This window comes from Convolutriloba macropyga, chromosome 1 (assembly GCF_964194025.1).
Source record: "Convolutriloba macropyga chromosome 1, txConMacr16.3, whole genome shotgun sequence".
NCBI lineage: Eukaryota > Metazoa > Xenacoelomorpha > Acoela > Convolutidae > Convolutriloba > Convolutriloba macropyga.
The window spans coordinates 87,616,775-87,866,436 of NC_134468.1; the positions used below are offsets into that span (position 1 = coordinate 87,616,775).

A 249,662-nucleotide genomic window follows, 5' to 3' on the forward strand; every position below is an offset into this window, starting at 1 on the left:
ATCTTCAACCCACTCGGGAAATCCTGTCCGAAGATATTGCCGGATGCATTTAAGTATCACGAATCAATCAAAAATGTGAAATACAAACAACGCGTTATAGAGGTAGAGCACAGCACTTAACACAGGAGACCATTAACACAGCAGCGCAGGGCCTGTAGCAATAAACGTTCTCAAAAGAAATGCTGCAAAGTTTATCTAAAAGCGCTGGGAACCGTACGCTGATGTTAAATAATGCCTAATTCGGATCAAAATAAGCTTTGCTCTCCTTCGAATTTGTTTTCTCTGCCTGAGGCCAGGTAGGTCACTGCCATGAAAGGAATGTCCTACGCCATATGTCACGCGGGACGGCTCAAGAGCTTCTGAAGAATTTCCCTACATACGCCTGAGTTTTGAAAGAAACCCCTTCCAAGTTATATCTTTTTTCAATAACCACATTTTGCAACGTCGACTAAAAATACAAGCGTAAGTACTCTGATGCGTTCTGTTTATGTACTGTTTTCAGCAGTTCTGTTTGATCAAATTTTTGTATACGGATTACTACAATTTACCTTTTTCTCATTTAGAGGTCGGTGTTATGGTTTCGGCCGTTGAAAATAATCTAGTTTTTTTGTATAAAAAACAAGCCGAGAAACAAAATGGCTGTTGTAGAATGCCCGCTACTAATTTTTAGTATGTACTATTGGAGTTTGATGTCAAATCAGCTACCGGTCGATTTTCTTCAATTATCTCAAAGCCCACCTGTCGGGGACCAATTTTTTTGGTGTTCTGTTAAGGTAATCGAAGACTTTTTTGAAAAACAAAATTGGGTTACTTATCGGTAAAGTAGAGACAAACGAAAAAACGTCAAAGGCTGATAGTGTATTGAATTTTCAGCAAGTCGTTGCTATGAAACACAACTCGTAAATTCAAATTTTAAATCAATTTTTGGTTTTGTGTTTGTCATAGTAACCTGGAAATTGTGGTGCACATTGCTCAGAAAAAATTAATGCTCATTTTTGGAAATAAGTGCTTATAGTGGCTTAATGCTTTCACCAAAGATAGTTTTGGATAAACCGTACAGTAAGAGCTTACTACGGCTCTATAAGAAAGCTAGATATCGAGCTAAGAATGTTAAGTCAAACAGTTTGCATGAAAATTACACGACAATAATTGCTTTATATTTCACTTCATTGATTTTAACGAGAATATCAAAAATCAATTAGAAAAGATAACAAGCTAACGTCCGGAGAACCAGCTAGTTGGGAGGTAGCTTGAAAGGGACTAAAAAATCACTAGGGGCAGTTTTTCTCAAGGACTTTTTTGTTTTGTGTGATTCAAAATCATTCACAAGTGTGCGCAGGTGAACTCAAGTGGCGACAGTTCACTACATAAAGTCAAATGATACGTGCGCCGAAGTTGGTGTTATTTTTTCACTTCATTTCTTAAAGTGGTATATAATCACCTCTAATGACGTTATTTGAAGCCCCTTACTGAATTTTGGTCCCATTCAAGCTACCTCCCACAGCCCCCCTCTTGACTGAAGTAGGCTGCAATCCATTAGTGCTCCTACTAGTTGTTCGAGAATATTTTCGACGTTAGTTGGTTATATTTTCTAAATGATTGAATTATTCTCGTTAGAATATTTCCAATTAAGTGATATATAAGCAATTATTTTCATGTTTTTTTTTTCATGCAAACTGTTTGACTGAACATTGTTCTAGAATATTCTTTCACTCGTTTGAGCCATATGACTTTTCGTCAATGGAAACGGGATGAAAAGTTAAAGCGCGAGGGCTTTAGGTCAATATGCAGCTTTCTTTTAGAGCCGTATTAAGCTCTAAGTGTACGGTTCACCCAAGTTTTTGAGCAAGTGATTCAAAGCCAGGCACAACAAAACTAATATCTCCACGGTCGTTTGAGAGAAATTTAGACAGTAGTCGATTACTTTAAATTGCCCTTAAACGAATTTGTAGCTATTATATTAGCTCTGCTATTGTTTTTATGCTATTTTTGTACTACAAGCTTTTCGTTTCATCGTTTTGTCTGACTATTTAGCTTTTTGTCCTGAAAACGGGATAAACAGGTAAAGCCCGGAGTTTCTCTTAGAGTCTCTAGGTTTACTGATCTCTAAATATGCGATTCACCTAATCTGTTTAGGAGATATAAATTCATGGTTTGGAGGGCAGTTTAAGGTGTATACTGAACTCATAAGCAGTTAAGGTTAACGAAATGACAGGATCATACAAAATGGCGGAGAATGGAGATTCTCATGAGACTTTGGGTTTCATTGAAACGTGGTTGTTTGATTACTGATATTTGTCTTGTTAGGAATTTTTTGTTATGGTTTATACGCTGTACAATAAGGCATTAGTTTACATGATTATCACCAAAAGGTTTAAAACGCCGTATTTGGCTTGATTATCGTTGTTTAAACAAGTTTCATGCATCTTCTGCATTTTTTCGTATGCAGTTGTTCACCTATACAAATGAGACTTTGATGAAAGCTTTCAGATTTTAAGCTAGAGGAATTTTTTCAGGCCCGTGTCTCTGCACCCGTTGGTGCTGGTGATGAAAGTGAAATATACGATGTTGCGACAGTGTCTAACTCTAAAGGCAAACAAACAGGTGAATCGACGACCCATCCTGAAGATATTTATGACAATGCAATATATGATAATGGTTTTGACGCCTATTCTCCTCAGAAACACACCTCAGATGTTGACAGAAACGTGACCAATTCTGCTAGCAGAACTTCACACAATTCTGACGGTGGTTTTGTTTACTCGGACCAAACAAACAATCATTTTGACCGTATGAACGTGGCCAACAACGCATTACGCGAACAAACAGAATTAAAATGGTCGCATGAGAAACTGAACGGTGGCCTGTCTAACGACTTTCCCTCCAGTGGTGACTTGCAGGAGTGTTTTGACGCAGTGACCCATAAAATGGCCTCTATGGGAATTCACGCTCCCAGCAAGGGAGTTTGTGAAAAGTGTGGAATGACTATACATGGACAGGTTAGTCCAAATTTCCTATAGGTATGAAGAATTCCTCATTGGACTTCTTCATTTTGCCCAAATGGTTTTGAAACAGAGTTGGAGTCTTTTCCGTTTATGCCCCTCCCCCCCAGCTTAGTCAGAGCATTTTATCCCCCCCCCCCCCAAACGCACGTACCATTTTTTTACATAAGAATTTACTATGTAATGGCCTGCTCTAATGGCTACTTTTTCATTTTGGGAAAATAGTTCTTCATTTCTGGGAGTCTGAGTTGTCTGCTTACTGTTCCATCTTTAAATTTTTTTCGAATCTCAAGTTTCTGAATAAAGCCTGGTATATTTACAGTATGTTGTCAAAGCACATATCAAAAATGTTACCACACGGCTGTGTTGTTATTGCCATCAAAACTTAGGCTGCTCTGGTGGAGCTAATTAATTGCTCTCGAACGAAGTTTGAGGTAATTATTGTAAACGTGTTGATCTTTTTTTCTATGCAAAATTTTCGCTTGACCATTTTTGCGCTTTTGTTCTAGAACATTCTGCGATTTCGCAAGTGACTTTTTCAATCTTCTTTTCTTCATTTTGAGTGATTTCAGTTGCTCTCATTCTGAAATGAAGTTTGTTGCTTTTTTAAAAGTGATTGTTAGCGGTTGAGTAACAGCGCGGTTTTAGCTTAGTGGTTAAGATGTCTTACTGCTATCCTGGAGGCTACGTGTGCGAACCCCTAGCAGTTCCCAGTGTTTGCGCCCAGAAAATGTTGTAGGCTACACTTCTAAAAAATTGCCCCCGCCTATCGTTCCAGAGCAATTTATCCGACATTGTTTGTTTTTGAATTGCATTCAAAGTTTATAGCAATATACCTGGTCTTGAAGAGGAGTATTGTTTTCTACATGTTTTTAGGACTCGAGGAGAGGTATTCGAGAAGTGTCTTTTTAATTGCTCTCGAACGAAGTTGGAGCAATTATTGTAATCATTTTGGTCTTTTTTATGCAAAATTTCAACAGTGACTTTTACAGTAACTTTTTCACGCTTCACTTCTTCGTTTAGAGTTCTTTCAATTGCTCTCATTCGGGAATGAAGTTTGTTGCTAATATAATTGCGGTTTATTCTCAAAGCCGATGAAGCTTATTGGTTAAGATGTCTGACTGCTATCCTGGAAGTCTTGGGTTCCGAGCCACTATGAGTTCCGAGTTTTTCCACCCATGAAAAAATTTCCAAGCTACACTCACAAAATTAAATTTCCCTCCACCCGACATTCGACATCAGTTTTTGTTTGATTGTTGAACAAATTTTGAGAGTGGAGCAAAAAGGTTTTCTTGTTCATATCACCGTTTTGGACAGAGCGAGAAATTGAAGTGGGCAAAAATTTGCTATGAGGGTTTTGGATAAGAAGACCCGGCGCTTCTTGGGGTTTCGGGAATTCTTTATGCTTCTTAGCTGAAGCAATTTCGTTCCTGGAATTTTGGGCTATTTCTTTTCGAAACTTGACTTCTGCTTTAGAATGTTGTCTTCTGTTTTCGAACATTGGACCTTAACAGCAGCTGAGTTTCTGATTTATAGTTACTGGGAACTGCGTGTCAATCTCAACATACCGCCCAACCCCCTGCCTACCACCGAAAAACCTTTCTTTCCCGCCACGTACCCCACGATATCTATCACCCCCCCCCCCCACACACACACACAACTACACACCCAATTTGCTGGAATAATCGTTTTTGTCTGAATATTTGACTTTTCGTCCTTAAAAACGGCATGAACAGGTAAAGCACGGAGAACATTAAGTTTCTCTTAGAGTCTAACAGTTTACTAGTCTTTTAAGTATGCGTTTCACCAAAACTGGTGATGTTAAGGGTGGTTCCTTGAGTTTTGCCCCCTCCCACTTACCCCCCCCCCCCTCCCCCACCGAAACAAGATTTTGTAGCGACAAAAATGGCTTGAAAGTAAGGATCTATTCTGTTTCGGCCCACAGTGTTTTTTATGACCCCAGTTACAAATTATATGTTGTTGTGCAGCACTTTACTATGTAAGAAAATAGCGCGTGCACCTAGGGGTCAGAAAAAATTTATGCTAACAAAGCTGGGGGGAACAGAATAGATCCGAAAGTTGATTGACTACTACAGGTAATAACTGTTCTAGTAAAGAAACAGTATTATGCCACTGTTTGAATTATTGTTATTGGGCGGTGAGGATTGCAACTAATTTGCACCTATTATTCACTTAGTTTTTCCTGAAGTTTTAGTCAGGGTTTTATATGGCCCAAAAATAGTTTCATTTGGATATTCTATTCCCTGGTTTCTCTTAAGTGAGTCAAAGATTTTTGCACCCTTAAAGTATTTTGAGCCTTAAGTTTCATCTGAAGCGAGTGGAACTATTTCACTTGTTAACAGATAGTGACTGCAGTTGGGAAGCTGTGGCATCCATCGTGTTTTTGCTGTGTGTTGTGCATGAAGCAACTTGCAGGTGAGGATTTCTACGAGAGACACGGGGAGGCATTCTGCGAAAGTTGCTACCAACAGAGCTTCGCCCCCAAGTGCCACCAATGCAATCAACCCATCATTGAAGTTAGTCTGCATCTCTCTCTCTCTCTCTCTCTCTCTCTCTCTCTCTCTCTCTCTCTCTCAGTAATATGTGGACACATTTGATCAAGTTAGAGACTCGGCAAAATTTTTTCAGGCTTTTTGTAAAAATTATAGCCGATTACGTGTAACAATTAAAATACGTAGCAGGACAAGTCCTGAAATACAATCCAAAAAGTTTGCTGAAAAACTGCGTTACCCGACTATCTAAACAATTGAAAAATGCCAGTTAAAAATAAGGGAAACAATATCACAAATTAAGCAATTAAATTAACCGTTAAAAACATGGGAAGTCTGCTTTTGTGGATTTGAGCTTATGCTCCCTCAAAGATTCAAGAATTTATTTTTTATCGTTAAGATATGAAATCTTAAGCAATGAAATTTTGATTGGCTTGAAGTGACCCCCTAAATTTTTATACGTAATATTATAAAGACGTGCAATCCTTATTTTGTGGACCAATTTGTCTTTTCAAGTGACTTTTGCTCCCTTAACTTTATAGTTTTGCGTGATTTTAATTCTGTCTCATTCACTATTTTACGCAGCTGAACTCATGTGGCTGCAGTTCATTACTAAATTTCAATTGAAAAGTGCGCTAAAAGTGGTGTAATTGTTTTCTAATTAATTTTTATTTTTTTTTGTGATTACGGTGGTATATAATAACCTCTAATGGAAATCTGACTTTTCACGTGACCTCTAATTACGTCATTTGAAGCCCCCGATAGTGAATTTGGTTACCCCCCCCCCCCCCCCACCTTACCGAAGCAAGCTGCAATAAGTTAGAGCTACCACTAGTCCTTCGAGAGCAATTCTTCTTAGGTTAATCGGTTGTTTTTATTAGCTGAGTGTAAAAGATTTGGCTTAAGATATAAGATGAACAAAACATTTTTTTTACAAATAAGTTACGAAACTATTTTGGGAAGCAGTTTTTTTATACAATACTATAAATTAAAGACCTTGGGCAACTGAAATGCGTTAGGCAATTTTTCGGACTATTTTTGGGGGGTTTGGTTTGTTCAAAGAGTTCAAAATCGATCAAGAAAAAGTGTCCTTTGTTGATGAGGTCGTGGCAGCATATTAGGTCCCATAATTGACGCAGATTGTCTTGAATTCGCGAAAACGTTAGCTCAGCTGAAGCTAATTTTGGTCTTCTAGTGTTTTATGTGGCCCTCATAGATATTCAAGTTTTTTAAACATCCCATCAATTTTGAAGCTTAAATTCAGCTAAATTTTGTAGAGATTTTCTGGCAAAAATTTACAATTGCTCTGATGATTTTTTTCTCGCATTAATTCATTGTTCAAATCTTGTTTTTTTTTAAAAAAAAAATAGTTGGGTTGCTCTATTTAGCTCAACTCATAGATAATTTTGGGTGATTGCGACCACGGATAGACCTGCGTTACTCTATTTTGTCATTATTTTAACAAAAAGCTGCTTTTAAAGTGCTGAATTTAATATCAACCAATCAGAGCACGAAATAGTCGGCTTTAAATTTCATATAGCATTCTGCTCTGCACCCGTTCGGCTCTACCGGCGTCCTCCTAATTGTTATGGTCGTGTCTCGCGTTTAATGCAAAAGTTCTGCTTGACTGTTTTGACTGCTCCACTAGAATGAAATTATCCTTATTTGTTCTCAAAGAAGTTTCAAGTAGTTATTGTAGTATTGTTTTTTATACAAATTGTATGCTTGAGCGTTCTGGCTTTGAGTTACTTTTACCTCCGCGGCTTTTTGAGTTTCACACTCTCGTTGACATTTTTAGCAGATTAACTAAATTAGCGCGTTTTTTTTTCACTATAAAAGAGCCACAAATTTTTCAACAGTGTTCTATGCTAACATCTAAGTACGTCATTTGAAGCCCTTATTGAACTAAGTAGTATACAATAGAATCGAGTGAGTCCCCACCAGTCGTTCGCAAGGAGTTTTTGACGTTGGTCGGTTGTTTTTTTTGGGCGCTGACCTCGTTTTTGGTTATTGTTTGTTCTTTGTTCAATCGGTTGTATAATTTAATCTTTTTCATGAGGCGGAGGCTAAAATTGTTTTGGAAAACTTTCGCAGTTTTTTCGAGAGTATTTGGTTTTGTTTAGCTAGTTGAAAATTGATTGTAGTGATAGAATTTACGTACTCTATTCTTACAATTTTTTGTTTCGAAATACGTGATTATTGGCGTAGTTTACGTATTCACATGCTTTTACTTGATAACGCATTTCAGCAAGCACAAAGAAAGTTCGGATATCCATTTTTTGTTGCTTAAGCTACACAACTGAATTATCCGACATTTTCAGAATTTTCCATCAACGTTCTTATAATGTGGCTCATAACCAGGGTTCGCGGCGTTCGTGAGAAAAACCTAAGAATCATTTGCAAGCTTAGATGCCAATTATATAACTGGGAGAATTTTTTCTGACCGCAGTTACCATTATAATTACAGTAAATGTGTCTCGACATTAACGCGGAACCGTCACTTGAAATGAAGACGAATCGGTTTTTCTATTTTAATGCAAAGGCTTCATGTTCTGAAGTTTGCAAAACACCCGTGATTTTTAAACAGTTTTTCCTCAACAAAACAATGACAAAATGTTCTACGAGGAAAGGGGAAATAGGGTAACTTAGCTGTAAATAGGGAAAATATTTATATCCATTAAACATTGATATGAGAAAGAATTCGTCAAAAATCAAGCAGACAGTCTCAAAACACCCGCAGGGGGCCAAAAAGTGTTCTTAGTGCTAGGATACTATAGAGAGGAAGGAGTAAATCTAGTTTCATTCTGCTGTTTTCCCTCACCATTGTATCAAAGTAATAATTTTGTTTAGTAGAGTCCAAAATTAAAAACGTGTGCTAGGTACATATGAACGGGTTTATGTTCTTAGACCTTCGTCTCTGCTCTGGATCAGAACTGGCACCCGGAATGCTTTGTGTGTAACGAATGTCACCTTCAACTGGGCGAGGGGGAGGTCAGTTACCACGAGGGCCCAGATGGCAAAGCCTACTGCAGTGAGTGCTACTCTACCCGTGCTGCTCCTAAGTGCAGGGGGAGGAAGTGTGGGGGACAATTGATCCATCAACAGTTCATCTCTGCACTGGGGGGTCAATGGCACCCCGAATGCTTCGTGTGTTCTGTTAGTTACTTTGTTCTGTTTCAGACAAATAATTGTTTTGACAGATAACGTTTTAATAGCTGCGACCGCGAACTATTATTGGCCATCTCTTGTTTAATTTTTTACAATCCAAAGGATTTGGATTGTGTTGGGGCGCTCACTTTTTTTAATAGCCGCACAGCGATAGCTGGGGCTATTATTGGCCTTATCTTGGTTTTTTTTACGACTCGAAGAGGAGTATTGGTTTTCTCTCGATTTTTACGACTCGAAGAGGAGTATTGGTTTTCTCTCGGTTTTTTTTATACAGGAAGTAGATTTGTTCACGCGGCATTTCGACCTAAAAGCGAAAGTGCGAAAAGCTGTCTTGGTGAACAGATTTTCGCTAAGCGAGAGAAGTTTTTTGATCATGCGCTGCGTTTAGTGAATGACTTTTTGACTTTGAAAAGTAGTTTTTGACTGAATTGCACATATAGATGTAATTTTTTACAATCCAAAGGATTTGGATTGTGTTGGGGCGCTCACTTTTTTAATAGCCGCACAGCGATAGCTGGGGCTATTATTGGCCTTCTCTTAGTTTTTTTACGACTCGAAGAGGAGTATTGGTTTTCTCTCGGTTTTTTTTTACAGGAAGTAGATTTGTTCACGCGGCATTTTGACCTAAAGCGAAAGTGAGAAAAGCTGTCTTGATGAACAGATTTACGCTAAGCGTGAGAAGTTTTTTTTATCATGCGCTGCGTTTAGTGAATGAATTTTTGACTTTGAAAAGTAGTTTTTGACTGAATTGCACATATAGATGTAATTTTTTACAATCCAAAGGATTTGGATTGTGTTGGGGCGCTCACTTTTTTTAATAGCCGCACAGCGATAGCTGGGGCTATTATTGGCCTTCTCTTGGTTTTTTTACGACTCGAAGAGGAGTATTGGTTTTCTCTCGGTTTTTACGACTCGAAGAGGAGTATTGGTTTTCTCTCGGTTTTTTTTATACAGGAAGTAGATTTGTTCACGCGGCATTTCGACCTAAAAGCGAAAGTGCGAAAAGCTGTCTTGGTGAACAGATTTTCGCTAAGCGAGAGAAGTTTTTTGATCATGCGCTGCGTTTAGTGAATGACTTTTTGACTTTGAAAAGTAGTTTTTGACTGAATTGCACATATAGATGACCGTTTTTAGCCGTTTTTTCGTCTGAGTGGCCCAATTTTTTTGCTTTTAATTTGGTTTCTTGTAGAAATAAATTTTATCCGATATTATATTGAAATGTTAACCTCGGAATTTGATACCACAGTGTTTTGCGGAGCATAATTCTTGATTTTTTGTTAATTTTTGGCTTTTTTTATATCAATTTCTTCATTTTTGGACCTTTTAACCGTCTTTTTGTCAAAAATCAGTTAATATGGCAACTTCTCTTTGATAATTCCTATACTCAACACCTCTTTCTACCTCGATGTAATTTTGTTTCATAAAATTGTACATGCTAATCCGATTTTGGTAGTTTTCGATTTTCGTGAGTTTTTTGTTTGTATTTTGGTTGTAATTGCTAGAAAAAGTTTTTTTGTGAAACACAAGGGACTTCAATTTCATTTCAATGAAAATTCAATCATTTTTTGGCGTTAAGTTTTGAAAAAACAGTTGAAACTTTAAATGCAGTCTTAACTTAAAAGTTCTTTGACCATTTTTTTTGCAAAATGTTTAAATGTTTCGTATTTATGATTTCGGCTTTTTTTTCTTGTTTTTTGTTCTTTTCAGGAGGATAGATCTTTGTAGCGGATGACTAATTGTCTTTTCTATGTCTTGAATGCTGAACAATGAAATGTATTCTTTTCTTGAATTTTTTAAATTGATTTTTAACTTTCAAAAATCAAGAATGTCTTTTTGTTACGGTGTTCCTTACATTGTGCCCATATTTAAATTCTAGTTAGTATCATTCTAGTTTTGTCCTGGTGCCTACATTCATTTTAGGTTTTTGATTTGTAAAAATGAATTATACCAGCTTTTTTTTAGATTTTCGTCATTTCTTTAGTTTGCAATTGATTTCATTCAACATAAAGCAGTACTGAGAGTTTGATAGCAAGCTTTTTCCAAAATTTCCACTTATGTCTAATTACTACAGCTTTCTTCAGGCCTCGTTTTTAATTAAAACAATTTTTGGCCTTTGAATATTCTGCTGCTTATGTCTTTTCTGTGAACAATTTTTTTTTGATTTAGTATGAAATCATGTTGTCCAGCTTATGTACAAGAAAACAGGTGTGTGTTGTTTTTTGTCTTAATCGCAGTGATTAAAAGTATAATTATGGGTGTTTTCTGATTCGTAAATTTGGGCTTTCCATTTTGAAAAGATTTAACTTAGTTTCTAAGATTATTATCTGCCGTTTGCTGTCGCGATCTTTTTCAGATTGGAATCATGAACTATTTGATGGCTATTGATAACCCTGTCAGTTTTTTCAGACTATCAGTTTTTTGACCACCTTAATTATTTTGTATTTTTTAACGTTACCAAACGGGTTCAATAATATAAAATTTTGCTGTATTTTGTCTCTCTTGTTGACAGTGGTTTAAGTTTCGCTAATTTTTAGAGCAGACCTGAAGAGTTAGTGAGTTAATGGTTTAATACAAAAGGTAGTGGCTTCCGTTGCAATTATGGTTTTGTTAGTGAAGTTCTGACGCTTCGAGTCGCTTCCGGAATTCTTCCGGCTATGTTCTTAAGGTTTTTTTTACCGGAAGTACTATTCGTTCAGACGATGTTTTGACCTAAAAGCGAAAGTGAGTGAAATTGCCTTGTGAACTATTTTTTTCTGAGCGAGAGAAGTTTTTTGTGGTGGTTTTTTGATTTTTAAATTTGAGCATTCTTTTATTATCTGCCGTTTGCTTTCGCGATGTTTTTGAGATTAGAATCATGAATTATTTGAGGGCAATTGATAGCACTGTCAGCTTTTTCAGCCGATCAGTTTTTTGACTTTTCTCATTATGGACTTTTTTAACGTTACCAAACGTTTTCACTAATAAAATTTTGCTGCATTTTGTCTCTCTTGGTGATAGTGGATTAAATTTCATCAATTGTGAGATCAGACCTGAGGAGGTAATGAGTTAATGATTTAATATAAAAGGTTATGGCTTTAGCTGCATTTAGGGTTTTTTGTGAACTTTTGATGCTTCAGTCGCTTCCGGAATTCTTCCGGCTATGTGTTTTTTTTTTACAGGAAGTAGATTTATTCAAGCGACATTTTGGCCTAAAAGCGAAAGTGAGAAAAGGTGTCTTGGTGAACAGATTTTTGCTAAGCGAGAGAAATTTTTTGATCATGCGCTGCGTTTAGTGAATGACTTTTTGACTTTGAAAAGTAGTTTTTGATTGAATTGCACATATAGATAACCGTTTTTAGCCGTTTTTTCGTCTGAGTGGCCCAATTTTTTTGCTTGTAATTTGGTGTTTTGTAGTAATGATTTTTATTCGATGCTCTATTGAACTGTAAACCTCGGAAACTAATACCAGCAGTTGAATATTCAAAATTGGCACATATTTCTTGATTTTTTACTTTGGATTTTTTTCTAGTAATTTCTTAATTTTTGGATCTTTCAGCTGTCTTTATGCTAATCCAATTTTGATAGTTTTTTTTCCAATTTTTCTGGTTTTTTTGTATTTCGGTTTTAATTACTAGAAATAGTCTTATTGTGCAACATGAGGACTTTAATTTTGTTTAAATCAATATATCAATTTTTGGCAACCATTTTTTGGCGTTAAGTTTTTGAGAAACAGTTACATTTTTTTCATAATTGCAGTCTCAAAATTTTTTTAAAATTTTTTATTTTGCAAAATGTTTTAATGTTTTGTATGTTTGAATTCTGCTTTTTTTTTGTTCCGTTCAGGGGATGGATCTTTGTCTCGGATGACTCATTGTCTTTTCAACGTCTCGAATGCTGAACAATGAAATGTATTCGCTTTTCTTGATTTTTTGTATTTGATTTCTAGCTTTCAAAAATCAAGAATTAGTTTTTTTGTTACGATGCTCCTAACATTGTGTTCAATTTCATCACATTCTTGTTTGTATTATTCTGGCATTGTCCTAGCACCTACATTTATATTCGTTATATTGATTTCTTAAGTTGTTAAAATTCGAATCATTTCAGCTTTTTCTTAGATTTGTGTCATTTCTTTGGTTTGCAAATGATTTCATTCATCATAAGGCAGTACTGAGAGATTGTTAAAAACCTTTTCCAAAATTTCCACTTATTACTATTTATTGCATTTTTCTTCCGGCCTTGGTATTACTTTAAAACGATTTTTGGCCTTTGATTATTATTCTGTTGCTTGTCTTTCTATAATTAATTTAATTTTTGAATTAGTATAAAATCATGTTGTCTAGAATATATACATAAATGAAGGAATATATGTCGTTTTTGTCTTATTTGCAGTGATTACAGATCTAATTGTGGTGGTTTTTTGATTTTTAAATTTGAGCATTCTTTTATTATCTGCCGTTTGCTTTCGCGATGTTTTTGAGATTAGAATCATGAATTATTTGAGGGCAATTGATAGCACTGTCAGCTTTTTCAGCCGATCAGTTTTTTGACTTTTCTCATTATGGACTTTTTTAACGTTACCAAACGTTTTCACTAATAAAATTTTGCTGCATTTTGTCTCTCTTGGTGATAGTGGATTAAATTTCATCAATTGTGAGATCAGACCTGAGGAGGTAATGAGTTAATGATTTAATATAAAAGGTTATGGCTTTAGCTGCATTTAGGGTTTTTTGTGAACTTTTGATGCTTCAGTCGCTTCCGGAATTCTTCCGGCTATGTGTTTTTTTTTACAGGAAGTAGATTTATTCAAGCGACATTTTGGCCTAAAAGCGAAAGTGAGAAAAGGTGTCTTGGTGAACAGATTTTTGCTAAGCGAGAGAAATTTTTTGATCATGCGCTGCGTTTAGTGAATGACTTTTTGACTTTGAAAAGTAGTTTTTGATTGAATTGCACATATAGATAACCGTTTTTAGCCGTTTTTTCGACTAAGTGGCCCAATTTTTTTGCTTTTAATTTGGTTTCTTGTAGAAAAAAATTTTTTTCGATACAATATTGAAATGTCAACCTAGGAAATTGATGCCACTGTGTTTTGCAGAGCCTGAAAATGCGTTTCAAGTTGAAAATTGGCACATAATTCTTGATTTTTTGTTAATTTTTGGCTTTCTTTCTATTAACTTCTTCATTTGTTAGATCTTTTAACCGTCTTTTTGTCAAAGATAAGTTAATTTGGCAACTTCTCTTTGATAATTCATATACTCAACGCCTCTTTCTACCTCGATTTAATTTTGTTTCATAAAATTGTACATGCTAATCCGATTTTGTTAGTTTTTCGATTTTCGTGAGTTTTTTGTTTGTATTTTGGTTGTAGCTGCTAGAAATAGTTTTTTTGTGAAACACGAGGGACTTCAATTTCATTTCAATGAAAATTCAATCATTTTTTGGCGTTAAGTTTTGAAAAAACAGTTAAAACTTTTTCATAAATGCAGTCTTAACTTAAAAGTTCTTTGACCATTTTTTTTTGCAAAATGTTTCAATGTTTCGTATTTATGATTTCGGCTTTTTCCTATTTTTGTTCGTTTCAGGAGGATAGATCTTTGTATCGGATGACTAGTTATCTTTTCTATGTCTTGAATGCTGAACAATGAAATGTATTCTTTTTTCTTGAATTTTTTAAATTGATTTTCAACTTTCAAAAATCAAGAATGTCTTTTTGTTACGGTGTTCCTTACATTGTGTTCATATTCTTCTTATTTTAGTTAGTATCATTCTAGCTTTGTCCTGGCACCTACATTTATTTTCGGTATATTCATTTTTTCAGTTGTAAAAAATGATTGATTTCGGCTTTTTCTTAGATTTTCGTCTTTTCTTTTTTTGTTTGCAATTGATTTCATTCAACATAAGGCAGTACTGAGAGTTTGATAGCCAGCTTTTTCCAAAATTTGCTTTTATGACTATTTACTGCAGCTTTCTCCCGGCCTTGGTATTAATTTAAACGGTTTTTTGCCTTCGAATAATCTTCTGCTGCTTATGTCTTTTCTATGATCAATTTGGTTTTTGATTTGGTATAAAATAATGTATAGCTTATATACAACAAGGAACAGGTGTGTGTTGTTTTGTGTCTTAATCGCAGTGATTAGGAGGGTAATTATAGGTATTTTCTGATTCTTAACTTTGATCTTTCTTTGAAAAGATTTAACTTAGTTTCTAAGATTATTATCTGCCGTTTGCTGTCGCGATCTTTTTCAGATTGGAATCATGAACTATTTGATGCTTTTGATAACCCTGTCAGTTTTTTCAGACTATCAGGTTTTTGACCACCCTAATTATTTTGTATTTTTAATGTTACCAAACGGGTTCAATAATATAAAATTTTGCTGCATTTTGTCTCTCTTGTTTACAGTGGTTTAAGTTTCGCTAATTTTTAGAGCAGACCTGGAGAGGTAGTGAGTTAATGGTGTAACAGAAAAGGTAGTGGCTTCCACTGCAATTACGGTTTTTTTTAGTGAAGTTTTGACGCTTCGAGTCGCTTCCGGAATTCTTCCGGCTATGTTTTTTATTTCGTCGTCGCGATTTTTGTTACGACCATATGACGTCACAACCACTTCAAGTCTGCTTTTTTTTCATTCATTCATGCAATTTCAACTAGAGTGCGTGCATGACGTCATTTTTCGCTCTTAGTGGAGCGAGTTCTTTTGTTCATTTGCGTGATTAAATATTTGGTCACACTTGACTTACCTCACTCTCAAAAATGACTTCCTCACTTTGAAATTGACTTTTAATTACTTTAATTCAAAGAGATAAGGTCAAATGGGTGTGTGTCACTCTAAATGAAGGATATTTGAGAGCAGCCAATAGAGGCAGCAAAAACTTATACAGATTTTTAATCAAAATATATATCAGCCTTCAATGAAAAGACGAATTTTTTGGTCTGTCTTTTTTACTGTTTTTTTTTGAGACTGCAGATCTACGAAGCTATTGTGGCTATTTTTTTGGCAATCTACCAGCTATGTTTAAGATCTGTTCACACTTTTGAAGTCAATCAGAAGTCAAATAGAGTGGGGATTTTAGTCACACTGGGGCAGTGAAGGGTGCGAGTAGGTTTGAAACGTTATTTTTCTACTACTACCTTCAAAACTACCTTCAAAATGCATTGAGAAATTGGTGTTCGAACAAATTTTTGGTGTTTTTGAGGGAATTTTTTGAACGTGCCGCAGTTTGACCTGTTAGCAGTTTATTTTCTCTTGTGTACTTTTGAATTGTTACACAAGTGTTATAATTGTGCATATTTGCAAGTTTGTCTGAATCTTTCAATGGTCAGCTACTGCTTTTCATGACTTTGACGCTATTCATTCTCATAAAATGTAATCCATTTTTGACTATTGTCTGCATTTTTGTTGCTTATGTCGTCTTGGCACTTAGACTCGTTAATGTGAGGTCTTGTCGATTGCTAATATGATATAATTGAATAAAGTTACTCGTTTGATGTCTTAGCTAGTGGTTTCTATAGTCTTGAGTCTATTTGTTTTCAAAAATTGTTAGCAAATTTATGAGTTCTTTTGACATTATTGATTTTCATTTTGATATTTTATCACCTAGTCTAATTTAGACAGGTTTTATCGGTTGCTGATGAGGCATAAGTTAATCGTGTTGATGAATCAATTCTTATGGTCTTGTTTTTTGAATTAGCGACTAATTGTCTTTAAACAAATTTGGTGAAGTTATGACTTTTGATTACTTCTTGCTCATTTTGTTGTCTTATCACTGAGTCTCATTCAGACAGGTTTTATTAATTGCTAATGGGGCTTAAGTGAATCTTTACTGAATCAATTTACAGCTTTTGGTGTTTATGGGGCATAAATAAATAGCTAATTCTTATGAGGCGTAAATCAATTCTTATGAGTCATAAAAAAAGCCGGTTCAAAAATTAAGGCTGCTTTGACTTGTTCAAAATATTAGAGAATTTTTGAGTTTTACTGGTTTTAAATTGCTCTGAAACGGAGTTTAGCATTTATATTAGTCCTGTCGGTCTTTTTTGCGATTTTTCGCTTGACCGATTTTTCGTCTGACGCTTTTGACTTTTCGTCCCCAACAACGTGATAATCAGGTAGCGCTCAGCGGGCATTAAGTGCTCTTAGAGCCTTTCAGCTCTGTTTTAGCTCAAACTGTTTTGGAGACTTGTACTTATGGTTTGAAGCGCGGAAGAGAGGTTGAAGACACCCCCACTGTTGACCCCCCCCGCCAATATTGCAACACCCCCCCCCCCACACCGTGCCAACGTGCTGTTGCCCCTCCACCCCACTGTTGCCCCTGCCTCTCCATCAGCCCCCGGTGCACCCCGCACCCCCACTGTGGCTACATTCGGACAACCGATCGCTAAAAACACGCAATTTTATACTAATTTCAACAGTTTTTTTTCAAGCTTTTAGAAAATTTGTCATTTTTTCAGTTTTTCAGTTCTTGGTGTCAAGGAACCCCCTCTAGGTTTTTATAATAGGTTCTGCATAGTTTCTATTGGTAATGGAATGATTTCAACATTTTAACATTTTTTTGACAACGTGCAAATTTTTTCAATTTTTTTGACATCTAGTTTTCATTATTCAGGGTTTTACAGACCCAGGGGCCAGAAAACCTCCTTAAAGGATTCATAATAAGTCACTGCATTTTTCATTGTCCATGGAATAGTTTGAAGTTTTTTGTCACAAATTTTAGCAACTTTTTTTAATAAAATTTTCAATTTCAAGTTTTTTTTGAAAATTTTTGTCGGTTTTTAGGTTTGTCCGGCCTCAAGAACCAAGAGAAGTCCTCTAGGGTTTGACCAGAGGTTACTGTACAGTTTCTAAATCTAATGGAGTGTTTCTCAAGATTTCAACATCAAGAAATTTAGCATTTTTTTTCACAAAACTTGCAATTTTTTTTTTATTTTTTTGACATTGTCATTATTCAGGATTTTCAGCCTAACAGAAAATCTCCGTCAGAGTTTGATAATTAGTTACATGAAAATGTTTTTTGGCCATGGATAAGTTTTCAACTTTAATCACAATTTTTAGCCGTTATTTATGCAATTTGCAATTCTTTTTTATCTTTTGAAATTTTTGGACATTTTTTTTTAGGTTTCTTCAGCCTCAAGAGCCACTTAACGTCCTCTAGGGTTTGACTATAGGTTACTGCATAGCTCCTAGATGTAATGGAATGTTGTTCAAGATTTAAATATCAGCAATTTTAAAAAATAAATATTTTTGCAATTTTTTCAAGTTTTTGAATCTTTTTGGTTTTTTTTAAATCATTTTTCCAGCACCAGGGTCCTAGGGACCTCCTCCAAGGTTTGATAATAAGCTGTCAAATAGTTTATAGATTAATGGAATGGTTATCGATATTTTAATGACTCCAGTTTTAGCAATTTTTGGGTAAAATTGAATTTTTTTTTCAAATTTTCGGAAAATTTTTATCATGTTCCATGTTTATGGATCTTTATGAGCCAGTGAAATTATTTAAAGCTTGAAGTAGGGATACTGGATAGTCTCATGAGACAATGAAATGGTTTTGAAGATTTTGTTATCTCGAATTTTTGCAAGATTTTGTTAAAATTTGCGATTGTTTTCAAAAAATTTTTAATAATTTTTTTTTCCGTTTCTGAGTTTAACGGTCATTACTCCGCCTACAAAGCTTTTCAAGTCTTGCAGATTGGTTACTTGACGTAACTCCAGAGACAAAAAGTAGTTTTGAACATTTTCACTGCGAAATCTGGAAGATTTTCTTTTAAATCTTGCAATATAATGATAATTTTTAAAATCAGTTTTTTATTTGATTTATTTACTAACAAGGATAGAAAACTAAAAGTTGAAGATTCAAATCAAGCTTAAGCTAGCCTCACTAAACCGCGGCTAGCTACTGAAGAAGGCAATTGCTCGCCGGTTTTTTGAGAGCAATTCGTCTCGACCTTAGTGGGTTATGTTTGTTCAGTTTGTCCAGCTGGTGATTTTGTCCATATTGGTCATCTTATCAATTAGTTTAATTGATGACATGTCATATCGGTTGTTTTTGAGGCACAGGTTAATCTCATTGGCGAGAGTCCTCAGCGGTGGTTTTTCTTTGAGCCTAATGTTCTGAGTTTTGGCCGTTTTTGTTGCTTTTGTGGTGTTGTTGCTTATCCTCAAGAAAAGATCTGATTGGAGTTTAAGTGAGGAGCTTTTTTGGTCAATTTTTTTTAGCTTTTGTAGCCTGTGTTTAATGACTTAGATACTATTTGTTTTTGATGTTATTTGACGGTAACGATTTGCAAGAAGATCTGTCATTGATTCCCGCAAGGCTGTTTGCGCATCATGAAGACGATTAGTGTCAATAGTTCTGTACATTGTCTCGGAAAATGATTGATGTCTTTCTAATTTTTGATTTATTCACATATATGATCCTATGCTTTGTTGACTGTCGATGTTTGATATTGCTGGAAAACTTTTGATGTCCTGTTAGTTAGTAATTTTATTTTTGGATTATAATTCAGGACATGTCCTGCTGTCTTTTGTTTCATTGTCGAGATTAATTTTGAGTTGTTTAAGGTATTGATCACACGTGGCTTACCTCTCTCGGAAATGATTTTCATCGGACTCAACGATACTTTTGCTTATTAATTGATCTCTAACGAAGTTTGAAGTAATTATTGTGAACGTGTGGGTTTTTTTTACAGCAAAATGTGTGCTTGACCATTTTGACTTTTCGAGTGACCCTTACGGTTTGCGCCCCTTACTTTTTCGTAATGCGTCATCTAAATTTCTCTGTTTCATAGCTTTAAGCAGTTGAACTCGAGTGGCGGCAGTTTACTGCTAGAAGTCAAACAAAAAAGTCTTTTTACTACTAGTGTCAAACTTATTAGTGGTTCTAGTGATAATATTAACCTCTGATGACGTCATTTGAAGCCGCCTTAGTGACTTTAGTTACCCCCCCCCCCCGACTGAAGCAGGCTGTAATAGATTTGAGCTTGCTCCCACTAATCGCTTGAGAGAAATGCGACGTTAGGGGGATTTTTTACTTGAAGGAAATACGAGTTTGTGGCACTCCAATTGAAGGTTAATCGGCGGAAAGCTGATAGAAACAACAAACATAATAAACAGTCTGTTCTATATCAAAGTATGAAATCTCAGTAGTTATAAAAAAGGACTGAATATATGCATCTATAATTAATATACGCCTTTGGAATAGCATGTACTTTAGAAGGCTAAACGTACCTTTTTTAATCCATTTTAGCTACATAATCAGTTTATAAAATATTTTGTATCTAAACTTACAGATGACCGAAGACAACAAAGTGGATACAAAAACGGCGAGTACTTAAAAATTAATGTTTAGGTTATAAGTTTCCATTAAAAGAATTGTTACCTGAAAACTGATCACAATTGCAAAAGTGAGAGAAAGATTGTTTTAATTACAGGAATGCAATGTGGAGTTTGCAAGCAGTGGAAACTTCTTTGAGTTCGAGGGAGACCCCTACTGTGAGCTGCACTACCACAAGAAGAGAGGTTCCCTCTGTCTCAGGTGTTCTCAGCCAATCACAGGCAGGTGCATTACAGCCATGGGAGGCAAAAGATTCCACCCTGAACACTTTGTGTGCGTGTTCTGCATGAAACAGTTGAACAAAGGCACCTTCAAAGAGTACAAACAGCAACCCTACTGTCACCCCTGTTTCATCAAACTGTTCGGAGGTCATTAAGTTGACAATCCCAGGGTTCAAAACCAGAAGCAGCCCAATTTATGTATGGTGGATGTTACAGTTTGTCAATGAAGATAATCAATTAAATAGCGCATCTCGAAAAATCTTAACTGTTGATCGAATTCGTTGGTTGAAAACTGTGCCCCATAAAAGCGACAATAATCGCTTGCTAACAATATTGCAATACGCAGCCTGGCACCTTGCCTCAACATATATCCCCAATCTTGCTCTTCTATTCTTTCACCTATTCTGAAGTTTTAATATAATAGTCAATTTTAATTAAATAATCTGCATACTTTTATTGAATAGGAAATGTTATCATAGATTGAAAAGCTAATTATTGTTCACTACTTTTGCATGACCTCAAGTTGTTCTATTTGTGCTTCTTGATTCTGTTCCAACAATTAGAGCTGATTATTGATTCTGTTACAGTCTTGTTAGCTTATTCGCGCGACAATTTACAATTCTTTCATTGATTTCTCAAATATTCTGAAGTTATTATAGTTCAGCTGACAGGACTAAAGTGGAACAGAAGCAATTTTTCTTCCGCGTTATCATAAATTCCGTAGTTAGGTTTTGTAGAACTTTTTGAATTTCTTAACAGTATTTGCTACGTTATAGACTGAGACTGAGCACAAGGTCTTGAGGCAAGAACTATTATTAATTGCTTTCAAACGAAGTTTAATGCAATTATATTTGCCCTGTGGTCTCGTCCTCAAATTTTTCGTCCTTAAAAACGGGATATACAGATAAAGCCAGATATACAGATAAAGCAGTTATGTTTAATTGCTCTCAAACGAAGTTTGTAGCAATTATATTAGTCATGTCGGTCTTTTTTAATGCAATTTTTCGCCTGCCCGATTTTTCGTCTGACGCTTTTGACTTTTCGTCCTCAAAAACTGGACAAACAGGTAGCGCCCAGCGGGCATTAAGTGCTCTTAGAGGTTGAGACACGCCCCCCCCCCCCCCCCCGTATTGACCCCCCACCCCCAATATTTCCTCCACCCCCCACCGCGCTGTTGCCCCCCCCCCCCAACCCACTGTTGCCCCCCATCAGCCCCTGGTGCACCCCCCCCCCCCCGTGGCTAGCTACTGACGAAGCCAACCGCTCGCCGGTCGTTTGAGAGCAATTCGTTAGTCGGTTAAGGTTAAAAATAATTTAATGGATTACAAACGAACTCAAAAGTAACTTAGTTTAGAAAGTTGAAAAGTTCTTTCGATAAATAGGACCGTTCAACAACCTTTGTAAGAACTATGCGAAAAACAAGACGGAGAAATCATTTAATTGAATCAATGATACCAAACATAAGGCTTCCAAACAGGCTATTTCATCCAAGATATTTCGCTTAAAATTTTTGCGTCTGACCTTTTTGACTTTTCGTCCCTAAAAACGGGTTAAAGAGGTAGAGATCGGAAGGCTTGAAGTTATCCTAGAGCCTTTCGGCTTAATAGACTCTAAGTACGTGATTCACCGAAACTGTTTTGGAGATATAATTTCATGATGTGCAGTGCGGTTCTCAGTCTGCTCACCCGCCCCAACATTAGCCCAACCCGCTCCACCCCAATCCCTGCGCACCGTTCCGGCGGTCTCAACTCACAGTGCGCTAATTTTTTGGTGGTCAGACGTGCTTTCACATTGACTTTTCCTCTTTTTCTACTTTAATAGCATGGTTTAAGAAAAAGGTACCGTAATTGAAGGATATTCGAAGACAACTTTACAGTAGACGAGTCTAGTTCAATTAGTGACATAATCTGTAAAAAAAACTTTTGCAACTAGTTTTTGATATCTTATTCTTTTCAAATGTTTTTGAGGGCCTCTAAAGCTTTTGCAGCTACTTTTGGCATTCTTTGAGCTATGATTTTGTTCCTCTTTTTTGCTTATATATTTTTTTAAAGCTTCAGTTATTTGATTGACTTTTCCCACGCTTGGGTATTTAATGCCGATGTGTGACGTCTATATTTTTTGTCATATATAGCGTTGATTTTGGCTGAGAGTAGACGTGACAGTTTTTCAAACAAAGAATTTTTAATAATTAAACTGGAAAATAGTTTTTAGCAGACATGCTTTAAGTACGACGTTTTATCGAGTGCAATTAAGGAGTATAGTCAATTTTGTTTCTCTCATTCAAGTGACTTTCGATTGTCCAAAAAGTTGGAAAGTCATGCATTGGATGAATTGCTGTGCATGAAATTGTGGCATTATTGGAGCCAGGTTATTTTACATTGATGCATTGGGAAAGCGGCAGCTAATACTGGACTTGTTGTTTTTAATTTTTTGTCCATAATTGTCAGTATCTTTTTTTTACCTGAACTCAGCATAGCTATTTTAGCTGTTTATTGGCAACGCGCCGTAATTGCAATATTTTCTAAACTCTTTTGCTTGATAATTTTTTAGTAGCCGCTAGGCGAATGCGGCTATTATTGAAGACATCGTGGTTTGTTACAAATCAAAGAATTTGAATTTTATTGGGGAGCTGTCTTTTTTTAAAAGATCTCTTCACACATTTTCATGATTTGTGAAGTCGAATTGGAGTAGTGATTTTGGTGACGCCGATACAGGAAGTGGACCGAAAAAGCGAGTGGTTTTGCGGCGTGAATTTTATTCACTCGATTTTTAAAGGTGAGAAAACGTTGTTTGAACGGAAATTTGCTGTCGTTAGTGGAAATGGAACCAAGACACCAGGAACCTGCTACAATGCACTAACAAATGACGTAAACTTAATCTATTTATCAAATTCAGGTGAAGAAACAATAAGCACTACTGCTGAACAGAGCGGACTGGATCATGGCAATTGCCTACAATTGTATTTCCAGTCACGTACTATACTGTAAACAACAACCTCACAACAGATGAAAGAATCGAATTGTACTCAAATCCGCTATATGGCACAAATGCTAGCGATCACTCACTTCAGAGAGTACTTGATCCGGGAAATAGCTGTAACTCACAACAAATTGAGGCGCCTTGTGGTGCAGAATCAATTAGAGACGAAAGATCTTTACGCCAAATTATAGGTTTTTCCATTCAAAAAGATACAAATGGCGCGCAGACAATTTGTTTTCAAAAAAATCAACAGCAATCAGATGAAAGCAGAAATACTTAAATTTCTTGAAATACGCCTAAGTGTAACTGGAAACAATAGACAAGTGTAAAACAACTGCATTTTCATTGTGCTTCTAAATTACCACTAAGTGTAAGAATTTACAGAATCAAATTATCGTTGAAAACAACGCCCTACATTCAACTGTCAAGAATTACTGGTCACACTTCTAAGGGCAGTCCAATAAAAAAAATAGCCTAGTTAATAAAAACAGATACCATGAAAACCAATTGAACACAAATTAAAATTCCTTACAGCTCTTAGGAAACAAAATAGATACTAGAATACTTTTTGAAAATTTTGCTCAACCGCTTACTTACCATATTGCTCTTGTTGAAACTGCAGTGGAGAACAACTTTCAGTTTCTACTTCTAAACATAAACAGATATAAACAAACAACCACACGCATACACACAAAGGCAAACTCGAAAAACAGCCGTGCATAGTTTTTCTCGCATAGCAATAAAAACGATTGAAGTCAGATGAGCTTTAATATTCCTACCCCTACTAAAATGGTAGAAAGAAACTAAACTCACCTGGTGCTGAACTGACAACTCTTCCACTCCAAACAAGCATGAACCAAGAGTTGAAGCATCAGTAAGTAACGTAAATGTAAATAACAACAAAACGGCCAATCTAAACAAAAGCTTTGTTTGATTGGTTTTGTCTCAAGGGGTTAATAATGCATGGTTGCACGTAAAGCATGTGTGGTTACATGTGAAGTCAAAAATTAACACAAAGTTGTATTTTAAACGAAACAAACTATTGTAAGCGGCAGTCCCTGCCCGAATATCAGACTCCTCTCTTTAAAATTGGAATTTATTGTGAAGACAAACCGAGACGAGCTCGGGTTAGTGTTAGATATTCACTAACGGTGTACAGTTTTAGCAAAATATGATCTTTTTCTTCCTCACTTTGAGGCGATAACTTTTCAATGAGCTTTTAGTGAAAGGAACTCTTTCACATCTTCTTCCAATCTTACTCTCTCTGGCAAAAGTAAAGTTCTTAGTCTGTGACGGTTAAATAATCCGCGTCGAATGTCATGTTTATTTCGTGCTGCTAAACTTTTTGCTAAAACATACTCAAAGCCAGTGCACATAAATGGAAGTGATCCCAACTTGAAGCGGACTTAAATATTTTTAAATATCTAAGGGCAAAATTACATGCCCTGATTACTAAGACCAAGCGAAATTATTACAGAGATAAATTTAATCAAAGTATTGGAGACTCAAGACAAGAGTATAAATTATTAAGAGATAGAGGTATCAATCATAAATCTGAAATAGTTCCTAAGCTGAAAGACTCAAACGACACTGAACTACCAGCGATTGAAATTGTTGAAAAGTTCAACATGCACTTTACGAATATCGACTGTGAGATTCAAAAGATTGTTAAAAATAGTGAATTAAAAACATTTGCGTCTGAAAATCAGTCCATGTTTTTAATTGAAGTCACAGAAAAAGAAATTTCTGATCTCATTAATTCGATTGATAACAAAAATAGCTCAGGCGTTGATTTCATAAGCAATGTAATAGTAAAGACGTTTAACATTGAACTATCACCTCTCCTTGTGCCAAAACGTCAGAAATAACGAAATAATTTTGTACGGTATCGGTAAAAACCTCGTTTTTTCCAGACTATGGCATTTTTCACGATGCCATTTTGAGAAGCTGTTCGCCAGTTGCGCCAGGGAAAGAGTTGACAGATTTCCTCAAGGTTAAAATGCTCTCAGACATACTTCGCTCAACTAAACCGCGCGAATCGCCAAAGACAATATCAAATAAAATTTTTCCAAGTTGTAAATAGTTATTGTTAATTCCTTGCCTTCCATGATCATGGGACAAAATAAATTCCGAATTATCCTCAGTGGCAAATATTTTTCTAGTAACAACGCAATGAACATGAAATTCAGGCTGATCAATAATATCTCCACGCTGACCATGATCAAAATGAATCAGGTAAATAAGTTTTAGACTTCAAAACTCTAGTCCTTATATGTAAAAAGTTTTGCAATTCAATAAATGTCTTCATGTTCAAAAGAAGTCGTTTCTTGTCACGATTGTCGTCAGTAATTATCCACAGCTTTGAGTAGGATACAAGCCTAGCAACAGACGCGGCACCTAGATATTCCAAATGGCCTTTTGTAAACCAACTCCCATCTGCTGCATGCATATCAGAAACTCTAGGTGTGATAGCAGGAGGTAATGCATGTTTGGTTTTGGTTTTTGTTTATGCAAAAGCAATTGTTCTGGATGATTGAAATCCAGCAATTTCACCGTTACAACATTAAGAGTTCCACTCTGAATTGATAAAAAGTTCTATACCAACATCACCCAATTTCCACTCGCGACTGACATCTGACTTTATACAACAAACAGTATTGGCTTCAGGTCCGCGAATAACACAGGGATTATTGGGAAAGTTGGTAGAATTGAGTAAAGGGCCAATTTCGTTAATAATTGGTAAAGTTGTAATTCCCATAACTTTCAACAACTCTTCCACTCCAAACAAGCATGAATCATGAGTTGAAGCATCAGTAAATAACGTACATGTAAATAACAACAAAAACGGCCAATCTAAACAAGAACTTGTCTTGATTGGTTTTGTCTCAAGGGGTTAAGAATGCATGGTTGCACGTGAAGCATGTATGGTTACCTGTGAAGTCAAAAATTAACTTAAAATTGTTGTTTAAAAGAAACGAAACTAATTAATTGAAGCGGCAGTCCCTGCCCGAATATCGGACTCCTCTCTTTAAAATTGGAATTTATTGTGATGACAAACCGAGACGAGCTCGGTTTAAGTTTAGATATTCACTAACGGCGTAAATTTTGAGAGAAATATAATCTTTTTCTTCGTCATTTAGAGGCGATAACTATTCATTGAGCTTTTTGTGAAAGAAAATCTTTGTCTTCCAATCTTCCTCTCTCAGGCAAAAGTAAAGTTCTTAATCTGTGACGGTTAAATAATCCGCGTCGAATGTCATGTTTTTTTCGGAGTTTTAATCTTTCTGCTAAGTCATACTCAATTAGAGCCAATGCACATAAATGTGCCAAAACATCAGAAATGATGAAATGATTTTGTACGGTATCTGTAATAACCTGGTTTTTTCAAGACTACGGTAATTTTTACGGTGCCATTTCGGTAAGCTGTTCCCCAGTCGCGCCAGAGAAAGAGTTGACAGATTTCCTGAAGGCTAAGTGCCACTCAGACATACTTTGCTCAACTAAACCGCGCGAATCGCCGAAGACAAATTTAATAAATAAAATTCTTCCAAGTTGTAAATAGTTGTAGTTAATTCCTTGCCTTCGATTTTAATGGGACAAAACACATTTCGATTTATCCTCAGGGGCAAATGTTTCTCTAGTAACAACACAATGATCATGAAATTGAGGCTGATCAATAATATCTCCAGGCTCACCATGAAAAAATGATTGAAGTAAATAAGTTTTAGATTTCAAAACCGTAGTCCTTATATGTAAAAAGTTTTGCAGTTCATTAAATGTCTTCATGTTCAAAAGAAATCGTTGAGTGTCACAATTGCCCTCAGTAATTATCCACAGCTTTGAGCAGGATTCAAACCTAGCAACGAACGCGGCACCTACATATTCTAAATGGCCAATTGTAAACCAACTGCCATTTGCTGCATGCATATCAGAAACTAGGTGTGATAGGAGGTAATGCATGTTTGGTTGTGGTTTTTGGTAATGCAAAAGCAATTGTTCTGGATGATTGAAATCCAGCAAGTTCACCGTTAGAACATTCAGAATTCCGTCCTAAATTGATAAAAATTCTTTATCAACTTGACCCAAATTCTACTTGCGACTGACATCTGACTTTAAACAACAAACAATATTGGCTTCAGGTCCACGAATAACATAGGGATCATTGGGAAAGTTGGTAGAATTGAGTAAAGGGCCAACTTCGTTAATAATTGGTAAAGGTGTAGTTCCCATAACTTTCAAAAATTCTTCCACTCCAAACATGCATGAACCAAGAGTTAAAGCATCAGTAAATAACGTAAAGGTAATTAAGGTCAAAAGCGGTCAGTCTAAACAAAAACTTGATTTGATTGGTTTTGTCTCAAGGGGTTAAGAATGCATGGTTTTACGTAAAGAATGTATGGTTACAGGTAAAATCCAAAATTAACTCAAAGTTGTATTTTAAACGAAACAAACTATTGTAAGCGATAGTCCCTGCCCGAATATCAGACTCCTCTCTTTAAAATTGGAATTTATTGTTAAGACAAAGCGAGATGAGCTCGGATTCGTGTTAGATATTCACTAACTGCATACATTTTTATCGAAATATGATCTTTTTCTTCGTCATTTAGAGGCCGCAACTTTTCATTGAGCTTTTGTGAATGGCAATCTTTTTCACGTCTTCTTTCATTCCTACTCTCTCAGGCAAAAGTAATGTTCTTAGTCTGTGACGGTTAATTAAACCGAATCGAATGTCATGTTTATTTCGGAGATTTAAATTTTCTGCCAAATCATACTCACTCGAAGCCAGTGCACATAAATGTGCCAAAACGTCAGAAATGATTAAATAATTTTGTACGGTATCGGTAATAACCTAGTTTTTTCCAGACTACGGCAATTTTTAGGATGCCATTTTGATAAACTGTTCGCCAGTCGCGCCAGAGAAAGTGTTGAAAAATTTGCGCAAGGTTAAAATGCCCCTCAGACATACTTTGCTCAATTAAACCGCGCAATTCGCCAAAGACAAAATTATCAAATATAATTTTTCCAAATTGTAAATAGTTATTGTTAAATCCTTACCTTTCATGCTCATGGGACAAAACACATTTCGAATTGTCCTCAGAGGCAAAGATTTCACTAGTAACAACACAATCAACATGAAATTGAGGCTGATCAATAATATCTCCTGACTGACCTTGATAAAATGAATGAGTTAATTAAGTTTTAGATTTCGAAACTGTAGACCTTATATGTAAAAAGTTCTGCAATTCATTAAATGTCTTCATATTCAAAAGAAATCGTTGAGTGTCACGATTGTCGTCAGTAATTATCCACAGCTTTGAGCAGGATACAAGCCTAGCAACAGACGTGGCACCTACATCTTCTAATTGGCCATTTGTAAACCAACTGCCATTTGCTGAAAGCATATCATAACCTCTAGGTGTGATAGGAGGTAATGCATATTTGTTTTTGGTAATGCAAAAGCAATTGTTCTGGAAGATTGAAATCCCCGTTCGCCGTTAGAACATTCAGAGTTCCATCCTGAATTGATAAAAATTAACATTACCCAAATTCAACTCGCGACTGACCTCTGACTTTAAACAACAAACAGTATTGCCTTCAGGTCCACGAATAACATAGGGATCATTGGGAAAGTTGGTAGAATTGAGTAAAGGGCCAACTTCGTTAATAATTGGTAAAGGTGTAGTTCCCATAACTTTCAAAAATTTTTCCACTCCAAACATGCATGACCAAGAGTTAAAGCATCAGTAAATAACGTAAAGGTAATTAACGTCAAAAGCGGTCAGTCTAAACAAAAACTTGGTTTGATTGGTTTTGTCTCAAGGGGTTAAGAATGCATGGTTTTACGTAAAGAATGTATGGTTACAGGTAAAATCAAAAATTAACTCAAAGTTGTATTTTAAACGAAACAAACTATTGTAAGCGGCAGTCCCTGCCCGAATATCAGACTCCTCTCTTTAAAATTGGAATTTATTGTTAAGACAAAGCGAGATGAGCTCGGATTCGTGTTATATTTTCACTAACTGCGTACAGTGTTATCGAAATATGATCTTTTCTTCGTCATTTAGAGGCCGCAACTTTTCATTGAGCTTTTGTGAATGGCAATCTTTTTCACGTCTTCTTTCATTCCTACTCTCTCAGGCAAAAGTAATGTTCTTAGTCTGTGACGGTTAATTAAACCGAATCGAATGTCATGTTTATTTCGGAGATTTAAATTTTCTGCCAAATCATACTCACTCGAAGCCAGTTCACATAAATGTGCCAAAACATCAGAAATGATTAAATAATTTTGTACGGTATCGGTAATAACCTAGTTTTTTCCAGACTACGGCAATTTTTAGGATCCCATTTTGATAAACTGTTCGCCAGTCGCGCCAGAGAAAGTGTTGACAAATTTGCGCAAGGTTAAAATGCCCCTCAGACATACTTTGCTCAACTAAACCGCGCAATTCGCCCAAGACAAAATTATCAAATATAATTTTTCCAATTTGTAAATAGTTATTGTTAAATCCTTACCTTTCATGCTCATGGGACAAAACACATTTCGAATTGTCCTCAGGGCAAAGGTTTCACTAGTAACAACACAATTAACATGAAATTGAGGCTGATCAATAATATCTTCTGACTGACCTTGATAAAATGAATGAGTTAATTAAGTTTTAGATTTCGAAACTGTAGACCTTATATGTAAAAAGTTCTGCAATTCATTAAATGTCTTCATATTCAAAAGAAATCGTTGAGTGTCACGATTGTCGTCAGTAATTATCCACAGCTTTGAGCAGGATACAAGCCTAGCAACAGACGTGGCACCTACATCTTCTAAATGGCCATTTGTAAACCAACTGCCATTTGCTGAAAGCATATCATAACCTCTAGGTGTGATAGCAGGAGGTAATGCATATTTGGTTTTTGGTAATGCAACTAATTGTTCTGGAAGATTGAAATCCCCGTCCGCCGTTAGAACATTCAGAGTTCCATCCTGAATTGATAGAAATTAACATTACCCAAATTCAACTCGCGACTTACCTCTGACTTTAAACAACAAACAGTATTGCCTTCAGGTCCACGAATAACATAGGGATCATTAAGAAAGTTGGTAGAATTGAGTAAAGGGCCAACTTCGTTAATAATTGGTAAAGGTGTAGTTCCCATAACTTTCAAAAATTCTTCCACTCCAAACATGCATGAACCAAGAGTTAAAGCATCAGTAAATAACGTAAAGGTAATTAACGTCAAAAGCGGTCATTCTAAACAAAAACTTGGTTTGATTGGTTTTGTCTCAAGGGGTTAAGAATGCATGGATTTACGTAAAGAATGTATGGTTACAGGTAAAATCCAAAATTAACTCAAAGTTGTATTTTAAACGAAACAAACTATTGTAAGCGGCAGTCCCTGCCCGAATATCAGACTCCTCTCTTTAAACTTGGAATTTATTGTTAAGACAAAGCGAAATGAGCTCGGATTCGTGTTAGATATTCACTAACGGCGTAAATTTTGAGGGAAATATCTTTTCCTTCGTCATTTAGAGGCGATAACTAATCATTGAGCTTTTTGTGAAAGAAAATCTTCTTCACGTCTTCCAATCTTCCTCTCTCAGGCAAAAGTTAAGTTCTTAGTCTTTGGCGGTTAAATAATCCGAATCGAATGTCATGTTTACTTCGGAGATTTAAATTTTCTGCCAAATCATACTCACTCGAAGCCAGTGCACATAAATGTGCGAAAACGTCAGAAATGATTAAATAATTTTGTACGGTATCGGTAATAACCTAGTTTTTTCCAGACTACGGCAATTTTTAGGATGCCATTTTGATAAACTGTTCGCCAGTCGCGCCAGAGAAAGTGTTGACAAATTTGCGCAAGGTTAAAATGCCCCTCAGACATACTTTGCTCAACTAAACCGCGCAATTCGCCAAAGACAAAATTATCAAATATATTTTTTCCAAATTGTAAATAGTTATTGTTAAATCCTTACCTTTCATGCTCATGGGACAAAACACATTTCGAATTGTCCTCAGGGGCAAAGGTTTCACTAGTAACAACACAATTAACATGAAATTCAGGCTGATCAATAATATCTCCTGACTGACCTTGATAAAATGAATGAGTTAATTAAGTTTTAGATTTCGAACCTGTAGACCTTATATGTAATAAGTTCTGCAATTCATTAAATGTCTTCATATTCAAAAGAAATCGTTGAGTGTCACGATTGTCGTCAGTAATTATCCACAGCTTTGAGCAGGATACAAGCCTAGCAACAGACGTGGCACCTACATCTTCTAAATGGCCATTTGTAAACCAACTGCCATTTGCTGAAAGCATATCATAACCTCTAGGTGTGATAGCAGGAGGTAATGCATATTTGGTTTTTGGTAATGCAAAAGCACTTGTTCTGGAAGATTGAAATCCCCGTCCGCCGTTAGAACATTCAGAGTTCCATCCTGAATTGATAAAAATTAACATTACCCAAATTCAACTCGCGACTGACCTCTGACTTTAAACAACAAACAGTATTGCCTTCTGGTCCACGAATAACACAGGGATTATTGGGAAAGTTGGTAGAATTGAGTAAAGGGCCAATTTCGTTAATAATTGGTAAAGTTGTTATTCCCATAACTTTCAACAATTCTTCCACTCCAAACAAGCATGAACCATGAGTTAAAGCATCAGTAAGTAACGTAAATGTAAATAACAACAAAACGGCCAATCTAAACAAAAACTTTGTTTGATTGGTTTTGTCTCAAGGGGTTAATAATGCATGGTTGCACGTAAAGCATGTGTGGTTACCTGTGAAGTCAAAAATTAACTCAAAAATGTTGTTTAAAATAAACAAAACTAATTAATTAAAGCGGCAGTCCCTACCCGAATATCGGACTCCTCTCTTTAAAATTTGAATTTTTTGTGACGACAAAGCGAGATGAGCTCGGATTAGTAAAAGATATTCACTAACGGCGTAAATTTTGAGGGAAATATAATCTTTTTCTTCGTCATTTAGAGGTGATAACTATTCATTGAGCTTTTTGTGAAAGAAAATCCTCTTCACGTCTTCCAATCTTTTGATTCTCTCTGTTGATTCTCCACAAATAATCACAAATAATGTTAAAATTACAATGTTCAGCTGTGTCTTTGTGTAATTTTAATTGACTGTAGGCATATTTAAGATCAATGGTTGAAAAATAAGATTGTTGACCGTTTTGTGTGTTTGTGAGATGCTTTGATATTGAGTCTACTAACTTTTTTGATGAATTGATTTGTTAGGGACTTTAGAATCTATTGCTAATTTCATAGATTGATCTTTCGTTACTGTAATTACTATCGGTGAAATAAAATTATCGTCATAAAAACTAGATAACTTTTCGATATGTCCTGCTCTCCTTTTTGCAGTCGGTCTAATTCAGCAGTAACTCTAGGTTGTAGATTAATTGGAACGTGACGACCTATTTGATGCTTTGCTGTAAACTTTTGTTGAAACTTTGATTTAACGACATGTGATAAGCAAAGTCTTGAAACGAGATCGGGAAATTGCGACACGATTGCTTGTTTTGCTTTTCATGCAGAATTATCGATATTAACACATTTACCCTTTTTGCTTATTGTTGAACCACTGCCGGGCCCAGACTACTGTAATGATCCCTTCAATAATGAGTTTGGGACCATCCTCTACTACTGTAAGACATGCGTTCTCAGATATCCAATCGTTGTACACAAGCGTTGTTGCAATTTTTTTAGTACCTTGATCGTTTCGTTTGAAAATGTTTGGGAGATATTTTTCACACGTTGAAGCAATCCATCGTGCGGATGGGGTTTTTAGAATATTATTAGCCAAAGTTTTGGTGATGATACTGCACACGCTACCAGAGTCAAACATCGAGTTTGTAATAAATTTTCCGTATTGAATTTTTGCATTGAGTGGTTCAAGTTGTTGTGCTGCATCACTAGAAATAGCTGCAACATAGTAATCGGAATCGCTGTCACAATTGGAGACATATACTTGTTTATATAGTTGTTGATAACCAGATATATAGTTGACAGATTCCTCATCATCGCTTTTAGTAGCGGTTGCATCGATCTGGTTGAAATTTTTTTTGTTGGGACTGCGACGTTTGAGACTGTTTTCTGCACTTTTTGGCAAAGTGGCCCAGAATTCTGCAATTGTTGCATTTCTTTCCTTTTGCGGGGCTTATTTGACGGTGTATATTGCTGCAACGTTGACTACAGTTTGCACGAGTACTAGTGTATTGATAGTTTTGAGGGACTGTTGGGTAGCGAGTGAAGTCTATCCGTTGATGCTGGTAGTTTGTGCGATTGCGGCCTGGAAAGGTATTGACTATGTTCCGATTGAGCATTCGTGTTAAGACTGGTTAATCTTTATGAATAGCTGTTACAAGGGCTTTTATCAGTGACACACTTTCCTTAAAAAGCTCTTTTTGTATATCAGTCCGACATATTCAAAATTAAGGTAACACGTATGAGTGTTGTTTCTTCATCTCCCGGACTACAATTTTCCGATTGTTTTATGAGTATCCCATAGAAACTCTCCACGAGTTCTGCTTTCTGCTGTTTTGAGGGAAAAAAAGACGAAACGGTCATAAGTTATTTCCTTGTTTTTATGAAAGATTCCTCGATTACGCGCCAAAGTATTTTTCATCGGTTCTTTTTCGATGAGAAAATGCGAGTGTTTGCTTTCTGTTCCGATGCAGAGATAGAGAAGTGAAATCGCCTTTTGATCGCAAAGGTTTATCACCGCACAAAATGCCGATCTCGTCAATCTTTTTACATCTATTTTGCCATTTCACCTTCACTTGTTCATTGCGAATCTTTCTGTCGCGTTCGGTTGCCTGAGTGTGATTATCCACTGGTTCCTCGTGCAAAGGTTCGGGTGGATATGTGACTTTTTTGGGTGGTCCGTTGAGAATTTCCATTTTTGTCCCCCCTTTTGCAAACAATGCCAATTTCATTGTTGCGTCCATTTCTCCCACGAAAGGGGTGTTGTGATGATTGCTTTTCCGATATGCAGTTGAGTTTTTCTGGAATGAGTAGCTGACTGTGCCATGATGTGATGCTGAACAGTGTCCTTTGTCAATTGAGCTGCGATTGACTGCTGCTTATTCAAATGAGGCTATTGCAATGCGATTGCCAAACTTCCCATGTTGATTTAGAACTTGATTTTTGAAAATGGTTATTCGCGACGCGAATAACTACTGTTTTCTAAGCTTACTTTTCAAAAGCAGTTTGCTAAGTGTAAATTGCTACTGATTAGTATGAACGCAATTGAGAGAATGAGTTGAAATTACACAAAATTAAGTTAAAGGAAGTTAAAAGAGATCATATGTTATTCATGCACAAGAAAGGAAATTAGATTTATTTATACAAGTGAATAGACAGTTTCCTGTCTGGAACCCGAACAAATGATGAATGCAACACAAATGACTGATGAAATAAAATTGATGAAATTGAACTAAATTAACTGCCCTCGAAATTGGGGAAACTAAGATAATAACTAAATACGGTAATGGATATTTTCATGACAGATATGCAGTCCGAATGACAAATATAGAACGAAGCTTTTGTATATGTCGTTAGTAATTTGTGCGGAAACTATTTAACTATAAAAAGAGGTGTACAGACCCGTAATTTGAGAAGTGATTTGATCTCAGGATATGAAATTTTTTGTCGGTTTGACGTTTTTCTTTTAAAAAATTCAGTTTTTCATGGCTTTTGTTGCAATAGTTTCATATTTATTCGAGTATTTTTTTGTTCAGAAGCTTTTAAGTTTTTTCTTATCGCCACATAATATAGATCGATGGCAAATATGTCATCTGAATTAGTTCGATTTGAAGTTGAGGTCAATTGCCTCAAGTTCTTTGCTCAAATTTACAAAGTGCATTAAATTTCATCAACCTTCACAGATAATGGTGAACATATGATAATTATTTATTTTAACGAAATATTTTGAAGCAGATGTATTTGTTTATTCAAATTTGTAGATAGATCAGTTTAACTAATATACTTTTTTGATCTCAGGATATGAAATTTTTTGTCGGTTTGACGTTTTTCTTTAAAAAATTCAGTTTTTCATGGCTTTTGTTGCAATAGTTTCATATTTATTCGAGTATTTTTTTGTTCAGAAGCTTTTAAGTTTTTTCTTATCGCCACATAATATAGATCGATGGCAAATATGTCACCTGAATTAGTTCGATTTGAAGTTGAGGTCAATTGCCTCAAGTTCTTTGCTCAAATTTACAAAGTGCATTAAATTTCATCAACCTTCACAGATAATGGTGAACATATGATAATTATTTTTTGTTTTAACGAAATATTTTGAAGCAGATGTAGATAGATCAGTTTAACTAATATACTTTTTGCTAAAATTGTTTTCATAAATGAAAATTTCTGTCGGCGAGAACACGTAAACGTCGGGGCAATCCTGGACAATTGTAATTCTCTGTTCGCTAGTTATATGCTACCATGACTTAAAAGTTCAACATCAAGCCAATTTTTTTTTTATCTATCTCAGTTCAAATGTGATGATATTCAGGCAATGTCTCTAATTTGAACACCACTATTGACTTTAAATACATCCTAACGTTATTAATACCTTAGTCTGGAAAATTCGAGAGCTGTTGTTTTTAAGAGAGCTGCAAGCTTGAAAATACAACTAGTTTTATGGTGTAATCTTTGAGATTGGTATGTATAGAGACGTATATGAAGTATACGTGTACAAGTAGATTGACATCTGAATAGATTGAAGATTTATTGAGTGTTAATGGGTGGCTACGTGAGCAAACAGATGGAGGCTTCAATGGAGAAGCAAAAGGTTTGTTTCAACTCCCCATTCTGATGTTAATAATAAAGAGTAAGCGGAAACCTTGGTATGAAATTTTATGAATAGTAAAGTAACCCCCCCCCCCCCCCCGCTCATGACGTTACATGCCCTAAATATCTCCTGCTAGTTTGAAATTTTAGAGTCAGTTTTTCATCACCTGAGATGAGATCAAGCGTAGGTGTTCGCGTGTGCTTTTGTTTCTCAATTCAAATAATTTAATTTGCGGGCTAATTGTTGATGTGGCAAAGCTTTATACATGTTGGAAGTCGCTTCGCCTTTTCGTTTTGTTCACAAAGTGATAATTAAAGCTGTTGTCATTTATACTAGTAAATAGAACATAAAAACTAAGTTGATTTTGTTAAACAGTCGGCCTTTAGATGAATCGCTTACTTCTGTTTTCTGGAAAGTTGAAAACAAACCACTTTCATCAAAAGATTTTGTAATTTTCACCTCTGAAACTGCTCGGATTACTCGCACTCAAAGCAGTTTGTAGCAATTATATTAGTCCTGTGGTCTTTTTTAATTGCAATTTTTTGCTGAAACGATTTTTTGGCTGACCCATATGACGTTTCGTCTTCAAAAACGGGATAAACAGGTAACGCGCGGAGGACCTTATGCTCTCTTGGAGCCTTGCGGATTACTAGGTTCTAATTATGCTATTCACCCAACCTGTTTAGGAGAAGTCAATTCATGGTGTGAATGTCAATTCATGGGAGTTTAGTTTGACCCCCACTTCATCTTCGCTCGCTCCCTCCTCTCCAAATTCACCCCCCCCCCCCTCCCTCCAAGCCCTCATGAATTAAGCTAAAGGTAGCCTACCTAAATTGGAGCTACTGACAAAGCCAATCGCTCGCCAGTCGTTCGAGAACAATTCGCCTGATGTTAGTCGGTAATGTTAATTATCTGTTGAAGAGTGAGCTGAACAATGCTCCCAGAAAGGTAGACAGGTTTGCACTAAATTTCTCATTTGGTTGAGGAAAACTCAATGGAAAATGTGAAAGTTTTAGCAAAAGGTTTTGAACTTTATATTTATGAGTTTTGCATTTTTAGTGCGATGGTATCCGCAGTAGAATTTAATGTACGCTTACGCCTTTCAATTATGAAAACGCCTTGAAAATCAAATGTTTTGATGGATGCCAAGAGGGAGAGGAGGGTTTTTTCGATTTTCAAAATTACCTTTTCACCTTGCATATTTACAATCTAATGGAAACAGTCTAATTATGCCCATTCTGTATGCTAATGACAGCTCAAAAAATGAACCTGTATAATATATAATATCAATATCCCTCTTCACATCGTAAAAGCGCCATGGTGTCACTAATATGAGCTTCGTTTCGCGGGCCTTGTAAGATATTTTGGATTTTGCTATTTGTCAGTCAATTCTGATTTTTTGGCTATTAGTCTTTTTGCTTGCTTCATCCAAGCAGTTTCTTCAACTAACCTAAAGATGTCAGCGTTCAGGTGCTTTTACAAAATTTTTCGCAAACGGAATTTTTGCCTGCTTGATCTTGGTAGTGTCTTGAGATTTATGACGAACAGTGTGGGTTTTTGGGTAAACTGTGCTTGCTTGCATCGTATACTTATCCACTGAGATTTCATAGCTTCATTCAAATTTGAATGCTCTACAACACATCTAATCAATGATGTGATCCTGTAATCTACCTATGCGCATCTTTCATCTTCAACTTTTGATGAAAAACTGTTTTTGTAGAATAGAGAAAAGGATTGCTCTACAATATGGAATGTTGAAACCCTCAATGGAATGTTGAAATACTCGGATCTATTCTGTTTGGCCCCCCCCAGTGTTTTTTATGACCCCCAGTTTCAAATTATATGTTGTTATATAGCACGTTACGTTGTGTTGTTATTTATGCTCACTAACCTGGGGGGGGGGGTGCAAAACAGAATAGATCCAAATAATCATTTCACGAGTGGGATCTAGTTTTTGTTTCAACTACAATGCCAATGACAAATCTCAACTATGTCAGTAAAAGTTTTCCGATTTCTTTGATCTCGAACACAGTTTGAAGCAGTTTCGTAGTCGTGTCCGTTTTCTATGAACCGAAGGTGAGCATTGATATTATATCGGTTTTCATGAACCTAAGGTCAGTATTGGGTTTCTATAGGTTGCTTTTACCACGTTGGTTTTGTTTAGACGTTTGAGTTTGACCTAAAAGCAAAAAAGTTACCTTGAACATATGACTTTTCGTCTTCAAAAACGGGATAAACAGGTAACGCGCGGAGGACCTTATGCTCTCTTGGAGCCTTGTGGATTACTAGGTTCTAATTATGCTATTCACCCAACCTGTTTAGGAGACGTCAATTAATGGTGTGAAAGTCAATTCCTGGGAGTTTAGTTTGACCCCCACTTCAACTTCGCTCGCTCCCTCCTCTCCAAATTCACACCCCCTCCCCGCGCCCTCATGAATTAAGCTAAAGGTAGCCTACCTGAATTGGAGCTACTGACGAAGCCAATCGCTCGCCAGTCGTTCGAGAACAATTCGCCTGATGTTAGTCGGTAATGTTAATTATCTGTTGAAGAGTGAGCTGAACAATGCTCCCAGAAAGGTAGACAGGTTTGCACTAAATTTCTCATTTGGTTGAGGAAGACTCAACGGAAAATGTGAAAGTTTTAGCAAAAGGTTTTGAACTTTATATTTATGAGTTTTGCATTTTTAGTGCGATGGTATCCGCAGTAGAATTTAATGTACGCTTACGCCTTTCAATTATGAAAACGCCTTGAAAATCAAATGTTTTGATGGATGCCAAGAGGGAGAGGAGGGTTTTTTCGATTTTCAAAATTACCTTTTCACCTTGCATATTTACAATCTATTGGAAACAGTCTAATTATGCCCATTCTGTATGCTAATGACAGCTCAAAAAATGAACCTGTATAATATATAATATCAATATCCCTCTTCACATCGTAAAAGCGCCATGGTGTCACTAATATGAGCTTCGTTTCGCGGGCCTTGTAAGATATTTTGGATTTTGCTATTTGTCAGTCAATTCTGATTTTTTGGCTATTAGTCTTTTTGCTTGCTTCATCCAAGCAGTTTCTTCAACTAACCTAAAGATGTCAGCGTTCAGGTGCTTTTACAAAATTTTTCGCAAACGGAATTTTTGCCTGCTTGATCTTGGTAGTGTCTTGAGATTTATGACGAACAGTGTGGGTTTTTGGGTAAACTGTGCTTGCTTGCATCGTATACTTATCCACTGAGAGTTCATAGCTTCATTCAAATTTGAATGCTCTACAACACATCTAATCAATGATGTGATCCTGTAATCTACCTATGCGCATCTTTCATCTTCAACTTTTGATGAAAAACTGTTTTTGTAGAATAGAGAAAAGGATTGCTCTACAATATGGAATGTTGAAACCCTCAATGGAATGTTGAAATACTCGGATCTATTCTGTTTCGCAGTGTTTTTTATGACCCCCAGTTTCAAATTATATGTTGTTATATAGCACGTTACGTTATGTTGTTATTTATGCTCACTAACCTGGGGTGGGGGGGGGGGTGCAAAACAGAATAGATCCAAATAATCATTTCACGAGTGGGATCTAGTTTTTGTTTCAACTACAATGCCAATGACAAATCTCAACTATGTCAGTAAAAGTTTTCCGATTTTTTTAATTAATCTCGAACACAGTTTGAAGCAGTTTCGTAGTCGTGTCCGTTTTCTATGAACCGAAGGTGAGCATTGATATTATATCGGTTTTCATGAACCTAAGGTCAGTATTGGGTTTCTATAGGTTGCTTTTACCACGCTGGTTTTGTTTAGACGTTTGAGTTTGACCTAAAAGCAAAAAGTTACCTTTAACAATTTAACTCACTGAGAAAAATGATTTTTACATTCACCAATTCATGTTCAATTTAGGACACAGTCAGAACCACTCATGGTGAAAAGGTCAGATTCTGAAGTTTTTGACCAAATTGGGCCTCTTTTCTTTCCAATTCTTCAGACAGTGTGCGCACCTGCCCTAACACACCTAACATAATTTGTATAATATTAGTTGGTCTAAACTATGGTAGTAGGTTCAAGTTTTCATGGTAGGACGAAACTTTGCTTCATTTCCGGAGTATTCCGGCTGTTTATTTTTTTTACTGTTGACGCGTTTGACATGAAATTGAGAACGTCAATTTATCACGTGTAAACTGCATCTACCTGAAAAATTAATAATTAAATCAATTTGAAGATATAGATAAGGTATAATTGAGGGTCAGTTGAGCGGAGCTCTAATTAACCCTTAATTTCTTCTCCAACCAATTTCTCCAAATCAAAATTCGGCCTCTTTTTAGTGTATCAGTTGGGTCTTTCATATTGTAGCCTCACATTATGTTAGATTTGACGCTACACGTTATTGGGCTGAAGGTTATCTGGCCATTAAGCTGTCGGGGCTATTTTGGAGTTTTATGTCCAAACATTATGACCGTTTTTGAGTTTCCGAGCAGGCAGTTTTACTAGAAACAGTCAAATGAAGTTTCGTCAAAATTGTTTTCATATATGTCACATAAAAGTCTATAATAACTTCCTATAATATAATTTGAAGCCACTTGGTGATTTGATTGGTTTCCATACGCCAACTCCACCCTCGTTTGCCGACTAAAGATTGATGTCTCCGACTTTAATTGGCTCTTTGTTTATAACCACGAACCAAGGCTATACTGCTGTACTTTTGGTTTTTACCATTTGAAGAACCTGAACTGCATTTTGACGTTGCCTTTTTATAACTAAGTGAGGTGTATTGGGATTTAGCCTTTCTTAAATTTGAGACCTTATTTTTCGTCTTTCTTTTGAGTGGTGAATTATATGAAAACCGAGACAGTAATTGGAGAGAAAGCTAGTACGTTTGAGCAAAAGAACTTCTGTATTTTTACAGCGAGTATCGATCGGGGTTACAAAACGAGTTTTTGGTTCTGCTGCAGTGTGACGATATTTTGCAGATAGATATGAATTTTTCCTGAGCTTTTCGATGGTCTATTGAAACTCTTCGATTCGTTTCTGGAATTTTTGCTCCGCTGTTAAATTCTCCGACGTCCGATGTCAGTTAGAGGGATATCAAGTCGCGCATGTAACTTTCCCCCCTCAGTTAAAGACCTTATAGAAGAGTTGGAAAGCAGATTTTGAATCCGGCGAGTTTTTGTTAATCTGATGTTTCTTGACCTGTTCACCGTTTTTTTTACCATCTGAAATCCGTTGAAAATGAGATTGAAGTCCTCTGAACAAATTTGTTCTCAAATTGGTTAATGATTCAACGTGTCCTGTTCTGTTTTTAGTCCATCCTTCTAACGGAACTCTCTTGCTACTATTTTATCATTCTTCAAAAAGCTCTAAGGTGCTATAGTTTTGTGAAGTCTACTGCTCCGGTACTTAATTGTTTGCGTGACGTCGTTTCAAACTTTCAGTTTGCGTTCTCTGTTAGTTATTGGGTGATTTCGGTTAAATCATGCCTGGAATTTTCAACTGAAATATAATTGATAAATAAGGAAAAACTGTTATGGCTGGTGAACTTATTGCTTTTCATTCAAAAACTGCAAACACAGGCGATGTTTTTTGTAATTTTGAGGATAAAAATCGGCTTAGGGTTTAGGTTAATCTGGTGAACAAAATAAAAGAGCAGAGAGAAGTTTTAGAGTGGTTTCTGTTCACTCGTTTTTAAGAAAAATTGCTGTGAAAATCTTTTCTGATAAGCCTGCGAATTTTCTTCTGACCACATATGGTTCTTTTGGTTTTTTTAAATTTTAGGTTTTTAGATGAAACCGTTTTTTCATAATGACGTGAACCATTAATTTGACGTATGGAAGCTTTATTAAACTGAAGCAATTATAAGACTTTGAATTTGTGAGCTATTTTCATCTTTTTGCTGTTTTGGATGCGTTTTCAATTGCTTTTAATAGCCGCAAAGCAATAGGGTGGCTATTATTGGTCTCATCTTTTTTGTTCACTATTCGGGGAATTTGAATTATTCAGCCCCAGTCTTTTTATACGACTCGAAGAGGTGTTTTGGTTTTCTGTTTTTTAAAAGTGTTAAGTGAGAAAAAAATTGAAAAAATTGGAGCGAAAGAGATGTTTCAAAGAATATATTGTTTCAGTGAACAAATTAGAAGTGTGAAGAGAGAGAGAGAGAGAGAGCGAGAGTTAGAGATAAAGAAAGAGCGATTGTGTGGTTATTTTGTTCATACGTTATTAATAGCCATAAAAGAGCCGGATTTGAACAATTCGAATTTGAACAATCTTACGATTTGAGTTGTATTCGTGCGCTGACTTGCTTTTTGCAGATCTGCTCACAATTTTTTTTGATTTGTGCAGACAAATTGAAGTAATGATTTTGGAAACCGGAAGTTAGTCAAATACCGATCAATTTTGCGGCGTGGATTTTTTAAAAACGAGATTTTTTGTTAGTGCTGCAATTTTATTTCTGTTTTTACTGTTTTTCGAGTTTTTAACGGTTATTTTTCTAAATCAATTCCTGGTCATTTGAAGATCTTATTTGTCTTTCGTCAATGCAATCTTTAATTTTTCGGTTTTTTTCGTTTCATGCAAGTCATGTCTTTAACGTACTTCACTCAGTGTTTCAACTGAATGGATTTTAATTTTTTTACTCCTTGCAGTAAATACGCAATGTAGTAAATACGGTCAAGGTCAATAGAGAAAAGTCAGAAGATATGTGATAAACCAATTAAGCCCGTTACGAAGACTTAACGGTTAAAGATTTTTTCATTAAGTTTTCAATATTTTTTATACTGTTTTGTTAACTGGTTTGTGTCGTAAAGAAACTGGTTGAGCCAATGAAGCCCCATCATTAAGTAATGGTGTGTTAGGTTATCGAAGTTCATTAAGGTAATTCGTAGCTGTCATTAGTATTAAGTCCAGGAGGCCTAATTTGAAGAGCCGATTCATTTTTGACGCTGATTAATTAAGCCTGGCAATTTGTATATTTTTCTGTTCAATCCCGTTTGTTCTCAAGGGGTCAACGGCGGCTTGTTTCCTGCAATCTGCAGACTATATTTATTCTATAATTGGCAATGTTAGATTTTTCAATTTAAAAATCGAGGCATTTTTAAAGACAGTAAGAACTTATTACTCATGCAATAAGGAACCTGACCTGTGTAAAGTTTTTCATTTTTTAGCATTTACAGCGGCAGAATCTGGGTTTTTTAATGAATTCGGTCAAGACAGTGAATACAGCGTCGGCAGAAAACATCGAATTTGTGCAAAACTCTTTTACTAGCTGCAATTTATTCACGAAATGGCCAAATTTTTCAAACTTAACCAAAATTGGGTAACATATTGAAAAACTCCGAAGTAGATTCTTCGCTTGCAATATTAACTTCATTAGGAAGTGTTTTTGAAATGGGAACAAATCATTGGTCATCTTTTATATGTAAAAAAGTGGTGCTAGCAATATAAGGATCTGCTCTGTTTGCCCCCCCCCCCCCCCCCCCAGCTTAGTGGGCTTAATTTTTTGTGCCTCCCCCCCTCCCCAGCGCACGTACTATTTTAAATAGTAAGATGGTATATAACAACATATAATTTATAACGGGGGGCTGAAAAAGAATAGATCCCAATATAATTAACAATAGCTTGAAATTTCAAAAATTTTGAAATTGTAAAGTTAGCTCTAAAACCTTTAACCGCAATTAACTCTCAAAAACCAAACTCAACAAATGCAAGTGGATGATGTTTTTTCTTGCAATTGATTGGTTTTCTCAAGATAATGTTTTTCTTTGCTTTCGGACAAAGATTGAAGCAATTGTAGTCGTGAGCGCTTTTTTTATGGAAAATTCGCTTGACCGATATCACTTCTTTGAAATTTTTATCGTTGAGTTCTTTTTTGTTTTGTGTGATGTGAATTGCGCTCTCATTCGCATTTTTAAGCTGCTGAGTTAAAGTTGAAGAAAGTGACTTCAAAAAGTCAAATAAAAGTGGGACATTATTTGCTTCAATTTTAAAATTTGATAAAGCTTAACATTTCCGTGATGTTATCGAGCTCACCCCTCGCTAAAGGAGACTATCACAACATTGAGTCTCGCCTGGCGTTCTTGAGCAACTTGTTGGACTGTTATTAATAGCCGCACAGCGATAGCTGGGGCTATTATTGGCCTTCTCTTGGTTTTTTTTCAATTCAAAGAATTTGAATTGTATTGGGGCGCTGTCTTTTTACGACTCGAAGAGTATTGGAGAAGTCCTTTTTTAATCAATTTTATTGGAGTGATTTTTGAAGCGGGAAATGAAACGCGTGAAACAATTTGGAGTGATTTTGGTACTGAACAAAAGTGAAACGCGGAGCAAAAAGAGAGTTGTTTTTGTTCAAACCGCTGTTTTTGAGAGAGCGAGAAATTGATGTGTGAAAAAATTTTCTCTAAGCGAGCGAAATTTTTTTGTTCACGTGTGGCTTTTAAAAGCAGTTTTTTGAAACTTTTGACGGTCTTGAGGTTTCATTCTGATATTGTAATAGTTTTAGGCTTGTTTTGATCGGAATTGAAGGTTTCAAGTAGTTAATTTGAGTTTGACGCTAATTTGGAGGTTTTTGATCAGTTTTGCTGATTTTTAGACAAATTTTAATGATTTTTTTTGCCTGTTTCTTTGTTTTAATGCTTTAAGTGGGATTAGAATAGAAGCTTGTTTCTTCAAGAATATTCAGATACCAATTGGCTAAAGTTTTCTTGGTATATATTATTTTTTTCTTAGGAAAATTCACCGAAAAATTGAGAAATTTTAAACAATTTTTCTTTTTTTTTTGCAGTTTTTCATTTTTTTAATCTTAGATCTAAGTTTCATAGCCTATTATGAATTTTCCATTGTTTTGCGAGATTTTCATTGCTCTAATTGCAAAGGAACGTTATTCGACTTAATGTTTGCTTGTACTATTAAAAAAAGACATTAAGTTTTTCCATTTTTCTTTTTCAATTTCTTTCAAGTTTTTGAATGCTGTTTCTATTCTTCAACTTTTTTATGGCATTTATTTGTGGAGGTTCAGGGTTCACAATAGTTGTTGTAGTTGTTTAGTCATAAGTATGGGCAATTTTTTCCTTCGAGTCGTTTCCGGAATTCTTCTGGCTATTTTTTTTAAGAACTGTTCACACATTTTCATGATTTTTGAAGTCAAATTGGAGTAGTGATTTTGGTCACGCCGAAACAGGAAGTGGAGTCAAAAAGCGAGTGGTTTTGCGGCGTGAAATTTTTTCGCTCTAAATTTAAAGTAAAGTGAGAAAACGGTGTTTGAACAAAAATTCGCTTTCTGGCTAGTGGTTTTTTGTTCACATGCGGCAATTTCACTTTGATTTTTGCAGTTTTTTCGGTTTTTTTGATCGGATGTTTTTCTAAATGGTTTTTCCAATCCATTCATAGTCCGTTCTTGGACTAGTTTTCTGTTTAGTCAATGAAAATTCTTTTAATTGTACGTCAGGACTTGTCCTGCTATGTTTTTTTATTTCGTCGTCACGATTTTTGTTACGACCATATGACGTCACAACCACTTCAAATCTGGTCTTTGTTCATTCGTGCATGCTATTTCAACTGAAGTGCATGTGTGACGTCATTTTTCGCTCTTAGTGGAACGAGTTTTTTTGTTCATTCGCGTGATTAAATTTTTGGGCACACTTGACTTACCTTACTCTCAAAATTGACTTCCTCTTACTATAATTCAAAGAGATAAGGTCATATGGGTGTGTGTCACTCTAAATGAAGATTATTTGAGAGCAGCTAATAGAGGCAGCAGAAACTTATACAGATTTTTTTATCAAAATATAACATATCAGCCTTCAATGAAGAGACAATTTTTTTGGTGTCTTTACTGTTTTTTTTCAGACTGCAGATCTACGAAGCTATTGCGGCTATTTTCTGGCAATCTGCCAGCTATGTTTTTAAAGTTTTCTATTCGCATTTGTGCATATCAGTAAATTAGCGCTATACAAATACCCGAATTTAGTTAAATTCACGTAGAATCTATTTAACATTTCTGTTGATCTTCGTTTGTTGTGTGGAAATAGGCCTTCATGGAGGAGACCTCCCGGATGACAATGGAGAGGCAACTGCAGATGCAGAATCAGGCGAGGGAGAGAATGGTGGCTATGCAGATATCCAAGAGCAGAGAGATGTTCACATGGCTTGCGTCTTTCTACAGTGTCGCTGTAGTTGCAGCTGTAGCTGGGTAAATTCTTTGACTCTTTTGGAGTGAGAAACTTTGAAGTGATTGTGTTGTGAACCGTTTTTTTTCTAATTTTTAAACAAATTATTTTGCATTGCATTAACTGATGCTTTTATGACTTTGACACTGAGTTTTTTATGTATTTTAGAATTTGTACATTGCCATTTTGTTGACACTTTTAAGGTGTGTAACATTTTGGAATTCAATGTTTTCTTTTTTTTGGTAGTTGTCAATATCTGTTATTTTTGTTTTCCTTTTCTCATAGTACCTTAAAAAACAGGACGTATTGATATCGAATGGAGCCCAAATGAAAATAAAAATTCTTATCATTTAACCGCTTTATGGTTTGAATGGCTTCAACATTGTGCTATCGTAAACTAATACTGAATTTTTGTTGTTATTTCTTCGTGCTTATTTCTTGCCTTTCTTCGTTGTTATTTTGTTGTCTCATGATTTAGTCTCAGTTATTACAGGTGCCATAGCTGCACTAATATTAGGTCCTATTGGTTACTTAAGGAGTCAGTTGTAAATCTTTTTCAGATTTTTTTTTCAGTTGAATGTTGATGGTTGTTATGGCATTTGAAGTTATTGGGTTTCAGAAGATTCAATAGAATTTTTATTAATTGCTCTTGTTGAGAAGCAATGATTTAACGTGTGTGATTTTTTATGCAAAATTTTTGCTTGACCGTTTTGAATATTCGAGTGACTTTTACGCCCTTTACTTTTTGACTTTTTGCGTTTCGCGTGATCTAAAATTCTCTCTCAGTTACAATTTCAAGCAGCTGAACTCAATTGGCGGCAATTTTTACTCAAAGTCAAATAAAAGTGCGCCGAAACTGTTGCCATTTTTCAATTTAAATCTAAATAGTGGTATATGTTAACCTCTAATGTGGTTATTTGAAGCCCGCTGTTGAACTTCTTAGTCCCATTCCCCCCCCCACTGAAGCAGGCTGCAATTGATTAGAGCTCCCACTAGTCATTCTAAGCAATTCTTCTGACGTTTAGTCGGTTATGTTTTTAGTCCGTTTTAATTCTTTTTTGTCGACTTGTTACCTAATCTTATTAATGACATATGCCTTCTTATTTGTAGTAAAGAGCAAATTAATTTGTTAAGTTTGAGTTTTATCGGATGCTATTTTGACTTTATTACTGAATATTTTCTTAAAGAAAAGACATTGAGTTTTGGCCGTTATTTATATTTTTGTTTGTGTTAAATTTTGTTTGGCTTGTCTCGTAATCTTGTTAATAGCTGGTCGCCAGGCCCCCTAGTTCGACTTTTTAATTGATTTAGTGGTAGGAGTTCATGACGATTTTTTTCTACTCATACGCTGATCTTTTTTTGTTTAAACAATTAAATGAAAATATAGCTCAGGGGTTAAATATTACAAGTTTTAAATTATATAAACAAAGTTAGTACAATGTTAAAAATCAAAATTAGTGGTTCCGTTTTTTAAAGGTAAAAATAACTTTTGAAGCCACCAACGTTCCTTTCCAACGGTACAAGTTTGAATTGTTGGAGCATATGCTGTTTTAACATGCGTTTAAACTTTGAGCGTGATCTGATAGTCCGGACTTCACGCGGAAGTTTATTCCATTTTTGGATGCTTCTTTTTTGTAATGATCGACTGCTCGACCTTAAGAGAATTAGCTGTTCAGTTCTGTTGTTTTTTCTTACTAAGACATTACCACTTAGAAAAAAACTCTCAGTGCCGTCAGATTTCAATAATGAAATATCATTCCTAAGTTTTGAAATACTCATCTGGCTTATGCAAAGTTCTGCAGGCAAAATGTCAGATTTGACTAAGAGATCTGTAGATCTCTCAAACTTTTTTCTCATATAGCAAACTTTAATTCCCCCCAATTGATTTGTAAATTAATTCGCTGCTTTGCAGAGAAATTCAAATTCTGAAAAAATAGAGCACTGAATGTTAAATGAGAAAGGACTAGGGATTTGAATAGCATCTATCGTGCTTTCAGAGGTAACTGATAACGTAAAAGGTATATGGATCTAATCGCTGTGGCCAGATTTGATAGGACTTTGTTGAGTTTTACATGAAAATTTAATTTAGAATCAATTATTATACCCAAGTATCTGCAGTGACATTGTGGTTTAATTTCTTGTCCCCGAAATTTGAATAATCCTGGATACATGTTAAAGAAAAAGCTTTTTTATTCAGGTTATTGGCCGTTTACGACTACGCGACCTGTTAATTTAGTGTGGTAATTAATGAAATATTGTAAGCAAACTATTTATAAGGTACTGAATAACGAATAATGTAGTTATTAAAATATTCTTTTGATTATTTATATGCCCCGTAGTTTAAACGCCTTTTATTTCAGATTCAAACGTAGCCGAAATCCCGCAGCACTTGCTCCATTGTTGCCACTGACATTCCTAGTGGGATACCAGGCTGATCTTTCTTACGGATCCAAAATGACCAGGATAATCTCTGATGCTGATATGATTCTCCAAAATGAGTCGAACCTGCTGCAACAACCGGGAGGAATGGTCACTTTGGCTGCTATTGACGCTGCTCGGAATTCTCAAAAGGAAACCTAGATATTGTTTGACAAGATAGTATTAAAAACCGGAAGATGTAATTCATTGACAGAAAAATCATTAAATCATATCTATCCTGAGGCTACGTTATTTTTACGTATCAAAACTAACTTAATAATTCAGGGACAGTAGTTAGCTTCTATTTTTAAATGTCTTGGCGAAAGTATAAAATTCATCAAGATTACTTTTGCTATCTCTCATTGGATTCTGCTTACTGAAACAGATTGAGGCATAGTCGAAACATGATATTTCTCATATTTGAAATTTATAGAAAAAATATAGAAATTTCAAAGTGGTCACGAAAGGCGCATAGAAGGTGATATTATTAGGTTTAGCGATATGAAAATAACAACAATAGAGGCAAACTTTGAATTGATAGGCAACTTTAAGATGAAAAATATTCATTATTTAACTGGGCAGCAAAAAGTAGCACATTTTTGACATCAAACATAAAGATAGACTATTTATACATAGCGCAATACAGCAGAGTTTATGAGGAGCAGAAAGCGAAAACATCTCACTATGTTTTTTGGATTTTGTTGAATCTATAGACGCATCTAACTAATTTTTTTAAAAAAATTCCTTTAACATAATTAAGTCGTCGTAATTCCATTTTTACATGGTATACATATAATTCATGCGTAACGTTACATACTTGGTTGAATTCATTTCTATGAACATCACTGCCAGCACTATGATATGGCAAACTTTTTAAATACATTGAAATATGAACGGCTCTCGTTTTTCTTCTCATAGGAATACAATTATCTGAAAATTGAATGGAGAGCGCCTAGAAGTGATTTATTTTAGTTTAGCAGAATCAGATTAGCAAAATGCTAAGAATAGCAGCAAACTTCGAATTGATAGGCCATTAAAAGATGAAAGATTCATTATGTAACTAAGCAGTAAACAGAAGAAAATTTTGACATCAAACATAAATTTAAAACGATAATTTATACATAGCGCAATACAGCACAGTTTATGAGGAGCAGAAAGTGAATAAATCTTACTAATTTTTTTTTGGATTTTGTTGAATCTATAGAAGCATCTAACTAATTTTTTTAACAAAATTTTCTTTTTTTTTAACATAATTAAGACGTTGAACTGCCATTTTTTATGATATACATACAATTTATGCGTGAACTTACATATTTGGTTAAATTCAATTCTATGAACATCACTGCCAGCACTATGATATGGCAAACTTTTTAAATACATTGAAATATGAACGGCTCTCGTTTTTTTCTCATAGGAATACAATTATCTAAAAATTTAATGGAGAGCCGCCTAGAAGTGATTATTTTAGTTTAGCAGAATCAGATTAGCAAAATACTAAGAATAGCAGCAAACTTTGAATGGATAGTAACTGAGCAGTAAACAGCAGATTTTGACATCAACAATTTAAAAAGATAATTTATACATAGCGGAATACAGCAGAGTATATGAGGTGCAGAAAGCGAACACATCTAACTAAGTTTTTGGTTTTTTGAATAAGTAAAGGCATTTGACTGTTTTTTTTGTTTTTTAAACATTTTCCGTTTCTTTTTGATCAAAATTTAGACGTCTTATTTGCATTTTTACATGCACTACATCTAATTCGTTACATATTTGGCTTGCATGACGTTACATATTTGGTTAAATGCAATTCTATGAAGATCACTGGTAGCACTAAGATATGGCGAACTTTTTGAATACATTCAATTAAGAACCGCTCTTGGTTTTTCTTTCCGAAGTAATACGTGTATCAAGATATCAAAAAATGCTTCCGAAAACAGTTTAAAAGGTAAGTTATACTGAGAGATCAAGGACAATGGAGCGGTTCATTAAATGGTCTCAAATTTTGGCTAGCAGTTTTGTGTATTGGCTTCTACATTGCACTTTTAGATGGTAATTGGGAATAACTTTATTTTTATCATCATAAAACAACTTTTACTTTGCAATTCAATATTCAGACGTCTACTAAAATCATTTAATTTTGAAAGAAGTGGTTCAAGTTCTTCAGTTTGATCACCGCGTTTAAAATAACAACGCACAATATCTGCTTAGGCCAAGAAGCCGGGAGATGGTGTTTAAACTCCACAATATCAGTCAGCATTTCATCAACGGTTTTTTTCTCTGAGATCATCTCCGCCAAGTAAAATACAATTTTTTTTCAAAATGAGCTGCAGAAGGAAACAGCTCCTGAAAATGGGACAAACGGCGACCGCCCTTCGCAAAAACTGTTTTTTTTATAATGAGTTTTCGAAATATCTTGTGACCCGCAAGTTTCATACGCATCTCTCAGGTTTGAGTCTCCAATGAAAACAATCCTTTCACCGAGCTTAACAAAATCGTTCTGCATCTCCCATGATAATTTTACTGCGTAGTCCGATACTACCTTAGATTCTGAGATATATCCAACTGTGAATTCTTCCTCATCCTGATAATCCATCGCTGAAGCAAGACAGAGGGCATAAAAATAAATATTGCATTATAATAAAAGCAGAAAAATTACAAGCTTGAAATCCAACCTACAGATCACTCAAAAAAAGCGAAAAAAAACAACGAAATCCAACCTATGACTCAAAAAGAGGTGAAAATTCCAAAAAAGCGGTAAAAGAACAAGCAAGAAGAAAAATACGTAAAAATTTGCTGTTTTAACTAGAGAATCAAACAAGCTCGAAAAATTATTAAAAACGGATTCGTGGCGCAAGCAGCAATGAAAACACTGGCAGGTTTTGAGAAAACACGAGTGCAGTGAAAGGGGGATGGAAGTAAAACAAATCAGAAATAGCAACGACAGGAAGTTTACAGTTTGATTCGTATGTATCTGTAGGATCTTGAGAGCGAATTGTAGCCATGCCGATTTAAAGTATATACAGCTAAAAAAATATCGGAGACATCCACAAAAATTTGTTTTTCAAGACCAAAAATGCGAAAACTTTTGTTGGAGACAATAATATTTTTCTCGTTTTTGTTTCAACTTCTATTTCAGTTTCAAGTTTTTCAAATCATTTGTTATGGCGGCTATTATGGCAAAAAACCGTAGGATTTGATATCTAAATAGGAAACAAGTACTACAAAAAAAGTAAATCGCGTATCGGAATTTAACCAGGCAGGAAGATTTTTTAAGCGCCATAAAAACAACAAATTTTGTGAGTAGTTGCCCTAGAGCCTATTGGAATTGCAGTTTCAAGTTCATCAAAGTACAATTGTAAGGTAAAATGCACCACAACTTTCCCCTCGTACTCAATAACGGAATTGAATTCTTTAATAACATTGGCTTTTTCGAGATTCAGTTTACCATTGCTCTAGTTTGTCAAAAAAATTCCGCAAGAAAGATTTTTGAAGGATCTGTCATTGGACAAACAAAGCTGCAGCAGAGCTTCATGATGAAACAATAATTTTGAGAGCACCTCAGTTATAGGTATGAATTGACCTGTTCTGGTAGTTTCTTCAAACTTACTGAATCCCCTAACATTTCCTATTTCATTTACTGCAAATTTAAGATCAAATGGTTCCATTAAAATCGACTGCTATTTGAGAAATGAAATTAACTGATATTGATTACTAATGTGGCCAAAAAGTTTTTTGTATACGGCAGATTTGATTACCCAAGGTACGTCTTTTTCAATTTGACCTGAAGACAGCTGAATTGAACATAAATTTAAAAAGATAATGTATACATTGCGAAATACAGCAGAGTTTATGAGGAGCAGAAAGCGAACACATCTAACTAAGTTTTTGGTTTTTTAAATAAGTAGACTCATCTAACTGTTTTTTTGTTTTAACATTTTCCGTTTTGTTTGAACAAAATTAAGACGTCTTAATTGCATTTTTACATGCTCTACATATATTCCATGCCTGAGGTTACATATTTGGTTAAATGCAATTCTATGAACATCACTGGTAGCGCTAAGATATGGCGAACTTTTTGAATACATTCAATTAAGAACCGCTCTTGGTTTTTCTTTCCGAAGTAATACGTGTATCAAGATATCAAAAAATGCTTCCGAGAACAGTTTAAAAGGTAAGTTATACTGATAGATCAAGGACAATGGAGCGGTTCAATAAATGGTCACAATTTTTGGGTAGCAGTTTTGCGTATTGGCTTCTACATTGCACTTTTAGATGGTAATTGGGAATAACTTTATTTTTATCACCATAAAACAACTTTCACTTTGAAATTCAATATTCAGACGTTTATTAAAATCATTTAATTTTGAAAGAAGTGGTTCAAGTTCTTCAGTTTGATCTCCGCGTTTAATATAACAACGCACAGTATCTGCTTAGGCCAAGAAGCTGGGAGATGGTGTTTAAACTCCGCAATATCCATCAGCATTTCATCAACGGTTTTTTTCTCTGAGATCATTTCCGCCAAGTAAAATACAAATATATTTAAATTGAGCTGCGGAAGGAAACAGCTCCGGAAAATGGGATAAACAGCGACCGCCCTTCGTAAAAAGTGAATTTTTTATAATAAGCCTTCAAAATATATGACCAGCAAGTTTCATACGAATCTGTCAAGTTTGAGTCTCCAATGAAAACAATTCTATCATCTAACTTAACAAAATCCTTCTCCACCTCCCATGATAATTTTACTACGTAGTCCGATACTACCTGAGATTCTGAGATATCCGACTGTGAATTCTTCCTCGTACTGATAATCCATCGCTGAACCAAGACAGAGGGCATCAAAATAAATTTTGCAATGTATTAAAAGCAGAAAAATTACAAGCACGAAATCCAACCTACGGATCACTCAAACAAAGAAAAGGCGAAAAAAACAACGAAATCCAACCTATGACTCAAAAAGAGGTGAAAATTCCAAAAAAGGGGTAAAAGAACAAGCAAGAAGAAAAATACGTAAAAATTTGCTGTTTTAACTACAGCTCTGGCAATCAAACAAGCTTGCATAATTATTTAAAACGGATTCGTGGCGCAAGCAGATATGAAAACACTGACAGGCTTTCAGAAAACATGAGTGCAGTTAAAAGGGAATGGAAGTAAAACAAATCAAAAATAGCAACGACAGGAAGTTTACAGTTTGATTCGTATGTATCTGTAGGATCTTGAGAGCGAATTGTAGCCATGCCGATTTAAAGTATATACAGCTAAGAAAATATCGGTGACATCCACAAAAACATGTTTTTCAAGACCAAAAATGCAAAAACTTTTGGAGAAACTAATATATTTCTCGTTTTTGTTTCAACTTCTATATCAGTTTCAAGTTTCTTCAAATCATTTGTTATGGCGGCTATTAGATGCGAAAAACCGTAGGATTTGACATCTAAATAGGAAACAAGTGCTACAACAAAATTAAATCGGGTATCAGAATTTAACCAGGCGGGAAGATTTTTTAAGCGCCATAAAAACAACAAATTTTGTGAGTAGCTGCCCTAGAGCCTATTGGAATTGCTGTTTCAAGTTCATCAAAGTACAATTGTAAGGTAAAATGCACCACAACATTCCCCTCGCACTCAATAACTGAATTGAATTCTTTAATAACATTGGCTTTTTCGAGATTCAGTTTACCATTGCTCTGGTTTGTCAAAAAAATTCCGCGAGAAGAAAGATTTTTGAAAAATCTGTCATTGGACAAACAAAGCTGCAGCAGAGCTTCATGATGAAACAATAGTTTTGAGAGCACCTCAGTTATAGGTATGAATCGATATGTTCTGGTAGTTTCTTCAATTTCACTGAATCCCCTAACATTTCCTATTTCATTTTCAGCAAATTTAAGATCAAATGGTTCCACTAAAATCGAATGAGAAATGTATTTGAGAAATGAAATTAACTGATATTGATTGACATCGTTTGACATGGAAATATCTTTAGAAAAGATTGGTTTTCTTTATCTGCTCATTCTTCTTGTTTAGTTTTCCGGATATCACCGTTTTGACAGTCCATTTTTTGGACTTATTGCATTGTTCGAAGCCATGTCTTCGCCAAATATCAGAAAAGTAATGCGAACGCTTTACCAGCAGATTTTCGTTTTGCCAGCAGATTTTTCTCTATTCCCTTAACTGATAAATTCTTCATGTCTTCTAACTCTTAGAAGACAACAGACGCAAAATCTGTCTTTGTATCTGTCGATTTCCGCGGCTTTGTTGGCTCAGAGCAGTTTGATCAGTTTTGACGGTCCTCCTTTCCCTCTTGAACTGCTATTTTTCTTAACTTCATTGAGTTTGTTTTATTCGACTCAGCCATAGAAATGCGCAGTGCAATTTTTTGATGGCTGTTGATAAACGCTTCCATCGATCCTAAGGTTACAAAAAAGGCTCTAGAATTAGAGCGCAAAGGATTTGAGTGTTTTTAATAGAATTCAGAATTTGTGAAAATTAACCATCGCATGGGTCAGCTTGATGGCTGAATCGATGCTTAACGACTTTGGATAACCTAAACCAGTTACTTGTTCCAACTTCTTGATAATGTAGGAATCAATGTCAGTGCACTGATTCTTTGAATTCGGCGCAGGTTTTTTCATTGGTTGGGTTATTTTCACAATAATCGTAAAGGTTATCATCTTGGTCTGAGATTGGTTCAAGATTAACATTTTAATTACAAATCGTCTCCGAGTTAAGTCAGCTGTTTTTGCTGTTTTGTTAAGTTTGGATCAAGTTATCTTTTGATTTCAGAAATTTCAGCACTATCCCCCATTGTATCATCAAATACTTCCTCGAAAAAATTGTAGCAACATTTTTGCAAAAACATCAAGCTTTTTAATGAGATGTTTCGGCTCGCCATCCTTTTCGAGGCAGAAATTGCTAAATATGTTCTGAATAGTTTTTCAGATTTTCTACAGAACGATCATGCTCGGTTTCCACATCCTTTAGAACCTCTGAACAATCTTGCATGGTGTTCCGGTTTGATTGGGTGACACGGTAGGGTTCTACGCCGATCCCATTTCAAGTCCTTTACAAAGTCGTGTGTATCCCAGTGACGCGAAAAGTGTTTAAAGTTTTCCCAGCTGCTCGCAATTTTTCCAAGTAGGTTGTCCAGGGTACATGACTCCAAGTCAAACGTATCTTCAAGCAAACAGGCTATGCAGTACCGGCTTTTGTTTTTTCTGTTAGGTGGTTCAAGACACTCGTTATCTGCTTAAGGTATTGGTTCACGTTCCAGTTCATTGTTTAGGGTGATGAAGTTCTGAACTTACAGTTTTGTTCTCTCCATCATTTATAGTGATAAGCGAGTTTGCGAATTCAAACTGTTTCCAAGAAGTTTTATATTTACGTAGAGGTTCTGATCCGTCGTTTGACATGGAAATGTCTTTAGAAAAGATTGTTTTTCTTCATCTGCTCATTCCTCTTATTCACTTTTCCGGATATCACCGTTTTGACAGACCATTTTTTGGACTTTTTGCTTTTTTCGAAGCCATGTCTACACCAATGATCTAAAAAGTGATCCGAATGTTTTCGCTGTGCCAGTAGATTTTTCTTTTCCCGCAACTGATAAATTCTCTATGTTTTCTAACTTTAGAAGACAACAGACGCAAAATCTGTCTTTATCTGTCCATTTCCGTGGCTTTGTTGGCTGAGAGCAGTTTGATCAGTTTTGAAGATCCTCCTTTCCCTCTTGAACTGCTCATTTTCTTGAACTTGATTAAGGTTGTTTTGCTCGAGTCAGTCAAAGGAATTCTTTCAGGTTCGCATGAAGTGTTCGCACGTCACTGATTCGCACGTCAATGATCTGAATCAATGTCTGAGTTAGGTGGAATATTTCGCTTCTTAGTACGCGTAAGATCGTCGCCATCATCTATCTCCCTCAACATTCGAATTTGTTCTTGGCATCTTCGTCAGCAATAGTTCTCTGTTATCCATTATAAACAGTAAATGCGCACTACAACCTTTTGATGGCTGTTTTTAAACGCTTCGTAAAGTGAACAACTGATTAGATTATTTGCTAGAAGTGTTCTGTTCAAGTTTTAGTTTTTCACTAACACTCATGCAACTTATCGATCCTAAAGTTACAAAATAGGCTCTGGAATTAGATCATAAAAGATTTGAGTTTTTGACACCTTTTTAGTAGAACTCACAGTTTGTGAAAAACTAACCATCACTTGGGCCAGCTTGATGGCTGAATCGATGCTTAACGCCTTCGTTTAATCTAAACCAGTAACTTTTTCCAGCTTCTTGAAAAAGTAGGAATGAATGTCAGTGCACTGATTCGTTGAATTCGGCGCAGCTTTTTCATTGGTTGGGTTATTTTTACATTTATTGTAAAGGTTCTCATCATGGTCTGAGATTGGTTCAAGATTAACATTTTAATTACAAATTGTCTCTGAGCTAACGTCAGCAGTTTTTTTGCTGTATTGTTAAGTGTGGTTCAAGTTGCATGTTTGTTGTAGAAGTTTCAGCACTTTGCCCCATTGTATCATCAAATACTTCCTCGAAAATTGTGGCAACATTTTTGCAAAAACAAGCTTTTTGTTAATGAGATGTTTTGGCTTCCCATCCACTTGGAGGCAGAAATTGGTAAATATGTTTTTTGGATAGCTTTTCAGATTTTCTACAGAACAATTCTGCTCAGTTTCCAAATCCATGAGTCTCTGAACGATTTTGCTTGGTGTTCGATTGTTTGATTGCGCGACACGGTCATATTCTACCCCGTACTCCCATTTCAAGGTTACAAAGCCATACGTTTCCCAATGACGCGAAAAGTGTTTATAGTTTTCGCGGCTACTCGCAATTTTTCCAAGTAGGTCGTCCAAGGTACATGACTGCAAGTCAAACGTATCTTCAAGCAAACAGGCTATGCAGTACCGGCTTTTGTTTTTTCTGTCAAGTGGTTCAAGACACTCGTTATCTGCTTAAGGTATTGGTTCACGTTCCAGTTCATTGTTTAGGGTGATGAAGTTCTGAACTTACAGTTTTGTTCTCTCCATCATTTATAGTGATAAGCGAGTTTGCGAATTCAAACTGTTTCCAAGAAGTTTTATATTTACGTAAAGGTTCTGATCCGTCGTTTGACATGGAAATGTCTTTAGAAAAGATTGTTTTTCTTCATCTGCTCATTCCTCTTATTCACTTTTCCGGATATCACCGTTTTGACAGACCATTTTTTGGACTTTTTGCTTTTTTCGAAGCCATGTCTACACCAATGATCTAAAAAGTGATCCGAATGTTTTCGCTGTGCCAGTAGATTTTTCTTTTCCCGCAACTGATAAATTCTCTATGTTTTCTAACTTTAGAAGACAACAGACGCAAAATCTGTCTTTATCTGTCCATTTCCGTGGCTTTGTTGGCTGAGAGCAGTTTGATCAGTTTTGAAGATCCTCCTTTCCCTCTTGAACTGCTCATTTTCTTGAACTTGATTAAGGTTGTTTTGCTCGAGTCAGTCAAAGGAATTCTTTCAGGTTCGCATGAAGTGTTCGCACGTCACTGATTCGCACGTCAATGATCTGAATCAATGTCTGAGTTAGGTGGAATATTTCGCTTCTTAGTACGCGTAAGATCGTCGCCATCATCTATCTCCCTCAACATTCGAATTTGTTCTTGGCATCTTCGTCAGCAATAGTTCTCTGTTATCCATTATAAACAGTAAATGCGCACTACAACCTTTTGATGGCTGTTTTTAAACGCTTCGTAAAGTGAACAACTGATTAGATTATTTGCTAGAAGTGTTCTGTTCAAGTTTTAGTTTTTCACTAACACTCATGCAACTTATCGATCCTAAAGTTACAAAATAGGCTCTGGAATTAGATCATAAAAGATTTGAGTTTTTGACACCTTTTTAGTAGAACTCACAGTTTGTGAAAAACTAACCATCACTTGGGCCAGCTTGATGGCTGAATCGATGCTTAACGCCTTCGTTTAATCTAAACCAGTAACTTTTTCCAGCTTCTTGAAAAAGTAGGAATGAATGTCAGTGCACTGATTCGTTGAATTCGGCGCAGCTTTTTCATTGGTTGGGTTATTTTTACATTTATTGTAAAGGTTCTCATCATGGTCTGAGATTGGTTCAAGATTAACATTTTAATTACAAATTGTCTCTGAGCTAACGTCAGCAGTTTTTTTGCTGTATTGTTAAGTGTGGTTCAAGTTGCATGTTTGTTGTAGAAGTTTCAGCACTTTGCCCCATTGTATCATCAAATACTTCCTCGAAAATTGTGGCAACATTTTTGCAAAAACAAGCTTTTTGTTAATGAGATGTTTTGGCTTCCCATCCACTTGGAGGCAGAAATTGGTAAATATGTTTTTTGGATAGCTTTTCAGATTTTCTACAGAACAATTCTGCTCAGTTTCCAAATCCATGAGTCTCTGAACGATTTTGCTTGGTGTTCGATTGTTTGATTGCGCGACACGGTCATATTCTACCCCGTACTCCCATTTCAAGGTTACAAAGCCATACGTTTCCCAATGACGCGAAAAGTGTTTATAGTTTTCGCGGCTACTCGCAATTTTTCCAAGTAGGTCGTCCAAGGTACATGACTGCAAGTCAAACGTATCTTCAAGCAAACAGGCTATGCAGTACCGGCTTTTGTTTTTTCTGTCAAGTGGTTCAAGACACTCGTTATCTGCTTAAGGTATTGGTTCACGTTGCAGTTCACTATTTAGGATGATGCAGTTCTGACAATAGTTTTCTTCTTGCTGCCATTTTCAGTGATAAGCGTGTGTGCTAATTCAGTAAACTCTTTTTCCGAGACTAGTTTTATATTTCCGCAGAGGTTCTGATCAGTCGTTTGACAAGATATGTTTTTCTTTATCTGCTCATTTCTTATAGGCGTTGAAAACGCACAATCGATAACTTTTATTCAAGTATGTAACGTAACACGCATCTTCTCTCTAATAACATAAGGCAAAAAAGCACATCATAAGGGCACGGCAAATCTATCTGTGTTTGTTAGCAGGTTTTTGTCTGAGCCGATTTTCGGCTCAGATTGGTCACCAATACGTTTTCGAAACATGCAATTATTGAGCCTTATAGGAGTGCAATCGATTGAGTTTATTAGTAGGCTCAACGATAGTTATGTTAAACGAACTTTTTTGAGCTTTCTACGTATAAAAGAACGGATATAAGGCTTACATGGTTAAGAAATTACGTAATAAAACTTTCTCACTTTCATTTAAATAGCGTTGCTCATTAACGCGGAACTTTCATTATATCGAGTTTTTGCTCGGTTACCAAGTAGAAAATGGTTAGGTGTTATTGCGCCTAGGTCGGATGGGTCAGCGCTTGCGGGCGTTAACGGACGTGCGTTAAGTGCGTGTTCAAGGAGAAAAAAATTAGTATTCGACACCTCATCTGTGAGGCGTCGTGTACCGAGGATGGTGTACAGTACCCTCTTAAAAGTACGGACCAACCCCTCCCAGATACCACCTTGGTTCGGCGCACTGGGTGGATTGAACCTCGACTTAATGGCCTTATGTGCAAGTTCGGTGGCGATTTTAATCGTATTCCATATTTCGATACCTTCAAGGAGCTATTTCTCCGCTCCGATAAAGTTGGTACCATTATCTGACCCAATCATAGCGGGCGTACCCCGACGGGAGACGGACCGCTCCACTCCCATCACACATGAACTAGTGTCCATGGACGGAACGACTTCAACATGGACAGCACCAGTAGTCAGACAAGTCAAGAGAAGACCCCACACTTCTCGGTAGTTCGACGAACGCTGACGTAGATTGGGCCAAAGTAATCAACCCTGGTGTTGGTAAAGGAAGGAGACTGGTAGGTCTGTCATGATCGTTTGAATGGTTGCTGCACGGAACTTTCTACACTAGACGCAGTTTGATTTTATGGAACGCAGTGTGGAACGTAGCAGGAGGACTGACCTGAAGGAAGTCTTTCACATTACTCACAGATAACACAGTAGTGGTGCTACTCGATGATTGGACACTAGAAGGTTTACTCTGACTTGCGCCAGCATTAGAATTACTATTGTTGTTGGTTGAAGGAGATTTTGATGAATAAACTATCTCAGGTCCATGAAAAAGTGTATAATGGGAGCTGTTGCAACCGTCCTTCCTGCATTTCCTAGGTTTCGGGCATTGTCTGAACATTTGCTTTTCTCTCAAGATTGAAAAGCACTGTTTTGCTTCCGCCACTACCTTTGCTCGCTGAGTGGGAGACTTTCCTTTAAATACCGACAATCCCAGATGCGGTGATTACCTTTACACACAATGCAGCGAGGAGTTGGAGGCGTTGCCGATGTTGTTGGTCTCTCAGTGCACTTAGTTTGCGTAAAGTACCACCGACAAGACTGGATAGTTCTCTGTTATCCATTATAAACAGTAAATGCGCACTACAACCTTTTGATGGCTGTTTTTAAGAGCTTCCGTAAAGTGAACAATTGATTAGAATATTTGCTAGAAGTGTTCTGTTCAAGTTTTAGTTTTTCATTAACACTCATGCAACTTATCGATCCTAAAGTTACAAAATAAGCTCTAGAATTAGATCACAAAGGATTTGAGTTTTTGACACATTTGTTGTAGAATTCACAGTTTGTCAAAAACTAACCATCGCTTGGGCCAGCTTGATGGCTGAATCGATGCTTAACGCCTTCGTTTAATCTAAACCAGTAACTTTTTCCAGCTTCTTGATAAAGTAGGAATGAATGTCAGTGAACTGATTCGTTGAATTCGGCGCAGCTTTTTCATTGGTTGGGTTATTTTTACATTAATTGTAAAAGTTCTCATCATGGTCTGAGATTGGTTCAAGATTAACATTTTAATTACAAATTGTCTCTGAGCTAACGTCAGCAGTTTTTTTGCTGTATTGTTAAGTGTGATTCAAGTTGCATGTTTGATGTAGAAGGTTCAGCATTATGCCCCATTGCATCATCAAATCTTTCCTCGAAATTTGTATCAATATTTTTGCAAAAAAAGCTTTTTGTTAATGAATTCTTTGGCTTCCCATCCAATTGGAGGTAAAAGTTGCTAAATATGTTCTATGAATAGCTTTTCAGATTTTCTACTGAACAATCCTGCTCGGTTTCCAGATCCTTAAGAACCTCTGAACGATCTTGCATGGTGTTCCGGTTTGATTGGGTGACACGGTAAGGTTCTACGCCGATCCCATTTCAAGTCCTTTACAAAGTCGTGTGTACCCCAGTGACGCGAAAAGTGTTTAAAGTTTTCCCAGCTGCTCGCAATTTTTGCAAGTAAGTTGTCCAGGGTACATGACTCCAAGTCAAACGTATCTTCAAGCAAACAGGCTATGCAGTACCGGCTTTTGTTTTTTCTGTTAGGTGGTTCAAGACACTCGTTATCTGCTTAAGGTATTGGTTCACGTTGCAGTTCACTATTTAGGGTGATGCAGTTCTGACAATAGTTTTCTTCTTCCTATCATTTTCAGCGATAAGCGTGTGTGTGAATTCAGTAAACTCTTTTTCCGAGACTAGTTTTATATTTCTGCAGAGGTTCTGATCAGTCGTTTGACAAGATATGTTTGTCTTTATCTGCTCATTTCTTATAGGCGTTGAAAACGCACAATCGATAACTTTTATTCAAGTATGTAACGTAACACGCATCTCTCTAATAACATCAAGGCAAAAAAGAACACATCATAAGGGCCCGGCAAATCTATCTGTATTTGTTAGCAGGTATTTTTGTCCGATTTTTGGCTCAGATTGGTCACCAATACGTTTTCGAAACATGCAAATATTGAGCCTTATAAGAGTGCAATCGATTGAGTTTCTTAGTAGGCTCAACGATAGTTATATTAAACGAACTTTTTCTGAGCTTTCTACGTATAAAAGAACGGATATAAGGCTTACATGGTTAAGAAATTACGTAATAAAACTTTCTCGCTTTCATGTAAATAGCGTTGCTCATTTACGCGGTAACATCCTCCGGCCCAGAAGAAAATGTTGGGAGGATCGGTACAAGCCTAACGAGTGGTCGGAAGAGCGATGCGGACGACGGCGGAGCGGGCGACGCTGTCGGAGCCGTACCGGAGTTCTTCGATCCGAGCAGTTGGGTTGTAACCCCAAGGGTTTCTTTTTTCAACGATACAAACTAAATCAACGACCTTGAGGTGCTGCTCGGAAGGCGTCTGCCACTTAGATCTATCTTTCAGCGCAGGTACATACTCCTTAAGCCAACGTGCGCAAATTGCATTGGCGTCGGACTGTGCACGGGCGTACCGCTTACGATGATCGAACTCGTCGACTTCAACGATGGACGGAGTTCCGATTGCTTGTTTACCAAGTAGAAAATGGTTATGTGTTATCGCGCTTAGGTCGAACGGGTCAGCGCTTGTGGGCGTTAACGGACGTGCGTTAAGTACGTGTTCAACGAGACAAAAAGTAGTGTTCAACACCTCATCTGTGAGGCGGCGTGTACCGAGGATGGTTTACAGTACCCTCTTAAAACTAAGGACCAACCTCTCCCAGATGCCAACTTGATTCGGCGCAATGGGTGGATTGAACCTCGACTTAAGGCCCTTAAGTGCAAGTTCGGCGGCGATGTTAATCGTATTCCATTTTTCGATACCTTCACGGAGATCTTTCTCCGCTCCGATAAAGTTCGTACCATTATCTGACCCAATCATAGCGGGGGTACCCCGACGGTAGACGAACCGCTCCACTCGCATCACACAGGAACTAGTGTCCATGGATGGAACGACTTCAACATGGACAGCACGAGTACTCAAACAAGTGAATAGAGGTCTCCACCTCTTCTCGGTAGTTGGACGAACGCTGACGTAGAATGGGCCAAAGTAATCAACCCTGGTGTTGGTAAAGGAAGGAGACTGTTAGGTCTGCCATGATCGTTTGAATGGTTGCTGCACGGAACTTTCTACACTAGACGCAGTTTGATTTCATGGAACGCAGTTAGGAACGTAGCAGGAGGACTGACCTGAAGGAAGTCTTTCACATTACTCACAGATGACACAGTAGTGGTGCTACTCAATGATTGGACACTAGAGGGTTTACTTTGACTTGCGCCAGCATTAGAATAACTATTGTTGTTGGTTGAAGGAGATTATGATGGATAAACCCTCTCAGCTCCATGAAGAAGTGTATAATGGGAGTTGTTGCAACCGTCCTTCCTGCATTTCCTAGGTTTCGGGCATTGCCTGAACATGTGCTTTTCTCTCAAGCATGAAAAGCACTGTTTTGCTTCCGCCACTCACTACTTTTGCTCGCTGAGTGGGAGACTTTCCTTTAAATACCGACAATCCCAGATGCGGTGATTACCTTTACACACAATGCAGCGAGGAGTTGGAGGCGTTGCTGATGTTGTTGGTCTCTGAGTGCACTTAGTATGCGTATTAGCAGCAAAAGTTCTTGAGGCAACTCTGGTCTTGACTACTGAGTTGGTGTTATCCTCAGCTTTTGCCTTTGATGATGTTTGTTTCGTTAAGTCGTGTGCCCCGGCTTTTTGCTTTAACCAGTCATTGAAGTCAAGGAGTGTTAACTTTACCCAATGTTTCTGGACCGTAAAGAGTGACCATGACTTTCATTTTGGGCGGCAATTTTTGCACTGCCGTGTTAAGTAGCGAAGCGCTCTTAAAGTCGGCGTCGGATCAAAGTGACTTAAAGACCCCAACAAGAACCCCAACATGACTGAAGATTGTTGCGGAATAGTTTATAATGTTATCACTATTGTGCAATTTTATTAGTGGAAAAGAGCCGAGTTTGTCCAAATGTGCACTGACTACTGCCTGGGGCAGGCCAAATTTACGTTCAAGTGTCTTAAATTCATTCTTGTTCATTACACCACAGTATGCGAACTCAGCTATGGCGGTTTTAGCTTTCCCAGTTAGAAAAAGATTTTTTAAGTATGTGAACTTGACATCATCAGTCAAGGACTGTGAGTCTATGGCGCTTTTAAATTGTCCGAGCCATTCATGCCACTGCAGGGGATAACCATTATACTGTGACAACTTCCACTCGGGCAATGGATCGTTCTTCTTACAAGTGGCTGCATCCGCCAACTGCTTTATCAAATACGCGGAGTCCAAAAAAGAAAGCGAAGGTGTGGGATGCGGTGGGCCACCCCAACACAATGCGTTAGGAACGATAGCTCCATACGTTGGCGGAATGATCGAGTGACAAAGGTGGAGGTGGTACCTGTGGAAGAAATAAATGGATTAGCTTGCACGAAGTCTAAGATTACGTAGTTTTGGGACCCTGCTGCGGCTTTAACATGAAAGGAGGGACGGAGCAATGTAGGGACCTGAGGGTTGCTTAACGGTGCCGGTTGTACGGTGTTTAGGTTTACAGATGTACCTACAAGTGGTAATGCATTAGATGGGACTGCTGCGGGAAAACGCCAGACGTCTGGATCCGGAGGAGCAGGAGCTGCGTGGGTTATGAGGACAAAGTTTTGGACTGGTACTTCTTTTATGGGGGCGGTGGATGAATTAATTGGTACAAAAACGTTTACGGAGGAAATGAATGGTGCAGGCGGAGAAAGGGGTACCAGAATGACATTATTCGCCACGCGGTTTTTGGCATGTAGTGGGAATGCTTGTGGCGGCGAAGGAGCAAAATGGAATCCTGATGGGATTAAGGGGAAATGCGGCGGTACGGGGTTTAAAACGAGGGATGGAGGCTGGTACATTTATGTGTGCTTGTGACAGATTAGGTGCTAGCGGAGCATTAACGAGTGCATTTAAAGGTGGTGAACGCGGAGGGCTGACTATATTCAAATGTCCCGGCATGCTCGACCTGCGAGGGAATTGGTGATCTAACTGTAAACCATCGAAGTGCATTGTTGCTTGAGACAGTTTTCGGGCTGTGTTTGGGGCGTTTAGTTGAGTTGGCATACCAAAGTTTATTGGTTGTGATGGCGGCGTAAATTGGGGCTGTTGCTGCTCTTGCATGATGTTTACAATATGTGCATTATTGGTTACATTGGTTCTACTACTTGGTGCTGGCGGCTCATGAACAGGGAGGTTAATGTTAGCCTCAATTTGTCCATGTGTATTGAGATTAGAGTGTGAGTTTAGAGGTTGAGTTGAAGAAGGACATGGGACAATTGTTAGGTTGGATTGGGCAATGGAACCAGTAAAGTGCAAACTCGGTTCATTTACAAGATCTGCCATGTTTCCGGTCGGTGAAGAATTGACCCAATCTTGAACAAGTTTCTTGCTCTTGACTGAACTTCTTTCCGTAAAGCGCTTGCTCATTTTGCCAGTACCAGACCCGTCTGCTGATGATTTTGTCATCAACTCAATTTCCTCAAGGGCTGCAGAAGCTACTTGCTTGCGATGGTCCTCCTCAGGCTGCTCAATTTCCAATTCTCTCAATTCAATATACTTCTCTCATATACTGCTCTGCTGTCTCTTTGTCTTGGACCCAATTGATGTACCCTCGAGCAGCAGCAATGAACTCATAAGGGCCCGGCAAATCTATCTGTATTTGTTAGCAGGTAAAAAGCACATCATAAGGGCCCGGCAAGTCTATCTGTATTTGTTAGCAGGTATTTTGTCTGAGCCGATTTTCAGCTCAGATTGTTCACCAATACGTTTTCGAAACATACAAATATTAAGCCTAAAAAGAGCGCAATCGATTTTGTTTATTAGTAGGCTCAACGAAAATTATGTTATATGAACTTTTTCTGTGAGCTTTCTACGTATAAAAGAACGGATTTAAGGCTTACATGGCTCAGAAATTACGCAATAAAACTTTCTCACTTTCATTTAAATAGCGTTGCTCATTAACGCGGTAACTTTCATTATATCCAGTTTTTGGGATATCACCGTTTCGACCGTCCTTTTTTTTGGACTTTTTGCATTGTTCGAAGCCATGTTTACGCGAATGATCGGAAAAGTGATGCAATTTTTTTCGCTTTGTCAACAGATTTTTCTCTATTCCCGCAATTGATAAATTCTCCATGTCTTCTAACTCTAGAAGACAACAGACGCAAAATCTGTCTTTGTATCTCTCGATTTCCGTGGCTTGGTTGGCTGATAGCAGTTTGATCAGTTTTGAAGGTCTTCTTCCTTTCCCTCGTGAACTGCTCATTTTCTTGAACTTCATTCAGCTTGTTTCAGTCGAGTCAGTCAAAGGAATACTGTCAGATTCTCATGAATTGTTTGCTCTTACCGTGTTAACTCTAGAAGACAACAGACGCAAAATCTGTCTTTGTATCTATCGATTTCCGTGGCTTTGTTGGCTGATAGCAGTTTGATCAGTTTTGAAGGTCTTCTTCCTTTCCCTCGTGAACTGCTCATTTTCTTGAACTTGATTCAGCTTGTTTCATTCGAGTCAGTCAAAGGAATACTGTCAGATTCGCATGAAGTGTTTGCTCTTACCGAACCCCCAGAGCCCATCAGACGTGGTGCATAAAAAAGTCAACCAAGGTCTCAGGCCTGATTCAGAGTCTGATCTTATCAAATACAAGGCTGCTAAGAAAACACTCTAGAGTCGGTCTAAGGTTTCTATTGACAGAGAAAAATCAAGACCTGGGGGTCTCTGTCCATAGAAATCCCAAGTCTTGGTTCTCTCTGCCAAGAAAAGGTTCAAGTCTTGCGTCTCTCTGCCAAGAGAAGGTTCAAGTCTTGGTCACTCAGTGAAGAGTACAACCAAAGTTTAGCGACCTCTTGGCAGCCATGATGCAAGACTTGGGATTTTCCTCGGCAGAAAGGAGCGAAGACTTGAGCTTTTCTGGACAGGGTTAAAATGGTGCATTTTTCTAGGTCCATTGGCACTTTTAACATAAGTTTGAGTACCGTATTGTACAAATAAAGCACCAATTATGATTGAATGCTATTAAAACTATGATCGTGGCTCTTGGTAAGGCATGGTCACCTTTTCAAGGCCTATGAGGGCCTTAAAATATACAAATTCAGTACTCACTGTTGAAGGGAAAAAAAGAGCCATGGCTAAAAAAAACTATTACAATACCAAATATTACGAATATGCATAAAACAACATCCCAAAGCAAAAAAAATTGAATTGGATTTTAAGGACATAGGGGAACTTTGATTTGATATGAACAACTCCTTGACTATTTAACTACTTGACTTTTTTATAGATGCTCCTAGAAAAACTTAGCTGTTGTACTGATGAAAAGGAAAGTTTTTATAGCAAATAATACCTAAAACAAGACAATCTTTAATAAAAACAAAGACAAAGAGGTAATTAAAAGATGCAACGAAAGAATGCTATGGAAAGGATATATCTGAACACTGAAGAAATAAAGATAGCTAGTACAGAGCGAAATCAGAAAGTACTGGTAAAACACTGATACTGCATAAAACATATGAAGCAGCTTTATTGTTTAAACATAAATAGTTCAGCAGCGGCGGCCTATAGAAAATTTTGGGTCGCATATGAATTAAATGCAAGCATTAATACATAAAAAAAACATTTCAAATTTTCCAAACTGATAGGTAGTCTCAAAGATACTCACAGAGGATCAAACGTTTCAATGTTGACCCGATAAAATAAATAACAAGTTATGCAAAAAATAAGCAGAACACGAAGTACATGTTTAATATATAAAAGTATATATCAACTGAAATTGTTTAGCACAGAAGGCAATCAAGAAGTACAGAATAAAGAAAAGTTTTACAAAGCAGCACAGTATATTTTGAACTGAATGTTAAGAAAATGCAGTGGAATCAAATTTTCTGAGTAGCTTTCTGAATAGAAGAGACAATCACTGCAATATAACACGAACGAACAAACAAAAATGAAAACAAGGAAAATTGGACGGTTTTTAATATCTACTGTGTAAATTTAGCAAAGAAAGCAACTATGAATTAATGTAAAAAAGAAGAATGAGCAGGTCAGTAAAGATAACTTCAGCACAACAAAATACCAATTCAAACGTCAACTGAATCGAATATAGTCTTGACAGAAATCCGTCCAATTTTGACAAGTCAATTCCGTTTGATTGACTTTGGCAATGGCAACTATTTGGCAAAGGCATAATCCATTTTCATCATCAGTACCGATCTCATTTGGAAAGTTTCCTCTTCTTCCATTGGATCTCAGCTCATTTCCTAAATTATAAGCACTAGTTCTGGCCAACTCGTACATTGTCAGCCACTTGTCCTGATACTTTCGACGGAAGAACTCTAAAAAAAACAACAGCACATTAAGAAACAAAAAACTATTTCAAAGAAACTTTATGGAAAAAGTTGCCAACTACGAGACAAACTTGTTTTGAGCTGAGTGCCGCCCTTGAAAACATTGTCAGTAGATCTTAAGAAGCAGAAATCAGCAGACTCAAAACCTTTTGGGAAATTGCGTCACGAAAAAGAAAAATTAAGGAACCTTTCAACTGATTTTTCTGACAGGTGAGAAATCGCAACGCTGCACAACGCCAGTTCTGGGTTTGGTTTTGGGCGACAACATATGACTCATGGTCTCATCCTTGGTATACAAACGCTAGCGTGCCCCTCGTGCCAAACTTTGTGGGATATTGCCCTCAACCAGCATCAAATTTTCCCCTGATTTGGTCCCTTAGCACTAATAAGCGGTTGATCATCAGCGTCAATCTGATGAGGCTCTGGCCGTGACACGCACATTTTTACAATGTTTGAGCTCTAAACAAGACAAGACAAAAAATAAGGCATTTGATTGTGAAAGCCTGAAAAAAGGTTCAAGATGAAAAAATTAAATGATTTGAGAACTGTTGCAGCTGATTATAGTTTCGGTTGGAAAGCCCCAACACAGCAGAATTCAACTCCTTTATTGTATTTATTGGTATCTATTTGCAACTGAGTTGCCTCTAGCTGCTTCGCTGCAAGCATCCTGCGAACACTATACTCTTTCAACTCCTCAGGTCTCATTGTTTTCCCGCTACGCTTTTTTGGCATTGATGAACTAGAGGTAGCAGGTTTAACCTGTGAGCTACACGGTACGTTCTAAACAACATATGTTCTGAACAGCGTTTGCAATTTCCACTCAAAATAACTGTTTTTTTGTTGTTAACGATTGTCATATAACATTTTCTCAACTATTACAATGGGATTGGTTTACGCATCATATGCACACCTCATATACTGTTAAAACTAACATCTGAATACAAAAAAAAACTTAAGAACTGACCTCGTCACAAAAGTCAAGGGGCACTGAACCATCCATAACATTATCCACCGCATTTTCTATATGGTCCTCAAGAATCTCAACTTCGACACCAATAATCACAGTCAGTGGTTCTTCGCTTACAGGTTGGGTGCTACAAAACCAGTTTTCTGGAACACTGATTACCTTCCTGGCTGACTAACAGCTGGTTAATGTTTGGAGGCACAGAGCGTTCAAGGTCATCAAGTTTTTCGATAGTGGGGTCACATGATGGATCATTAACATTTTCCTGAATTTTTAGGCAAAGTTGTTTCTATGCCTCGTAAAGAAATAGCTCCCGACCTTGTTTTAATGAGAGCAGTCCAGATAAAAGAATCCGTAGTCGGGTCCTTATACTCTTGATGTGATCATCCTGCTGAAGCAAAATCAAAAAGCATTTGCAAGCACAAAGAAAAATTGTATGAAATCAGTAATCGAGTGCATTTGCAAAACAACAAAACTATTAAAAAAACAAACCGAAAACTTACTTGTAATTCTAATCTTCCAGTCATAGGCAATCTTATTCCGGAGTGACTACCACGGACAACACCACAGCTGCTGTTTTCAAACAGCAGCAACCAGAACCAGCGCTTCAACTCATTGAAAGCAACTTCATTCGTTGCCTCAACCGTTTTCCTGTCGCTAACACTAAGACCCCAACGTCACGTAGCACTCTTTTTTGAGTTGCCCTAAAACCAAATAACTTAATTCGTAATGAGAACTACCGGACGAGAAATTTTATTTGCGTTATATCAAATTAACAACGTCAAGATAATGTATAAGGCTTTCTAATCTTAAAAACATTGTCACTCAGAGAATTTTAAACTTGAATTTGGTTAGAAAAAGAATTAGACAAGCACCAAAAGGTGCGTATAATTGCCGACTAACCTTCCCTTCAGAACAAAAAATTTTTACAACGGGCCGGCTATGTTATCTCACAAAAGTTAATGTTAGATGTACTTCCAATAAACCCAAACACAGCAGCCGCACAGTGTAAACGGGGTGTTGTTGTTGTGGTTGACGTTTTTTTACAATTTACCAGAGTTCACGGACATTTTCAAGCTATCTGCAAATTAGCTACGGGTTGAACACGTTAATTTTACAGCTAAATTCACGAGGCCAAAATAATATAATCAACAGGAAACGACTTTAACTCCCACAATTTTACAAAAAACCAAAAGAAAAAAATCACAAATTTGAAGCAATCTTGACATTTAAGACTTTTTACTAGGACGATTATGAAAGTTGTAAAACATTTTTCGGAATTTCCTTCATAAGCGAAATCAGCTATGATAGCATCTTTCTTGGAGATGGCATCGCTTACGCTCAGGATGGTCAATACAATGACAGGGATTAACATGATGGTTTGGGTAATAAATGTCACCAAGTGTTTCGCGCATTTTCTTTTGTTGAAAGACCTAATTTGTTCAGCGTTAGTATCTTTTCGCGAGAAAACTCGAATGACATGCACATAATAAGCTCCTAGGGCAGATGTCCAATCAAGTCCTGATAATACTTCAACAACTGCTCGCTACTTGTTTTGTTGAATTCATTACCACCAACAAATGGCTATGAACTTATATTGAGCTATTGTCTGCAACAAGTCCTGCAAATCCTTCGCTCGTCTTCCACCAAGAGCATCAACGGTTATTGGTACAGACTGCGTATTAAATGTCTCCTATTCGTGTTCGAAAGCACGGAGCATGTTGCTTTCGCCCACGAACAAAACACGATTTCTGAACTGCAAATTTGGCAATGAGAATTTTGGATGGTAAACGTAGGACAGCTTAGTTTCAATATCAGAATGATCATCACAGAATATAAACATTGTTCTGCCATATTGCCGAACTACGTATTCGTGCGTACTCGTTCCAAAATTTTGAAACACAGAACCTTGATTTAATGGTTAATTTATTATTTACAAAAACACTGGAGTTCTTAAAACCACGCACTGAAATCATTTTGGGTAGCTGTTAGCGAAGAATAGCTCAAAAATAGTTACAGCTACCGCAGAAAGAGTCCGTAAAACAACCGCTGGTCTTAAAACAAAGCACGATTTAGTTTCAAAAACTAGTAACTCAGACAGTTGACTATGAAGGCATGAACACTGGAAGGCAACACTGGAAGGCATAAAACCACGCAGTGCTCGAAACAGACCGTAAGCCGACCGCGCGAAATTTCAGGAAAAATCAGCTCAGACTGCTAGTTTTCAACCATCAGAACCCTCGTAGAAACAACATAATAAAGATGATAATAATTTAATTATAATTATTGGTTTTAATAATAATAATAGTAACAATAGTAATAATAACAATAATAATAATAGTAACGCAACAATAGTAAAAACAATAATAATAATAGCAATAATTATAACAATAAAAATGATAATAATAATAATAATAGTAACGTAACAATAATAAAAACAATAATACTAGCAATAATTATAACAATAATAATAATAATAATTATGATAATAGTAACTGTAAGGAAGCGTATTTGAATATGCTAACTGGCGAATTATTTGTGGATTTAATGTTTGTATAGTTGGATTGGACCAAACCAATTGGTTGTCCGAATCTGTATTTGAATGTATTGTTTCGTGATGTGTGGGTCTAGATCTATCTAGGCTATCAGCACTATCTGAGCTCTGTGTTGTAAAACTATTGTGCGCAATAATTTCTTTTGAGCCACGAGGCGACTGAATCATGTCGCTATCAATCTCGTCTGCGCTTTTCTGAGGTGTTAATAACAGTTTAACATCAAACTATCAGGTTGCATGAAATGAGCATTTAGCGCCAGTTGGTGAAGCTATATACAGAGAAAGTAAATAGATAGTATAATAATTAAGTGTTTATATATAGACAGTTTAGAGTCTTGGTTGCATAATCAGGAATACGGATTAGTCCTATATCTCATTTCTCCCGCCTGGGGCGAAACACGTGGTTACAGTGTTTCGTTTAACTCTAGTAGTTCCTCTGTGTCCGGGTCCGATATTTCATTCCCCGGGGATAATGGTGGTGTGCAATACTCCTGTGGAGTTGTTCTGCTGGTGACTGAATGGCTGGATCTTTGTTTCTGCAGTGCGCTCCAGTTGGAGTTCGTCATTGTTTGTATTGATGTCTTGTGTGATAGTCTGTTATGTGATTTGTTCAGTTGTATGATTGTTGTTTGTTGTATCTTCGATGTTCTGTTGCGTTACTTTTGGTATGTTGTTGTTGTTGTGCTGTAAATTTGCTTTTGGTGATGTGTCTTTGATTGTGTCCTGTGTGTTATGTTGCGGTGCTGGTATAATTGATATCGAGTTTGCTTGTTCCTTTTCCATTGTTTCTCGTTCCGCTTCCATGGCATTAATTGCTTCTCGATTGTGTTCGGGGTTGTCAGAGCCTAGAAGTACTGCTGGCGGATTGTTGTGTTTGGCGGTGTCTTCATTCAATGCTTGTATCTTTTTGATGGCTTTGTCAATTTTGTGTGTTGGTTTATGAGATACAAAATTGTTGTTTTCGATCGTTTGATTGTCAACGTTTTCTTGTTCATGGCCAATTGGTGGACTGTCTGGTGACGTTATCACGAATGCATTGGAATCGCTCGATGTAAGGAGTGTTTGTGTCGCTGTCGATGTCGTATGCCACTGTCTGTTCCGATTGGGGAATTGCTTCGAGATCTATTTGTATAAATGATCTGTTTGCTATGAATTCCTTACTATTTTGGAGTGCGACTAGTTTAGCACATTGCTCGAAAATCTCGTTTTTGGCGTGCGTGGTCGTTTCCTTGAGCCTTCGTGCTTTAGCCAGTTGGTTTTCTTTTTGGGTGTTTTCGGACTTTTTGTTCCTTGTTGCTGGCATTTTTAATTGCTGCTACTGTTTTTTAGCTGCTACTTTTCGTACTTTGTCAGGACTCCCGTTGGTTACCTTGCCAGTTCTCAGTTTGCTTACGTTAGTCTTTTGTTGCTTTGTCTCTCAAGCTGGATGTGGAATGGATGCGGCTTTCATTTGTTTTGCTTCTTCTAAACAGAGCTTTTTATTTTTTTCTTTGTTTCTTTTATATTCAGCTACTGTTTTGCACGCTACCATATGTATTAATCTTGGTTTTTGTGGTTCTCTTGTTGTTTCTGAAATTGCTTTTTGTTCGGTTACTATAGCTAAATCATTTTTCTCATTACTGTGTTTTTTCTTAGTGGTATGTCTATTGTTATAATGGGTGGTGAGTATCCCGTGATGGTGCCGTCAGATTTGATGTTCCAATGTGGTGCAAATGTGTGTCGTGGTTCTTTTTGTTTTCCGTGCTAGTGGTTTTCGTGCTGTTATGAGCACGAAAATCACTAACATTTTTATGTGCTTTTATGAATTTTGGTGTTTTGTCTCCTTGTGTGAAATGGATTTCTGATGGATATATCTTACGAGCTCTTTAATCTTGGGTGCCTGCACTAAAGGCATGTTTTCAGACTCGTCGCTGCTGATCACCTCTGGTTGGACTGGGCTACCAGTTGATTCGTGGGTACTTGTTATTGGGGATGAGAGTTCGTCTGCGGCCCTTTCGTTCCTGTACCTGATGTCCAGATCGTCTTCGGTCTCTCCATCGCTTTTCCAAATTTCCTCCATGGTGAGGGCGTTTTGTTTGAGCAGCTTTTTGTCTAAACAGTACTTTGTTAAGTTTTTGTGTGTGAGGTTGTTGTGTGATGTTTTTGTTTTGATGTTTGATATTTCGGTGTTTGGTTTTCTGCCTAAGTGTGCTTCGAATGGTGTTATTTTAGTTTTGGGGGTTTGGGATGAATCTGATGTTTTCTATAATTTTGCTAGGCGGTTAGATGGTGTTGTGTTTGAACAGTTGGGGTCGATGTCCAATACTGCTAATCTTTTTACTGTTTGTATTAGTCGTTCGACCATACCAGTGCCTCTGTGGTCACCAGCTGGTGCAAGTATTAATTTTATATTTTTCATTTTTGCAAAATATGTCAATTGTTTTGCTTTGAAAGCTTGTGCCTGATCGCATCTAATAGAGCGGGGTATTTCGTGTAATTTGCAGTAGCTTTCGAGATATTCTATTGCTGTGTTTGTATCGCAGTTGTTAAATGTTTCAGCATGTGGGAATTTCGATAATCTGTCGACTATTACTAATATGTAATGATTGAGAGCTATTCTTATATGGTATTGGACCGGCGAAATCCATTTGGATTTCCTCGTTAGGTTCTACTAGTGCAGGCAGTGAGCCAAGGTTGTTTTTTGGAATGAGAGGTTTTTAAGTTTTTACCTTTCTCTATGCAATGTTTTCAACTCTGGGCCTGTGGCACTATTTTGCTGTGAATGTGTGGATACCACACTAACTTTGCCAATGCGAGCATTCCCGCTTGGCCTGGGTGTTAACTGTGAATCGTTTGTAATACCATGGGTCGTAATTTAGCAGGAATAACTAAGCGATTATCATAAACAACCAGTTGGTGTAACTGAAAAATCACGGTAAATCTTGTGAAATATGGGATTAACTTTCTTTAATGTTGTCCAATCGCGTTTTTGGACTAACTCTATTATTGGGCCCAGGTACTTTGCGTTCTCTGCGATGAACTCTGCATTGAACACCCTCATTAGGTTTTGACGGTATTCGGGTATTGGAGTTTGGTCAATTGCCGTGAATATTTCGGCATGTTTCTCCTCTAAGAGCATTTAAACCTTTACCCTTATTAGAATCAGGGTCTGTTTGTGTGCTTGAATCGCTCATTGTTTTGTTGGGGGAATTTGTCTCAATTCAGATATTCTTTTTATTCGGGGGCCCGCTTTCGTTTTTTAATTTTAACGTCGTGTGTTTTTGTTTGGGTTTAAACGTGTTGTAATAGCTATGAGTTGTGATTGATTTTGTGTTGCGAAAATTGGTAATGAATAGAGCGACTTGTTGTGTTTACTATGGCAAAAGGCGCTTTCTTTAGTGTGTGTGTGTTTTGTTTACTGTGTGTGACGTCATTTCGTTCCTTTTGAACGTTGCTTTCTGATTGGTTATAATTACCAGCTGGTTTATTTAATCCGAATGGAGCAATATTTTGTTTTAGTATAGCGTGATTCATTTCTTGTTTTTTGTTAACAAAGATTTTTTCGTCGTCTTCATTTGTTGTCCGAATCTGTATTTGAGTTTATTGTTTCGTTATGTATGGGTCTAGATCTATCTAGGCTATCAGCACTATCTGAGCTCTGTGTTGTAAAACTATTGTGCGCAATAATTTCTATTGAGCCACGAGGCGACTGAATCATATCGCTATTAATCTCGTCTGCGCTTTTCTGAGGTGTTAATAACAGTTTAACATCAAACTAACAGGTTGCATGAAATGAGCATTTAGCGCCAGTTGGTGAAGCTATGTAGAGATAGTAAATAGATAGCATATGAAATAAGTGTTTCTATATAGATAGATTAGAGTCTTGGTTGCATTATCAGGAATTCGGATTAGTACTGCATCTCAATAACAATAAAAATAACAAAAATAAAAGTAATGGTAATAATAATAAAAATAATAATAATAATAATAAAAATAATAAGAATAATAAAACAATATTAATAATAATAATTATAATAAAATAATATTAATAATAATAATAATAATTATAATAATAATAATAAAAAATAATATCAATAATAAAAAATAATAATAATAGTAATAATAAATTAACGATACTAATATTAATAATGAGAATAATAATAATAATGATAATAAAAATAAAAATAATAAAAATATTAATAATAATAAAAATAACAATAATAATAATAAAATAATGATAATAAAAAACATAGCCCGCAGATTGCCAGAAAATAGCCGCCGTTGACGCGCTAGACCCACATCGGAATCGAAACAGAAAAAGAAAGGAAGAGATTGAAATTGACAAAATTTTCTTAAGCTTACCTAAGTTCCAAAAATTGTTTTAATTCAATGTGCTCTTTCTGTTAGATTCTAAACCTATACTTACTTCATCTTCTACACTGAAGGGTACTAAACTTAATACTAATTCAAGGCCATCTTTTCTAAGTGACCGAGCGTAAAACAAGTTTCCTATCAAAAACATTCTGTACCTTATTTGACTTAAAAGATCTAAGCTAAATTTATAAAGAAAGATTTTCGATTACCCTCCTTTTGTCTCTGTATCAATCAAGCAAAATTCTTTGTATCAAGCAAAATACAATCTCCAGTCCAACTAAAGCTAAAAATGAAGAAAAGCAGATGCCATTAATAGTTGAGAATAGAATAAAGATAACTTTTTAGAATGAGTAGAACAAAATTTTAGAAACACATCAGAAATTTTTGAAAAGAACACCATATTGTTTGTGGCCACTGTTAACTTTTGGAAATCTAGTAGATAGCAACTTATTCTCAGAAGGTTAAATTAACAGTACAACACAGAGGGCGGTGAAAACTGAATACCTCATCGAGCACTTGTATTCTTGTGTGATCAAACAAAGAGTTTAAAGTGAAAACACCATCAATGCAGGTTAAGTCATTTTTGGTTGATTCCTTCGCAGTTTGATTAAATTGAACCAACCCAGGAGTCTTGACAACCAATTTGAAGCTCCGAGTGGAATATTGAAATCTCCAACAATCAGATGGGTTAGAAACACACTCACGCAACGTATTATGTCAATTTTGAATGCTTGATTGGATTCTGATTTTCCTTGACGACGATGATGTACAACCAGTTTTTGAATGCTTGAAATTGACAAAAATTCACTAAGTTTTCCTAAGTTTAAGAAATTGTTCTAATTCAGTGTGCTGTTTCAGTTTGATTCTAAACATATACTTACTTCATCTTCTAAACTGATGGGTACTAAACGTTATACTAATACAAGGCCATTTTTCTGAGTTACCGAGCATGAAACAAGTTTCCTATCAAAAACATTCTGTACCTTATTTGACTTAGTAGATCTAAGCAAAATTTATAAATAAAGATCTTCGATTACCCTTCTTTGTCTCTGTACCAATCGCAAGATTCTTTTGAAACACAGTTTGTTTAAACCTTTCTTTGTCAGACGAATCTTTTGCTCAAAACAAAAACTAAGAGACTTAGAAATTCTGAAATTAAATTTATCTCCAGTACAACCAAAGCCTAAAAATGAAAAAAAGCAGATGCAATTAATAGTTAAAAATAGAATAAAGATAACTTTTCAGAATTAGTAGAACAAAATTTTAGAAACACATCAGAACATTTTGAAAAGAACACCATATTGTTTGTGGCAACTGTTAACTTTTTGAAATCTAGTAGATAGCAATTTATCCTCAGAAGGTTAAATTAACAGTACAACACAAAGGGCGGTGAAAACTGAATACTTCATCGAGCACTTGTATTCTTGTGTGATCACAAAGAGTTTAAAGCGAAAACACCATCAATGCAGGTTAAGTCATTTGTGGTTGATTCCTTCGCAGTTTGATTAAATTGAAACAACCCAGGAGTCTTGACAACCAATTTGAAGCTCTGAGTGGAATATTGAAATCTCCAACAATCAGATGGGGTAGAAACACACTCACGCTACGTATTATGTCAGTTTTGAATGCTTGATTGGATTCTGATTTTCCTTGGCGACGATGATGTACAACCAGTTTTTGAATGCTTGAAATTGACAAAAATTTACTAAGTTTTCCTAAGTTTAGAAAATTGTTCTAATTCAGTGTGCTGTTTCAGTTTGATTCTAAACATATACTTACTTCATCTTCTAAACTGATGGGTACTAAACGTTATACTAATACAAGGCCATTTTTCTGAGTTACCGAGCATAAAACAAGTTTCCTATCAAAAACATTCTGTACCTTATTTGACTTAGTAGATCTAAGCAAAATTTATAAATAAAGATCTTCGATAACCCTTCTTTGTCTCTGTACCAATCGCAAGATTCTTTTGAAACACAGTTTGTTTAAACCTTTCTTTCTCAGACGAATCTTTTGCTCAAAACAAAAACTAAGACTTAAAAATTCTGAAATTAAATTAATCTCCAGTACAACCAAAGCCTAAAAATGAAAAAAGCAGATGCAATTAATAGTTAAAAATAGAATAAAGATAACTTTTCAGAATTAGTAGAACAAAATTTTAGAAACACATCAGAACATTTTGAAAAGAACACCATGTTGTTTGTGGCAACTATTAACTTTTTGAAATCTAGTAGATAGCAACTTATTCTCAGAAGGTTAAATTAACAGTACAACACAAAGGGCGGTGAAAACTGAATACTTCATCGAGCACTTGTATTCTTGTGTGATCAAACGAAGAGTTTAAAGCGAAAACACCATCAATGCAGGTTAAGTCATTTGTGGTTGATTCCTTCGCAGTTTGATTAAATTGAAACAACCCAGGAGTCTTGACAATCAATTTGAAGCTCTGAGTGGAATATTGAAATCTCCAACAATCAGATGGGGTAGAAACACACTCACCTTTCGTATTATGTCAATTTTGAATGCTTGATTGGATTCTGATTTTCCTTGACGACGATGATGTACAACCAGTTTTTGAATGCTTGAAATTGACAAAAATTTACTACGTTTTCCTAAGTTTAAAAAATTGTTCTATCTAATTCAGTGTGCTGTTTCAGTTTGATTCTAAACATATATTTACTTCATCTTCTAAACTGATGGGTACTAAACGTAATACTAATACAAGGCCATTTTTCTGAGTGACCGAGCATAAAACAAGTTTCCTATCAAAAACATTCTGTACCTTATTTGACTTAGTAGATCTAAGCAAAATTTATAAAGAAAGATCTTGGATTACCCTTCTTTGTCTCTGTACCAATCGCAAGATTCTTTTGAAACACAGTTTGTTTAAACCTTTCTTTGTCAGAGGAATCTTTTGCTCAAAACAAAAACTAAGAGACTTAAAAATTCTGAAATTAAATTAATCTCCAGTACAACCAAAGCCTAAAAATGAAAAAAAAAGCAGAAGCAATTAATAGTTAAGAATAGAATTAAGATAACTTTTCAGAATTAGTAGAACAAAATTTTAGAAACACATCAGAACATTTTGAAAAGAACACCATATTGTTTGTGGCAACTATTTACTTTTTGAAATGTAGTAGATAGCAAAATGATATCAGAAGGTTAATTTAACATTACAACACAGAGGGCCGTAAAAACTAAATACTTAATCGAGTATATGTATTCTTGTGTGATCAAACAAAGAGTTTAACGCGAAAACACCATCAATGCAGGTTAAGTTATTTGTGGTTGATTCCTTCGCAGTTTGATTAAATTGAAACAACCCAGGGGTCTTCACACTTCTGCATTGAACACCCTCATTAGGTTTTGACGGTATTCGGGTATTGGAGTTTGGTCAAATTATTAGAATCAGGGTCTGTTTGTGTGCTTGAATCGCACATTGTTTTGTTGGGGGAATTTGTCTCAATTCGGATATTCTTTTTATTCGGGGGCCCGCTTTCGTTTTTTAACTTTAACGTTGTGTGTTTTTGTTTGGGTTTAAACGTGTTGTAATAGCTATGAGTTGTGATTGATTTTGTGTTGCGAAAATCGGTAACGAATAGAGCGACTTGTTGTGTTTACTATGGCAAAAGGCGCTTTCTTTAGTGTGTGTGTGTTTTGTTTACTGTGTGTGACGTCATTTCGTTCATTTTGAACATTGCTTTCTGATTGGTTATAATTACCAGTTGGTTTATTTAATCCGAATGAAGCAATATTTTGTTTTATTATAGCGTGATTTATTTCTTGTTTTATGTTTACAAAGATTTTTTCGTCGTCTTCATTTGTTGTCCGAATCTGTATTTGAATGTATTGTTTCGTTATGTATGAGTCTAGATCTATCTAGGCTATCAGCACTATCTGAGCTCTGTGTTGTAAAACTATTGTGCGCGATAATTTCTATTGAGCCACGAGGCGACTGAATCATATCGCTATTAATCTCGTCTGGGCTTCTCTGAGGTGTTAATAACGGTTTAACATCAAACTAACAGGTTGCATGAAATGAGCATTTAGCGCCAGTTGGTGAAGCTATGTAGAGGTAGTAAATAGATAGCATATGAAATAAGTGTTTATATATAGATAGATTAGAGTCTTGGTTGCATTATCAGGAATACGGATTAGTCCTGTATCTCAATAACAATAAAAATAACAACAATAAAAGTAGTGGTAATAATAATAAAAAATAATAATAATAATAATAATAATAATAAAACAATTTTAATAATAATAATTATTATAATAAAATAATTTTAATAATAATAATAATAATAATAATAATAATAATAATAATAATAATAATAATAATAATAATAGTAATAAAAATAATCATAAGAATAATAAAATTAGTAATAGTAATAATAAAAAAATAATATTAATAATAAAAAATAATAATAATAGTAATATTAAAAATAACGATAATAATATTAATGATGACAATAATAATAATGATAATAAAAATAAAAATAATAATAATAAAAATAACAATAATAATAATAAAATAATGATAATAAAAAACATAGCCCGCAGATTGCCAGAAAATAGCCGCCGTTGACGTGCTAGACCCACATCGGAATCGAAACAGAAAAAGAAAGTAAGAGATTGAAATTGACAAAATTTTATTAAGTTTTCCTAAGTTTCAAAAATGTTCTAATTCAATGTGCTCTTTCTGTTAGATTCTAAACCTATACTTACTTCATCTTCTACACTGAAGGGTACTAAAGTTAATACTAATTCAAGGCAATCTTTTCTAAGTGACCGAGCGTAAAACAAGTTTCTTATCAAAAACATTCTGTACCATATTTGACTTAGTAGATCTAAGCTAAATTTATAAAGAAATATTTTCGATTACCCTCCTTTTGTCTCTGTATCAATCAAGCAAAATTCTTTGTATCAAGCAAAATACAATCTCCAGTCCAACAAAAGCTAAACATGAAGAAAAGCAGATGCCATTAATAGTTGAGAATAGAATAAAGATAACTTTTCAGAATGAGTAGAACAAAATTTTAGAAACACATCAGAACATTTTGAAAAGAACACCATATTGTTTGTGGCAACTATTAACTTTTTGAAATCTAGTAGATAGCAACTTATTCTCAGAAGGTTAAATTAACAGTACGACACAAAGGGCGGTGAAAACTGAATACTTCATCAAGCACTTGTATTCTTGTGTGATCAAACAAAGAGTTTAAAGCGAAAACACCATCAATGCAGGTTACGTCATTTGTGGTTGATTCCTTCGCAGTTTGATTAAATTGAAACAACCCAGGAGTCTTGACAACCAATTTGAAGATCTGAGTGGAATATTGAAATCTCCAACAATCAGATGGGGTAGAAACACACTCACGCTACGTATTATGTCAATTTTGAATGCTTGATTGGATTCTGATTTTCCTTGACGACGATGATGTACAACCAGTTTTTGAATGCTTGAAATTGACAAAAATTTACTAAGTTTTCCTAAGTTTAGAAAATTGTTCTAATTCAGTGTGCTGTTTCAGTTTGATTCTAAACATATACTTACTTCATCTTCTAAACTGATGGGTACTAAACGTTATACTAATACAAGGCCATTTTTCTGAGTTACCGAGCATAAAACAAGTTTCCTATCAAAAACATTCTGTACCTTATTTGACCTAGTAGATCTAAGCAAAATTTATAAAGAAAGATCTTGGATTACCCTTCTTTGTCTCTGTACCAATCGCATGATTCTTTTGAAACACAGTTTGTTTAAACCTTTCTTTGTCAGAGGAATCTTTTGCTCGAAACAAAAACTAAGAGACTTAAAAATTCTGAAATTAAATTAATCTCCAGTACAACCAAAGCCTAAAAATGAAAAAAAAAGCAGATGCATTTATTATTTAAGAATGGAATAAAGATAACTTTTCAGAATTAGAACAAAGATTTAGAAACTCATCAGAACATTTTGAAAAGAACACCATATTGTTTGTGGCAACTATTAACTTTTTGAAATCTAGTAGATAGCAAAATGATATCAGAAGGTTAATTTAACATTACAACACAGAGGGCGGTGAAAACTAAATACCTAATCGAGTACATGTATTCTTGTGTGATCAAACAAAGAGTTTAATGCGAAAACACCATCAATGCAGTTTAAGTTATTTGTGGTTGATTCCTTTGCAGTTTGATTAAATTGAAACAACCCAGGGGTCTTGACAACCAATTGGGAGCACTGAGTTGAATATTGAAATCTCCAACAATGAGATGGGGTAGAAACACATTCACGCAACGTATTATGACAATTTTGAATTCTTGGCTGGATTCTGATTTTCCTTGAGGACGATGATGTACAAACAGTATTCTCCTAAAAATTAAAACATTTAAAGTATCCTTTTTAAACAGCATTCAAAGAATAAGTTAACTTATCGATCAAGCAATCTTTTTTAACCACAGTATATAACTTACAATGTCCCCGTGCCTACTTCTATGAGTTGAGTGCATCGGAAACGCTTCACAAAAGCCGACTCGATGGTTTGCAAAAGTACAGTAGAGCAAAGAAAAACAACAGATCCAGCATGCTGCCGGGATGAACCTGTCGGATAATGAAATTGATGCAAAACAGATTCAGGAATATTGAAGGTACGCGAATCATCAAGCCAAGTTTCACACAAAAAAAACTATATCCGACATTTTGTAAAGAGATGAAGTTTTAACTAATGGGAAGTGGCAACGGAGACTCTGAACATTGTAATGCACAATGTTGAGAAAAAGTTTGGATGGGTTTGGTAACGAAAGCGTAGAGGAAAGTTGTCTTTTCGTTTTACAGCGTGTCAGTGATGTATATGCACCACATTTGAATGCATTACCAGACAAATAAGTTTCCAGGGAAGTAGCAAATTTCCCTTGAAATGCGCACGTTGTTGTAGCGGCGCAAAACTTGGAAATTGACAGCCTTCTTTTGAAACGGTAGATTTGGAGCCCCGTGCTTTGGACACTAAGAATTGTTGAACAACTTTCTTAAGAGGAAGCCAACCACTGGTCACCTCTTCAGCGTATTGCAGTTCTTAGTGTCGTTTACGTAACTTTACGACGTTGAGATCTGGAAATTGCACAAACAGAGTTGTTGGCACTGATCCGCGAAATTCTACTTAATTATTGTATCCAAGCATTCCATTAATTATTGTGTCTTCTTTGCTTACATTGAGAGTAACCATATGCGTTTTTTCAACCAGAAGAGGGAGATGATAATGCAGATATCCTGTATCTGGCGATGGTGGATGCTGAAGTCGAGAGAGAAGAAAAACGAATCTTTTTTCGTCCAAAGTGTTGTCTCTTATACGATCGTACGCAACGCTTTCAGATTTTTCATCTCTGTCATTGCCTACGACTTGCAAATTGTGAGCTTCAACTTTTCTCCTCAAGGAACAGATTCTAAAGGAACCATCGAGGATTTCATTGATCTTCAGGCCTTACAAAACGCTCCAATCGTCTTCTGTCGGGTTACCTTCACGCAGACGGTTTAAAAGCTGACACCAAGCTTTTTCGTTCTGTCGCATTACTGTTTTCAATTCATGGATCTCTTACTTCGACCAAAGTTTATCATTCGCATGGGCTCCTGCGATCTTCTTCGATTGAGCAAAAATGTATGAGTCCTTAACAGGGGGGAGTTCAAAAAGATTTCCCTTACAGAGGACTTTCACTCCACCAAACGGTTCATCAACATTTTTGATTCGGGGCGACCGCTGATCAATCACATGGAAAAAATAGCTTCCAACCACAGATATTTCGTCTATGATGAGCACTCGCAATTGAGCAAAGTTGTTCCTCAGACGGGATTCCGTCTCGGCACTCATTGATAATGCACGATCGAAATGAGGCGAGAATGAAAGAAGGATGTGTATGGTAACACTTTCTACGTTCCTTGCAGCAGAAGCAGTAAAGGCAGCAATGCAAACAGTTGCCTGTGACGGATCTTTTTCAGTACTTTTAAACAATCGTAGCAAGAATTGATGAAGGCAGTTAATCAGCATACTCTTTCCAGTACTTGTTCCACCTGATAAGAAAGGGTATAACCGTTTCACATCTTCTCTATGAAGTCTTTTTCGTTCATAGTTTATAATTTCAAGCAAAAATGAGCGTTGTTCTTCATTAAGCATTGCATTCATTTCAAATAACTTCCTCTTCCATAAGTCCACGAGTTTTGTTTACTGTGTGTGACGTCATTTCGTTCATTTTGAACGTTGCTTTCTGATTGGTTATAATTACATGTTGGTTTATTTAATCCGAATGAAGCAATATTTTGTTTTAGTATAGCGTGATTTATTTCTTGTTTTATGTTTACAAAGATTTTTTTGTCGTCTTCATTTGTTGTCCGAATCTGTATTTGAATGTATTGTTTCGTTATGTATGGGTCTAGATCAATCTAGGCTATCAGCACTATCTGAGCTCTGTGTTGTAAAACTATTGTTCGCAATAATTTCTATTGAGCCACGAGGCGACTGAATCATATCGCTATTAATCTTATCTGCGCTTTTCTGAGGTGTTAATAACAGTTTAACATCAAACTAACAGGTTGCATGAAATGAGCATTTAGCGCCAGTTGGTGAACCTATGTAGAGATAGTAAATAGATAGCATATGAAATAAGTGTTTATATATAGATAGATTAGAGTCTTGGTTGCATTATCAGGAATACGGATTAGTCCTGTATCTCAATAACAATAAAAATAACAACAATAAAAGTAATGGTAATAATAATAAAAATAATAATAATAATAATAAAAAAAATAATAATAATAAAACAATTTTAATAATAATAATGATAATAATAATAATAAAATAATAATAGTAATAATAATAGTAATAAAAATACTCATAAGAATAATAAAATTAGTAATTATAATAATAAAAGTAATATTAATAATAAAAATAATAATAATAGTAATAATAAAAATAACGATAATAATGTTAATAATGACAATAATAATAATGATAATAAAAATAAAAATAATAATAAAAATAACAATGATAATAATAAAATAATGATAATAAAAAACATAGCCCGCAGATTGCCAGAAAACAGCCGCCGTTGACGCGCTAGACCCACATCGGAATGGAAACCGAAAAAGAAAGGAAGAGATTGAAATTGACAAAATTTTATTAAGTTTTCCTAAGTTTCAAAAATTGTTCTAATTCAATGTGCTCTTTCTGTTAGATTCTAAACCTATACTTACTTCATCTTCTACACTGAAGGGTACTAAACTTAATACTAATTCAAGGTCATCTTTTCTAAGTGACCGAGCGTAAAACAAGTTTCCTATCAAAAACATTCTGTACCTGATTTGACTTAAAAGATCTAAGCTAAATTTATAAAGAAAGATTTTCGATTACCCTCCTTTTGTCTCTGTATCAATCAAGCAAAATTCTTTGTATCGAGCAAAATACAATCTCCAGTCCAACTAAAGCTAAAATTGAAGAAAAGCAGATGCCATTAATAGTTGAGAATAGAATAAAGATAACTTTTTAGAATGAGTAGAACAAAATTGTAGAAACACATCAGAACATTTTGAAAAGAACACCATATTGTTTGTGGCAACTATTAACTTTTTGAGATCTAGTAGATAGCAAATTGTTATCAGAAGGGTAATTTAACATTACAACACAGAGGGCGGTGAAAACTAAATACCTAATCGAGTACATGTATTCTTGTGTGATCAAACAAAGAGTTTAACGCGAAACCACAATCAATGCAGGTTAAGTTATTTTTGGTTGATTCCTTCGCAGTTTGATTGAATTGAAACAACCCAGGGGTCTTGACAACCAATTTGGAGCACTGAGTTGAATATTGAAATCTCCAACAATGAGATTGGGTAGAAACACATTCACGCAACGTATTATGACAATTTTGAATTCTTGGCTGGATTCTGATTTTCCTTGAGGACGATGATGTACAAACAGTATTCTCCTAAGAATTAAAACATTTAAAGTATCCTTTTTTAACAGCATTCAAAGAATAAGTTAACTTATCGATCAAGCAATCTTTTTTAACCACAGTATATAACTTACAATGTCCCCGTGCCTACTTCTATGAGCTGAGTGCATCGGAAACGCTTCACAAAAGCCGACTCGATGGTTTGCAAAAGTACAGTAGAGCAAAGAAAAACAACAGATCCAGCATGCTGCCGGGTGAACCTGTCGGATTATGAAATTGATGCAAAACAGATTCAGGAATATTGAAGGTACGCCAATCATCAAGCCAAGTTTCACACAAAAAAACTATATCCGACATTTTGTAAAGTTTTAACTAATGGGAAGTGGCTTGTAATGCACAATGTTGAGAAAAAGTTTAGATGGGTTTGGTAACGAAAGCGTAGAGGAAAGTTGTCTGCTGGATCTCATGGAATTCATTTATTCAACTTTTTCGGCTGGAACAACATTTTTGCTCTGTATATCACGAATAATTCGGTTTCCACTTTTCGTTTTACAGCGTGCCAGTGATATATATGCACCACATTTGAATGCATTACCAGACAAATAAGTTTCCAGGGAAGTAGCAAATTTCCCTTGAAATGCGCACGTTGTAGCGGCGCAAAACTTGATTGGAAATTGACAGCCTTCTTTTGAAACGGTAGATTTGGAGCCCCGTGCTTTGGAGACTAAGAATTGTTGAACAACTTTTTTAAGAGGAAGCCAACCACTGGTCACCTCTTCAGCGTATTGCACAAACAGAGTTGCTGGCACTGATCCGCGAAATTCTACTTAATTTTTGTATCCAAGCATTCCTTTAACTATTGTGTCTTCTTTGCTTACATTGAGATTAACCATATGCGTTTTGTCAACCAGAAGAGGGAGATGATAATGCAGATCACCTGTATCTGGCGATGGTGGATGCTGAAGTCGAGAGAGAAGAAAAACGTATCTTTTTTCGTCCAAAGTGTTGTCTCTTATACGATCGTACGCAACGCTTTCAGATTTTTCATCTCTGTCATTACCTACGACTTGCAAATTGTGAGTTTCAACTTTTCTCCTCAAGGAACAGATTCTAAAGGAACCATCGAGGATTTCATTGATCTTCAGGCCTTGCAAAACGCTCCAATCGTCTTCAGTCGGGTTTCCTTCACGCAGACGGTTTAAAAGCTGACACCAAGCTTTTTCGTTCTGTCGCATTATTGTTTTCAATTCATGGATCTGTTACTTCGACCAAAGTTTATCATTCGCATGGGCTCCTGCGATCTTCTTCGATTGAGCAAAAATGTATGAGTCCTTAACAGGGTGGAGTTCAAAAAGATGTCCCTTACAGAGGACTGTCACTCCACCAAACGGTTCATCAACATTTTTGATTCGGGGCGACCGCTGATCAATCACATGGAAAAAATAGCTTCCAACCACAGATATTTCGTCTACGATGAGCACTCGCAATTGAGCAAAGTTGTTCCTCAGACGGGATTCCGTCTCGGCACTCATTGATAATGCACGATCGAAATGAGGCGAGAATGAAAGAAGGATGTGTATGGTAACACTATCTACGTTCCTTGCAGCAGAAGCAGTAAAGGCAGCAATGCAAACATTTGGCTGTGACGGATCTTTTTCAGTGCTTTTAGACAATCGTAGCAAGAATTGATGAAGGCAGTTAATCAGCATACTCTTTCCAGTACTTGCCCCACCTGATAAGAAAGGGAATAACCGTTTCACATCTTTTCTATGAAGTCTTTTACGTTCATAGTTTATAATTTCAAGCAAAAATGAGCGTTGTTCTTCATTAAGCATTGCATTCATTTCAATTAACTTCCTCTTCCATAAATCCACGAGTTGTCTCAAGAACCGGGATAGTCTCTGGCTGGAGATTTGAGATAGTTTTTCCCCTCATCTAGATCTTACCAAACATCTTGATGGTTCAAAAATTGCACGTTAGGTGCTGCAGCAGTTGCATTTAGTGTATCCTTGTTTAAGAGGTCGATTACACGTTGCGTATTGTCGGTTGCGTCCTTGAAAGGCTCCTTGATTGTCGAATGCGTCCTTGAAAATCTGACGGTTTTGGTCAACAGTAGCCTTTACTTCATTGTAGCGTTCCTCGAACGTGCTGCAGTTCCCAAGCAGATGCTCATCACAATCGTTTCGATAAGGATAGTAGAGAAGAAGCTGCTCGAGAAAATGAGCCTCTCTGTCCTTCATAATTCCAAATCCAACATCGAATGATTCTATGATTCTCAGCTTTTTAAATTTTCCTGACCCGTGTTCCATCTTTAGTTTAAGTGAGGGTTTGAGATCGTCATTCTCACTTCCGCTGTCTCCGTGCGCGAGATGATTTCCAGTTTTTCTTTTTACGTATACCAATTTGTATTCAACCATATAACGAGCTATGAACAGGGTCTCAAGTGCTTCAGGCCGTAGAGTGTATCTCACCTGTTGATTTTTCAAATATATTTTTCCATCATCCATTTCTTCAATTTTATCCATTGATTTCAAAAGATAATTCTGTTTTTCTTGGCGACTGGTATTTATAAAGACAACTGAACGGGTAGTATGAATGAGTCATTTTCGAAGAAGCACACTCCTGAATGCCTATTTCGTGACCACGAAGAGAAGCATCACCTAGCCGTCTCAATTTTCGCAGACCGTTAATTTGGGGGTCAGTAGACAAAAGCTGCTTCATTCTTTTGTTGAGCTGGCTGGCAACTTTATTAGGCTTCGTCATGTATGTTGTAATATACATAATTACAGCATACACGTCTAGTATATACTGCGTATCAATATTTGCTTTTCACATGAGAAGAATGAGCGGATTATAAGCCATGACTGCATTAACCATGACTGCATTCGGTAAACGTTCATGAAAATTGTTGTCTTGTCAATGCTGCTCCTTAAAACGAGGATGTACTGTTCTAATGTAAGGCCACAGAGTTCTAGAAAATCTTGATAACCTGGAAAGCGTGCTCGTTTTTTTCGCAACGTTTTCAAAAGTTTGCCATCTGTATTGTTTGAAAGCTGACGAAGCACTCTAGTGGAATTCAATGGGAACTTTGGAAAACCGTACCGGCAGATCTTACATTTACCAGAACAATTTTTTCTACGAGATTGTAATTTGATATTTTTGAGGCATCTGTTTCTCTGCTTCAGTTACCTGAACTCCCTTAATATCAAAAGTCGTCAACGACGTGCTTATTCACCGACTAACATAAGTTTGTACCCTAGCATCTGGATGTAAGCAGATGTCACGTGCACCTTGCACAAATAACATGATATGGAGATGCAACGATCCTCTGTATTGGGCTTCTACACAACCTAAGTAATCGGTCACTTTACCGATGGGACTTTCATCGCCCTGAAATACGTTCGTTAGTAACCAAGCGATTGTATGGTCAATAAATCTAACAATAACGATAGGATCACTCTGAATCAAAGTTTTTCTTCTTGAGCAGTTAACTGGAGTAGTTCCAAATCTGTTAAATCTTTTCTATCGGGATAATATAACTTATACAAAACTCTGAGGAGGTCTGGTCAATGAGCTTCAGGCATGGAAAATGTCTGAAAAATGGTTGCCTGGTGGAATTGCCCAACCCAATTGAAACTATTTTTTTAGATTGGCAAAGTATGCCTGCGAAAGCCTTTGTCTTTTTAGGAAGTCAAAGCCTTCATTGCTTTTTAGAAAATGGAAGACAACACCGTTTTTCAATTCACGCGCACAGCTAGACTTTCCTTGAATTTTTTTCATTACTATATTGGCCTTTGATAAAACTTGTAGACTTTGAAGGCTCTTCACCTTGAAGAAAATATTTTCTGTGTGACGTGCAAACATTCGATTGCGATGACGCATCTCAATGACGCAGTGGTCACCATAAGTCAATGGAACGTGGAGCGGTAACTTCCGGGGTTAGCCGCCAAAAAGCGATGGATAAGCTAGCTCCTCACAATGTTGATCACTGTACAAAGCTAAAGGACTGAAGCCCTCGCAAGGAGCGTAACTGATGGATTTGTTTACTTCAGGCTTTAAATATTCTTTGTAAACAAGTGTATCATTGATGCGAAATTCAAAATCGTTCTGAGCAAAAGGCAATGAAACGTCAAAAGTTGCTTCCACGACATTCTCTCCAATCTGCAAGCAATCGCTGATGCCACACTTTTCGGATAGAGAGAGGTTTTCTTGACTCCAAGATTCATTGAATTTTACATCATAAAGCTTCATCAGCGGTGTCTCCAGGAGAGCTTTTGCCGCGGCAATTACTTGCCTCCCAAAATTGGTAATATAAGGTTTCTTACCAGCCAGTCTAGGTCTGAATTTGAAGAGCAAAAGGTCGTCGCTGATATTTCTAGGAATTAATTGAATTGTTTTTTCAGCGTAGTTAGGAACATTAGCTATGCTACTAGAACAACATGCTTCTCCTGCGGGCTTCTGGAAAACGTTTACAAAATTTCATCTCTTTGCTACCGATTTTTCTTCAATCTTATTAAAATTTTTAAGGGCTGTTGGCACCTCGTTCAGATGGGTCCCGTTTTGAACCGAATGAGGTGGAATTCTTCCGTTTGAGATGTGATTATTGCATGTGCAACAAATCCATCTTCTACTTTTTGCATTTATTATAACAGGCATATCTTCCTTGACACCGTTGTTCTTTAAACAGTGGCTCAACCGCCCCCGAAACAGTTTTAGTTGCTTGCGGAAAAACAATTGCTCACAGCTAGTGCAAACAAACTGAAGGGGATGATCATTTATGAAAATTCTCCATTGTTTTACAATTTGGTTGGTGGTACTTGTAGTGCGCTTCAGTTTTCGCTTCCTACTTCGATCTTGGTTGATAAATCTAAACTCCGGATCCTGGAAACGCATCAAGGCAGCGCGACGATTTTTTTCTCGAAAACAACTTTGTCTATAACGATGTAAAGCGCGTTGAATGTTTTAATCCGACTAGCACTGTAAGCCATTTTCTAGTATCTAGTAAATTTTTCTCTTTGTTGAGATTCGGTTTTGATCGGTATTGCACCTTCGATCGCAACTTAGAATTGGATGCGTACTTTCATCGTCGCTGTTCATTTATACTATTAGCTTTCTCAGAATATCGAGCTCTTTGCTTTAAATTGAATGACTCCTTTCGTAATTTTTCTTGTTCTTCTGTACAGTTATCATTTTTTTGTCTAAAGGTACTTCAGGCGCTTTTTTTACAAAGTTTTGCTTGGTTAGCTTCCTAATACAGTTTACGTTTTTGTTTGTTTTTGCGATTTAGATGATTTCTCCTTACTCATTTTATTACCTTGTCTGATGTCACTAGATGGCGGAATCTTTTGACACTCAGCCGGATAATTTTGAGGTTCTGTAGCAGAACATAGACCGTTTGATTTTGTAGTTTCATGTGGCTCGGTTTCCAAAGGTCCCGGGAAGCAGTTAAAGGTTTTAACAATTTTCTTCATTTTGCTACTCGAAATATGCTTTTTAAAACTTGATCAAAAAATGCCATTTGCAAGGTTGAACTCAGATATCTCATCTGCTTGACAAAGCGTTTCGTTCGAGTTATGTCTTCTTTTCCCGGGCAAACGAACTGCAGTTGTTGAAATATTTGCATTTGAACAGGCCTGAGATTATTTGACACCTCCTGTGGACATATCGTTTTGACCAGAATTTTGAGCAGTGTCAAGAGCAGAACCCAATTCAGTGAAACCTAAAAAAACGCAATGGAGGAACTCGATTCGTGGTTGCTTTTTCTGGCATATATATCAATCTTGCCTGGTATCTCGTGCGATGGGTTATCAGGTCTCTTAATCATTTGATAAGGATCTAATAACGGTTGTGCTAAAATACCATTGATTGGCTGATAATGATCGTTGCTGAGAGTTGGGAACAGTGTTGGTCCGACTTCCGAGAGACCGCAATATAAAATCCATCCTGAATACGAGCGTTTGACAAAATCTTTGCAGCCCGTTTCAAAAGCAAAAGCAAGTATTTTCCAGGTCTCCCCCCAAACACCCTCTTGCTCCATCTTTTTGGCCCAGATATAGTGCCCTGCACTTAAGAAGTCATCAAAAGAGAAAAACCAACCTCGAAAACGACAGATTGCTTCACGAATGATTACACGAATACATTTCGTTGCACTAGGGCTTGAGCCTCCAGTTAAATTGTTGCAGATACTTGAAAAAAGACGGTTACCATTGTACGGAACAGAAGCTACCTTCTCATAAACAGCATTGAGTGGATTAATAGCAAAGCATTTACGCAAACATACATTATAGGTAAAGCTGGTATGCACGGCAAAGCTGTAATTGCTGAATTGGGTCAATTAGTTGGAAAACACTGTCAGCTGGAGCCTGGCAATAGGGTTGCACGGAGGGAGAATTGGCTTGAGGATCCATTTTGCGACAAAATTAAATCAAAATTTTAAGAGCGCAAGAAGTTCAATGAAATTATTGAACACACGGGTCAAGTTAGGTTCCCCCTAGGTGCGGAATATGACGAAATAAAGGACATTTTAGCAAACTGACGTAAATTTTTATTGGAACTTTAAATGAATAGGTCTGTAGACTATATTCAAAAGATATCTTTACGTTACTGACGAACAATTGTCACAGGGACTACTAAAGTAATGAAAGTATCTTTAGATCCTACCTTTGACTGGTTAGAGTATTCAATACACTACTTTCAGATGAACTTTTGTTTGCTGTCAATTTATCTTATTTAGGACACAGTTAAATGTCATGTCTGTACACAATTTTCAGACAAATCTTTCGACTAAATAATCAGCAACAATTCGATACCAATTGATCAATTTTCTGAATAGTGGAAATTGAATTATGAATATGTCTGTAGACTATATTCATTAAGTTGTGAGTAGGTCAAATTGCATCTACTGCCAATTGTTAACTGTTGAATGAAGTTCATTAATTGAAAGACTTTATCAGTTTGAGCAGCGCATTAGGGGTAGACAATGGAGGAAACAAGGGAGAATATTCGACATTAAAGTTATCTAACTAAATTTGGGCTTACCTTACCAGTCGTCGACTATTGACAATAATAGTCGACGAGCAGCAGCAGAAAATTTTTAACACGAGAATGTATTTTGCATGTAATTTACATAAAGCCTATATATCACTAGGTTAACTGAATTTCTAAGTTCCCAATTATTTCAACAGTCGAATAGATATTTTGACTGGTAAGCATCCAATGCAGTAATTTATTTGACAATAATAGTCGACGAGCAGCAGCAGAAAATGTTTAACACGTGAATGTATTTTGCTTGCAATTTACATAAAGCTTATATATCACTAGGTTAATTGAATTTTTAAGTTCTCAATTATTTCAACAGTCAAATAGATATTTTTAAAGGATAGTTGAACTTCGATAAAAAACAGGCTTCCTTTATAGATCGCAAGCGGATTGTGTGTCTGAATCAAATTGTTCTGTGATGTAGCCAAAGATCTGTCTCTGTCGGATGAAAAGCGCACTAAAGCATTCTGAGTTAACTAATTATTGAAACCTGAAAAAGAAAATAAATATGTCTGTAGACTATATTCAAAAGACATCTTTTCGTTATTTACTTGAGGAATTTTGAACGGTGTAAAAGAATTTATGAACATGTCATTAGACAATATTCAATCAAATTAAGTCTCCTAACTTCGGCATGTTATAAAACTCGATGCATATAGATTTTGGGTCAGATAAATTTATTTTATTTAACGACGATTAAAGAATTATAACTGGGAGCAACTGGGAGGAAAAACAGATTTCAGTGGAAGAAACAATTTGTTACGAATGAATGACTCCGTAAAAATTGTGAAATGAATTTATGAATCTCTGTAGACAATATTCAGTAAGTTGTGAGTAATAATTAATATTTAACAATTGAGCACAAAGGAATTAAAAACAGCCTTGATTAAAAACAAACTGATTCAAGTCTGTTTAATTAAAACAGTTTTGTGCTTAACATTAACTCAATGCTTGGCAATTCGGCATACGCGACAATAAAACAACAAATGGTTTGCACGATGAGATCTTATTGTATTGAAATTCGGTCTGACTGTGATTTTCGCTCTAAACAATCAATTTATTTAAATTCATGTTGACATTCATGCGTACCATAAAAATTTAACTCTGAACTAATTTTCAAAATAACCTAACCTTTAAGTTTACCTGTTACGAAAGAAATTCAGAAAATTGCGTCAACTTTCTGAAGACAAAGTTTTAATGATACAACAATGACACTGCAAGAGAAGGCACAGTTCCCTTTGGTCATTCTGTACATAGAGATTTGGAGAAGCAGAAAAAGTCTTTCAAAAAGAAAATTCAAATGGTCACTGATTGCGTTCAAGAGAATTCACAAACAGAGAAATTGACCTATTAGTCAATTTAACAGCATCTCATAAACAACTCCCAAAATAATTGTGACTGATAAAATATATCAGCTCATTGTGAAAAAAGAAGCCAAGGCATTCTATTGAGTAACGACTACGCTTTTCATAGGAACGGAACGAATAAGGTTTCGTCAACAGTAGATGGAGACGTTTGAAACGAGGAGGCAATAATTAGCTCAATTAAGCAATTCAAATCAACTTGGCTGAAATAGCAACAAACTATTGATTGTCTGATTTTAGAATGCTAACATCAACCAAATTGATATCTTCAATGTAACCATTAAGCTGCACAATATTGAATTTATTACAAAGTAAGTAGCTGCAAATATCACTCCTGTTGGAAGGAAGGAAGTTGCTGGGAATATCAACAACCTTCATGCCAATTGTGGCCGAAACCGACCGACTTTTTTGAGCACAGAACATAGAACGAAATAGGTGAATGAGCAGGCGGTACACTTAACCAAATGGTCAACTTCATTATCAGTGAACAGATCTGTTTCCATAATAACAGCAGAGAGAATTCTTTCATCTTAATTTATGAACGAATTTGACCGCATTGAACGTGACGTTGGAAATAACCCCTGTATTTGTCGAAGATAGGTTCAGAATATCGTGTTTATTAGCCGTTTTAAGGAAGAAAAAAAGTAAAATATGCGACAGTTTATTACTTTTATTCATCAAATACTTAAACATTTTAAAGAAAACTGCGAGTTTCTTTTCTACTTCACGATGATTCAGACAACTTTTTTCGAAAGGAGAAACGCAGTTAATCTAATTGCTCTCAGTCAAGTGCTCTTTCATCAAAATGCCAGTTTTTGAAACTAAAAAAACATTTTTTATCAGAGAGAAGGCTGAATATATTTCTTAAATGGCCTTGAAAACAAAGAATATTGGAAAACAAATGAATCTAATCAGAAAAAGGGTGTCATCAGGATACTGCCTCTTGTTGCCTTGCAGTACTTATGTTTGCCCATTATCAACGCTAATGTTCACAGATTTGTTTTTCGCTATAAAATCGACGTCTTCAAAGGGTTCGTAAAACCGGAACCTTTGAACGCCATCAATTTCATCTGTACTGATAGAGTTAGCTTTGTCAATAGCTAGAGCAATGCATGATACGGTTTTCTTGAAAACTTTTTCTGAAGCTAGACATTTACCAAACGATCTCCGGGCATACAAAAAATTGTCTTCCGAAGGTTCAACGACTTCAGCAGCAGGGTCGCAGGGTCAACAGTAATATAGGAGGATTGGTTGACTGTAGATTGTTCGTAGTTTCCTTTTTTGCGAACATTTCGCGCTAAAAGCAATTGTCGACCGCTCAAGATAATTTTAAATACATCTGGGTAGGACTTCATTTCAAATACTGCAAAAATGCTGTCAGTTTTTCCATCCTTAGACCCCAGGAACCGGAAAATTTTCTTATTGTCACGTATCTTGAGCGGACACGTAATTGCACTTGTGTGCAGTTTGAAATCTTGTTTGTTTTCATTGGTTTCAAATGAACTGCCAATAATTTTCTCATACGGAAGTGCAGTTTAAGTTATTGTTGCTGGTTGGCCTTTTATAAATGTGTTCAAGGATTTTGGCCTTCGCAGACCTTTGAAAGCACGTGCGAGGCCGTCATTTAACGCAACGTCTATTTCTGGCAGCAACTTGAGGTTGAAGCATATGACAGATTTAATCGCGCTTTCACTTATTTGAATTTTGAACCGGAGAAACCCATCCTGCTCCCCAGAGTTTTTCTTGATGTCTTTGTTGAGGCATAGAGCGAAACCTTCAAGGGAAAGCGGAACAGAATTAGGCTTTTCTACGGCCATTTTGCGTCTGAAAACAATTAGAACTCCTCAAGGATACCATTACAGATAGCGTAGGCCCTCATGGACTACTTTATAGAAGTCAAAGTTAAAGACAGAGGGGGTCGGAAAGGGGAAAAATTCTGTGAAATGAAAAATTGGACAGCGGGGGTTCTCGCGGACTACTTTATTGAAGTCAAATATAAAAACAGAGTGGGTCAGAAAGGGAGGAAATTTCTTTCAAATGAAAAATTGGTTAGCGTAGCGTAGGTCCTGGAGGACTACATTATTGAAGTTAAAGTTAAAGACAGAGTGGGTCAAAAAGTGAGGAACTTTCTTTCAATTGAAAAATTGGACAGCGTAGTTCCTCGAGGACTACTTTGTTGAAGTCAAAGTTAAAGAAAGAGTAGATCAGAAAGGGAGGGAATTTCTGTCAAACGAAAAATTGGACAGCGTAGGTCCTCGAGGACTACTTTGTTGAAGTCAAAGTTAAAGAAAGAGTAGATCAGAAAGGGAGGGAATTTCTCTCAAACAAAAAATTGGGCAGCTTAGGTCCTCGAGGACTACTTTATTGAAGCCAAAGTTAAAGACGGAGTGGTCAGAAATTGAGGAATTTTGTTTCAAATGAAAAATTACACAGCGTAGGTCCGCGAGGAGTGTTTTAATGAAGTTAAAGTTAAAAACAGAGTGGGTCAAAATGGGAGAAACTTTCTTTCAAATGAAAAATTGGACAGCGTAGGTCCTCGAAGACTACTTGTGTCACTTTCTTAATACTCAAAACAGTTGTTGCAAGGAATGAAATGAAATTACACATGAAAAAATTAAACGTGATAGCTGCAGCAATAATTCAGTGTTGAGTTCTGTTTTTCAATGACTCAGAAGGCCAAGGGGATGGCAGAAAGTAAGCTAATAAAGAAAAAGCTGAGAGATGCTTTCAATTTTTGCCACAAGGTACCTGATCATAAATTTCCTTGTGATCACCGCTACCATCAAAATCCTCCAATTTTAATTTCATGCCCTTGCATATTGTTATGGCATTTGTTCATTCGTTTTTCTCTTCACTGTTCAGATAATTAAATCTCTTCACTTGTTCAGAGAAGGCAACACTTCGAGATTGAGTACCAGTCGGTGATGCTGCTTTGTGTACTGGTAGCCTTCTTTGATATGGCTTTTTTGCCTGGGTTATTTTGCATCTAGGGGGCTTAAATGGGATTTTGGACAGAATATCATTATTCGCGAGCTTAAATTCCAAGATTTCAAAATTTTGCAGCTGACTCATATTAAATTTTCAAATAAGCATAACCAATGGTTCTTATGATAACTAATGAATCAAGCAACGTTAGTCGCGTTACTTGTGTCACCTAAGATTCCAACGGAGTGTCGGTCGAACGAAGACATCGAGAGTCCAAAGAAATTGTTAATTAAACGTTTATTTCACGAGAAGAGTTTTTCAGATTAAAAAGATGTTCGAAAACGAGATTCTTAGACAGCCACGCAATGAGCTGCTCAAGATAGAACTATTTCTTGTTAACAAGAAAGTCTGACAGTGGGCTGCCAACACTCATGCAAGTTACCAATCCTACAGTCACAAAGTCTGCTCTGGACTTAGATCAAAGTTTAGATACCCAAAATATCAGTTTTTTGTTATAATTTGGATAAAAATGTTAAAACAGTTTCAGCCACCCTCTAAATGCTCAAAACATTAGTTCCAAAGAACAAAATGAGTTCCAACCTCAAAAAAGTATACGCAATGGCACAGCACTAGTTCAAGGTTGAATTCAAACTTTCAATGATTAAGAAGGCCAAAGGGTTTGCAGCAAGTACATTTAAATAAGAAGAAAAAGCTGAGAGATCCTTTCAATGTTATCCATAAGGTACCTGATCATAACTTTCCGATTGAATACGGCCGCTACTATCGATTTTTTCCGACTTGTAGTACACGCCCTTGGCATATTGTTATGGCACTTATTTAATCGTTTTTTCATTCTCCCCTTCAGGTAATCCAAAACCTCTCCAATTGTTCAGACAGGGCAACACGTCGGCCTTGAGTACTAGTCTGTAGTGCCGCTTTGTGTACTCGTACCGTTCTTTAATCTGGCCTATTGCTTGGGCTGTTTTGCATCCACGAGGCTCAAAACCTGTTCTGGATAACATATCATTACTTTCGAGCATAATGACCAAGACGTCAAACTTTTGCAGCTGATTCATGTAATCTAAACAGTCAGTTCATTTAACACTTTAAGTCTTGTTCATACCATCAGGACGATCTAACATCAATATTTGAGAATTGACCGAGAAATGAAAAGATATACTAACAAGGTTCTATGGGTCATATTTGAGATCTTTCTTCTGCTTGTCCTAGAGAAAAAATTCATTTGGTTTACAATCATTTTGGGTATACCATTATAACAACAGTTTCTTATCTTGAAAAATGAAAGAAAAAGACTCGGCTGCTGACTCACGTCCAGCTAGAAAAAAAATTAGATGCAAAAGGTTACTCACCCAGAGCATCATCAAAGTCAACGCCAGCAGGAAATGGAGCAAAATCACCGAAAAAGGAGACTTACTCTATTTTGAAAAGGAAAACACACTGAGAAACAGTGATGACCGCAAAATTGGTCCGCATAACAACTTCATCCCGAACATGCTGTGCATGAAAGCCCAGCGTGGGAAACCGACTAACTGTTGTCTCAGTAGGACGGGGGTTGCACCTCATGGAGCGAAATGCCCTCACCTTAGATTAATAGTATATAAGTAATAGGGAGGAGAGAAGATCAGCCTTCAACCAATCTGGCTGAATATTTGAGGGGTTTCCCATCAATCTATTGGTTCTAATGCGATCCTAAGAGGAGCTCAGTTAACCATTTTTAATAATATCTCAAAAAATGGTGTAAGTTTCGGATTTTTCGCTAATTTTCCAGTGAAAATTCAATATTCCCAATTTTCCCGCCAATTTTAAGATTAGCGGGGAAAAATTAGAATTCACGGTTTTCCTGCCAAGAATATCGGGAAAATTATGATTCGCGGGTTTCCTGGCACGTTTTCCGGTATTCGGGGCACCTGGGGTGTTGTTCGTAGTATTTTTCTTTTCTCATTACTGTTTACGCTAGATTATATCTTGTGTTGCCTATTTTTTTGACGAGTTATGATTTTTCGAAGTTCTTTGCTCTAAGAACCAGGGTTTAGTAAGGACTCCCCTCAATCGCCAAGGCATAAAAATGTACATTCTATACAATAATTTGTGCCGTTTGGTGCTGTATCATATTGTTTGATTTTAGCTTGTTTACGATTCTGATATAATTAACAATCGTCCAGAACTTAGTTTTTAAACGAATGAATAAATCAGTAAATGAAAATGTTGAAATTTGAAACTCCGTTCCTATTTTCTGAATGTATATATTGATTTGTACTCAAGATAAATTCAATTATTACGATTATTAAAAACTTCAACAGTTTGGCTTCATGAGAAAAGGTTTAAAGTTGAGTTCTGAATAAAACAATAGGTCACGTTTATTCTTTCAAAGTTGTCGTGAAGTTCACGAGAATTTTGATCGTTTTTTCGTGTTGACCAAATTTCGATGGCATCTATCGGAGAAAAGGTTTTATCATCATTTTCTTTGAATTTGCCGCTTTGAATCTCTGTCCCATTTGCGTTGATTTCGTAGAATGTATAAGTGTTGGTGATGAATACAAAAATTCTGTCCCCACAACAACATAATGAAGTATGAGTGTTGAGATTTTTCATGACGGCGGGTGACATGGAGAATACGGTTACTGATATATGAGTGTCTCTGCTCACTGTTACTACTGAGAGCTGACCTTTGCTGTCACGTCCTGGAAAATATCAGAAATGGCGGCTTCTAAATTGACTAGTAATATCTGCCGAATATAAACTCTAATATGGTGAACTGTGATCTGAATCCTAATTTGGGAATCATAATCTACGACTGGAGAATTCTAATCGAGGAGTGCAGAATCTTAACTTGGGAATCCTTATCTAGGGGTTAATTTTGTTCTGTTTTGATTAAAAATGTTAAAAATTAGCACAGCGGCGTTGGTTTCAAATTATCAGATGAAAAAAGGTGGTTGAAACATTTGACCAAACTTTTTCTTCAAAATTTTTTAGTTTTAGATAATTTTGGCTTTTTCTAATATTGAAACCATTCTATGAAACGAACCTTGATCGCCTTGATAGGAAACATGGAAAAAAATCGTGTATTCTGACAGGAGCTTCAGAAGTTTGCTGCGGAATTGCAAATTTTACTTAGCCATCGAAGTAGAAAGTTCCACCTAGTTAATTGTTTTGCACAGTCTAACTTAATTTTTTTAACAGATGCAAAGAGCGAAAAATTGATCCAAAGACTGTTGATAGTTTAACTAGAGTGGAAGAATGAGAAGAAATCCATTGATAAAACGACAATCAAGAAGAATTGAGACTAAAACGGGCTTGCACAGAAATGATGATGACCTTTATATTTCCAATTCGATTTTTAAACGAATTGACTATAGCTCTGATCATACATGACTATATGACCTCTAAATACTTGAATTGCTACCGTTTAATTTAACTATGATCAAATAATGTGATGAAAACATTTATAAATGACAAAATGGTACGACTTGCGGACGCATCTAACCCAAGGCAAAGAGGGTGTGAGCTTGTGCGGCCCAAGCGATATTGTTCATACTGAGAAGTCTGGTGTCATAATCACCCACTTTGAGTCCTTTAGTCGAGTAGAAACTCATGAGGCCGTTATTGAAACCCAGAACAATTTCACTCCTGAAACAGCGTCGTGTTGTTTTCAAATTTGATTGTTGGACAACCCACGTGTAAGTTCTATACTACAAAATTTATTTTCGACCAAACACGGATTTTTTGATATTGATATTACTGCAGCTATGTTAGCATTTCAGTTGATTTGTTGGTTACACAGATCAATTTAATACGATTACGTACAACTATGCCGACGTAATACTATGCCGATTATAAAAGTGCCGAAAATTTATTCAATTTTTCACCCGATAAATTTCGAAACTGCTATTACCAATTAATTATCAATTAAATGCTAACCGACTGTTGTTTTCAAAGCAACCATGGCACGCTGGTCAGTATTCGGTTGTGATAGATTCATATCAAGTCCCACGGGCCACTGAGGCATGGCCGTGGCCCGCAATTATCATTGTTTGTTTTAAATATTTCTCCCTCCAATTATCTTGTCCTGATAAATAATAAAGTCCAAAATCTCACAACTTCATTGTGATTGGTTCAGAAATTTTGCGCTCATTTCAGTTAAAGTGATTTGATTGGTTTAGAAATTTATCGGGAGAAAAAATGATGGTTTAGAAATTTATCGGGAGAAAAAATGAATAAATTTTCGGCACTCTTATAATCGGCATAGTATTACGTCGGCATAGTTGAACGTCACCATTTAATACAAATGCACCGTGAATTCAGCTTTTTATTGTGAACTTTGTTTCCGAGTTTTAATGACATTTTAATTGATTGAAAAGGGCTTAAGGGGTACCCAGTAATTTCCAGACAAACGGGCACAGGTGGAGGTTGTGGTTTGAGGTTGAACTCATGGCATTGGTCCAGACTGCATTTAACTATGTAGTATCTGTAGTTGGCACTCAACACTAACAAACTGGTCGTGAATTTGGCCGCTAGAATTGGCTTCAGAGTCGACTGGACTGTTCTACCGGTGATTTGTTTCTCTTTTAAACTGAATCGCAGAATTCCGAGTCTCCTGTCACAAATCAAGACTAAAAAAGATTTATAAAACTCGTTTTATAATAAAAATTATTTCGGTTTTCAATTTTATGGACATGTTATTGTTATTAATACAAACACAGCACATAAATTTGAGAGGACATCAGAAGGCTTATATAGCCTAGTCGAGTGATGCCTGGAATCAGTTTTTATCAGGAATTAACAATGATCTGTTACTGGCGCTTAACAAAAAATTCTAGTCGCAACGAAGCATAAAAAAAAGAATTTTTTAACAACTAACAAAAAAAGCACATTTAGTAAGCTCTAGGATTCATGGATCATCATAAGCTATAGGATAAAGGAAGTATAGATAAGAAACTTCAAGGAAACACACTTTAAACTGTTATTGTATTCATTTTTTAGTTTGTGTATTTAACCGAAATTTTTGCAATGTCAAATGACCCCTATCACGCAGTAGTGCTATAATGTATCTGTGGGATTTTTTGAGCGTTTGGTGCATTATAATTACGTTTAGGCCAGAGACAAAGTGCTGACAAATGACAATGCGAAACTTCAGCTAACTTTTTAGTTTTGAGATCATCTAGAAATTTTTAATGCAGTGTTCACATCTATAAGTTCCATAAACATAGAGGATACGCTGCCGATGGACAATTTATTTACGGAAGGCAAGAAGCAGGATAAATTTTGCAGTAATGTTGCAATGGAGGAAATTATTTTTGCAATCCAAGAATCCGGTGATTTAGGCAAACGCCAAATGTTCTGATATTGTCCTCATAAATCATATTACACCCTTTCTGTATAATTTTAGTTAGTCAGACAATAAGTATTGTTTTCCGGATCTGTGGAAAAGGCTTCGCTTTAGACCTCTTTAAAAGCTGCACTAAGTATGAAAACCGCCCTTCATAAATTAACGGCCCCATTGTGACGCTAAAATGATGAGTGTTTGAAAAACTGGTGAATAAAATTATAAGCAAAAAGTCTTAGTGTGAATAATTGAATGATAAGAATGGTCTTTTGTTGTGTTTATTCTATGGTAACGTTTTTTGCACAACTTTAGATCATTGTAATCTAATAGTAATTTGGGAGTAAAAAAAGGTGGCCCAGTTTGGAGTTGCGCCGTCCAAGAACAAGGAGCAACGTCGTGTCGTGCGATAGAAAACTTTGATCTCTCAGCACTTTAAAATGGCGAATTATTGTTCATGAGCAAACTACTATAAACATTACTAATGAATTTGCACAAGGAGTTTAAGTCTTTCATACGCAGAATCACTAATTTTTCCGAATCACTAATAAATAGAAATAATGCAATCTTTGCACTCGACATAATTTTTTTGTATCCTTAGGAAGAATTTGATTCTGTTTGAGACAAATTTTGAACATAACCGAGTACAGCCGGTGAATTGCTCTGAAACGCCCAGCTAGCGGTTGGTTTTGGTATTGGCCCCAGATTCTTAGGAATGCTGGCAATAGGGCGTGCATTGGGGGGGGGGGGGAGGAGGAGGGGGTCATACGATGATGGTGGTTAAGGTGGTGGGGGTTGGGGTTGGGGTTGTGTGGGAGGGTTGGAAGACGAGGAGGAGAGAGTGAAGGAGGGTAGACGGGCGTAGTTAGTGCTGGTGGTGGGGGGGGGGAGAGACTTAGAGGTTGTAAAACTCTCAACATTAAGAAATGTCCTTCACAACAAATTTAGGTCTTTTCGAAACGGTATTTATTGATGGCATACTTGTAGACTAAAAGGCTCTAAAAGAACTGCTCAGCCACTTAATCCCCTCAAGACTTTACTTGTTCATCCCAATTTTGAGGGCAAAAAGATAAATGCTTCAGACAAAAAATCGGTCAATAAAAAATTGCATACAAAGACCGTGCGATTAACATAATTGCTACAAACTTCGTTTAAGAGCAAATAATCTTTGTACCAAAGTGCGCCTGGGGGACCTAAAAGATATAGGCCCACTAAGCTGGGGGGCATAGCAAAATAGATCCGATATCATACCTGAATAGATTTCATCGAAGTAAAATAGCCCAGTTATTTGTTCACATCCATGTAATTTAACAGAATGAATCAATTTCGGGGTTCGTTCAATAAAATCGATAGTACTATACGAAATATCAGACATTTGTAATCAAATTGACAAATACAACAACTTTTGTTGCCAGTAAGTTGAACTCATTCAATAATTTTTCTATTTGCTGTACCGTTGAGGTATAAAAAGTTCTATACGTGTTAAACTAACTTATTTAATGCAACGCTTACTTCATGTATATAAACTTTCGTCGACGTTTAAAAAAACGACGTACTTTAAAAATATTAAACTAGTTAGCAATGCATATAACAAAAGTACTGATCTGGAAAAATAAAATAGGAACAAATTGGAATGTTTAAATACAATTATTATTCCTGAATATCTCTGCTCATTAAGTGTCAAGATGTGAACGCTATTTTAGCCTTTCTCCGCGCAAAATTAAGCCAATTTCTTTGACTCGAGATATATCGACTTAAAATTTGGATACAGTCAGCGCAGCTAGTTATCCTTATTTCAGAGCTTTTTATCCCCAGATCGATGTTCTTGGTCATAACTATTTATCAGCCATGCCAAAAGCGCGTTTGGTGTGGGAGGGAGGGGTGCGCTCTTAAAATTACGCGAACAAAGACAGGTTCTGAGACTAGTTAGGTTTGATCATTACTGATTTTGAGCGAGAACCTTGGCATGGGACATAATCTTGAATTATTTTTGCGATTGTCAGTGACTCTGTCTAGTGCGAATGTGTTCATACGATGACCAGTCGCATGATAGTGAGGACATCTCTCCTTCCTATGTTTGACACAATGAAGTCATTGCCACCCAATGCACATAAAGGAACACAAGGGAATTTGAGCATCATGCTTCCAGTTGTACTCTGCACGAAATTGCTAAAAAAACGTTAAAGAATAGCAGACCTCTAATTTCAGATTATAGAAAGCATTTTACTCCCTAAAACACTTTAAAAAACCTCTGAGCTAGAAATGCTAATTGGATTTAATCCAAACTTGAAAGCATTGCCGATTGTGGAGTCAAACTCGAGGATGGTTTGTTCAGATTTAGCCAACGTTGAGAACAAAATTTATCACAATTAATTCCGACCAATTCCTTTTTCTATTCGAACAAGAATAAGTTCATGAGAGTTTCGTTTTTGAAACTGACGGCTTCCCAAAAAACAGATATCGGTATCAGTGTGACAGCCTTTTCTTAAATTTTAAATTAGAATTTTTTTCACCAGCAACAAATTTTACCGAAAAATTGGACAACAAAATTTGACCTCTTTGTCAACAGCATTGAACCAAATGTCAATTTTAGAACCAAATTTACTGACTTAGAGATACTAATGCCGATCCGATGTTGTTTTTGTATCTGTCTGAGTAACGTCCGCGACCGATTAAACGAGAAATTCGCAGTCACGCTGAGGGTTTCGGGTTTCAACTTTAAATTAGAGCGCTTTTTGAGAATTACAAACTAGCGCCCCTGTCAAATTGGGACGGACCATTTGGTCCATTTCACCGATGGTTTTCCGGAAAATGTATCTTAAATCCTGAAAAATTGGCTCAAAATGTGAAATATGGTTGAGAATGAATTGTAAAATGGAAATTGTGAAATGGAAATTGACTCAATTTGTTGAAAAAATTTGTCCCTCAGATTCTGCACTTTGAAGCTACGATATTCCACAGTTTGAAGTAGTAAATTTCTACATTCTATGTGGCCTTAAAACCATATATAGGCAAGTAATTAATTGGCACTTAAGTAGATACTAGTCCGACCACAAAGATGCTTCCAAACTACAAATTGAGCCAACAGTGCGGGAATATTCAAACTACATAGTGCACGGCCGGCCATTTTGGACATTATCCATTTGAATATAAAAAATTTTTTCATTAACAATAGCAGAGAACAAAAAAAAACAAAAAACTTTTATGATAAGTTACACTTTTTATTCAAATTGAAATTAATAAATCAAAGGTTTTATGTAAAATTTAGATAAAACTGCTATAACATCTATTGTAGAGCCAGCTCAAGAATGCCAACTTGTAAAGCTGGCAAAATGTATTGGTAAAAACTAAAGTATACTGGGAGTTGATTTAGTTACGATGTAGTAATTGCTTCATTTTTTCCTAAAAATTTTTGTTATTTAGAAGTGATAAGGAATTATTAAATACTCAAAATCCCTTCTGTATGAAAAGCGATCGCAATTACAACTAGCGCGTCAGTAGCAGTGATGATGGATTAGGGCCGTTTTGGCAAAATCAACGCCAAATAGATCAATGTATTTATTAAAAAACATTCTCGATTTCTTAATTGTGGAATATGGTTGAAAATTCTGTCACAATTTTCCACAGTCATGAAATTGCAAAATGGTGACGAAAGTGGTCATCTTATTTACAAAATAAGCTATTTTGTGGAGTTTGTGTTAATCTAATTCCAGTTCCGTTTGGTAGTGGTGTTAGCTGTTAATACAAAATGACTTTTTGTTACGTTTTTTTTGCGATTAACGTTTGACCTAAGAAATCGCTGCTCAAACCTGGACCCTTGCATCCTGTCAATAGAGTTTTATGTTTCTCAAATGATGGTTACAGAGAACCGTGCAGCCCCAGATAATCAAACTTGAATAAAACTTGAGCCAAGAACCACAGATCATAGATTCAAGTACACGAAAACGGCAACGTGAAGTCAAACAACTGAAGCTCACTGATTCAAAAAATTTCTATTAAGGAAACAAAATATTCTTCAGTCCTCAAAACTAAGAAATGTTTTGTATCAATTTTGTACTTTTTTGGATAGTTTTGATATGCGAGTACAAATAATGTGAGGATAAGCCAGACGGAGAGGTGTATATTTGAGAAACTAGGGCGGGTTTTTGCAGAGAGGGCAGTGTTTCCTATAACCATCTGTTGAATAGGAAGTTGCGCAATGCCCATAGGTAGGCAGATAAGATTAAAAAACGCTACTTCGATGGCAGAATAAGAGCTGAGACCAATTTTCAAAAGTTTTATTTTTCACAGCATTTTTTTTCCTCGGAAACAGTAATAAACAAACTTAAGAGACATCTAGATAGGCAAAGATAACATTGTTGGTAACTGAAACCAAATTCAAAATAAGAAAAATTGCTGATGCAAGTTTTATACAAACCGATTAACGTCGAACGAATTGCTCTCGAACAACAGCCAGAGGCAATCTTATTTAGAGAGGGCGTACCTTAGAAATGTTTATGGTTGCAAAAATTCAACAGGTAGTCAGCTTCACTCCTTACCACTGCTCCACAATACCTTTCGCTCAAGCGTTTTAACAAATGAACATTGAAACGAGAGCAACTTTGATCAATCAACAATGAAGAACTTAAGTAGGAAAAAGTGACTAAAGAAGTCAACAAATATTCTAGAACCAAATAATAGTGACCTGAAGGCCAGAATTTTGCATGACGGCGATTGTAGGTCCAATAACGTTTCTAATGAACTTTTCAAATGTTTTGATTATTATCAAGCAGAACGTTGTCTTTGTTACTATCGTAATAAATTTAGTGAACAGTGTTCGTACGATTTAGGAGAATAATTTAACCTTTGTTTGATATTGAGTTAATTTTATTTGATAGAAATTTTTGTTTGATTTGATTTCATCATTAGACTTATGTTGAGCTGGGCAAAAAATACAAGTCGCAGGCAGACCTAATTTTCGTTATTTACGCTGCACAGCTGATGATAAGAAACGAAATTTTTCGATAAAAATACTTAGATATCTCGGAATAAATAAATTCACGAAGGGGTCCTCAAATCACATCCTATTGTAATCGCTATTAAAATTTAAGTTGAAAAAATTACCCCATTTTCGGCGCAGTTTTCATTTGATTTTTTGTAGTGAACTGCCGCCAATTGAGTTCAGCTGCTTAAAACTGTGGATGAGAGAAAAATTTAGATCACGCAAAACGAAAAACGTCTAGGGAGTAAAAGTCACTATTAGAGTCAAATCGCTCAAGAAAAGATTTAGCATGAGAAAGACGGACAAGTTTAGAAAAATTGCTTCAAACTTCGGTTTAGAGCAATTGAAAAACTATTTACCCTATAGTAAAATGGGGTTACTTTTTTGTGCCAGGGACTATGTGAAGAAACTGCATGATGTTCTCTTGTCCGTACAAGGGTGCCATGATAAGATGTTTGTCCTCGAAGTATATAAATCTAATCCATGAATTGGCCATGCGCAGGTGTTCCTTGTAGTCACGTGACCTGAACATGTCCCACTCGTACACTGTCAACTTCATCTTCATCATACATAGAAGGAGGCCATCTGGGGTCAGTACCAGTTGAGAGAGGGAATCGGGAAACCTAAATTTTTGCTCTTTTTATATTTTATCTAGGGTTGCTGGACTATTGTGTTTTATTTGCTGATGCAACTTGCCCAGAAAATACCAACAAGCAAGTAACATTTGGTGCAATTTTTGTAAACTTACCAGCAACTGAACTTAAGAATATGCACCGCTGTTTGACGAGGGGAACCCTAAAATCTAATTTCGGTTTTATCTAGTTTTTCTAACTAAATTTTGAAAAAGATCTAGTGCGCAACAAATCTTGGAGATAGTGGCATTATAAAAGGCCCAGGAGCATCGTTGGGTCGAAATATAATCTTCCAGTGGCTTGCTCAAACTATTGTGTTCATTTTTGAAGCGTTTCAACTTCAATTTTTAAATTTTGTTAAAAGTAAGTTTGCTGGAAAAATTGTGGTGGCTTGATATTATCAATTATTGCATTACCCGAAGAGAATCCTGTGAGCGTATCGTTTGTTCCGGAATACATGTATCTCTTTCTCGTGTGTCACATTCACAATCACCAATTCATCCCTCGCTGCCAGTTCCCAGGGCTTTTTTTGGGCAAGAGTGGATGTGTCCAGACATGTGTCACCCTGCAACTCCTCACTCAGAATCTGAACCTGGAGGAGCTTTGTCACGTGGCACTCGGTAGTTATCAGCACCTGCAACGTTGCGGCAAATTATGTAACAAAGCCGCTGAAATGTGTCAAAGTTATCTAGGAAATGCAACGAAATGTCTGAAAATTAAGTACAAAATGAGATGAGAGTCTTTTTACAAAATACACTTTTCATACTTTTCAAAAACAAAAACAGAACACTTTGTTTAAATTCATGTTTCTTGTTATTGACAAACACTATTTTTAAGAATTTAGATATTTTTTTAGCTCAAAAGGACCTGAATTAATTTTCATATGCTTCTTCACCTATAGGCTCTAATCGCTTTAAGAGGTCACAAGTAACAAAGTAGATCCATATCTGGTCATACAAATAACAAAGAGGCTCGGTAATGTGCGATTGCACATAGGGTTCCGACCCCGCTCATCCACAATTTTGACATAATTCTCCAGCAAATGAAAAACAGATAGAAAAACCAAAAATTCAAGTATTTTTCAAAAAAATTGTTGTATGAACGAAAAGATAGCCTCCAAAGCAAATAACTCAGCGGAGTAAAAAATGATGCATTAAAGTATTGAGATATGCCAATATTAAAGAAAGCGAGTCAAGACGAACCGCAAAATCTAACAACAACGACAACAAACATTAATTACATCAAAAATTTTATGTCCGTTTTAAAAAACAAAACTTAATAACAAAGTCATAATGTAGTCAGATAAAACTTTCAACTAAACAAAATAATTTTTAATTCGCCAGAAAAGATATGGGAGCAGTCCATAATAAGGCTTGGTAGCAGTTAGAAAATAAAGAACAAAAACAGTAAAGTTGAAAAATTCGCGTATAATTATTAAAAACAATTAAATTCAAAGTAATGAAAACCATTAGAAATCAACTAAATAACCCATATGTTTTACAATTACCAATGCATCTATAGAAGGGGATTAACAATTGTCGGTATTACAATGTTTATGCTGTTACCAAAAGAGCAACAAATAAGCAACAAACAAAAAATCAATTAGAACTTGCCAGAAAACGCTTTCGAAGCCGTAAAGCCACACTTTGGCGCACAAAATTTGTTCGATTGCACCTTTTTTGCACACTGATAATGTATTATGTGACCTCTCACTGATGAAACTAGTTAACAAGTAGACAAAAAAGGAAAAAGAAAGGCAAAATTAAGTACCACTTGTTTTTTTCGAAAAGAAATTGTTTCCAAAAACATGAAAGCCGTTAATTACAATATAAAACATTTAAATAGGTTCTTTCATTCTTTCAAAGGAAGCCCCTGAGAGTTGCAAAATATCCAGAGTGTGTCTTTCTTCTATAAAAAGAGCGTTAAATATGACAAAATCGAAAATTTAGTTGTGAAAAACCTGTGTCGAAGCCGGTAAAGGCATAACGAACTCCTTAAAAACATACCGGCTTTGACAACTTCTTTTGACAAAAATAATGTCATATTTGGCCTCTAATTAACGAGACTAGGTAACAAACAGACAATAAAAGGAACCCAATTGCAAAATTAATGCGTTTTTTTCAATTTTGGAAAACAATTGTTTTCATAGTCATGAAAGCCATCAGCTGTCTTCTAAAATCAGAATATCGGCTCATCTATTTTTCCATGAAAGCCAATGAGACGGTGTCCTTTTACAGGATATTTAATACAATTAAAAAGACAAACTAAGAACGACAGTTATAAACAAGATTAAAAAGTTCAATTAAATTCTTCGAGAAAGTAATGTCGAAGCCGTTAAAACCGTAATCTAATTCTTTAAGGATTTTAATATTAACAATTTTGCATTATTTTGAAAGCCAATAATGTGATACATGAACTGTCAATAACGTGATAATTCGACAAAAATAGAAAACATGAAAAATGGGCAAACATTTGAAAAAATGTAAAATCTAGTAGTATCAAAGCCAGAAAACCAAAATTTATGGAGTAAAACCTCATTAAAGATTGAATTCGAAATCAGTAGAAAGAAGAACCATTCTTTCATTGCTGACACTAAGCTAAAAGCTGACAAATTTAAAAAAATGGAAGCAAAAATCAATATGCCATTTTTTGTTTAAAAATCAAATAGTTTTAAAAGTCAAAACGACCATAAGCTTTCAAGTAACAAATTAGATACAATAACTTGGATCTAATAAGGAAGGCAATTTGCCCTATCACTAGTAAGCTTTGAGTTGAAATGTTCTGTTATTTAAGTAACATAAAAAAAGATCAATTTTTTTTCTAAAAAAGACCGACTGATTACAATCCAAATTGTTTTTGGATTGTAACAGTCCAAGATTGGTCCAAAACTAGCCCTGCTAATGCTGTTTGTCCATTCAGAACACTCTGATTTCAAATGTCATAGATATAGATATTTTGTTATCTAAAAAATCAAAAATAAATGCTGCTTTTTTGATCAACGAGTAAAGTTAGCAAAAAACTGCAAAATTTTAATTACAGAGCACTCCCGCCCCCTTTGCAATCTACAAAGATTGCGTTAGTGGTGTTTGGGTGTGCACTTCCTGCAAATTTAATCAAAGTGGACTGAAGAAACTTATTTCGTGCTGTTTTTGATGAAAAAGTCTGGATTTTTAAATATTTAGCCAGATTTTTCGACAAAGAAATTAAATAGAAATAGCCGACAATATTTTCTGTCCTTAAAAATAAAATCAACAAGACTTTCTTATAAATATTCTAACAAATTTTAGCAAAATCGGCAAAATTTTTCTGTCAAAATTCCGAAAAACGTGAAAAAAACCAACGGAATTCACTCTGTTTTCTCAAAAGTTTAAACCTCGATAACTCCCTGTGAAAAACGAAAATCAAAAAAATCTTTGTAATTACATTTTTTACGCTGGACAAGCTTTCTAATGATACCAGTCTCAACTCTCTACGATGAATATATCAATCGGCCAAAATTGACTGAACAAAAAAACCCTTTTGAGTATATAATTCCTCCCCCCCCCCCCCCCCCACTCAAGAGGGGTCGGAACAATGAGCATTTTTGTACAATCCTAGTCCTAATGAAAGTTTATCAAATGTTACAATGTACGATAATAATAAAACCTAATATGTTCCCTGCAAGACCAATTTGAGATTTAAAAGTTGTGTTTCGTGAGATCAGAAATATGATCGACTGCCAGCGCGATTTATGTTAATTCTATGATTACCGAGCTATCAATTATGATAAATGCAGAAATATCAAAGAAGTCATCAATGATCATTGTTTGATGACCGGGAAATCAAGAAGGAACAATGCACCATACCCAAGCTATCTAGGCAATTTTAATTATTTATTGAGACACTTACCAGCACTGCTGCAAAATATTTATTGAGACACTTACCAGCACTGCTGCAAAAATACCAGCGCTGCTTTTTTCACCACATTCTGCTGGCAGCGCTGATCATTTTTTTCACCGCATTCTGCTTGTAAAATTTTTTTTTCAACGCATTCTGCTGGTAGCGGTGAAAATTTGTTCACCTCATTCTGCTGGTAGCGCTGAAATTTGTTTTCACCGCATTCGGCTGGTAGCGGTGAAAAATTTTCTTTTATCGTTTAAAAGTTTTTTTTACAGCATTCATCGCACTCAACGCAAATCTTACACTTTTACTCAAATTCAATGCAAATCTTACATCTCTAAGCGATTTTTAGCCGTGACATGTTGAACCGGTCGCAAGCTTCTGTATAATCTTGGAAACTGACGGCATCTTGTTTAAATTTCTTCTTCAAATGTTTTTTTTCAGTATATGATCCATAAAAAATAATCAGAAAATCTTTTATTCATATATGATTTAGTGCGGATACCAGGGAAATGCGATATCATGCTAGGAATATAGAGGTCTAATGTTGTACCCGGATCTAATATTTTTCCGATCAAAATTGTGTCGGTGAGGGTCGAATTTGGGGTCATTTAACCATACTTTTTAATTTTTATAACTCTTATTGCCTTCTTGGAACCATACAAATCAAACATGGCCTCCTGATTGCCTTTTTAATGTGAACTTTTATGCTTATCGTAATTTATGTTTCACCGGCAGTCCAAGTATGATCTCATTTTTGCAGTTTCTTTTACGTTTACGAGATTCATGGTATATTCAAGACAAAAATACATGTATCATATAAGGTCATTATTTTGCTATAACTCTGAAAACAGTAGCCAAGTTTTCTGAATTCAACTCCAATAATCAACCTTTAAAAAAATTATTTAACGGTAATTGGATTGATGAGTTTTTCTGTTTTTGGTTTTTTGGTGTTTTTATTTTAAACTTGATGGTGGTATTGAAACTTATGATCGTATATCTAGGGTCTTATAAGGCATCATAACGGTCTGTTAATAATCGTAGATTTACCGTACATGATCTTCAAGTTTTTTGTCAGCTGAGCGTCATAAAGACTTACGGATCTTTTCCGTTTATGCCCCCTCAGTACGTTATGCTCGCCCCAGTTACAGAGCAGGTGCTCATTACAAACTTACTTATAGGCAGCTTCTAGCCATCTTCCGCCTTCCCCGGGTCGGGGTTTTACCCTTAATACACCTCTAATTAGCAGTGATGAGGGTGTGTAGTACCTATTCCAATCTTATTTATTGCGTAAAGAGTGTATGAGTGTAATTTCAAAAAAGTGCACTGTATTTACACTTTTGTCTACACTCTAAGTACACTCTTTGCAACGAGTGTAATTTAGAGTGGACTGATAAATGCTTATGTCAGGTTTAGTTATTCTTCTAGATTGTTTTCATGTGTAGCCAATAAATACTTAAAATAGTCATTGGTAATTGTGGTTATTACCCGGGTCGAGGTTTGTCGTTAAATTTTTGTAAGAAATGCGGCGGAATTTTTTTTTCACCGCGTATTTCTTACATTTTTTTGCGGTGAATGTCATGAATCGCGGTGTATTTTTTATTTTCACCGCATTCTCGGTATTCTTACAGAAAAAAAATTTCCATGCACGGGTTCGAACCTCTCACATCCTGCATGTCTTCGACTTGTTTATCCACTTCGCCAACTCTCACAGCTTTGCTTTTTCTTGTGATTTTAAACCAGATTCAGTAAAATTTGGAAAAGAAATGCGGTGAATTTCGCGGTGAATTTTTGTTGCGATGAAAAGAAATGCGATGAAATATTTTTTTTCACCGGATTCACCGCCATCACCGCATTTCTTACAAAAAACGCTCTGTGCGTTTGATTTTGAGATGTTTCTCTTAAAAAGTGTTACCTCCGAATCTTTTCTTTGTGACTCGTGGTACTCAATGACCTCCAGACTGCCACAGTAGTCAAACTTCTGAGTAGAGAGTCGAGCGTAGAAGCCATCCTCGAATGTGTACATAGTTACACAATGCTGTAAGTCCCTAATGTACAACAGCTTTGACCTGCAACACAGAAAGTGACCTGTGACCGATTCAAGGATGTTCCATTGAACACCAGGGCCGAGGAGTCAACGCTAAAAAGATTGTAAGAATTTTGACTCTAAAAAATTAAAATTGTTGAATGATTGGCAGTGAATGTGTTGAAATATGTAAGTTTCAAATTTTATGTAAGTTTATTGCCGTTTCAAAGCAAAAATCATACACAATTTTGCGTTTCTGAGAGTAGATAACAAAAATTGCGTTGAATTTAGCGTTGATCTTATCTATTTTTGCTTTTCTCGGCGCATTTTTTAAATAATTTTGCGTTTTAAATCGTAGATCTAATATAATTTTGCGTTTTATTTAGCGTTGATTTTAAATAATTTTGAGTTTCTCAGCGTAGATTTTTCATAAATTTGCAGTTTTAATTTTAGATCTTATAAAAATTTCAATTTTAATTTAGCGCTGATCATACATCATTTTGCGTTTCTAAGCGTAGATCGTATATAATTTTGGCGTTTCTAATCGTACATCTGAAATAGCATGAACGCTTAATTACAAGAATTCATCATGCATAATTAGCGTTTGATTTAGCCTTGATCTGAAATAAATTCAATATTTAAAAATTTTGCTCGGAAAAACAAAAAAAATACTTGCCTAAAAACGCGGGGAGGGGAGGTGTGTGAGTGGTCGTGAGGAAGTTTGGAGGGTATAATGTTTGGATGTCTAGTTTGGATAGGGAGGAAAGTGTTCATAGGTGAGGCGTAATTAGTCAGTTAGTAGGTGGGGGCAATTATTTGAGGAGGGGGCGAAGTTAGGTGTGTGTGAGTGCGGGGGGGGGGGGGGAGTTTGTGGATAAGCAGGCGGGGGCTAGTTAGGTGGGATACGGTATAGTCTGAAAAATGTGAAAGGAAAAGAAATTGTTAGTGGAAGAAAATTTCTGAAACTGATATTTCGACATTGAATAGTACCAGCAGTTCCCGTATATCGCTTACTGCAGATAACACAATAAGTTTGAATCAGCTAGAACATTTGCCCTACCTTTGGCAGATAACATAGACTTTTTCAAATTTTTCATTGAAAAGCAGTTTCATTTCATCGATCTCAAGAGTTGTTGTGAACAAAATTTTAACAACAGCTGTTTTTTTGGATTTCGTTATGTGTTTTTTGTCTGCCGAGCAAAAAAGTATTAAATCTACATTCAACAAGATAATAACACTATATTTTAAGCAGAAGAAAACTAACTTCACTCACAGAAATTGTTCAACATCGCAATTCAATTATTTGAAAAAATGTGATAATTGAGCTGTTGAGAGTTTCAGATAGGAAAACAAAACCTCATTAAAGCAGCGCACAAACTTAGGTGCTCATAGTAGGTAAGATCAAGGCAAATTTAAACGAACGGGGAATTAAGTAGGATTGCAGCTAAAAATTAAAATTTTAGCTAATGTAATTTATACGCCTGGAAACGCCAAAATCTTTAAGTTATACCCTCAAAAATGCCAAAAATTTGCACAATATATGTTAGTAAACACAACAATAGTATAAGATGGGCGCTTGAATACGCCACCTTAGGTACAATTTACAATTAGAAATGCAAAATTATTTGAAATCTACCATTGGAACCGCTTAGAAACGCAATTGTACAAGATCCAGAAATAGAAATGTGACGTTATGTTACGATTTAAAATGAATGATGCGCTTAGAAAAACTGAGGTAATGTGGCACTTTGGTAGAAGAGGCGATAACAATGCATGAGGTCAGTGGTTTGACATTGCTAACGCTTGTTTTACATGCTCTTGCCAAAATTGCGCTGCCCATGCAAATTACTAATTCATGGAATCGTGACCCTTTTAATCGCGTTTTTGGAAAAAATGTCGATTAATTTTCATTACTTTACTTTTAAAAATTATTAGGACAGATTTTTCCACTGATATCGTGGATCTTACACGCTGAACAAGAAGCTGGAGATAGAAAACACCCATGCAATCAGAACCAATGAAGGAGGTTTAAAAAACAATACCGCTCAGAAAATAGACGTCCGTAGCAAGAAAAAATTTTTAATGTCCACACAAGGTACAGCGTTTTGTAAGGGACAGTTGCGATTTCTTCAATTTAATTAAATACAGGACCCGATTTTTTAAATTTCGTCATAAGCGTTCAAAACAAAGTGTCAATTGGAAACGTACTGTTTTAAAATGGGGGGGGGGGGGTGGGGAGGAGGGGAGGTAAAAGGAGAGTCCATTATCAATCAACAAACAAAGCTTGTTCACGAAAATCGTGTTCAAAGCTTGTTCATAAATCTTTAAAATATTCTCAAAAACGCCAAAAATTTGGACGATATATGTTAAGAAACACAACAATTAGAAAAGAACGGGGCTTCAAATGCCAAATTAAGTACAATTTACGCTTAAAAAGGCAATTGAAATATACCTTTGGAAGTGCTTAGAAACGCAACTGTATAAGATCCACAAATGGAAACCTGACGTTAGAGTCCTATTTATAAGCAATGATGCGCTTAGGAAAACTGAGGTATAGTGACACTATGGTAAAGGAAGCGATAAGTATGCAGCAAGTCAGTGGTTTGAGATTGCCAACAATAGTTACAGTTTATTTTAGATGCTTTTGCCAAAACCCTGCCGCCCGGGCAAATTATTCATCCAAGGAATCGTGACCATTTTAAACCGGTTTTGGAAAAGATTTCAATTAAAATTCAACACTTTACTTTTTAAATTAATTAGGACAGATTTTTCTTTTGATATCGTCGCATGTTCACGTGAGGTATAGCGTTTATTCAGGGACCGTTGCGATTTCTTTAAATTAATTAAATTCAGATCTTTGTTTTTAATTCTCCTCATAAGCGTGTAAAACAAAAATTTAATTGAAAACGTAATCTTTTGAAATCGCGGAAAAGTTAAAGGAGGGTGCATTATCAATCAACAAACAAAACTTGTTCATGAAAATAATATTCATTTTACATTATCTCTTAATGTTCCTTTTCTGTTGCTTCATGTTTTCTGCTTTTTCCTTATTTTTTACAACCTTGGTGTCATACAGAGTGTTCGTTGGATTGGATGCGCATGGTTGGTTGGGTCCACTCTCGAGTCTTGCAGTGCTCGATATCACAAATGTTTGCAAAAAATCAGGAGCAAAAGGTAAAAAAGATCTTGAAAAATTCAATAAAATATGCATGCACGTCTTAAAACTTACAGAAAAAACTTTCTTTTTTAAAATATTTTTCTGAATATAGGGTTTACTGAAGAACGATTCAAAGCAATCCACGCTTTGCCAGGAACAGGAACAGACGCTCAGTTTCATTTAGTTATATTGAGTTTAATGTCCTTCGATAAACATGAAGAGTTTCGGACGAATACGAAAGCTGAAAACTTGAATAAACAGCGTTAAAATCCAACTGAATTTTCCTGACGAGACTACTGAAATTTGAAGCATAACTGAAAGTTGAAGCAAACCAACAAAGTTTTACATCTTCAGCAAAATTGCATTGAAAAGGTATTGGTCAAACAAAAACAAACAATGATGCGGACTTTCAGAATATTAAACATCTTCATAATCCAAAACCGGTAAAAAACAAACTCAAAAGAGACACTCAGAAGCAGAAGTACGTTAGAAAGAGAGATGATGGCGAACAAGAAATTTCACCTGAGCCAAAAAAAACTCCTGAACCCCTAACCACGACAATAAAAATGGTGAAATGATAGGAAAACAAAACATACCCAGCAGATTGCTGGAAAATAGCCGCCGTTGATTTCAATAAGCATGACTGGACTGGGATTGAAAGAATAGAGGATATTGAAAAAAAATAATTTTGTACAAAAACATTTTGTAAGTCCGATTTTTTTTTATGGCATTTCGTAGTTGAACATATTTCTGTTTTTTAGAGAGAGGCTACAGGTGTTACTAAATGCCAATAAGCATTAGAGATGGTAACTCAGACTTATAGGAACGACGCTCAATCAGCTGGCATCTGAAATTTGGCTTTATGGGTTTATCCTGTTTCTATTTCTGACTTCAATTTTTTATAATGATTCTGTTCATTTTGAATTGCTTTAATGAACAACTGATGTTCAAAATCACTTTTAGCACAATGAGAGAAGAGAGGAACTAGCTTGAAAAAGTCAAAAAGATTTTACTCAAAATATTGAAAAAGTGGCAAAATTTTGTTCGACGAAATAAAAAAACTTAGCCGCACAAGACCTGACGTACAATCCAAAGAATTTTCATTGACTAAACAGAAAACTAGACCGAGAACAGTCAATGAATGGATCGGGAAAACCCTTTAGAAAAATCCAATTCAAAAAATTGAAAAAAACAATAAAAATCAGAGTGAAATTGCCGCATGTGAACAAAACAAACACTAGCGAAAAAGCGAATTTTTGTTCAAACACCGTTTTCTCACTCTGCTTTAAAATTAGAGCTAAAAAAGTTTCACGCCGTAAAAACACTCGCTTTTTTGCTCCACTTCCTGTTTCGTTGTGACCAAAATCACTACTCCAATTTCACTTCAAAAATCATGAAAATGTTTGAACAGATCTTAAGACAGCGCCCCAATACAATTCAAATTTTTTGAATTGTACAAAAACCAAGAGAAGGTCAATAATAGGCCCGGCTATCGGTGTGCGGCTTTTAAAAAGCAAAACTCAAAAATTCAGGAAGAGTTAACGATAACACAATGTTAAAGCCTTCAAACCATAAAATGTTAACTGGATATTTTTAAAATTAATTTGGGTTCCATTCGATATCAATACGTCTTGTTTCTAAGAAGAGGAGAATAAAAATAACAGATAATGACCACTAGTAATAACTCTTAATTTTTAACGAAGAATCAGAGTGTCAAAGCTCATAGCAAGTGTCACTAGGGAAAATTCAGCAGAAAAAAATTAAACAAGAATATACAAAAGAAAATTCAATTTCATTTTCCATTTAGCACAAAAACACATGCAGAATCAAACAGCTGTTTCAAGCAAAAAAAAAATTCTTCAACCACTAAATTAGGTCGAGCCTAAACAATCTCGCAAACATCTCTATTTTCTATTTTTGAAGAAAATGAGAAAAAGTAGGCCAATTTGTGTAAAAATTCTCAATTTTGTCAAATTACATAGAAAGAGACAACTGTGCAGCCAAAGAAACTCAAATCTTTACAAAATAATTAGAACCTACAGATATCAAGTTTTAATTCAATTACCAATAACGTCAAAAAAACAATATAATGGGCCAAAATTTGCAAAGAGACTCAGCAAATTCGTTGAAAACCTTCACAATAAACTAATAAAAAAAAGACAATGAAACAGAATTTAAATCAGAGGAAACAGTCGTTTGGAATGAAATAAGACCCCAATAACTTTCTTGGAAAACTGTTATCAGTCAAAATGTTTCAAGCAGTAAGCGACATTTCAAGCAAAGTATCAGTGCCACACTGTCAATTGAAATCAATTAAAAACAGAAATAAAAATCTTCGAAAAGGGCTAAGTTCATTTTTTAATAACTTATAATAGCGGAGTTGTCTAAAACTATCAGTCTCAGGACAATGATAGACTGATACATGCTAGAATGCCGTGAAGCTGGAGATAGAAAACTCCCATGCTATCAGAACCAAAGAATGACGTCTAAAAAAATTACCGCTTAGAAAATAGACGCCCGTAGCAAGAAAAAATTGTCCACACAAGGTACAGCGTTTCGTAAGGGACAGTTGCGATTTCGTTAATTCAATTAAATACAGGACCCGAATTTTTAAATTTCGTCATAAGCGTTTAAAACAAAGTGTCAATCGGAAACGTACTGTTTTAAAATTAGGGGAGGAGGGGAGGTAAAAGGAGAGTCCATTATCAATCAACAAACAAAGCTTGTTCACGAAAATCTTGTTCAAAGCTTGTTCATAAATCTTTAAAATATTCTCAAAAACGCCAAAAATTTGGACGATATATGTTAAGAAACACAACAATTATAAAAGATCGGGGCTTGAAATGCCAATTTAAGTACAATTTACGCTTAAAAAGACAATTGAAATGTACCTTTGGAAGTGCTTAGAAACGCAACTGTATAAGATCCACAAATGGAAACGTGACGTTAGAGTCCTATTTATAAGCAAAGATGCGCTTAGGAAAACTGAGGTATAGTGACACTATGGTAAAGGAAGCGATAAGTATGCAGCAAGTCAGTGGTTTGAGATTGCCAACAATAGTTACAGTTTATTTTAGATGCTTTTGCCAAAACCCTGCCGCCCGGGCAAATTATTCATCCAAGGAATCGTGACCATTTTAAACCCGTTTTGGAAAAGATTTCAATTTAAATTCAACACTTTACTTTTTCAATTAATTGGGACAGATTTTTCTTTTGATATCGTCGCACATTCACGTGAGGTATAGCGTTTCTTCAGGGACCGTTGCGATTTCTTTAAATTAATTAAATTCAGATCTTTGTTTTTAATTCTCCTCATAAGCGTGTAAAACAAAAATTTAATTGAAAACGTAATCTTTTGAAATCGCGGAAAAGTTAAAGGAGGGTGCATTATCAATCAACAAACAAAACTTGTTCATGAAAATAATATTCATTTTACATTATCTCTTAATGTTCCTTTTCTGTTGCTTCATGTTTTCTGCGTTTTCCTTATTTTTTACAACCTTGGTGTCATACAGAGTGTTCGTTGGATTGTATGCGCATGGTTGGTTGGGTCCACTCTCGAGTCTTGCAGTGCTCGATATCACAAATGTTTGCAAAAAAAATCAGGAACAAAAAGGTAAAAAGATCTTGAAAAATTCAATAAAATATGCATGCACGTCTTAAAACTCAAGATAAATAAACCAGTTAAGGTTTCTAGATTATTTGCGTTCCCTCTTCGATGTCAAAGGCGGCAAAACTTACAGAAAAACTTTCTTTTTTAAAAAATTTTTCTGAATATAGGTTTTACTGAAGAACGATTCAAAGCAATCCACGCTTTACCAGGAACAGGAACAGACGCTCAGTTTCATTTAGTTATATTAGGTTTCATGTCCTTCGATAAACATGAAGAGTTTTGGACGAATACGAAAGCTGAAAAGTTGGATAAACAGCATTAAATTCTAACTGAATTTTCCTGACGAGAGTACTGAAATTTGATGCAGATCTGAAAGTCGACGCAAACCAACAAAGTTTTACATCTTCAGCAAATTTGCATTGAAAAGGTATTGGTCAAACAAAAACAAACAATGATGCAGACTATCAGAATATTAAACATCTTTATAATCGGCAACCGGTAAAAAACAAAATCTAAAAAGACACTCAGAAGCAGAAGTACGTTAGATAGAGAGATGATGGCGAACAAGAACTTTCACCTGAGCCATAAAACTCCTGAACCCCTAACCACGACAATTAAAATGGTGAAATGATAGGAAAACAAAACGTACCCGGCAGATTGTCAGAAAACATCTGCCGTTGATTTCAATAAGCATGACTGGGCTGGGATTGGAAGAATAGAGGATATTGAAAAAAAAATAATTTTGTACAAAAACATTTTGTAAGTCCGATTTTTTTTTGGCATTTCGTAGTTGAACATATTTCTGTTTCTTAGAGAGAGGCTACAGGGGTTACTAAATGCCAATAAGCATTAGAGATGGTAACTCAGACTTATAGGAACGACGCTCAAACAGCTGGCATCTAAAATTTGGCTTTATGGATTTATCCTGTTTCTATTTCTGACTTCAATTTTTTATACTGATTCTGTTCATTTCGAATTGCCTTAATGAACAACTGATGTTCAAAATCACTTGTAGCACAATGAGAGAAGAGAGAAATTAGCCTAAAAAAGTCAAAAAGATTTCACGCAAAATATTGAAAAAGTGGCAAAATTTTGTTCGACGAAGTAAAAAAACATAGCAGGACAAGACCTGACGTACAATCCAAAGAATTTTCATTGATTAATCAGAAAACTAGACCGAGAACAGTCAGTGAATGGATCGGGAAAAGCCTTTAGAAAAATCCAATTCAAAAAATCGAAAAAAAAACCATAAAAATCAAAGTGAAATTGCCGCATGTGAACAAAATAAACACTAGCGAAAAAGCGAATTTTTGTTCAAACACCGTTTTCTCGTTCCGCTTTAAAACTAGAGCTAAAAAAATTTCACGCCGTAAAACCATTCGCTTTTTGCTTCACTTCTTGTTTCGGTGTGACCAAAATCACTACTCCAATTTCACTTCAAAAATCATGAAAATGTTTGAACAGATCTTAAGACAGCGCCCCAATACAATTCAAATTATTTGAATTGTACAAAAACCAAGAGAAGGTCAATAATAGGCCCGGCTATCGGTGTGCGGCTTTTAAAAAGCAAGACTCAAAAATTCAGGAAGAGTTAACGATAACACAATGTTAAAGCCCTTCAAACCATAAAATGTTAACTGGATATTTTTAAAATTCATTTGGGTTCCATTCAATATCAATACGTCTTGTTTTTAAGAAGAGGAGAATAAAAATAACAGATAATGACCACTAATAATAACTCTTTGTTTTTAACGAAGAATCAGAGTGTCAAAGCTCATAGGAACTGTCACTAAGGAAAATTCAGCAGAAAAAAATAAAACATGAAAATAAAAAGGAAGAACCAATTTCATTTTCCATTTAGCAAAAGAACACATGCAAAATCAAACAGCTGTTTCAAGCAAAGAAAACAATTTCTTCAACCACTAAAATAAGTCGAGCCTAAACGATCTCGCAAACATCTCTATTTTCTAGTTTTGAAGAAAATGAGACAAAGTAGGCAAAATTGTGTAAAAATTCTCAATTTTGTCAAATTACATAGAAAAAGACAACTGTGCAGCCAAAGAAACTCGAACCTTTTAATAATATTTAGAACCTACAGGTATCAGGTTTTAATTCAATTACCAACAACTTCAATAAAACAATATAATGGGCCAAAAATTGCAAAGAGACTCAGCAAAATGGTTGAAAACCTTCAAATTAAACTAATAAAAAAAGACAAAAGAACCAGAATTTAAATCAGAGGAAACAGTCGTTTGGAATGAAATTAAGACCCCGATAACTTTCTTGGAAAACTGTTATCAGTCAAAATGTTTCAAGCAGTAAGCGACGTTTCAAGCAAAGTCTCAGTGCGACACTGTCAATTGAAAGCAATTGAAAACAACAATAAAAATCTTCGAAAAAAGCTAAGTTCATTTTTAATAACTGATAATAGCAGAGTTGTCTAAAACTATCAGTCTCAAGACAATGATAGATTGATACATGTTAGAATGCCGTGAATTAGGACAGAAACAAAAAAATGAAAAACAAAAAGTCTGGTTCTTGACTTTTGAAAGTTAAAAATCAAATAGAAAATGTAGAAAAACAATCACATTCCCTTATGTAGCGTAAAATCATTCAGCTACCCTCTTGTATAAATTCAAAACTAGAAAAATTAGTTCAAAGAGTGGAAAAAAATATTGTTGTCGAACCAATAAAAGTAACAATTAAAAACTAAAAATTCAAAATTGCGCCTATAAAAAATTTGCAGAATTTCATATACTGAACGCCACAAGGCCATTCATTTATATGACAAAAAACTAGGGTCCGCGACAGTTCACAAATGACATCTTCTAGTGTTTAAATTCAAAAAAGGAACAATTAAAGAGAAAAATTTGACAAAAAAGTTCTGAAATCGGGCAAGAATGTGTACAAATCTACAAAACAAATATACCGCACGTTATAAAGAGGAATTTATTGCATGAAAGATCACACGTAATTTGCCATGGATACTAATTTTTGATGAAAATTGGGAAAAACAAATCCACTTTAGGATGCAAAAATGAAGAAATTAATGAAAAAATCCGATAATTGACAAAAAAAATTGAGCCAATATGCCACTTTTGTACTTTAAAAGCATGTTTGGGCTCTCAAAAACTTCGTAGTATCAATTTCAGATGGCTGCATATTCATGCGGCATCAAACAAAATTTAGTTCAACAAAAAACAAGTCATAACAAAAAACTTGGACCAAATTAACGAAAAAGCGGCTAAAAACCTTCATCTATATGCAAAAATAAATCAAAAACTCTTTTCAGAGTCAAAAAGTCAATCAATCAGCGCAACGCATGAACAAAAAACTTCTCTCGCTCAGAAAAATTTAGTTCAGACGGCAATTTTACTCACTTTCACTACTAGGTCAAAACGCCGCCTGAACAAATAACACCTCTGGTAAAAAAAACATTAAGAAAACCAATAATCCTGTCGTAAAAAAAAGACAGCGCCCCAATACAATTCAAATTCTTTGAATTATAAAAAAAATTAGGAGCGCTATAATAGCCGACTGAGAAGATGAGGGCGGCTATTAAAAAAACAATTGTTTGAGTGTTTGTCCTGTGATAACATTTCTTGCGTTTCAATCTGAACGCCTGAGCAAGCAGTTTATTTAGTGCTATTTACAACTTCCACAATTGTACGTAACTTTCTAAGAATTTGGTTACACTGTTTTTTTCAAAAAGCTTTTTTTAATGTTTTAGTCATCTTCCCACAAAATTTGTATACTCAATCTCAAATTACTTTTTCTATGCATTTATTATTTCTTTTTTTTTTGTTAAACCAAAATTAAGTCCAGCCTGTTGGCCAGGAACCTGTGAATGCAATTACGTGTCATTAGAGAATAGACAACAAGAAACCTTGAAATTTATTCATTCATACTACTTCCTTTCTCTGGTTTTCTTCAAATTGTCTAAAGTTATCCGCCTTTTAGTGATAACAACAGTTTGGTTTTGTATTGGCAACTGAAAGCTGCAGTTTTGCGCCTGCAGTTGTCAAACAAAACCAATACCGACTAATACAAACATGGTGGAATCTGGTGGAAAATAGCTTATTTCGTCAAGATTGTTTTTTTTTCAAATTTTGAAATTGTGAAATCACGAATGCAAGACCACTTTATAAGAATTTTGGGATCTTTTCCCTTTGTGCCCCTCCCCCCAGCTTAGTAGCTTAGTGGGTGCATATTATTTGCAACCCCTAAACGCACGTGCCATATTTTTACATAAGGAATTACTATGTAATGACACGTGCTCTGTAAATGGAGTTTGCATAACGTACTGGGGCACAAAAGGAAAAAATCCGAATTTCCAGCTAATTTTATTCAGCATTTTGGAGTTTCAAGCTCTGGTAGTCTGTTTAACAATAATCAAGTTAGATTAGGAGCCGATCACACACTGTTTAGATTCAGAGGGCTTCAATTATGCAAAAATATTTTGCCAAAAAAATTAATCAATTGAATCTTACAGCAACAAGGGTTATCAAATTTTTATTCTGAATTTCAAATACATCAAAACAAAAATTCTCAGAAAGCACACAAATTAACTATTCTTGACTACTATTAACCATTAACCAGTTGATTGCAATGACCTCATTCTCAATACCCGAGTCAAAACCGACTGTTTAACTTGTAAGAACTTGCAACTTTTTTTACAAAAGATGGTTAACTTGTAAGATTTTGCAAGTTTCTTGCAAAAGATGGTTAACTTGTAAGAACGTGCAAGTCGAATGGTTAACTTATAAGAACATATTAGTCGAATGGTTAACTTGTAAGTTCTTACAAATTAACCATTTGGCCTTGACTCGGGATAGGACTACATGCACATTTCATTTAAATTTACGTACACCTTATTAACAGTGCAGTAGATCAGTAATGCGCAATGATTGGCACTTTTTCCTCTAATATAGCAATTACATTCTTGGGTAGACTTGAGCGAGGTTAAGCAGGAAATTTTGTAAGAAATCAGCTGAATATGCTGAAATTATGTAAGGAATCTGCGAAAAGTGTTGAAAGTTTTTTAGGCGCTCAGCACATTCTTCGGCACGTCTCTCACGTTGTTTCAGCAATAACAAAAATTTCGAATTGCGGAATTTCGATCATTCCTTACATAAATTCGGCGCATTTCTTACGAAAAATCAGCACATCTTTCAACACAATAATTACATAAATTCAACGCTTTAACATTTTTGCAAAATTATTTTATAATTTCATCACTTCGGAGAGAGAATTTCAGCGCATTCGGCACATTCTTTACATAGATAAGCTATTTTCCTGCAAAACAACACCACGTATTTTGGACACATTCCTTACATAAACTCAACGCCTCAAAATTTCAGCAATCAAATAATTTGGAAATAGACACCAGCTGCGACAACCGCTACAACTTAGGAGTTGAGAAAATTCTTGTCTTTTGGAACTGTTTGGACCTAAATGTGGGATTGTTCTGGTGCAATGCTGCTTAGTATTCACAGAAGCTACAGAATTTTCAAAAAATTACGAAATTGCAATTTTACAAATTGTTAAGAAAACCGTTGAAATTGCATAAGATAAAAGTTAAAACTGTGTAATATAAAGGCAAAAAGTACTGAAAGTTATAACATAACCGACTAAACATTGAAAGAATTTCTCTCAAACGACTAGTGGGAGCTCTATTCAATTGCAGCCTGCTTCAGTCCGGGGAGGGGGGAGCGTAAATGGGACTATGAAGTTCAATAATGGTCTTCAAATAACCACATTAGAGTTTAACATATACCACTATTAAGATTTAAATTGAAAAATGGCACCAGTTTCGCCGCACTTTTCATTTGACTTTTAGTATTAAATTGCCGCCAATTGAGTTCAGCTGTTTGAAATTTTGATTGAGAGAGAATTTTAGATCACCTGAAACGCAAAAAGTCAGGGGCCTAAAAGTCACTCGAAAAGTCAAAAAGGTCGATCAAGAATTTCGCATAAAAAAGACATAAACGTTTACAATACTTGCTATGAACTTCTTTTACAATATTTTCATTAATAACTAATGCACTGGCAGCCGCCGAAAAAAATCTGCGGATAAATCTTACATAGTTATCCGCTTAATGTGTTAACAAAAGCTGAATTATGTAAAAATGTATTTAAATTTCAGCACATTGAGCGGATAATGTTGCCAGCTTTGTCCGCTGAATCTTTTTTCAGCGGCTATCAGAGCATTTCATACATGAATTTCAGCACAACTCTTATTGTTTAGTTCGATTTAACATTCATTCGTTTACCGTAGAAAACGCGTGGGAGTTAGTTGCTCTGTTTGGATAACATAATACAATTCAACCTAAGTAGACAAAATCGTTTTTTTTTAATTTTATCAATTCAAGAGAGTTCCTTTTGCGATTCCATTAAAAAAACTGTAGATCCAAATTAGCTTCCTCACGATCGGTTTTTAAAAATTTTCTCAAAATATTGTCTTTGATTGAATTCTCAAATTCATATGTGAGTATTTTCTCAAAATAATTTAGCGGCCTTCCATTTTCATACCTTTTCTAATAATTTACTTCTTATTTTTCCAGATAATATTTTTTTCCAAACATCCGTTGACATTCATGTCTTGCAACGTTTTATTTACGGCTGAGTGTGTGTTTGTGCGTGTGTGTTTTTGTGTGTGTAAAAGTGCGTTAGTATATATGCATGTATGTGTGTGTGTGCTCGGGTGTGTGCGTGCGTGTTGTGTGTGTGTGTGTGTGGCGTGTGGCGTGTGTATTAATGGTTAACTTGTAAGTAATTTGTAAGTCGAATGGTTTATTTGTAAAAATTTGTAAGTCGAATGGTTAACTTGTAAGAATTTGCAAGTCGAATGGTTAACTTGTAAGAATTTTTTGGAAGACAATTTGCAAGGCGATGCATCTCGCTCAACTTTTTTTGGACTGAAAACCGAACATGCGCATACGAAACAGTAAAAACAAAATTCTATATTTTTGCTATTGCTGTCTAATCAGAACTTCAATTGTTGATCACTTCTAAAAATATTATATCTGATCATTCCACATCTGTTGCTAACGCAATTGCGTGTAAGCGTAAATCGAAGGAGATTAAAAATTGTGCGTTCGCACAGATTGTTCCAACTGGGATATATACTAATGGTTATGACCTAGGCCCCTTAACCTATAGGTTACGGTTGAACCGCGGTGGGACGAAATCTCTTTTTTTCATATATATAAAATCCAGAAGTCAAATTAATCGCATTTTGACCTATTCTGACCTTGATAAGAGCATCAATTACGTTTGGCCGACCACCTTGCTAGTTGTCTGATGCGGTATATCTTACGTCCGTTCTCTCATATGAGTCTTATCTGCCTTATAGGAGTTTGAGCCTTATACGTTGTGAGATACAAAAGATCTGGATTTCCTGTACCGAAACAGCATTGTTGCTTGCTATGTCGACTTTGTACCGATACATTGTTGGTCTCAAGAAATTAAATTTTGAATTCTTATTAGTTTTTTTTCAGACTTTCATTATTGAATCTTTTTCAAAATTATTGCAATTAGAGCGGCCATTTTGGTCCACCGAGAGAAAACCTCAGGGAGCAAAACTGAACTGGCTTTTGTGGATACGTGGTTGCTGAACCCAAAAGTTTGAGAAAAGTGGTTTCAGTCACCATTTTTGCCTACAAATCCAGTGACTGGAACACATCCTGACAGGGACGTTTGAGTAGTACAGCCAAGCATCAACGAAAACTGTAAGACCGAGACAATTTGGGTTGAAAGATGAAATTTTACGAGAGAAAACGAAATTGAGCGCAATAGACGAAAAACAAGTAAAAGCTCAGAAAAACGTGTTTAAAACCAAAAATTATCAAAATCATTCGTAGCTGTTAAATTGATAATGGTCAAACGTAATAAAGGGTTAGAAACATTAAAAAAACAGCTTGAGAGATTTTGACAATTTTTCTTGAAATTTTCAAGGCTGATTTTTGAAATATCAAAAATTTGTTCAATTTTCAGAGAAATTGACCAATTGTTGATTTGTGATTTCGGCAATCATAAGAAAACATAAACCCGGTAGATTTTAGCGATTTGGTTTGATTGTGATAAAATCTAAAAGTTCTGTGGTAAAAGTTTAACAAAAAAGTCTCAAATTTACGTAAAACAATAATTATTTGCAATTTTTGTCCAGAAATTGGAAAAATGTGTTAAATTAAGAATTGAGCACATGGTAATCATTTGGGTGCAAGTTCATTGTTCCATGCGATAAATAATACATCAAAAAACACCCAAATCCGGTATAGAAGCACAGTATTTGCACTTCCGGGATTAAGTTGAAACCCATTCACGGTAAACTATAAAAAAACGGTACAGTATCAATTGGATAACGTCATCCGGCAACAAACTGATGTCATAATCTGGCACGATGCTATATGTACTTCGTTGACATCGCAGAGAACCAAATAATTTTTGGGCACTCGCGTTTTCCGAACTTTTTAAAGTGGTCCAACGTTATCGAAACCGGTTGAAAGCTATATTTTATTGTACACGATACGGAGCAGCAAATATCTTTGGTCTTCCTAAGCAAACAGACGTTTTGTTTATCGATTTATTGATTGACCTATTGTCAAAGCGAAAATAAAAAAATCAACACTTTGTAACTATCAATTGCAGTAAAAAAATCATCTGGTACTTAAGTCGTTAGCTTTAATCTTAAGGCATCAAAAATCACTTCGTTGCTTGCTTAAGAAAACCCGCTATAGCAAACTGAATAAACGACGCCGTAGAGCCAAAAAGAATAAGAAACTTGCCACTGAAGCCGCGTTGGCGTCGAGTTCTCTCTGAGTCCTATTTCTTCCGGCACCGTGACCTCAGTCTTACCACTAGAGGTTGTAGAGCTTGTTTGTTGTAGGACTCAGTCGATCCTTCGCCTCCCGCTTTTGTTGCCTGTTTTTTGTCCTAGCATCGTTTGATCGGCACTGCCCTCTGGGTTAAAAGTTGGCAACTGTCAGTGCTCCTCTCCTACATTTTCCCATTTCTCATCTTGATCGTTACGTTGCCGCTCCCCACTTTTTATGGTCCTCCTGAAAATTGCATGCTTTCCCTAGTCGTATTGCGCACTGTGGTTTTTTATCTCTGAGTGTCCATTACTTATGGTTCTGTGTCCCAGTTTTAACTACAGGGCTTATAGAAGCTTTGGTCGTTGAGGCTCAGTCATTCAACCCGGTCAAATCTGGGTTCGTTCCTCCGGATTCACTTCAATTTCTATATCCTCTGTTGGTTGATTTGTCCAATGATTGATCACCTTACCTTTAAATTGTTCTACTACCTAATCCTGTAGTGCATTAAACCCACTTTTATTTCATTTCCTTTGAAATTCATCTGCTGTAGTATTCTTTTACCCATTATGTCAAATCCCTTTACTGGCAAAGTTTCCAAGAAAAATGACGCAAGGGCAAAGGTTGAAAAAGAGTTGTGCAAACTTTACGAAGCATTGGCGACTCTATCCACAAAAATGCGAGGCTCGTGAAAGCAGAGGGATTGAAAAACAAATGTAGAGATCTCCTCGAAAATGGTATTTCAAAAAATGATAGCTTGATAGGCCTTGCATCATAGATTGAACAAGTAGAGAAACTTTTTTCTTAACTAGAAGAATGGCTGGAAGTTTTGAATAATAGACACGATGAATATATGGAAAAGGTCCGGGGCTAAACAGACTGTGTTCTCGAAAATAGTCCCACAAAATTCCCGAAAATCCCAAAACTCCGCGTCTGCTAGAAACTCTTCGAAGGCCTCAACAGCGTGTATGAAAGACTTCATATTAGCAAGAATTAGGCGCGCGGAAGCTGATGCTCGCTTTGCTAAAAAAAGCTGCTGCTCGAAATGCTAAAATCGAATATGAAGTTGTGCTGGCAGAGAGAGAACGTGAAATGATTGCGAGAAGACATGAAATAGATTTGTTTTCCAAAAAACGTCAAATAGACCTCGAGAAATTGCACGAGGAAAATTGAAAACGTCTAATTGTAGCCAAATTTGAAGAAGTTAAATTAATGGATGATGAATCTTTGCTTTTAGAGCAAACCACTAATCGTTCGTCAAAAAATGTTAGTATATACCCAACCAAGGGCGAAAATCTGGTTAAAGACTGGGTTGAGAAAGTTGGTAGTAAAAAAACCGCTATCTTGACATGCAAACATAATCAATCTAAGAACCATTTTGATCATGCAATTTCTTCTGCGGCCTCAGCTCCGCAGAAGTGTAATTTAGTTCTAAAACAGGTATTTTTTTTCAGGAATCAAGTCTATCAAAACCAGCAGCCGGAAAAAGGCAATCAATACCAACAGCACTAATCAGAAATGATTCCTTAAGCGTCAGATTTGACAGGAAATGACGATCGTTTCCAGCAAAATCATCAGGTCAACGAAGCTCCCGACGTAAACTATCCGATCTCGGATCTGAACAATCCGAATAAATGCTTGCCGCAAAATACACAACAGGTCTGGCAGTCTCTTGCTGATCAAGAATAAGCTTACTACCGTGGTTTGTGTTTTCATACAAAGCAACCTAACTCTCCTATAGGGAACAATGCATACGTGAACCAGCCACAAAACATTGGAAATTTACACAATTCAAATGTGGCACAGGATCAAACAATACCAGCCTACAACGCTCAACATATCCTGGATAATGCACTCTTCTTTGACGCGCAAAACAACCTGTTGCAAAGCCAATTAGAAACATATTTGCCTGCAGCTGTGGGAAGCCCGCACTAGCATCGGGAGATAACAAAACCACTCAGTCACTACAGTCCCCACTTGAATACTTGGACGCTTGCTAATGCTCCATTAAATGCAAACTCGAATGCTTTCCCGATCGATCCGCAGAATCCCACTGTTAATTTCAATGCAAGTGTACCAGCTTCAGTAAACACTGTAGGTGGTACAACCTACTACCATATCCCAATTTATAATGCCACACTAGATATGCGGGCGTCGCAGGACGCACCTATGCTTCCGCTAAGCCAGCCGTTTCGTCCTCGCTCCCGTAATATTGATATCCCAAGCCCAAGCAACATCCTTGCTTGCCGCACACTTCAGAATCTCAACAAATAACAGTAAGAGATCTTGCCGAGTTGCTTACTTTCTGCAAGAAAAATCCCATACCTGGGTGAAAACTTTCCCAATACAACGGCAACCCCCTACAATGGCACGAATTGTCCAGCCGATTTAGAAATGCGATTAATTCTCAGACATTGACTGATGACGTAAAGCTAACATATCTAAAAACATTGGTCACATGGAAAACAAATGCTGCAATTGCGGAATTTGCCTATTGTGGGTCAATATACAGAGATGCATTAAAAACACTGGAGTGCAAGTTCCGACAGCCTAGGGCTGTGGTTACTGCGCATCTTGATAAATTGTCGAACTATCCACCAGTGAAAATGCATAACTCAGACAGTATAATCAACTTCGCTACTACAATATCAAGATTTGTAGGCGTACTTAGGTCGTTGTCCTATCATTCAGATTTTCATAGCTCGTCCCTCTTAAGCTAAGCAGTTCAAAAGCTATTACGCAATTCAAAAGAATCTTGGTCAACGAACACCATGAAGAAAGAATTGTTGAGGCCAACGATTTTAGATTTTAATGATCGACTGAAGGAGAATGCAGAAGCTTATGAACGCAATAAAGCAATCTCTTTGAAGAGCAAAATTAAGAATAATGGTAGCATAAGTGCAACAAAAACAAAAGTTTCCTCAAAAGTCTTCGCTGCTAACGCAAATGCAAAACAACGTATCTCAAGTAAAACCTCTCAGAGTTCAAAAAATGATTAATTGGCATGCGTGCTGTGCAAATGTCAACATCCCATTTGGCGATGTCCCTCCTCCAAGGAAAAGACTCCTACGCAGCGTGCTCAAATTGCTGCAGAAAACCAACTCTGTTTTTCGTGTTTGAAAAGCAAGCAATCTTTCCGAACATGTCCATATCGAAGAAGATGAACACACAAAGGCTGTCGAAGCACTCATAATACATTACTTCATGGGGCTTCCCTTTTGTAAAACAGAATTTACAAGGAGGTTCTGACATTATCGATAATAACGACTTTGTAGAAAAATATCCTCACTTGAGCGTACTACCGAACAAGACGTACGACTACGCAAACGTCGAGATGTTACTCGTTCAAGACGCTTACCACGCCATCCGCCCCATCAGTATTTTGAAACCGACTCAAAATCCACACCCTTTGCAATTCGTTTACCCTTTGGATGGGTAATAAGTGGTCCGTTGCCGTCTTCATCTGGCCTGATTTCTACGTACTTAAATGCAGCAGCTAAACAAGATTCTGAGTTAGCAACACAAAAAAAATCTTGGTATGACACGGAGTCGTCTGGACGGTTAAACAGGTTGATCCTCGTTCCGCTTTTAATCTTAGAGCAACTGAAATCTTCGAACAATCCACCGTACACAGTGAGGGCCGATATCATGTAGGCATGCTTTGGTCTTCAGACAAAGTAAAACTCCCAAACAATTTTTTTCAGCAATGGTGCAGTTCAATGGAGAAACGACTAGTTAAAGTTCCTCTTTTGTACAAACGTTACGCAGAGACAGTTCAAAACGATCTCGACAAAGGCTAAGTTATAAAATTAAAAAATCGAGAAAACGAGCATTGCGCTGGAAGAGAATGGTATCTACCTCATCACCCAGTTGTAAACCCTAACAAGCCGGAGAAAGTTCGTAGCGTCTTGAATGGTGCTTCAAAAGTTCAAGTTATATATTTAAACAGTGTACTGCTCACTGGTCCAGAGCTCTTGCAGGAACTAATTAACACTCTAAAACGTTTTCGTGGACATCAATCCGCTGACATTGAAGGTATGTTTTTACAAATTGGTGTTTTGCTGAAGAACAATCAGTTTTGCGTTTTTTGTGGACGAAAGATCCCTCAAAGAACATTGAGGTACACTAGTACACAAGACACATATTCGGTGCGAAGTATTCGCCTGCTTGCGCCAATTATGCGTTATTGCGTACTGTGAGAGACATTGAGTCAGATTTTCCCGACGCGGCGGAAGCCGTTTTCCAAAAGTTTTATAAGGATGACTACCTGGACTTAGTTGATGCAACCATCTTCGCACTATAAAGATCACGCAGCACTAAATTTGGTTAAACTACTCAGCAGGGGTGGCTTCAAGCTAACTAACTTCCTTAGTAATGTCCCGGGCCTCCTGGAGGAGTTAGGGATAACTCAATGGAACGAGATCCAAAAAAAATAGGCGCTTCAATGGGGGAGCCATCATCTCATGTTCTAGGTTTGAAGTGGGATCATGTATATGACACACTAGTGGTCAGCCGCGGAACAAAATACCGAGAAACATAGGTTAGTATTGAGTCTTGTATCAATTGTATGTGACCTTATTGGACTTGGTGCGCCCTTTACTGTAACAGCGCGACTCCTGCTCAAAAAAGTCTGGCGACTTCATGGTCAGACATCCCCGTGGAGCTTCGAAATTCCAAAACTTGGGCTAATGACAATACCCCGGAGCTATTTTTCTGGTTCGTTTGAGAACTTGGAGTTACATGACTTTGGTGACAGTTCACAGGAAGTGTTCAGCGCAGTTGCATTTTCGCGCGCTTTCCTGAATGCTTCAAACAGCGGAAAAGGAACAGAAATAGCCTTCGTCATCGGACAGGCACAAGTAGCTCCGATAAAAGCGCTCACCGTCCCTAGGCTAAAACTCCCAGCAGCTTTGCTTGTGTCTTGCCTCAGACAGGAAATTTTCAAGGCGCTCACTGTTCAGATTCATCGCTCATTCCTGTGTACAGACAATACCACAGTCCTTCAGTGGTTAAATTCCCAGGAAAAACAGCCTATTTTTGTCGCAAATCGGGTTTCGGAGATACTAGAGGGAACAACAGTCGATCAATGGAATCACAAAATAATACGGCTGACGCCGGTACAAGGGGAATGTCTTCGGAGGCGTTGCAGAAGAGCGCTTGAAATCAGAAGACATCTGATTTCCCGTTTAACCCGGACAATGAAGTGGTATCGAACATCAAGTTAAAACTTTAGTCGGTTGATCCCAACACTGCAGATAACTGTTTAGCACTACAGGCCAATTGTTCAATTTCTTATTGCAGTATTCCTCTGCGCAAATACAGTTCGCATCCAAAACTTCTTCGACTTCTTGCGTACGTCCTGCATATACTTGCGCGGCACTTGAACTACTGATCTATAGATCGAAACTTAGTAGAACCAGAGGAAATTAGCGCAGCAGAAAACAAACTGCAGTTTCTTACACAAGCAGAATTTTTCCCAGTAGAACTTGTACAACTCCGCAAGTCAAGGAAAATCAATAAAGAAGCTCCATTGCAGTTTATTCGCCGTTAGTTGCACCCGGTGGCCTTCTCCGTTCCTCTGGGCAAATTAAGCGCTTCACAGAACTCGAGTTCAATTTGAAGCACCCCATAATCATTGCCGGTCTACATCAATTGGTATACGATTTCTTACGTCACATGCACCACAAAAATCCCCTAAAAAAGGTGTCGATTATCTTCTTGCGCTTATCCAACAGAAATATGCGGTGCTGAAGCTTCATTCATTTCTTTGTTCAATGCGTTTCAACTGTGTACTTTGCAGGGAACGAAACACTCGGCCTGTACAACCTCTAATTGCTGATCTGCCGTCCGAGCGACTTGCCTTTCGGAATCCGCCCTTTACAAACGTTGGTCTCGACTATTTCGGTCCATTTGACGTCACCATCCGTCGCTCCTCTGAGAAAAAGTGGGGGTTCCTTCTCACATGTCTGACGACCAGGGCAGTCCATGTTGAGATCGCACACTCAATGGACACAAAATCGTGTGTTATGGGTATCGAACGCTTTGTTGCTCGTCACGGAATGCCATCAATCATATTATCTGACATCGGCAATAACTTTTTCAGCACAGAGAAGTAACTATTATTTTGTCTTCGCAACTTGGCCAATAAAAAAATTGCTTCGAAGATTGCACAAATAGGAGTCAAGTGGAAATTGAATCCGCCTGCTGCCCCGCACCACGGAGGGGTTTAGGAAAGTCTAGTGCACAGTTTCAAGAGAACGCTATACGTAATCCTTGGAAATCGCCGACTCACAGACGAAATACTACTCACTACATTCTGTTTAGTTGAACAATCATTAAACAACCGCCCATCGACTGCCGTTAGTTCGGATGCTAACAACTTAGATGCGTTAACGCCAAACCATTTTTTTTTTGGGCTAACGCTGTACTTGACTTCCATCACTCTCCCCTGTCGATCACTTTAACCAGCAAAAGCGGTACGCCAGATCACAAACGAACGATGATGCCATTTGGAAACGATGGTTAAAAAAATACCTTCCCCCATTGAGTCGCCGTTTCAAATGGAGGACCCCATCCGATGAAACCATAAAAACCGGTGACCTAGTTTGGATAATCGATAGCGACAGCCCAAGAAGCTATTATTTACTCGTCCGTATTTAGAGTTTACGTTATCGCAACGATAACGTCGCACGGTCCGCTCAAGTCCAAACAACATGCGGCTCATTAACTCTCCCTATTGTTAAATTGATACCGGTTTACGAATCATCAGTTTGGGGACTGAAGATTTTGCTAACGCAATTTATTACTTGTGCGTTCGCGCAGATTGTTCCAACTGGAATATAGCCTAACGGTTAGGACCTAGGCCCCTTAGCCCAGAGGTTGCGGTTGAACCCAAATCTCTTTTGTTAATATAATTAGAATCCAGAGGTCAAAATAATTGCTCTTTTGACCTCTTCCGACCTTGAAAAGAGCATCAATTACGTTTGGCCGACAATCTTGCTAGTTGTCTGATGCAGTAAATCTTACGTACTTTTTTCTCTTATGAATCTTATCTGCCTTTTAGGAGGTTGAGTCTTATACGTTGTGAAATACAAAATTTTTGGATTTCCTGTACCGAAACAGGATTTTTGCTTGCTCTATCGACTTTGTTCCGATACATTGTTAATCTCAAGAAATTAAGTCTTGAATTCCTATTAGTTTTTTAAAGACTTTGATTAACGAATCTTTTTGAAATTTGTCGCAACGAGAGCGGACAACATTAGAGTAAGAATTGCTAGAGCAGAAAATAGTTTAAAATATTCAGTGAATGGGAAACATTTAGCGAATTGCGACGAAACTGATAATTTATTATAAATAGTAGAGTTTTATTTTCTCTCGCAAAGTGGAATGCAGTTGAAGGCGTCCTTGATAACTTTAACTGTCAGAAATCTGGGAATGATTGGATTGTCACACAACACTTCTCCAATTTATCGCTAAAATTGATCCCAATAGTGTGTAAGCTCAAAAACCCAAATCCTCATACCATTTATTTTGAAAACTTAAATTGAAAACGTTGGTGAACAAAAAAAGTTTGTAAAGACGAAAACTATCAAAAATAAGGAGATATTTGCAGTGTGGCGAATTTATTCATAATTTTATTCAAAGGCATCAATGGACTGAACAGCAATGAAAATTGACAATGAAAGGAAAACAGCATGAGCATTTACACTTTATTTTTGAACATTTGGAGAAACGCTTGCTTTAATTATTTCATGACCGAATAAAAACATCTGAAAACATGATTTGAGCGTGCAATCGATGTAACCTATTCTATTTTAAAATTGTATTTTGGAGAATACTGAAAAAGGCAAATGTCCAAATTCTAATGAAACTGGTCAATAAAGACCTTGAAAAGAGAACTATTCCACGATGCTTCAAACAAAGGTATTGTTATAGCACAAACAATAATGAGGCAATTATTCGGAGCCATCAAATTATATGCTCAAACTTTTATTTCCAATTTTTGCATAACTTTGGGAAATTGCTTTGTGAAACAAAATTATTAACTGCTTTGATAATTAAAATCTAACGAAACAAAAAGAACAACAATTTGTGACTGCACTCATTTGGTTGAAAATGAAAGAAGTACATGGGAAATATTAGTAAAGGGGCTCATTGTTTTCCCTTTGACTTCAAGAAAGCACTTAACACAGTTTATCATTGTATGCTTTTAAGAGAAAAAAGAATTACAAGTTTATGGGGATCTGTTCTGTTTCCGCCCCCGCCCCCCCCAAATTTAGTGAGCATAAATTTTTGATAACCCCCAGGCGAACGTTCTATTTTCTTACATAGTAACGTGCTATATAACAACATAAAATTTTTAATTGGGGGGTCATAAAAAACACTGGGGGGCCGAAACAGAATGGATCCGTTTATGGAGTCCCCGATTGAAAAAAGTTAAATCACACTTTAGGGGCACATAACAGGGCCTTAGATATGTTTCACACAAAACAGAATTCGAGAAAAGTTGATTATGGGGTGCCGCAAGTCTCCGTGTTATGACCTCGCCTATTCATAATCTGTATCAACGAAATCGGGCAACAGAATAACGGTTTAGCAATAGCTGAAAATGCTGACAACATTGTCCTATCGTAAAAAGGTGCGGCAACTTCCTCTGGTCAGACAAACAATCCTGATTATCTTAAAAGCAATAAAATGAAAACCAATGTGAAAATGGGTAACAAATTATTGAATTCAGACTTGAAAAAACAACAACTGTAATATTCAACATAAAAGAGTGGTAATATAGATGTTCATTTTGAAAAAATAAAATACTTCAAGCAGCCTATCAGTAATAGAGGCGCAAAATTGACTGAATTTGTTGAATCTTTTACAAGCTCAAGTTTATTTTAAGTGTGAGCCAGTTCATTTAATTTCATTTGAAATGTAACCCAGTTGACATTCTCGGCAAATGCGTGAACAATTCGTTGCCCCGATCCAAAGAATTGAAATTCGAACAAATTACCCAAATAATGTTTCGAAAATTTATATACCAGTCGACAGTAAAAGAATGTGAAAAACCGGACTACTTCTAGCCAAGATTTGCACAATTACAAAATACTCAATTTTATATGTTATATGGAGTTCGTTAAATTGGAGCAGATGATGTCAATTGCTAGAAAAATAAAGCCAGCTAAAACATTTACTGAAAAAAATTCCCAAGAGAATAAAAATCCTCTAGGAAAAATTTTCCCTATATTTATTGTTTAGATTCAATCTTAATTCAAATCCTAATTTAATAAAATAATCCTAAGTTAATATATGTAGGAAATGGAAATATGTGATTATGTGACTATGTGATTATGTTTTCCTGAAATCCCAACAGGAAAAAATTGTTACTTCGGTGTTGAGTTTCTTTCGAAGATATTATATATAATAACATTGATTAGAATATTTTTACGGCTACAAAAAGATGCTCAATTACCGATAGTATCAGTAACAAAAAAATCCAACGGTTTGTTTCTCTAAAAATAATTCTTTCGAATAAAAAATGAGAGAAAGATTGAAAGTGTTTGTTTTCGTCGTTTATTAGGTAAATTGAACTTTAAAAAGATGGATTTGGTTGCCTCTTGATGTCTCTAGTTATTTGTCGGAAAGTTGTATTTGAATTCAAAATCTTGCAAGAAACTTGCAAGATTCTTGATAGATTTCACATTCAAGTTTTGGATCAGCGTGAAAGATTCTTGCGAGTTTTAAATTCACTCATTACTAGGGTATACTGTTCAGCCGAAGTTGAGGACGATCGTTCTCGTTTGAACCAATTTTGAGGACAAAAGTGTAATGCGGGCCAAATTCTTTTCACGCGCAAAGTCTGTCGAGCACCGTTTTTTCATACCAAATAACAGTTGATGAAGTTCTTTTCATAAGTCGAACTCCAAACTAGGGTGCTTACCTTTTCATGACTTTGACTTGGGCTACCTCATTCTTGCAGTAGATATACTGCATGGCCTCACACTTGGCTATCTGTCCGATCTCAAATTTCTTCTGTTTGGGCTCTTTGAACTCGTCTTGTTTCGGTTCTTTGCTTTTGTTTGTGTTGTTGGACGATGCTGAAGACGCTGATGTGTTCATAGTCGAGAGACTGCTGTGCATCAACTGTCTTTCTTTCTCTTCTTTCTCTGATGATTTCAGAGGGGAAAGAAAGAAACTAATTCCTTTACCCTCGTCAACAAAAGTTTGGTTTTATTACCACGTTAGAGCAAACTAAAGAGCTTTTTGCAAGGTTGTTTGTGGATATTTTTGCACTTTTTGCAGGAAGCTAATAAGTTGCGGGACTACCATAAACACTAATTGAATCACGAAAAACTGCCGAGTCAAGAAGCGGGGAGCGGGGGGAGGCAAAGAGTTCCTTTCAGCGATATAATCATCGACCATAAACTCAATATCACTTAATGCTCAAATTTGCAGCGTGAGTTGACTAATATAAATTTCAATGACAGCAAACTTGATTTTAATTTTAGCGGTTTCTCAGATTGCCAGAAAAATAACAGAGGTTCCGTCTTTAGCCTTAATTGTCATAAGAAAACTTTGAAATGAAGTCTATATCAGTAGTTGGCAAGTCTAAATGCAAGTCTTCGTTCGTTTTCTAGTACTGGGTAAGTCTAAATACAAGTCTTATCCGTCTGACATGTCTTTGTCAAGACTTGGATTACACTTGCAAGTTGATTCCCAAGTCAAAACCATTTTTTCAAAAAATTTGGAGTGAAAATTTTGTAACGTGCCACGATTTCGGGGTTAATTTTAGCCACTTTCCCAGGGTGCTTTAAAAGCACTCAAAAGCCATTCAAAACTATTAATACGCACCCCGGGGGTCAGAGTAGGTTATACTTATAGCTTTACAGGTTTTTCTGAGCCATTTTCAGCAATTTTGAGCCGTTATCAGCCAAATTTTAGCCAAAAATCGAAATTACTTGACTACGACATCGTAAGGGTGCCCTTGGTACCTCGAGGCTCTCTGGTTGGAGCCAGTTTTGACCCAATAACTACATTTTGGCCAACAGGACAAGGCAGTCAATCCAGTCAATCCAGTCAAAACGGCCAATCCAGCCAAAACTTGGACCATATTCTGATATTCTGTGCCCCAATACCAACTAGTTCTAGATACAAAGTTTAGACCAAGCTGACGGTTTCGTCTGAAGCGTTATGTGATCCCTGATTGTATTATTTTTGGCTATTTTGATGTTCTTTCGCCTATTTTTCTAGTTTTTTCTGTTGTTTTTGACGTTCTCCTGCTTATTTTTGAAGTTTTTGGCTATTTTTTACATTTTGGCTATTTTTGACGTTTTTTAAAACCATTTTTGACACTTCAATCGGCTATTTTAGACGTTTTTTTGGCTTATTCTGACGCTTTTTCGGCCATTTTTAACATCTTTGCGGCTATTGTTGACGTTTGTGGGCTGTTTTTGACGTTTTTGGGCTATTTTTAACGTTTTTTTCCGAATTGCCAAGAATTGAATTAAGACTTGCACGTCATGGCCAAGACTTGCATTTAGGCTTGCACGTCTTTGCCAAGCATTGAATTTAGACTTGCCCGTCTTGACGGGCAAGTCTAAAGAACGCTCTAAAACTAGAAGAATTATAGATCGCTCTAAAACTAGAAGTATAGAATCCTTTTATAGATCGCTCTAAAACTAGAAGAATTAGGTTGTTCCGATTTTCGAAAAGTCTTTGATAACTTATTTAATTATCGACTGTTAGCGAAATGATTTTTAACTTCCAAGAAATTTCAATGCAGACTAGTTAAAACGGTTAGGAAATTAGAACCCATTTTTGCAATGTATTCTGAAACCAAAAATAGCACGCCAGCCATAAAAATGTGAAAGTTTGTTTTGTAAAATTGGTACCAGTAGACACCCCAAGACGAGGTGCCAGACCGAAATCAGTTCTGATCAGACCTTCTCAGACCAAAATGGCATCTGATCAGAATCAACTAAGCTCGATTTTCTTTGCGTACCAAGTTTGCTTTAATCCACCCCTGATCTGACTCCAGTGCGCTGGAAAAGTTGTCACGCGCTCGATATGCGCTCAAAATGACTTCTGATCAAACCCACCTACGCTCATGTTTCCGATAAAAAATATCTTGCGCTCGAAATCGTCTATGATAAGACTCAATTGCGTTTTTGAAGTCATCCAGATCACGTAAATTTGAAAGCAATCGGCCAGGAACATCGCACTACGATGTTTATAATGTTGATACAGGCTAACTCTGTAATTATGAGAAATCCAGTCACCATTTTACGGTAGTCAAAGTGTTTATAGTTCCTTTCTGCTTCTGTGTCTTGTCTTGCTGCAGTTTGTCTTTCAGCAATTGGGTGAAGCTCTTTGGGAAGAAGGGACGATTGTTGGGAGGGTGGTTGAATCCAAAGTTGTACCTGATCTGTCTATTGACAGCAGGTGACTCCCAATGTTTGATACGAATGCCTCAAAATATCAATATTAGTTTGTTCTAGATTTTATATATGCTACGATTGGCTCACAATACAGCAAAGAAATACTCAAAAAAAGAAATTCGTTCACTCAACCCAAAGCATGAACAAAAAATTCCATCATTTCGCAAAAAAAAACTTTGTCTTGGCGGCAATTTGATTACCCGGGTCAACGATCATACAACTTTCTTTGATTTCGTACTAGGTCATATATGATTTGTATGAATTCTTGGTAGTCATACAAGGACCATATATGATTTCCTAGAAATCATACAAGGATCATGCAAAAAAAATTCAAAGACTAAAAACTGTATAATTTTGATTTTCCATTGAAGTTCAAAAAATTTCTTGGATTTCATACAAGGTCATATATGACACATAATACATTGACTGGTGCCACAAATTCTCGTATAATGTATCAGAGGACTTATTAAATTATTATATCGCATTTGCAATCCACATATGATTCTTTAAGTAAGCTAAAAGATTAACTTTGTTTTGTAAACGTATTCAGAAAACGAATATGACGTGATATGCATTTTTTCTTGATTAACTTTTTTTTATAAATAAGCATTTATATGTATAAACTGGCTTCAGCGTATGTCAAAAATTTTGTTATTTATTTGGACTTACTCTTCTATTTTGTGCCCGACTTGCAATTGATATTGTACGTTAGGGTTTTTTTGGCGGATCACAATGTGATGCCGGGGTATCATATTATTGCTGCCCTACCGAATAAAAACAAAAAAAAACATAAACGGTCAAAGATTTTCAAAAAATAGATGTATGATTCTTGGTATTCGTACTAGGATCATATATGATTTCTTGGTAATAATACAAGGATCATATATGATTTCTTTGGTTTCATACAAGGATCGTACTGAAAAATAAAGTATGGACAGTAAGAAATCATATATGATCCTTGTATGAAATCAAAGAAACTTCAACCCGGGTACTCTGGCTTTTAGATCATGAGCCTCAAAAACAAGCCTACTTCTTGTAAAAAAAAACATAGCTAGAACATATCTTTTGATGGCATGATATTATTTTTAACTAAGATGTTTTGCGCAATTATTGATTTGATCTGTTTGCCAGTGAAAATTTCCTTGCAACTGTTGTTGTTTTTAGTGGTTTTATGAGGCCAACCATTTCATTGCGTGTTCTTGTCAATGTGGTAGTTTTTTTAAGAGAAACTGCTTTTGCGATACATTTGAAAGACATGTGTGAACAGTTCAAAGAAATACGAGGTCAAAAACAGTGTTTATTTGGGGTAGTTTCTGAAACTTGGTCCTTTACGACGATAAAAAATTGATTTCAAAATCGCTTTTGGACACCAAAAACTTCATTTTGCAAAAGCATTATAGGAAAGAATGAGGGAGTTTCGTGAAAAGAATGACCTGATTTTATAAAAAAAATCCCACATATCCATTGATAATCTAACCTTCAGTGTACCAATGTGGTAATTAAAGAACAAATTTTTATCGATGTAGACGCCCAAGTACTTGAATTGGTCTCTACAGTTCAGTTTATCTGTTAGCTTAAACTCATAGTTTATGTTTTTCCATTGATAAAATTTCAGTTTTTTTCTCATTGATAGTTATCTTAATAGCGTCACACCATTTTTGTAAACTTTTAGCTCTTTGTTCATTTTATCCTTTGCCGCGGTACTACTGGTAACAATGACAGTATAATCTGCAGTATTATCTGTTCGGTGAATTCATCTGGTAAATCATTAATGTACAAAAGAAATAATAGGGGACATGGCACCGATCCTTGCGGTCCTCCATATGACACAAGCGCCCTTGAAGACTCAGAATTTTCACTTAAGAGATATTGATATCGGTTTCTCAGTAACTAGAAAACAGCTGTTGTATTTTTGCCAAAGCTATTGCCAAAGCTATTTAGGTTTTTCAACAGTATGGAGTGATCAATAGTATCAAATGTTTTTTTTTTCAAATCAATGAAAGCAACAAATAGTAGCTTTCTTTCTTTTTTAATCTCTCTAAGATATTCTGTCAACTTCAGTATTGCACCCATGCAAGACTTTTTGGGCTCAAAGCCGTATTGGTGTACCGATAGCAGTTTATGTTAGTTGAAAAATGAGAGCAGCTTTTTGTGTAAAAGTTTTCAAATATTTTTGATATCGCCGGTAATAGTTTTCAGCCTCACTAGGGTGACCATTCTTATTATAACTTGGTTTTATTTTGGAAACTTTCAAATTCTTTGGAAATCCACCAGAGCTAGCCAAACTGTTAAACTATTCAACCAAGTAAGGACCAATAACAGGGTAAGATAAGTACAAAACGTAAAAAATTTGACCCATCATGATCAGTAGAGTGTTTTTTGGTTACTCACCGTAGAACGTTAACAAAAACTTCTCTCGCGGAGCAAAATTTAGTAAAACAAAACGTAAAGAGACCAATAGAAAGAAATCTAATAATATTCCTCTTCGAGTCGTTAAAAAAGGACGAGACCAATATGAGCCTCGCCATCGCATCGCGTCTATTAAACATTTAACTAACGCAATGAGATACGATAGATCAAAAGACGTACAGTTTCTATGATCTGCTTCCATCGTCATATCGAGTGACTCTGAGGACAGATGGGGCTTCGGTTTCTCTTTCCCACTTCCCGGTCGACCATTCGAGCCTGAACCTCCGCTCTCAAGGGTCGTATCAATTGCAATGTCTTTCTCCTTCGCCTTCTTTTTCTCCTAATCAATACTTTTGTTATGTTTGCTCCTATTTACCTTACTCTGAACTCGAAACAAAATGTTTAACTGGTTGTCCTTTGAGTTGTCCAAATAACAGTTGCCTTTATGCAAGAGGAAAAAAACCTTTTTCCCATTAGCACATATAGCATAAAATAGAAATAAAATTTTGAATTTGGAGCTCAAGTTTAGAAGATATAAGCGGATGAATTGGACCCAAATTGAAATTTTTGATTAAAAAATTTTAGCACAGTTCCTTGATTGATTCAAGCTTCCTAAAAATGGGAAATTAAAAAATATCATGCATGTTAACTACGTTGTATGCAATTTAACAGACTCTTCAAGTGCCCGTAAATTTTTTGGGTCCAGGATAAAAATTTTGGGTCGAGCCAAATCCTAAATGACCACTAAAGTCGAGCTAAAGCCTTTTCATGGACAATTTTTTTCGAGGTCTAAATCTGGGGTTTGTTTGCTTTCATTTCTGTCTAATTGACACTTTGTTTAAAACTATCACGGAAAAGAGTGACTAGTTCGGGTAAATTCACGTGACCAAAATTTGTGGCGTAGCGAAATGTTGATAACCATTTGAAGGTTGATTTTCTATTCTTTTTACACAGATGAGAAATGAAAAAAAAACAAATAACATTTTAATTTGAACATTTTGCATCATAACTTAACTGAAGGAGAAAAATTGAAAAGCTTAAATTGAAAAAAAATAGCTACATTTTAATGGCATAATGCAATCAAACAATAAAAAGATGCAAAAGAAACAGACTTTGTCAGAGCTGGCTGGAGCGTATGTGTCCTCAGTGACATCTGGCGACAAACTTTTCTGATTGTCCTTCTCGCCCACTTCCGCGTCCGATTCATCAGATGGGGGCTCTTCCTCGCCCTCAGACTCCTTTGCTGCAGTCTTTTCATCATCTGGTAGAATTAACACAAAAATGAATATAATGAACCCCCCCCCCCCCCCCCCCCGGTTGGTGATTAAAAGTAAATTTCGCTAAAAATGAAGCAATCCAATACAGGATCCTGAAGGTACTTACTTCCAGTCCCTTTGCGGGGAGCAGGAAAAAAAACTAAAACCGTTTTTTTTGGAATTTTGAATTTTAAAATTTAGAAAAATATCAAATAGTGCGCTTTACTTTGATCGGATTTGGTAGTTATGATTAATGCGGCCTCATAATGAAAAGACAAAGGGAATGGTAATAATGCCAATTATTATTAGAACTGATAACTAAAGGAGCCAATCAGAAAAGTCACTCACACCTATAATCGATCTTTAAGGGGATATCCTAGCCAAATTTTTCATCGTGTTTCTCACTCGTGATTGAGTTTTTGCGTTTTTGCTTTTGATTTTTTTGCGTTTCTTTGCTGAGCAACTGATCCTTAAAACCGATTTATATTTATTCAGAACTTAGTCTGTCCTGGTCAGTCTGGAGCCCCCCCCCCCCCTATGCTGCATATTGTATATACTTAGACTAACCGTAGAAGAAGCAATCATTCCACATAAAATTGCTTCATTTAGCTTAAAACTCATTTTCTCCAATATCTTTACAATATAATTAAGATCCAAATCAGAAACCAATTTTTCCATGAACCAATTACACCGACGGGTAAGTATTAATATGCAATTTGTCAACTTAATCCGCAACAAGGCTGCTCGGTAATGTACGATCGCACATAAAGTTCCGACCCCGCTCATCCACAATTTTGGCATAATTGTCTACCAAATGAGGAACAGATAGAAAAACACAAAAAAAATCAAGTATTTTAAAAAAAAAACTGGTGTATGAACGAAAAGATAGCCTCCAAAACAAATAACTCAGTGGAGTAAAGAAAAATGCATTAGATTGCTGGGATATGCCGATATTAAGAAAGCGAGCGAAGACGAACGGCAAAATCAAACAACAAAAAAACATTAATTAAATCAAAAAATTTATGTCCGTTTTAAAAAAACAAAAGTTAATAACAAAGTCAAAATAGCGTCAGAAAAAACTGATAATAAACAAAATAACTTGTAATTCACCAAAAATATGGTTATTCTCCAGTTCATAATAAAGCTTGGTAACAATTAGACAAAAAGGAACAGAAACTTTAAAGTTTGAAAATTCGCTGAATTTAAAAAAAACAGTTAATTTCAAAGTAAAGAAAACCATTAGGAATCATCTAAAGTATCCCATAGGTTTATAATTACCAATGCTTCTATAGAAGAAGGGAATTAAGAACTCAAGCGTTCAATTTTTTATGCAGTTACAAAAAGAACAACAAATAGACAACAAACTAAAAATCAATTAGAACTTGCCAGAAAATGCTTTGGAAGCCGTAAAGCCAAACTTTGGCCCCCAAAATATGATCGATTGCACCTTCTTTGAACACCGATACTTTTTTATTTGGCCGCTCATTAATGAAATAAGCAACAATTAGACAGAAAACAAAAAATGCAAAATTATGTAAAAATAGTTTTCTTTCGAAAAAAAAAAGACATGAAAACCATTAATTACAAAATGAAAAAATTTAATAGGTTCATCCGTTCTTCCAAAGAAAGCCCTTGAGACCTGCAATTATCCAGAATATGTCTGACGTCTACAAAAAGAACGACAAATATGACAAAAATCAGAAATCAGAAATTTATTTACTTTTTTTGTGAAAAACCCGTGTGGAAGCCAGTAAAGTCATAACGAATTCGATTAAAACAATAGATTTTGTGACACCAATCCCCTTTGACACATTACCTTGAAATGTATTATTTGACCTCTCATTAATGAAACTAGGTAATAATTAGACCAAAAAGAAGAAAGCAATATTATGTAAAACTTGTTTTTATCGAAAAAAATTTATTTCCAAAGACATGAAAGCCATTAATTACAAAATGCAAAAATTGAATAGGTTCGTTTATTCTTCCAAACGAAGCCAGCGAGACCTGCAATTAACCAAAACATGTCTTTCGTCTACAAAAAGAACGTCAAATATGACAAAAATCAAAAATTAGTTTACTTTTTTTGTGAAAAACCCGTGTCGAAGCCAGTAAATTCAGAATTAATTCTTTAAAAACATTAGATTTTGTGACACCAATCCCTTTTGACACCTTCTCTTGACAAAAATAATGTCATCTTTAACCTTTAATTAAGGAGATCAGGTAACAAACAGACAATAAAAGGAACAAAATTGCGAAGTTGAAATGTTTTTTTTTTTCATTTTAGAAAACAATTGTTTTCAAAGTCATGAAAGCCATTGTCTATCTTCCAATATTAGAACGTCGGCACATCTACTCTTCCAGGAAAAGCCAATCAAACCGGGTCATTGTACAGTAAATTAAACATGATTAAAAGAACAAAGTAAGAACGACAGTTAAAGACAAAATTAAAAAATTCAATTAAATTCTTCGAGAAAGTATTGTTGAAGCGGTAAAGAACCACAATCTATATCTTTAAGGATTTAAATATTATCAATTGTGCGTTATTTTGAACGCAAAAAATGTGATATATCAATGACAATAACGTGATAATTTGACAAAGTAAGTTAGAAAACATGAAAAATGGGCAAATACCTAAAAATTAAAAAAATTGTGAACTCTAGTAGTATCAAAGCCAGAACACCATAACTTAAGGCGTAAAACCGCAATAGATACTAAATTTGAATTCAGCAGAAAGCAGGCGCACTCTTTGATTGCTGACACTAAGCTACAAGTTGACCAAAGTAAGAGAAAAATTGAGGCAAAGTTCAATAAGCCATTTTTTTTTAAAAATCAAATATTTTAAAAGTCAAAGCGACCATAAGCTTTCAAGCAATCAAATAGATAAATTAATTTCGAGTTAATTAGAAAGCCAATATGACATATCACTATTGAGCTTTGATTTGAAATGTTCTGTTATTTAATTAATATAAAAAAGATTGAATTTTTTTTTAATAAAAAACCGACTGATGACAATCCGATTTTTTTTGGATTGTAACCGTCCAAGATTGGTACAAAACTAGTCCTGCTAATGTTGATTGTCCATTAGGATTATTTAATTTTTGGAATGCCATTGATATAGATATTTTGTTTGTTAAAAAATCAAAAGTAAATGCTGCGTTTTTTGATAATCAACGAGTAAAGTTAGCAAAAAATTTTATTTACAGAGCACTCTCAACAGAAGTTGAAGTAGAATTTGCCCCCTTTTAAGTCTACAAAGATTGCGTTAGTGGTGTTTGGGTGTGCACGTCCTGAAAATTTAATCAGAGTGGACTAAAGAAACTTATTTCGTGCTGTTTTTGATGAAAAAGTCTGAATTTTGTGAAATTTTCAGCCGGAATTTATGACAAAAAACTCAATGAAAATAGCCGACAATGTATTTTGTATTTAAACGTAAAATCAACAACATTTTCTTGAAAAATTTTATTAAGTTTTAACAAAATTGGCGAAATTTCAGTCAAAAATTCCAAAAAAAGGTGAATGAAATCAACGGAATTCACTCTATTTTCTCGAAAGTTTAAACCTCGATATTTCACTGTCAAAAACTAAAATCAAAAAAATCTTTTTAATTCCATATTCTACGCTGGACAAGCTTTCTAATGATACCAGTCTCAACTCTCTACGATGAATATATAAAAAAAAACCAGTTGAGTATATAGTTCCTCTCCCCCTCAAGAGGGGTCGGAACAATAAGTACTATGCGGGACTTTAATTCAATTATTGATCAATAACGTTTTCCTTCATTTCTGTCTAAAAGACGCGTTGTTATAAAAACTATCGTGGAAAACAGTGACAAAATAAGCCGGTGATAGATCATTGATCTTCATAAATCGTCAATGAAATTGTCTAAATCAGAGGTCTCTTTTGTCTAGGTCCTTAACCAGGGGGCGTTCGTCCGTGGCCTCCAATAACGGTCAAACCCTGATGAATTACAGCGAAGACAGAAATAAAACAGCAAATGATCAATATGAAAGAATTATAGATTCTAGAATAATATAGCCGATAATGGATCGTCAGACGAGCTGTGAAATAGAGTTCCGTTCCGCATAATACAGATAGAGACAGATACAGATGTAAGTTTAAAAATTTATCGACGCCGCTAAAAAAACTATTTAGAAATAATCCACAATTCGTTAATGAAACTTGTTAAAAACAGCGAAAGGAAAGAAATGTTATTCTAGATATTAAGGGGAAAAAATATTCATACCTGATAGGCTCTTTTCCTGTTAAAATTCAATGAATTGACTGATTAACAACTTGTAAGACACATTTAGTAACAATATTAAAATTACTATAAAAAATCTCTGTTTGATTGAAAGTCAATCCCGTTAATACATTACAGGTTTTGCTATGATATTATACCCAACATGTGTCAAAATGGGTAATTAAATCCCGTGGGTGCATACGTTCAATAAACCATTTAGATTTTAGCAATTCGTAGTACAAGTAAAATTTTAATCAAAATTATCAGAGATCTCATTATTAAACTTACAATTGATACAATCGAGTCTTGCATCGGCAGGAATTTCATTTAGGTAAATTAAATATTTATTGACATCCTCAGCTTCGAGTTCTAATGTTTGAGATTTATCAGATTATCACTTAAATAAATCAATCACGGACTAATTGTTCCGACACCATTTTAGTGCGGGGAGGAACTATATACTCAATTGGGGTTTTTTTGTTCAGTCATTTTTCGTCGATCGATATATTCATCACAGAGAAATGTGAGTAGTATAATTAAAAAGCTCGTCCAGCGTAGAATGTCGAATTGAAAATTTTTTTTGAATTTCGTTTCTTACGGGGAGATATCGAGCTTTGAAATTTTGTGAATGATAGACCGATTTCCGTTGTTTTCGTTCACTTTTTCACTAATTTTAGCCCAAAATTTTTGTTAGTTCTGCTAAAAGTTGTTGAAGTTCTTAATAACAGTGTTATTGGTTTCACCTCTAAGAACAGAGGAGGGTTGCTGAGCGGTTTGTTGACAGTTTGCCCAATTTTTAATTAGTTTTTCAAAATTCAAACTTTCACATCAAAAACGTTGCCAAATATGATTGCTAACACAATCTTTCAACTTTGAAAGAGGGTTTATTTTGTCTCAGTTTCCTATAAGGGTCTCCTTCAATTAATAAATTGCCCGTTAATCGCTAATTTGAAACAATACATAATTTATTTTTGATTTAGTAATCTATTTCATTTGCCTAACTTTCTATTTCCGAAAACTCTGGAACAATTTGGTGTAATTTGGGACGCACAGTTTTATCTGTGCCAGTTTTCCTCTCTTGGTGGACTCTTTTAATTAAAAATTGTTTTGACTGTATTGCTACACAATTTTATTGAAAAGTTTTTGCAATTTTTTGTGTTTGAATGTTAATTACTGATTAAATTGAATTCATACTAAGATTCAATTGAAACAAGTCCCTGTAAAAAGCAACCGAGCTCTAGTGAACACAAGATATTACCTCTCGAGTATGAGCTCATGGGTATAAAGGCTTCGACAAAGCGTGTTAGAAAACTTTAATTGATTTCTTGTGTTTTGCTTGCTTTTTTGTTTTATTTGCAGACCCGTGAATTATTTTCACTAAAACAAATCCTATTGGCATCTTTAATTGCCACAAGTAAAACTTTATCTTGTCGTCAATTGATATCTAATTGCTCTTAGTACATTGTATTTATTTGTTTGTATGAAATGCCAGTAAAATTTGTAATTACCGATCTTTTATTTCTTACTACTGTCAACCTGTATCTGTGTCTCAGTAAAAACAGCTGAATTTTCTTCACTGTGAAAAATAATTAATTTCTAAAATTGTTTTGCTTTTAACTAACGGTTCTCGGCTTTGGTACCCCGACATTCTAAAAGGAGCGTTGTTTTTGCATGTTTGCCCACTCTTGATGTTCATTACGTTTGCTTTTTCAATTATCACATCAATTGCAGGTCCAATTGTCAAATAAAATATGCGCAATGCAAAGTTTTAAAAGTTCTTTGTTACTAAATTATGGTTTTCAAAGCTCCGACGTTTCTACCACAACTTTTTTCTACTTTGAGTTTTTCCCAGTGTTCGTTGTTGTTTTTGTAGTAGTTCTAGAAAAAAAAACTAGATCATGAAGATCTCAATGAGTTCTTTGGATAATTTACTGAGCCAATGCAATAGTTTTATTTTATAGCTAATAGGTATAGTTAATGTTTTGATGTTTTTTCTTATTTCGATATGATCTGATTTAGTTTTATTATTGATAGATTCTACCAAATTTTTGCTGAAACAATCATTACCTTTGTCTGTTTTATTTAAGTTATGTTTCCAGCACTTGAGTTCTGGCCATGTTCATTGTTTTTTTTGAAGTTTTGTAACTTATTGTCACTAAATCAATCCCTCTTATATTCCAGAGGAGTTGCAAGTCAATCTATTTTGGTTTTCAGTTGAAAACTTGCTTTCAAAATATTTGTTTTAAATTAAAATCAATTGAAAATTAGTCCCAAGTCTTAAAAATTTAGTCTTCAAAAATAAGTTAGTCTTTTTAAAGATAGACCGTAACCTCTTTCTAGAAAACCAAAGTTCAGTTAACATAACCGACTAATGGCGGGCGAGTTGCTCTCAAACGACCGGCGAGTGGTTGGCTTCGTCAGTAGCTAGCCACGGGGGGGCTGCACCGGGGTCTGATGGAGTGTAACACTGGGTTGGGGGGAAACAGCGCGCTGGAGGGTTGAGGCAATAGTGGGGGTGGGGTCAACAGAGGGAGAGGTGTCTCAACCTCTAAGAACCGCCCTTCACACCATAAAAATAAGTATAAGTCTCCAAAACAGATTGAGCTGAAACAGAGCTGAAACGCTCTAAGAGCATTTAATGCTCGCTGGGCGCTACCTGTTTAACTCGTTTTTGAGGACGAAAAGTCAAAAGTGTCAGACGAAAAATCGGGCAAGCAAAAAATTGCATAGAAAAAAGACCGATAGGACTAATATAATTGTTACAAACTTCGTTTGAGAGCAATTAATAATTGTTTTTTTTTTCAACGTATGGTATCTTGGCTTCGATACTACGCATTCTCATTTGAGAAGTGCGATCATGGATATGTGAGTTTTCGAGGTTGTTCTCTGTTTGTTTGCCTCAACATCAAACTAATGGAGAGGTCATGTTAGTTTTGAAAAAATGCATAGTTGAGCTACTAGATTTATCAGTGAATACATTTTAGCTGCTGTGACACCATCTTCTTGCTAAGTTGCTAATTTTGTTTAAGAAATCTTGCCTGTTTGAGTTTGTCCTTTTTGGGGTCGTGGAACTTTATCTGGATAATGACAGGTCCTAATTGCGTCCATAAAAGGAAAAAGATAAAAGGTTTTAGTTTTTTCCTGGATTATACATCATTAATTTTACTGATCTCAGGTTTTACCAAACGGTTTTAATCGATTAGAAAAAAATAGTTTTCAAAAATGGATTTGTTTTGTTTTTGCCCTTTTGTATTTGTTTTTTCAATTGTTACGACGTCTCATTACGATTAGGGAGACGTTTCATATTTCTTAAATAATTTAGAGGTCATTTAAATTAGTTAGGTTTTATCTAGTGCCATTTTGATTGTTATTCTTTTTTCTTTTAAACAGACATCTAATTTTAAGTGTAAAATAATTCTGTTTTTTTTATTTTAAGTTTGTCTTGTCTTGTATTATCATCCTTGGCAGATTTCATCAACCCTCTAATGCGGCACTACTTTCATTTACTTGTTTGTTGAAGTCAAATTGCAGATGAGTGAAGTCGGAACATTATGCGCGAACGCACATTACAGAGCCTCCTTGTTTAGGGACACTCTTGATATCTGCTGAGTGTCACACGGTGGGCTGAATTAACGAGACAAAAAAGAAGAGGCTTCGTTTTCAGACTAAGTTGCCAGATTTAGCTATATATCAACATTAAGATTGTAAAGCAAAAAATATAATGAAACCATTTTTGGCGCAGTATCATTCGAAGTTTACTAATAGACTGCCACCAATAATCTGACCTGCGAAAAAGTTGTGATTAGCCGGGCATTTTATATCACACAAAAATTAAGAAATCTTGACTGCTTGACTTTTTAGGAATATATAATGAAAGTTTAAATTAATTCGTTTAAACTATTAAAGAATAGACTAAATTAAAGTATACTATAATAGCACAACATAATTCGTATTATAATTTACAAGGCCGCTGCCTCAAAATTCTACAAATTAGCACAATATTAATTAAATTCTACTGGTAGGGGCGTTGGGTCGTAAGTCCCAAAATGCCTGAATGGTCGAACAGAAAACGTGCATGGAAAAGTAAACAAACGAAACGCTTTATCTTTGTTTCCGGACATTAATAAATTTGCTGGCTGTTTTTAGAATTTAAGCAACTGGAAAATTGTATGAATGGTTTATAAAAACGGATGTATGAAATAAATAAATCAACTCATAACGTTTTTCTAAGACTTGATATTAATGAACCGATATTGTACCATACTAGTCCATGTGGCAATATTTAGAAAAAAAGATCATCGCTGAAAAATGATCTCATGCTGCACTCTAGAGATACAGAGCTAAAATATCTTTTATTCGCTTTAAGTTCAGAGTAGGCTTCATAGGTTTCACAATTGTGGGCAAACTAGTTCTCGTTGGCTACAAGCAAGCGCTGTAAACTAAAAAACCGAAAACAACTAATGTTTTTATAAGAAATCAGAAACCTTAAAAATGATGATTTTTAATTTTTTATTTACCGTTTTACTCATAAAGTTTGAAACTGTTTTGCAATTTCAATCGCTATTCAAAATCTTTCTTCTCAAAATATATAAAGATGCTCATTTGGATTAGCAAAAACTAAAAGTTCATACTTCACAGACTCATAGCGACTAAGAAATAGTAGTGTGGATAAGTATTCTTTGATAAAATTTTTGCATGTTTGCCAAGTCCTATAAAGCCAGCTATACCACCGACACCGTTTATACATAACAAGTGTTAGCTTACATTCTCTCACGATTCTTGATAGAGAATATTTCCCCATGATGCTCTTTTTCAAATTGTTGCGTCAATGTTCTTAATGTTTTCAAGTCATGTCAAACGCCAGTCATTTGATCAGTTACTGAATTGATCAAAAGTGGTTGCAGAAGAAGCCGAATTCCATTCCAAATGACGGTCGTTTGTTATTATGTAATTTTTATTTATTTTTAGTTTTTTGACTTACGGAAATATTTTGAGAAAAAATGTCCCGCGTTGTTAGAAAAAAAAATTAGTGGAATAGATCTGAAGCAACTGTGTAAATGTGTGGGCATCCGTTTTCAGCCTAATTACAGTAACTAATGCTGGTTGATGAGTTTAGAATTTTTTCAGCTGAAGAAATTTGCCATATCTGGGAACATGACTCCAGTTTTCTTCTGAAGAACATTACTACAAACAAGCGAATGAACAGTCAATCTGAAATCTGACAAAGATCTGAAAATGTTCGTACAACGAACATAAGCGATTGCACTAAAAGACATATCAATGACGCGTTCTCAGGTTAGGAGAACAATGTGTTAAGTACAAAAAACTGCACTAATACTTTCAATATCTATATCTAGACGGTTCTGTAATTTTTCAAACTGATAGAAACTATAAATACCTGTGAATATTGGTACGTTGAGGCCATTTTGAATTCAATTATTAAAATAATAAAATTCTTGTTGCTCGTGCTCGAGACCACGACCGGGGTCTTAACCGCGCTGGCTTTTCAAACCATCTTTTATGTTTGTCGAGATTTTTCATTAAATTGAACCAAACAGACCAAAAAAAATTTAGAACATTCGCATAGCTGCCTAGTGCACTGCCGTTTTTAAATCCAAAAAAAATTTCAAGACCACCATCAAGACTGAATCTCTGAACAGACTTGGTTGTATCTGCATCTAAATCAAATTCATAAAACACAACGATCAACGAGCGAGCGGTTGGCTTTGATTTACACAGTCTGGGACAGATGCTGTCATTGGGGGAGGGGGAGGGGGTGAGCAGAGTGGTTGGTGGAGCGAGGCGGAGTTGGAGGGTCGGGGGTCAGGCAATGGGGGTAGGGTTGGGAAGGCTGGACGAGAGGGGTTCACCCGGGTCGAGGTGTCACCGCAATTCAACGCAAGATTATGTAAGATAAGCGATGAATGCGGAAAGTTTCGTAAGATAAGCGGTGAATGCGGTAAAATTACTTTAAATTACATAAATCACGCGGTGAATGTGGTGAAAAATAATTATCGCTGGTAGCGGTGAAATTACAAATTTCATCGCTGATTTTACCTGTGAATTTACATAAATTCAATGATCTGAAAAAAGTGTCCAAATTATGTGAGATAAGCGGCGATTTCAATGAAATTACATAAATTCACTGCTTAACTTAGTGGTGAACTTGCATAATTTAACCGCTCAGAAAAAGTGTGAAAATTGTGTGAGATCAGCGGTGAATGCGGTGAAATTAATGGGAGTAAGAGTTTTTAGATTTAAACCCCCCCTTTAAATTACCCCCTTAACTTATATCTTTTTGATACTTTTCTCTAAGCGATGAATTAATGTAATGTCACCATTAGAAAAAGCGGCGAAATTACAAAAAATCACCACATTTCACCGCTAAAATTTGGAATTTTACCGCTAAAATTCGGAAATCTTACAAAAATTCATTCCGCAGGTTTTACAGTAAAATTCAAAAAAATCTACACATAGTTGAGAGATGACGCAGTGGAAGAAGAAGTGCATGAAATGCATGAAGTGAGGGGTTCGAACCCTTGTAAGGGCGCTGAAATGTGGTGACGTTTTGTAAGTTCACCGCTTACTATAGCGGTGAAATTACATAATTTCACCGCATTTCACCGCAAAATTATATACGAAATTCGCGGTGAAAAAAACTTTTCACCGCTTATCTTGCATATTTTTCCGATTTTTCCTCGACCAGGGCACAATTACCAATTGAAGGAGGGTGGAATGGACTGGGGGCGTGCAGGGGTTGCCGGAAGGGGGGGGGGCGAGTGGGAGAGCTGAGTGAAGGGGTCAACGTTTTAAATTTAAGAACAGCCCTCAATGCTCTCCGGGCGTTAGCTGTTAATCCCATTTTTGTGAACAAAAGTCAAATGGGTGAGACTGAAAAACGCCAAAAAATGTTCAGTTTCTTAAGGAAAAACAGGCCGAAAATGGTGATTTTCGATGTATAAAAAGTGATCAAAAACTATTATGCAGGTATTATATAAACTTGCAGCTCATTTTAACTTCGAATTTTTTAGACTTTATTTCGGCTCCCATTCGCCGTTGTCCACTTATTGCACATTGATTCGTTGATTGAGAGTTTTCTGACTCTCAATTCCCCAAAAATGAGAGTAAATTTTATCTTCAGTATGACATGAAAAAAGACTGAAAATTTAAAGTGGGGCGGCTTCATTCTCATTTTCTTCACCTCAACAGAAAAGATGATTCAGCTGTCCTGCTTTTCACGTTTCAAGTTCTGAAGATACTGAAGGTTTGAAGGTTAGAAGACCGAAAAGTTCGCAAAAAAGTAGAAAAAATTAAAACGATGTTCTAGAAGATCGGAATACATCACTGGAACGCATTGGAGTGACACATATCTCTTTCTAAGTAAAGTAACGCATTGTTTTAAAAAACTAATTTCTAAGTAAAGTAACGCATTGTTTTAAAAAACTTAAAATAAAGGAAGATCTTTCCAGAATTGTTGCAAAAAGCTTCTGAAGAATAAAAACAAGTGTTTCCATTCAAAATGCTGTATTAATGTGATAAAAAAAGGAATTTACCTTCTGGAGAGTGTAGTTTTTGCGGACAATGCGCTTCTCCAGCGATTAAAGAGTTTGAATTTTTCAATGAAATGGAACAACATTTTTTGAAAAAAATAATAACAATCTGATTGCGGTCATTTATCCTAACCCCATTTTTTTCGTGAGTTTCTATGTTTTAAGTTGCAACAGAATCAGATGGAAGGAAAGTGCTAGTTAGTTTGTGAAACAAGTTGAATGCTATAAGTTTTTTAAGTTGCAAAGAAATAATACCCTATCCGGACATTATTTTACGAAAAAAAGATGACGCTCTGTTGCAAAATTCAAAAATTATTTGAAGTTTTTTCGAGAGGAGTGGATGTCCTATAGGAGGCATGAAATAGTCGAAATCTGAATCCAATAGAAAATTTATGAGAACTTTTGAAGCAGAGGTAATAAAAAGGCCATTTTTGGGAAAAATTCTCAGAAAAAATGTTAGGATTTTGGAGCGGAATTTACGCAGAAAGTTAATATGTTGCTTGAAAACTTGCATCAAATCGTTGACTAGATGACAAAAGTGCTAAAAGCTCAATGAATTGACACTAGACAACTCGTTTGAACTAAAAATGTTGTTTAATTTGATGTTCGTTTCGCTTTTAAAAACTTAAGATGTAATTTTATAGTATCATAGTATAAACCTACATTAAGCTTAGTAAGTTTTGATTAAGTATTTTTTGCACTGCATTGAATCCTAGTAGCTTATCTGTTTTGTCTGTTGATATCTCAATAAACGCGTTCAAATACAATTGATCGTTTTTGGGTTGTCGTCAGTGTCAATACTGCTTATGAAATTTTCAAAACTGAGGTTTTAGTCTGATTTCAGATAATAAGTACCGTTAACAGACTCTTTGCATAGAAAAACTAGAAACTGGACACGTCTGGACAAGGTTATCAGAAAAAAAAGAAAGTTGTCATTCTCAATTTTTCCTTAAATTTTCTCTACCGCATACTCGAGTGTATTCGATGATCCGTGACTGAGCCCCCCCCCCCCCCTCCACCACACGCAACCAGACCACGTTCTGTCAAATCATATTTCTACACCACCTCACCCTCTCCCCGGGGTCATGACTTGATTACTTGGTTACATGCCTGGGGAAGTAAAATTTTGCCATTTTTGAAAATGGGAGGAAATGGCCAGAGAACATTCGACACGGGCTATTGAGTTACGTATTGTGAGGTTGAGACAAGTTATCGGCATTTTTTTCACATGCATTTGTTGGTCAAATCAGCATTTTGTGCCCACCCAAAACAGCTGAAGCGTAAGGCTGGTGTGGGCGACACTAGAGAACAAGTGGATGAATAATTGATGACATCACAACTGTAGTGGTACAATCACATCAACTATCTCACTTTTTCTTTTATTGATTTCGTGACCACGCCCCTGTTAAGCAAGTAACAAAACACTTTGCGAAAAGCTAGCTAAAATTTGACTTTTTATTAATATTTTTGCACACTTTTAGTGCTCAATTTTGTAAAGATAGTAGCACCCTTTTTGAAAATTCATCCGTTATGTAGTTTTATAGAAAAAATTTTGCAAAGTGGGAGCCTTCTCGAAAAAATTAGCAACTAGCACTAGTGGTGGATTTATGGTAGTGTTTTTGTTCCACTCCAGTTAGTTGAAGGAGTGAGGGGATTTTATAGTTTGAAAGTAACCCTAATGAGGTATCAAAACGTCAGATAGTAGACAAAATAGCATCGTTTCAGATGGTGAGGTGGGGTGGAGTTGGGCGGTGTATTAGTGCCTGACAGAGAGCTTCTGTACAATCATGAAATGAACCCTTTAGAACAAAACCCGATATTTCGAATCAGAAACTTTGAGCGGAAAAGTTATGAAGATCTTCCGTGCAATGAAAAAAGTTGGACACATCTCAAAAATAACGTTGCACGAACTAAATATTCATAACTCTATATTTCTTTATTTCTTCAAATTAACTATCTAAAAGATTCCGTTTTTATTTTTCCAATACATATTTCTCAATTCATAGAAGTAATTTTCACAACTATTATCGAAGACTTATAATTAACATGTTAATCCATATCAGTCAAAACAAATCACTTATTATCAGTTGAAAAAATATAATGATATTTTACCTCAGGCACGTTTTTAAGCAGAAAATTAAGACATAAAGTGTCTCAAATTTCTGTTCAATAAAACATTTTATGCCGTTGTCTCAGAATTTCCGTCATTTTATGTTGGAAACTTACCTTTGAACCCGTTGACAATATGTGACATGGTAGTTTATTCCATTTTGGACGCTTTTCAACTAAAGTCATTTTTCATTACGCTTGCTCTGTTTTCGTTTCCGAAAAAAGTTGTCTGGTTTTTCTGTTTCACTCAATTCGCATGCGGCCTGCACATTTTTAAAAAAAAATTGCCGATGTCCGCCAGCCCATCAAGTTTATATGGAGCTTAATTGAATTTACTTTTGTAATGATTAATACAACGGGCAAAAAACAGCTTTAAGCTGGCAGCGATCAAATTTGCGCAAATAGCAAAATACCACGCCCCGGTCTATATGTCGATTTATTAGCTGTAAATATAATTTTTTATAAGGATTTTATTCTATCTCGATTTCTGTAGCTCGAAGACAATTTTTGTTCAGAAAATTTTTTCGAAGGTGCCACAGATATATCTTTCTTAAGTACTCTAAGTCTGGGTATTTTTTTAAATGAAATTCGTAAAGTACGATCAGTTTGCTCAGCTTGCTAGAGTAAAATGTAATTTAGAGCTCTAGTACCATTCAAGGTGTTCAGTATTCTTTGGGATTGGAATGCGCCAAAAATTTTACGATTTGAAAACATAAATTAAAAACAATCCATCCAAGTCTTCTCAGAGACATAAAGTTTAAATTAGTTTCTCTAATTCTTTGCAGAGTTTTCATAGTACAATAAGTTCGCCATTATTGTGGTTACGTTATATTTTTATCAATTTTTTCTAAACAAAAACCTTCTAAAAAGAAACACACAGTCTGAATTTAGAAGTTAAAATTTAAATGATTGACCAGTTAGTAATCGAAGAAATAATTTGCGAACAAACTTGAGGCCAAACATTAACAAAATTCTATTATCTAAAGACTTTTTCTTTCAGTGAGAGTGAAAGAGAGAGAGAGAGAGAGAGAGAGAGAGAGAGAGAGAGAGAGAGAGAGAGAGAGAGAGAGAGAGAGACGCAACACACATACACACACAAACACACACACACACACATACATACATACATACATACATACATACATACTTACATACATACATACATACATAATTACATACACACACACACACATACATACACACAAACGCACACACACACATACGCACACGCGCGTAACTTTCCTTTAAACTTAATTGTCTGTGATATAATATTGAATCTTTGTACGCCGTTAAAAAAAGTTTGTTATCTCATTATATGACTCAATTCTAGAAGACTAGTTGTATTTCAATAGATTTTCTGAAGCTTTTCTATTACAAATCTTCTCAACCCTTGCATACTTGTGGAATTTTTGTTCGAAATTTTGTTCGCTTCCGTGTATTCTGATCAAGTACTGAGTCATATGAGTGCTTATTTGGTGCACTGTAGTCTCGTCTGCACATTAAACGCCGTCATTTTTCTTTGAGTCTATCATGGATGCTGTATCAAGTAAACTATAATTTTTAGGAGGAAATCAAAGAACAAAGATATGTTGCATTATTACCGCTTTTGAAATTTTCTTTTACTACTGTTTTAAACGAAAACCTAAACTGAACCCATCTGTTATTGAGCATTGAAGATTTACGCTGTTGCGAGAAAACACTGTAAAGAATTTTCAATATTATTCAGCTGAAAATGACAAGAGACTCGTTACCATCGAAGGGGTCTTTTCAAAGTCCTGAAAAATATAGCGATTAAAATAGTATATTTGAAGAAAAAAATCGAACGAATCTTTCTCCTGTTTAACTTGTCCAGTGCCTATTATATCAAGCATGGAAAAATCAACCAACATTGTGTTACCAACTGTAATAGTATCTTTCCTGTATGAAAATTGATATATAATAAAAGCTTTTGAAAAATGCAAGTGTAAACATTTTTTGTACTTCTAGTTAATTAATTGGTCAACACGTTGTTTCGAAAAACCAGCAAACTGTTGTCAGTTTGTTTAGCTTACAGGCGTTAACCGTAATTTAGTGTTGATGTAGCATTCAAAGAGTTCAGCTTATCTTGAGTTTAGATTGCGTCAAATATTTTAGATTTGAAAACATGAATCACAAACAATCCATGCAATTCAGAACAACTACTCGGAAACATAAAGTTTAACTAAAAGTCCTAACTCTCTACAATTTTAATAGTACAATAAAGTTGGCTATTATTGTGGTTACGTTAAATTGTTATAAAATTTCTATTTCTAAACACTTTGAAAGGTAAACACACCGTCGGAAGTGTTTTGCAAAGGCGATTTACAAAGAAATTAGAAGTCAACTTCTAAACGGTTGTCAAATTATTAACGAAAAACTAATTTGCGAATAATATTGAGACAAAACGTTCACTTTATCATAATTTCTTTTCTTTCAAAGAGAGAGAGAGAGAGAGAGAGAGAGAGAGAGAGAGAGAGAGAGAGAGAGAGAGAGAGAGAGAGAGAGAGAGAGAGAGGGAGAAAGAGAGATAGACAGAAAAAGAGAAAGAGAAAGTTACTCAAATAGAGGAAGAGTGCAAAAAAAGTCAGGAATAATAAAAAAGAGAAAAATTACAAATTTAATTTAAAAATGCGGCTGTAAGTTTGTTGAAATTCAAAAGTTTGTTATTCAGATCACGTTGGTAGCACATCTGCAAGATTTTAAAAACTAATGTTTTCATTATGCTCATGAGACATCAAAACGCACAAATTTTATTCGAATAAGCTCAAAAACTTTAGTTTCATTGTTTTCATTTACTTATTTAATTGTTCCAACGAGTCCACACTTTTTCAACAGAAAACACTATGAAGACTTAATTGAACGAGACCAAACTTGAGTAAAGATCAGTGGCCAATACAAAAAAAAAATTTTAAATTGTTTTTTTTTGTGTTGGGGTTTGTATATGTGTGATTCTCTTTGTGTGTGTATGTAATGTATGTGAGAGAGAGACGGAGAGAAGTAATGACGGACAGTGACCGGAAATTCAACAATTGACTCTAAACCAAACTGTAATGAAATTCTAATTTAAGTAAGTTTTCAACATTCCGTTTCAGATTTTTACGAATGCTTTTTGCTATTAAGCAAAGCTCTGAGAATGTTAGAATCTTAATTTTGCTTTCAATATTCAGACCTACTCCAGTCCAAGATACACTATTTTTGAGATTTTGCCTTAGGGCTAAAATTTGTTGAATTGCCTAAGTTTCTTCTTTAAAATAAAAAACGAGTTATAATAACTTCTTGTGCTTCTCTAAGAATTTTTCTCATTTTCGTTTCCAAATGGTTGCAATTTAATTGATTCGAAAACAATTTTCTGTTTTCCGCGATGAAGTATAAACTTTTCGTCTTTTTTTAAGTTTTACGAAAGAATACCTATTTTAAATTTCAAGTCACGATTTTTGTTCCTATACGTATCCTAGCTATATTCGAATAAAATACGTCAAATCAAATACAAACTAATATTCTTCTATTTGCTGTTTTAAAAAGTTTTCTTTTGAGCTGGTTGATTGAGTGGAAACATTCTTAGATATTTGTGATGATTTATTATGAAAAACTTTTTTTCTGCAACGTTGAGGAATTCGATTATAGGATTCTCAAAACAGCCTTTTTTAATGATTAGTCTAATATTTTTGCAGAGCCTAAATAGAATGAGTTTTGACTTCATAGTGCAGAGCTTCCTTATTTTCTTCAAGAGTTGAGCAACTCTTCTCAGGTTTTCCCAGTTTTCCCATCTTTTTATTTTGGTGTATTGTTTTGCGTCCCTTTTAGGAACCATGAAACCATTTCCACTGCAGCAAAGATAGGTTCCTTTAATGTACGCTAAACTATTCTGGTGACTTCTAAAAAGTTTTTCTTAAAAATGAAAGTAAATGAAGTCTCTCATTTGTTTTTTCTTTGATTCAGAGTGCAAAATAGCACAAAAATTGGAACCAGCTCAGTTTATAAATACACATATGGACTTTTTTTCGCATCAGTAATCATGAAACTAGTTTGTTTGTTGTATCCTACGTATGGTATCAATTATAATATCGGTATTCATGAATTTTTATCAATCTTTTATGCATATCTGTTATTTTTGGCATTAGTTTCTTTCGCATGCAAACGAAGAATGCTTTAGTACGTGAACAGATATCATGCTCCAATTTTTCATCTGTGTGAAAAAAACGCCTTAAAATTTTGTCCCGCAAACCTTAACTTTCATTTTTTTTCCAACAGATGATAAAATTTACCTATTAAACAATAAAACACGACAACAAAACAGTTATTTTATTTGTTTCGTTTCTATTTGTCTTAGTAAATATTTACGTTGCACAGAATCTCGAGTTTCATCAGTTTGCTTACAATAAGTTTTATGAAGAAACTTTATTTCGTGAATTATTGTCTATCGAAATTGTGGTTTTGTAAATTTGCGCCGTAGATAGCGTCTACGATGCGTGAAAGCAATTGAAACTTGTTAATAAGTAACATAGAGTATCTCGTGAAAAGATTTCCATAGAATAGTCTACTGCACCAGAACTGGGAAAATTGTGAATTAATAATTAAAGAACGCCAGCTGATAACTTATTTCAATATGTATTTTTTGTACTCTCTCTGCTACTTTTGTAGTACACTCCATTCAAAAATTCGCCATCTTTTCTCTTAAAATCTCGCCACATCACTTTGAAATCGCGTCTGATTGTTTCAAGTACATTTTCAGCGTTCAAACATATTTTTACCACCTTTTGCCTAATTTTCTATAAGATATGTGGCTTATAATACCATCAATAAATCGATATAAAGAATTTACTCAATATGAAATGAGACTACCATTTATTTTGTCAATTTATAATCAATTTTATGATTTTTGAGCAAAAGTTATTTTTTAGCAAACAAAAACTTAATTTGTAAATTCATTATCATCATCATTTTTTATTATGGTTATGTCAAGTCTATATCACAGCTAGTTTGTGAACCAAAAAAAAATCAGGAATTGCTGCCGTTTCAATTGGAGGTCATTTAAGGTTGACGCACAGTGGGCTTTTCAGTTTAAAAAGATTTTTTTTTATCAAAAAGGTATTAAGACGGCTAGATACTTTACAAAATCATTTAGAAAAGTCAAAGGCTAATGAGCAATAAATCCCAATGCGGTGAGTCAAAAGTCAAGTTTCAAAAATGAGCTCAGAAAATTCAAAGCAAAACGGAACTTTGAGTACTATTAGCCCAATTATGACATCCGATAAAGAAAAATCTTCAAATCCCAAATTCAATACTTGCTATTTATCATTTCTATTGATTACAACGATATGTATGTGGTATTTTTTCTCGTCTGTCAATGTTATTTCGGCTAAAAAGTTGACCCATTTTCCGTCTGTCAACTTAGCCGTGTCGACACTTATGTTCGGGCAATATTCATTCGCATCCCTAACTTATATAAAACAGTTAATTTTTGGGCAAGTTTCATTCGTTACCGATCAAGATGCCTTAATTAGTGTGTTTTACTTCAGTGGTAACCTGGCAACGTTATTGTCTTTAGCTTTGACGTCAGTTTCTTTAAACCAAGTTATCAAATGTTTAGAGCCAATTTTTACCGTTACTTTATCAGCGCTTATTTTCGATCAACATCAGGACGCATATCAGAATTTTTACATGGCAGTCGCAGTTTTAGGAGCGTGTATTTCAGCATATACTGACTTACAGTTTTCGTGGTCGGCCGTGTTTTTAGCATGCTTGTCAAATTTATCATTCGCTTGCCGAAACGTATATTTAAAATTCTCTCAGATCAAAGAAGCTCCACCTTTTGAACAACTAGGGCGAATATCTTTTTGTTGCTTAGCAATAGTGACCCCTTATTGGCTAATTGTGGTGCTCACACAAACCAATCAAATTTCAGAATTTTTAACCAATATTATTTGGATTAAAAATCTGATCTACGCCTCGTGTTCGCATACTTTGTATAACTTTTACTCTCTACAGGTGCTAAGTCACGTGGAAAACGCAGTATCGCATGGTTTACTCAATATCCTGAAACGACCAATCACAATTTTGTCAAGCGCTGTCCTATTAGATGGGTTTGATTTCGGCCAATCAGAGACGAAATGGAAGGTTATAGGAATAACTGTGTTAATTATAGCCCAATTTCTGTACAGGTTGAAGTTGAAGCCGTTTGAGCAGCAACTTACCAGAACATTTTTCACAAATTGTGCTCTGTTTTTATTGACTTTTTTGTTGATGGGGATTCTAATTATTGCTCCCTATCAGTCGTCTTTTTATTATGTCAGCCAAGCTGGTGCTCCTAAACTGAACCAGACAATGGGATTGACAAGGAATAACGGGTAAGCGCATTTATTATCCGCTGCTACATCGTAGGGGGGGGTATATGGGGGGGCATATACTCAAAGGACATTTGGGTCTCTCCCATTATAGCCCCCATGAAATTATAGCCCCCCATTATGGTATAGTTACTATGATGGCGGAGGGTGGGTGCTATAGGTTATCTGGCCACTAAGATGAGGGCTATAAGGGGAAGATAAGGGCTACAAGGAGGCTCGTTTAATGTGCGTTTGCACATGATGTTCCGACCCGAGCTCATCTACATTTTTGACTTAATTGTCAACAAATGAATAGATAACAAAAATAGATATTTGAGTTTAAAACAATCGTTACACAACCTATCTACTACTGGAATTACATAATGCCATGCCTCATTACAGCGCCAGTGAGATCTGACATTAAAAAGACCACGAGACAAAAAAACAAACAACAAAATTAGCAAAAACAAAAAACACGACAAAAACTGAATATCTAAATTTAAAAGCACATAGTAACAACGTCAAAATGCAGTCAGATAAAACCTTAACTACTCAAATTTACTTTCTCTTAACTATACAGCGGATGAAAAGTTTTTTTTTAGTGACACTATGTAACAAGTCGACAAAGAGAACGAACAATGAGGCGAAATTCAAAAATAAATCATTTTTTTTTAAACCAAGAAATTTCAAAAGTCATAAAAAACCATTAGTTTTTAACTAAAAATCCTTGATAAATTACTAAAAAGTAATTACAAAAGCAGAAGAAACTGTATTTTGGAAGATTAAGCCATATAAACGAACTAAGCAAAAACTTAAACAATTACGAACGATTTGCGAAAACGCGAACTGTTGCTACCATTAAATTTATTGGCTATTATCTGAATATTATGTATTTGTATTTCAATTCTTATTTCTACTAATTCAGCTGCAGGAATTCAACTGAGAGATGAAATAATTTATTCGAGCCGCATTTGAAAACCATTGGGATCTGTTAATACGCGATTGTTCTGAAAGGAGAGAAAAAGAAACGCAAAAATTGACCACTCAAAAATCATTTTCAAAAACGCACATATTAAAGAAAAAAAAGCATCGCTGTTAAATATAATCAAAAGATATGTTATATTTTGAAATAAAAGAAACTGGACGTGACCTCTCATTGATGAAAATAGGTTACAATTTGACGAAATGAACAACTAAAACTGAAAAAACTTGAAAAAAAAATTGAAAAAGTATACCATAAACTTTAGGACTACTCGCTATCAACTCTCTGCTTTGGTTAACATCGTTAATTCAATCCCCTATGACAAGAACTTAGGAGACCTGTCAGCAATTTACGGCTACCTAAAGAACGAAAACGGGCAAAAATAGCAAACTCAAGTAAAAAATTGATCGAGAAATGTGTCGAAGGCGTTAAAAAATAACTTTTTCACAAAAAAACATTTGTGTTTTCAATTAATTTTTTAACAGCAATTGGATTCGTTTTTCCAATTAATATAATTTCAAAAAATCAAATATGAATGAATACATTAGAATCACGAAATTTTTGAGAAAGCCCCTAGTTTCAACGCCATTAAATTTATTAGCTTTCAACGGAAGCCGTTAATTACGCTAAATTACACCTCGTTGGGACAACAAGTTTTTTTGCCAGTCTTGTTTATGCACAAAAAATTAACAATAAGAACTTACAACAATTTATTGACAATGAAAACAACAACAAAGACAGGCAAAAACCAAAAAATCAGTATGAAAGTGCCAGAAGAAAGTGTCCGAGCAATTTAAATCATAAGCTCTGCTCTGTAAATTTTTTCTTTGACCCGTTGAAGGTTTTTTTAAACCAATGGTAACTAACAGCAATAGTATAATGTGATAAGATTTCAAAATGATCCAAAAATAGGAAAAAGTACCTGAAATTAAAAAAAAAAAAGAAAATTCGTGGCATTGAAGTTTTAAAACTAATAAGTAGAAGATAAAACCGCTAACCAGATTAGTTTTGGCTGCACTAGAAATAAAAATCTCCTGTTATTACTAAGATTGATCAATAGTTCACGAAAAATGTTTAGGATTTGTAATCGTTCAAAGTAAAAATTCGAAAAACTATTTTTAAAGTCTTAACAGCCGTTAACCTCAATAGCTTTCAACGGACGTCAATAACTACGCTCTGAAATAACACGATTGCAGGAAAACGATTTTTCTCATAGAAAATCAATAAGACATCACAATAAATCTTAAGACTTTGAAAACAACCACAAAAACAGGCGAAAACCAAAATTCATAAGAAAAGTGCGAGAAGAAAATGTCGAAGCCATTAAACCATTAGCTATTCTCTGAAAACTTTATCTGTGATCCACTGAATGTCTTCTCTAAGCCAATAGGGTTGAAATAGTATTTGGAGAATCTGTATAATATTTTGATATTGTGATTCGAATTCAAAAGTATCCGATAATACGAAAATATCCAAAAGTAAAAAAAAATGAATTCTTGTGTCATTGAAGTCATATAAACAATAGTTAGAAGATAAATCCGCTAAAAAGATTTCATTTAGTTGCAGTAAAAGGAAGTGAGTTCTCTCAAGACGTAGGTTGACTAACAGTTCAGAAAATTTTTAAGATTGGTTAAAGTTCAGAAAAATTTTCGAAGAATTATCTTTAAATTCTTAACAGCCATTAAACTCAATAGATTTCAACAGTACTCACTAAAAACACTCAAATACACTGATATCACTACTGATGGGAATATAGGGATGTTTGTCATGCAGAGGTGATCAATAAGACATCACAACAAGTCTTATGACTATGAAAACAACAGCAACAACAACAACAAAAACAGAAACAATTCAAGAGAAAAGTGCGAGAAGAAAAGGTCGAATCCATCTAAACTACAGGCGTTTCTCTGAAAATTTTATACATGATCCACTGAACGTCTACTTTACGCCACTGGAGCTGTCAATTTTAGGAAAATGCGATACGATTTTAAAAGTAACCAATAATACGGAAATATTCAAAAAAAAGAATTGAAAGTTTTCGAAATCTTGCGTTATTGAAGTCATATAACTAAAAAGTAGAAGATAAAACCGCCAGACAGATTAAAATTGATCACAGTAGGATGGAAGAGGGTGCAGTCATCACTGAAACCGACTTACAGTTCACGATAATATGTTTATGATTGGTTAAAGTTCCAAAAAAATTGTCGAAAAATTATTTTTAAAGTATTAACAGCCAATAGCTGTCCTCTCAAAACACTAGATATGTTTACTGAAATCTCATTACGGAAAAAATTGCGCTGTTAGGCAAGGATTCCATGCCATAAAACTTCGAAAAAAGAGTAAAATCTCAACGAGAAATTCAAAATTTCCTTAAAATTACGAAAACTCAGAGTCGAAGACAAAAAAAACATGAGCAATTCCTTTAAAACACTTTTTTTGTTCATTGAGCTTCAGTTGACTGTAAAGGAAGTTTGTCACTAACAGAACCTCGATATGAAAAGTGACTTGTCTCTAGGTGACTTATAAAAACAAAAACAGTAGAAAAGTTTTATAAAAACAAATCTCTCAAATAGAATTTGAATTTTTTCTGATAGTGAAACTCCCTATCAGACCAGAAATAGTCTTTTTTATTGCCCTTAGTCTACTGGGAACACAAAATTGGTTCATTTTTTGGCGTGAAATTTAAGTTCACACAAAACTTCAATCCTCGGTAACTCCTCAAAAAAACGAAACTCAAAAAAATCATTTTAATTTTGAATTCTACGCTGGACCAGCTTTTTAATGATACCACTCACATTTCTCTGTGATGAATATATCGATCGACCAAAATTGCCTAAGAAACCCATTTGAGTATATAGTTCCTCCCCCCACAGGTGGGTTGGGAACAAGAAGTCAATCTTGACTGTATTTCACATAAAGTGCTGAGTGATATCGTAGATTAAATTATGTTAATGCGAGGAATTTTCGAATTTCCTCTTTGAAATTTCCATGAGTTAGTTAGGTTACAACTTTTGTAAGAAATCAACATCAAACTTAACTTAGACTTAATTATTTAAAGTTATTTATTGTATTTAACTTAACGAGATATTGTCTAGTACAGTCGATTCAAAATAGAGGAATTATTGAAACGATCCAGGCCTAGTTTACCCGAGAATAAAAATATCTTATTGAGGCGGTCCGGTTTAGTTTTTCGTTGATCACTGTTAGTTGAATGATGCTGAAACCTCCCAAGCTTATCTTTAAGTGCTTTTTTTGTTTCGAGCCATCCAGAAAAAAGTGAGATTTGAGGGCAAAGCGTACTCAATCAGTTTTTGGGATCAATTTATAATTGATGATGCTAAGATTAGACACATTCCCTAATTTTTCTAATTGTTAATGGGCATATTGGTACCGTAAATATTGGGTAATGGTTAAGTGACTCTGCTTGAAGTCACTGAAAACTTCTGGCGTTTATCGAGAACCGCGAAACGTTTCAAGATATTAAGTCAGAATTTCAAAGTGACTTCTGAAGAGTCACTTAACCATTCTTAAAACAATCACGTGCACATTTTAATATGCATAAAGTCTGCAGTGCCAGAAGTTAAAATGACAGAAGTTGGTATTTAACCAGAAGTTGAATTCCGTTGACTTTTGTCATTTTAAAACGTGCGTGTTTTGTGTTTTAAGCATGGTTAAGTGACTCTGCAGAAGTCACTTCGAAATTCTGACTTAATATCTTGAACCGTCTCCCGGTTCTCGATAAACACCAGAAGTTCTCAGTGACTTCAAGCAGAGTCACTTAACCATGCTTAAAACACAAAACACGCACGTTTTAACATGACGAAAGTCAAAGCACTTCAACTTCTGGCTAAGTAGCAACTTCTGGCATTTTAACTTCTGGCACTGCAGACTTTCGGCATTTTAAAATGTACACGTGAGTGTTTTAAGCCCTTTCCATCTCACAAATACAAATAACAAATTGGATCTATCCTGTGAATCTTCAATTTCTACTATAATTTTTTTTGATATTTTTTACATTTAACCACAAACGTTTTCATTTCAGCAACAATTCACAACGGAACAGGGTTTTAACAGGGTCCAACAATATTTTAAGTCAGAAAAATATTGTTTAAAACAAAATTAACGTAGTGTTTGACAGTCATAATCTTTGCCATCATAAATTGCACTGATCGCTCAGATCAAAATTGAGAACGGAAAAGGATGCGTTGACTTGCACAGAAAAGACACGGAATTATCTTCTATAGATAACAATTTTTGTGGCGCCAACACCAAGGAGGGGCTCTAAGAATCATTCAAGGTAACAGCGGATCAAGCCCGAGTCATCGCCTAATGAAGACTCCCACGAACAGAAGGGGAAGGGCTGTAAAAACAACACAAAGGGGTAGGAAACAGAGTTGCCAGGAAACCATGAAGAAAAGAGGAAGTGTGTGGCGCCATTTGACGCTGACTCTACGACCAACACGCTGATGACGCTTGACTGCGTGGGAGATGACGGAACTCGAGATTTGTGAAAGGTTTCGGTATTCTTAAACGGGCAGATTCAAAAAATAGACACCCCGACAATTGTGAATTCGGTGGCACACCTGCTTTGGCTGCAGCTTCAGGAACCTGAGCTTTTAGATAGCCTCTTCATCAGAAGACAGGATCTGCTTACAAAGCTACAAGAAGCTGGTCAAGCTTCCACTTGGAACGAGACAATGCAATGCAGCAAATGTTGTGAGGAATTACAGCTAGAAAAACATGAAAAAAATCAAGCAGCGTTCAAGACTTCAGGAGTTAAAGTTCCAAAACGTGGCAGAGGCTGTTGGGTTATCTGAAACAAAATGATGTGCTGAAAAATAGTGGGAACTCGACAAATGCAACGTATGCGCACTGGTTAAGACCGAAAGACTCCAGTACCCAGACTGGCAGAGCTCAAAGCAGAGAGGAAGCTGGCAATTGATCGGGGACGTGTGCACTCTTCATTTAGATTTGCAATTATAATTCAAATTCTGCGTTTCTTTTGTTGAATGATGACTTGACAAAAAGTTGCTCGACTGGCTGAAGCCAAGACATGAACCACCGGCCAGACAAAAACACGCTAGATTCTATTTTCTCATCGGAGAGGGCAAAAGTCTTCACTGGTTCCCTGTCCTTAGACTCAGAATTGAACATGACGAATTTCAAAATCCACCACATAGAGATAACGCTTGACCTGTTCAACCATTTTGAATTACCCTGCGACGCAGAAAAGACGAGGAATTAGATTGCAGTATATAGAGAAACTTTGTTGGATCAATTCTCCACTGTCGAAACAGTTAAGACCGGATATCATGTTCACAGTGAACATAACTTTTGCGTTGTTATCAAATTTAAAAACACAAAAACCTTGGATAATAAAAAAAGAATTTCAGGCAGCAGTCAGGTTGGGTTTCAGATATCTGACAGAGTTTTCCATCTTCGTGAGAATCAGAATAACTTTTTCCCTCTACAAAAACTGGGAGTGCTTGAAATGTTCAAAGCCCGCACTGAATATCTGACAAATTGAGAACCAGATCCTTCGATTACGATTATGCAGAGAATCTAATCGTGAATTTATACATTTGACGACTTTTGGTGATTTACATATATAAATCGCATATAGAAAATAATAGCGGGGGGGGGGGGGGGGGGGTGGGCACTAATTTCTAATAGGTCATCAATTAATAGCTATAATTGTTTTAGGTCTGTGAAAGAACAAGGGATATTTTCATTTACAAATTCGAATACAAGAGGATATAGGCACATTCTAACAGCTAAAGATACAAGACACTTTGCGCTTTATTATCTGCAGAAACGGTTCTACAGATCCAATTCTGGAATTACAAACGAATTTTGTAAACGGAAGATATCTTCCTTCATTAAAAACTCGATCCATCTTGAGCTGGTTTGCAAAGCTTTGTTACTTAAAGCAGACTCAGAATCAGACATTGAACAGATACGGAAACTTGGCATTGTGACGTCATCAACATATTACGACCAATCACAGATAAAATTCATGTTATTTCAATTAGTTATCAATCACATTACAATACCTACATATAATATCAGCGACATCAGAAAATTTGGAGGCCAAATTTTAAAAATCGGACGAGCCGTTTCGATGCATTATTTTCACCCTAGAGGGTTGGGCTATTCAAATTGGGGGGATATTGTGGGGCCCGACTTACTTGAGAAACTTAGCGGGATAACAGTTCACGCCGGCAGAGGAACTAAAGCCACACTGTACGGGGTGGGAAGCATTCTACAAAATGCTCTAAATGATCGAGGTTCTTGGTATATTTGGGGCAGTGGTTTGATCAACAAACCAAAAGTTCCATTTACGTCACCAATGACGTCACCAATGACGTCAGTAGGACAAAATTTGACAACCAATCGAAAACTTTTCAGCGTCCGCGGTCCCGAAAGTCAAGTTTCAGTTCTTGCTTTACAAGGAGTTATGCCTTTTGTCGCTAAAGACCCCGGCCTTCTAACTTCAAAAATTTACCCAATGGAACGAGCGTCAAAGTATGCTGTATGTATAATACCTCATTATGTGGACTCAACCACTGTCACTTCTGCGCTGAACAAAAGTGATAAAGCCGTGATCAAAATCGTACCAATTACAGTTCCGTATGACTTCAAAAATCACGTTGATGACGTACCTAAAGACGTGACATCTTGTAAAAAAGTATTGTCTTCAAGCTTACACGGTTTAATTGTCTCACATTCGTACGGCATTCCAGCAGCTGTCATAACTTTATCTTCCAAGATCGCGGGCGGAAATTGGAAGTATCGAGATTACTATGAGTCATTGGGTATTTTTATGGAGCGAAACAAAATTCGGCATCAAATTACAGACACGAGTTTGCTCGCAAATGCGGATTATTTATCTGGTATTGTGGATAGAACTCCGCAGCCTAAGCATCCCATATCAGTTCAGTCCATTGTTGATACATATCCATTTGATATTTCAGAAAATATCAAACTTAAATAACCGAGCAGTGAAACTAAACTTGCTACACCTTGATAAAAACATTCGGATCTATTCTGTTCCCCCCTGTATATTTTACCCCCCCCCCCCAGTTACAAATTACATAATGTTATATAGCACGTTATCATGTATAAGAAAAAAGCACGTTCGACGGGGCGTAAAAAATATAAGACGGGGCGGGGGGGGGGGGGCATAAAAATATAAGCCCACTAAGCTGGGTTGTGGGGAGGGGCAAAACAGAATAGATACAAACATTCATGGTGTTGATGTCTTTGGCAAAACTTGAAATAATTAAAATGTTAATAATACTAATAAAAATGAACAGTTTACACTGTTTATTCGAATTTGATTGGTTTGCATCTTAGATCCAGAAGTTCAGCATAACACAACCCGGGTCGAGGTTTTTGCTAAAATTTAAGTAAGAAATGCGCTGATAGCCGCTGAAAAAAAAACGTTTTTCAGCGGTAAAATCCTGCATAACTGTCCGGTTAAATGCTGAATTTTAAATACATTGCTCACATTATTTCAGCACTTGTCAACACATTAAGCGGAAAACTATGTAAAATTTGACCGCTGAATTTTTTTCGGCGGCCGTCAGTGCATTACTTATATAATTTTCAGTACTTTCAGTTTTTATCTCACACAATTTTAGCACTTATCTTTCGCATTTTCGACGGTTTTCTTACCAATTTGAAAAATAACAAAATCGTAATTTTTTGAAAAAAATTTTTAGCTTCTGTGAATACAGAAGTCGCACCGACGCAAGACTAAGCATCATTGCACCAGAGCAATCCAACAGTTAGGTTGGAAAATACCAAAAGACTCTAAGAAAATTTTCAACACTTAAGATGAAGCGGTTATCGCAGCTGGTGTTCATCCCCAGACTATTTGATTGATTTTTGCTGAAATTTTGAAGTGTTGATTTTATGTTAGGAATGTGTCGAAAGATGTGGTGCTGTTTTGTGAGAAAAGCGATGAAACTCTGTAGGGAAAGTGCTTGGGGCGCTGAAATACTCTTTTTTCCCAAGCGCTAAAATTATGAAAGAATTTTGCTGAAATTTTAAAGCGTTGAGTTTTTGTAAGGAAGGTGACAAAAGATGTGCTGTTTTTGTAAGAAATTTGCTCTGAATTTATGTAAGGATTGCTCTAAAAGTGCTGAATTCGGAATTTTTGTTTTTGCTGAAACTATGTAAGAGATATGCTGAAAAATGTGTTAAAAATTTGTAGGAATTGTGTTGACAAGCGCTGAAAATTTTTTTATTCAGCACATTCAGCCCCTATAACAACTTTCAACACATTCAGCATATTCCTTGCATAATTTCAACACTTTTAGCTCATTTCGTACAGAATTTTCAGCTTACACCCGCTTAAATCTCTACCCAGGAATGTAATTGTTATATTGAAGGAAAAAGTGCCATTCTTTGCGCATGCATTACTTGATTACTGATCTTCTGCGCTGTTAATAAAGTGCACGTAGTTTTACCTGAAATGTGCAAGTAATCCTACTGCACAATTTACAGCTGTAGTCTAAACAACGCTGTCAAATTCGACGTGATGAAGAGATCAGTAGTTACATGGTTAAGTGTCTTTTTTTATGGCATTAGCAAAAAATTCTACAATGGGAGCCAAGGAAAAGATATTTTTTTTGAAAAAAATATTGTCGTTATACAAAATATTATAATGAGAGAGTGTGTTTCCGTGTTTGCATAACTGTTGAGTTACAAAAACTAGAAGTATCTATTGCTAGAATTGTTTGAATGTTGAGAGAAAACAACCTAATGTAATTTGTGCATGAGATAAGCTGGCACTGTCTCGAATCTAGTACTGGTCCATTTTCACAGTAGTTGCGCCTGTATAGATCCCTCATGACGAATTTCATTTTTTACTACTTTTTTACTTGGTTTTAACGTGCAATGTTTTTTTTTTACTTTTTAACATAATTTTACATAATTTTTACATAATTACAATGTTTTTATGTAAATATTATGAAATTCTCTTTTTTCCGACAAGTCATATACATAAATTTTCATATAATTGCCAATTTTTGGTTAATAATGCTAATTTTTGCAGTTGAATATAATTGAGTTTGATACTGTTTTCTATATGACGTATCTGAAGATTTTGAATATGTGTGCAATATCAGCTCGCCAACGAAGGTTAATGAGTTGGTTTGAAAGTTTTGGGGTGAAATTGTATCCAACTTTTTTTCAATTAGTATTTCCATCATTATGTTTCCATTACTTATCGAACCTTGAGCAAGGCCTTACAGAATCCAAGCCCAGTCAACATTCACATTTTTCAAACATTTCTGAATAATTAATGTCAACTAAAATCAGCGAATCAGGGACAAATGTTTACAAAACTGATAATACTCACAGTAAATCACAGATAAAACAGAAAATCAATGTCAAACTGCCGCATGTGAACAAAAAACCATAAGCGTGAAATTGAAATTTAGTTCAAACAAAAAACTAGGCCTAGAATGAACTATAAATTGATTGGGAAAACCACTTACAAAAAAATCCGGTCCAAAAAATCGAAAAAAAAACTGTAAAAATCAAAGTGAAATTGCCGCATGTGAACAAAAACCACTAGCGAGAAAGCGAATTTTTGTTCCAACACCATTTTCTCACTCTACTTTAAATTTAGAGCAAAAAAATTTCACACCGCAAAACCACTCGCTTTTTTGGTCCACTTCCGGTATCGGCGTTACCAAAATCACTACTCCAATTTGACTTCAAAAATCTTGAAAATGTGTGAACAGATCTTTAAAAAAAGACACCGCCCCAATACAATTCAAATTCTTTGAATTGTAACAACCACGATGTCACCAATAATAGCCGCTATCGCTTCGCGGCTATTGATAAAACTGATAATACTCACAGGTTCTTTATGTTTATCTTTCTTCTTATCGTGGTCCGGGTCATGAGATGATGGTTGTTTTTCTGATCCATACTCGTTGTACATTACGACCTCCTTAGATGAGTCGCTGTGACTACTCTGGTCTTTACCCCTGTCGTCTTTCTTCTTCTTTTCATCCGCGGAGTAGTAAACCTTGTATTTGTGCCCACCATCTGCGTCATAGGCGTAATAGTAGCCACCTGAACCAATTAAGCACCATTCAAAAATTGAAAAGAGATCAATTTAACTGTTTCGAACAAGAGATTTCGAGATCCGCAGTCACTTTTACAGTCGCAATAATTTAAAGTCCCAATAATTTAAAGTCCCAATAATTTAAAGTCCCAATAATTTCAAGAAGAATGGGACCCGAGTCCCGAAAACGACAAGTCATTTGAAAAAAATCAACGCTATGTTTGGTTTCAAACCTAAGAAAGCTTTGGAATGGTCGGTTTCATCGGTTTCGTCCAAAAAAAAGGTTTGGTATGAATAATTTTAGAACGTAAAAAAGCTTCCGTGTGTTCGGTTACAAAAGGAAAAAGTTGTTTTTAATTCCATACTATTACTTTTTTAAAATAAATACGCGGAAATTCCAAACTTGCATCTCGGAGAATTTTGTTTTCAGAAAATGTGCGAATTTATTGAAATTTTATTAGCTCGATGACAAAACTAGTCGAAAAAAGATTTTTTTTATTTAGTTTAAGCTAAAAGATGAAACCAACATGTTAAACAAACATAACCGACTATCATTCGGCGAATTGTTCTCAAAAGATTGGCAAGCGGTTTGCTTCAGTAGAAGCCGGCTAGAGCTTAGGGCTGCTAGCATGCTAGGGGTGTCAAGCAATAGGGGGAGATATGGTTGGTAGGGCTGTACAAGAAGGGGGTCCAAATTGCCAGGTGGAGGATGGTGAACGATGGAGCGCTGTGGATGCGGGATGCGAGTGGGGGTGAGTGGCTGAGTGTAGCGGATGTTAAGCGAGTGTATCACTCTTGCCGCTCTTCACACCAACAAATTTGCTCCTCAAAACAGTTTCAGTGAATCTCATATTTAAAAACTAGTATGACATAAGGCTCTAAGAGAGTTGCAAAGCCACATAATGCATTCCGGGCGTTAACTGTTTATCTCCCGCTTTTGAAGACAAAAATTTAAAAAGGTCAGACGAAAATTCTGTCAAGCGAAAAACTGCATAAAAAGATTGCAGGGCTAATATAATTGCAAAATACTTTGTTGGGGAGCAATTAATTAATTAATGGCGATGCATAGGTGTAAACCGGGTTAGGAACAATTAATCAAGGGATTCAATTCACTAATTATTATTCACCGAGCCTTGATATGATTAGGAGAAAAAAATTAAATAAATTGTTTTTCTATATTTTTAAGACTATAAAAACATACCAATGACACCGAAAAAACTCAACGAGGAACTTGAAATTTTTTATGTTTGAAATCTATATTTTCTATATTTAAAATGTGTATTTTCTATAAGTTTTCTATGTTTGAAGCCTAAATTGTCTGGTGTAGGGAAAGAATTCTAAAGAAACCTGTCTTTTTCCTTCCATCACTTTTGACACTTCTAAAATTAAATTAGAGAAAGACATGAGAGTAGTGGTATTATTCTAAAACCCTTGTGGCGCGCTCATCAATAATTTCTTTGATTTATCCAACCGACATTTAGTTGAAGTTTACCAAAAATTTTCTTCATTTTTTAAAAAAATGGGCAACGTCAAACTCATGAAATAATATGGAGATACGGATATGGAGAACTTTTTCTGAATTTTAGATTTTTTTTTGTGAATTCTGCAGTAATTCAAAAAATGGTTGCATAGAAAAACATTAAATTTTTTGTTTTTCAAACCTTTTTTATTTAACATTAGTTTTTTTTCAATTTCTAGTATGTCGAAACATTCTGGTTTCTGACAATGTTTAATTTCAAATAAATTTTTAATGGCACTAATAGTAAAACTGTTGAATTTCAAAAGTTTTTTTATAAAAAGATATGTTATTTTACAATATCAATTTTATTCCAACAAGCAGGATTTACTTTTAGTTCAATCATTTGAACGTTTTGTTCATTAATCAAATAATGATAAAAAATGTCTTAAAAATGTTTGAAATTTTTTCCAAATATTAATTTGAGGCACATAAATGTTTTTTTTTTCAACTTAATAAAACGTAATAAGTAGCTGATATAAGTAGGTTACTGATATGCTGCTGGGATCAACAGTCCCAAATTTAAAAAACTCAAATATATTTATATGCAAAATCACAAAAATCACATTTTTTATATAAAATAATATGCAAAATTTATGAAAAGTGAATTTTTTGGTTTTTACGGGCTGCGAATCGAAGTGGAGCTGAGTCGCTATTGGCAAAATTCTTGCATTTCATATTTTTGCGGTTTTGCCTACTTTCAAAGCTTTAAACATTTTATTATCAAAGGCAAACCCTTTTTCGTGATTCGACGCACTTTTAATTTGCCAACAAAATTAATGTCAAATGGTAAATTTAAACTATCAACTAGCTTTTCTTGCTTTTTGCAGTCATTTTACATTGATTGTCACTTTTTCTCATTTTATCTAAAACGGCAACCTTCAGTGGACAAACTTTTTTAATCCTTTCCAACTTTAGTGGGGGAGAGGAACTACATTTTCAAATGTTTTTTTTGCTTTGTCAATTTTCGCCGATAGATATATTCATCGTAGAGAGATTTGTGTGGTATCATTTAAAAGCCCGTCAAGTGTAACAAATAGAATTAAAATGTTTTTTTCCGAGTTCTGTTTTTGCCAAGTAAAAATTGAGGTTTACAGTTTTGTGAGTAAAAGACCAATTACCGTTGTTTTTGTTCATATTTTTTTGTCATTTTAGCCTAATTTTTTTTTATTAATATTGCTAAAAATTGTTCAAAATCACAAGAATAGTGTTATTTTACCAATAAGGACAGAGAAGGGTTGCTGAATAGTTTGATTCGAGTTTTTTGTTAAAATTTAGCTTTATTGTTCGAAGTTCGGACTTTCTCATCAAAAATGTTGTCAAATATGCTCTCAAAGCCCATTTTTTTTAAGTTTGCCAGAAGTAGAGACCTGAAAACTGCTAACAGAATCATTTCACCTGCAGAAGAGGGCTATTTCTGTTCAAACTTCCTACAAAGAACTCCTTTAATTAAAAAATTGGCCGGTTTTCACTAATTTAACTCGTATGTATACAAAATGCATCGTTTGTATTTGATATTGAAAGATTTCATTCGCCTAATTGTTTTTTTTGCTGATAATTGGAAAAATTAGAGGGTTAGTGGGACCTGCAGCTACATCAGGGCTAGCTTTGTTCTCTTTGTCGAGTCTTATAGTCTAAAATTCGTTTGAAATATAGTGGGCCGCGATCTTTTTTTTTGGGAAAATTATTTGCAATTTTTAGTTTGCCTTTTTTATGTTAATTACTCAATAAAATGATTTCATAGTAATATCCAATTGAAGCAAGCCCCCTTTAACATAAAATGAGCTCCAATGAACACAAGATATTAGCTTTTGAGTTTGAGTTCATGTGTATTAAGACTCCGACAAAACGTTTTAAAAAATTTCAACTGAATTCTTGTGTTTTGCTTGCACTTACTGTTCATTTTGCAGGTTCATGAATTAGTCTCACTATATAAAAAATTTATTTAGCTGCTGTGTTTGTTAGAATCATAACAATAGCGTGTTTTCAATTGATATCTAATGGCTTTCATTACTTTGTACTTATTTGTTTTGCAAAAATAAGAGTGAAGTTCTGAACTGTGCATCATTTATATCATCTGTAGCCTAGTCTCGGTAAAAAAGCTCATACATTTTTTCATTTGAAATAGCATTTTGTTTCCGTAAGGGTTCTAATTTTTAATACCGTTTCTCGGCTTTGGTAATACCATTTTCCTAAAAACGTTTTGATTTATTCATGATTGCCAATTTTTGAGGTTCAATTTTGTTTGCTTAGCAATTCTCTTTATTGAAAAATCTAAGTGACGTCTAAGAAAAAGCAATGAAATTTTTTCAATTTTCTTGATGAATGTATTATGGTTTTGACTGCTGCGACACTGTTCTCTCGTAAATTTTTCAAAATTTTAAATTTTTACAATTGTTTGTTGTTGTTTTGTGGTTGTCAAAAATTTTTTTTAGCTCATCAAAAGTCTCAATTGTTTCCCTTGAAAATTAGAAGGGGCAAATTCATTAATTTCATTTTGTAGATTTTGGACTTAATGACTTTCATATAAATCATTGTCTAAAAACAAATGGGAATTTGATGTTCTTGATTTTTTCTTGCCTCGAAATGATCATTCTTATTTCCATTATTGATCGGTCTTACCACTTTTTTGCTGAAGCAATTATTGACTAATTTGTTGTTTATTTTATTCAACTCAAGTTTATAGGGCTAAGACCATTTGTTTTTAAAAGAACTTTTATGAGTTCTCAGAAATGGTCATTGATTCATGTTCGTTCGTCTTTTTCACGTAGACCCTTTACAAAGAGGACGATTGATTATCAACTGAGATGAGAAGCAAAAAAATACCTTCAGACCATCACACTCTTAATTGTTTTTGATATCTCACAGTTTTAATGGCTTCAATACTGTGGTTTCGGAGATTAGTTCTTTTAATTTTGAGTTCTGGTCATGTTCATTGTTTTGTGAAGTCTTATTGCTTAGTCTCATTCAGAACACTCCGAATTTTACAACAACGGAGTTAAAGATTAAATTGTTTTCTTTTTCTTGTCTGTTGAAAGCTAATTGTTTTCATGATATTTAAATAAAAAATCAGCATTATAAAATAAAATAATGATTCAGCTTTTTTAATTTTTAGCTTCTTTCGTTTAAAGGTGGCTTAGTCTCTGTAAAGACAGGCCGTATTTTCTTTCCAGAGAATCAAGGAGCAGTTTTGTAATTGATTTATTATCAAATAATGGTCTCTTGGCTTTGATACTACGCATTTTTATTTGAAAAATGCCGTTTTAGTTATATGCGATATCTGAGTGTTGAAATTGTTCTTTGTTTCCTGGCCGCAACAACTAACTAATCGGAGTTTTTCGGGCTTTGACAGAATGCAAAATTGATTTTATATTGCTTGTAGTGAATTTATTACGATATATCGGCTGTGACAAGGTTTTCCTGCTAAATTTTTTTGTTTGTGCACTCTGCCCTTTCTGCAATTATTTTTCTAATTGTTACGATGTTTCATTAAGGACAAGTTTCATATCTATTTAGCGATGTAGAGGTCAATTTGTTTTTTTAGGCGTTATCTAGTGCCATTTTCATTTTGTGATTTGGTTTTTTATCAACGTTGACATCTAGTATTTTTTGTTTTTTTTTATTCTTCATATCTCGTATTTTCATCATATGGAAATATCAATCTTCTAATGCGGCATTACTTTCATTTAATGGTTTGTTGAACAATATAGAAATCTTTGAAATTTCCTATCTCTTCCGGTTGAATAGACCATTAGGTCAAATATGCACATGAGCGGGGTCGGAACATTACGTGTAAAGTCACATTACCGAGCATCCGCGTCTCATTTTAAACGCTTTTTCCGATTCCACTAATTTTCAGATCACCTTTTTAAACAAATAAGAAAAACATAGCCGGAAAATTGCCGAAAATAGCGGCAATTGCTTGTTTGCTTCCATGAATCAAAACAACTAATAAAATAATATAGACAGATTGACCACCAGTCATTAATAGACCAACGGAATTTTTGGTTAGATCCGGCTGTCATTTTTAAGTGACATATAGACTCTTTGAGGATAAAACACTGATGAAGTTTTGTCAAAACTAATATTTCAAATACAGAACTCAAGTCTCTTATACTCAATAATTGGTTCATATACGTTTGACACTACCTAGATGCACACTATTGACCTTTAACTAGTAAATTCTCATAAAATTTAAAGTTCCAGAAATGAATTCAAAAGTCGTTTTTAATTGAGTTAACTCACACAACTGAACTTAAAGCAGAATGATGTCATGCACACAAACATTAACTGCAATGCACTAGAAGTCACTGCAGTTATTGAAAAAGTCAATTCCAAGAAGTCATGTAGTAAGAATTGCCGATGGAGACGACGAATTAAAAAAACATAGAAGGACGAGTCCAGAAAAACAATTGAATAAATTGTTTGACAAATTTAGAAGTGCTTTAGCAGACCACCAGAACAATTGAATAATGCCAGCCAAAACACAAACAAAATCTTTTTCATTTGAAAGAATTGAGAAACTGAAACAATCAAACAAACTAAACAAAAAAATACTCAATGCCAAAACTCTTGAAGCTTTTACCCCGCGGGTAAAATTTGATCTTATTAAATGCACCTATTTCAAAAATATGTTCAGTTTCAATTTGTCTCTGAAATAGGCAAGGATTATATCTGCAAGACATGAAAAAAACTCATTGACTCTTGGTGATCGATTAACTCAGAAAATGGAAGACGATTTTTTTTTTAAAAAAAGAAATTACAAATTCTAAAGAAATTTTGCCAAAAATTGTGATATTAATATTATCAGAATCCTATCTTTGTCTCTAGAGGCAATCCAGTAACCCAAATCCAGGCCTTTAGAATTTCACTGGCTCGTTCTGGAAAACTATTCCGCTGCCCCCTACGAAAGCTAGCAACTGTGTAACAACAGACTATGTAACCCTGGAGAAAGTTACTTAACTAAACCGGCAAGAAAAACTTAATAAAGACAATGTTTTTAAAAAAATGCAAAGTTTATCAAATACTTCTAAAATTCCAATGTTAAATTGTAGAAAAAAATTTTCTAGACGTTAGCAACTATGAAGTATCTTTTTATCAGACGGTGGAAGAAGTTTTATGTCACTTGAGAATGGACAAATATCAAAAATCGACGAAAATTTTAGGAAAACTTAAAAAAATGACAGACTTTATGAAAAAATTTTATTATTGGAAACATTAAAGAGTTGAAAATTTTTCCATTCTTACTAGAAACTACGCAGTGACCTATTACCAAACCCTAAAGGAAAACTTTCAAAAAACTTGAAGAAAAAGCAAAAATTAGTATCATTTTGAGTTTTTGTGTTTGTAGTACCCTTACATACAGCTCAAAGAATGCTCATAAAAAGTAATTTTTTCTCGCAAATGACCTTTATCAGCATTGGAAAACTTCAATCTAACTGCAATAAAACATAAAACTAAAAAAAACATGAAAAATTGCACCATTTTGAGCCCAAAAACTCCAAAAATTGACCTTTTAAACTTAGATTGATGCCATCTGGGCAGCTTTATTTTTCTGAGTTTTTCGACGACAAATAAAACCTACTCTGAACCTCTAATGAAACCTGATGCCCGCTTGGCTTTTCCTGATTGTCCCGTTTTGAAATATCAAAGTCATTGAAAAGTGTGTGAAGACATCTAAAAAAATATACCAGGAAAAGCCTTTAGGCAAAATTCATGTGAATGTATTATTTATAATCTGACACCAATTACTCCACTTTAAAAGGCAAATGAGGGCTGTTAGTGCTGAGACTAAAAATTTCAAATTTTAATTTTTCAAAAAGACAGGATCAACATAAAAAAACTGCTATTAAATCAAACAGCCAACTTTATTTCTCTTTTGCTCAAGAGCAACCTGTCAAAAATTGTCAATTAGTCTCACTAATAACATTAAATGATAAGACAAAAATGACCAAAATTGCAATAAAACTCGCTGAAGCTTTTTGAAAATATTTGGTATAAAAGTCACAGAACGCAACAGCTACTGAAGGATTCAATTGCATCAATTAATTGAGTCCCCCAATGGCCACAATTGAGACCTATCATCAATTAGAGTAAGTGATATCTCAACAATAGTTATGCTAGTTTTTTTATCTCAACAATAAAAAACTAGCACAACTAAAAAAATTCACGAAGATTTTATTAAGAAACAAACAAGCGTCCTAGTCACAAAAAGTAATAGCTATGAACTGAAATGACTTGTTCTTATTGAAGCCTTTTTAGCAATCAGTGAGATCTCTCAATTATGAGACTAAGAATTAAGATGACACAGTTGAAAAGAAAAATTCGGAAAACTCCAAATTCGATAGTTTTTAATGAAAACAATTAGTGTCGAAGTCATAGAAAGCACTAGATGAGAACAAAAACGATTAATTGGACAAACTTTACCCCTATAAGCAGCATCAAAGACTTGTCCTCAATGAGATTAAATGATAAGACATCAAACAAGTCAATAATTACTTGCAGAACTTTATATTCAAAGAAATAAGAAAAAGTATTTTTGAGAAAAAGTAGTGTCAAAGTCATGAAAACCACTAGCACCAATACAATTCAATTTGTTTGTTTTGTAAAATTGCAGCGCCACAATACAATTCAAAATTGTTCAATTGTAAAAAAAACCTCGATGTCCCCAATAATAGCCTATATCCCTTTGCGGCTATTAATAAAACATATTTCAATACATTTTCTTCATAAATTTTTCTTCCCTCTCAATCGATGTCACCTCTTTCTAAATATTCTACTTGAAAAAATTTCTGTTTTCGTTGCTGTATTGCATTATCACTGGAACATTAACAGGTAGATCAGAACCCATATCCACTTCGGACATGTTTGCTCAATCTATTTTATTTACTAATGCGTTGGTTCTTAATTATTTTTCATCCCCTAGCTAAAAAATGATTCCGTGGCGAAATATACGGTACATGCCATGCTCTAGCACCCGATATTACGACAATAAATAAAGAAAAGGGTTTCAGGTTCTATCGCCACAAAATTATGTCTCCGATGCATTGGGAAAAGGTCTGAATGAGTCGAAATTGAAAAGAAAAAATCAACATTCCTTTTTTCTTCTTTGACTTCCTCCTCTTCTCTCCATATGTCTTGTCCCTCTTTTTCTTCTTGCTTCGATGACGATGTTTCCTACTCTGTTTATGACCTGAAACAGTTCACTATAAATTTTCAGAAGTTGTAAATCAACATTGAAAAGTCTTTTGTTCAACCGCTTAAAAACCATGCTCAGCCCAACCTGCTTATAAAAATAGTTAAAACTTCACTCGATCAGTTACAGAGAGTTTAATAGACAAGTCATCACTTAACCCCCCCCCCCCCCCCCCCCCCCACCTCCACCCTCCCTCACTAAAAAAATGTTTATAAGTAAAACCTGGGTGCTAATAAGAATTAAAAACATAAAACGACTAAAGTCGGGTGAATTGATCTCGAACAACAGTCGTGGGTTAATTAACTTAGAGGGGTTGTACCTTGGAAAATTTCAATGGGTGCAGAAAAAAACGCACGTACAGGGGATCGAAATGCTGACCTCCAAATTAGCAGTCCCAAATATTTACCCCCCAGCCACATTATCTTTGACTTCATTTCGCCCATGATCACTTTTACAAACGAATTTGAATTGAAAACGAGAGGGACTTAGATGAATCAAAAATGAACAACTAAAGTGTGAAAAAGTCACCCGAAAAATCAAGACACGTTCCAGAACAAAAGTTCCAGAGGAGAAGTTTGAAATTGAAACGTAAAGAACTGCATAAAATGTTCTTAATGCTATATAACACTGGCTGGGCAATAGCGGAAAATATCTTTAGGTTCAACTGATCTGTTGTTAAGCTTCACTTTATTTTAGTTGAAAAAATTCATTTCAAGAGAATGAAAACTCGCTGAGCATTACGTTTACTAACCGTGTCCGAACGTAATGCTCCTTCCAGTTTGTGCTCAATTAAGCGTATAACAAACGAATGCAACATTAAGGAAAGAAAATTAATTGAGGTTGCTCTTCGTGGTCGATTACAGAAAACAAGGTTAACCGGATCTATTCTGTTTCTTGCTCTTTGCTCTTGCTCTTGGAAAATTCAAACCATTGGGTCCTCTTGGAAAATTCAAACCATTGGGTCCTCATTGGGTCCTACCATTCTCTCATGGGCATTGCGAGACGCAGCTAGTGAATAAGCTGAGCCTATTTGTTTTCTATTGAGTGAGTTTATAAAAACAGAAACATTCCCTGCTGAACTCGAAAGAGCGGACATCACTCCACTTTTTAAAAAAGGAGACCTTGATGATCCTTTAAACTATCGACCAATTTCGTCAACACCAGCATTAGCAAAACTTTTTGAATCTCTTAGTAAACAATAAATTGATGAAAATGTTCATAAGAATGCCCTGCTTTCTAAAACACAGTTTGGTTTCAGAAAAAAATTTTCTTCAACAGATGCGCTCGTTTATTTAACTGAAAAAATAAAATGCAACAAAAACGAGAAAAAAAACTGCAGCAGCATTTTTAGATCTATCAAAAACTTTTGAGTCCATTAATCACGAGCTCATGATTATAAAAGCTTTCCATTCTTGGATTTTCGATACCAGCTCAAAATCTATTTATGAGCTATCTTTCAAACAGAACACAAAGAGTCATAATCTGTTAGCGCCACTTCAGACCAGCTAGAAAAGCCATCAGACAGCAAGAAATAACTTTTGAAATTGAAAAAACTTAGAATTTGTCAAAACTCAAAAATGGTCAAAAAAGAAAAATTTTACAAGTTGGGACCGAAATTCTGTACACCACCCCCCCCCCCAATTTTGGGAAGGCAAAACCCGAGCAACCCGAGGTTATGGCAGACGGTTAGGGTTACCTCTAAGCTACTCATGGACCCAGCGAACATTATTGCATCAGACCCACAAGTGTGGCTATTAGCACTTAAATGGTGCAAAATTGGCATTTTTCGATATTTTGTTATTTATTATTAATTTTCTTAAGTCGTTTATTTTATGATACTTTAGATGATCACTAAAGGTGAAATACCGTACATTCGAGGCATTTAGAGCCACGTAATAACCATCCCTGCTTATGTCAACAAAAGCAAATATTGCAGTAATTTGACATTTACTATGTAAACAATGACCTAAATCATTTTCTTGATTAACCAATCAAAAACAAGTAGCGATGATGTTATAATTGATAAATATTTGATTATTTACTTTAACCCAATTGTTTGATTAGTGAAACCGTATTGTATTTAGAACCATTAGAAACTGTTACCAAGAGCAGTTGGCTCTCAGATTGACTAAAATCTGATTCTTGAACAACTTTAGTCTTTTTGCTAAGTTTTGCTAGATCTTAAAATCTTGCGAGTTCTAAGTTAGTTGAGCTTACTTAACGAGAAGTTAGCAACATTACTAACACTTGTTGAAGCTTTACGAACTTCAGCACAAGATTGAACATAGACTATCACTAAGGATTTACTTAACTTCAATCAACAAAATTAAAGTTACAGTCCTTTATTACGTCCGAACGACTCATTATTTGTGCAAGATGGTTAGTCAATCGAACCCAGTGAAAAACCAGGCCGGCTTAAAACTCGAGAACCAGGCTGTGATATATCGGTTCCGCTAAGATTCTTGAGCAGCCGCAACATTTGTTCCGCTGACCCGGACAACAACAACAGCAGTGTCACGAACAGCAACAAATCTTCGATTCAACCTGGTGGACCAAAACACAACCAGCAACGATGGCCAGCAAAAGTCCCAACAGACACTGGAAGACAGCTGATTGGAAGGCAAGTGGTCAACTCAGGACATTAGAGAAAGAGCAAGCTGACCTACTCAAGTCCTTCTCCAGACACCTCAACGAGCTAGAAGGCTACCTGACACAAAACAAAACAATGACGGCCGAAGGTGCTTATCGATGTTTCTTCGAGACGTACAACAGCTTGGAAGACAACAGAAAACAGCAAGGTTACTATTAAAACCAAAGTATTTTGAAAACTTTGACAATGACACCAAGCGTATGTTAGAAGAAAAGAGTAAAGTTTTGCGATGGGTAGTTGACAAAATACCAGATCTCCAAGATATTGAAGATTGTCGCGCAGTAGTCGTCGACTACCGGAAAAACACATTGCGATGGTACAATAAATTGGAAGATTCTGTTCCAATCGAGAACGAATTGGTAGAACTCGAAAAGAATTGGTAGAACTCTTAAATCAGAAAATTTAAGCGACTCTGAAAAACAGATACTGTGCGATCAGGCGGAACGGTTATTAGAAAAGCGAGATGAAATTTGCGCAGAAGCTATTTCAATATTGAAGATAGAAATTGTTCCCATGGGTTTGCGAAATTCAGTAAAGCTAGGAGTCACAATCAGGACCTGCTCAAACAGTACAGGCTCAGCAAGGATTGTGGAAACCAAACATCGTTAGTGTCAACTACATCGACTGGTGACAAAGACCCAAACGACGAAACTGTAATTGATACAAGAAAGGGAGCAATAGAAAACGCTGAGGAGAACGCGGAGGTCTCTTCCATGCATTCTGCTACACATGGAAGCCGAAAACAACCCAGTATCGCCGACTCGCGATCATCAAAGAGGCGAGAGATCGAAGAAATGGAGCACGAAAACTTGAAAGCAAAGAGAGAAAAAGAGCAACGACTGCTAGAGCGCCAGTTGGAGTTAGAGCGGGAGCGTGAAGAAATAGAACTTCGTCGCCAGCAAGAAGAGTTACGTTTACAACAGCAACAACAACAACAACAGCGGCGAGAACAAGAGTTACAACAACAACAAAGAGAACAAGAGTTACAACAACAACAACAAGAGCAAGAGTTACGTCTAAAGATGCAACAGCAAGAAGGTGAACTGCGTCTTCGACAGCATGAGCGAACACTTGAAAACGAAAGAAAGAAAGCAGAAGAAGAAGAAGAAGAAGAAAGACGTATGAAACTTGAGCTGATCAAAGGAAGCTCAAGAGCTTTTGGATCAGTTGCAGATGAGATAGACAGTGTTGGATCAAAACGAACTCACGAAGGAAGAGCCGGGTGGGCAGAATCAGTGGCTCAACAGTCTGTCCCTAGACGGCCACTATCTCCAAATCTTGTTATCGACCCTCCAACGAATGTCACCAAGGACAGAGCTGACAAACGTTTCAGCACCTACCCGAAAACTACCCTGCTGTTCCAACCAGGCGAAAGACTTTTTCAAAGCAACTGGCTGAACCGAGTTTTCTCAAGAAACCAGAAGTCCGTAAACCAATTAGAGTAACGGACCCACCAGCACCACCGTTGACAAAGCCGACGTTTCAGCAGCAGGGAACGTCAGCAGTTCAAACTAAAAACAGGAGTCAGAGTCCCATTAACAACTCTCGAAACAGGTCTGCCGAGAATAGAAAAAGGAGCACAATGAATCACACCACTCCCCAAGTCATTTACCAACCAGTACCAAGCAGTGGTACCAGTGGCTTGCCAGAACTAAAACTGACTGACTTTTCAGGAGATCCTCTGGAGTGGTCAGAGTGGTCAGGTCTCTTTGATGTTGTTGTTCATCAAAAGCCAATCAGCGATACAGAAAAGATGCAATACCTGAAGATCAGTCTCACGGGTCAAGCGAAAGCAGCAATATCAGGAATGGGATTCAGCTCACGATCATACTATCATGCTTGGGAAAAACTCTGTGAGAAATATGGCAGATCAGATTTCATAGTCAACGCGCAATTTAAGAAAATACATACTCATCCTCCAGTTCGACATGACGATTCTACGGGCATCGTCAAATTCGCAAGTTTGGTTACAAATGTGGTAACACTTTGACTCAACTTGGATACACATCCGACCTAGAATTAGAAGGAGGGCCAAGCTCAACAACGAGAAAATTTTCTCCGCAACCGAGAGAACAGTGGTTGCAATAAATGCAAGATCGTCGACTACTGAGAGGCAATCGGATTTTTTTCAAAGAGCGGCTGGCCTCCAAAGCTGTAATTCATAAGAACCTGTTAGCACAGACAAACTCGTCATTTGACAGAAACAAATTTCAAAGCCGTGATAAACTGAAGACGAGTACTTTTTCTTCAAACGCTGAAGAGTCAAGCAAATCCAAGAATTTTGAATGTCCCTTCAAATACAGACAACATCCTATTGGGGCGTGTGAAAAGTTTAAATCACAGAAAGTAAATGAACGACGAGAGCATGTCCAGAAGTTTTGACTGTGTTTCAATTGTTTGAAACCAGGTCACATGTCGAAGGACTGCAGAAGCAGGACATGCAGTGTACCCAGCTGTGGAAGGCGACACAACAGGTTTTTGCACAGCGACCTACCGAAGGAGGAAACTACAAAGAATGTCTCAGATGCTACAACAGCATTAGCAACTAACATCACCCAAGGAGGACTCCCAGTGATACGAATCAAGCTGACAAACAGAGACTTAAGCCTAAATGTACTAGCAATGTGTGATTCGGGATCCTCAATCTCATTTGTAGACAAGTCAGTGGTGTCAAAACTCCAACTCCAAGGCCGAAAAGCATATCTATCAGTAGCAGGGATCCATGGATCACAGGATGTAAAGACTGAAATAGTGTCGACAGCTGTGTCAGCCCATGAGAAGTCTCGACCATTGCCAACAGTGCAATTCTACGTTCACGAAAAACTGAAATTGGGTGACCAGATTGTAGAGCTGCAAGAGTTGAAAGACCATTACCCACATTTGAGAAATTTGCCAGATCAGAGCTACAATCTAAACGATGTTCAGGTGATTCTTGGACAAGATTGTTACGATAATCATCACTCTTTTGAATTCAAGAAGTCAGAAGACAAAACTGCACCATGGGCAGTGAAATCGAAGATCGGCTGGGCCTTAAGTGGTCCGCAACTCTTGCCACAACAGCAACATCAATTGCCGATGCCAAACTAGCAAACCAGTTGAGTAAGTGGAGGGATATCGAATCCTACGCTTCAAACTGCGATGTCACCGGTCATTCGAAAGAAGAACAACGAGCGATCAAGACCTCGGAGCAAACAACTTGATTCAATGGTGAAAGATACGAAGTTGGACTTCTGTGGCAAGAGGACGAAGTGAAGTTACCGCACAACTTTTACTCTGCAATGGGGCAGCTCAAGTCCCTGGAACGACGCCTACAGAAAGACGAGACGCTACGAAAGCGCTATCAGAAAACCATTGACACGGATGTCAACGCTGGATACGTTCGGAGAGTAGATCAAGCTGAACTGAATGAAACAAGAGACAAACTGCAATGGTATTTTCCACATCATCCCATCATACACCCGCACAAACCCGAAAAAGTTGGAAGAGTGTGCAACAAATGACAAACTTCTACTTTGGCCAGACCTGTTGCAGAGTCTTATCGGAATTATTTTTCGCTTCCGAGAACACCAAATAGCTTTATCAGCCGACATAGAAGCGGTTCAGCGAAACTTCTACATGGACGATTTCCTCAAGTCAGTCAGAAAACCTCAAGAAGCGATTGAAATCTACCAGAAAGTCAGAGAGATCCTTAACAAAGTTGGATTCAAATTGACGAAATGGATAACAAGTGACGATGAAGTCAAGTCACAAATCCCAGAGACAGACAGGTCAACGAAAGTTGTGAAAACTTTCGAAGCAGAACCACAATTATCTTCAATCCTAGAACTCAACTGGAATGTGGACGCAGACAGGCTTATAGTCTGTCGTGAAACTGAGCAAGAAGTTCCACCAAAAATAACTCAGAGAATTGTCCTATCCTTTGTCTCAGCAGTGTTCGACCCACTTGGGATATGTTCACCCTTCACCATACGAATGCGATTTCTACTCCAAAGCATTTGGGCAGCAATGGGACACGCATGGGACAAAGCTTTGTCAGCAGAACACTCAAAACTGTCCAGTAATTGGTGCTCTGAGTTGAGGGAAATAAGAACCATGTCAATAAATCGACTTTATTTTGAAAACGGATGCACAAACCTGAGACTTCACATCTTTACAGATGCATCAGAGGAAGCGATGTGCATCGTGGCATATCTGCAAAACATAGCAACGTTGAAACTTTTATATGTGGTAGGGAAATGCCGTGTGGCACCCATTAGACATATGACAATACCGAAGTTAGAACTTCAAGCCGCAGTCTACGGAGTTCGGCTCAGAGAGCAGATACTTAATAATGAACATGATGTCAGAACTGACAAAATCTATCTTTGGACCGACTCATCAACAGTGCTACAGTGGCTAAAGGCAGCGCACAAGAAACAACAAGTATTCGTTGCGAACAGAGCAGCGGAAATACTGGAAAACTCATCGATGGATCAATGGAGACACGTCAAAGATGCGAAAACCCTGCCGACATTGGAACCCGAGGAATGTCTATCGAAGGGCTCAAAGAGTCCGTACGGCTAAACGGGCCGGCATGGCTCCAGGCAGATGAAGAAAAGTGGCCCAAGCCGTGGTGCCAAGATAATGAACTCGAACCTGAGCAAGTTATGAGTACTGTAGCAACAGAAAATAAACTAGACCAACTGTTTGACTGGAGACAATACAGTTCCTTCTGCAAGACAAAACAGAAGGGTACCCTCAAAGCAGACGAAATTCATCACGCAGAGCAAATACTGTTTCGGTTTGTTCAAACCGAAAGCTTCCCGAATGTTTCGAAGTCTATAGCAAACAGCAAAGAAATCTCCAAAACTTTAAACATTGCCAAATTGTCGTCCTTCATAGAGGAAGATTGAACAATTAGAGTGAAAAGCCGACTGAAGCATTCAAACCTTGAATACAATGCAAAACATCCAATATTGTTAACAGCAAAACATCCAGTTGTACAACTTCTGTTGGAAAGAGCGCATCGAGACAACCTAAATGAGGGCACAGAATACGTGAGAAACATGCTCCAACAAGAATACTGGATCATCGGGCTGAGAAATGCATTAAGAAAAATCAAGTCAAGATGCATCAAGTGCAGACACAGAAACGCCAACCCAATTCATCCAGCGATGGCAGATCTAACCCGAGAACGACTTGACGAACATGTGTTCCCATTCACTCATAGCGGATTCGACTACTTGGGAACCTTCGAAGTCAAGTTCCTACGACGTACCTTGAAAAGATGGTGCTGCCTTTTCACTTGCCTGACAACCAGAGCAGTACACATCGAAGTCGCACAGTCATTGGACACCGAGTCATGTCTAGCTGCAGTGACAAGAATCATTGCAAGACGTGGCTACCCAAGTACCATCATCAAAGACAAAGGAAAAAATTTTGTTGGAGCAGCCAATTAGCTGAAATCATTCATGAACTAGTGGGACAAAGCAAAGATTGAGAGTGACTTAGCACAGAAAAAGATTGTTTGGAAATTCAATTCTCCCGGAGCTCCTCACTTTGGTGGAATCTGGGAAAGTGGGAAAGACTGGTTCAAAATTGCAAGAAGGTCATGATTGCAATCTTGGACCACAGAAGCCTCACCGACAAGGTACTCAGCACAACAATGTGTCTTGTAGAGCAGACTCTCAACGCAAGACCCCTGACAGCAGTAAGTGACAACCCTGAAGATTTGACAGCACTCACAACTAATTATTTCTTGCTAGGACAAGAGAACGCGAGTGCACCTTTCATGCCATCCAGTGAACGCTACCATGACCTGAGAAATTCTTTCAGAACGGTTCAAGCATATGGCGACATGATCTGGAAAGGATGAACTCGTGAAAATCTTCCACAATGGAACCAGAGATCGAAGTGGTCAAAAGAACATGTGCGAAACATGAAAGAAGGCGAGTTAGTGTGGCTAGTAGATGACTCTGTGAAACGCTGTGAATACAAACTTGGACGAATCATTGAGATCTTCACTGGCAATGACGGAGTTGTGAGATCAGCGAGAGTCAAAATGGCACATGGAGAGCTAAACCGGCCAGTCGTGAAGTTAGCGCCAGTATTCTACGATGGTATTTCCGAGATCGAAAACAGGGCCGGCGATTTTGGCGCAACTTCAGATCAGCTAGAAAAGCCATCAGACAGCAAAAAATAACTTTTGAAACTGAAAAAACTTAGAATTTGTCAAAACTCAAAAAAGGTCAAAAATGAAAAATTTTACAAGTTGGGACCGAAAATCTGTACATCCCCCCCCCGATTATGGGAAGGCAAAACCCGAGCAACCCGAGGTTATGGCAGACTGTTAGAGTTATCTCTAAGCTACTCATGGACCCAACGAACATTATTGCATCAGACCCACAAGTGTGGCTATTAGCACTTAAATGGTGCAAAATTGGCATTTTTCGATATTTTGTTATTTATTATTAATTTTCTTAAGTTGTTTTTTTATGATACTTTAGATGATCATTAAAGGTGAAATACCGTACATTCGAGGCATTTAGAGCCACGTAATAACCATCCGTGCTTATGTCAACAAAAGCAAATATTGCAGTAATTTGACATTTACTATGTAAACATTGACCTAAATCATTTTCTTGATTAACCAATCAGAAACAAGTAGCGATGATGTTATAATTGCTAAATATTTGATTATTTACTTTAACCAAATTGTTGGATTAGTGAAACCGTATTGTATTTAGAACCATTAGAAACTGTTACCAAGAACAGTTGGCTCTCAGATTGACTAAAATTTGATTCTTTAACAACTTTAGTCTTTTTGCAAAGTTTTGCTAGATCTTAAGATCTCGCGAGTTCTAAGTTAGTTGAGCTTATTTAACGAGAAGTTAGCAACATTACTAACACTGGTTGAATCCTTACGAACTTCAGCACGAGATTGAACATAGACTATCACTAAGGATTCTCTTGACTTCAATCAACAAAATTAAAGTTACAGTCCTTTAATACGTCCGAACGAATAATTATTTCTGCGAGATCGTTAGTCAATCGAACCCAGTGAAGAACCAGGCCGGCGTAAAACTAGAGAACCAGGCTGTGATATATCGGTTCCGCTGAGATTCTTGAGCAGCCGCAACATAATCAATAATGTTAAATCAGGGTCAAATGAAGTGGCTCAAGGAGTTCCCTAAGGAACAGTCTTGAGTCCTCTCTTGTTCAATCTATTTGTTAACGATCTTAACAACTTTTTGTCATGTGAAACAATACAATACGCAGATGACACAGTCCTATTAAGCTCTCATGATGAAGCTCTCAAATGCAAAGACGAGCATGAGAAGGCCATAGAAAAATGCATACAATATTTTCAATTACATCACCTCAAGATCAATCAGGATAAAGCAGAGTTTATTAGTTTTGGTAGCTCGAATCCTCAAGACGAAACGACATTAAAAGTTTGAGACAAATTATTAAGTTCGAAAGCGGAAATCATATATCTCGGTGTTTTTCATGCAAATTGAATTTGGAAATTGTCTGGGTAAAAATTTTTTGAGTTCACTCGTGTAGACAAAAACCTGCGGTAGTTAATTTCAAAGCTGAGTTTGAGAAGGCAGGCTTCTTTTTATTCATAGTGCCGTGACAGTAAGTTGCAGCCCTGTAATCAAAAAGGTAGTATACCAAGGTTCATTTTAAGGTCTGAGGATGAGTCAAACTTTTGTCTGTAAAAACTTGAGGTGATGTAATTGACAAAGACCTCAAATATCAAAAACAAGCAAAAATTCTTTTGTCAAAATGGCCCAGGGCATTAAATGCATATATGTACTCAGGAACATAATTCCCACTGTATACAACAAAAAGTATTTTGAATTCTTTTGTTCTCAGTCATGTTCAATATTCTTCTGTATTAATTGCAACCATCAATCAAAATCTCATAGCAACACTAAAAGCAGTTGAATTGGGCCGTCAAAGCTTGTTTTCACAGACAAAAGTTTGACTCATCCTCAGACCTTAAAATGACCCTTGGTATACTACCTTTTTGATTAAAGGGCTGCAACTTACTGTCACGGCATTATGAATAAAAAGAAGCCTGCCTTCTCAAGCTCAGCGATGAAATTAACAATCGCAAGTTTTTGTCTACACGAGTGAACTCAAAAAATTTTTACCCAGACAATTTCCAAATGCAATTTGCATGAAAAAAGTAATAATAAAAGAGGTATTCTGCAGCACAATTCTTTCCCAATAAAATATTTGTCAATGTCATACAGTCTTGCAAAGAAGAAATATAAGCAGTTTTTCCTTAATGAATACAAGAAGGTTGACAACATGGACACAACATGGTTCAATTACTTGGAAACATTTTAAGTTCAATTAAATTTTTTTCTGTTTTCTATTGAATTTATGTTACTGTCGTCCCTCCCCGCCAATACAAATGACTTCTCTCTTCGGTCGATATTTTAGTTATTATAAATTATTAGTTTCTCTGTTGTAATTATCAATACTCTACACTGCCTATCTCTGTAATTTTTACTATGACTGAAACATTTACAGATATTAGGAGAACTACAGTGTTCGTTTTTTTTGTTTCGCTCCCTCCCCCCCCCCCCCCAGTGTGTTTTATGCCCCCGGTTACAAATTATATGTTGTTATATAGCACGTTAGTATGTAAGAAAAAAGCATGTGCGCCTGTGGGTCATAAAAGATTTATGCGCACTAAGCTGGGGGGGGGCAGAATAGATCCAATTAACCATTATGGTACAATTGAATTGAAGCTATTAAATCCTAGTGTCCTTATAATCACGTGCGCATTTTTTTTCCTTTTTTTATTATTGTTGTGCTGTCGAGAGTATCTCTTTATATTTTTTTCTTTTTTTTCTTTGTGTGTGGAAGGTGACATGCAGAAGCTACCAAAAATTCCCGCCATCAACAGTTTCATTGAATAATGCAAATAGATTACTACGGCTGTAAGAGAACTTCACAAGGAACTATTATCTATGAGTTTTGTTTCTTTTTTTTCTGTTTGGTTTGACAAGAAATTCAAACTGCGCGAGCGCGCAGAAAAATATTTACAACAAAAACTGTGAACCGAAAATTTTGCATCAAGAAGAAAACTTGCACGAATACTGTTGTTGCTTCAGAATTCCTTCAAATTTTTTGGTACGATTATTTCATTTTACCCGTCAATTACTCAATCACCACTGCCACTGTTTTCTGAAGTTTTTTTCATACTGAACCTTGGAAGCAACCGACGACAATATGCAGCACAATTTCTGTGAAAGTTAAACAGAAAATCCTTACTTTAAAACAGAAAATAAAGCAGAAAATAAAACAGACTTAAACAGAGTGTCCTCCTTCTCTCATACTCATATACTCTGTCAAACTGTCAACACAAATTTCAAAACAAAGTGGAGGTTTGAATCTGGCATTTTGGAATTTTGACAACTCTCAGTTTTGGAAATTTGAACTAATGTCAATATTGCTGTTCGAAAGAAACTTTGTTTTTTCATTTTTGTTTTGCTTACTTAACCATTAGCACTGCTTGCCGTCTTCCGAAATAATTAACTGGAAACATTTTTTTTTCAAAATGCATTCAAATGCATACAAACTTATGTATAAAAAAAGTCAAGTAACGGTGAACAAACAAAAAAAATTACAGACAAAAAATGTACACAACAGGCACTGGCAACAATGGAGTGCCATCGATAGACTCAAATAACTACTATGGAAGTATTATGAAGCATAAGAAAAGGCAACAGATATCGACTAACGTCAAAAGAATCTCATCAAAATTTACCATGACTGAATATTTTTTTCCAATGCTGTCAAGATTTTTTTTCATTGAGGAACTTGAACATCTTTGTGATGGTCTAGCATAACACCACAGAAATGTTGTCAAATCGCAAAAATACTGAGGCTTGTGAATGTTATCTAACTAACATAGGCCAAAAAATGAGTGACTCTGAAACGAATGGCAAGTGTTTGGCTTCGGTAGTACCCAGCTGAGGCTCAGAGATGCTAGCATTGATGGGGATGAGAATGGGGGGGGGGGGGGGGTGAGTGGAGTGTGGGGGATTCAAGCGATTGAGGAGTAGAAATGGGACTTGGGGGTGGTGCGTGACTGGGGGCGTGACTGGGGGGGGGGGTTGGGGTGAGACTGGGGGATGGCTGATGGGGGGCGTGGACAAAAACTTTCTTAAATCACATTAAAAGGACCACAGGACTAATATAATTGCTACAAAAGTTGCTTCAGAGCAATTAAGAGTGACGATGAATGAGCTTGGTAATGTTATTTTGTAAATTGTCGATTTGAAAACAACGGAAACAATCTGCCCCAAATTATTGATTAGAAGTCGACGAATTTTTCAAGTTAGCTGAATCCGCAGTATCTGTTTTTCATAAACAATAAGGTGGTGTGTGAATAATATTTACAATTCAAGACAATTCAGCTTCGGCTCTGTGGCGTAATGAGCTGTTTGTTTTAAAAAATTCAATAAATTATAGGAAGTGTTTTGGAATCTGGCGGATTAGTTATAAGTGCGACTAGAAAAATGGGCAAAAAATATCGCTCTTCCACAATAACAGAAAATTCGTTGACACGTTACGCGCAAATTAATGCAAATTTTGCACTGCCCGAACCAAGTTCCAAGTCTAAATCAGGACTAAGCAAGTCTAAATGCAAATTTTATGCCGTTTTTCAGTAATATGAAAACCGTAATTCAAGTCTTACAAGTCTTGGCCAAGACATGGGTAACATTTGGATTTTCGTTGGTTTTTTGTATTTTATCAAATTTGCCCAAAATCAGCGACAATACCAAAATCACCGAGCAAATTGCCATTCCTCGTCGCTAATCTCGGCAGCACTTTCTAGCGACAAAATCACTGCAAAAGTCAAGGGACTAGATTAGAGTCAGCGACAAGATCAAAGGATTAGAATCAATTACTTTTGTCGCTAGTATTCGCGCACGAAAACCTGCGACCTATATACCAAAATTTGAAGCTGTCAGACCTTTTCGGGCTCTTACTTTCCTGATCTTAATACATGTGCTTAAAATAGATGCGTAAAACAGTGACGAGCCGAGTATATGGTCGAACAAATGTGCTTTTTACAATGTAATGCAAGTTGATTCCATGAGTCAAAACTAAATTTTCAAAAACTGTTGAGCGAAAATTTTGAATTTGAAAAAAATTTTGAAGCGTGCCACGATTTGGGCGTTAATTTTCAGCTACTTTCCCGGGGTGCTTACATAACACCCAACAGCCGTCCAAAACAGTCAACTAGCACCGCGGGGGGGAGGGGTTTAGATTTGCACTTGCGATTAAATTTGCTGAGTACCGATACTGCCTTGGCGATAAGTACGGGTGGTTATGACTTGCCTAGAGCTCGGCAAGGAATTTGACCAATCATTGCAATTGATGTACATCATTATAAACTTGTAATCGTGTCAATTATAGATGGGTATGTTTCAACAGGGGAGGGGGGGGTTCGAAATGGTGAAATATATGAATCATACCTTCAGCGTCCTCTGTATAATCAGCACCATATGCTTGTGTCTCGTCACCTGATACATACAGGGGTTGACCTCCACCCTCTTTTCCCTCTTTTTTGCTCCTTCTCCTGTGCCTCTTCTCTGTTGCAGTGTCTTCCCCTGAGGCATCTGCCGAGTAGTACCTGCCGCCCCCCTCGGGACTCTCCTCTTTGTCTTTGAGTGGGCCGTACTTCCTACGATGCTTGCGACCGCTTTTTCTTGTCTCATTCACTCCTTCTTTGTTATCCTCGTCAGGCTGTTTAACTGAAACAAGGAAAACCTCTACAGTGACGTGCACCCCCCTAAACACACACCCACACACACACAACAAACACACACACCCACACACACGCACGCACATCATGATAAAATTTGAGATGTTTTTAAGAGTATAACCGGGGGTTAATGTCAAGGGGGCGCATCATTGTTCCAGTAGAGAAGTGGGTGCGGAGGATGGGGTCGAGGTAAAAAATTAAATTTACTTGGGAGGGTGGTCAAAAATATGTAAGAGATGAAAAGCAATGATGGATTTCCTGCAAGAGTTATGAGTAGGATAATTAAAGAAAATGAAACGAAAGACACTGTATTATTCCTATGATCTCCGAGACAGACAGTGCTAAATAACAGTAATAAAAACCAACAATTCTGGCCCAAAGTGATCAGAGTCTGTTCAGTTAGGCCAAGAAACTGTCTTGCATCTGTTCTGTCTGTCCTAATCACCTCAGACATATTTGGTCTGGATCAGGGTCTGAGTTGGATCTTTTCATTCTGGGCTCCCATGTAGGTAGACTAAATCCTTCTGGCCCATATCAGCTCATTATGGGTTCTTCAAATCAAGTTAATACAAAACAAATTAGTATAAATGTGAATTCAACTAATATACGGCTTGGTAAGATAATCTTGGTCGACTTTATTAACTCATTGACATGCTATTACTTGTCAGTTTAAAGACATAATCCAAGTTTGGAATCACAGCAATACTCGGATTAATGGCCCCTCGCCACTCTGATGATGATTTATTATGTGAATCAAAACCCACACAATCGGGTTTTCAAATTAATATAAATTAGTTTAAAATCTGTTTTTATGGGGAAAATAACCTTTATCAGGGGTTTCTTCATAAACTTCTTTTTGAGTTTCAGCTTCGTAGAAGACTCCCTCATTGCCCACTTCTGCGTCAGTGACCCCGTAGGCACCCTCCCCTGCTCCTTCCCCATATTTGGCCTCTTCTGCTTTTTCCTCAAACTCTTTTCCATATGTTCGGGTACTGCTGCGTTTCTTCCTCCCTTTCTTTCCCTTCTTATTCTTCTCCTCGCCTCCTGGGACAACATAAAAACAATTAGATAAATTAAAATTAAATTATATAAATTTGGAAATTCGAACTTAAAAATTAAAATTATAACTTGAAAATAGGAACTTGAAAACAAAATTATATAAAATTGGAACTTGGAACTTAAAAATTAAAATTGGAACTTGAAAATTAAATTATATGAAATTGGAACATTACATAATTAAAATTGGAACTTGTTGTTTACTACGACGAAAGAAAATTGTCGAAACAACTTTTTACTCGACCGTTTTGACTTCTGACATTTACGCCCCTGGGTATTTTGCGAGAAATTGAAGGAAAAAGGTTTGTTTCTTATCATTTTTTGCGTATAGAATGATCAGAAACAAGCAATTTTCCATGGATAAAATAGCCTGGGAACTTTTAAATTTGGCATATTATTCCACTCAATGCAACTATGGTACCGTAGTTGCAATGAGGTGGAATAACATGCCAAATTTAGGAGTTCCCACGCTGTTTTTCTCGAGAGTTATCCCCATAGTTAGACTCTTTTTGGTGGCACTCTGAGGGTAGAGTGCATCCCAAGTTATGTGATGCGGAAAAAGTTGATCATTAAGTTGAAGTGAATTGTTGATTAAATCGTTTCGAAAATAATCTGACCATAAATCGTACAACAGTCAGATAAGAAACAAAAGTCTCGGAAATCATCCAAGTATAAGTCGCAAAAAACCCAGAGGTTAACACGTTCATCAAGGTGCTTCAAATGACGTCATTAAAAGTTTTTACATACCACTAAAAAGATTGAAAGTGAAAGAAACGGCACCAATTTTGGCACCAACTTTGATTTCAATACCACCAAATGAGTTCAGCTGCTCAAAATGAGAGAAAAATTGTGATCACAAAAACGCAAATACTCAGGGGCGTAAATGTCAGAAGTCAAAACGGTCCAGTAAAATTTGCATAGAAAAGACGCACACGGAATTCTGCCCTCAGAGCTGCGGACGGTAAGAAATAATAAATATTATAAAGATACATCCCAACAGATTGCCGAAGGAGCTCCTGACTAGACTTACGTGATGTAGAATATAGATGAAAACAGACAGAGAATTAAATTTATTCAGCTGCAAACATTTTTAAAGAGTGAAATAACAGCTTCGCAGCTATAAATTGTATAAAAGTTCGAGTAACTTATATTCGGATAATTGAGTGTGCCTATAATTTTTTTTGTAATTTGAAGCCTGTTGTGTGGTTCCCTTGAAGATAAGTCAATGTATATTAGTTGTATGTGGTGTTACTTCAGGAATTCTTGATGGTTGAGTCATTGTTTGCACCATTGTGTACCAAGGCTATGAGTCTGAGTTTTATGCTGTTTTCCTTTTTTACAATTTTCTCATTTTTTCTAATACAAGGCAATTTTGCTCTCTGTAGGATCCGTTATAAAAATTTGAATTCTATCTGGACAAAAACGTTGGCCTCGAGGATAAAAAAGATCGCGGATATACTTTTATGACCAAGAACCGCCTTTCACACCATAAATTTAATTTTCTCAAACAGTTTTGGTGAACCGAATACTTAGAGACTAGTGAGCAGTATGGCTCTAAGAAAACTTAATGTCTTCTGGGTTTTACCTGTTTATTTACCTGTTATCGAGGACGAAAAGTCAAATGGATCAGACGAAATAAGCAATCCCAGAAAAATTAGTTGGTCTGAAAAATGGTAAACATAGCTGGCAGATTGCCAGAAAATAGCCGCAATAGCATTGCAGATCTGCAGTATCACAAAATAGTAAAAGAAACAGAATAAAAAACCTCTGAGATGTTACATTTTGATTAAGAATCTGTTTTATTTATTGCCGCTTCTGTTAACTTCACTCAAATAACCTTCATTCAGAGTGACACACACACTCACTTGACCTTATCGCCTTGAATTAAAGTTGAAAAAAGTCAATTTCAAACTGAGGAATTCATTTTTGAGAGTGAGGTAAGTCAAGTGTAACCAAAAACTTAATCGTGCGAAAGAACAAAAAAACTCGCTCCACTAAGAGCAAATAATGACGTCTCGCACGCAATTCAGTTGAAAATGCTTGAACGAATGACCAAAAAGCAGATTTTGACGTCATATGGTCGTAACAAAAATCTTGACGATGAAATTAAAAAGATAACAGTACAAGTCCTGGCGTACAATTCAAAATTTTTTAAATGACTAAACATAAAACCAGACCTAGAAAGGACTATTAGTGAATTGGGAAAACCATTTCCAAAAAAATCAGATCAAAAAATGAAAGAAAAAACCCAAAATCAATGTCAAAGTGCCGCATGTGAACAAAAAACCACTAGCGAGGAAGCGATTTTTTGTTCAAACACCGTTTTCTCACTCTTCTTTAAAATTAGAGCGAACAAATTTCACGCCGCAAAACCACTCGCTTTTTCGCTCCATTTCCTGTTTCGGCGTGACCAAAATCACTACTCCAATTTGACTTCAAAAATCATGAAAATGTGTGAAGAGATCTTAAAAAAAGACAGCGCCCCAATACAATTCAAATTCTTTGAATTGCAAAAAAACCAAGAGAAGCACAATAATAGCCCCAGCTATCTCCGTGCGGCTATTAAAAAAGACCACATGGCTAATATAATTGATGCAAACTTTATTTGACAGCAAATATTAAACATTTTGGCACCTAAATGAACTAGTTTTCACGCATTTAGAGGGTCCAAAAATTGTAACTTACCCTCTTTATTATTAATTTCCTCCACCGTTGGATCCTTCACGCTATCATTCGCTTTCTTCCTGCTTTTCTTGCTCTTGACAGTCTGGTCATCCGTGGGAGAGAGAGAGGCGGAAGCTGCCCCCTTGGTGGCTGCTACTGGCTCTTCGTAATTCTGCAGATACAACTCACCATCTCCGTCTCCATAGGGCTTAATCTCTCCTTCGTCTTCTTGGGCTTCCGCTTTTTCCTCTTGATTCCCTTGCTCGTACCTGGGATGCATCGTCGAAAGTTAAAGTTGAACATGATTTTTTTTCATTGTGTCACTTTGTCAAGGTGACCAAACGAGCCAAAATGGACAGTAAGAACTCACAGAAGCTGTGCCACCAAAAGCATATCCTTAGTCCAGAAATGCTTGTTTTTAAACGTAGAAAATAACAGCAATAATGAGAACTGATCACTTCGACTAAGCTAATTGATGATGTTGTTTTGTATGCTTAAATGAAGGTTCACTTTTTCCGAACTTTTATTATACATGGAAATCAAAATTATGACCTAATTTAGTCGAAGTTGTAAGTTTTGTTTACACCTGCCTCTGCCGACGCAGAATCCGGACGGTTTTGTATCTATTCTGCCCTCCACCCCCCAAGGATAGTGAGCATATAACTTTTACGTCCCCCGGCGCACGTGCTATTTTCTGCCTAAAAACGTGTTATATATAACCCAGGTCAAGGTTGCCAGTCCGAAGTAACCTCTGATAAGACCATCTTCGAGTGCACACATGGCTTTAGTGCGCTCGAATTACGTGGACTGGAAAAGACTTCGAGCGCACCTTTGTCTGGACAATGGTCTGAAACTTGTCTGATCAGAGGTCACTTCGGTCTGAGACGGTCTGACTAGAGGCCGATTCGAGTGCACACTAGTCTAATTAAAGGTCGATTAGAGCAAACTTTTTCAAATTTTTTTACTGGCAAATGTTGTCTCTTACAAGAGTTATCAATACATAGCAGCCTTCTGATCACAGACTCATGGAGAGACTGATGGGTTGATCAGAAACAAGAAGTTCAGCTGATAGCAACTGCCTGTCCTCTTTGAGAAGCTTCTGGAATAACTGTAGATCAAAACGCTATTAATCAAAGCTGTCTAAGTTCATCTATTCAGTCAAAAACATGAATTAATGGAATACTCAACAATAGTTTTTTCAGCAATTGAGATTTCTTATCAGAATACTTTTAGAATACGTTTTTCCTTAGTTGATTATACTTCTGAAAACATCAATTTTTATTAAATGAATATATCATAAACAATATTGAGAGATTTTTTCATGTTCAAATCTATTCTCTGATCAGACTATTTTGAACGCACTTTAATCTGATCAGAGGCAATTTTGAGCGAACATTGGTCTGATCACAGGCGGATTCGAGCGCACAATCGTCTGATCAGAGGACAAAACAGTCTGGGTCGGTCTGATCAGAGGTCACTTTTATCTGAGATCGTCTGATCAGAAGCCATTTCGGCGTGGACCTCAACCTGGGAACGGCATATAAATTGTAATTGAGAGGCGTAAAAGTTATGGAAGGGGGGGTGGTGGTGAAGCAGAATTATCGTACCAACTTGGTATGGTTAAGGTTATAGTTAAGTTCATTGTTCCATTATGACAGTTTAATAATGTCATTGTTCCATTTGATTATGACCTCTTTTATCGTTGACGAAATACACAACTATGCCGCGTTTTATGGTTTATATTGTATTTTTATGACCACAAGAAACAGGATTTTTAGACTTCGGCATTTTAAAAGAGCCGCGAATTCTAGTTTGATTCAAAAATAACCTAGACGCACGAGCCATATTTTAACGTAGTGATTTGAAATGTAATAGCGCGTGCTCTGTAAATGGGCGCGCGTAACTTACTGGGGGGCACAAACGGAAAAGATTCCAATTTTCTATTTCTTGAGAAAGATCGCTTGAATTTTGGACCAACTTTTTAGCACATTACCGAACAGTTTTTGTAAGACTTACACCACCTTAGCCTTAGTGCCTGCAGAGGTACACCTTAGTGTTCATGATTTTTTAATCAGTTTTTAAAGTTTAATCAGTGCGTGATTCTCATGTAAATACATTTAAAATAACCAATTTTTGCGGATTTAGTAAAATTTCAAATAATTTTGGGGTGAAAGCCACAAGCATTTTCTATCAGTTTCAGTTTTTACATGAATCTACACGTCACGTGATGGCTAGGCGCCCAGAATGAGGTCCGAGGCTGAAAATCAATATATCCAAATTGAAGTGAGCGCACCAGGGGGCATCCTGCGTTCAAAAAAACACGGTTTGGAAAGAATAATGATGAATGGACGAAAGTCTGGACATAAGTGTGATTGAAGATTAAGTCACAGAAAAATTAAGTATACCTGTGAGTTGCTATGTCATTTAGACCACAAGTTATGAACAACCTTTAAAATGTATTTTAGAAGGATGGGGATTAAGATTAGCCAATTTTCGACCACCACAAAGAAATATATGCACGAAGTTAAGAACGGATGAATTTAATGTTGATTATAAATACAACACACAACGCTGTAGTTACCTTTGCAAAAAAATTAACTTCTTCCAGTCCAGAGCCAGATCAGGCAACATTTTTCATCGGAATTTTGATGAAATGTTAATTTTTTGGTCCTTTTCGATTTAAAAAACGTCAGTTTACACTTAGATAGTACACTCGCATCTTTTTCAAATTGACCACTGAAAACAGAGCAACCTCAATTTGGCGCATGAAAACATGAACCGACTAACGTCGGATGAACTGCTCTCAAACGAGAGGCTTGGGGATTTAAGTTAGGGGTGTAGAGTAGATTTTTTTAATGGATGCGAATACTCTCACTTCATAGGGCGTAGAGCACGCTAACTCCAGGATATGAGTCTGACAGTTTAACCTCTGCTATCTGACACTAAGCTAAAACGTTTTTAATTCTCCACTGCTCACAATCGCTTTTATATTAGCAACAAACAATAAGAGCAATTGAGGCAACTCAAAAATGAAGGAGTGAAACTTGAAAAAGAAACTTGAGAAAAAAAAGAAGTTTCTAGAGCGAAAGCAAAAAAACTGGCTAGGAAAAAATTTTGTATATGAAAAGACACACATTTTTAAAACCATTGCTTTAATCGAGAGCAATTAAATTTGTGATTATTTACAGTGATTAAATTGCATTTTGCCTCTATTTTGGTGTGCACTTTGGCGAGTTCTTTTTTTGTTATTTTTTCTTTTCAATTGTTGTCCTTTTTTAAAGTAAATTTACGGCTTTGACGCTCTGTTATAAGCAAGGAAATCTGTATATACAATACCGGTTATTTGCAGAAATAGTCAAAGATTCACTGTACTTGGCTAAATTTGTACATCGGTTTTCTTTTCAAGTTAACCAAATTTCACGAACTTACGAGCTGGGAAATAAAGTAAAACCACCTCAGTTGGGGGTGGGAATTAATTACGTAAACAGCCAAGTCTTCAATTGCACAAGATTGCAATATTCAAATGAAATATTCTTCAACGCACTTTTCATTTGCCCCTTGACTAGTAAACTGCCATCATGTAAGCTAACCTACCCTAAAATCTAATTGAGAACTATTTAATACATCAAAAGCAAAAAGTCAAGCATAAGAAATCAGTTGAAGTTTGGTTGTTAAAATAATTGAAGTTTGCAGCAATTTAAATCATTTTTCTACACACATTGTTTGATAGCAATTGAAAATCTGATCAGTAGCCGTTTTGATAATGGGACCCTCGCAGTAATTTTCCCATTTAGAGCCCCCTTCCCCCACTATATGCCCATATAAAGTATGCCTCCAATCATGGTAAACATATCAGAATTGCCATTTTTTTCTTATTCTCCCACTGAAATGTTGAAAACTATCTGTTCTCTACTTTAGAGCAGACTTTGATATTTTTGTATATGTTTTTATTCTATCAAGGTTCCAAAAGGTTTGTTTCCTAGCCAGTGTGAACAATCTAAATGAGTATATCTGCACTGATTATGAGTTACATAACCTAATGTGAAACGATGAGACAAAACACAATTTTTATACGATTGCAAAGCTTCAAAGTTATTGTTACATTTTTTGAAAAAAAAATGTGCGAATTTTATGCCAGCTCCACTTTTTGTTAAGTCAGTTTTTGACTTTTTTGAGTGCATCCCAGGCTATCATATGCAGTATCAAAAAACTGCCTGGGTCTAAATGGTCAATGCAAAAAGACTTCGAGAGTTCCGCCTCTAAACAAATTTTGGCGCCTCCTCATGTCAATTTAGCCAAAATTTTGGCTAAATTTGACCACAAAATATATTTTCTTCATTTTTTCAAGACAAATTACGCCTTCTCTGATGGCATTCTATTACAAAAAATACAATGCCTCTCCAAAAATTTTATGCGTCTAGAGACTACCTCAAAACAGCAATTATTTTATCTCTCAAGCAAAAATAGATTTTTTTAAAACGATTTGACACAACTTTTCAGCCGAATCTTTTACAAATTGATATACTGAATTTTTCTGTTCATTTTCTGTTCGTTTCTTATATTCGTTGAACAAATAAAACAAAGAAACAAATAACGATCTGTCCTAACCGATGTGTTGTTCAGAAATCACTATGGTATTTGCAGATAACGCTTACCGAGCTTCAAATTAAGAATTGTTGTATGTTTCAGCCAGAGTCAAAAACGAAACTTCTTTGAAGTTTGCTTTTAGTTTTGTCGTAACTTCGGAAACATTGAATTTGTGCTTTTTTGCTAAATCTTGTTGGTATTTCATTCTCTGAAATACTACAAACTTATGTTTTCGTAAGCAACACAATCTACACAGTATTCTGTTAAGGGGCTCTAAAATTTAACATTCATAAAATGTGGATCATACTCCACCGTCATCTCTTTCTGCTAACACAATTTGATCATTTTGAAAGCCATAGAAGTCAAAACAGAGCATGGTTGTTCTCGCTTTAGAACAATACAGACGTAAGAAAAGCTGAATTGGGGTTGGAAATGGCACTTTAGAATCAATGGTGAAAATGGATTGGGCAAAAATTACAGTTTACTTGCGGTATTTTAAAATTGTTTTCTCTTTTTCTCCGATTACTCTCTGAATTTTTGCGACTACTATTGAACATAAATGCAAAATTTTGTTGGTGCCTTTTTTCTACAAATGTTTTATTTAGTACTGTTCTCAATTATGACATATGACAAAAATCAGTTTTTAATTTTTTTGAGCAATTTTTGAATTTGATTGTATCTGTTCTATGTCAAGTGTTATCCCAATAATCTATTTCTACTTTTTTCAAAAATTTTTTTCACCAAAATTTTTTTTCAAACTAATATGAAACTACAGTCCTTCTTCGTAGCGAAAATTCTTTTCAAAAACATTCAACAATTGACCGACAGTTAGACAACCCCCTTGTTGAGCTATAATTTTTAAAAATAGTAGAATTATGTAAAACCCACAATACAAAAACAATTGTTTCAGTGTATTTTCTGAAATTCATAGTTAGTTGATACGAGATAAAAAGTCTTTTTTGAGGTTGTGGAGGGATTACATCAATAGATACAAGGCAATTGTTTTCTTTTATAATTATTGAGATCATTCATGCAAGACATTGTTTTTACTAAGTTTTCAATTTTTAAGTGATATATGTGCTTCTTGCTAAGAAAAGGTGTTGCTTATTGTAAAAACTGTTTTTCGAAGACAATTGGTTTGAAGTTGAGATTCAATCCAATTAAGGGACTTTAATACCTTCCTTTCTCAGAATTTATGGGTTGCGAAATTGGCTCCCAATCTGAGCTCGGAACTAGAATGGAGTTTTAATAGATTGACGACCACCATTCTCAAAAAACTGTCATAAATATTGATTTAAATCGTAATTTTTTTCTCATTTCTAGTCCCCATAGTGCTTTTGCTGTTGCTCATTATCAGCGTAGGTAATTTTTGCTAACTTGACATTTTATGTTCTACATTCGAAGTAACTAGAGCTCCAAAGTTTTTAATTGATTGTTTTGTTTTTATTTCTAATTATTTGGTTTTAATTAATTTTTGAAAAACAAGAAATCTTGAAAATTATTATCAAATATGTTTGCTTGTGTGTTTAGTTTGGCTACGTTTGTTAACCAATCTCTTATGACTACAGATGGGCAGTTTTGAGATCACTTCCCTGAATACAAGGCGAAGTTGGAAAACGACTCTTATTGCGTCTTTTTCATGTCCGTGAGATAATTTTCTATTATCAAGGCAAACCGTAAAAGCTCCCTAGTTGTGTTGTTTTATTGTATTTTCTAAAGCCATTTTCGCTAATGTTTTTAATTGCACTAAATTTTATTTGAAAAGTGCACATTATCAAATACAGGGAGTCATTCAATATGTCCTTAAATCTTATAAAAATCTCGGATCTTTTCCGTTTGTGCCCCCTCCCTTCCCCCCAGCTTAGTGGGCGCATATTATTTGCGCCCACAGACGCACGTGCGATTTTTTTACATAATAATTTACTATGTAATGGCACGTGCTCTGTAACTGGGAGGTGAATAACGTACTGGGGGGGGGGGGCAAACGGAAAAGATCCAAGATATCAAAGTCTGCTAAATGTCAGAAAAAGACTGGATGAGATTGATGAAGCATATTTGAAAACATAACGACTTTCAATCGAGTGGCGAGCAGTTGGCTTACGGAGTCTAACTTTAGCCTAATTAACAGAACAATGGGTACTTAGCTCGTTTATTAATTGGGTTATCTGTTATCATTGCAACGCCCCTTTTGTTAACAAATTTCAAAAAAGGCTCAAAAAAAGTTCATTCGTGAAAGGGCTCTGAGGCATTCTCGGTTCCTCTGAAAATTCGAATGGTTTCTTTTTGCCTTCCTTTTATCTAATTTAAGTTTTAAAACAGATTCCTCTTTTTCACAAACTTACTGAAACGCAAAATTTTTTTTGCCTAGGTAAATATATATCGTTTCAGGTCAGATAGGGTGATGTGATTCATTGTATGGTTCAGAATGCCTATGAAGGAACTTTCTGTGTCACGCACAGACTCATGCGAACCTTTTTGATAATCATATATAGTATTTATTCTACCCCTGTATCATTTAACCCCGCTATCTTTAACCCCTCTATCATTTCACCCCGATTTTAATTTTTCTATAAAATAAGGATTATTAAATTAGCAAAGACATTTCACCATGCCTCGTGAGTTCAAACACTCACGTACAAATTTTGAATTTCCAAAAATCTGCAATGCCAGCCAGAAGTTAGAGTGGCAAAAGTTCTTATATACTAAGCCAGAAACTGAAATTCATGATTTTAAAACGTGCATTTTCGTGTTTTAAGCAAGGTTACGTTACTCAGAAAAAGTCACTCCGAAACTTTGCCTGAACATCTCTAACCACTAAGCGATTCTCGATAATTGCCAGAAGTTCTGAGTGACTTCAAGGAGAGTCACGTAACCTATACATATTTAATAACAATTACAGCACGTTTATTTTTGTTCCCAATGCTGGTAAATCAAAAAAGTTAAATTTTGCGATGATTTTGACTTAAGAACAGTTTTTCCAGCAAAAAATCATCTTATTTAAAATATTCTGTATAATAAAACTTTGTTTTTATTTTTAATTTCTTTAGCAGTTGTTCCATCAATTATTGTTTATTTATGCCCACTATATTGCTGATTTGGCCCAGTGCTTTGCAAAGCAATGCGCTGTGGTGGTGGTTTTGGAGGGGGGCTTGATTCACGAAAGACTCGACTCAAGACGATTTCTGCTAAGACAGAATATTATGCACTTCGTTAATTGCGGAGGGATAACTCATGCCTTGCTCTGCTGTTATTTGCGGTGAAATAAATATTTCACCAATCGCATTTCTCGTACGATCAAAATAGGATTTGTACACAATTTAGTTCAGCTATCACTCTAAGCCGAAAACACGTTTCACAGTTCAAAACACTAATTAATGGACGAACTGTCTTCAATTTCGTTTCGTAAATTCATTGTATTCAGCATTTATTGTATCAATACATTGTATCAATACTTTTTAGTTTTAGAAATCTTGTGATTGTTTATTGCAAATTAGTGTAATAAAGTGTGACAAATGTGTTTTCGGCTTAGCGTCATAGCTGAACTAAATCATGTACACCCTACTTTTGTTTGATCGTACGAGAAATTCGATTGACGAAATATTGATTTCGCAAATAACAGCAGAACAAGGCATGAGTTATCCCTCTGCAAATAACGAAGTGTACAATTTTTGCCGTTATCGGAAATCGTGTTGAGTAGAATCTTTCTTGAATCAACCCGTCCCCCTCCCCCTGCCACCACCACCATCGCAACGCACTATATCGAACCGCATTACACCAACTCAACAACTTATTGGGCATTACTTATTTTTTAATGGAATTTGTGACATCGACAGCAATGAGGGGGCGAGGAAGAAGGGGCATCATAATAATAGATCCAAGATGCCGCTTTAATAGATCCAAGATGCCGCTGACCAGAATTAGATTTGGTGTCCCGCTTTTTCACCCCTATTCATTTAACCGCCTATCATTTAACCCCGATTTGTTCACCCCTGTATCATGTAACCCCTCTCTCTTTTAACCCCTCTATCATTTCACCCCGATTTTAATCTTTCTATAAAATAAGGACTTAAATTAGCAATATAATCATTTGGCCATGCCTCGCGGGCCATGGCCATGCCTCAGCGGCCCGTGAGACTTGATATGAAATTATCACAACCGAACATGGGATTAATTTATCCACTTAATTATGACAAAACATGCCTTTAATGTCGACTGCTAATTGGCGGGATGAAATGATAGAGGGGTGAAATGATAGAGGGGTTAAATGATAGAGGGGTGGAAACGATAGAGGGGTTAAATGATAGAGGGGTGAATAAATCGGGGTTAAATGATAGAGGTTAAATGAATAGGGGTGAAAAAAAGTAGAACCATTTATTCTACAATGGCGGGAGAGAGGGGAGGGGCAGCTAGTTCATTTTATTTACTTCTTCTCATTCGAATTACTGTTTATTTACTTTTTCTCATCTCCCTCCTCGATTAGTTCATCTTTTGCCGCAATCTGTTCATCATGGTCCTCTTGTTCTACAGCGTTTTCTTTGATGGTGTATTTGGGCTTCTTAGAGGACTGTTTTGAAGTCTCTTTGTCTTTCTTCGAACTCTTTGTCATAATAACACATTAACTGATACAAGTAATCAAATAAATATACATTTATTATGTTAAACGAACACCGCTTGTCAATAAAATAATTTTTCACAGATCAGAAAGACGTACGAAATATTCAGCGAATTACTAATATATTAGCTAATTATTAATGCACGACGCATAGTAAAAGTTCTAAGAAAGGCCATCAATTGCATGCTACATTACAGAACTCCTTAGCCTGCTTTACTTGATCGATGGTTTTTGTTCGTATTAGATAGGGACCTACTCCGAATTGATTCATGTACAGGGTAGAGTGAAGACGAGTTGAAGCAGAGCTAAAATGAAGGCCGACTCTAATAAAGGAGGCATCAAGCGTAGTTCCCTAATTATTTCAGACCACCGATATAAATAAGCAAAACGGTGTGACTTCTCAAACAACCTTTTTTTTCTAAGGAGTTTGTACTAGTGTTAGATGACGGCAAAGTCATTAGAGTGCCATTAAAGCTATGTACTATTTTTGTTACAGAACCCTGGGTACGATCTCTCAGGCCACTAAAACTTCGAGGCAGAGAGTTTAGTTTGAAAAATTGAACTTAGACTTAAACAACTGAAATTTGTAGTTTTTTCTCCTAAACTTAGTGTCCTATATGACACTAAGTTTACCACAAAAATAGACCTTCACTCGTTTAAGTCAAAGTTCAACCTTTCAAACTATGATATCTAACTTTTGACATTTGAAATAAATCCGCTATTAACAGTAGGCTGCGTCATTACCGGAGACGGAGACAGATACGTTTGGTTTATTTCAGCTCCTGTATTTTTTTAAGATGAAAATTTTTCTTTCACTGATCCGAAAAATTGTACTCTTAATATCAATTTCAAATGAAACTCATCACTTTTGTACCTTTTGGTTCTCTAAATTTGTTAAAACAAAATCTTTGTTCCCCTTGGGCCTCATACCCCGGCCTCGGGCTCGAGCACCCTTGTGTCAGGGCACTAAGTCCCTCGGACGACAAAAAATTTGTTCTAACACATACTTAGAGTACTAATAATCTATTTATATATTAATGATGTTAGTGTATTGATACTTTTAAAGCCGTCGAATTATTATTGGGTGAAGCCGGTAAGTAACAAATTGAAACTCTGTAACTAGTTTGGAAGAGCTGTAGTCTAATCTGTTCAATTTGCAAGTGTATTTGTTTTCAGAGTATATTGGATTTTCAGAGTATCTTTCCAAGAATTTTTGACCAACGTTCTGCTGGTGTTACTATATAACGGACTATTATGTCAAGCGTCAATAATTCAACTTAATTGGAAACAAAGGGTACCAAAGTGTACCAAAAGTTACGAGCAGGCCGCCGAATTGAACTTTTTTGTTTCTTATTTGAGTTTCCATCTTTAAATTTGATTAGAAACATTTGACGAACTAATAGCGTCCCTCATTCCCCTGTGGTTTTTGACTAAAATGTCTTTTAAATTTCAAAAAAACAATGGTTCTCAGAATAATCTAGAACATTTTCAATTTTGCACCATAAAAGTATAACCAAAATTTGAATAATGAGTAAGAGTTTCCATGACTGTGTATGCAAAATAAAAGCTTATTTATTCATGAAACTGACAGAAACATAATATTATTTAACAAAAATTTATGTTTTTATATTTGATGAAGGTTCACGGGAAATATAACTGCACAATTTTTTATAGTCCTTGAAAAAAGTTGCAATTTACATATATACAACAATATAATTTTTATAAAAACTCGTTTTTTGAGGCCATCTTCTTTCTCAATGGTCAACTTTGTGTCCAACTCTTGCACAAAAGTAATCAATTTTCATTTCAGTGGATGCTAAAAAAAGCGCTTTGAGTGCAGATTAAACAGAAATTACCAAATTTGATCTGAAATGTCTTTAAAAAGCATAAAATGAGTGCTAGCTATCCTTCTGTGTTTTTCCATTCTTATATTTACGAACTATTTCTGTTGTATATTTAGAAGCTGCCAAAAACCAGGCAAAATAATGCCACTAGTTTGTCTCTATTCAGAAGGCAACGGCCGCTTGAGCAAAACGCTTTGGCAATTTTTTCACACCAATTATTCTGCTTGAACTCATTTCAGATCCATCCGCGTTGACTCCTCAGTCAATCTTTACTTATTGGGTGTAAAATCGGTTATATCAAGGTCACTCATTCATCAGTTTTGTTTCTAGAATAATATTAGCAGTTTAAAGGGTTTTAGTTCCTCTCAAACAAAGTTTTGTTTTTCTTATGATTTTTTTTTCGCTTGACCGGTCTTTCGTCCGACACGATTAAATTCTTGTGCTAAAGGGACAAACAAGCAACGCTCAAGTTGTCTTAGAGCTTTACATCTAAACAGTCTCTTAAGATTGCAATTCATTTAAAACAGTTTATAGAAGGCAATTTCATGGCGTGACGGGCGTTTCTTAATCTTGAAAATTTGACGAAGTCAACACCCCCTACTCAATCACCCCCTCATCACCACCACTCACAACCCAAAAGACCATCCTCCATCTGGTGGTTTGGACCCTGTCTGGTCTCTTCTCCTACCCCCCAATCGCTTGAGCTCCCTTCCCTAGTACTTCACTCTAGCTTTCCTCCCCCAACGCTTGCATTTGTGAGCACTGAGCCCCAGCTGGGTACTACCTACACCCAGCGCTCACCAGTCGTTTGACAGCAATTCGGCCCATGCTAGTCGGCTATGTGTAACTATTTTAATGATTAAAAACAAACTGAAGCATTATTTTCTTTCACAACAACAGCTTTTCATATCGTAAGATCAATTATGTTAACAACTGTCTTTTGTGGCCATAACGGTGTCCAATTCTCCCGCATTTTTCTTTAAAATTTTTCATGCAACTAAGCAGTTTTTATAGCCAAAAATTTCAATGAATTTTTACAGGTTACCTTCAATTTGGCTTTCAACAATTAGGATGACAATTTCTCAGCTCAGTCAATATTTACGTCAAAATTTTTTGCAGCTATCTTCAGTTTTAGGGCTGAGTAGATCTGCTGAATAGCGTTACACAAAAAAATCTTTATTCTGCCTTGCTTTTCACATTGAGCATATGAGCATATTAAACAAAATCTTTGAAAATGATAAATTTAGATCTGTCATTAGAACTAAAATAATCTTCACCTAATTAACAAATTGCCTTTGCTCTCCAGTTCTTTTTGAGAAATTTGGCTGTGGTAGTATGGTTTGAACATACATGTGGTGTGATGTATTAGAGTGTAATTATGACTGTGGTGTGTTGTTGTGTGGTTTGAATATGCCTGCCAGGTGATTCCAAATCAGGGCTGAAACAGGTTAAAAAGACAATTGTATAAAGGCTTAAAGAATTTACCTATAATGTTATTTAGGTTGATTATGATATTTGTTTGATAATAGTAATGGACTGTTTAGAAAAAGTAAAAATGAGGAGTACAATTTTTATTCTGAAAAAAAAACCGGTCAGTCTAATTTTTGACAAGAATAAAGAATGTGCAAGTGTAAAAATGACAATATACAGTTACGCAAAAACACTGTAAGGTAAACCCGGGTGCTATGTTGTCATCTTTTAGATCGATGATCTTTATCTCTAATTCAAGTGGGCATAGATATAGTGTCAGCTAAGCAGCACCTGGTACTGAAAACTACAATGAAATCTTTGATTGCTTCATTACACAGTATAAAACCGTGCAAAACACTCAACTAAGCGGCACTTTTTTAACGTGGCTCTGGCTATGTATTCCATCACCTGTAAATTAACATTTTGTTTTTTTACCCTCTCATGGAAAAACTAATTTTCAGCTAATTATTAAACCGAATTATTTTTTGCTAGAAACCAACAACGTATTTTTTCAAAATGTTTTTGCTACCGTTTCAGAGATTTTTTTAAGTTCAAACCTCACATTTTTGCACTCTTTTTCTGTAGCTTTTAGTGAGTTTTCACATCCAGTTTGTTTCTCTTGATGTTTTTTTTATAAAGAATACAATGCTATGGACACCAATGTGATCAATGCAATCATCTGAAAATTTATTTATAATTACTTCTCTATATCTGATGGTTATCTCAGAGCATGAAGAAAAGCCTCACAGCATATAATGGGACACTAAAACCACTAGAGTTATTGGAAAAATAAGAAATATTTTACAATTAAAAGTTAGGATCCCAGAGGGAAAATGAAATTGAAATGCACTTAAAAATCTTAAAACTAATTTGGAATTAAATACAATTCTTGATAATGTTGCATTTGTCCAAAAAAAATAGCTTGAGAAATTTTTTGATAGCGCTCTTAACCACACTCCTGCTGTTGTCTTCGTTTGGACCACAGACAGGCCAAGAAGACTAGGCATCTCGGTTTGGATACCTCATCAATTTCAAGTGAGGGAATAAAGGCAGGCAAATTTAGGTGCCGTCCATCTATAGTGCACGCCCTGTGGAAAAATTTTATGGATAAGTTCTCATAGAGCCTGCAATTCTTTTTAAAGCGAAACTAGAAGTGACTGGACTCATTGTAATGTGAGTACCTGAACTTTGGCCTCATAATCCAATTATTAATCATGAAGCTATGAAACATTATAGTTCAAAACGAAGTTCTTCCTATATAGAATCGGTTTGAGATAGACACCTCCTTCATCTGCCTCTTCGCTCCTGACCACAACATCAAAAAACAAGGAATCAAAACGCTTGAGACAAACTTTGGCTTATGATTAAATTTTTTTGGACAAAAAATCAGAACAATGCTGTTTATAATTTACGGCATTTGGGAATTTTGAGAAAAGTGCATCTGTAAACTCAATTGTAAGTAAAGAGAACAGAGCTCTCTTCGATGTCTGATCTCATATGAGAAAATGATCTTTGAGTTAATAAGACTTAAAAATTTCACTTATCGACGTCTATCTTGCAAGATCTTCGTCCGGATCTTGCATCTTGCAAAATAAGCGTCATTTGCAACAATCTTGCAAGATCTTGCAAGATAAGCGTCGGAGTTTGACTATGGCAGTCAATACTTAAACAGCATATGTTGTTAATGACCTTTGTGACTTGCACTTTCTTTTGTGATTGTAAGTGGATTTAAGGATATTTTTTGAAGCGCAAACATGCAGGTGATGCTCACAGGAGAAAAGTGCATGTGAAATCTTTGTTACTTATGTTACCACAAATAAGTATGCAGCGACATAGGGCCGGAGGCAATTGTAATAAACGCTTAGGAATAATTGCAAGTGCAGTTTCCAAATCCAAAGTATTGTTCACAAACACTCCCAGAGACTCTAGAGAGTGGACAACACATGTCCAATTTTGCCGTCATATAGACATTAACGAAACAAATTCTGTTAAACCGTTTTCAATACCTGTCAACCAAACAGCAAGATAAAAAGCTAAACAAAATTGTTCCATTGCACCATTGTATCACATTTTATCCGTTTGTATTGTCGTTTTTCCGTTTATTCTTACTTGAAACTTTAGGAAGTGGTTAACATTCAGAATTTTCTCAAATTACGTTCCTGAATTTGCCACAGTCTAATAAATTTATAATTTTCCCCGTTTTTTGCAAATTTATACTCGATAATTAAAAAAAATCATTATTTACTTTGATAAAATGAAAAGTTTTGTTCAAAAATTGATCTATTTTGCCACCATATGAATGATTGACTGAGTTCTTAGCCGTGCAGCAACATCAGGGTTGATCTTGATCTCAACATGGATCCTCGCGTTTAAAAAAATTTTAGATTTCATTATGGCGCGGTCTTTTTTTTAAAAAAATATTTCCGCATATATAACTTTTTTATTTAAATTACTGACAAGAAATAAAATTGAGGGCTCAATTATTCACAAAAGTGAGACCAATTTTAATGCTTTAAGAGCTCTTTTCATTGTTTTAAGGCTCTGACCAATTGTTTTTGTAAATTTTTATGGACTTCGTATGATTTAATTGCATTTTTTTAAATTTTGTAGCCTAATGACTTAGTATCCTTAATCAGAGATCCAATTGGCTATTTCAAGAGTTATATGTGAACCTAGACAATACTTTCAGTTGTTGTCGGATGTCTCTTATCACTGTGAATTTATTTGTTTTCAGAAAAGATCGGTGAATATTTGAACTTTGCCACTGATTTTTGTTTCTTCTCTCAAACTCTGGCGTAGTCTTGGTAACAACAAGCGGAAACCCATTTTGTGTGAATCTATAAGGAAGAGTTGTTGGTGTTCAGACGAGAAGCAACTGATAATTATAGATCTTGCACATAACATCTTATAGTTATGGTGCCTTTAACACTGTGGTGTCTTTAAAATGTTAGCGAAGTTCGGCTTCTGACTTCATTCGTTGTTATTTTGTAGTCTCGTGGCTTATTCTCATTAATACATTAATAACAAGCCCAAATCGCTTCAAGAGTTGGAGCAATTCAAGCCATCTCTTTTTTTGAAAATGTAAATGTCTGTTATGACTTTTGAAAAAATTTGTTTTCAAAGACATTTCAATTTCTCGAGCTGCGGTTTTTCGAAAAATCGTTTTTCAGTCAACGTTTTAGCTAGCTATACTTTAATTTTTACACCTGTTTTAGTTTCAACTATTTACTTCTCGGCTTTGTTCCGACTGTTTCTACGAGATTTCATAAAATGTTAGATAAATTTTTATAATTGTACAGTTTAAAGCATTTTTGTTTTCATTTATGATAATATCAACGGTAGGTCCCATTGGTTTTGAAAATTTGTGCAATTCACCATTTTTCATGCACTTACACACATTTTTGTTTTTAACGGCTTCACTGCCATTTTCGCACAAAGTTTAATTGAAATTGAACTTTTTTGCCGTTATTTGTCCTTATTTATGCAGTCTTATGAAGTACATTGGATAATGACAGGTCTCAACTGCTTCCCGTGTAGCAATAATTTAACTTTTAAGTTCTTTCAGTTAATATCTAATAATGTTAGTCACTTTGAACTCAATTGTTTTCAAAAACAGAAACGTATTTTTAAACTTCGAAATCTTTTGCTCTTTTTTTTCGTCGACCTGCTACCCAGTTGCCTTGAAGACAGGTTCCATATCATTTCTAATGAGCTATAGGTAATTTGTTTTATTTGGGTTTTTTTCTGATATCAGTTCGATTTTGTAATGATTTTTTTTGTAAAATAGACATCGAGTTTTGGTCGCGATTAATGTTTGTTATTTGATTTTTATTTTTGTCTTTTTAGTAACCGTTTTAACAGCAAGTTTCATCGGCTCTCTACCGCTGCAATAATTTATTCCATTAGTGGTTTATTGAACGATATGTATTTTTTGAATGTTTTCTATCTCTTCATCATTTGGTAGCCAATTAATACAAGAATGTGGATGAGCGGGGTCGGAACATTATGTGCGTACGCACATTACCGAGCTTCCTTGTTTTGTTCTAAGTTTAGAAAGCGAAGCGTAAACAGCACTACGCATTTAATAGGTTTGCTCATAAACAGAGCACTACGCATTTAATAGGTTTGCTCATAAAACTTGGAAACGCCTCAAAAGGCCGAAACTTGGAAGAGATTACTCGTCTTTTTCTTATAAAAAACAATGAAAGTTATTAACTAATAAATTTGATCGACCGCTTCATTAAGCATCGTTGCTTTGAGACAAGATATGGTGATCAGAAAGCTTTTGAATGAAAAAATTCTATAGACGCATTTAAGCTGCTTCTTCAATTAGTTAAGTTAGAAACATAGTTAAATTGCTAATCATGTATCAAATTTTATGCGAAGAAGCTTAGTCTTCACAAAAAGCAGCTTCAATCTTTTTGCATCTTTCTACTCTTTTGATTTAAGGTTTAGATTAAAAACTAATTTTGTAAAAATCTGAATACATAGAACCAAAACAGCTCTTAAACAACATTGAGTGTTTTTCTCTATCAGTGAACGAAATCTTAATTTGATCCACTTTACAAAAACATTTTTCAATTCAAATAGAGCCTCTTTGTATACTGTTGAAAAAACATTCGGAAGCAACAAATAAAAAATATGGCAGAAAAGACATTGCCATATTTCTATCAAAATAGAACCTGAAAGATAGAATCTTTCGAAAAAACGAGTTAGTTCATTTGGCCTGCAAATCGTTTCTATCAAACTCCATATTAAATGCTTAGGATATCTTTGAGATGTTAAAGTTTCTCCAGATCAGAGATATGAGTAAGTGCTAATCACCGATTAGTCTTTTAAATACACAATTGTCATTGAAGGGACTTAAAAGTCCTGTTATGCAATTGTGTCCCACTAAAAACTCTAAAAACAGCTGAACAACTTAGCTATAAGCAGACGAGCAAAGTTAATCTATTTTTCATATAACTGTCTAGAAGGATTTGATTACTATTTGCTTTCCACAAACTGACAATTGACATTAGGGGTGTTCTCTTTGTGTAGAGAACACTTTTCTAGTAATGTAAATTCAGTAAGATAATGTTAAGTTCAGTCATTTTTATCGGAGAGTTACTGTTTTACACGTGTTATTTGGACGAAGTCAAGTTCCCACTTTTTTGGCGGAAAGAGTTTCAACTTTTCTAATATTGGCTTAGGCCATCTTGAATTAATGCATCATTAACAGGCTCCGGAGAGAGGAAACCCATAAACTAAACCAAAGAAGGGGCGAATGATGTAATTAAGAAACCAGAGGGTAGCTCGCGTTGCCTAGATTTAAGTTCCAAGAAAAATAGTGAGCAAAAAAAACGGCTAATCAGCCAAAACACGTGCCAGGCCGGCAACGGGGTGGACGTACGTACCGTAACCCATTTTTACTCTGACAACGCGTACCGATCCATCTTTTCCAGGCGACGTTTCAACAATTTGTCCCAGAGGCCATATCTCACGCGTAGTGAGGTCTTTGAGGATCCACACCAGGTCATTGACTTTCAACGAATCACCCTGTTCAGACCATTTGCTTCGCTTCGTTAAAGTGGGAAAGTACTCATAAACTAGGCGTCTCCAGGCGCGGTTCATAAGCTGCTGCACGTTTTTCCACGACTTGAAGGATGCTGGCATGGTTGATGAAAAGTCTCCTGGTGGCAGTGAATTGTAAGGTCTCTGCAGCAGAAAATGATTTGGGGTGATGGGTTCTTCATTGTCTGGTACGTCAGCCATATGTGTAAGTGGTTGAGAGTTCGGCATGCTTTCGCTCTCAACCATGATTGTGAAGAAGACACCTGATGTAAGCCTCTTGCTCCCTAGAGTGATCAAAATGATCCGTTTAGCATTTTGGATCAACCGTTCCCAAGCACCACCAAATGTGGTCCGTATGGTGGGTTAAATTTCCAAACTGAGTTCTTTATAAGAACTTCAGAGGCAATGCGTTGATTGTCGAGACTACGGACGCATCGCTTCAATTCTTCATTTGCCCCGGCAAAAGTTTTGCCGTTGTCACTTAGAATAAGTTTTGGTTGACACCTTCGTGATGCATAACGTCGGAGGGCGTTGAGAAAAGTGTCCGTGTTTAAATCAAGGCATGACTCAAGATGTGCGGCACGTGTGACCATGCATGTGAAAATGAGGCCGCAGTACTCGGTGAGCTTGTCTTTGGTGTCTTCAATATAGAAAGGTCCGATAAAATCAATTCCTGTAGTAGCGAAAAGGAATTGCGAGAAAGTCTCAGGAAACCTGCACACTGGTAGTGGAGCTATTAAAGGCTGGATATTTTAAGCATCAAAACGGCGGCACAAAAACATCGAAATTGGATGCTTAACAATGTTTTCCTGAGGCCGATAACAACGTATCGTTGTTGAACAAAAGCTTTGACGGCTTCGGTACCTTGGGGTATACAAATTCGGTGCGCATGCTCAAGATACAGGCGTGTTATTGAGTCTTTGGCTTGAAGAAATATTGGTAATTTAGCTAATTGTAACTCTTCAGGAGCAAATTGTACTCGGCCTTGTGATCTAAGTAATCCGTTTTTGTCTAAGTTCGCGTTTAGGGTTCGAATCTTGCATTTAGAGTCTAGTTTACGTCCTCTTCTTAGCGAGTGAATAGCTGAATGGAAAACTTTTTCCTGTGAAATTCGAATTAAGTGACTGTGTGCTTGGTTGATGTCGTCTACAGTGTACTGCTCTTTGTTATTTCGTTCTTTTTTAATTCTGAAGAGAAGGATGTAAATAGTTGCGAGTAACAACTGCAGTTTTGTCCCAGATTGAAAACGGGTTGGGTCAATGACAGGTTCAATTGGTTTTGATGTACTCGTTATGTGAACAGAAATTGTTTTGTGTGCGGAGTTCCGGTCGGAGTAATGTTTCTTTAGGAAATCAGGAACCTGTAACCATTTAGAACATAATTCTTCTGGTTCTAGGCCACGTGTTCCATGGTCTAGAGGATTTTGATTTGTTGGTATATAATGCCATTGACTGGATTTTGTAGATTCGTGTATTTCTCGGATTCTGTTGGCGACAAACAGTTTCTGTTTCTTTTTAGAAACAATCCAATCAAGAACAACTCGACTGTCTGTCCAAAAATGTGTATCGTATATATTGAGTGTTGTCTCTTTTTGAACTGTTTTGAGTAGTCGCATCCTAATTATTGCGGCCTCAAGCTCAAGTTTTTTAAAGAACGCTGAACAATTTTAAAGGAGTTAGTTTGCATTTACTGATTATGAAGCTGGTTTCTGTTTGTTTGGTGTTATTGTCATAACTCCGTAGATAAATCATTGCTGCAATAGCACAAGTAGACGCATCAAGAAAGACGTGCAATTGATGTTCAATTTCCTGTTAATTTGAAAGAAAATTGAGTGTTCGCGATTGTTCAATGGGGGTTATCTGAAAAAGCTGTTTAGTACTTTTTGCAGTGGTTTATGTAATTTTTCAGATAGCGGTGTGTCCCATTTCAAACCCAGTTGCCAAATTTGTTGCATAACAACCTTGAGGCTTATAATCACCGGTGACGCAATACCTATGGGGTCGAAAATTGACGCAACAGTACTTAAAAGTTTTCTTTGGGTATACATTGTTGCATTCTTCGGAAATTCTTCCAATGGTTTTATGAAAAATTTATCATCAACGAAATTTCATTTTTGTCCTATTACGCGAGTGAAATCTTTTGACTCGTCTAAGTCTTCATATGGAATTCGTTCCAGCATTTCAGGACAGTTAGATAAGAACTTGGTCAATTTGCAACCCCCTCGTTGGAGGCACTCTTTGACTTGCATTACAGTGTCTTTAGCTTCAGTGATAGTGGGCAGCGAATGAACGTAGTCCTCGATGTAAAATTGCTTCGTTATTGATGCAAAAGCTTTGGGAAAATTTTCTCTATTGTCTTTAGCACATTGATTTAGGACAAAGATGGCCATTGAAGGCGAATAAGTTGCCCCAGAAATCAAGCGAGTGAATTGATATTGCATTATAAAGTTGTTTTTTGACCAGAGAAAGCGAAGTGCTGATTGATGTTCTTGTTTGACAGCAATTTACATGAACATACTTTCAATATCCGCAAGGATTGCAATTGGATGCTCGCAAAAACGTAGCAGTATGCCAAGTAAGCTGTTCAAGGGATCTGGTCCTGTTAGGAGTTTGCTGTTCACTGACTGTCCTCGATACTTTGAAGCAGCATTTGCCACCTGTCGAATTTTTTTCCGTTTTGTTTGGATTTTGAACGGGATGATGAGGCAGGTACCATATTTTTTCAGGTTCAGGTTCTGTCATTTCGACTGGTTTTTTGTAATTTTTGATTAAGTCTGTTGAAAGCGTTTGATCGTATTTTTTTTTCAGCGTTGGATTATTACCTAGTCTTTTCTCCAGGCACCGCAGCTGATTAAGAGCACAGTAATAATTGTTCTCCAAAAGGCAGGGCATTTTCCAGGGAAAACCAATTTTATATCTCTCAGAGTTATGTCAGGTAGTTTTCCGAAAAGCTTTTAAGGCATCATTGTCTTCATCTGAAAGACCAGAACTGTTTTTTTGGGTTCCCTCACTTTCAATTTTCCAGAATTGCTCAACTATTTCGCTTAAATGTGGTTCTTCCGTCTGCTGTCTTGAAACGGTTTGTAAACGGTTTGTATGCTGTTGAATGATGTCTAAATGTAGATTCGGAAGGATTGAGAGAAGTTTCAAACTCCCGAGCTAATGTCCATCCGAGTTCTGTTTTCACAACAAATGGTTGATTTATGTTTTCGGTTATTACTTCGATTAGATGAGTGTAAGCGAAAGTGTTTACAACTAAAAGGGCTGCAATTTTGCCACCAGCAACCTGAGAGAAATGGATGTGGCGGAGATTACTAAACGTGTCACATATTTGATTCAACTCAAATATGCTGGCTGGTGTGACGTTCATTGCTGGCGTGCTGTATGCACGAGATACCTGAAAGCTTTGTCTCAATGACTTATATGGAGTGATAATGACGGACGCTGTCATCTTTGAGAGTAGCATTTCGTTCTGGGTATTCACGTATTTGAGTGTAGTTGATGTTTGCGCTTCGCAAGGAAGTACTAGAAAGTTTGTTATGGCGTCAGGCAAGAAAGTGAACTGGCTGCCATGATCTATGAGTGCAAACGTATCAAAGGGCTTGTTGCCATTGACAAAAGACACCGGCATCAGCTGTAGTTGTTCAAGCCAGTCTCTCGGAGGAGACGGCTTTTTATTTACGCAGAAGCTTTGATTGTTTGAAGGAGAATCGAGGGTACTTCTCTGAGTATTTGACTGTTTCGTTTTACCAAAAGATTGTCCATATCGACAGTATTGTTGTTTGTTTTGACTTGGTGACACTTCATTTGATGAATGCTGTGTAGGAGCAAATGGAGCAGATCCTGTGGAGAATGCTGCTAACGGTCGTTTCACTTGTTTTGAAGGGTCGTGTAGAGTAAAATGATGTCGGCCGTTGCAGGAATGGCAGTTTTTTTTTGTGAAGAACAATTTTGTCTGAGGTTATTATTGCTCAAACAATTCCTGCACAATTTGTTTTTGATAACGATTTTATATCGATCTTGTGGTGATTGCTTTTGGAAGTCCGGAAAAGTTGCCAAAAAATGGTTACTATTGCAATGGGGGCAATTTCGGTTGTTTTGCTGTTTTCCGTTAGTTTTTGTGTTGTTTGAGATAGTTACGGAGGATTACCACTCCCTATTAGAAGTTGTTATTTGTGGTTTAATTGCAGGCTGCAAAACAGCGTTAGAATTGTCTTTGCCAAATAAGTTTTGGTTATTTATTTGTGATGACAGTTTATAGTGAGCCATCGGAACACTAGAGTCTTTGACGTAAGCTATGTTGTTTTGTTGTTGTCTAAATGACGTGAAAGTTTGCTCGCGATTGATGGTATCGTAAATTTGAGCTTGAAATTGTTAAAAGGAACGAAGTGACGCTGGTTCAGCTGTTGTTGTGAGCCTATGTTCAGTACATTTCAACAAAATATTGTAGGGCACTTTTTCTTTTGTTTTTTTGAGCAATGTGGAACACTGAAGGTCTGCCTGGAAGCCAAGGTTTTCGAATGTCTGAAATAAGCGCTTTAGAAAATTTGAGAATGCGACAAACGATTTTTTATTATTTGAATCAATGGTGTGCCAAGACTTGAGTTGATGTATAAAGGCACTCACTACAACACTTGGATCTGCAAAATGGTTCATCAGTTCAGTTAGAGCTGTTTCATAAAACGCTGGTTGTAGGAGTACGTATCAATGAATTGTTTTGCTTTTCCAGAGACTGAATTTTGGAGATACGTGATCCAATGTGTGTCAGTTATACCAGTATTATTATGAACCATAGAAAAGAGATTGTTATTCCATTCATGGTATCGCAGAGAGTTGCCATTGAAGTGAGGCAGTGACAGTGGTGGTAGTTTTATGGCTTGCTCGTTACTTACAACGTTGTTAGCGATGTAGTGTTTGCCTATGTTTTCTGGAACTGGTTGAGGCGAAGACTGCGGTAATTGAGGAAAATGAGAAGGATTTGGGTTACTGTTATCATTAAAGATTGGAACCGTTAGACCAGGCAATCTGGAAAGTTCATTTTGGTAGTTGTCGCTGTTGTTATAAATTGTTGTGGCAGGAGGTCTGTGGTTCAATTGTAAATGATCTGTGTACTTTTGTCTGATTTTGGTAGACCTTGCAATTGATTCACCGATGCAGAATGACAATCATTAATTGTTTTTGTCCTGTATTGGTGTATAGAAAGATTTGGCTCGATGTTATTCGCAATCTCATGAAGAACTAAGTGGTTGCCGAGGAGCTGTTGCTGGTGAGAATTTTGCCATGACTGTGAACTTCTAGCTATCTGATCTTCTGTATTGTGCGCAATATTTCTCGTTGCGACTGAGTTTACGATATCAAAAGGATGGTTTAACGGCACTCCATTTGCATCATATATAATATTCCCCTTTTCGTTTGACGTCATTGTGTTTTGCGAAGTACCAAGGTTTAATTAAGTATTCATTTGAAAATTGGACACCGTTACTGTGGGATAACTGTTCCTTACTTGTGAAGAAATCGTAGTTTCTGCCATAGTACCAGGAGGAAACTGATAATTGTGAATCTTTCCTGTACTCATTGCGGTTTGCAGTACATTCTGAGTTTCAGTTGCTCTTTGAGACTTTGTACATTAATGTCAAATTCTCCAGATTCAACTCGCGGTTCGTGAATTTTCGTTTTTGGTCCAACAACTGCTGGCATCTTTTTTTTGCTACTTATATTATCTCTTGTAGCGGAAAGATAATGCAATTCCAATTGGTTCTGTGTAGTAGAACTTTCGAAACCGATCTGTGTTTCGCAGTTTTTCAAAAGTACTTGATCAGTTTGTTGAGCTTGATTTTCTAAAAAGGGGTCCTGAGGTTGTTCATATGGCCGTTTTACCCGTTGAATGGCACTAGGGGAGATAGTTGTGAAAGTTGACATGTTGTCAATATTTTTAGGTATGGGAAATTGATTGTAAGGTTTGTTCTGAATACTAATTTCATTATCAAATTGATACGTCTCCAGGTAATTATCCTCATCGGATGTTTTCTGATGTTTAGTTATGTTGGGCTCAACGTTGTTTTTACTATATCCTGAAAGATTTTCAGCATTTTGTCTAGTATTTTGAATGTTGGTGTTATGTTGTTTGGTGTCAAAAATTGTGCTTGTGGCTGTTGACAGTTGAGTTTTTGGCAAATTAACAAACTTTTTGCTGGAGGTTACATCAACCTCAAACGAAACGTCTATTGGTTGCTTTGTTGGAAGTAATGCGATGTCTCCTGATGCGTTGGGATTCAGTTCGTCAGTTTGAATTGTGTCAAAGGCAAATGGATTTGTGGATGTATCCAGTTCTTGGTTCGCTTTGGCCTTTTTTGCTGAGAAAGTTTGACTAGTTCTCAGAAATTTTGATAACAGTGGTTGTGTATTGCTGTTTGTTGGCAAAAAGTGTGAAGGTTTTGTCCTGGGAGGCATTGGTGGAGGTTGAAGTAGAGCTTTAACTTCATTATTGTTGTTCTGAACCGTCTGTGTTGATTTCTCGGTTCTTGTTGGCGATGATCTGTTGGATTCAAGAAGGCGTGAGCTGCACTACGAGCTGACGCTAATGTCATCTTGTAATCTAGTGGACGACTGGCTAAGCTGTCCATCGTCATCCAGGCTATTGATTTAATGTTCGAAGATCTGCAATTTCGAGAGAAGGTTTGACTGTCTTTCTGTTATTGATGAAACTGTGCTTGGACGACGGTTTTCGAGGAAATTTTTTTCAGTGGCTTTTATCAGTTCTTCCTTTGTTTCTTTGATGTTCTTGATTAGAAGAGTCAGCGTTCTAAAACTTGTTCTCTGCGAAATTGCGGTTTGCAGTAGATCGAGTTGATTCTTGAAACTCAATTCTGACATCATGAAAATGTTCAGTGGGATTTGGCAGACCTGAGTGTTTTTCTTTGTCATCTTGTTGTTTCGATCTCGTTGTTTTTCCCGAGTTCTTTCTTAATTAGAGATAGTTAAAAACGGCTAGAACATTTCTTCGCGGCGCAACATTTATGAAGTAAGGGGTTGAGATTCCCAACACCAATTCAATCATTAGACCTAATAATGTGTTTTTGGTTTTGATAGTTTTACCCAAAGGAAATCCCTCCAAAAACAGTTACACTATAATTGAAGCTAAATCTAGCTTTTAGATTTTTCGTTTGAGAAACACCGAAAAATCTCCAACCGTTTTTTTTCTCAACAGATTCAAATAATTGCTGGCTTTGTTTATGAACTTTTGACCAATAAATTTAGGATGACTAAATAATTGTTACATTAGACCAAGGACTTTTGCTTTTGTTAGTTGCTCACCACAATTAAATTTCAGATGTTTTTTCACTTCAAGTGAACGATACCCTAACCAATTGTGTCTGAGGCAAGGATTAGAAAAAAAGCTTCATATAATTCGTAATTAGGAAAAAGGCGATGCGTTCAGGCAACACGAGCTACTGAACACAAATTAGGTAGCTTGCAAAGAAAATTTTTTGTTGTGAGAACTTTTCTGTTGACCAGTTATATGAAACCAGTCCGAAGGTAACATATGAAACTAGTCTTTAATCATCGATCTTCATCATCTTTTAAGGTGACGTCTGAAACCAGTTTTTCTACTGTGACAGTTGGTGTCTATTGTGACCTTTGGAGAAAAAACTTCCTCCATCTAATTGGTAACGTCTGTAACCAGGGAAAAAAGGACTTCAACTGTAACTGCTGAGACAGAGGACAAATTTAACGAAAAAAAATCTGAGCTTTGTAAAAGCTATGTTGCCATATGTTTTGATCAAGATTTTGCTATCTGAGTCGGAAAAATGCATGAAGCGTAAAAAATAATCTTCCTTATCAGCTAGCTTTTTGATCAATTGTTTTCGAATGTTCTGGCTCATGTAGCTTTCACTTTTCAATGACTTCGCAAAAGCATCAAAACTTTTTTTTGTTTTGCTTAATTAATTTATTGCTGCTGTTTTAATCTAGTAAAGAGTTTTTCTTTCCAATAAAAGTGCAGCCATTCATCTAGAAAGAAAAGACGAGGCTGTAAGCAAAGTTGAAAAAGACTCCAACAAACTTTAATATCTGATTCGGAAAAGGTAAAACTTTTCTATCAAAATCTTTTTGCAGCTCTTTTGTTAGCAACGACACTCGACTTTTGTTTTGATGGGCCTGAGTTTTAGCTGTCATCAACTCTTTTTTTATCGAAATAATGCAAAAGAATCAGTAATTCTTTTGTCCAAAACTTGAAATATTGTCAGAACTTTCAGAAAAGTAACAGTTGCTTCTTTGCTCAAGCTATGGTAAGAAAAATTCGAATTTTGAATCAATGTTTTTTAAAGGGGGAACGGGACTTCTTAGGCAACGTCTGAGACCTAGGCGATCATCTGCGGTAATGTCTGAAACCGAAAACAAATATCATGGCCTTCTCTAGGTGACTACAGAAACCTATATTTTCCAAAAAAAAAATGTCACAGTTCAGATTTTGATTTTTTTTTTCGGTATAGTCAAAGAACATCCATTGTCATAGAATACCCATTGTCATAGATTACCCATTGCCATAGAACACCAACAAGGCGGCATTCCGCTAACAACTAAATCTTTTAGAGTTCCAGTAACTGTGTAAATTAGAATTCCACCACCAAACTAGTGACGTATAGGTAATTTGTTTTAATTGTGTTTTCATCTGATATCAGTTCGATTTTGTAATGATTTTTTTTGTAATATAGACATCGAGTTTTGGTCGTAATTAATGTTTGTTATTTGATTTTTATTTTTGTCTTTTTAGTAGCCCTTTTAACAGCAAGATTCATCGGCCCTTGTAATAGCTTAGGTTAGCTAATTGAAATGGATGAGTAGTGTGATTACGCTATTTTGAATCTATTGTGGAATCGCAGGGCGAATCCTGAATTATGTGTATTTTATTAAATTTGCTAGATGAAATTGCAAGGCGAATCCAGATTAAGTTGAACTTGAGTAAGTGAAGAGCAATTACAGAGACAACTTGAATTCGGGAGAATAATCGAGATTATGATTACTTAACATAAAATAGTATAAAAAACTATGAAATAATTTAGTAGACTAGCGTCAATATAGATATATGTGAATGAAAAAAGTCATCATAGCCTTTGTTATAAAACGCATGATATAAATATTAAAATAGCGGGTAATTTATAATTTAGTAAACATAAGGGTTTCAATATATAATTATGTATCCATAGGTATGACATTTCCCCCATGACAGAAAAAAAATTTTGTAATGTATTTACAATTTGTTTAGAAAGTAGCAACAAAAATAAATTAAATATGTGGAAGAGAATGGACAGTACAAGTGTCGGAATCATTAGTGGATAAGCGCCACGAATCTAAAATTAAATAAACGAAAAGGCAATATTTTATGCACTTGTAGAGCAAATACATTTGAAGAAATTTAATTGCACAAGCATTGGATATACTATTGAATACTATATGGATGGAATTGCGAGGCGGTTGCAGCAACTGTAATTTTCAAAAACAACGAAAATGGGATTCGCAGGGCAAATACATGAAAGAATTGCAATTGAGGAAATGAAGAATGAAATTAATAAATAAATGAAACACAAACACAATAAATTGTATTCGCAGAGAGAATACATGACTGAAGTTTAATGGAATAGTTTTTTCAACAGTATTGAAGTTTTATCAATTGTCCTTAAATTTCGTTCTCAGCATCCCATACTGACATCTCTATTTGTTCATATTCATAGTAACGGATTTGGGAGTCGGGTGGAGATACTTGACCAATTTGGTTATCAGGCCTTGGTGGAGATGGAACTCGAGATTGTTCAGCACTTTGAATTAAGGCAACTACCGATTCATCGGTGACTTAACTTTTCTTGCTTTGTTTTTTCGTTATACGTTTCTTTGATTTGGAAGGGTTAGAAGATGTCAATGAACTAGTTGGTGAAATGTCTGCCTCCGTAAAGCCGTAGAATTGAGGTCGTTTTCGCTTCCGCCCTTCGTTCTGTGATGAAGAATCTGATACCAGTGACAATTCGGGTTGTTCTTGAGGTGGTGGTACTGGCGGAGCGGGTACTGATGAAATTCCAGGTTGGCCTTGAGATGCACTTTCACTGGGTTCGATCGGAGGGGCTGTGGTTCGTCGACGTTTAGGTTGCGGCTTTGTGGGTTGACGAACGGTTAAAGCACGGGTGACGTCGGAATTTACGGACGAGACTACTGATGTGGTGTCTCGCTGACAATGACGAATTTTAATTTCTCCCCTCTTCTGTTTTTTCAAGTCATTGCTATGCTTGGCTATTTTCGTTTCTATCGTTTGCTCATATGCTGCGGTTCTGCGCTGTGCGTAAGTCCACAGATTAGTGGCGCACTCTGCTTGAGTGCCAAACTTTGCCAAATCGCTATCCCGAACTTTTACAGGTGCTCGTACTGGCTCGTTGATGATTGTTGTCGTTGGGGAAGAATTGGTCACATACGATCCAGGTTTGAGTACTTCTTACAAGCCAGCAAGTTGTCTTTTTGCTCTCTTCTTGTTCGGCAGTTTTCGGGCAACTTTGATGTTTAATGAGGCCTCAGTCCTGGGAATGGGGTTCGGTATTTTTGGGTGGATTATGAATCGGGATTCCTTGTTATTGCAGTCACGATAGCGGCGGCCTGCGTCATGTTTTGCTCGACACATACTTTTCTCAATCTCCAAATCGCTCCTATCGGGTTTGATCCATCCCAACTCGTTGAGGAAATCATCTGCGGGGACCGTGTCGGCATCTAAATAGTGGTTAATAATTTTTTCATAAGTTAAATTTAGACCCGAAGGAACAGTACTAATATTCTTTAAAGGCGTATCTGCAGGGCGACCAAAAGGAGCTTCGAACGGTGTTATCTTTGTAGTTTTCTGTTTTGTTAGACGGATGTCTGTAATAATCTGTTTAATTGCAATGGAAGTAGCAAAGGTTTCTCTTTTCTCAGCTTTCATGCAGGAGAGACGCCTTTTTATTGTTCAAATCATTCGCTCCACTAATCCAATAGCCCTATGATAACCTACAGGAGCGTCGAGAATGTCAATATTATTTTTATTGCAGTAACTTGTTAATTGTTTACCTAGTAGACAGGTAGCTCGGTCTAAACTTATCGTTCGTGAAATCCCAAGATTATATGCATATTCTCGTAGAAATTTAACTACATTTGTCCCATTAGCCTTTTCAAAAATCTCAACTGTGGGGTACTTTGAATAACGATCGATACATGTGAGAAAGTAGATTTTTTTTTAATCTTTTTCATTCAATATTGGACCTCCAAAGTCAATTTGAATTTCCTCATTATGGTCTTGATATAGTTTATGTGGATGCCATTTAGATTTAGGGATGATAGGTCTGAGGTTCTTACCAATATCTGTACACGGAACACAATCAGAAGTTTTAGCGAGAATTTCCCTATGCATGTAGGGCCAACATGCATATTGGGATAAGGAGATCATCCCCCAGCTTCCTGGATGCGTCATATGAATTGACTCGATTACATGATCTTTGATCGAGTTCGGGATCGCGACGCGTTCGTCGACGCAAAGACATCCGGATTTCACGTGGAGGTCCTTCCAGAAAGAGTGGATGTAGTGACTGACCTCTTTACATCTAGCCTCGTCATCTTGCATCACACAGTCCTTGATTTCCTTTAGAACAGCATCCTTGCTGGTGAAGACTGCGAGGAAGGACTTCGTGAATAGTTGATTTAAATTATTTTAAATCCTCCCGGGATAGCTCGATGTCTCGGTGTTCGGGTGATGAAGAGGCCGGGGTATTGTTGATGCTTGCACTAGTGTTTTTATTTGGCGTTGATTGTGCTCTGAAGGTAACTCGGGGAGTTTGCGGTTAAGTTGAGGGGTTGTGTTGAGCGGACTCATTAGCAGACATGATATGATTTACGTTTTTGCTAGGATTGGTGGCTGAATTTAGCTTCAAATTTTGTGACTGGATTTGCGAAGCGGGTACAGTATTAATTTTGAGCAAGTGATTTGCGTGAAAATTGAAGTTGGAAATGAATTTTGGATTGTAATTATTTGCTTTAGCTACAGTAGTGAGTGAGTTATTTGAGGCATTTGGAGTATGTGCGCTGCTTTTTGCAAGTTTGCAAGAGTGGACGCGCGTCTTGTTTACTTGTAATTGACTTTTGAGTGACTAAATAAGGCTGTAATTGCGTCGCGAATGCGGGAAATTGTAGCTACCATGATTTCCTCATCATATTGAGTGATGCTTTTTACTTTCTGATTTGGTTGGAGCGAAATATAATGAACTAATCCCATTCTAGTGCCAGGGATATGTTCTATATTAAAATCAAAGGGTAACAAACGATCTATCCACCGTGTTAATCGACCATTACAGGATTTATTTGAACAATGAGATTTAAAAACGGAAAGAAGTGCTCTATGATCTGTCAATACTGTAAAATTTTTTCCCAAAAAGATAATATTTAAAGTATTCGGTGGCCCAAACCACGCCGAGCAATTCTAGTGCAATGATACTGTAACGTTCTTCATTGCTTTTAAGGAAACGAGATGCAAAAGCTACCGTTTTCCACCCCTCACTATCCAATTGTTCAAGCTCAGCGCCTAGACCTTGGCAAGATGCATCGCATTTGACCCGCGTCTCCAAGGTCGGATCAAAATGAATGTTTTCCGTAGCATTTGCAATTGTAGTTTTAATATGTTCGAAATAAATTTTGTGATTTTCAGTCAAGAGAAATTTTTTGTTTTTCTTTAAAAGAGGCCGAAGACAGTGACAAATTTTTGCGAAATTGGGAATGAATTTGCTTAGATGATAAACAACAAGATGACAAGGCCCAAGAAGATTCATAGTTGTTTTAATCTTTTTGGAGCCTTGATTTCTGCTATTGCTGCTGTTTTCGATTTTATAGGTTTAACACCATTTTTGGAAAATGTGAAACCAGGCCAGTTTATCTGGTGTTTTGCAAAATGACATTTACATAAGTTTATTCTGAGATTATCGGCATCAAGTTTTTGTAAGCATTTGTAGACGTATTGGATGTGTGATTCCTTACTCCCTTTGCTAACTATAACTATGTCGTCAAGAAAGCAATATGTATAAGTCAAACCAACCAATGTGTAATCCATGGCCTTTTGAAACTCCGCCGGCATATCGGAAAGACCATAAAAACCCATTTTAAAACGATACGTACGAGTCAAGTCACAACGAATATTATTGAAATTACAGTGGCGAGAGGTCTCCGGATGCAATTTTAATTGGCTATACGCATATTTTAGATCAATTGTTGGAAAATATACGTTATCACCTGGATTGGAATCGTTGATGTGCTGTGAAATAGAATCGATAAGACTGTCTATTTTCGGCATTTGGTACTCATTTTTATGAGTTGCTTTATTCAAAACTTTTGAATCAAGGGCTAATTTAACTGATTTGTCTTTCTTAACTGTTATTACGATTGGTGAAATAAAATTTTTATCGGAGATTTCCTGTTACTTTTCGATATGTCCTTGATATGAGAGTTTCTCCAGTTCATCAGATACTTTATGACACAAATTTATAAGAACACGCCGACCTTTTTGATGTGATGGGGTATAATGTTTATGAAATTTTGAGCGAACTTTATGTAAATTTGACTTACCAATTCTGGAGATTAAATCAGGAAAATCGGCTGCAATTTGTTTTTTGATTGGACAGTTTTCCTGTTCTACCTGATTAACTGTATTCGGGCTGTTAGATTGTTTAATTGAAAGTCCGAGGGCAGGGAACAAATCTCTACCCAATAGCGAACGGTGACCATCTGTCACTACTTGAATTTCAATTGGACTCGCGTACCAATTGTTGCTTTGAATTGACGTTTGTATAATATCTAGCGTTTGAATGACTTCATTAGAGAAAGTTTTCAATTGTTTGGGAACCGCCTGGCGTATCCACTTTGAATTTGAGTCCTGGGAAATGATGGAGTTTGCCAGCGTTTAATTTATTATCGTGCAAACGCTGCCCGAATCCACCAAAACATTTGTTGCTGTATTTCCGAGTACCACAGGGAGATTAATTGCTTCTATTGAAGTTGCAGAGTCTGCTGAAAATACTGATACAATGCAGTTATCTTCATGCGAAGAGTAGTTCGATTCCAAATCAGGGTTGAACTCTTCCGAAATTTGATTAACATTATCAGTCTGATCTTCTTTTTCGACATTGTTGACCCGGGGTCTAGGTTTTGGATATGAGCTAGGATCCTTGGGTTTGCGACAAACTTTAGCAAAACGATTTTCAATGCCACAGTTATTGCATTTCTTCCCACGTGCAGGACATTTGTTTCAATGTTCTGAAGTCCAATTCATTCCACAAAAAAGACAAGTCGTAGGCTTTTTCCCTGCAGTCGTGTTCATATTTGAGAAGGGGCTAGCATTTGCGATGCGCATCCGTTGTACTTGATTGACTGTGGAATTGAGTTCGGATTTAATTGCAGTCATTTTTAGTTGATTGAGAGTACCCATTTCGATATTGATTGCAATTGCCAAAGCTTTATCGGGTTCTACCGTTTCTTTTAAAAGCTCTTTTTGAATATCTTCATCTTACATGTTAGCAATAAAAACATCTCTGATAATTGTATCTCCCTTTTCTCCTAGATCACAGTTTTCGGAAAGTTCTTTGAGATGACCGTAGAATTTTTCGATTGGTTCCCCCTTCTGCTGTTTCCGCGTGAGAAAGCGATACCGATCAAACGTTATATTATGGACTCGATTGAAAGTTTTGTTTAGGATATCCCAGAGATTCCTTGTCGAAATTTCATCTAAATTGGTAGTCGAATTCATTGACTTGAAATCTTGTCGGCCTTCCGTTCCGAGACTCAAATACATCAACGAGGAGGCTTTCCGATCACAGATTTTCTAGGGTTGGTCTCCGAACATTACACCTATAGCCTCAATGCGCAAGCTGTTGTTTTTCCATGCCGTCTTTGCTTGTCCATTACGAGTACGTCGATCTCGTTCCGATTGCGCTGTAGGATTTTCAACCGCATTTTCGTAGGTGGGTTCAGGAGGTAAAATAACATGCTCTGGATGGTCGGCCAAGAGAAGATCCACTATAATCCCTTCACGAGCAAGAATCTCAAGTTTAAGTTGTGTTCTCCAATACTCCCATGAAAGAGGGGGTTCTAGAGTTGCTTTCTCCCAAAAAGGTTGAATTCCGAGTGGAGATTTGCCATTGTGCTTTATTGCTGACTGCGCCATGTTATAGATTAGGTTAGCTATTTGAAAAGGATGAGTAGTGTAATTACACTATATTGAATCTATTGTGGAATCGCAGGGCGAATCCTGAATTATGTGTATTTTATTAAATTTGCTAGATAGATTCGCAAGGCGAATCCAGATTAAGTTGAACTTAAGTAAGTGAAGAGCGATTACAGAGACAATTTGAATTCAGGAGAATAATCGAGATTATGATTACTTAACATAAGATAGTATAAACAAACTATGAAATAATTTAGTAGACTAGCGGGAATATAAATATATGTGAATAATAAAAGTCATCATAAACTTAGTTATAAAACGCATGATAGAAATATTAAAATAGAGGGGAACTTATAATTTAGTACACATAAGGGTTCCAATATATATTTATGTATCCATAGGTATCACAGCCCTCTACCGCTGCAATAATTTATTCCATTAGTGGTTTATTGAATGATATGTATGTTTTTGAATGTTTTCTATCTCTCCATCATTTGGTAGCCAATTAATACAAGAATGTGGATGAGCGGAGTCGGAACGCACATTACCGAGCCTCTTGTTTTGCATTGGCCTTCATACTCTTCTGGATGAATTTCAAGTTACCCTAGCTACGGCCTGGACTTTTTGCAAAGACTCAATAAATCGAGGACGGGGTAATCGAGGACGGGGTAATCGAGGACTCTAGTTAAAGTGGAGCCTTATTCTCTTCAGATGTGAAACACAATCTCACAATTGCGATATACGATCAAGAACTGGACCAGCAATTTTTGGTACATCTGGATCAGTTTTGTTTACGGCAACCAACTTCGTGTGTTTTCAACACACTGCTGCTGTCTCTAGGAAAGAGTTATTATGGTCATAGCAACTTAACACACATCAATTAGGCAATCCTGTTTCTGTAGAGATAATTGTTAGGTCTCGGATTCATCCAAACGTCGCTACTAAACAGGCCTAAAAGTCCTGTTATGCAATTGTGTCCCACTAAAAACTCTAAAAACAGCTGAACAACGTAGCTCTAAGCAGGCGAGCAAAGTTGCTCTATTTTTCATAAAACTGTCTAGGAGTATTTGATTACTATTTGCTTTCCACAATTTGACAATTGACATTGGGGGGGGGGGAGGGGGGAGGGGTGGGGTGGGGCTGCTTACAGTGAATGTTAGAATTGTGTTTGTTCGCCCTTGACACTGCTCACTGACATTTAAAAAATATTGGTATATGCAACATCAAAAAAGAAATAAAAGAAACCGCTGCAGTGTAGTGTGAACTGAATAAAATGTTTGAGTTATAATGTTGTGCCAGTATCAACCTCTTTGTAGACTATCAAATATTTTGTGCACATAAACAAACATTGTACCAACATTTTCTCCAATTTACTTACTTTGAGCGCATAAACATATTGAGTGTTTGATACTAAACGTGTGGAATTTACCAATTTCTATCTTAAGCTCAACGTCACTATGACGTAAGAAAGGTTATGCGTGAACAAACTATTAATAGTTTTATACCATCAAATTCTGAAACTATTCATAAAATTTTGAGCGCCTTCTAAACCAGTTGGTTTCATTTTTTTAATAAGTTTTAGTTTTGCAATTTTGCAAAACCTCATCTATACTTATGTGTCGAAGACCGTAATTTGATTGTCTTAATTTTTTGGGTTTTAAATTGCTCAAACCGAAAGTTTCACGCCGAACGATTCACCCTTGATTGAGATTGGACAGAGCAAATTGATAGCGGGAATATCGGAATGAAGGTTAATTTGGCTTTTCGTAATCTTTTTTGAACTGAAAGTATAACTTAAAACATTACTTACTAAATTCGTTATTGAATACTTCGGGCATCTTTGACATGGCGACGTCTAAACAAATAGACGTACCAAAATATAGAAATTTCAACGAATGTGATTGGTTGAGAAATTTAAAACACTGAACCTTTATGCGTTCAATTAGCCTAAATTGGACATAGCCTAATGCTAGATTATAATTTTTACCGCATCTGGCCATGCCTCGCGGGCCATGGCCATGCCTCAGCGGGCAGTGGGACTTGATATGAATCTCTCACAACCGAACGTGAGACCAGTTTCCCCCAAAAAAATTTTATCTTTCGGCTTATCGCGATTTCTGAGCAATTTTACGTTAACATTCATATCCTATTTTAAAATATGGAGAATTTGTTGAGCGATCAGCCAATTAGAAAACAATATTCCTATTTCCTCAATTGTGATTGACCAGCAGTAAAGTTTCTATGTTTTGGTACGTCTGCCATTTTCACTAGCGCCCTTTGAAATGCTGATACTTCTTACGAATAAAGATATCAGTACGTGCTAACCGGTGGCCGCCGTATTGGCCGACAGGGTGTTTAGCCGACAACCAAAAAATGAGAAATTTAACCGTCAATTTAAGTAAAATTAGCAATAAAACTTATTCTGAAGCTGTCATTGGCCAATTTAAAACCCTATTTCGTAAGCGGACAAATATACCGCAGTTTTTTCATCAACTATTGTAACGAAGATGTATCCGTGGTCGGACCGTATTTAACCGCATGTGGCCATGCTTCGCGGGCCATGGCCATGCCTCAGCGGCACGTGGGGCTTGATATGAATCTATCACAACCGAACTACTGATTAATGGACCAATGAGACTATTATGACCAATTATGATAAAACTGTCAGCTAAATTTCTCATTTTTTCCTTATCGGCTAAACGCCCTGTCGGCCAATCTTCCTCGCACCGTGCTAACCACCAATTAGTCTTTTAAAGCCATAGTTAATAATCTGGGAAACTGTTATGATTTATAAATTATGTTTTCATAATTAAGCAAGCAATCATGTGAACATGATTGAGCATGCTGAACAAATGGCAAGAACAATAAGATCCTCGAAATCTACCCGATCAGAGCTTTCCATCGCCTCATGCATATAATCACAGCCAATTTTTGGGTCTCTGTCGAGTAGAGGATGGGGTTTTTTCGTTGACTAAATTTATCAATTACTTCATAAAAGCTTCGTCACTTAGAAATAAAAGAAAGACTGAATTACCTGAGTATTTACAGACTAATGTAAAGTTCCGGGCAGTGTATTGTAAAGGTATTATGTTAGATGAGTAATTGTTACAATATTACAAAATTAAATATTTCAAAAGAGATAATGCACGTTTTATTCATTAAGCATAGAGAGAATGGAAATGTTTATTTTAGTCGAAGAACAACCGAGATGAAGCTGACTTCGAGGGTGGTGATGCGGGTGCCTCTGAGACTTACCCAATGCAGTGCAGTGCCCTGAGGAAGAACGGTCATGTCATGATCAAGGGACGACCCTGTCGCATTGTGGATATGAGTACCTCAAAAACAGGCAAGCATGGTCATGCCAAGGTGTCTCTGGTGGCTCTGGACATCTTCACTGACCGGAAGTTCGAGGATGCATGTCCGTCCACTCACAACATGGAGGTGCCCAATGTTGTTCGCAAGGATTTCCAGGTCTCGTTTATTTTTCAAACTTTTTCTTTTCTTTATTTTCGAAAGAAACTCTTTATTTTCATTAGAAACTTTAAAATCTTTAAATTGTTTTTGCCTTTCATATTTTCTAATAAGACAACATCACGAAAAATCAATGTTTGTGAGGTTGAGAATGTTGTTGAAATTAGTTTTTATATTCTGATTTTGCCCCTTGATTCTTTCATTACATTGCAAATAGTAACTGTTGAGTAAATTTACTCGAAAAGGTCACACAGTTTTTCACGACCATAGTTTACGATTAAAGTTGTAAACGTGTTGAAAAATTGGCAGCAAGCAAAGCTAGTTCAGATTTTGGTAAAAATTGGTGCTACTACCCATACTACCCATTCGTTGCTCACAAAAACAAGTAAAGCTCTGAATTGGATCTCGAAAAATTGATAATTAAATTCGAGCGATTAATTGTTAGGCTAATTGAAGAGTTTTGTGAAAATTTTAAATAGTCAAAATTGGAGACATTGGTTAGGTTATTCGAGGACATGACTGCTTATTTTGTCACCATTGTCCTTGGTTGAAGTGTAGGTTTTCAACGCCAAAAATATGACATAAAGTAAAAATCTGAGTAGATGCATTGCGACTGTAGTCCGCGAAAGGCCTCAATAACCTCAAAAAATGCAATATAGCGAACGATGCTATTATTGGTATCATCGTGGTTGCATTTCTTACAATTCAAACGACATGAATTGCATCGCGGCTCAATCTTTTTGCGACGTGAGGATTTTGAGAAATAGAAAATTTGTTTCGAAGCCGCTTTTTGAACGAGGAAAATAGATATTGTTTTTTTGCTCAGTGAACGATTTTTTAATATATTTTTCAAGCATTTGTTTTTGCTTCGTTGATTTCTTTTTACCGAAGTGATTTAAAAAGCTACATTTTAGTGTTTGATGTGTTTTTATGTGTTTTGTGTAGATCAGACAGCGTGTTGTGGCGAATTATCTCGTTTTTAACTGTTGGATTGATTTTGAATGGTTGTTACCAGTTTTAGTCAAATGTTTTTAATTTTGTGCATCCAATTGGGATCTCATACTTTTCATTTTTTATCTGACAGATTCATTCTTTTGATTATTGATGACGGCGCTAGTGAAAATGGCAGACGTACCAAAATATAGAAATTTTGTTGCTAACCAATCACAATTAAGAAAATGGATTTAATGTTTTCTGATTGGCTGATTGCTCAACAAATTCTCCATGTTTTGAAATAGGATATGAATGCTAGCGTAAAATTTCTCAGAAATCGCGATAAACCGAAAGATAAACCATATTTTTTGGGTGAAACTGATCTCATGTTTGGTTGTGATAGATTCATATCAAGTCCCATGGGCCGCTGAGGCATGGCCATGCGGTAAAAAATATAATCTAGATTTAGGTTATGTCCAATCTAGGCTAATTGAATGTTTAAAGGTAGAGTGTTTTAATTTTCTCAACCAATCACATTTATTGAAAATTCTACATTTTGGTACGTCTATTTGTTAAGACGTCATCACTGATGACATTTACTTGTCAAAACTAGATAACCGTGAAAAATGGGTGATTTTGTAAACATTTAATTATATACCTCCAACTACATTTAGCCGTTTTTCGTCCTCTCTGACATTATTGCTTTCTATATTCTGAAACGAGTCAATGCCAATTTTGTTAGGCAGAGTTTCTCAACCCTTTCTTGCTGATGTCAAACTTGTAAAGAATCTGCTGTTTGAAATACTGTCTTCGTTTTTCTTCTAATTTCTTTAAGTTTTTGGTGATTTCTGTCGTTGAGTTAAATTTCAGGTTATTTACAAACAAAATTAGTTGCGGCGAGTATTGGGATGCGACAATTTTTCAGGTATCTATTTGGAAAAACTTTTGAATTTGTTTTAGCACTTCAGATTTTGAATCGTATATTTGTCAACCGTCTATCGTTTTTGTCTATTTAATATCTGGTTCCGACGTGTGTTGATACCATGAAAAAAAGTTAACTGACAGATCAGATTTTTTTAGCATTAGGATGTGTTAGATTGTCAGGTATATTTTTGGTGAAATGTGTTTGTATGTAAAGCAACCATTCGAGAATTTTTTTAAATGTTTTTATTCTTTGTTTTTCTTGCATTAATTTCTGATGCAGATTCTACTTAGGAAGGTAAATAAAAGAATTGATATTCTCTGTTGGAGGGGATTCAATTGTGAAAATTAAAAAAAAATGGTTTAAGTCAGTAAATACTAATTTAAAAAAATCGTTTTTGTTGTCTAGTTTTAGGAACTATTTGCATTACACGGCAGACTGATTTGGAAACTTAACTTTTAAACTATCAAGTTCTCTCTGCCTTCTGTTCTCAAGACAGTCCAAGCGCACTGGGGTTGGGGCATTGTGTTATTACCGCTATGTTTATAAACCTGTTTATAACCCCTATGTTATGATTGTTACAGTTTGTATACCTGGACTCGGACAACTACGTGCGATTCATGGACGACAAGGGGGTGATCCAGAGTATCCGGATGGAGGAGGGATCTGTCCTTCTGGAGGAGATGCAGTCCAAAGTGGACAAGGACGAAGAGTTCTATGTCTCTGTTCTGAGAGCGTGTGGGGAGGAGAAAGTCGTGGCAATAAAACCCATGAACTGAATAAACAAACAAATAGAAAATAATAACAACAACTGAGCATATATGACTCAAAAATATTTTGAAGAGCTGTTTGAACTGTTTCTTGCAACTCCCTCCCTCCCCCTCCCTCCCTCGGGTGGACATGAACATCGATGATTATTACTTTCTACGCGTGCTTATCATCGCATGTGTTGTAAATGAATAAGTCACATTCTTAATAGGCTAAATTAAAAAATTCTCCGCGCAAAAATCGAACAGCAATTTGTTCTCACAGTTTATGAATAGCAAAATTTGTTTGGATGGGGGGTGTCGAAAAAGAAAGATCCAATAAGCGTGATAATTAAGCGCTGAAAGCCTGCAAAATTGTAATTGGAGAAAAAATACATTATTAATTCAATTTACTTGCACTTGTTCTTGAGCTTTCGAACATTTGAAATAGCCAAAATGCGTGAGAATGAGCGTTCATTTAACCATACCTTCAAGTTGACAATAGCCTGACCACTCTAAGGTTGCAATGATGGTACCTCATTAAATTTTCAGAGGCTAAAAAATGCCACAGTTACCAAAAAAAGGAAATTCATGCCCACAACAAAATCTGAATTCCGGGTAGTAATAGATACGGACAGCTGAGAACAGGCTACTATTAATGCACTACATAATAGAAGCCTAACGCTGCTCTGCTGCTATTACGCAGAAACAAAATTATAACAAAGGAAATGAAAAATTTTACTTGCTGAGCTCGAAGTGCAACTTTGACTTGCTTGTCAAAAAACCAAATGCTTAACCATACACAACAATGTTGCAGTTGATACTGAACTATTATAATCAAATATTTTTTTGGCAGAAGCTATCCTTGGAAGACTTGGAAGATACTTTTGCACCTTTGAAAGTAAACACCAATCAAAACGAAAGATTTTTTGGTTAATGATTTTGACCTTTGCAATATATTGAAGTTACGTTAATAGTAATTCCTATAATGGCTTTGGATGAAGAAATTTTTGAAAATCAAACATTGAATTACAATTGACTTTTATAGCGTCTATGAACTGTTGCAGTTTTATGCAGCATTAGAAAGCCATAAATTTTCATTTAAAAAATATTTTGATCAAAAATGTTGCTCTGAAAACATATGACAGAGCCAATATTTCAAATTTTTGACAAAACGGTTAAATGTACAAATATTGTGCTTGCATAATGCCATAAAAAAAAGAATTTGAAAGAACGACATTAACAACTGAAAAATATTTGATTTTTCACTCAACTAACTCAGCAGTGAAATTTCCGGCGTATATTCACCAACAGACATTCTAACGCTTGCTGGCTGTAATAATGATCAACTTAGTGGAAAAGAAAAACAAATTTGATAATTCTGACTCAGAGATTTGACTGGACTCAAATTGACACCTGCTTAAATAGCAACGAAACCTGCTTAAATAGCAGCAACAAGTAAATTTTCAATCATTTTCTTCATGGCAAAACACAATTCCAGATTTAAAAAACTGATACTGCTCTTTTTGAGTTGATCTTGAAGTTATTTCCTATCAGACTTGTACAACTGAGGCAAGAGACTCATAAATACAAGTAAAAAATGCATAACTGAAAAAAAAACAGATCAATATCTATTAGACTATAACAAGGGTGCGAGTTTTTTATTCCAAAACTGTTTCCTAACAAGCATTAAAAATAATTTTAAAACTGTCAATTGAACCACTATGGTTGTATTTTCCCCAGCCAATGTCTATGTATTGCAATGTTGGATTATGGCTACAACGCAAGAGAGCTGTTGGTTAACCAGTCTTATAACTTTTCTTCAGACTACTACTGAGTTTTGGGCATTGAGAATTCATATATAGTTGGATAAAATCCTTATTTTTTATTTTAATTTAAAAAATGTACTGCCACAATTTTTAAGCCGAAAAATTTACAGAATACTTTTTTTGCGATCATTTAAATGAATGAACTGAACTATTCCGAAAAACAAGGCAAAATTTTCAATTGAGTTTTTGCTGCATATTTGTATCCCCACAAAACTTTGTAAATTTTTGTAAGAGTCTACACGGTGACGTTTTATCTTCTTAATATACACATTTATTTGGAGTTAACTCAAAAAAGTCAAAAACAGCAAGCACCTCGCTTGGTTAAAAACCAAATTGCTAAAGGCACTGGCATAAAATATAAGACGACCAAGAATTCAATTTGAAACTTTCAAAGTTTTTCAATACCAGCCAATTCTTAACAAATTGAAACCCACTTTCAGATTGGCTGCAGACTATAATACGCACATGCCTTTTCTGTTGTAAATTCTTACAGTGTTTTTGTCATTGTCAATTCCAAATTTGTATTTTAAGATAACCAGTTTATATTTCCAGACAAGTATTTTTATTTGTTCAGAATATAACCATATCCTTCTTTGTCTTAATAGTCTTGTCATAATGTAGAAATTTCTTTGATATTGTAATTTGCATGATCAACTTATGTTGGATCACGTCTGCAAAACACGAGAGCAGTTAATTATCCAATCTGATAGTTTTTCTTCAGATAACATCTCAGTTTTTGGCATTGAGAATTCATATATAGTAAGATATAAACCTTAATTTTTTATTCTAATTATAAAAAAGTACGTCCACAAATTATATGCCGTACAATTTCCAAGTGAGACTTACAATTGAAAAATGATTTTTAGCATCTAAAATACAACTTTTTTAAATCATAAACGTCAAGCAACCTCTTTTATTCTCAATTTAACTCAATAGACTCGCCTTTGAGGTTTTACAGCTTTAGCTGCAGTTGCTCATATTTGGGAGGCACGACAATCAATTGCGTTGTAAATTTCTAAAATCTTACTGCTTCATTGATTTTCATTGCAAACACTGCTGATATAATTGAATGTTTGTGGTATACCTCATTTCAAGCGGTAAATGTCATTGTTATTTTCGAGGAGTTATTAAGATAAATTATAACTTTTTATTCCTGCTGATTTTTACTTCCTTGATTTCTACTGATCCACTGTTAGCTTTTGTTTTCAAACTGTTTATACAATTTTTGAAGTAATGCTTGCGGCCTGTTTAAAGGAAAAGGCCCAATTTTGCTCCAAAAAACAAAATTTTTTAAAAAAGACATTGCTTGTTCTTGCCGCCAATATATCCTGCATAAACTATATGAATCGTTTTTGAAACGCTCTTAACAATTTTTCTATGCTAGAGAGCAACATCAAAATGTGGCAGCGACAGTAAATCATTAAAATTTTCAGCATGTTTAGACAGCTTTTCGTTTAACCTTTCTGGCATCAACGTTAATTATAAAAGTTGTTATCAGGTTTATTTTTTGAATACATGTTTATTAAGCTAAAAACTAGGTGCCATTTAATTTACTTCTGATAGAGCAATCATTTTTACTTCTGATAATAGTATAATATCAATTTATTCGTGTCATCTTTTAACTTTAGTTTAGAACAAAAAAGTTTAAATTGACAATACTTTCTCCAACCAACTAATTAATACGCATGATTTTCTTCATGATAATGTTTTCAGACAAATTTCAATCACCGTGTTTGTCAACCAAATTTAATTCAGCTTTATTTGATTTCGTTCATTTTGTGACGATCTGAAATTTTTTCCGATTACCTCTAAAGTGACATCGATAGTCTTGCTGTGAGATTACAGTTGAGTTGGTCACAATTTTCACAAGACGAAAGCAAAAATCACATCAAAACAACGGCATTCAACACCATCTCGACTACAAAACCTCCGACATATAGAATCCAGAGTTATTTTGTAAAAAAAAATTTAAACATGGGACACAAACACACAAGTTGATTGCACTGCATAAACAACAAATTTCGTAATTTTGCTCTGAAAGTAGTTACAGTCTGCATAATTGAACTTTTATTTGAACCAATATTCTTTTCAATTTTGACGGAAACTATCTTCCCGAAAAATATATCAACCCATTGTCGTCCCTTACGCAAAATTAAACCTTTCCTTTTTTAAATTTTTGTAAGTACAATTTCAATCCAACTCAGAGCAGCTTTTTTCAAGAAAAAGAATAGTTTAAAATAGTATGCTTATATTCTTCCAGCGAGTACAAAAAGATTCTTCTAGCTAGCTTTTCCGGCAGACTGCAGTGCTTATTGCAATTAGTTTATGGGTAAAACGATTGCGTATTAAGTATAATCAATAAAATAATCGGGGTATTCAGTTGCAATTTTTGAAGTAATGCTTGAGGCCTTTTTAGTGGAAACGGCCCAATTTTACTCCAGTAAACAAAATTCTTTAAACTGAAGACATTGCTTGTTTTTGCCGCCAATATAGCCTGCATAAATTATGAGTCCTTTTGAAAAGCTTGTAGCAGTTTTCTATATCAGAGAGTATGGTCAAAATGTGGCAACAACAGTAGTTCATTAAAATTTTCAGCTATTTTAGACAGCATTTTGTTTAGTCGAAGAACTTTTTCCTCATGGTAATGTTTTGAGACAACTTTCAATCACCGTGTTTGTCAACCAAATTTATTTAAGATTTATTTAATTTTGTTCAATTTGTGATGATCTGAAATTTTTCCAATTACCTCTAAAGTGGCATCGATATTCTTGCTGTGAGAATACACTTGAGTTGGTCACAATTTTCACAAGACGAAAACAAAAATCACATCAATTGTACAAAACAACGGCATTCAGCTCCATCTCGACTACAAAAACTCTGACATATAAAATCCAGGGTTATTTTGTCAGTAAAGTTTAAACATGGGACACACACACAATGCACTGCATAAACAACAAATTTCGTAAGTTTGCTCTGAAAGTAGTTACAGTCTGCATAATTGAACTTTTAATTAAACCAATATTCCTTTCAATTTTGACGAAAACTATCTTCGTCATGTCAACCCATTGTGGTCCCTTACGCCAAATTTAACCCTTCCTTTTTAAATATTTGTTAGTACATTTTCAATCCAATTCAGAGCAGCTTTTTCAAGAACAAGAATAGCTTAAATTAGTTTGCCTATATTGTTCCAGCGAGTAAACAGGTTCTTCTAGCAAGCCTTTCCTGCAGATTGCAACGCCTATAGCAATTATTTGGGTCTTTCTTTTTTATAGCCCCCCATGAAACTATAGCCCCCCATAATGGTATTATTTCCATGATATTGGGGCTATAGGTTTTTCTGACCACTAAGCTGGAGGGGCTATAACGGGAAAGACCCGATTATTTTATGGGTAAAATGATTTCGTATTCAGAAAAATCAGTAAGATGATCGGGGTATTCAGTTTGGGATTCTTTCCGTTTGTGCCCCCCCCCCCCCCAGTACGTTATGCGCCCCCAGTTGCAGAGCACGTGCCATTACATAGTAAATCACAATGTAAAAATATGGCACGAGCGTCTGGGAGGTGCAAATAAAATGCGCCCACCAAGCTGGGGGGCACAAACGGCAAAGATCCTCAGTTTGCTTTGCCGTAATGAAACTATTCTTTTTGTCCCCATACCTAAACAGCTCTGCTTTCGTGTTTTTTCTGCCTAGACACTTATTTTTAAATAGCACGTATTTTTAAGAACAAACCACGTATTTTTAAATAGCTTGCTACTATGTAGAAACTAGCACGTGCTACGAGGGCTTAATTCATAGATGTCTACTACGGTTTCGGAAGAAACCCACGGTAATACTCCCAATTAAAGTTAGATAGGACATAAGGCCAGTGGGACTTGATATGAAACTATCACAATCGAACTAGTTATCAAGACCAAAAATTCAAGTTGAAAATGGGGGTTTTCTTTCCGTGGGGGTTTATTTCCTATCCAAA

At 36.0% G+C, this 249,662-nt stretch overlaps 6 protein-coding genes across 9 annotated transcripts in view; 4 read left to right on the forward strand and 2 right to left on the reverse strand.

Annotated features, from left to right (window-relative positions):
- LOC142344041 (leupaxin-like) overlaps positions 1-20,833 on the forward strand; it is a 142,550-nt gene extending 121,717 nt beyond the window's left edge. Inside the window, exons 4-7 of the mRNA XM_075395520.1 lie at positions 2,517-2,999; positions 5,366-5,539; positions 8,420-8,668; positions 20,079-20,833. Coding sequence (XP_075251635.1) covers positions 2,517-2,999; positions 5,366-5,539; positions 8,420-8,668; positions 20,079-20,357 — 1,185 coding nt within the window. The 3' untranslated portion in view covers positions 20,358-20,833. The remainder of the gene's footprint in view (positions 1-2,516; positions 3,000-5,365; positions 5,540-8,419; positions 8,669-20,078) is intronic.
- Positions 20,834-35,862: 15,029 nt separating this feature from the next.
- On the forward strand, positions 35,863-48,871 carry LOC142352823 (plasminogen receptor (KT)-like). The gene is made up of 3 exons (XM_075404966.1): positions 35,863-35,992; positions 46,000-46,160; positions 48,498-48,871. Exons 1-3 carry the CDS (start codon positions 35,942-35,944, stop codon positions 48,715-48,717), a joined length of 432 nt encoding a protein of 143 aa, XP_075261081.1. The 5' UTR covers positions 35,863-35,941; the 3' UTR covers positions 48,718-48,871.
- Positions 48,872-100,084: 51,213 nt separating this feature from the next.
- On the reverse strand, positions 100,085-104,618 carry LOC142352830 (uncharacterized). The gene is made up of 4 exons (XM_075404980.1): positions 104,406-104,618; positions 102,207-102,444; positions 101,319-101,461; positions 100,085-100,515 (listed from the first exon to the last, which is right to left on the reverse strand). Exons 1-4 carry the CDS (start codon positions 104,527-104,529, stop codon positions 100,142-100,144), a joined length of 879 nt encoding a protein of 292 aa, XP_075261095.1. The 5' UTR covers positions 104,530-104,618; the 3' UTR covers positions 100,085-100,141.
- Positions 104,619-105,016: 398 nt separating this feature from the next.
- LOC142352838 (uncharacterized) lies at positions 105,017-213,993 on the reverse strand. Of its 3 annotated transcripts, none has more exons than XM_075404999.1 (15): positions 213,553-213,993; positions 204,533-204,780; positions 201,617-201,835; positions 200,502-200,780; positions 186,266-186,362; positions 177,445-177,661; positions 150,592-150,607; positions 146,205-146,353; positions 145,273-145,429; positions 142,556-142,714; positions 140,187-140,412; positions 114,562-114,715; positions 109,184-109,401; positions 108,516-108,758; positions 105,017-105,323 (listed from the first exon to the last, which is right to left on the reverse strand). In XM_075404999.1, exons 1-15 carry the CDS (start codon positions 213,702-213,704, stop codon positions 105,182-105,184), a joined length of 2,676 nt encoding a protein of 891 aa, XP_075261114.1. In that variant the 5' UTR covers positions 213,705-213,993; the 3' UTR covers positions 105,017-105,181. The 3 variants fall into 3 exon arrangements, with proteins under 3 accessions (XP_075261114.1, XP_075261106.1, XP_075261122.1); XM_075404991.1 differs by having other exon boundaries at positions 145,273-145,432; XM_075405007.1 differs by having other exon boundaries at positions 105,191-105,323; positions 108,495-108,758; positions 145,273-145,432.
- On the forward strand, positions 164,321-174,729 carry LOC142344055 (uncharacterized). 2 transcript variants are annotated; one of them, XM_075395540.1, is made up of 3 exons: positions 164,321-164,701; positions 165,458-166,612; positions 173,274-174,729. In XM_075395540.1, the coding sequence occupies exons 2-3, from the start codon at positions 165,507-165,509 to the stop codon at positions 174,562-174,564; spliced, it is 2,397 nt and encodes a 798-aa protein (XP_075251655.1). In that variant the 5' UTR covers positions 164,321-164,701; positions 165,458-165,506; the 3' UTR covers positions 174,565-174,729. The 2 variants fall into 2 exon arrangements, with proteins under 2 accessions (XP_075251655.1, XP_075251646.1); XM_075395531.1 differs by lacking the exon at positions 164,321-164,701 and having other exon boundaries at positions 164,825-166,612.
- Positions 213,994-239,313: 25,320 nt separating the features above from the next.
- LOC142344066 (eukaryotic translation initiation factor 5A-1-like) lies at positions 239,314-244,286 on the forward strand. The gene is made up of 3 exons (XM_075395546.1): positions 239,314-239,540; positions 240,983-241,261; positions 243,701-244,286. The coding sequence occupies exons 1-3, from the start codon at positions 239,535-239,537 to the stop codon at positions 243,893-243,895; spliced, it is 480 nt and encodes a 159-aa protein (XP_075251661.1). The 5' UTR covers positions 239,314-239,534; the 3' UTR covers positions 243,896-244,286.
- The last annotated feature ends 5,376 nt before the right edge of the window (positions 244,287-249,662 follow it).

Bases quoted from the DNA above. Each gene is read 5' to 3' on its own strand.
- LOC142352823 (XM_075404966.1), top strand. From the start codon at position 35,942: ATGGGTGGCTACGTGAGCAAACAGATGGAGGCTTCAATGGAGAAGCAA. The intron at 35,993-45,999 runs GTTTGTTTCAAC...GTGTGGAAATAG, and splicing joins CTTCAATGGAGAAGCAAAAG to GCCTTCATGGAGGAGACCTC. The intron at 46,161-48,497 runs GTAAATTCTTTG...CTTTTATTTCAG, and splicing joins GTAGTTGCAGCTGTAGCTGG to ATTCAAACGTAGCCGAAATC.
- LOC142352830 (XM_075404980.1), bottom strand. From the start codon at position 104,529: ATGTCTGATATTTCGTATAGTACTATCGATTTTATTGAACGAACCCCG. The intron at 102,445-104,405 runs GTATGATATCGG...AATCTTTTTTAG, and splicing joins CTTCGATGAAATCTATTCAG to TCTTGATTTGTGACAGGAGA. The intron at 100,516-101,318 runs GTTAGATGCGTC...GATATTTTCCAG, and splicing joins TCACACCCTCTTTGCCTTGG to GACGTGACAGCAAAGGTCAG.
- LOC142344055 (XM_075395531.1), top strand. From the start codon at position 165,453: ATGAGCTCAGAAAATTCAAAGCAAAACGGAACTTTGAGTACTATTAGC. The intron at 166,613-173,273 runs GTAAGCGCATTT...TAATTGTTTTAG, and splicing joins GGATTGACAAGGAATAACGG to GTCTGTGAAAGAACAAGGGA.
- LOC142352838 (XM_075404991.1), bottom strand. From the start codon at position 213,704: ATGACAAAGAGTTCGAAGAAAGACAAAGAGACTTCAAAACAGTCCTCT. The intron at 200,781-201,616 runs GTTATTTTCCCC...TCCTTGTTTCAG, and splicing joins TGAAGAAACCCCTGATAAAG to TTAAACAGCCTGACGAGGAT. The intron at 109,402-114,561 runs GTAACACTTTTT...GCAACGTTGCAG, and splicing joins CACAAAGAAAAGATTCGGAG to GTGCTGATAACTACCGAGTG.
- LOC142344066 (XM_075395546.1), top strand. The intron at 241,262-243,700 runs GTCTCGTTTATT...TGATTGTTACAG, and splicing joins TTGTTCGCAAGGATTTCCAG to TTTGTATACCTGGACTCGGA.